This window comes from Perna viridis, chromosome 1 (assembly GCF_037379345.1).
Source record: "Perna viridis isolate PV_CMFRI_1.1 ecotype Kerala chromosome 1, ASM3737934v1, whole genome shotgun sequence".
NCBI lineage: Eukaryota > Metazoa > Mollusca > Bivalvia > Mytilida > Mytilidae > Perna > Perna viridis.
In genome coordinates, this window is record NC_142445.1 from 25,116,379 (window position 1) to 25,364,111 (window position 247,733).

The following is a 247,733-nucleotide window of genomic DNA, read 5'->3' on the forward strand; positions in this document are numbered from 1 at the left end:
CTGTAAATGAATAATATAAAAATATTGATCACAATTATTAGACATTAGCAGTGTTCAGGTGTATCATTTAATCATGTACACTTCTAGGGTTAGCGTCCTTTGCTTTTCAAGAAACATGAAAAATAAACCAAAATGAACAGTACCCACATTTAAAACTGAATACAAATAATGGAATACAAATAAAACGATATCAAATACTGAAGACGAGTCCTCAGTTTTGAGCTTATGGCTTTCGTCGGGGGGGGGGGGTGGGTGGTAAAATATTGATTACGGAGGGACAGGCCGCAGTGTCACTCTTAAAATCCGTCATTTATTCGAGGTACACGAATATTCTTACGCAAGTTCAGACAAAAATGTTGATTTTTCGGTTGAACTAATGTTCTACATTTTGTTTCCTTTAAATCTTCGGGTAATTGTTTTGGCCTGCGTTGTTTAATACCACACGATTTATTATTTTGCCATATCAAGTTCAAGATCAAAGTCAAAATTTCAACGAATAATTTATTAATGAAGCATGTTTTCGGTGACAATTTTGTTGCCTTAATCTAATTTTGGCAATTTCGGATGTTTGTCCACTATTTCCAAGTTTTCACTTGTTTAGTAAAGAATGATTTCGCCATTAATATTAGTGTTGGTCATTAATGTGTCTTTGTGTCGTTATTTGACTTTAGAATTTATTTTGAAGGAGTGTCATCGTTCTGTTACCATGGATTTTATTACTTTTGTTGTCGGGGCATTTCAGAGCTTACAAGATGGTGTGTTTATATTTAGTGAAGACATTTTGGTGATCTCTGTAAGTATTTACTATTTTGTATTTAGATTATACGCTGAAATATATTTTTTCTATTTACAATTTAAAAAATTTTAAACACTGACATCTTTGATACAAAAATAAGAGTTGTGTTTGAGGATTGGAATGAGTCCTTTCAGTTAAGTTTAATTTTATTGAACACTATATTTCCTGCCATCTTTGTTCATTACATATCACCATACAAACAGTCATTGTTTTAACTCTCTTCCTCAACCTGTCTCATAACTTTTATTGGTTTTCAAGTTACTAATGGGACACAATTGACGTATTTACACTGATAAGAAAGTTGACAAAAATATTACTCTCTGCATGAAATGATCCCTAGCTGTACTTAATTTATTTTAGTATCACTATAACTCCTTGTTTGAAATAATGATTTTACACGTGTCTAACTCCTCGCTGGAAATATATATTTTTCAGCTGCAGAAACATATTTACAGGTTATTTATCAAATAAAAATATCGCAGATGTTGCAATAAACTAGCATTAATTTATCAATTGTCTTTATAAACAAATTGTATAACTGCATTGAATCATTTCTCGGTTATTTCAAAATAACAAGTCAACGACATTTGTGTCTTTTCTGATTAATCAGAATTTAAAAAAAAAGACTTTTTTGTATTTCATAATTATCAAAAATGTGTGTAATAGGATAGATGACTTCTTACAAACGCGTAATTATTATAGAGTAATCAAGGGAACCAAGGTAATCAAACGAATGTAATCCAGGGACAAAGACCAGACATGGAAAACAGACTCACACAACAAAGAACATAAAGTAACTAAAATCATACATATAAAGTAACAAATGCAAATGAGCAACTCGGACTCCACTAAAAACTGGGAGCATGGACCAGGTGCTACGATAGGGTAACGCGGCTATAACATACGTGCTTGTGTAGCCTAAATTTTTTAATTTCTACTATTTTGTCAAAAATCATATGGTTGGCAAAGTGATTTCCCAGAAAGTTTTTTTAAAGGGGGAATTTATAAAAATGAGGAGATTAAAAATAAAGTTAAGGTTATAAACACTCGTATAAATAATAATTTCATTGCGGTTTTAAGTTTCTCTTTTATGATATACTAGTACGTATCTAGTTTAAACATCGATGCATTTATATGTCCCATAAATGTGTCGTAGTGTAATTGTCTATATCATTTTATGGATCCATTAAAACACGTCAACTAAATTCATGACAGTTAGTCTGCGTTTTTCTTATCATTTTGTAGTTTCATTTTTTACTATTCTTTCACTTTAAACTTTTCTTTCTTTTTTTTTCATCGTTTTGGTTGTTTATTTGTTACTTCATAAGCGATTTGTTCCTAAAAAAAATTATGTAGCCTGCCCCGCCGGTGCAATTGGTCCTTAAACACAGTTTTTAGTGTTCAATTGTTGTTGGTTTTATGTGCGTTCCATTTTGGTTATTTAATGTTCCTTGTTGTGTGTGTCGTGTTTTTCTTTTTATAGTCGTCACTCCTTGATTACCGTTCATATCATAGTTCCCTCGATTTCCTTTCGTTTACTATCGAGCATGTGATCAGCAATTCGGTCGGTGATTCTATCAGAGGACATTTACCATAATGTTGCACCTGGTTCGTATTACGTTATACTACTTTATCCTATTGTTATAATAGTTCGTAATTTATAATACACACCCAAAAGTAGTTTCTTTCCTGAATAAGAACGATATGAAACAACAGAAAAAAGTATCTGTAGTGAGAAAAGACTATTGTACGTGAACTACCAAGATTCTACAAATTAATTCAAAATACAATAGCAGTGATCACATGAAGAATGAAAATTAAAACGTGCAAACAAAATAAAGTATTTTATGATTCTCTACTCCTTCTCACTCATAATAGCAATAGCTTTTGTGGCCAGTAAATTGCGTTATGGAAATGTGTTTTTTTGTTCATATCTACCCTTTGGTTTATTAAATGATTGAGTACTTTTTTACATGCAGGGCAGGTAAAATCATAGCCAGGAAATCATCAGTATATAACAAAGAATAAAAACAAGGGGGAAAAGGTAATTTCAAGAGGCAGAAACTGGTCACCATTGCGGAGCATTTGATTTCATCCCTTGATTTAGGTAGATTTGAGTTGTTAGTTTTGCCTGCATATATTTAACATTTAGTTCATATGTTTTTATACAGATTTTTCCTCGTTTGATTTGGTTTCTTTGGGTTTTTTTTCATTCGGTATTGCTATGTCGTTGACTTTACACTCAAACTATATAGATTGATGAATAAATAATGACAATTGCCGAATTTCAAATTTAAAAAAATGCCTGTGTTATTTCGGTATGTGGTGCATGTGTTTCAATGTGTTACCTCCCACGAACGGCGTGCACTTTAATAGAAATAATCGTATTCCTCAACTTACAAGTTTAATGTTTACAAGGTTTCAGAATATTCGTGAAAATTAGGACAGCTTTAGATTCAAGAGACTGAATCATGCCTTTGTATTGTTACATATGTCATGAAACATATATGTTTATACCTTTTTGTTAAGTCAGGTATATTTTGGTTGTTTTAAGCTGAATGTGTAGTGATTGGTTGTTTGTTTGTCTTAATATGTTAAAAGATAAATGAATAAAAATCTTTGTCGAACTTATAAGCTCCTCGCGTAAAAGTGCGTATGGTGTCTATGTGTTTTTATAGTGTCAGGATCTAGATTGTAGAACATTAAACATGGTTTTTTTTCTTTGGTTTGTTTTGTCTGATTTAATTTATTTCGATTTGTTCTTTATTTTTTAAGTATCTTACAAGGAACAAAAGTTACTATACAAAAACATAGTATAACTGAATTATAAGTGGTTTTTTTTTTTTTTTTTTTTTTTGTGAAATTTGATTTTATATGTAAAAGATGGCAAAAATTCTTTTTTTTCTCTATCTTTCCCTTTTCGTTTAATTTGATAATATCATTATATTTGCTTCCAACAAATACTTTACTTTGCTTTTATATTTTGTAAGTGTGACCTTGTGGTATTTCTGAAATACATTAAACCAAATTATTGTTGATAGTTAATCCATTGTCGAATTGTATCTAAAAACGTTCTTTACAGTATTTCAAAATTCATGTAATTTGATGTTGTTTTAAGTAAATGACAGTTTAAAAGTTTTATTATGAGAAAGATGCGACGCAAATTTCTATCTTAAAAGACTAAAGGTTACATCTTAGTACGTCAAAGGCTGTAATTTTTAGGAAGAAAAACGCGTAAACAGTCATCTGAATATTGTTATTATGGGATCAGAATTTCACCATTTCAATGTTTTTTTTACCAATAAAACTTAGTAGAGTAGACAACAAATTGATTTTTGGAATAATTTCAAAGATTAACAATTGAATATGATATACGTTGCTTTTTAGACAAAAACAAATAATACATTATAACAAACTTATATACATTCTTGAAAAATCGTTCATAGTAAATATTTTAAAATATCATTTTAGTTTCTATATGTATGATGAACGAAGGTGTTAAATGACTTTACGAGGAGGATACGAAACTCTATTGGGCATTTTGTTATGGACCATGTTAAATTCAATAGGGGCCGGCATGGATCGATGCTTAAAGTGCCTTTGACCCAAGCAAGTTCAAAAGAGAGTACATATTACTTAACCATTTAGTACTTATTGTGTACACAAGAACAGTTCTTCGCAAATCATATAGACCTATTTTAGATATCTTTAAGATTTGTTTTTAATTTTAAACCAGGTTATGCCATGTAACAAAATTTTAGCATTAAAGGTTGAAAACACGTTTTATGTTTTACAGAAGTTTCCCTAATCGTTAATACCAACCTTACACAAGCAGATGAATAATCAAGAAAACAAGAAGCGTTTTATCAACAGGAACAAATCGTTTAAAAGTTGATAATGTAAGCACAAGGTAGTCAAAATATCTTTTAAAAGTAATCATCAAACTTGTCATCTTACTTCTAGGCTCAATTCTAGATTCTAGTCTAGATTCAGTTTAGTAATTTATTGATTCTAGATCATATCTACAATAGCTAGTTTCAAACTAGATCATTCTTATTGATGCTTTGGTATATTTTACTTGCCTATATCATGATAAAATTTTTGTATGTTTTTTATGTAATTTAAATTAAGAATTGAAGCTTGCTGATACGTTGAAAATTGAACGCAACATAGGACGTATCCTGTCAACAGGTACACCAAAAGTCTCGCCTTTTTTATCTATACTTCACCGAATTCAACTTACCAGATGATAAAGGAGTAAATGTATAGTGGCAGCTATATGATATCCTACCATGAGGCCATCATTTGATAAACTTAACAATACATATCCAGAGAGATAACAACAAAATGTTCGAGCATGTTCATGTATTACATATAACTACATAATTGCGACATTGGTCGTGTTTTGAGACAACATGAAACGGGATAGTATAATAATATAATAGGGTTGAATGAACTGAATTTGAGCTAGTGTTAATGGCCTTGTTTTTTAAGTTGTTGTTTTTTGCACTAATGATGCTATGTTTTGCCTTTTCTGCTGTAACAAGGTCCGAAATTGATCAAGCAGGTGGCTTATCGTGACACAATATCGAACGAATAAAGATAAAAAAAACTATATCGGGTACAGGGATATGAACAAGTTAAAGTGAATAACTCATATCCTGTCTCTTAATTTATCACGACGTTTTTTTTTTTTTTTGTTTTTTTTTTTCTATTATTTTTTGTTATTATATTTTTGAAGTCTCATAAAGGAAGTTTATACTAGTTAATAAAAAATGTCTACTCATTGCCATCTGAAGTTTGGGCTTTAAGTGTCATGTCAATTAAACGGAACAAGCAAACAGGATTGAAAACACGTTTTACAGAATTTTACTTTATCGTGAATACCAAACGTACACAAGCGGACGAATAATACATCAAATTAACTTCGCAATCCTGTGGCGCTTTTTCAAAAAGTGTTATAATAAAAATTCCAAGTCTTTGATTTTAAACATTTACTGTTTCACTAGAAAATATTCCGGCATGATCAAACATTTTGTTAGAATGTAAATAACCATAGTATCATGACAGAGGTACGTGTATTTTTCATGTCAACGGTGACAGATAAACTGTTACAACAAGACAGATAACATTGAGACGTACATGTAATATGCGAAATTCTTTCACCCAAAGGTTTTACTTTGGCAGTCATTGAATGGCTCTTGTCAAGGTGACTTTTGTTTAACTGTATGATCAAAATTTACTGCATTGTACTTTTTAGGTTAAAAATGTGCAGATAATCATCTTTACATATTTATCTTTTTTTTCTTCGTTATTAACGTCACTGAAAGACAATAATGATACCACCTGTTTTTCAAAAATAGCAGTTTGTTTTATAACTTTTCATGATCATTTTCTGATCCATTTCAACATTTTAATTTTTCATGTTTCATGCTGTAATGAATTACCCGCATTGTTTACCGTGTCATTGTTTTTCTTTTTTTTTCGTTTATACCGGACTTGATATTTTATGAGCAACTCCGAGGGTGATTTTAGAAAAGTGGAGAACGCTTAGCCTATCGTTGCACCTGGTACATGTCCTGATTTATTTGTGTAGTCCGAGTTGCTCATTTGCCTTTGTTTCTTTGCACATGCTAGTTTTGTTATTTCATTCATTTGTTGTGTGTATCTGTTTCCCTGTCTGGTCTCCATCCTTCGATTATTCTTCGATTATTCGATTAATTTCTGATCGAATATTGGTTCCTTGTATACTTTTCCATACATGCCACTAGGTAGGCATATGAATCCTAAACAAAGTTGATTTAGTAAGGTGTAAGGGTGTGTAGTATCCATCAATTTCCACTGTGGACAAATCATCAATTTTCTGGTTGAAGAATTAAAAACAGTATATCTATTCTATTTTCTTCCTGTCATATCCCACTCCTTCAAATATCAATGCAAATTTTCATAATTTACCTTGGTCTTGTTATCACCCATACAAAGTACAAATTTAATGGATAATACAGTCGAGGTTAAAATAGCATTTTTTTTCTTTATACAAAATTAAAAAATTATTATAATTGCTCCATCGTAATTGCTGGCGCCATTGTAACATGGCAAAGACTAAACCTATACTTTAAGAGATGAAAACATCCTCAATTATGTAAAAACGAATATGCACTATGATATTGAACTTTACTTTAATATATGATTGGGTTTAGGGTATGTATGGTTCTAAGTAAATACGGAAACATGGTACAAAATAATTATAAAAATTTTCAGTCTGTTTCCGTTTTAATTACTATTATGTCATGTATGGACATTCCTCATTGGTATCAATGACCTTGTAGCGTACTTGGCCTTAATAGTTGCTAATTTGCTTAATTATGTATTTCTTGAATTTTGATTTGTCAATGGACTTAGCTAGTTTGACTTCTTGCATGTTTTGTCCTTCTCTACGTGCAAACACAGTTTGCAATATAGCGCTGCAGATGTTTGACCTTTGGTAATGCAATTTTGCTCATATGCCTCTTTTTGATAGTGTGATATTATGGGGTTAATCTATCTTGTAATGATTTTCTCAAGATGTATTTGCCATGTCTTTGTCTATGATTCTCAAGACGTTCTATGTTTATCAGGATTACTACATCCTGTGATGAACTCTTGGTTTTTATTTGGCAATTGGATTTTCGTACTTTTTTAGATATCTTGTTTCCAAATTCTTACATTTGTGTCTCGGGTAATGAACATTGGAATACGTCTTCGATATTCAAATTTTGTATACTTTTATATAATAGTACAGACATTAAGCATGAACATTTACTTTCGATCATTTATAATGTGAATTTTGATCTTAATCTTTGAAATCATATGTTATATTACTGACATGATTAGAAATATTTTTGTATTCATACTACAGAATAGTTTCTACGATAAGACAATTGTCAATTCCTATATTAACTCAATGTAGTTCAAGACCTAATACATGTGATGACGACTAAAAAAAGTATAAAAGAAAAACAACACATAAGAGAAACATGTCTAAACCGAACCCATAATAATATGAATACCTGTAGAATCAGACACATTTGAAAATTTTCTTTGTATCAATTAAATGCAATTTTTACCTTTAAAAAACTGGATACCTGTCTAAAATAAACCACTTTAAAATACAATGGGTTTGGTTTAGATATGATCCATTTTATTTTTAAATCCCATGAAAACCACATAAAGACCTCAGGGTGTATAACATCAGCAACAATTGTACTTTTGTCAAAATTTCATGTCACGTTTATCGCTACCCAAAAACAGTCTCGAAATAATCTCTTTTTTAGGGGGAGGGTTAGAAAGTTCTGTGTCCATCTGTTGTCTTATGTAGTATATGTACCTGAAAACAAGTATTTTTTTAATAGACGAATGCCAACTCATTTATTGTAGAATTATTGATTATCAACAGGTGTGCAAATAACAAAAAACTTTAATTATTACAGATAGAAAACAATGCATTGCAATCTGAATGAAAGTTTAATTACGCTTTTCATTAAACGCGATTTTTTGTTCAACCTTGGTGCGTTTTTACAACAAATGCATTGTGAAACTCTTAGGCTGTGATTCCCGATTTAGAATTTATTCTCCTACAATATTCATTCAACAACTTCAGCTACACTTGCAATTTGATTGCAGGTACATGTACACCAATAATGGCAGTGTAATTACTAACAAGTACAGTTCTTCATTATTACATGAAAAAAATTATAAATGGGCTTCCTTCACTGATGGGAAGGGGTCAATAACATTTCACCATTAAGTTGTATAGCCTGTTCCTTCCGTTAAAATCATTGATATGCTGATAACATCTTAATTTGACGAAATATTTACTCGCTATCATTTGCTAGAAGCGTTTTGAGGTATTTAAATTTTCAGAGCAACACTTCCACAAGCACTTAATTTTTGACACGAGGAGACAGGAAAACAGACAGATTGGAAATCTCGAATTTGTTAGTGTTTTACACTAAACGTGATAATATTTCAATGTTTTTTGTGTAGTAGTCAAGATGTTCTGATTGACCATTATCAAAGTATATTAAACAGTTGAATTGTTAAATAATCAAAGTTCAATACAAGGATAATGGGGGAAACCATTAGCGAAAGTTCCCTGTCAAAATATTTGGATTAGAGAGTATTACAGCACTCACTGGTGTAAAGCGGATGACCGTAACGATCGTTACGGTCATCCCAAGATGCAGGATGGAAATTCGAGTTAGAATAAGTTCCTTTAATAAAGTTGTCTATTCAAGTTATTCAACAAAATAAATATGGCAAATGGTTAGACATTCATCAATACTTGATATTTGAATCGGGAAGCATAAGGGTAAAACGTATAATTAATGAGAAAGTACAAGGTAAAAATATCGGCGGAATGACCGTAACAGAACAAGAAAGCGACGAACGGGATGACCGTGTCGGTTTTATTTGATACGATTTACCAGAAATACGAAATATTGGCAAACAACATACCGATGCATCAACAAAGACAATTTAAAGATATCAAAATCAAATATATAGCTGTAACATAAAACAGGGCGGATCCAGACACTTTGAAAAGGAGGGGCGCCAGCCGAGGTTACTCAGAAAAGAGGGGTGCTAGGACATTATTTGCCATTATTTTGTCGATTTTACATATGCAAATGGCAAATTTTCCAATAAAAAGGAGATGTGCTAACCCCCTTCACCCTTTCCTGGACCCGCCACTGTAAAAGCAGGAAACAGAGACGATATATACATAAAAAATAAAATACAGATTGTGTAGACAATAGGTCTATATCAAAAAACTGAAGATATTATTAAATTTTATAATTTCTTTATAATTATTATAATGAAATAGAGAAGATGTATAAGAATAATTATTATATATGTTTAAATTGATTTAACCTGAAGCAAATATATCTAGTGTTGGGAGCTTAGTTCGTGCACGTTGAAGCCTTAACTGCCCCCTTCTCGGTCATTGTTATAGGTATTATTGTGTTTTAATGCCAAGAAAAAAAACTCTCTGTTTAAGGTTTCATAGGATGAAAAAAATATGTTAGGTAGGTAAAATCATTCCAGTTTTTTTTTAAATTATTTTATATTGATACTTGAGGGTGGGGGGCTTTTTTTTAACACTAATAGTTCAACTAAGAAATGACAGTTTAGCGGCACTTTATCAAAAATGCCATAATAAATGTGCTAGGGTAGAAAAAAATAGGGTCGGTAATGTTACCTTGAACAGACTGGGCATAAGACGCCATCAAGGTAAATGAAATTTGCAATATATTATGTCAGTCAGGAAAATGTGGTAGAAAGTCAGCAATCTCATATTTTTTAGTATATTTTGTATCATGCATTCCGACATAATTTCATACAACGACACTAACTTGAACCAAAATATTTGTAGCAAGTAAATTTACCACATGAATCTGTTGAATGAGCAGATTGTCAATTTTCTTATCATAGCTGTTTCTCATTTCTCTTATCTGTTCATATTCATAACAGATCAGATGCCACATAAAATCTTATTATGAAATAAGAAATTGTATGCCACACATACACTCCCTGCCGTATGCAAGCCAATATTTTATGGTGTCATTTTCCATTGTTTTGTACAAAACAGCGCTTGCAGTAGAAGCCATTTGGAATGAATTTATTTAATATATCAATTTTAAAATTATTCAGTGAAATCTTTTGAAATTCAATGTTTATCATTATGGTAAAGTACCAACTCTCATCACGAAATATTTGTTTGTTTCTCATGTTACGGATACCTCTCGTCGCATGTTACAGTCATACTTAGAAATAGAAGATTCTTCGTTACGGTCACCCCGCCGATTTTTTTACCGTGTAATTTCTCTTATAATCATACGTTTTACCCCAATGCTTCAAATATCAAGCATTGATGAATGTCTAACCATTTGTCAAATTTATCTTGTTGAATAACTTGAATAGACAACTTTATTAAAGAAAATTATTCTATCCCGAATTTCCATCCTCCATCTTGGGGTGACCGTTACGGCCGTTACGGTCATCCGCTTTACCCCAGTGAGCACTGTAACATATAACAAAAACTTAATGGGTATTAAAAAAAAGACTGTATTCAACAGAAATCGTTTACTTCGTAAGCAATGACATTTCCAAGGTCAATGAAAAACACATTGCACAATACAGTAAAAACGATTTGAATCGTTTAAACGTACGGTTTAGGTTTTCCCTTGTAAATTTTGACCCTAAAACGTTTATATAAGACCATTTGTACAATAAGCAGCCAGGAACTTCTTACGCGGTTTACACATTTGTATTTGATTGCATCGTAAAGGGTTTCACTAAACAATCTTTTGAAATTAAAGATCTCACAACATATAATTTCCTTTCAGCTGCACTTCAGTGGGGGAGATTTTAATTGTAATTGTGTGTCAATATTTCAGTTGAACGCTATTCAGCCTATCCTTATACTGTTATAACAGTGTCCTTGGAACCAAGATCGATTCGAAAGACTATTGTTGTTTTTCAATAATTAACAATTGACACCCAATGACTGTATTTACTGTTAATTAAACGATCTATTTGAATAACTGACTGTTATTTCTTGATATTTTTTATATCCAAATCGATTGATAGTGGTGATTTGATATTTTGTCAATGAAAAATTGGATTGTCTTGTAACTAGTACAATGTCATAGACCATATACGATATTTAAGGCTTGGCTTGATGGTTTCTACTCAATTAAATTTGATACATTCATAATACTTTAGTAAATAGACAATTAGCAGCTTGGTTTCACAGTTTTGTAGCTTTTGGTGTATGTTATGACATAGTTGGAATCTCTTTAAGAAATAAAAATTTTGTCTATTGAAAAATAACATAAATTTTTCATGTGCATATTGTTTATTGCGCGAAGTGCAATAAACAAAATATTTACATGGAAAATTTATGTTATTTTTCAATAGACGATATTTTTATTATTGCCAATTCTTATAAATTAATTTTAGAATATATTTTTATCTTTAAACCTGAGAAAAGTAGCCCTGAATTTAACTGAATAGAGGCGTGTCAATATTTTTTTTAATCCATTGAGATATAACAAAATTATTTTAACCAATCAGATTACAGTATTTATCTCAAATTAGTTTATATATGAATGTATATGTCTATATATGTTTGTAGACAACACAGCACATAATAGAATGATAGAGGAGGGGAGCCAAATAAAGTGCAATGCTGATGAAAACACAATAGTTAAAAAGTATCCAATTTTTTTATTCGGTGTAAAGAAAAACGCACTCCTAAAACCAGTATTGTAGAAAAAATAGGTACAGTGTATTTGAAAGACATATTAAAATCATATATAAAGACGATAATAGTGAATTATTGTTGTTTTTCCTTTTATAATATTTATTTGTATCAATATAAGCAGAATATTGGAGATGAATGAAACTTTTATGATAATTCCCACGGTCAATTTAGATATGATTATGCAGGTGTCCTGTTTATAAGTAAAGTATCAATTCCTTGTATTTCATATACATATACTTCTCTTTTGACTTTGATTTTCGCAGACAGACAGTCTAAAACACTATCATAGGAAGTACTTATAAAGAAAATAATGGGTCGCAATAACGTTTCAATGTCATCGCCTTTCCTGTACTTAATTGTAGAAATCCGCAGCGCACTTTTCCGGTGTGTTTTGCTCCATATCATTATACATCGCACGTAGGAAGACGGTTAAAGAGTACAATCAGCAGTATTTGCTTTGTTGGAGTAAAAAGACAATTAAGAATGCGATAGAAATATGACATGAATCACATTGTTTGTATCAATTGAGAGTGTCAAATTTTTTTATTTTGTAAACCTCAGCTGGGATCAGAATAATCGAACTCTTTTGACGTCTACTTACTTCCGTATAAGGTACGAAATTAATAGTTTTGAATATCTGAGCAGATTACTTTTTTTTTGCGCCATAGAAACAAATCGTGTTATTTTTCATGCAAGTAACAGCAAAAGAAGGAGAATGACCGAATGGGTGCGTTTTTCTGTATTTTGCGTTTTATTGTTTTTTATTCTGTTTCTATTCATGTATTTTTTGGTTTGGTTAAGATTTGGTTTAGTTTTTTTCCCTTTCCATTTGGATTAAAATTGTTTAAGGAAGTAGACCTAGGGTATAGACACAACCCTTAAAAATCATTGGAACGTTTGTATTCAGCATTTTACATCAATCTTAAGTAAGCATCTAATTAACTTGGATTGATTTTATTCTGCTTCAAACAAAAGCTTGAGAGGTTTTGGTGAAATTGAGTATGATGCAAATATATCACTGATTTAATGAGTTGTGTCCCTTACCCTAGGTCTACCTCCTTAATTTGGTTATTTAGTTTCGTGGAAGTACGTTTGTTTGTTATTTCTTGTTTCCGTTGCTGCTGGTTCTTTTAGTTCCGTAATCAGGAGCGACTTACATAAAACAGTTGGAATTTAATGACCATTTGTTTCCAGTGCCTGTTTTTGTTTGTTTTTTTTTTTTTTGTTTGGTTTTTTTTTGTTTAAGGCATTAACCAATGTTAAACTTTATTGGGACTTATTGTGTAACATGTGCACGTGAAATATTCATATTCTTTTCCTTGTAATTTACTTTTCCTTCCTATATATACCTAAGATTTAATTTGTTTGATTGTCGGGGTTTAACGGCCGAGCATCAATATTTCAGCTATATTCAGACGATGAACATGAAATTGATGGTAAAATGAACATGAAATATTGACGAAATGAAAAAGGGATGGGACACAAGAACAATGGGGTCTACAATTTTGATTGCCACTGGAAATAGGGAGAGATGGGTAGGGTCGGGCAATTTAGCCTCCTGTGGCGGAGCCCTATGGGTCCTACTCCGGGAGAATTCCACAGTAGGGTTCTTTAACGTGCGAGGAACGTGGCATCTGTCCCAACACGGTGCACCACTTTGGTTTGCGGTCAGATTTTCCGTATTATAGCCTGACAACCCCAGCATGTAACACGCCAGGGGTACCCCATTCCACCACCTGGGGCACACATCCCAGTTGCTCTGTGGGCAGAGCGCCCTAGCCCCCAGCTAGGGTTCTGAGCACTATTTAGTCGCCTTTTACGACAAGCTTAGCGCTGCTGCAGGCCTATTCTTTTAACACCCGGACCTGCACTGGGCCCTAAGATTTAAGGATTCTTGAAGATTTGAACATTACATGATGCATTCGGCCATTTTCCCATATCAAATTCAGAAACAAATGATGTGTTACACAATCATAAAATGAAATGCACAACCTGGGGGAATGTCAGCTAATTAACTTCATACTGTGAAATCAGTGTAAACCAAACGCCGAACAATCCAAAACCTATCTCAACGAGATGCGTTTTTAGTCCCAATTTATCGATTTGAATGTACTATGAACCTTGCTTAACCGAACACCTCTCTAAACCAAACCAACTTTAAAATTCAAACGACTTTCGGTTAAAACAGGTTTCACTATATTACAAACCTGAGATATTCAGTTAAGGAGACCGTTGTGAAGAATAAGGCATTAAATGAAAGTTATAGGACTATGAACAAGATACATGTAGAAGAGTAAATATATAATTTACTTTCACAAAAATATAATTTTATAGGTACTTGTATAAATGATAATAAAAGTTCAAAGCATACTTTCAGTGTTTATATCGGAAAGTATAATTTATAAAATTACTTTGCATCTTTGTGTGAATTCTTTATTTTAGGAATGAGGAATAAAAATTCCACGTTTCCATCAATTCGTCTGCTTAACAGTTCAAATAGTCAGCATTTCTATTCCAAAACCATTCAATTGGTTTGTTAAAATGTATTATTTGTAATTTACACAAAAGGGTGGGTAAATTATTCTTTGTAACCTGTTGCCTGTTGCCTGTAAGAGTATATAATTCAACTTCTGAATTTTAAATCGCAGCAACTTCTCCTTACCATGAATAAACTTTGTGAACTTGACGATAATGTATCAAATGTTCATGAATAAATATATATAAGGAAGAAAAAATAAAGTCAGATATATTTTAGATGGTTGATTATTCCATTTCAATTACTATTCTGTGTTAGAATTGGGTAATGGATGGAACATCAATAATATTCCCAATTTTGTCTTTTTTGTCTAAAAAATTTCCGTCTTGGAAACAACCAAACAAACTATTTAAATTCATCCCGAAGCATTAGTGACATAGAAACTTTTTGACTGCTTATATAGGAAAAAAGTGTGGGGAAATTTTCCCACCATTTTTCCATAGTGCAATCCAACTGAATTTGACCTATCAATATCTAAAAAAGGCAAACTTTACAAATACTTTGATGATTATTTCTGAAGATTATGAGGTATAAATACTTGGATTGTGCAATAAAATCTTTGCGTTATTTTTTCTTCATGTGCCACCCCTTACACATATTTTGCATGATTCTTATACAGAGAGGTACTTGAATTATTTAACTTGTCAAGCAGCACAACTCTTCTTAAACCATTTATCGTACAGTCATTGATTTTGATAGAATTTTGTTTAGATTTTTTTTTAATCATACGATCATGAAAGAAGAGTAAGCCTTGGGGATCATATTCAACTCCACAATTTCCGAGTGTTGCGGTGGGTATTCTTTTGGGATCGTGGTAACTGAATTCTTAATCTCTCTATTTACGTATTTGGTGGATTGTTTTACTTTAATTTCTACAAATTTGTTTTCATCGAGCCATGAGTAGTAAAGGCCAATTTTCAGCAGTGTTGTGTTATCTATAACCTTAAAGAAATGGAATCGCATTAAAAAAATAACGACTCAATAAAAACCATTCGTATACTACAATTTTGATATCTGATGTTTTATATACAACATATACATGTACGTATGAAAAAAGTTTCAATAATGTCCAATTTACATTTGTTGTTAATCAATTCTATTATGTAATGCTAGTTGGGTCAGGTAGGTAAACAAGAAGACACTGGAATATACTAACGAGTCGTCATTTTCAACGAAAAATAAACGATACGTGCTTAACTGCCAAGGTCTCTGAAAGAAAGATATATAGGTACGTGACAATTTACACCGACGAAAGACATTCAAAAGACACAAGATACTGTTGAATTAATGAAAAAATAAATTAATCCGAGCTATAAATAATATCATTTTTCAAAGACGGACCTCACAATTGTCGTGAAACTTGACATGCTCTCTAGGTTAAGGTAATACTTGGAAGGGAATATTGGCGCGTTGTTTTGGAAAGAGTAAAACTTGGGAATATCGATGGAATTGTCTAAGCTTATGGTAAACCTTGGAATTGTGTAGATGTTTTTTTTATTCTTAGTTATTTCTTAATATGAAACCTTAATTTTGCAAGATTCGTTTTCAAAGTATTTTTAGTGTAAGATATCGAATAAAAGTGGTTTATGATCTTTGACACTACAACTTGCATGTATACAACACAATGCCCTTAAGATTCAAACATTCCTAGATGACACTGCTGTTTAGAAACCCTAAAATGTTAAACTATATTTAATTTATTGTATTTCATGTAAAGCAAATACTCGGTACTTCTTTTTGCCATTTACTGTTGACAGATGTAATAAACAAGAGTTTTCTTACCAGACTATAGTCCAGATACTTTCGGGCTTACTTCTAAATGAATATTAAGTTTATTCATCTTATTTGCTGCAAACCACTTAAATCAAAACGTATACTTTTGTATTGGGGGAGTTAATACGTATATAGGGTTTAGGAAATTCTAATAACATACAGCATGATTTAATGGCTTTCATAGGATTTTTTTTAGAAATGATAAAATGATATATAAGTATTTAGGAATCAAAATATCCAAATGCAGATGAATAAAATTAACATCTGAGCAATCCCAAGCACAGTGACAACATTATTTTGTCTTGAATCTAATTAGAATTTTTAACCCAATAGAAACCGAATGATTCAACTCTAGTAAAATATCAATGTCGTTGAACTCGACCCATATTGTAAAATTGATATCTTAAAATGTTGTCATTAACAGCATACTAAATATATCATTAATATCTAATAATGGATATGGAGGGAGCAATAATAGTTCTTCTTCTTCTTATTATTATTATTGAAAATATTTGCTGCTGATGAGAGGTTACTACCTTAAAACATGTCCTATCGAAGTTTGCAATATATATAATTGGTATTTTTGTTCTTGTTCAACCAAACATGAATGACTAACAAAAATCGGAAAGCGATAGACATGTACATGTACTAGCACTTCATGATCATTCTCTTGAACACATGTTACTTAATCTGGATAAATGATTTATAGGAAATAAGATTGAATATCGTAACTGTATCATGGTGTCAAAAACGCAACTCTTCATTCTCTTGAGGTTAAATTCACGCCAATTTTTTCTAAGTATTTGATGACCATGACGTTATTACAATTAGCATATTGGAGTCGAACGCCAAAGCGGGCGTTGTAAACCTAGTACCCTAGTTTCTTAATACATTAATAATTTACCATATAATCTCTAAGCAGACTTCAGTCTTTGGTTTAATATGAAAACTTTCTTACATCTTTTTTTGTTATTTGCTCATTTGTGTATATGATGATTGTTTTTCTTGAATTTGTTGTTTTTTTGTTTGTGTCTTGTTCATATCTTTTTTGTATGTTCCTTTATTGTAAAAATATTTTCCTCATGTGTTCGTTCTACCAATTATAAATTTGAATCAATTTTTCACTTCCATTTTTTTTCGACGCAGTCGGTATATCTTCGCTTTTTACCCTTTGACCTTAAGGACGCTCTTCTATGGAAACGCAAGTCACCTGATCGCAATTCGTTTTCCCGATTGGCCAAATACTGATAACTTAGTGGCGTTCGAAGAATCTGTATCGAAATTTTGGAATTGCGTTCGAAGGAAACTTTATCGGAACCTTAAAAATTGCGTGCCATGTGTTATTTTCTTGAAAGAAATGTAGAAACGTAGAAGTAAAAAAGAACAAAATTTTACTGCGTCGGCTATCTTTTTTTAAAGATAATACATATTTTTACCTGGATTCTGACTTTTGTTTTTTATTTTACTCTAAAGGTAAAATCTGCAAATAACAAGCTTTTTCAAGAAATTATAAAAGAGCTTTAACGCGTGTCAAAATAAGAAACTTTCGAAAACAGAATGTTCTTTGTGTGAATTTTTCATATTCAAATTCAACGAGAATATTCAGATGAATTTATGACTTGCTTTTCATCATCCATTTAAAAACATTCCTTAGTGAAGCTGGTAAAATACTTTCGATTCCCGGTTATGCAAATATATTTTCATTATTTCATTATTTTGGCAGTGTATATAAATAGATGAAAACAAAGTATGTAAGCATTATATGTTCAAGTAATTGAAAGTTTCAGAACACCGTAAAATCAAATCAAAAGAGTAATGAGCAATACGTTCAATTCAGTAGTTATGTAATTCTCCGTCAAAGAATCGGGCAAAATGTAAGGCGTGGCACATGAAGGAAAAACGCAGAGATTTTATTGCATTAGCCAATTAATTGTACCTGATAACCACCAAAAATTACCATCGAAGTGTTTGTAAAATTTGCCTTTTTAAGATATTGATAGATCAAATTTAGTTGAAATGCCCTATGGAAAAATGGCGGGAATTTTTTCCGCTCTCTTTCCCTACATAAGCAGTCATAAAATATCTACGTCACTGATGCTGCAGGATGAATTTAAATAGTTTATTGGTCGTTCTTTAGATGCACTGAATATATTTTAGGCAAAAATGACAAAATTGGGAAAATGATGTGCCACCCATTGTCTGATTCTTACACAGAACGGTACTTAAAAGATAATACCTACATGTTTTACATTTTTTCCAATGGAATTTTACGATCACAACTCATATGTTTGGCGGAGCCTGTTGAAAATCTAATAACTTTTTGTTTCGTGCTACACTTGCAATTATGCTTCTGAAATGGTTATGTTGTTTCACTACAAAGTAATGTCTATCATCGTCGATTGATAGGACGCAACTCCTCCATGAGGACAGATTTGCTCGTCCTTTTTAATTTCGTCTACCCACAACAAGAAGATTTTATGAGCAAATCAGCACGTGTTTCTCAGAAAGCAGAGGACGTTTACCCTACCGGTGCACCTGGTGGATACTCTCAGTTATCACTGGAGTCCGAGTTGTTCATTTCCTGTTTTTTCTTTGTACGTTCTATTTCAGTTTGTCATGTTCTTTGTTGTGTGTGTCTATTTTACCTTTCCAGTTGTTATCTATGGATTTTATTCTTTAGATTGCCGTTCGAATCCTTGTCCCCTTTGATTTGGGTCGTAAGTCTTACATTTGTAAGTTATTTTAACAGCAACTTTCGACTCTCTGAGTTTTATTTTTTTATTGTTTGGTTTTTGTTTTTGTTTTTATTTTTTTTATTTGCTTCTCAGTGGCCAATTATTAACGATACAGAAAAGTTCAATGAACTGTGTTTCTGTTTTCTTAGCTTTTGCTTTGGGATTAAAATCCCAAACTCGTTTTTTTCTTGAAACTGAATATTAGTTTGTAATTCATTGAAATGGTTAGGATGAAATCAATCACGTAAAGTAAATAAGTTTTAAAGTAATGGGAAATAACTCTTTGATCTATTTATAGTTGAGTTGATTTGTGTGGAAATTGTTAAATCTTAATCTGAGTCATCCACTTTTAAAACAGTTAAAAAGTTTTTTTCTCTGACATCATAATGGGTTTAACATATCATTGAAATGAAAATAAATATGATCTGCTGCTCATATCAAAGGATCTGCCTTGTTTTTACATATAGACTGTCTCTGAATCTTTTTGCTTTAGCAAGTAGACAGTACTCCAAATTCTCTACACCCTCTTCATAAACTTTTGACATACTTATCAGTGCCAATTCACCAACACATTGAATGTGCAATATCATGCAAATACATATGAACCGTAAGAGACCATTAAGTGAATTAATTAACTACCAATGTGGAACTTTCTGTTTCAGTTTGCAGGTCGATTTTCTTAACTTTACAAATTTACAAATGCCTTGTATATATACAGTGTATCTACAGTCTAATCTTTCTTATGTCCGAATATTTGAAACCTTATTAGGCACTTAGTGTTTCTGTTCGGTTTCGAAATTCATTTGATTAAATCAGATTCAGAATACAACAATACCAATCATATTAATATTACACATTTCGATATGCTGTACACGTTTGAAACGGGTAATCTCTCATCCTACCTACCTATCTAATCATCTCCGTGTTGGAACTTACATACGGCCGTCGACAGAGGCGTCTAATGTTGCCTTCCTGGGACCAATGTTTGACTTACTCCCATGTCCAGCCTATGTCTCTTGGCTCCTTTTCGGTAAATCTTCGCTATGTTTTTTCTTGGTCTGCCTCGTTTACTCTTCCCTGGTGGCGTCCATCTCATTGAAACCCCTGGGATGGAATCTGGGTGCATCCTGCAGACATTTTATTTTTTATCTATTTCCATTTCTTTCTTTTGATGACTTGTGATAGAGGTGCCTGTCCTCTTGTATAGTTCAGCATTTGATATGGTTTGTATCCAAAAGATACGCAAGTTCTTTGGAGACATCTAGTCTGAAACACCTCAAGCTGGTTTATGAGGGCTGTTGTCTTCCACGATTAGGCGCCATATAACAGTAATTTGTCATCAGCAGCATAATAAGGGAAAGAAACAAAGTAAGATATAAATGACAAAAATATAAATATTGCATACAAGAAGAACTCAACATCAAAAGTATCGAAATAGGAAGTCAATTCCAGCACCAAGAGATTCTTAGAACTTAGAACTTCGAACTCAGTTTAGGTAAGTTTAACTGTACCACGACCTTGGACGAAGGATATTGAAACTAAAACTTTGTATAACTTTACCATTAAATGTCGTTTTAATCCTTTATAACTACACTTAAAAAGAGTCTTGTATATTTTAATAATCTATATACATGTTATTAAAGTTAAGATCTTAAAGAAGCCAGATCTTGTGGTCAATTAAATCTTCAAAAGCTTGTTATCTGTAAATACTACCGTGACCAACGCAAAGATTTTCAAACACTGTCTTAATTATGAACGCTCTTGATAAAAACATATCTTAGGTCAAATAGATCGACAGATAGTTGCCCTCTTTTCTAAGTATTTTATGGAGTGATCGTGTATCCTGTAATGCTATAAACTGTGTTACCTGAAATTGTCCTGAATATGCTCCCACAACTATGGGAGATTTGTTCAAATTCGCTCCATAAAATGTGTGATTGGATGTAAGCTGAAACCTCTACCTTGGGACTAGGCCTAGTGCATTATGCGATTGTCACACATATTTGTCTTTTTTTTAGAGAAATCCAGTAAATTCAGAAAAAGTCAGAAGAAAGAATATTGCTTTATGAAAAAAATGGTTCATTATTATTATTATCTAATTTCCTTTTAATAGCCATAAAATTAATATTTTTTCGACATGACCGTCGGATTAACTGTTTTGTACTTGATCGAATAACAATGCCAATGCGGCATTGACCCGAATCCACAATTATTTTCACCTTAATCACATGTTTTTCAAAATTCGGTCAAAAATGATTTTTTTTATGTCAGTTATGAATTTTCCTTCCTATATCTGATTATCTTTTTGCCTCGAGGATAACACATGAATATTTACAAAACAATTCTGTTAAATATCATTTACAGAACAAGTGGGAAATGTCAACTTGCCGTTCAAATGCACCATAACCTTTATGCTTAATTAAAAGAGATTGGATTGTCAATACACAATTCACCTGTCTAAACCAATATCAACGGAAAAGAAGAGTTTATCGCTTAACTGTTACTGTTTGTTTTACAGGTTCAAATGATATTGATAAAACGTCACCGGTTTTGTTCAGCTTTCAATAACAACAACAAAAATGAGTTTTCGGTTGTATAGATTTTTCATAGTGCTTATAGATTTTATGATATAAACCGTCTTAATTTATTTTCAATTAATTACATCTATTATGAGTATACCCCGCTTTAAGTGGGGTATACAGTGATACGGTTTATCAATTGTTGGAGTTAGGGGTATCAAGTTAGTGAGCATTGCTCACAGTTTTTCGATTTTAAACAATACTTCTTAATTGATGTTTTATATTTGGTCTTTGTCTCACATTTTAGTAATGATTTTTGCGTGTGTTTAAGATATAATTTTTAACTAACCATAAATATAAACCAGCTCATTCGTGCTCATTCTTATTTTCAAAGTAAAACAATAGCCATCGTACAAAAGTATTTACGACCATAAAATATATAATTCTCATTACGAATATGAATTGTTTTCGTGTAAACATTTAAGATGCTGACGGAAAAGAGCGGCATGTGATATCATTTACCGTACTATGAGAGTGAACATAAAATTGTTTATTTATATCCTCCTTTGATATAATTGTGTAATATGTATGACTGTGACGCAAAAATTGTTTATCCTATAAACTTATATTGTGGTCTATCTTCGATAATTTGGTCAATATTTACTAGACAAGATTGGAGTGGTCTACATTTAAACTTGTTTACATGTATGTCCAGTGGTCGTGTCAACACTGACCACGTGTTTGCGTAAGTGGGACTTTCACCCTCTAATAGGCACTCCGAATAAATTATAAATACCTTTCGAATAAATATTTGAGACCAGTTAAGTAAAGCTACTTTTAAATAGTGTGTTTACAACTTTCACAATCCTTTTATTTTTATTCGTCGCATTAGCGTCAAATGTGAACTAATGAACAACAACACACAATTGATAAATATTGATAAATTTAAAAAAAGAAAAATTTTAACAACTTGAAATTATTAAATAGATCAAGTAATATGTAATATCGAAATTCAGTGAAGAAAACAAAACAACCAAAATCATCGCAGATTATTAGTGGTAGATATGATCTAATGACATTAAGATATGTACATGTAAAATTAAGAATGAAATTCATGTTATAAGAAAATTATGGGGAGATTTTATCTTATCATACAAATGGAAAATAATTCAGCAGAGATTAGAATAAAATGACATTATGCAAATGAACCGACAGCAAACGTCTAATGAAAAGCATAAGAGCCAAGAAGAGAGTTCCGTCTAGTCTTCAACACGAAGTAGATTGATGGGCTATTAATTTAAAAAAAAAAACAACGGCATAAAACAAACAATCATATCATTTGAGTGATACATATGTACTGCCAGATGTCATAACATCAAATGGTAGTACTAAGAGTAATCAAGGAAACCAAGATTCTAGTGAAAATCAAAAGAATGTATTCCAGGGACCAAGACTAGACATAGAGAACTGACACACACAACAAAGAGCATAAAGTAACTAAAATAATACATACAAAGTAATAAAAGTAAATGAGGAACTCGGGCTAAACCAAACAATGGGAGCATAAGTATTGTCAAACAAAACATTGTTACGAAAACTATGTAATAGAGCCAAAAAATGTCAATATTAAGTCGTTGAGCAGGAAATCGAGTCAGCCTGTAAGAAACTCAATGATATATAAAGATAATGTCAAATATCAAGTGAATATGTAGTAGGCAAGTGAATGGTTTCAATATTTTCGGAGTTTACTTCTGTTAATCGTCACACCAAAAATAATATACAAAAATGATAAGTGGCCAACGAATGTGTGGGACAAATGGTTATATAAAGACTGTATGAAGGCTATCTGTATTCAGACTTGAAATTTATGCTCGCTTATTTCTGTTTTTCTAGAAATACTCGCAGAGTTGTGTGTATCTAGATAAGCAGAGGATGCTTTCCTACCGATGCATATGGTGGTTCATGCTCTTATTTTTGGCTTAGTGTGAGAGTTGCGAGATTCTTTGTATGTGTAATTTTAGTTATTTCATGTTCTTTGTTGCGTGTATCCGTTTTCGCTGTCTGGTATTTCTCCTTGGAATGTATTCTGATGATTTCTGCTCGAATCTTGGTTCCTACGATAATTCATAAATATGAGTAATTCAGAGCCATATATAGAGCAACAATAAGTCTACACGAAGAATACCTTTTAATATAAAATAATTTTCATATGCATATATGGTTGCTACCGGTTATTTTTAACTCAGAAGAACAGTCGTATATCTAAGGTAGAAGGTATAATTACCTAAAAAATCTTAATCATCATGTCGCCCCGTGCAGGTCCGGGTGTTAAAAGAAGAGGCCTGCAGCAGCGCTAAGCTTGTCGTAAAAGGCGACTAAATAGTGCTCAGAACCCTAGCCGGGGGCTAGAGCGCTCTGCCCACAGAGCAACTGGAATGTGTGCCCCAGGTAGTGGAATGGAGTACCCCTGGCGTGTTACATGCTGGGGTTGTCAAGCTATAATACGGAAAACCTGACCGCAAACCATAGTGGTGCACTGTGAAAGATGCCACGTTCCTCGCACGTTAAAGAACCATACTGTGGTATTCTCCCGGAGTAGGAACCATAGGGCTCCGCCACAGGAGGCTAAATTGCCCGACCCTACCCACCTCTCCCTATTTCCAGTGGCAATCAAAATTTGTTGACCCCATTGTCCTTGTGTCCTATCCCTTTTTCATCGTCATTTCATGTTCATTTAATCATCAATTTCATGTTCATTGTCTGAATATAGCTGAAATATTGCTGCTCGGACGTTAAACCCCAACAAACAACAAACAATTAATCATCATGTCACAGAAATACAAAAATGTATATAGAATCAGAATCTTGAATTAATTAAATATTGAATTTATCATATAAAAATAAATGCGTAAGAAGTCACTTTGTCTTTCCGTACTCTGGATGGTATTCGAAATTTATCCGGTGTTGTTTCCACAGACATTTTTTACTTCTTTAGTGTGAGATCTATTCTATTCAACCATTTTAAAGGTGAGCCTGGTTTGTTTCTTAACTTTGAGTTAAAAATAAATTAAACATTAAGTTAATAAACAAAAACATGGTGATCAAATTAACACGAGTGAACAATCCGATAAAATCACGATTTAGTTGTTATTTTTCATTTGTACTTGTAATAGGAAACTGGCGTCGATTTCACAAAAAAGTCGTAAGTGTAAAATTGATCGTAAGTAATGACGTCACAATCTAAAATACCATTGTGACGTCATAGTTTACAATCAATTTCATACTTCCGACTTTTTGTGAAATTGACGCCTGACGAATTTTCATTCATTAGTGTATTTTTATCAAATATTGATGTGAAACCATCAACATAAAGTTGTCAAAAGTACAAAATTTTTTACATAAAATTTCCTTGCAATGATATAAGCGGTTGGAATTATTTAGAGATACACGATAAAGTGGAAATAGTAAATAACAAGTTTTGGATGTTAAAAACATAAATAAAACACCATACCAGTCTCCTGTTCAGATGCATATTTGCTATTTAAAAGCTTTTACAGGCATCGCAGAACTCAGTGTTAAAGAATAAGGTGCAGTTTAGGTCATTTTGGCACCCATTTTAATATCATTCGCACTAAGTTTATTTTAAACCTTATGTATCAGAGTTTCAGAAAATGTTCTCAATGTGTTGTTCTAAGTTGCTCGCTGCAAACAGATCGCCAATTTTGAATTATTGCTGTAGTCAGCCAGTTATGCAAAATATTACAACGAAAACAGCTTTGCAAACTTGTAATTTGAAGTGTTTCCTGAAGCTGCACAATACCAGAGCTATAAAAGCTAGCTGAGTTACACGTTGTTTAACACGATAGGGTAATTACGTTTGTGTGGAGGATTATAAAACCTAACACATCATATGTCAAAAAAGTAAAAAGTTTATTAGTCTAACCCAAACAAGTGACCTTCTTTCAGTTGACCTATCTGCAATAAGCGCTCGTACGGACATAAGGTTAAAAGGACAAAAGAGCAAATATTTACTAGTAAAAAAGTAAAGTATATAAATCACAATCACAATGATGAAACAAATAATGTACATGTAATGAATAGAATGATTTGTAATCGAAAATTTGAACAAAGACGAAAATTATGAGTGATAATGATAAACAATTAACAACATGAAGCAACGGGGATGAAAATGTCAGAGTTTAATTAAGTGTAAACCTGCACTACCCTGATTAAACTGAAATGCGAGTGAGGCTTAGAATTGCATAAAGATTTGAGGCTCTTATGAGCATTTTTGGCGCTGAAGTCAGATTCATTTATCGAGGGTATTTTATCAAATTATTGTTCTAATAATACAGAATGTCTAACAAAGAACATTGTATTTGACGAGCCTTCTCAGAAAATGTAAGAACCTTGCAAAGTCGATAATAAGTGAATGATTTTACGTGAAATTATCCAAATTTCAAATGGCGTATGATTCGAATAATAATAAAATTTCGAAAGGCCTGTCGGGAGCGGTTAGTAAAAGAGGAAACAAACGTCTGCCGCTTCGTGGAGCTTGGTAAGGAATATGCCAGTTGCATATGTTCTTCGATACCGTTTTACTAGTTCGGTTTTCCCTAATTCTAAATGTATTAATTTTAAGTGAGTATCAACAAAACATGGATTGAAATTAAGACACAAAGAATTACAATTGCAACAGTCATACTTACGGTATTATATTTCGTGTCGCTTTTGTAATACAATCATATTTTATTTCAATATACAAATAATGTTACTGAAATAAATGCCTCTTCTTGTATTGGTACTATCAAAAGGTGAAAAACTGAACTCTAGATCGCCCCTAAGAAATGTCTAAATATAAAATAGAAATGTTCAATAAAACAAGCCGAATATATTAGATTACAAGGAAGGTTTTCACAGAACCCTTTGGACCTGTAGGATTTGTTTAGAACTAAATTTTTTTGCTAAACTTTAGAAGCACGGATTTATGATCTTCTAAATCATAGCCATCCCTGACACTCTGACACAGAAATCAAAAGAATGTAATCCAGGGACAAAAACCAGACATGGAAAACAGACAAACACAACAAAGAACATAAAGGAACAGGAGAGTACGCTAATCCTAGTCGGGCTTGTTCACCCTCAGTCTACTGTAAGGAGTCATACTCACCCAAGGTTTCAATTGATTAAAACTTTTATTTTATTTCTATTGTAAATTTTATATTTTAACATGTTCACTAAAGCGCGATGTTTTCAATCTAAACTTTACCATCTCGGGAAGGGAAGAAAAATTATTTAAACCTCTACTTTACTGAGGTAGAATATGTAAACGACTATTGAAACAAAACTGTCAAATGACAAATACTAAAATATCAATCAAACAAACATGGAAATGTGTTAAAAATAATAAAAAAAAAAACTGTGAGGACTCATTCTCACCCTTTGATGACATCAAGATTTCAATTGAACAAATCATGAAGGCCTACAAGCAAATATTTGCCATAAAGTCGTTCTTCAAGTGCTATACTCATGCAGCATTTGTCTTATGAAACTACATGCTATAATCATTAATGATTTTGTACACAAAAATGTAAACTACGTGTAAAAAGAGCAACAAAACAAAAACGTTAAAAAGTATAAAAAGTACAAAAGTTAATAAAATCTTTAGCTTTTGAATATAAATTAACTTATTTAATGAAAAATTTATCTTATCAAATTTATACATTCAAAATTGAACAGAAATTAAATGAAATTGGAATTTGGTAAAGTCACACCAAATCAACAATCCCTCCATTTAGGAGGAGCCGCCGGTATTCACACTTCATGACGAGTCATTATTAACCCAACAAAAACATATGCTTAGAATACAGGATATTATAGTGAAAAAGACAAAGTTTTAAAGGAGGTACTGAGGTACAAAGAAACTAAATTCAACAGATAAACCTTAATAAATTGTAATATCTTAATTCGCTAACTTGTGCACAGTTTCGTTTCTCTGCAATAAATATATAAAACTTTATATATATATATATATATTAAAACAAGAAACATAAGGACGTTTCTATGTTAAGGAAATGTATGTCTGATTTTGTTCAAACATCCAACAAATTAAAAATATGATAGATATTAAAAAATATTAATATGCTGAACACGTATTTCAAGGAATAGCCACCTCTCATCAACAGCATTAGAATCAAATATATAGTCAGATCTAAATCAAAAAGGTAACTTGATACAAGAAGTACTCAGAACTAAAAACTATACCGATAGGAAGCAATTCATCACCGAGTTGTTCATTGATAGCAATGTTCGAAGGGTTAACATTTGGAGCGATGAAAAAATCAGGAGCTAAAACATTCATAAAACACAGAAAATAACACAAATTCAAGCACGTACTATATTTAAAAGTGCACAAAATAAAAGTCAGGTTTCTTTTGGTATAAAAGTATCATTGGTTTATTTATCCCTTAATGATTCTGTTTTTGTTATCACGAGTCTTGTTAACTATCATCGAATTCAAATTACGAAATAATGTAATGTGATGACAAAATTAAGTCTCCTTAAATTAATCAGACTTTTACCATAAAAATACCACTAGAAGTGTTATTTTTCATCTATACATGGAATATGAAGCTGACCAATTTTCGATTATTAATATATTTGTACAAACAAACAATTTTTACGTCATTCAGTCTACGTCAGAGTGTACCTTTACACATAAAATTCAACGTTGTCAAAATAAAAAGATAACGCTTGTCCTGAAAAGTGTTTTAAAATCTAATTTCAGCTTTCTGAAATTCATAAAACATCAAAGTTCGTGGTAAACGGTGATAAAGTAGACCGAAAGTGGCAATGATTAAAGAAGCGTCGAGGTATTTCCAAGACAATAAATAAAACGGCCAAAACAAAACGGAAACAGATCGTTATAGAAAAATATCTTTAAAACAGTTATTTAATATATTTAAAAAAAAAAGAACTTTTCAAAACTGTTGAAAGAATATCTAAAAGCTATAAAAAGTTTTCCAGTCTCCTTTACGAAATCAATCGGTTTTAATATAGAATTATTTTCTCATATCTATCAGTTTAGAAAAATAAATAATTAGAAAATATTGGTAAAAAGTACAATAGGGTTGGTCATTTTTGTCACGTTAAAGGGATTGATTTCATTGAACTATCCCCAATAGTACTCTATAAATGTACTCTACTTCGATATTGACCTTCCTAAATCTGACATGTGGTTGCTATATCATTATTCATTTCAGTACCCGGAAATGTATAAAAGTGATACATATTTAGTGTACATTATAGGATGTGACTGGTGATTATTATCACTTTTTACTGTAAATACATTATTTATTTAAACTTAACATATTAATTGTTTCATTTCCAGTACATATGAACTCTCTGCATAGTTAAAAGAAGCACATTAAGTCATTACCCCCTCGATGAACTACTTGTTTTGTTTTGTTTTATTTGTTTTTATTTTTTTGTTTTTGTTTTTTTAGAATACCTCAATTATTGATTTCTATATGTATTTTTTTCTTAACCCTCTTGTGTTTAAATGATATATATGTTCAAGTATAAGGTCTACTCAAACTATGGAATCGATTTGATGCTACAGATTTGGTCGTTCCTTCAGTGGGATTCGAACCCTTCTCTGCTTTGACACCAAAAACGCAATAGACTACTCGGCTAACTAGGCTACAAGAAAATATAGCTTTCATTAACCGAATGATGCTTCCAAGAAAGAAAATATTTAAAGCGTTAACATAAGCACATAAATGTAACTATAATGTACGATCGATGAGATAACCTTTGATGGTTCCGGGTAAGACAGTAGATGATCTGCAACGAAATACAGATACATCTCTACTAAGTAATATACATAAATATGCATTTGATAAAGCGTATTTAAAAGTTGAATTTATAGAAAACAAAATAAAAAGTAAGAAAAATGAAAAACTTCACATCTTACGACTTACATCATAGACAATGTAGTCGTAAAGTCAGAGCAAAAACATTAATGGCAATTTTGTGAGAAAGTTTGTATCTAATAAAACAACTTTGTATTTCGTTGTATAACAAAACCTTACGCAGTGGTTATTTGTATTTAAAATAATGGTTATTGCTTTAATTTTTCATTGAAACTTAACTTTTTTGCGCGTAAAACTGGTATTACTTTTATAGTTGAAACAAAAGTCAACAACAAAGAAGTAATTATTTTCATCTCGCAAGAAGCAAGACCTGCTTTAAATTTTAGAGCTCCTTAGTTGCCCTACTATGTTTTATATACGTTGGTGTATGACTTGTTATTCGTGTTTTGAGCTTTTGTGTTTCTTTCTTTTTTTTTGTCCATGGATTCCTTCGCATTTTTTCCTTCGGTATTGCTACACTGCGTTTTTGGTTCTACTCCTCCAGATGTTAGCAATATTGCTTTGATTTTTGGTATCTAATACCATTATAAGGACCGTTTGAAACATAGGGGAAATAATTCCTTACTAATGCAATAATGCACAGAGATGAAGAGTACAGAGATATTAGAATATTTTGAAAAGGGTGAGCGGATTTATATTAAGTCAACTTAACAATTTGATATTATGAAACTTATTCAAGAGCTGATCGAAGCTATAGGCACTATCTTTAGACTTTATTATTCAATTAATTGTCATCCTTTTTTCGGTGATAAATTTGTTATTCTTTATTACTTTTTTTCATCGTTCATTGATTCTCCGCCTTGGCTGCATGTTGTTTTTTGTTGTTGTTGGGTTTTTAGTTTATTTTTGTGCATTTTACTAATGTTCGGAACGTTTTGAAATTATATTAAATGTTTTAAACTATTCGACAAAATCAAACCAATTTGATAAGATAGTAGTTACATTACAACAATATTATTCATGAAAATAGCATGCGGTTTCCATAGAATACAATTAATCGGTTGCTTCTATTTTAGTGCAAATGTAAATCTTATATTTAATAGACTAGAGGGTTTTGTGGGAAAATGCTTTAGGTTCCTTCATTTACAGGAAATATCCAATAAAAGATCACCTTATGAATGATGTCATTATAAGCGTTAACTGATTGATCATGTTAATATTTTGAAATGTGGATTGAAGGATAAGGAAGATAAAAAAAAAGTACCGGTAAAATATATTTTTTTTTACAAATCACGACGAATATAAGGTGCCCTTAATTATTCCATCCCCTTTTGTGATCCTTGTGTCCAAAATATAGAACCAAAGTGTCAAGTACTATCGGGTTTGTGGTTTGAACGCAAACTTTTACTTGAGTATAACCACTGTTCAAATACTCAGAAACCAATCCTATAGACGGTTTAAAACAAGGCAAATCAATAGAACAAATTTATTATACAAGTACATGTATTGGTTTTATTGGTTTTATTGGTTTATTTGCACTCCTCAATCCGTTTAAGTTCATATTGACATGGTAACGTCTAGAAAACCGGAAGAAAATATGTGAAATATACGGAAATATTACATGGAAAGTTGAAATTGTAAGTTGAAAATGTATATCGCACACAAAAGATTTAATAAAACTGATCATAGTTTTCCTTTCCTATTTGTCTACCCCGGACGACTTTTTATGAGCAACTCGGCGGGTGTTTCTAGAAAAGCAGAGGACGTTTACCCTACCGGTGCACCTGGTCCATGCTCCCAGTTTTTAGTGGAGTCTGAGTTGCTCATTTGCTTTTGTTACTTTCTACGTATGATTTTAGTTACTTTATGTTCTTTGTTGTGTATGTCTGTTTTCCATGTCTGGTCTTTGTCCCTGGATTACATTCTTTTGATTACTGCTATAACCTTGGTTCCCTTGATTACTCTTTCAAATGCATTCTTTAAACTGAAATTTGCTTAATCACGAAGAAGTTTTAAAGCATTTGGCTTAAATAATTTTAAGATATATTATTTTTATATAGGTAAACCTTACATTCGCGTAGGGATGTCTTGTCGGTTGATTTTTTATTTTATTTCAAAGATGGAAATTAAAATGAATAAGAAATTAACACGGTCTAGCTGCTAACAAAGAAAAAAGACAAAATTTATTTTACGAATCACGGGGTTTCATTTGACAAGATTATGTCATTGGAATGTCCTAATGCTAATTTTAGAAGAATTCACAGGTAAAATGTCTGAAAGACTATCATTCATTTTTAGTTCAATAGGGGTATACATTTGTATATGACCATCGTCTCCAAGATGACGCTCAACTTACCAAAACATCTGGGTCCATGATTCTATGTTTTTCTGCGTGGCGTTCGTTTCAGTTTCAATTTTTTTTTAATTAATTTTAAATATTTTTGTTTAAAAAACTTTGGTTTTATTTTACAGCGTACATGAATCAATAAGATAATAAAAGAAAACAATTAAGAAAGACCTTGACTCCAAAAAAAAATGGGTCACAAATTTAACAAGCACTAGTGTAAGTATCATAAGTTTTTGAATGTTAAAACTTTTATAGTAAATCTATGTAAACCTAGGCCCACTACTTTAAAACACTAAAAATATTACATAATTTTAAAAAGCAACAAAAAAGTTGATAAAATAAAACATTTTACAGTACACCAAAATAAAATAATGGACTGGCTATTCGTTATGTTTTGTTGGTAGACAAACATGTACTATAGCATTGCTCAGTCACATTCAAATAATCACTTAAGAAGAAATCAAACTGTAAATGAGTTTTCAACTGTATAGAATCATTACGTCTTACGTGGTAAATGTCTGTAATGTATCTATGCATCAATGAAAATAAGCTAGCCATAAACTCATACAGCTTGATAATCTTTTTTTAATTGTGATATACTACGTATTATAATATTTTGATGAAATTATTTTCGATAAAAATACTTCATCTAGAAATAATATGATGTAATTTTACCGAACCAATGACTACATCTCCAATTTAATCTAAAATGGACCTATCAATTGTTCAACTCAGTCACTACATGTAGGATCTAAGAACACTCCATTCTAATTTCTGTTCAGATAACCTTTCTGATCAGCCAATCAGATTTCATCTGTCATTATTTTTAAAGCATTTGAAAGGGAAGAGGCCGAGGATTCTGGAAAGGTCAGTCATTTGAACAGAAAGTAGAATGGAGTGTTGTCATTGACTGAATGGAACAATAGATGAATCTAATATTAATAAAAATGCTATATCTCAAAGCAGGTTAGATGACACGGCTGAAATTTTTGAAAATGTTTTGTTCTTTTTTGAGGGAATAAATTTGTTCTAAAACCACACAAGTATTATGTTCCCTATTACATTTGCAACGTTGTGTCGTTTGTTTGTGTTAGATTGTTTTGTATTGTTTGTTTTTCTTTTTTTTTGTTTTTCTTTCTTTCTTTTTTTTTGTTTTGTAGTATGTTGCCTACTTCACTTGAAACGATGAACCCTATTTGTCGTTTTATTGTGTTTGGTTGCTTGAAATTGATTTGTCGTTCATTATCTGTTTCGCTTTTCTTTTGTTAGTGGTTAACTTCTTTTTTACTTTGTATTGTTTTGTTTTGTTAAGCATATAAATAGATAAAATAGGTTTCAGGAAGTCATGTAGAAATTTGTTCAGTAACTAAATTTATTCTTTCATGCGTTTCTTTAATAGTCAATGTAAAAACTATTAAGTATGTGAAAGTTCTGAAAGACTGATTTTTTGTCAAAGAGGTCTTTTTTTCCATTCTAATGTCTCCTAAAACAACTTATCAAGGCTGTTCCATCACGGTTTCACTCAATAAGTCATAATACCTAATATTAAAAGAGGATCCTATTGGAATATTGAAAGAACATTTTAAAACATACAAATGTCCGTTTTAACCTCCTTTTTTTAATCCTTAATCTAAGGTGTTTACTTAATTATTTATACAAGTTATTAGCTCTTGACTTTTCTTAAAATAATTAAGGTTTTCCCTCACTCCTATGGCTTCTGGTTACGACTACGCCCATGACTATTACCAACTCAGAATATATTGCTCTCATTAATGGACATGCCTTTGCAAACCTATACCTGAACACCTGTTAAACCTTTAAAATGACCGTATGTAGGTTTCATTTATTTTCTTAATAACCACATACACACTATGTGTATGTACACAATTTATCATCTCTAAGCATGTGTGGTTTAAATGTACCTATCCTTGGAGTTTTATCTGTGTTAAATGACTTGTATCTTTCCTACGTACATACGTTAAACATGATATGTTTCCTAATTTAGTAAAATGGGATGAAATAACACACTGTACCCTCTGAACAACTTTGGTTAAAATATGAAATTACTATAGCTCTATACTTCTTGTCGGAGATTAAAGTGACAGACTTTACAAATTTGTCATGATTTTCTTTTGAAATGCAAATAACAATAGTTAACATACGATACTTCAAGAAACCAAGATTATAACAAAAAGATTATGACTGCTATATTTAACGTACATTTTTTTTTGTTTGAAACCTTCGAATACTATTGACCTATGAATCCTTAATATGTTTGATTTTTATATCTTTCTTTCTTTTTTATAGTGAATAGAGTTTTCTATTTTTCATATTGATAAAATGTTAATCATTGATACTTAAATATTATTTAATTTTGTATTGTTTTTTTTTAAATTTGTTTCTGGCTATATAAGTAATGAATTATTATACGAACTGAACTTAACTAATGACAAACACATAATGCTTGAACACATTCTCAAATGTAACTCCAAACCAACTTATTTTCGCTATTTTAGCAATTCAAAATCGCGGAAGCAAATCGCCACAAACAAGTTCTTTTGTTAGACATACATTTTGAACATAACGTTTGATGCGAAAATAAATAGTATCAAAATTGAAATGAACTGAAACGGGAAATAAATTCGTATACAGTATCATTAGTAACAATTAAACCTCCAATTTACTTTAATTACAATAATCGTCGTATACAGATAGCAAATACGAACTTACATGACTCGTTTTGTACAGAAGACCCCTTTAAAATTACTGATATTATTTTTACTTATTCCACATAAGGCGAAAACGCATATTAATCATTTGATATCAAAATAAATTTAGAAGAGTAATCAAGAGGACCAAGGTTATGGCGGTAATCAAAATAATGTAATCATAGGACAAAGACCAGACATGGAAAACAGTCACGCACAACAAAGTACATAAAGCAACTAAAATAATACATACTAAGTAACAAAAGTAATAAGCAAATTGGACTCCACGAAAAACTGGGAGCATGGACCAGATTCACTGGTAGGGTAAGCGTCCTCTGCTTTTCTACAAAAACCCGCCGAGTTGCTCATAAAAAGTCAAGTCCGGGGTAGACAAACGAGGAAAGGAAAAGTATGACCTGTTGAATAAATCAGTTTTCATGGTGCAGATGGATACACCATAACGATCCATGAGTTCATGATGACGACCATGAAACTTCTGTAGTAATGACTTAAATCTTGTAGCAACATAACCCTGTTTCAGAAGCCTATTTGTTAGAGTTCTAGCGCGATACAAAACGTCTGCGTAGTTTCGGAAATCATTGATTAAGTAATTGTTCAAGTGTCCACTTACTCATCGTTCACATGAAAAAGTTCTTTTTCATTCTTGACAACTGATGGTTTGTTGCCATATTAGTGGTACATATATGTGGTACGGTTAAGAACTTTTAAATAACGTAATTAGGATTTCCTGCACGTTTGAATGTGTAAGATTACACTCGTGTGTCATTTTGATATTATTCATACTAGTCAGTGTCCAGTTTTCAGGTCAGTCACAATAAAGATAAGTTAACCATTAAGACACCTACATAAATTTAAATATAAAGAAAAAAAGTAGAGCAAGAGTTCTATCTCCAAACTTTTAATATCTTGTACTGGATCATTGCCAAACATATAACCTCAAATTACATAGAGATAAGCGCTATTGCTCCACACATGGTTTACATTTGAATTTAAAAATCTCTCCTACTGAGATGACGTTACAAAACTTATTTCATTCAATAATGAAATACGAACTTCTTCAGGTCGAAATTTTTGGGTCTTTGCCAAACTTTCTTTCATTTTAAGTTTGTTTCTTATTACTTTACTTATGGTCTGTTTAGTTTCTTTCATTAATTTGTTTGAAGTAACGAAAACCTAATGGCAAAATGTCAATGAAACTTTTTTAAACATTGTGATAAAATTGAAGGCCACGACTTTATCACACAATCGACACAATACATAAAATACACACATAAGGGAAGACCTAGTTGATAACAACATGTACTTATTGTAAAGGCAATGGTCCTTGTATAGATTTATCTTGATATGTAGATGGTAACCGTAAAAGTTTAGCCTTCTGGGGATTTACAGTTCAAGTAAAAATGCTTTCAAGGAAAATTTACAATAACTTATTCATTGCACAATGCAATTCTAAACCATTATAAATTATTACAGGAAATTTCAAGATACAGCCAAAATAACAGGTTTCGGGTTTTATCTTATGAGTTTCGTACATGTAGAACCTATTTTATTTTATTTTATTATGTCAAAATTGTTGAAAGAACTGCTGGTTAATATTTATAAAATCATAAAAAGAGGTCTTTTTCTAAAACAATCCAATGAAAATAAGTATTACTTCTTGACCATTCGATGTGATATATTGTACTGTGAATCGCTGATGTATAGTGATTTCTTCATTTTTCATTCATAATTTAGGAGTTACTTTATAAAGATTTATTTGTTAAAAAACTAAAAAGGTCTCTTAATTCAACATAAGTTTCGTAGTGTGGTTTTCCATTCAGATAAGTAAGAACGGGCAGAAATTTACGGAATTGTAAAAAGTCAAGTTTTAATATAATTATTTACTGGGCCTTAAAATCCATTTAAAGGTGTTATGATACTACCGATGAACGTAACTTTAAAATCACATTTCTATACAAAGGTGCATCTCACACGAAACGTGAATATCTCCCCATGACTTAAATACGTACCAGCCATCAGAATTACCATTGTACAGGGCCGAAGTCATGTTTTAGTAAAGAGGTGGATGCACAAGGAGGAGTCAGAAAATGGGTGCACGACAAGGGGTCAGAAGGAAGGTACACGATGAGGAGTTACAAACAAGGTACACGAGAATGAGTCGAGAAATGAGATCAACACAAAAAAAAAACTTAGAAAAGAGTTCCAATGGTGAAATCATTAGCTTTTGTGGATATAAGTGATGTAAATGTATGATTTTTATGTATCATTTAATAAATCAATTTCATGTGGTAACTATTTGAAGTATATAATCTAATTGATCACAATATTAGATAAGATAAGGAAGTAGAGAAATATATATGCTTTAGAAAGCCAGCTTGAGCAATAGGGCGACAAATATGAATAGGACCTGATGGTAAATACACGGAGAACAAAACATATGGCATTATGGATTTATTAAAATCTTGAATCATTTACTTTTATGCTCTAGAAGGGTTTGCAATCTCTACTTAAACAATGATGAAAACGGAAAAAATACACTAGATAACTTAAGTCATGTTCTGAATTATAGTACACATTGACACTACAACATATACATCTCACAAGTGCACAAATATATTATAAAATAGCTTAATTATGTTTCAAAGACACTCATTTGTGAGGCCAACAACATATTAGAAAGAGTAATCAAGGGAACCAAGGTTATAGCGGTAATCAAAAGAATGTAATCCAGGGACAAAGACCAGACATGGAAAACAGACATACACAACAAAGAACAGAAAGTAACGAAAGTAAATGAGCAACTCGGACTCCACTAAAAACTGGAATCATGGACCAGGTGCACCGGTAGGGTAAGCGTCCTCTGCTTTTCTAGAAACACCCGCCGAGTTGCTCATAAAAAGTCAAGTCCGGGGTAGACAAACGAGGAAAGGAAAACTATGACCCGTTGAATAAATCATACGATACGGAATCTTAATATTTAAAAATTATTAATTATCTACACTTGCATGACGTTGAATATTCTAAGACATAAATATTCTTATGCAAAATATGGACAAATACGGTTTGAATCATATAATAATACCTGTATTTTTCATGCAATGGTATTAATGAGATCACAAAACTCATTTGCTACCTTATACAAAGAACTCATTTCAACGTCATTTTAGAATTAATGTAGATCGGCTTAACCAGAATTAATGTTTTAAAGATATACAGTAGGCTTTAAAATTTGAAAATGGCACAATATCCATTGTGTCGAGTACTTTAGTGAGCATAATCCGCAAAAGATATTGTCAATTGGAACGAAGCCTCTGTCATAATAAACGGGTGTGTTCGAAGATTTTGCCATATTGAGTGACATAATGAGATATTAATTTTTAAATAATTTTATAAGGTCCCCCGTAAATAACATTGTCATAGTACATTGTTTGTATGATTTTAAATGTAAATTGTATCAACTGATTTTGTTTTGTTTTTTTTAACCATTTGAATTTTTGTAAAAGTACAAAGGCGATTGACATCAAAGGGGCAAAACAAAACAACAAAAAAATATCTTGCACAGGTACATAATTTTGTTTGAGCAATTTGAAATTTGTTCAACGGGATTTTTAAAGCAAAGTATAACAGAAGCCTTAACAAATAATTGAAAAATAGGAAAAGATAATTTACAATGAATGTTCCAAGCAATATGATGGTGTGGAGAACATCAAAAAATGAATATGTTGTTTAAAAGAAACCCTTTACTTACTACAGTAACTGTAGTTTTAGCATTAAGATGCTTAAAGCGGTTAAAAACCGTGCAAATCGGTATATCTCATATTCGATTAGAATGGAATGCGTATAAGCCTTGAAAGTTCAATAAATTCAGTGTAACACTCCACAGTACAATATGAACAGTTATTTAATGAGTTTATAAAGTATATATTCTCAATTTTCTTTAACTTTTTTTTTCATGTATTTATGTTCATATTAACACTTATGTGTATGTCCAGTAAGTAAAAAAGGGCTACATCTGCAACCATTTGTTCTTTGTTGTGAATGTCTGTTTTCCATGTCTGGTCTTTGTCCCTGGATTACATTCTTTTGATTACCGCTATAACCTTGGTTTCCTTGATTACTCTCTCAAACAAACATTAAAATTAAGCTATAATAACTGCCAGATTTTAATGTAGCACAAATCAGACTGCGATATTGCGTAGATTCTAAAAGAACTGAATACACTATCCTGATTTGACTTCATCAACACTTTATATGTTACTTATACGAAAAGATTTGTACCTTCCTTTTCGTGTCAATGTTTTCTTCCATATTGACACACCAACATTGCGGTTGTTAGAATAAAACTAAAGATGTTTTAATATAACATTAATAAAATGATTGTTATAATATTAATACAATTAGCACTCTAAATATAACAAGAATGGATATAGTGAATATGTCGGAGACAACCCAAACGGGATGATAAATGTCAGCTCAAGGCCACCCATGGGTCGTCAATGAATGATTAGGAAACTCTCACTGAACAGTGCAGACTGCAGCTGGACCAAAAAAAAACAACATAATACGCGGTTACAGCGAAATGGTTGCCCCGTATACTCCAGCAACATAAAAGTAAACTGCAAATGAAAACGAAACAATATCCATACAGTGGCAAGGGGCAGGCGCAAAAATGCAGTGGAGTTAAAGTAATAGTACTTTGGCGTGGTCACAACCCTTTTCCTGTGAAATCTGGACACAATATTACACAATTAAACACACCTAAAAATCAGTTCAAAAATGTCTAAAGCTTGACTAAACTACCACCAAATTAAAAGAATACTTCACTCGCACCTTAAAGTTAACGCACTTAAATATGTGTTATCATCTTATTCAATATTATAACTATTCGTCATACATTAATAGATTTTTACTTTTATAATTTGAAAATAATCTGCAGCAACAAAATTTCATCATTTGTTTATCGTTGGACTACAATAACAATAAAAATTCAATCTTTTGAAAATCTCTATGGATTACAATGTGAAGAATGTACATTATCACTGCGTCATCATTTTGTTTTTGGTTAAAATATTTAAGGCTGTTAAGTTTACTCTCCCTGTCTGTAGTTATCTTCACATGACATCAATAGAAACAAGTCGACATCCTAGTAGGTTATGACGAAGGAATACGATGCAAAATAATAATTTAAAAAAATTCAAACCACCTTCAAAATGTATCTATTGTATGTACTTTGTTGGGTTTGTCTGTTTTCAGTGTCTGTTCTCTGGTCCCTGGATTACATTCTTTTGATTTCCGCAAGAATTTTGGTTCCCTGATTACTCTTAACGCAGTAAAACAAAATGTTACAGTTTTCTACTCAAACGTTTAACTTTGTACTAGCAATTATTTAATGAAGGCGTCATAGATTGTCATGTACCATATCAAACCATGTCAAATGTCTGTACTTGAAACGACTTCATTCGTACATCAATGACAAAATCTCTAAGGGGGTAGAAAATTGTTTTTAAATAATGGTCGTATTCCTGCATGCCAAGTACGTTTCAAGATTTTCATTTTGACAAGCTAGTGTCTAACCGGCTTAATTAATGATATTTGGTTTTCTTTCAGGTCAAAATCAAATAATCAGTTCACATCTTACGGAATGGATAAGTCCACTTTAAATATATAGAAAAGCAGATGTAACGTAAGTGTCAGTCCCTGTAAGAATCAGGCAGTGGGTGAAACATGGTGTAAAAACCATCATTTTGATAGTGTAATTTTACTATTTTCACCGTCAGAATCAAGGAAAAAGACAAGATTTTCCATATCATGCTGGACAACTGAGTTATAATTTCATTGAAATGTACTGAAAATGAATATGTCAAGGGCAGATAACTCTGTCATTTTTCTAAGATTCTATCAAAAAATTCAGAGCAAATCCAATGCTGCAGAGATCAAATAATGGTCTTTTCAAAATAAAGAAAGCATCTTTGAGTAATATTTTATGGTCATATTGGTGAGATTTTGACATGCATGTTTCTGATTTTCTCCATTTTGCATAATTCTTACAAATACTTACACTTAATATTCAAAGAAGATTTTCAAAAAAACGCGAATTTAATAGTCGTAACAGGAAATCTATATTTAGAATAGAACAAATTTAGTCAATGGCTAGTCTAACATGTTTATTACCCAGTACGCTTAGACAATTATCCATATAAAAATATTAATACTTCTCTCCCAAAAGGAGACATGTCCATATAATGTAGTTTGAAACGCATACCAACCGTTTATAGAATAACTAGATACCGTCCTTTCACACATAGGACAGAGAAAACTTGCAAATTAATCAGAAAACGATTGGAATCGTGGGTCTCGTTTTGATATTTGTTCTTTTATTATTTTTTTAAATTTTATTTTTAAAGTTTATGTTGCATATCAAAGATGTTTCAAACAGTTAAATAACCTAGCTAATATATGTGCTCGTTAGAATTTGTTATTCTTTATCAAATGAGGCGTAATAATCTTTTTATCTTTAAACTGAACCAAAATTGATCGTATTTTTGTTTTTATTTTTCCAATAAAAGTCTCTGTCAAATTCAAAAACCATATACACCATCTTAATTCACTTTGTTTGGAATTCATACCAATTAACAAACGTATGAGTTTGGGTAATAACTATATTTTACCATATCGGTGCAACTGGCTTGGGCTTGAAGTTTATGATATGAACAAGCTGTTCATCTTAAAACATTTTTCATGTAACATGTAGCCATTGGTTTGTTTTGCATTGTTTTCTGTTTTTTTGTTGTTTGTAAATTGTTATTTTTTTATTTTTTTTTTTTTTTTTTTTGGGGGGGGGAGTTGGTGCTTTGCCATTTGTTAATTTGTTTATACTGTACTTGTCCTGTGAAGAGGTCATATCATAAACAGCCGTTCCATTTTCAATATTTCAAAAACGTCTTATTTCGTTTTATTCCAGTTATATAATGATATAATTGATACGATTGAGACAAATCAAGGTTATTTTTCTATTTATCAATATTAATAATGAATAAATAATAATTCTGGTTCATTACCCGTAGATCTCTCCCTCCGGAATAAACTATATAGTATGACTAAATACTTTAGATTTACAGGAAACTGACTCTTCATATATTATATGATATTTAATGTAATTTGTTGCTCTTGAGGATTTTTCGTTCGGTTTGAACTCAATGCCCGGTCATTGGTTTGCTTTATGTTACTTATAGTGTTTACATCTAGCTCGTTCATTCATTAACCTTAGTTTGCAGATTTGTTAAATCTTCAGAATATTCAGAATTAGTTCTTCTATTGGTCCCTTTTGTCGATTATATAATTGAGGATGATAAGGAGAATAATCCATCGAAATAACAAATCACTGGTAATAGGATACATGACTTGGGTTGTCTTTTTAAGTGTTTAGTGTTTTTGTTTGATTGTTTTTTTGGGGGGCGGGGGGCTGGATTTTTTCTTAATTGTTTTTTTTTGTTTTGTTTGGTTGTTGTTTGTTGTTGTTTTTGTTTTGTTTTTGTTTGTGATTTGAGTAGTTTTGTTTTTTTTTTTTTTGGTTTGCTATGTTTTTTTTTTAATTCCAACGATTTCTTAATGATTTGTATTTAATTCTTTATTTATCAACTTATACGTTTTATTTCTTTTCACACGTGTCGATAAAGTTTGCAGTGTTTCAACATTAATAGGTAACAATCGTCGTATCGCGAAATGACTTCTTTGTTTGGAATCTTTATCGATGAAAGTTCTTTGTTATTTTTCATTTATAAAAAAATATAAAATACGTTTTGTAAAATGTGTTACTTTATAATATATAATCACATGTTCCACATGAAGATATACTTAGTAAAGACAACATTGTAAGTAAATACCATTGCATATGATATCGATAACATTTCTAATCCCATTTACTTAAAAAAATACAATAACAGCAATATTTTCTCGAAAGTAAGAAACGCAATTGTGACAGTGTACAGTAAATAAAATCATACTTTATGATCGTTTCCATTAATTAAGGGGTGGGTCTACTCTTAATAAGTGTCTAATTATTAGTTATTTAACAATGTTTTAGCTGCTAATCAAGTATTAGTTGAATATAAGTTTATTGTTCGTTGTTATTTGTTTTTGTTTTTGTTTTTGGGTTGTGTTTTTTATGTTTTAAAGCTCCTATTGTACTGACAAACATTTTTTATGTACGTCTTATATCATCTTTTCATTGACTTATAGTACTTCCTATACCATCTTTCATACCATTTGCTTTTGTTACTTCGTATGCATGATTTTAGTTACTTTATGTTCTTTGCTGTGTATGTCTGTTTTCCGTGTCTGGTCTTTGTCCCTGGATTACATTCTTTTGATTACCGTTATAACCTTGGTTTCCTTGATTACTCTTACAGATATCCGTAGCGGGTGTATCTGGAAAAGGAGAGGACGTTTACCCCACCGGTGCACCTGGTCTATGATCCCAGTTTTTAGTGGAGTCCGAGTTGCTCATTTAGTTTTGTTACATTATTTGTATTATTTTGGGTTATTTTGTGCTGTTTGTTGTGCGTGTTAGTTTTCAATGTATGGTCTTTGTCCATGGATTACATTCTTTTGATTTCCGCTCAAATTTTGGTTCCCTTGATTACGCTTTCTCTCTATTTTTGATTTTATGCCCAGTTCCTCGAGTCAACTTGGTGTCCAGTTCATAATGTCACAAACAAAATTAAATTATGCATTTCGCAACAATAAAAGTTATAATTAATGTTTCGATTGAGTGCACAACCATTATTTTAAAAACACATCTATTTTGACGCAGTTAACGTCGTGTATACATAATTAGTAAGATAATATCCATTAGCCTGTCCTTTCATTATGTCGTTATGCAATCTTGAATATTTGCCAGAAATAAACGCATGTTTGGGCCATTTATTGTAATTTGATCATGACTTTAAACAGTGATTGAAAGAAAATAAAGACAATGAGACAGATTTTTTGGCTTTAAAATATATTAACGAAAATGCACTATCATACCTGTGATTGGTCTATAAAAGATCGTTCAAATGCATTTTTTCTTTTGTTTTTGACGTTATGATTCATACTTATATTTCTTTTTTTTTATTTAGTTATTGGATTTTCATTTATTTTGACTTAAGAATAAATATAAAATAGATTTTTTCATTACACCAATTTCAGCCCGTTTCTATTTTTCAATAGTTTTGTTACTCTCTAAGTCAAAAGCACAAATAAAAGTAAACCATTAACGCAAACAGCAACTATTGTAGAAACTGGAATTAGTCTGTGGTTTCATATGGAGGGAGATGCTTATGCATATGCTTATGGCAATAAGATATAGTACCGATATTATCTCAAAGCTATCTTTTTGGAGCCTGTGTGCATGAACTATCTTAAACATTGGGAAATATTTATTACCAAACTAAAGTATGTGGGCTACATATGACATAAATGTAAATGTCTTCAAAAGGGAAAATATTTCACAATTTTGTCTGTGAATGTTCATGAACCCAAACCATGCCTATGACTGGTACCTTGTTACAAACAAATCAGAGTTTGTAATAAGCGTTTGTATTGTTTGCTAGTGTGATAAAGCGATGGCCTTCAGTTTATTTACAAAGCTTTAGACGCCTTGACAAACAGTTTTTGAAGATGATAGATCAAGGAGTAAACAATCGTACATGAGGTGTTTTTTTTAATAAAAAAAGATGTTCGATAAAAGCAAAAAAATATGGTGATCTGCTTTGTCACGTTTTATGTTACCGAATAATTGAAATCATCTTATATTTTGGATTAGACTAACTGAAATACTTTTTCTTCAATGTATGACCCAAACTGTCATTTTGTGGGGTTCTTATTTTTATCTCCAGAAATACGTGTTTGTTTTGGTTAATTTTTAAAAAAAAATTTATGTTTTCCTCATTTTGTCTTTACAATTGCTATTGATATACCTATTATTATTATTATTATTATTATTATATGTACGTATAAATGTGCACGTACTTCTTGTTTACAGATAAGATCTTACTTAATATCAATTATGATTATGAACACACGTACTTAGTTACTTTCCATTTCGAATGATTTTGGTCACGTTCGATGTCATCTCCTTAATTGTTTATTAAATGTGTATCAAAATGGTATACTATTTTTTAAAGTACTGTCCACTTCTGCCGAAATTTGTTCATAAACAATTTCATTTTTTTAGTTAACTATCTTTATTTTGATGGTACCAAGTTGGTATCCTGATATTGCAACTCGATACTTTATGTTTTATATATGCTGGTACATCCAAACGGGTATACTCCTTAGGAACAAATTCACCTTAGGTGGGGCTCAAAAATGAATAATATATATCAAATATCACTTATCTTACTTTTAAGCTAACTATTGATCATAATAATGAACTTTACTTTGCACTTATCCTTAAACTAATTCACCAGGATAATATGTTACATCATTAAATTTACTTATATAAACGTAATTTTACATTTCATAACAACACATTTTTTGTTGTTGATGCATATCGTCCATTCTAATTCACATATATACATTTTGTAGTATGCAAAAAAAGGCAAAATGTATTGACCGAGTAGCATGATCAATATGTTTTTTTAATTCTATTAATGTATCCAATAAAGTTGCTACTGGTAGTTGAAAAAATATATACTTTGTGGCTTATTCTGTATAAGGAGTTAATTTCAGGGTCGTCTCTACTTTGGTGAACAAGAAGGGGGATTTTCTTAAAGCTTTTTTTCCTGTAAAAATTATGAGATTCAGTTTGTTTAACCGTTTAAAGTGTTGGTAATAGTCAGTAGGTTAATTGGGATAATCATTTTTCTTTAAGTGATACTGGCAGTAAATTTAAATGTTCACAAATATCTTATTTTTGGATTAGTGGGGGTTTTGCCTTATCTACAGCTCCATAGAAGAATCTGGCAGTTTCTATAGAAACAGATAAAATGTAATGCCCTTAGAATCAATCGAAAATATCCTTATACATCGCATCTACCCCCAAAGAACTTGAGATAAAGGATACTACAGACACTGAAGTCGGCCTCATATCTTGACCTACACTTAGAAATCAATGGTAAAGAAAAACTAATGACCAAACTTTACGACGAACGTGATGACTTTTCTTTCAAAATTATCAACTTTCCTTTCATCTGCGGCAACATCCTTTCAGTACCTGCATATGGAGTGTTCATATCACAACTCAAACGTTATGCCAGAGCTTGCCGAGACAGACTTTTTGTATCGCGCTAAAATTCTAACAAATAGGCTTCTGCAGCAGGGTTATATTGCTACAAGATTGAAGTCATCACTGCAAAAGTTTTATGGCCGTCATCATGAACTCGTAGATCGTTACGGCGTATCCATCTGCGCCATGAAAACTGATTTGTTCAACGTCTTTTCCTTTCCTCTTTCGTCTACCCCTGACTTGACTTTTTATGAGCAGCTCGGCGGGTGTTTCTAGAAAAGCAGAGGACGCTTACCCTACCGGTGCACTTGGTCCATTCTCCCAGTTTTTAGTGGAGTCCGAGTTGCTCATTTACTTTTGTTACTTTGTATGTATGACTTTAGTTACTTTATGTTCTTTGTTGTGTGTGTCTGTTTTCCATGTCTGGTCTTTGTCCCTGGATTACATTCTTTTGATTACCGCTATAACCTTGGTTCCTTTGATTACTCTTTTACATTTAAGAAGGAATGTATATATTTTTTTTTATGTTAAATGGATTTCAGAAACAAACATTATCTCGTTTTTAGGTGTATCACTGCCTTCCTGATTTTTAGTGAACGAGTACAATAAATATCTTCACCAATTAGTATTTTACTCTTTAATGGGGTTTGCTTTATAATTTCCAAAATCCAACGTTGATCCAGATTCCAGAATTCGGGTACTTTGACTGAAAGGCAGCTTTTTACAAATTTCATTTCATTAATGAATTTCAGTTATTGATTGGGGAAAAAATATTTCTTACATCACATTTACAATATAGGACATGCCATCTTTGACTGGATACACCAGTCGATATTGTCTTTGACTGACAAGTTCAAGCAGGTTTTGTTACTTTTTTCGATGTGAAAAATAGTATGACGACATGAATGAAGAACAGTTCAATTTTTCTATTTCATTTTTCTAATTGTAATTTTAACTCACTTATTGCTGGTATTTGTTTTGAGGTTCGTTTTTTGTTGCTGTTGTTGTTGGGTTTTTTTTGTTGTTTTTTTTTTGTTGTTTTTGTTTTCGTTTTTGTTTTTGTTTTTTTGTTTTTCGTTGTCATTATTTGTTATTTTCTTTTTTCTCATTTCATAAATTAAGCAAGTGAAGGTAAACAAGTAATTGTATAAACAAACTTGCATAATGCCATGGAGTTCAGTGTTGATCACAGGCGGATAAGAATAAGAACTGCTATAGCTTAGTGGTTTAAGTTTCATTCGTTTCATAAATGTAAATTATTGCGAAAACTTCCTTGTTGGATTTTTGCGTTAGCGTTTTGTTTTAATTTCATTATTCATTTTCGTTTATGCACGTTTAAAAACGGGCGAAACTCCTAATTAATAACAAATTTCACTAATTGTAGAAACGCATTCGCTATTTTAGTCTTTAAGAAGTATATTTCTAGACTATTTACTATTTGGTCCGAGAAATGAAGTGAAATTGTGACTATTAATAGATGTTTATTTAATTACATACGAATAAACTTTGAACATCTATTCAATTATTAAAAGAAATTCTGTGTCAAGCTATCAACGAGAGATAATTGACACTTATCAACAGCCATTTATTCTGAAGACAAAAACATAGATAATTGGCATCAATATCCTTTTATGCTAAAGGCAAATAATACAAGTAATTGACGAATCGTAAACAATGAGTACTATTGTTCCCTTTTGTAGCCTGTCTTTCTTCTTCGGTAGTAGTCTTTATACTCCCGAAGGCAGCGTAAATGGTTGTATTATCAACTATATCCACTGTATTATTGTCCAGAAAAGGTATCAATTCGGCCCAAGACATTTCGGTTAAAAGTGGTATTAATCGATTTATGTTTGCAGGTTTCCCTTATTTCATATCATATTTTCAAATGGCATGTAATATAAAATGTTATATAAGCATTTGAATTTAGGAAATTCAAATATAATTACATGTTGAATTTCTAAATTCATTTCTATATAACTAATACAAAATCTTTTGATGGTCATGTACACTTACACTTTTTAAGGAATGTCATATATATCGGCAAAGATGTTGGCGAAAATACAAGCAAAATAAACAACATGAAGACACGATGTAACATTAAAAGTATAATAGCGAATTACACCAAATAAATAACAAACCTGGTTGATAAATTAAGCAACAGGACATGTTAACATGTACAAGTAGTTGAAAATTCAAAGTAATTTATCCAGAAAATTTCTAGAAAATTAGAACATTACCGGAAAGATCGACAGACCAATTTCAATTATATACGTTTTGTGTATTGTGTTAGTCTTAGACACTTCATTGTTGGACATCCATTCGAAACATTAAGAAAAACGGAATTAACACGGCACCAACCATTTTTATACTTAGGTGGGGGCTAATATTATTTTGAAAAAAAATTAAAAATTATTCCAAATTTGAGCAAACCTTTTTTACTCAACCATAGATAAACAACAATTATGATTAAAATTCCCGAGAATAAAATGACCTGTGCCTAAACCATCAACCATGCTGGTTTTAGCGTGATCCCAGGAGTTGATCTCACCTCATCAGATCGGTACATCTATACTGATATCACATCAGGAAGACTGCATAGTTAACTATAGGAGCTTGATCGGAGACCGAGCTTGATATAAATTGTAACCTATCTATCCAATTTGGTAAATATGTGTAGCTTTTGCATGCTTAAGTCACAAGTTTTCATTTTCATCTTCATTTTCAACTAAATATCATTGTCCAGAAGCAGTCAGTTTGGTTGTTAAAAATCAGCGTGTCCTGTTTCCTTCGTTGTTTTCTTATGTCACATGCTGGAGGATTAAATTCTAGCTTCCCGGCTATATAACTGGGGGCACACATATTAATTTTCTCAAATAGTTACTAATGTATGCTATAACATCATACGATAGGTTGATTGATTGATTGTTGGGGTTTAACGTCCGAGCAGCAATATTTCAGCTATATTCAGACGATGAACATGAAACGGATGATAAAATGAACATGAAATGATGAAATGAAAAACGGGATGGGACACAAGGACAGTATGGTCGACAAATTTTGATTGCCACTAGAAAAAGGGAGGGATGGGTAAAGTCGGGCAATTAAGCCTCCTGTGGCGGAGCGCAAAGGTTCCAACTCCTATCGAATACCACAGCAGGGTTCTTTAACGTGCGAGGAACGTGGCATCTGTCCCAACACGGTGCACCACTATGGTTTGCGGTCAGGTTTTCCGTATTATAGCCTGACAACACCAGCATGTAACACGCCAGGGGTACCCCATTCCACCACCTGGGGCACACATCCCAGTTGCTCTGTGGGCAGAGCGTCTAGCCCCCGGCTAGGTTTCTGAGCACTATTTAGTCGCCTTTTACGACAAGCTTAGCGCTGCTGTAGGCCTATTCTTTTAACACTCGGACCTGCACGGGGCTCATACGATAGGAACTGTGCTATTATAACCATAGTATATATGTACATGTACTTAGAACATATTTTTTTTATATTTGCTTGCTTGCTTGTTTGGTTTTGAAACAATCCAGAAACATGGCATGAAAGAATTAACTGTAAAGTACAAGGAAGTAACGGAAAACTTGAGTTAATGCACAAACCCTCTTAATTTTTCTATATGTATAGACACTTGAAAGTTCAAACTATTTTATTGAGAACTTCGCAGTCAAAATAAATAATGGCATTGAAAAATAAATGATGTGTAATAAAATGAATGCCTATATCATGTAAGGCATGCACTGTCCATAACCTTTAATATACCTTATTTAAATCTGTTTCTCTTGAAGCGACATTTGGCTTTTTCGCACCTCTTTCAGTATATCTATTGGAAACGTCATTCTCGGCTTTCATACATGGACAAAACATGTTTTCAGTAACATTTTAAATGTTAAAACCTCAATTTAAGCGTATCAAAGTAAAAAAACAAAGCATTTGACAACATCTGTAAAATTCTTTCAAACATGCTCAAAATTCAATACATTCAATTTAACTAATAAACACTTTTGAAGCAAATTTAAGTTTTGCGGTGCTAAATAATAACTACAGAATCTAGCGTAAAGTGTTTTTCTCCGCCAACGGAAACTACGTTACCACGCATCTTCGTTTGCAGGAAACATTTTAAGACGAATGATTAAATCAATGACGACGACAAATAATCATGACCAAAGTAAAAAATATATTAAACCTTGGAAAAGATGTTCAAATAATCTTTAATAGGTTGATTGAAATGTCAAATCAGCTGGTATTATGTAAGTTCACAAAATGTTTGGATACTTATCTACAAGAATGCTTAGGAATGTTCAGTTTACATTTAACCCCAACCTTTTGAAACTAAATGGGATCATTCATTTTTACTGCAAGTGGGGGATCGGAGATCAGAAACTCTCCTCTTTGTAGAAAATTTTGTTCAATACGTGCAGAATTTTTGGCAATAGTGAGCAAATGATAGCCTGAAAAGCTCTTTTTTCTGGAACCAGTCTTGCCTTTTTTTCTATGAGTAATCAATGGAACAAATATTCGAGCGGAATTCAAAAGAACAAAATCCAAGGATAAAGACAAACGAGACAGGCAAAATATACGAACACAACAAAGAACATTAAATGACCAAAATAATACGCATACAAAGAAACAAAAATAAATGAGTAACCCGGACTCCACTGAAAACTGGGAGCATGGACCGGGTGCTCTGGTACGGTAAGCGTCCTATGTGAAACACCCGGCGAGTTCCTCATAAAATGTCACGACCAGGGAAGAATGAAGTGAAAAGAAAAAAAAACTATATGACACGGTGAACAAATCGGTTCTCATGGTGCAGACAGACATCTGGATCTATCACTGTTATACATTGTTAAGGTAAGCTACATAAAATTCTAAATGTAATAGAGCCACTACTATTTATAAAAGCGAGCTGACTCCGCTCCTGTTCGAAAAGTTTCATCAATTACGTAACATTCCACGTTAGTGTATTATCGTTTTAATGCTATGCGGTGTTGTTTTTATTATTATTATTGCTATTATTAATATTATTATTATTATTATTATTATTATAATTATTATTTTAATTTTATTTTGTCGCACATAAATGCAGTCCATTTTGCTATGATCTGTGTTTTTTGTGTCTGTTTCTCTTTTGTTGTTGCTGTTTTGATTTATTTTGTTCAATCTTCGTGCATGTTCTTCAAGGCTATACACATGTACAAATGTACCTTTGAATTTCTTTCTTTTTATCATTACGTAAAAGCGTGTTCTTTTTTTTTCTTGAAATAAAAATATATTGTAAAGAAGATATTTATATTTCTATTGAACTGTGAAAAATATAACTAAAAACCTGCAGCGTGACACTATTTCTTTTAACTGTAATTGTTGAAAGTTCACGCTAATCACGTTGTTCTGTGATTCTGTGTCCACGCATTTCCTCTGACAAGGTATTGGAACTATTTAATTGCAAACTCAGCAGAGTTCGTTTTTTTCTGCCCTTTATTAAGTTTGTGAGAAAATTATCAGTAATAAGACACTATAAACTTTCCGTGATGTAAATGTTGTGTCAAGAGTCTTGAACGATAGTTTCGTTAGCTCTGTAAGATACGAAACTAAAGGTTCAACTTTTTGAGTTTCAATTTCAAAGATACAAACGTTTATACTACTGTAATTATGAAGACGGTTTTCATTCTAAAAAAATATTCGGAATGTCAATTCTAATCGAAGTATACATAAGTTATCAGTCAAAGACGTACGCAGAACCGGTGCACAATGTGCGCGCGCCAGTTCGGGAGAAAAATATATCATGGCAAGTTGATGCATAGTTAAGTTTAGGTACTACATACTCCGGGCGATAGTCCCCTCCTTCCTGGTCGTAAATTTTAACATCCATGTAATCCACAATTATACAATTTGTGTTGTATCCTTTTATTCCATATCACACGCATTGACGATTTTACCCGACTCAAATACAACGCATGTGTTTCTTGAAGAGCAATTTTTTCTCCATATTTACCATTTTTAACCTGATCATTTAGTATCAGTTTGTATATTTCGGGTTTTTGTTTTTAGGGTTATGTACTTATTACGTACGAGTCAGTTTGATAATTTTTAATTATTTAAAAGAAAGTTTTACGCAGTTATACAAGAAGTTAATCATAATAATTTCTCTTCTCTTAATTGTCATCATTTCTCGATAGAAATTTCAAGTTTTGTTTCAGAACTTACGTTGTTTTCCAACAAATGTAGAAAGACAGTATATAAACGTCTGTTTCTCTTTTAAAGTACACTGAAAACAGCCTGTATACCAGAATTGATCTATTATATATAATCAGCATTTCAAGTCAGTGTCAATCCACACAGAAAAAACGGAGCGTTTGTTTCCAAAGGGACAAAAACCTTCATTTTGAAAGAGGTTTCGGACGTACAGGTGTTACTGTAGATTAATTTAGTCGTATAATCATAGTTTAAATAGAACTTGATCACATCATATTTTCAAATCTGATCCGAGTGAAGCATTTTTCGTTTTAAAATCAGTCATATTTTGTGTGATGAAATGCGTATAATGTTCGAACAAACGGCATCATTTTTAAAATTAGAAAATGTCGACTTATAAAAGAATATATAACAATTTCTGGTCACATTAACAGTAAAGAGTAGATAGAGAGAAAAAAAGGTAGTAAAATAATGTATTCGTACTATTTTTTTTCTATATTGAACAAAATATATTGAACTTGAAAAAAAAATAGTTGTCATACAATTAAATCTATTTATTTCATCAATAATTGTTACTGAAAACACATTTTTACAGTAAAAAAAAAACTCACATAGGGGCAATACCAAACCTTACTCCTCGTGTATGTGTATCAGTGCACTACTACCAAAAAATACAAAACATATAAGTGTCGCCCTGAATGGCTAAGATGACCAAAGCAGAGATATATTTAAGTATAAAAAAAATTGTGAATATTACAAAAATGTGTCAAATTGCCCCCTTACAAATGCTGTATAAAAATAACGTGAAATATAAAGGCTTTCGGGTTATGACTGTCATATGTAACCGTATCATGTCCCTATAAATCTATAATGTCTCCATATATTACAGATGTATCTACGAAAAAATCATCCACACGCGCTTATACACTTGTTGAAGATCCTTTTGATGATCTTTGAAAGTATTGACTGTTTTGTATTTAGGTTGTGTTACGTTTCACCATATCCGTTCTTTTTTATTGATATATATATATATGTATTCCTGTATTATTTTTTTACAGTTTAGTTATTATCTTTAGTGTAGTCTCTGATACCTAAACAACCGACAAGCTCTTTAACTTCCTTACATACGATTTAATTTCTGATCTTACGAAAGTCACAATTAGAAAGACTGAGTATCTTTTTCCCATTTTTAAAGACACTTTGTCTATCATTTAACAGAGTAACTGCGATTTTTTATTTATTTATTTTTCGAAATGAGCTATTATAAAATTACAACTGATAATACTTTCAATAGCGTAGTCGTAATAACAAGCACAATGAATTTTCCATCCATCCTATCGCTATTTTTCTAAACAAAAGTTTTAGTGACATTATCAAATTAAATAATAATGATATATTGTTCTCGCTAATTATCATGTAAAAAGTCAACATCCCCTGAACCACTGACCTGAATAGGCCATCAAAACATTGCCACCGGTAATAAGCTGTTCCTAATTATCTATGTGTCAAATTTAAACAGGAAATCCTCACCAATGACCCCTCTATAACAATATATTTGAGCAAACTTTAAACGATTAGTGATTTTTCGTCTTTTTAATCAATAGACGTTTTTACCCCCTGGAGTGCCGAATCAATTAAACAATAACACGAAAACTGCGTAAGTCACGTGATCTTTGAAGGTCGTCATTGACTGATAAATCAATGAGGTTGGTAAATCGACAGGAAACGTAGTCCAATAAAGGTCAGCGTTACTGTTTCTAAATCAAACACCGTTTGAAAAAGTCAATTTCGAAAACTTGTATTTTTTTATGTTTGTAAATTGAATCTTTGGTAAATTTGTATTTCTTAGCAACATTTGTATACACAGTAATTGAACACGCGGAGTAATTGTGGCCTAAATATAGAATGGTACGTTAGTGTAATGTATTAAAAATAGTGGTTAAGAAGGCGGAGCTTAGAGAAACGTCGTTGTAGCGATTGGTCAAAGATATAATCCGTCTGATTTGTCAAAGATAACAGTGTGGTTGAATGCATAGAAAACATAGGATATAAGTAGGGCATACTTACATTACATTTTAGAACTTGAAGTTGAAGTAACACGGACTAAATTATCAATACATTTTAACTCTTTTCATTTTTGTGATATTTTTTACTCGTGACTTTGTTGTTGGAACTCATGTGTTTACATTGAATATTGTGTTGATTCATTGACAAAGTTTTTACACACAGATGTGTTCAATTGGTTTGTAGCCGACTGTAGTACTAAGTTTGTTATAATTTTATTTTCCGAATGCCTTGCTTAGAGTGCGTTACCAACATGAGCGGCGATTTCTGCAGTCGTGAGGGTTTAGACTCGGTGCTACGGGCAGGAAAAACTGTACTGATACTCGATTGTAGATCTCAGACCGAATTCATACGATCTCACGTTAAAGGGGCTATAAACATTACACTGCCTGGACTAATGATCCGCCGTTTGAAGAAGGGAAATCTCAAGATTCAATGTGTCATTCAAAACAACGAAGCGAAAGAAAAATTCAACAAACTCTGGAAATCGCATGATATCATTCTGTACGACCAGAGTTCTACGGACAATAACTGTAATACCTCTGTGACTGTGGATTTACTCATGAAGAAACTCCAACAAGATGGGGCTTCAGCACGAATTCTAGATGGTAAGTTAACCTTATCATTCATTTCATGATTCAGTTTGTTGACGTGGAAAATGTTCTTGTTTCTGCCTTCCAAATTGGAAATTTACATTAACCGCGGTAACGTATTTTAGACTACAGTAGCCAAAGGCGTTTCTTTGATGTATGAGGATAAATAACCGTTCTGATGTTTGTGTATTCATTTGATGTATGATATGTTATGGACCATTACCTCTATTTTGGTCATTAGCCATTCCTTCGTCTTTTAATTTTACGTAGGTTATCAAACTAATCGTATTTTTTGCTGATATTTGAGTGATAAGCTAATTCATTGGTTTTGTTATCAATGGATAACTTTGGGCACAGGAAGCGCGACCTAGATGGTGGATTGTTCGATATTTGCTTTGCTTAGGTAAACAAAGCTTATCTCAGCTAGTGGCTATGCAAATAACAAGTCTGATAGCGGGTTAAAATTAAATGGGGTTACCATTGGGTTCCAAAACTAGGCTGTTATTTGTAATTTTCCTTTTTTTTCCAGGAGGATTTGAAGTCTTCGAGAAAAACTCGAGAGACCTGTGTGAGGGTACCACTACTACGGATGATTCCATCTATGGCCTTTGTAATCTTAAAATATCCGACGACTCTGGTAATGGAACCTCAGAATCTGACTGTGACAACTTGAATTCACCTTCACCCCATGTTCAGTATCCAGTCCAAGTGCTACCATACCTGTACTTAGGAAATGCCCAAAACTCAGCTGACTTGAATCAACTTAAAAAATTCGGAATTAAATACATTCTTAACGTTACGCCAAATGTTCCTAACAAATTTGAAACAGACGACGACTTCAGATACTTACAGATCCCAGTTGCAGATCAGCTTTCTCAAAACCTGTCGGCATTCTTCCCACAGGCCATTGCTTTTATAGGTAAGTTTTGTTGTTGAGTAAAATAATTTTATTTTTATTACATTTTCGTGAATTTCACACGACCTTGTTCACTACGGATAACTACAGGATGTTCGCTTGGTAATCACCATATCCGGCCGATGTATTCAAAGCCATTTAATGGGTGTATTAACTACGGATGAACGACCCACTTTGCTCTGTAAGCACAGGAAGTCGTCTATTTGATACTCATTTTCTGTCTAAATTAAAAACATTTATACACAATTCTAGGTCATGGACACAATAATGATGTTGATAACAGACGATAAAAAGGTTGAATTGCCACATAGGTGCACCTAGTATATATTTAACTTGTTTCACACGTGTGCCTTTATGAATGCAACATCTTGTAGATATAAAAAAAGGTATACTTTACAATAAAGTGAGTCATTCAGTTGTATTTAAGATCGTTTATCTTGTTTTCCAGATGAAGCACGAGAAAACAAATGTGGTGTATTGGTGCATTGTTTGGCGGGAATAAGTCGCTCTGTGACGGTCACATGTGCATACCTAATGCAGAAACAACACATAAGCCTGAACCAAGCTTATGACCATGTGAAGCAGTGCAAACCAAATGTGTCGCCTAACTTCAATTTCTTAGGACAATTACTCGAATTCGAAAAATCCGTTTTGTGCCAAACTTCAACGCAGTCTGTTAACGAGTTTCACTTTCATTGTAACAACAATGCGAAAGTATCAGCGCCCCAAAGCTGTGAGACAGCAACATGACACTTGTGTCGTACTGTTGTGGTTTAAATCAGGATAACCGCCTGTCCGTATCAGTGCGGTGTTGTACGAAGGTCGTGATGATGGTGAAATTAATCCACCACGCGCGGCAGACGATGGTAGAAAAACCCAGGAAAGTCTTTCAATTCATTAACGTTTTGTCATGAACATTAACTTTCATCAAATGCATCTTCAAATGGCAGCTTGAAGAACTATTCTTTTCTTCGGTGACTCGCAGTTTTCACTGTGATGTGACGGGTTAGGTTGGAAAATGTGCGCACATTTTTTCCCGCCAAAAAGTGTTCATGTCATTAACATATTCAGAGTCTATCGTTTTCATTCGCATTTATGTTGTTATTCATTAATCATTGTTCATTTGTTGTTATTACTCTTGAAAGAGATTAAAATGTCTCAAAATACAATTTTAGTTTGTTTTTCCTGATATGATCCATGTATCATACTTTGTCAAACGAGTTTTGCATAGTACCCTAAATTAAATGGTTATATAATGATACCAAATAAAAACTTGTGCAGTGTTCAGTTGATCCATCGGATTTTGAAATGGAGACATGCCTTTTATAATGAAGAAAAACAGGTAAATGTAATGTAATCCGCGTTTAGAGATAAATACTTACCATTTTTACTCCTGAACAATTGTGGTGGAAAGCCCCGGTGTTCGTGAGTTAAATTGTATGTGGTGTTTACAATAGTGGAATTACATTTTTATCTATTCAACCATCTACTCTATACAGATTAATATACTCATGAATATTCATTATTACGAATTGTCTAGTCTTTCCATGCCATTACTGGATATTTTACTCACAAGAAAACAAAATTCTTTAAAGGTATTAACGTAATTACTGTACCGACATATTTTGTATAGGTCAAATGTCGACCGACACTATACTGTTGCCTTTCTAATGGGAACTGAACACAATTATCTTTAAGATCGGAATACGCCCGTTTTCGATATAAAGGGCGCGTATGTATGGAACTTAACATAAAAAAAGACTGAGAAACATTTTCTTTACACTAACTCCCGTTGTACAATTTTATTTTAAATATTACAATTTCCCCTGTTTAAAAGACGAAGCATTTACCCATAAAGCACCTCTGTGGTTTAAAACGTAAACACCAGACAATTTCTGTAACCAGATACTTGAAAGATCAGAGCGTTGACCCCTATCTCATTATTTACCACTTCATTTTAAAAAAAAAAACTTCACTGCAAGAAAATTTGAACCTTATCAATGGACACCTACACATTTTGGGCGATGGAGAATCATCGCCTGATGATCTACAATCTAAAATCGATGTTATAGGGGAAGTTGATTGCATTACGTAGTGGTAAAACCCAATATCACCTGTGCTTGGTTTCGTAACGGTGACCTTGACAAATACAAAATGGATATAGAATTTAATTGTGAATGAAGTGTTAAACTATGTATTTAAAATAGGTTTTGAAAAGCAATTTAAACTCGATGCATGACATGTAATTAGAATAATGTACTGTTCAAGTGTGTAGACTTGGCGGCGCCTCCATCTATCAAATTCATCTTCGCGTGTCAAACATATTTACGTATAGCCTGTTTCGCGAATAGCAAAAAAAAAGAAATGCCTTTCAGATATATAAAATTGTTTTTCCTTTTACCAGTATACCAATAGACAACTATCTAATAACGTTGTTTCTACGTATGGCAAGTTGTAAGCTAAATATTAACTTCAGTGTTCCATCGTTCGGGCCTTACAATTATCAAAGTCTTGTGAACGTGAAAGTTCATAAGTTTAATATCGATATTATCAGCTTAATCAATTATTTCTCATGGTTTCCTGTTCTGTACAGTGCCGATATCTTTCTCTCAATTAAGCGGTATTTTTTTATAAACAGTTTCGCCTTCTCCGTATTTGCATCCATCTGTACGACGTTATTTTTTCCCCATTTCCCTTTTTTTTTCAATGGGATTATATTTCAGTTTTATCTCGACACGTTACGGTCTGTTCAACATGAAATAGAATACTAATATGACTCTCAGAATCACTAGCTATTTTAGTAGTAAACAACCATTGAGATTTTCCGTTCGCACCTTATTGAATTTTAAGTAGTTCACGTATAACATATCCTTCGTAAGGCTAGCCGCTGATTCAACGGAATAGGACCGATTAGTTATTTGGTATGAAGCCAAAAACTGTTTTGGCAAGAGATTCTGAAATGATAAATATGCATGGAAAAGGCTATTAACATTTAATGTATGAAAGAATTATAAATTAGAACATCGTGTCGACTGAACACATGCACCTGTGTTTACGAATGAAAGTGGACAAATAGATTCGTCTACTTCAGATATTACGGATAAAATTATTTCTATCTGTGACGAGGTTATACATAACTGCATCATTAGTATAAACAAGGAAGACCCACCTTGGATTAACTCTCGCCTAAAAAATATTAATTAGGAAGAAAAACCGCTGTCATAACAAGGCAAAAAAGCATGATAGTCCGGATAGTGGGGAAAAGTTCAGAAAAGTAAGAAACAAGTGTAATTTAGTCGTTAAAAATGCGAAATCTGGCTATTATAGCAACATATCAAACAAAATAATAAATGATAAGATTGACACAAAAAAAACTCCTGGAAATTAGTAAAATCGCTCTTGGGAAGTTTTAATAAACATAAAATACCTCCTTTAAAGATTGGTGACGATCTTATCGACGATGACAAAGAAAAGACGTTGATTTTTAAAGAATATTTCAATGATCAATGTAGGGTAGACGACTCGAATAAGACCTTACCAGAACAAATAGAACAAGAATCTATATATTGCATGCCCTCTATTAGTATCACTGACGGAGAAGTTGAAGATATACTTAAATGCTTAGACACAACTAAAGCTGTTGGTCCTGACAATATAAGTCCAAGAATTCTAAAAGAATTATCTTCTGTTTTGAAATACCCCCTTAGCAAATTATTTAACATGTCATTGCGTTTACGTAGATTCCCTTCAAGTTGGAAACTGGCAAATGTAACCCCTGTATTCAAATCGGGTTCTCAAAACGAAATAAACAATTACCGACCCATATCTTTAATAAGTATCGTTGGGAAAGTCATGGAAAGATGTGTCTCTAAACATTTATACAACTATCTTCGGTCAAATGAAATGATAACTTGTCACCAGTCTGGATTTACACCAGGAGATTCAGTCGTCAACCAATTAATAAGTATAACTAACGAATTTGGAAAAGCACTTGATCAAGGAAAGGAAGTAAGAGTTATCTTCTGTGATATCAGTAAAGCATTTGATAAGGTATGGCACCGAGGACTGATTTGTAAATTAAAGACTATTGGAATTGACAATTATTTGTTAGAATGATTTACTAACTATTTACAGGAGAGGAAACACCGTGTTGTTATTAACAATTGTTTTTCTGAATGGTTGTTGATAAGAGCCGGTGTTCCTCAGGGATCAATACTTGGTCCTTTATTTTTCCTTATCTTTATAAATGATATCGTTACCGAAATCAAGTCTACCATTAAATTATTTGCTGATGATACTAGTCTATATCTTATTGTTGACAATCCTGAATCAGAAAAGATTCAAATTGATACAGCAAGAATAGTTACAGGGGGTACTAGATTAACATCAATTAACAATTTATATATAGAAACTGGATGGCAGAAATTATGTGTCCAGCGAGAAATCACAAATTAACACTAATGTACAAGATTTTGAACAATGTGACACCGCCTTATCTTCAAACTCTGATTCCTAACAGAATAAACCAAATCCATAACTACCCAATCGGAATTCTGACCTAATCCAATCAGTTTATTGTAGAACATACCAATATTCAAATTATTTTCTACTTTCCACTATTCGATTATGGAACACATTACCAAATGATATCAAGACCTCGCCATCAGTAAAAGTTTTCAAAACTCATCTCCAAAATGAGGTAGTCAAAAAACCAATATATTTCTAGTGCGGATCACGCAAAGGTCAAATCCTACATGCCAGACTTCGTCTTCAGTGTAGCGAGCTAAATAAAGATCTATTCGACAAAGACATTATTCCATCCCCATTATGCCGGCGAAATAGAATCTGCGAACCACTTCTTACTCTTTTGTTCATTATATCAATCGCTTAGATGACAACATATTTCAGTACTTCAACTTCCTGATCAACTGACTTCAAATCTTCTCCTATTTGGATCAGATGAGATGTCTGATGAGTATAATGTTGAAATGTTTACAAAGGTTCAAAACTTTTTGCTAGAGAGCAAAAGCTTCAAATCAACAACCTAAATTACACAGTTACTAGTTTGAATAATTTTAAGAATTCCTTACGTCCAGAGTAAATGCATAGGGCATTAAGTATCAACCTCTCCGCTTTGCACCAAACTCACCAAATGCACGTTATAAGCACTAGAGCACTACTTCCTTGAGCTGAGCTATATGATATAATTATTACTCATGATTTCAGGAGACGGATTGATATAAGACTTTAAGTCTTGTTTCTGAATCCTGTGATTAATTTGCTATTGTTCGATTCATTCTATTGTTTTGGTTTGATGTTAAAATGTGAAAATTAGTTAATAAATATGTTTAAACTAAAATGACCACTTCATATATGAACTTACGACACCGAACACATTCCAAGGGGTACAAAAAATATTGTGCATCGCAATCTTTAATGAAATTGGGTGGAAATTTACTCTAATTCTTGTTCTACAGTTGAGTTCTGACCGTTGCAAAAAAAGTTGAAGATCATATTCAATAAAAGTCATTCAGATAGCCCCAAAAAGTTTTAATGTACCATAATTATACTTTGAAGAGGATATTTAATATTATTAATTTAATACTACAATATACTTCCAACATCACTCCCTTAATTTGTCCATTGTAACCCGTACATGTATATACATTTTGCACGCAATATCAAGCCATGGATTTATTTCATATCTATAAATCAATGGAACTTTTTTTTATAGAAATACTGTACCCCAGTGGCAGTCCAGCTCCCTTAAAATGGGGGGGGGATTTTTTTATAATTTCGGGCAAAATTAGGGGACGACGAGCAATAATAGTCTTAAACCCTTCCACTCCTGCATCCAGGTACTTCTCTAATATTTAACGCAAATGTTCGTTAATTCAGAAGAATTCGAAATTACAGAACTTAGTATAAGACCTAGGGCATTCTTTGCCTGCAGGTTTTGAGGCAGTGATATTTACGACCTGCATATCTATCTCAAAATAATTCAAGCAGAAAACCGACGACCGTATCTTATATATCTGTTTATGTTCTTGTTCACAGTACTACGAATATAAAGGTATACAATTGACATATTTCTTGACAAGAAGACGTTTGTTAAGCATAAAATGACTGCCACGTAGGAGTGGATGTTATCTAACTGGAGCTAGAGGCAATAACCCGATTGATATTCCAACTAGTTTTACTCTAGACCATGTATTATTGTATTTTCATTGTGTGTATGTGTGTGTGTGTTTTTTTTTTTTTTACAATCGCATTTTTTTTATTGTTATTAATTCAAGTATTGCTCTAAGATAATACATCGTTATTTAAAAATGAAATACATGCGTTACACCTTCGAACCATTTATTTCGTTCTTATTATGGTATGAAAAAGATTATTTAGATTTATATTTTTTAAATGGCACCAATAGTAGTCATTTCAACTGTACATGCGTATTGTACGATTCCACAATTGTCGGGGGAGGAGGGGGATGGTTGCCACCGACGATGATACTGTTTAAACCCAATAAACCCCCATACCCAGCTACCTTAAGGTACATCAGGGGCGGGGGCGTGGCGGGCGTGCGTCCCCTAAAATTCGCAAAGCATGGACTATCAAGGGTAGATTTAGGCGGTTTTAGGTTGAAACATTAATTTCTTTATCACAAAAGATATCTAAAATCCTGGATCCGTCCCTGTACATTATATCTTCTACATTGTAAAAGTGAAGACAGTGAATGCTAATAATGTATAATAATATGTATACACATATCTATACAAACTTTTCCAAACATAATCGGCGGATATGGGATGATAAACACCAAAAATGTGAGTACACTGTTTCTATACACTAGAGGCTGATAAACGATCTTATTGGGAATAAAGTGTTTAAGGTCTTCGTCATATGATCCTTATAATATACAATAACGGTAGCAATGACCTATGTTAAGACAAAATATTTGTTAAAACTCCTAATTTGGACAGCCTGTGCAAGGTTAGCCATCGCGTGTTGACGTACATTTTTGACAATAAAGTTACTGATTTCTTAAGCTTGCCAAAAATGCTTGACGTGTCAGTAGCATAGGATACTGTTATAGCTAGACAAAAATTCCGATAAACAAGCGAGATTTAGAAGACCTAAAAGGCGTGGTGAATTAATGAATAAATGAATGAATGGATGTCGTGTGTAGAATTTGATTTTATGAATGAAAAGGCTATTGATTGCGGCTGGACCAAACCTACGTCGCATGTTTGTATATTGGTGTATACATCTAAGAGTGCTAATTAGGTTATTATATTTAGCTCATATCGATTTTGTTAGTTGATCTTCTACATGAAAGTCTAATTTGTGCTATTGGCTTTTTTCTGCTAATAAGAGAACTTGTTTGACCGAATAGGAAATGAACAGATGCTAATTTTGAACATATTTCAGCAAAAAAAGCATCAAAATAATATCCCCACACAAAGTGTAGGAAATCTGTACTGAGTAAATTGCATTGTCATACATAACATCTTGGGCAGCATATGACGTTTCCACTCACTCACGGTGAACTACATTTACTTTTGGGCATTTTTGTGATATTCTGATCACTGTTTAGTCCCACGAGTCTACAGGATATGAACCAGTAATGCATTGTCCATTGTCTAAAGAGCAGTTAGGATAATTTAGCTAATCATGTTCCACCATGGAAAATAGAGAGAGATTCAAGTTAACATGTATATGTATTTGTTCGTCAGTCATTATGTCTTAGATGGCTTATCTTTTAGCCGAATTAACTCTAGGGTGAAAGAAAACAATGACTTCGACAAAGCAAAGAAAAATGGAAAAGAATTCCGCTAAGATCGCAGACGTTCAGTAACTTAGCAACGGAAGGATATGTGACCTCAGTTTTGATAGATATTTAGAAAGAAACGGAAATTAAACCAGTAACGGGATTTCACTCGAAAATTTCGAATATAACCCAGATAATACCAGACACCAACTTTCACTCTCTAAAAACCAGACATCACTCATGTTCTATTAATAAACACTCGCTATAATACGGAAACCTGTCATTTAAGTATTTCCTATTTTTACAAGCGATCACGTTAAATTTTAAACAGACAGGATTTTGAAACAATAAACATAAGGGTACAACTCATATAAACAGGACATAGTATTAAATTGTACTTGTATCAGTATTTTAGCGGATGAACGCATGTTCAGATAGGAAGGACAACTTCTAACGTTAAGGGCAATATCAAATTTACAGAGAAAGGCAATAGTCCAAAGAGATATTGAAAAAGGATGGGTCCATATAATAAATGGCTACTAAAAGGCAAAAAAAACGGAATGTTGGAAACAATCACAATGGTCCTGACTTGGTATACATATTTATAACATCTTAGAAAGAATTTTCCTTAATTACATATTTATCCAACCTTTCTGTGATGGAGCCAGTAAGTTGTTTTTCAAGATGGGTATGGGCCATACTTTTATACACAGACCGTACATCTAGCTGACGTTGACTGAAGTATAATTTTCAAATTTCAAAATTCTGACCTGATCGTGTTGGACCGTTTATGGACTAGGAACAAGCGTTTAAGTATAACGAGAATGTTTAGTATAGTGAATATATCAAAGAAACGACAACCCCACAGGGATGAAAAATATCAGCTCTAGGAAACTCAGTGGTCTTCAATGAGGAAACCCTGACACTATAGCGCAGGCTCCAGCTGGCCAAAAAAACAACATCAAACACAGCGAAATAGTTGCCCTTATAGAATCCAGCAACGTAAATGTAAACTGAAAGTGAAAATGAAACAAGACGTACAGAGGTAAGAAATTCCTCACTTGGGGCAGGCGCAAAAAATGCGGCAAGGTTAAAGTGCCTATTAACACTTTTCACAACTTATGCCATTTCCGTTACCAAGACAATAACGTACGATCAGTTCTAACCTCTCAGGGGAAATGTTCTTCTGACAGTTCTACGACAGTTTTGTGAGAAGTTAGTACTGATCTCATCTGTAGTCTTAGAAGCATGGACTATTATAATATTGTTATATTTTTGTTAAAACTACATGTATATTTTTATACATAGGATATTTACATTCGTCTTTATTCTACTAGATTCATTTTCTCCAATAAAATGGCATTGTACGAACTTTAAAATTGATGTTAAAATCCTGTGTTTGATACAGATATTAGTTTCTCACGCTAAATCTCTATTTAAGGAAACGTGTGTAACTGTTCCCAGCTTTACTATTATTGCTACATGAGTACACAGCACTACAAAAATGATTACATCATTCAGGATATTTAAATCTAGTAAAGTCTGAGTAAGGATCAGGCAAAACACAAAATCTTCAACAAACACCATGGCAGTCTAACCTAACTATAATCATACTGGTTACTTGCAAAGACTTGTACTGGTATTGCCATTTCTGCTATTTTGTAGCAATTGGCAAATTGCTCTAAAGTTTTAAAGTTTTAAAATTGCGTTTTCAAAGTTGTCTGCCCTTCAGTAGTTCATTTGTTTTCTTAACAAATGTATGGCAACCAAATCTTGCTTTATTCCATAATTTCTGTGCTGATTTATGTGACTGTTGCGTCCATAGATAGACACACAGCAACTCCACCTGTCTTCTATAGGTATTTTATATTTTTTTTTTTATAGTTTTTGCCTCTTTTAAGTGACTGATTTTGTTAGCGACTTCTTGCACTCGTAATTTCAGTACTGTACATTCGTATATGATTTGCATAATTATATATTACTACACCACCTTATGCTGCATATCGGTGGCGTAGAACCGTCAATTCTAGCTTCATACGAGATCAAAATGTACCTCTTAAATACCATACGTCTGCATGTGTTCTACGTGTGTTTTAACTTGTATGAGAGCGAGAAGTTTACATTAATTTTAAAGATGAAACGATCGGTTAGCATTAAACGTTCTGTAATATAGCTGAGAAACGCTTAGTCTCAGAGTTGTTTTGATTCGGGTCATCACGGTTACGATTTTGAATGTTTAGCATATCGCAACTTCGCTTGAAGTTTGCCGATCTTAGCCGATTGATAAATTGTTTCGCTGCGCACCAAAGTTCAAAGTTCAAAAGTAAAGTCGGAACATATAAAACATTACAACACTAGCTATAATGAGTTTTTAAAACCGACATAATCTTTTAAAACGTTCTAAAATGTCAAGTATATTTTCGAAATGGAATACACTTATTTTGCTAGTAATGTACAAATGTACGATTAGTCAAAACAAGAGAAATGGGAAAAAACATGAATATTTATTATTATCAATCGACCTAAAATCTTCAGCTCACTAAAATTAGTGATTTTTAAAAAAAATCTGAACAAAGTCCATACATACATCTACGCCAGGGTTTATGGTGAAAATGAGAAGAATCACTGATTGATTGGGAGTTAAGTTTAGTGGAGCATTGAATTTGCCTGGATGTTGATATCAAGCCAAAATCTGTGGCATGGAATATTTGACGATAAGCGACTTTAAAGACTTCAGTCTGATTTATTATTTTCTTCTGTCACAGTTTCCGGCTCTTTCAGGACTTTCTGCAATGTCCATTCCACTTAATGAACTGATTCTCATGGTAACAAATAGATAGCAAAATTAAACCGACTGAAGAGTAGGTTTTATTTTGACCACTTTTCACCCTCTGCCTGATTCTTACAAAGATTGGTAACTTTAGTTTTCGTATTTAAGCTGATGAAGAAATCATAAAGGCAGTTATAGCATTATGCAGTTCTAACTATATACTTTAATTTTTGATCGTATCAATTTTAAGTTCTCATTCAGAAATGAATTGAAAGCACAGATTTTGGCATTTAAGAAACCAAATTTCGTTATAACTATTATAACTGAGTTTTATATCATTTATTTTGTAAGATAAGCCTATCAGAAAACTACAAACATAACAGAAAAAAAGTACATACATTGTAGACTAACAACAAGACATGATAAATGTTACCCCGACCACTTATCAAGTAGCACTCCAGGTAAGACTGATGGAAAATCTGATTCATGGTTGGAAAGCCTACATAATTTTATTTTTGATATTTTGTTTAAAATGTTATAGTAAACACAAATTAACATGTGGCTTTTCATATAACCCATGCTCTAAGGCGATAAAAAATTATATACAGTGTACTGTAGAATTCAAAATTTAGAGAGATAACTCTGTAAATGACACTAAATTACAATAGAAACTGTTGGATTTTCAATGTGGATTATATCCTATTAGCAGACAGATTGTAATGAATGATATTACATTTTATTATACAGACCAACAAAACAACTTATTAACAAAAAATAAAAATGTGTAGCCTTATTTGAGGTGTATCACATATTACAGAATTCGCATGATTCTTACAAAAACTTTTACTTAAATAAAAATATGGGGATGTAACAATGGATAGCATGCATTTTTTTGTTGAAAAGGCATGCCATTGAGTATAAATATTCAAACAAAACAAACCATTCAAAGTGCTGTTAGCAGAATGATGTCTTATTGAAATTTCTTATTTCTAATACTTCAATCGAGCTCTTTGTCAAAAACGTGTAAAGTAACGGTCAAGGTCCGCATCTGGATTATTATACTTTAACCCAATTATAACATCTGTCCGTGACAAAGGAATTGAAAAGCCGGAATTAACAATCGATCTTCGTGTTAACTCGGAAGTTATTGTAATGATAGTCCTGTTCAACATCTGTCACAGACGGTTTCTGTAATTTTTTTGTTGACGTCAAAAATGACCATGAAATCCGAGTTATCAGAACTGCCGTGCCTATGGTGTTTGATCAATGTCATTACTAGGCAGTCTGCAATGGAAACCGGAAGTAAATGTATTTATGGATAATTTAATTGCACTCTAATATCAAAACACAGCGCTGTGTTTCTAAAGAAATAGTTTGCATGAGTTACATGTATGTGGAATGTGCATACAATGAAACCTCAATAAACCAAAGCCCTATTGAGCAGTAAAATTTGTTAGTTTAGAAACGTGTTCGGTTCAAATATATTAAAGATTTAATGAGGTAGAGACATTACTCTTTAAACCAGTGATATGTTTGTATCATATTCAATTTCACCAAAGCCTTTCAAGTTTTCCTTTGAATCAGCATGAAATCAGTCCATGTTACATTGATGCTTACATGAGATTGATGTAAAGAGGTGAATACAAACGTTCCAATGATTTGTAAGAGTTATGTCCCTTACCCTAGGTCTACTTCCTTAAGTAGCTGCCCACATAGACACTGCCAATGGTCAAGTGATTCATAGTGTAGAAAAACCCACCAAACAAAAGATGCTTTTTGAGTCTACATATGGTATACTTTCACATAATCATTTCTGCATTCAGATAAGTTCTTTTTAGAAAATCATACATTCATCGCCCACTAAAACCAATAAAATGAAACCAAATCAAGAACGATAATCTTTACAAGGTGCCAATTTCATGTACAATCTATATATTTTTTATCTTAAAAGCGCAACAACCAAATGAAATACTAAAACTGGTTAGGTGTACTGTAACTGTTTCTGAACTAGAAACAAGAAATAAAGCTGAATTCGGTGTGTTTTTGACATGCATGGATAACCTTCTGTCTGATTTTTAGAAAGACTGCTACTTAAATTGATATAAAGGACCCTTCAAAAGTGTTTAGACAGGTTTTTGGATTAATCGTTGTTCGGTTTGGAAAGGTTTTACTGTACAAAAGCATTGATCTCATCCTTATGGGAAAACAGAACATTTAAGACGTATTAAAATGAGATTCAGATAGATTTTAACTTTAAAATGAATGAAAATCACTGTATAAGGAATACCCTAAAGGAGACACATTAAGGGAGAAAAGCAACGCTGTATAACCCCAACAGAAAATCAAACACTTGGGACACAGATTTCGAGCACCTTTTTTTTCGAGAACCAATTTTTCCGTCTGATTTGTTATTTGTTTAAAAATCATATTTTTCCCAGTTCCTGGGCCCATTCAATGAAAATATCACAAAGGGATGCCTAATACCACCATCGAATAAAAATGGACTCAAGTAGTACTACAATAGAAATTTGAATATACTTTCGTCAAAGGGTGCATATGCACCAAAACCGCCTGAACACTCAGTATTTAATTTGTTTTATTGCTTTGTTTCCATTGAAGTTTTATTTCATAAAAAATGTGCATATAGATTATGTTTGTTTTGAATCGTTAGAACTTTCCTGAATCTGTAATAAATGTCTAAACGGAGTCAATAGAAATTTCATATCTGTTTCTACAAGAGAAGCAGTTTATTTTTGATAACGTGGGAATACTAGAATGCAACATATTTTTAGATAAAAATGTTGCTTTACTTGCCAAGAAATATGATAATAACAGCTAACTGCTGGTACAGGTCATTGGCAAAGATTCAGATTTGCGGGAAATGATTATAGACAGAGTATATACAAAAATTACCAACCTGTTCGTGGCGGTTCGTGCTGTGTTGGTTACAGTATAGTGATACCTACATAAACCGAACCTCTTTAGGACCGAAAGAACTGTTCGGTGTAGAGGTTTGGTGGTTTATACAAGTTCATAATGTATTTAATATGAAGAGACTACAGAAGAAATTTGTTATGGACAGACCATCACATTTCAAGGGTTATGTTTAGGCAGGTTTCACTGTATATGCAATACTTTGACTATTCGTGTAGCTGTGTGGTTTTGACCATGGCGTTTTATTCGCTTAAGAAGTACACACACATAATAAAAGTGTGATGTTGTAAATATGTCCCTTAATTTAAATCAGAAAGCTTCGACTTAGTTTTTGCAGATACATATAGATATTTAAAAAATATATCATTTGAATTTTTTTTTTAAAATCCTGAATGTTCGAAGTTTTCAACTTTATTGTGAGTACATACGAACCTATGAAAGGTATTGAAATCAAATGCACTACATGCACTAGTACTAGTGAGCGTATGGTCATACTCCTACTGAACTTCATAGTTATAAATACGGATCATTTGTTCTAAATCCGATGATTTACACCACTCAACGTTTTAGATGGTACCATTAACGCTAAGATAAAACAAGTTTAAAACTTGGCAATGCTGATGTAATCTATTACCCACTTTGATCCTACATGATCAATTATATTCCAACATCATTTAGAAATCAGGGATTCAAATCACCATTTTCTAATCGAAATAGCATTTAAGCTTAAAGCTAGGGAATTATATATACGCCCTATACATAGAGTGGTAGGACTCGATTAACGAGCTTTATTATACAGATGAATGGCATTGAAGACGTCAGGATGAGTTTCTATTGGTGATGTAATGAGCTTCACAGACCGACCTTGCGTCAGTGAACTGTTTTTGGTTATCGGTGTCATTGATTCAAGGTAGGGCTAAGAAAGACATTACATTTTAAAGTACCACGGTATCTCTTTCAGCATTAAAACAGTTAATTGACACGAAATAACTATTGACCTTATAAAGAAACATGACGAGATAATTTATCAAAGAAAACCCCCAGAAACTTGGGCTATATATTCTCTTATTCTCTTGACAAAGGAATATCAGTATGATTCCATTGATTCGATCACTGTACTCTTAGTCCGATATTATTAAACAACCCAACTTAAGGATGTAGACCTAGATTAAGGGACAGAACTCTTAAAAATCACTGGAACGTTTGTATTCAGAATTTTACATCAGCATCGAAGTAACTTGGATTGATTTCTTTCTGTTTCAAATGATAGCTTGATAGGCTTTGGTGAAATTGAAATGATACAAACATATCACTGATTTTAAGAGTTCTGTGGCTTACCCTAGGTATACCCCCTTAAAGGGAGCTTTGTAAAAGATAAAGTACATACAATGTATTAGTAAGTAACGAACGAATAATTCCCAACCAAAACTTAATCGTTAGTTTTCAAGGGTAAAATTATTTTGTGTAAATTCACTGCGTTTTACGCTTATGAGAATAACCCCTTGTGGTTAGTCTGAATGTCTGGTATACAACCCACATGCATCTGTTTCACAATACACAGTTTAAAATCTTTTTTTTTTTTATATTCCTTGCTCAATGTGACATTTCTTTTCAGGGGAGTTTAGTTGGCATTTCAAGTTCCTCTTATTAAGATGATACCGGTACACATTAACATTTTCTATGTTAATTTCAGTTTCGTAATGAACAATCTTGACAGTTTATGAACAACTCAATCAGTCACGTGTAGCAGAAAACGCTTATTGTACCGCTGCACCTAGAGACTAAACTATCAGTTAACCTGATGAAGTTTTTTTTTTTAATTTTTCTGTATGCTGTTTGTAATTTGTTGTTTGGCTTCGTGTTTGTCTCCTTGCTTTAGAGGTTCTTTTTTTTTTATTTCGCTTGTACCCTTGATATCACTTTCTTCTAATTGTTACCTGTTTGGTAAATTATCATCTATCGTCGTAGGCATATTCAAAGGGTGTAGGGCCGGTCCCTTATGCTAAAAGTTTGGTGATTATGTAAAAAATGGAAATCACTGGAGTGACCCTTTTTTAAATTTCTGCCATCACCACTGTTTGTCATGAGAAAATTCAATTGGAACATACGTGAGATTGACTTGACTTAGTCCTCTTCACTCCTTGTGGAGCATAGGGCTACTACAGTTGCTCTCCATCTCACTCTGTTTTGGGCCGTTCTTTTCGCTTCACTACAGCTCTTGCCAATCGTCTCCAGTTCCTGTAGCCTTGTTCTTTTCCAGCTGTGAAGAGGCCTTCCTTGCTTCCTTTGTCCTTGAGGATTCCAGTCTAGCGCTTCTCTAGTAATGTTGGTACTAGTATTTGATTTTCGCCATGTGTGGCCAATCCATTACCATGCCCTTCTTTTAATGTGGGTATCTGCTGGATCTTGGTTAGTACGATCAGTTGTTCATTCGTAATTTTTCTTGGCCACCACACTTTACAAATATGTCTGAGGCATTTGTTGATAAATACCTGGATTTTATGTTGAAGTCCAGCTGTTAGTCTTCAGGTAGAAAAGGACAGATTTTACATTGGTGTTGAATATTCTGACCTTGGTGTTTCCACTCAGCACATTTGATTTCCAAACTGGTTTTAACATGGCGAAGGCTTGATGGGCTTTGCATATTCTGGCATTTATGTCTTCATCTGTGCCACCAGTCTTACTAATGACACTTCCTAGATATGAAAATTGTTCATCTTCCTCCAGTTCGTCCCCTCCAATTGTCACTGACCCTACTTTTCTTGTTTGAACATTCATAATCTTTGTTTTTCTGTTGTTAATTTTAAGCCCTATTTTCTTTTCGATGTCATTCATCCTTTTGATTTTGTCCACTGAATCTACCTTGGTTTGTCAAATGCCTGCTTTGTTATCCAGTCAATCACCAATAAGAATAAGGTGGGTGAAAGTAAACACCCTTGTTTCACACCTGTTTTCACATGGAAAGGGTCGGTGAGAGATGTTTCGTGTATTATTTGCACTGTAAAGTCTTTATACAGGGTCTTGACAATATTTACGATCTTTGATGGTATGCCATAGTGTCTCATTAGTTGCCACATTCAATCTCTGTCAACAATGTCAAAAGCTTTTTCAAAGTCTATCAAGTTGATATACAGGGACGATTGCCATTCTACTAATTGTTCCACTATTATCTGAGAGTAGCGATCTAGTCAGTGCAACTTCTATTTGGTCTAAATCCTGCCTGTTCGTCACGGAGAGCTTTGTCAATAGCGTCTCTCTAAGAAGCACTCTGCATAGAATCTTGCTTGCAACTGGCAGAATTGTTATGCCCCTCCAATTTTCACAACAGCTTAGGTCTCCGTTTTTTTTTTTGGTAATTTTACTAATAACCCTTTATTCCATTCTGTTGGTATTCTTTCTGCTTCCCAGATCTTATTCATCAATTTCAGCAAGAATTCAGGGATTTCTTCACCTCCTTGTTTCAATGCTTCAGGTGGTATGCCATCAATTCCAGCTGATTTTCCATTTTTAAGTGATTTCAAGGCTTTCTTGATCTCATGTTTCTTGATGTTATCAACTTTGATGTTTAGTTCTGGCCCTGGTTCTAATGTTACTGGCTGATCTGGTTCAGGTCTATTTAGTACATTTTTAAAATGCTCATTCCACCTTTCCATCTGCTCATTTAATTTAGTGAGTACAATTCCATTTTTGTCTTTTACTGGTTTAGACTTGCACGTTTTACGTCTGCTTAAGGTTTTAGTGATATTATAAAGTGTCTTAATATTACCTATGTATGCTGTTTGTTCTGCTTCTGTTGCCAGCTGATTTACGTAATCTCTTTTGTCTTGCCGTCACGATTTTTTCACTTCTTTGTGCAGCTCTTGGTGTTGTACTTGGGCATCATTCTTTTGCGCTCTTGTTTTTGCAGTGTTAACTTTTTCTTTCATTTTACGTCTTTCCTCAACCTTCTGCCAGCTGTCATCAGACATCCAATCTTTCTTCATCTTGGTTTTCTTTCCAAGGACTTTTTCACATACATTCTTGATTATATCCCTTCCTGCAGTCCATTCTCTGTCGATATTCTTCCAGTCTCGTACACAGTACGGACATTCCATTGGGCAACTTTTGTGACTAATTTAGGCGAAAACAGTGGCTTTGGTCTATTAAGCGTCATTTTGCATGGCGGTCTTTAGTTGCAGTTTGAAAAATATTAGCTCCAACCCGTAAAGGGCAAGCATGATTAACACCTGTAGTAGTTTCTGTAATCACGCCTTTTTACAGGACAAGGTGATTAACCCGGTGCCTAACCCCCTGCCAGGAGGGCCAGGGATTTTTTTATCAAGGTTTCCATCCTCTAGATGCGTTGCCGTCCAAAGCTAATGACTCCCATCTAGCCATTTGTGTTTTATATCAGAGCTCACTTCTCCTAGAAGAATTGTCATCCAAGACTAACGACTTCCGGCTATTTACCCATAGCTGGGGTACGTGAGATTACTCCAGCAATATACATGTCATGCAGATGATTTTATTTTTTTTAAATTTTCAAACATAAATTCAGTTATAGTTATAGCATGCTTTATTATATATGGTGTAGCGTTGAAAAGAGTTAAACAAATTAATTTTATTCTTTTGGAATACGAAGAGTGACTATAATCAAATTGAAAAATGGCCTTTAAATTATGAAGAAGACATGATGCATGCGTTTTTAAATTCTAAATGTGAAAAATGCTTTCATAACGTATATAAATGTACTTTATGACATCAATTCTTATGGGTGTTTTGAATTATTATTGATCATATAAGTTTAATTTGGTCTCGCATCAAATTTTAAATCCATCAATATGCACTGAAAAACGATAAACCCTGTGTGACTTCCCTTTACCGGCGTTTGTGGTTAGGGTACACCTAAACCTAGTATTATAATCTGACAAGCCACATATCTTCAATGTATCTTCCTACATATATACTATGATTATTCTCCAACTACATCATTGTATACATTTGGGGTTTAGGACTGATAGAGACTACCGAACAGTTTCAAACCCATAAAACCGCAAACCGTCGTATATTGACGCCTAATGCCTGGTTAACTTGTTTCTAGTAGAATATAGATTACTTCATTGTAAAAGTTTTATGTCTTGTTTTTGTGGCAAAGGAAGTTAATGGATATCAGAAGTCAGGATTAGGGAGTTGGTTATTTTATGGTGTCAAAAAGATAAATTCAATTGGGTTATTTTTTTTAAACAAGACTATTCCCGTCGAGTCTTATGAATAACGTTTCAGATTATACCAGTTTTTAAGGCTATTGACTCGAATCTTTCATTGATTGCCTTGAATGTTTAATCGTTTTAGGTAGGTATGTTCATTCCGGAGATGTTCTAAAGTTATCCGAGCTTGCCCGCAAGTCTGCATATGAACTTTCTGTTTCATTTTGTTGGCATTTTAAGTAGATGATCATGCATGAGATTAGATAGAAGTACTTAAAACCTTAAATCGTGTTCAGAAATAATATAGAGAATGAAATGAATTTTCCCAATTGTAGAGAAAAAGTTCGTGAACATAGTTTAATCCTTATTCTGTTCTATTACAGCAAAACCTGTCTTTCCCGAACCACATCAGCTGAGTAATGAAATTACTCACTTTGTAAGGGTTATAATGAATGTATGATTTTCTCTAAAAAATACAGATCTGCATACTGAAACGGCTATAGTTACGAAAAAGTATGGGGCATATAGATGGAAAAAATTTTTTTTTTAATTTCGCCACCTTTTATTACTTCAACTATTGGCAATGTCTGGATTTCGTATGGGCTGATGGAAATTGTTTTACGTAACTATCTAAATTTGATCTGTAATTGTATATATATTTTTTTTCTTTTAAAATTTCAATATACAAGCTTTTATTTTGATTTTTTACCCGTGTATCGTTTAGATGCTAATTAGATTAACACATTCAAATAAAAGACTTGTAACTGTCAATTGTATGGGTTATCCAGATAATTTTAGAAATAAAATTTTTCGCCTTTAAGTGAACGCTTAACAGAATATAGGCATAATGTTCAAACAAATTCAAAAATTTTCTCATTTAGTTCTATTTTACTGCGATTCCTGTCTAAACCGGAACTTAAAAAGATACGAAAACCTGCCTATTCCAGACATTTTTAAAAGTACTTGATATCTATTTAAATGTACTTTAACCTTTGTAAACCAAAAACCTGTCTAAATCGAACGAAGTACAAATGTGGTTCAGTTTAGACAGATTTCACTATTTTCCAACAAGTTTTGTTCAAGTGTTTATTTATTTTTGAAGCAATGTTTAAAAATGAATTGAAGTATACCATCGATTTGAATCGAGGAAGTTTTTCACATCGGAAGGAACTTGCTTAAATTCAATAGAAATTTACAAGCATTTAGATAAAACGCATACGGAAACATTTTAAAAACAAGAGTGCAAAATTTAATCTGTATTTCATCAGCTTGTTGTACCTCGTTTGTTTTCATTCATCAACAATTGATTCAATCTTCATAAGAAACTTGTTTTTTTTAAGTTAGGCAATTAAAAGAAAATAACAAAAATTACAGCATTCTACTTATACGATCTTGTCCTGGTACATAGATAAGGGCACAATTACAATTACGGTCTCTGAAGAGAAAAGTACAAGAAATAAGTAGGATTTTCCAAAAAGAAAAAAAAATAAATGCCCAACACTCCATTTACTTTGTTTCTTCTTCACTGATGTTAAGTGGCGTCTTACCATGGACATTTGCAATATTTTACATTCCTAGGTTGTTTGTTTGTTTGTTTGTTTGTATGTTTTTTTTTTTTTTGTTTTTTTTTCCGAATCATTTTCAGTAATTCCGGGTAAGTATCATTTGAGCCTGCTCCGATAATCATTTCTATTAAATACGTTTATTAAGTAAAAAGTAATGTTGGTTACTTATATATAATGAGCAGATAACTTCGTTCATAGCTAAAAGCTTATTACATCCTAAAGAATTGCACTTGTTTCTACTTCTTTGTTTTTGTAACAGCGCCTGCTATGAAGCTGGATTTTTGTTCTGCTTTGTTTTTTTTTGTCACCTAACAAATGGATAGACAAAAAGCTAGCTTCACATCAGGTGCTGTGATTTCGTACTAAAACACAACAGTTGTGGCACATGATATTGCAAATTTTCACCTTGTAAATTACATTTTGTATTGTTTGTTGCTAAAATATGTACATAACAAATATAAGACTTACGCAAAGGGGAATATTTTTTTACTTAATACATTCAATATACTTCCTTGCCCTTATTGAATACATATACTTTCAATGTTAAAATATTGTAATTTTCTAGTGACATGCCATTTAGAAAATAGAAATATGTAATTTTAGGTTTATTTGTTATAACTCAGCATGTTAATATGTTGTTTTTGAGTTTTTTTTATATTTACATATCATTCCGGAGCAAGGCCAGATAACAATAATTCACGCTCTTTGATTCATAGTCAATGTACTTTTGAGGAAGTTTGTTATAAAGGAATGCCCAGCGTTAATTTCAATGGCTCTGAGTACTCCCTATTTAAACAAGGAAAAAGACAAGGAACTACAGTGAATGTATTACATTACTTTTACCTCATTTGTTTCCAGTTATCAACAAAAAATCAAGCTCTTAAATAATTAACGAGGAGTTATAATGTATGATACCATTCAGCACGTAGCACCATGCAATAACACAACATTTTTGTGAGGGAAGTCAAGGGAAACCCTGGTGACAAGCTAGATCCAAACTCAAGGTCGGCACCAAGGTATCACAGCTAAATACCACAAAACAAATAACAAAGATCTTGAATGATGGAACTATTGTACTAAAAATACAACAACGTAGATTCATTTACTCCACGTAAGCATACAATTGCATGTACATTGTCAATTTCTAAAGAAATAAACTACGGAAAGAAGAACGGATATGGTGAGGCGCAACAAATCCACCAGCATACAACCCAAATCCAAAATTAATAATAAATACTTTCAGAGATTACCTTAAGGCTTCAAACAATTGCAACCCTCTCAATAAGCTTAGAAAGTCCCAATAACAAAAGTAATAAGATTCACGTAAACAGAACGATGAAAATTCTTCAAAATCCAACTAAAAGTGATATAACGACGCAAATATCAATATCGTCTGGCTGTGGACAGGCACGTGAAATTTGCAGAAAAAAAATAACCGTAATGTAAGTAGCAGCTGTAGTTGTCTATAGACCGTCCATTGGGCGTGATAGCGAAAGAAGGAGGGGAAGTACGTGCCATGTTATAGCTTTCTTTTTTCTTCTAATCGTCTGAATATAGCTGAAATATTGCTACTCGGACGTTAAACCCCAACAAACGAACAAACATTTTTTTCTTCTATCCTAGAGGTGAAATTTTATAAGCAACTCATTGTTCAAAATTGTTGGAAGCAGTGCAGTATATACATATCTATAAATACTTAAAGTACATATTAAGAAATCGATGTTATTTTTCTTTCTATTGCCAATTTTAAAATAATGTTACCTATAATAGAAAATACTGGATAATTAAATATTAATAAATCTTGATTTATCTGTTAGCACCATTCACTTGAATCTTCAACAAACAAGTTGCATAATTTATTTATAATAGTTCTTGATGCAATTTCCATTTTTACCGGAATATTTAGTTTTATTGGTCTGGTTTAAACGTCAATAGTTTATTTCTTTGTTTTTCATTAAATAAAGTAATTTTGTTTTAAATTCCTGTTCATGCTAAACAGCACGAGGATTTGAGTTTCAATGGTTTCAATGGCGGATCCATAAGGGGTGCAGGAGGTTGGCACCCCTTCTTATTAGAAAATTTGCTTTTTTCAGGTGTAAAATTTACCAAAAAATTGGCAAATAATGTCCTAGCTCCCCCCTTTTCTGAAGAACTTCGCCTGGCAAGCCCCCCCCCTTTTTCGAAGTGTCTGGATCCCTATGTTTCTCGGACAGAGTTTCCGGCTTCTGGATTTGTCTACTATAAATAGATATTGATGAATTTATGTGTAATGGTTAACTTTAACAGTTACAGAATGTGTCCTTTAAGGTATAATGCAGGAAGGCGAAACATGACAGATATACTTGTTTTACTTGTTGTCAAGCAAAGGTCAACATGTCTCAAAAGCGTCCTACATCCCTCGTTCGAGTTCAAAACTAATTAGCATAACACTATAATCGTGCCTTGGACTGTTAATTAGTTTTTCATCTATCGCTACTGAACCCAGCTTTTAGATGTATTTGTAACAAAATGGATTGGGCAACATTAGTGAACACTCGTGCAATGCTAACGTATACATGAGTAAATAAAATTCAACTTCTGTCAGAGAAAATGCGATTTGAGGGAAAGGGGTGTTATGGTTATAATTTTGTGCATAATAAAACACTCAATATAGTCATTTACTATATATACAGTCAACCATTGTTGTGAACATTTCCAAGTATAGACCGGCATTATTTAAAGGATGATAACATCTTGAAGCCATCTACTCGTACTGTTTACATAGGTATCGATATCATCTGAGTCTTTCAATGAACTGAGACGGTCAAGAACATTTAAAAACTATACAAAACAAATAACAAACAAAAAAATAATAAAATGCTCGGGATTCTATAAATATACAATACACTGTATATTGCCGGAGAATATATGATTTATTTGACGAGCTTTAGGAACAGTTAGATCGCAAGGGTTGCCCATCCTAATCTGATGGTTTTGAAGAAATAAATATATCGATATTTCGGCAATGTCCATGTATTGTTTTTATTCTGCAACCACATTTTCTATATAAAACATGCGAAATTTGTCCAAAAGAGGTTATTTTTTTTTCAACAATCTTTTGAGCGCGGCTGTCGGCGAGGACACTTTAAAACTAGTTACCTGTTTCTTTTTCGCTTCACGTGGCTCTAAAAGGGTAACCAGGAGACGATATCATGCAGTGGAGGAATATAGTCTGGTTCCCTCGTCAAAATCGCTAAAAATATATCTGGGAGAAACTTGTGAAAGAAAATATCACCCAAGCTGGGATGTAGCCTGAACGGAGTGACCGTGAGGTAACATGAACCGAGTGGCCGAGGGGTAGAATGGACGTGGTGACCATGAGTAAAAATGGATGTAGTGACCATGAGGTTACCTACATTATATATATATATATATATATATATATATATATATATATATATATATTTGAATGAATAATAACCTTTATTAATTTATCTTCTCTGTCACTCATTTATTATCTTAAGCTTGATTAATGTACTACAATGTTTTCGTGGACATTAATGAAACGAACGTGGCCCTTAGCATGATGGAGAAATATAGGCCACGGGCTGCGTAACATGATTTCATTAATAAAAACTTAATTTTATCCTTTGTCAACAGCTAGCAGTCACATATGATATATATGTACCAAATTTTATGCTTTACCAATGATAAATGTATAATAAAACAATGATTTTTGTAACTTATATGGTAAACCATTTAAATTTGAGAGTTGTGCAGAAAAGAGTCTCGAAAATTTCTATGTCAACAGCTTTTAACACGTATAAAATTCCATTAGCAATAAACAATCGTTCAAAAATGGAGGAATTCTGTTCTTATAAAATACACATATACTTTTACTCTAACGTCCAGTTATATGACACGTACCAGCGCTCCTATAACATATTTGGTTATATTAAACCGTCGATAAAGCCTCGAATTATCTTGCTGAACAATTTACAGCCAGGAGGGAATGGTCCATTACTCAAAGATTGATAGAATATATCAATCCCCAGACCATATATATTTTTCCTGGTTAACCTGTATTTCTGGATCAAAGGAAGGGATAGTTTGGTTAACTTCTCCCTCTGATGATATGTCGATGGATCATTATTAGTAATTAAGTCATTAGACAGATTCGCAGGAGTGTTGGGGTTAATGAGTAGCTACTTTATCATATAGTGATTAGTGTAGATACACCAACTGAACATCCTATTTATTTGATCGTAGATTTGATAAGTGAAAAAAAATAATTAAAAGAGGATAGTGAAGCAACGATACAGGGTACGGTTCATAACAAGTTACCGCAAAATGTCTGTGGTGATTCCAGAGGAGGATAATTCCGGAGATCAGACACCCCTTTCCTTTTATTGGACAATTTTGTTAATTTCGTACAACACTTGGGCAAGAATGAGCAATGGGGCCTTCCTCCATTTTTCCCCCTTTTCAAAATCTTTGAATCCATCGCTGAGTTCAAACTTCAGGAGGCGCCTTCATACATGTATATCTTTCAACAGGAAATAGATTTAATGTTTGTATTTTACAATTTAAACTCTTTTCTACTAAAAAGAAAAGAGATTGAACTGCATATTAAAATTTTAAATTCATTCCTCTGCCGGAAGTGAGCAAAGTTGCACTGATATCCTCATAATTGAAAAAAAATTATAAAATTATCGCTTTTATACATAGGAGAATGCCAAAGCAGCAACATACAATTTCCTGGCTTAGAACTGGTGGATAAGTAGATGATTTTAATTTTGAGGCAGCTTGGAAGAATTTTTAAATAAAATATTTTTGAAAATGAATGTATTGATCTCTAAGATGGGCGAAAAAATATTTTGATCGTTTGGTTTCAAATCATTCATAGCCGAGAATTATGCTTTTACACATTTGAGAAATACATAATTTGATTAGATGTGTGTGAAAAATGAATATTTTAACGATTAACCGGGTGAAAATAAATATTTTGATCATTTTTCAGACATCCCTTTCTATCTCCATAATCAAATCGCCCCTACAAAGCGGCGGTGTATTGACACACGTTTATTGAGATCTCGCTGTTTTTCCTGTTCCTGTCTTTTATAATTTGTCTATTAAATAACGCCTGTTATAATACTTTTTTGGTGGTTATTCAACCTGTTCAATCCAACCATGCACGTGCATTTTGTGATGTATGACGCAACTTAATCCTCTCATCGGTTACGAAGTGTGTATGATAGGTTATATCTTTAAGAAAAAAAACTGTAGACTTATAACATGATTATCTCACTAATTTTTTAAAGTTGGCAAATAGTTAAAAGGTGTTGTAGCTACATGTACTTGTATATACAACATGAGATCTTCTGATTCAAGAAAAATGGTTTTTTTTTATTTTTATTTTTCATTGTACTGTTGTTTTTCTTTTTTTTTTCTCTCATTGTACAGTTGTTTTTCTTTTCTTTTTTCTCTTCATTGTCCTGTAAAATCTAATTCAAAATTGTCTTTTTTAATATTCATAATGATTTAATGCATGCTCTCAATGTTATAATTTATGTATAGTATATTATTGTTGGGAGAAGACTTCGTAAGTTAGTAAAACTTGTGTCCTTTCCCTCTTGTAAATTGTTGTAACCTAATTCAAGAAAAAATGTGTATGGTAATATTAGTAAGACAAAAATTTACAGCAAGGGTGTCGTGCAACCTTCGAAGTGGAGCAACACTTGCTCTATTCCATACAACACTTGCTGTATTCCATAAACTATATACAGGTAAAAATCTACAAATGTAAACAAGACCACAAATCAACTTACTAAACACCAAAGAAAGACCAGGCTATCCCACTATTAAACACCAAAGAAAGACCAGGCTATCCCACTATTAAGCACAAAAGAAAGACCAGGCTATCCCACTATTAAACATCAAAGAAAGACCAGGCTATCCCACTATTAAACACCGAAGAAAGACCAGGCTATCCCACTATTAAACACCAAAGAAAGACCAGGCTATCCCACTATTAAACACCAAAGAAAGACCAGGCTATCCCACTATTAAACACCGAAGAAAGACCAGGCTATCCCACTATTAAACTCCAACTCTGTAGACCAGAGAGCCTTTACCATGATTTTGTGAACTGCTATCTACCGCTGTGGTGGAGTTTTCAAAGAGAAAGACCTGTTTATTTCTTTTGTGTCGTAGTTTTCTTCGTTCGTAAATCAAACATTACATGAGCGAGCGTTGGGCGCCAAACTCTGTGCTACTCAATGCGCAAATGACTTGTGGTAGTTTTCCCGTTGCTGTGGGGACAATTTGGATACATGTATGCGTGTGCTATTTCTGTTTCATTTCTTTCTTTTCTTTCGTTATTTTTCTTCAAAATTTAAGGAGGTAGACCTAGGGTAAGGGACATAACACATGAATTCAGTGATATGCTTGTATCATATTCAATTTCACCATAACCTTTCAAGTTTTCTTTTGAAACAGAATGAAATCAGTCTACGTTACCTTGATGTCAAATGGTGATCACAAATGTTCCAGTGATTTGTAAGAGTTTTGTCCCTTATCCTAGGTCTACTTCCTTAGATATAGTTCTGGTAGAGGTTTTCATTGATTAAGCTTTTGAATGAATTTTAAACAGAAAGTACTACAATTGATCAAGTCAAGGTTATTGACTCATTAATTGACTTGTGTTTTATAATTATTTTCCTTGGATGTACTTAATTGTCAGTCTCTGTAAGAATCGGGCAGTAGGTTAAACATGCTATAAAAAAAGGAACAAACACCATTTTGAAATGTAATTAGACTATCTGGAACACCAAAATCAAAGAAATGAGTAGATTTTCCGTATCATTTTGATAAATTGAGTTATAGTTTCATTGACATGCACTCAAAATGAACATTTCAAGGGCAGATTGATTTTGTCAAAAAACCCATTTTTCTAACATTTTATTGAGAAGTGTCTGAGAAAATTCAGTGAAAGCAGACATCAAATAGTGGCCTTTTTATATAGAGAAATCATCCTTAAGTGAAATTCTTGTCAGGTTGTTAGGTTTTTGACATGCATTTTTCTTATCCGTGGGTTTTTGACATACATGTTTCTGATTGGTTGGTTTTTGCGTGCATGTTTCTGATTTTACCCATTTGGCCTGATTCTTTCAACTACTTACATTTAAATACTGAGAAAATCTGTAACTATAGCATATTTCACAGTCGTATATTGAAGGGAATGCCCCACGAGTATACTTATAAACTTGTCTAGTTAATTAGAATCCAGACTTGAAACGTTTTAATTCAAATTTAAAGTCAAATATTGATGCTCGTATAATTTTTATCCTCATAAACATTTTAATGTTATCGTTTTTGTCATTGTCTCAAAGATATTATATAATAATGAATGCATGTAACACAACGTGAAGTCCTCATAATTCAAGAACTGTCATGACTTGTTGGCTTTTTTCATCAAATGCAAGATTCCTCTGACAGATGTTTCATGCAAGCAACACAATTTATGCATACATGTACATGTAAATGAAAAAAAATAATTTTCGATGTTTTTGTTTCCTTCGGCGGTTGTGCGTCCTTCAGTCGTCGGAAACCTGGCATGACGCCACATACTCTATCTATCTACAAACAATTCCGATGAACAAAATTATCAGAAAACTTAAGAACTCGATCGACCAAATCAATTGCCACAAAAAGTCATATACTGATTTTCAGAGAAAAAATATGCTGCAGTCGACAGAAGGCTCCGTGGGCTTTTAAAGCCCTATGGTGATATCCACTGTTTTCATTCGCATACTTAGTATCTCGGCAGTTTATATCAACGATTAGAAAAATGTGACCAAAATGAATTATGCTTACTCTTGAATTCATGTACTACTATACAGCCCCAAAAACAATAATATCTAACTGGTTGTATAGTGATGTATCAACCTTACGTGTCACACCTATTTAGAAGCAGCTGCCTGATCCCTTTAAGGGGATGTTCATTTTGTTTGTTTGTAGTTGCTGGTTTTTTGTTGTTGTTGTTGTTGTTGTTGTTGTTTTTTTTTTTTTTGGGGGGGGGGGGAGGGGCTCTTTGTTGTTGTTTTATTTGTTTTAGTTGGCTGACTTGTCAGTGAGAAGGCATCTTATGAGCGATACCATCTGATATTTGAGATTGAAGTCGACGGAAAACACCAATCGACTTGGATACAACGATGATTACGTTAACTACATATTTTATTAAGAGACAAGAGACATTTCATACAAAATCTTAAATATCCTCAATTAAAATATTAGCCAACAATTCTTTAACACTCAATGTCACGAAAACTCATTGTTGTTTAGTACAATGTAAGAAAACTTGACATATAACGACCCCTTGCTCTATAATAACTTCATCCAATCGAAAATAAAATGCATGCTTAATTTGGCTTTAATTCCATCCTCTTCTTAATACTTTTATTTTTGTACTTTAACGTTAATTTTGAAGAAATTGTAAATTAACACGAATCTTAAATGACAACACCAATACACTAAAATGTCAAGTCAATCACTGAAGATGTGATGGTAACATTTCGGTGACCTACATTAGTGTTGTCAACATATTATTTATTTGTCAGTACCAGAAACAAATTATAGATTCTAGTAGTAACTCGACTGGAATACGATTGGAATTTCTCTCTACTATTCTTCAGAATTTAACATCTCGTGAAACACAATTCAGCTCTATAATCGATCGTCAGGAACCATCCTTACAATTTAGTGACGCAGATAAAAAAGAAACATATAAATACATTAAGACGTTTCTGTTGAAAAGAAATCCCAAGAGCTATTAGTTAAGCTTCGAAATATTGGTACAACCTAATTTTTCAGCGATATAATCGGTTTGTTTTATTCCATTGTGGCTTCAACTGTTGATGAAGAGTAGAAATAAAATAACCTATTGCCTCTTCTAACGTAAACAAAACTCTATTTCGGTATCTTATTTATTTTGCGAAATAATTTTGGTCGGTAATTGTTTTAAAATTTGGCTATCCAGCGTTCTATAGGCAGATTACTTCTTTAATCCACAACTTCCTGTATACAACAGTATATATGTTGGAGAAGATATTTTTACTTTTTTTTTATTTTTCTAAACCATCCTTAGAGGTCGACACCCACAGCGAAGCAGAATGCCCATCTCCGAAATAGTGATCACGTGGCTCCTTTGTTCATATTTTTGTTGTATATTTTGGAGATCGCTTTGTTTGTTTGTTGGGGTTTAACGTCCGAGCAGCAATATTTCAGCTATATTCAGACGATGGAGATCGCAATGGTTAATGAAAATGTATACATGCATAAATGGTTAAAACAATGAAAGAGGTTACTGATAACTAAAAAGAAATCACGTTCTTCACAATTTCGAACTCAACAACGGTTACTGTTATTTGTAAACGTTAGATACTAGCTGGTATATATATACACGAGTGAAGATGCACGCGCTTTGTACATATTTCAAAAGTCTATATCTAATGTGTATAAGGAGATATAACAGCGAAACCTGTCTGACCCGAATCCTGAATAAACTGTTCACCTGTTGAAAACTTTTTTTTTTCATTTCAATATATTTTGAACGTATATAAAACAAACATCGTCCTCAACCGGACAGTTTCTTTAGTCTCAAAGAGGCTAGGTTTATACAGTTATTAAGTATAAGTGTTTGTAAGAATCAGGCAAAATGGGAAAAATCAGAAACAATCTGACAACGTAATATAACTCAATGATGCTTTCTCTGTTTGAAAAGACCATTATTTGATCTCGATCTGCATCAATAACTTTACTCAGAAATTTTTCAATAGAATGTTAGAAAAACGGGGTTTTTGACATAGTTATCTGCCCTTGAAATGTTAATTTTCAGTGCATTGCAATGAAATTGTAACTCAATGGCCCGACATGATATGGAAAATCTTGTCTGTTTTCTTTGATTCTGATGTTGCAAATAGTCAAATGACACTATCAAAATGGTGGAGTTTTACTTACCATGTTTCCCCCACTGCTTGATTCTTACAGATTGACACTTAATCTCTATTTTGTTGAAAGTTTCAAAATTACTGGTAATGATATAATGCTTCTAAAGTCGATGACATGATTTTGTTGTTTATCAAATAAGATTTACCTAGTTTTGCCATTTATTGTAATCTTAATGATTCCCCCTTTCCTGGATATGTCTATCTTGGCGTCTTTACAATGAACTAGACACCGCCAGAATCCCCCCAAAAAAAAACACTCTCATACAATTTTTATTTTGTATCCAAAGACGGAAGTAGTTTGTCATCTTAAAGTAATGATTTCATGTTGGCATGGAATTCTCTGCGGAAAAAGGAGAAGTAATAAATGCCTTTTTCTACTCCTTCTCTTCTCGTCTTTAAGTTTTCCCTCGTTACAGATAGCAGTAATTTTCTCTGAGATTTCTGATGGCTTCCGGGTTCATGCTGGTAATATAATGACTTCATGGGGACTGGCTTAACATCAACCATTTTTAAGAAAGTATATGTTAATCCTAAAAAAAATCCACTTGTTCACCCTTTACATAAATGTCAAGTCGTGATAATCAATACCATATAGCTTTCTTGTTTCCATGGAAATATTTTCTGAAATAAATCTTTTTTCTTTAATTTTAGACTTCTTGAGCTTCTTTGGCAGATCTTAATGTCTTCGTGTGAAGCCATAATGACTGGGGGCGACCTTCTGAGAACTTGGCAATTTGTTCTCTACGGGAAAGTTATTGGTTTCTTTGTAACGTTATATCTTGACCTACGCATTTTTCTTCCAGCGTCAAGTATCAAATATATTTATCATTTCTCCTGTAAAGAAAATGTTCATCCTTATTTATACGTCTTCAACTCTATCGAATGATCGTGATATTAGATCCAAACATATATATAAGTACATCGTTTCATCCGAGTGTTTAGATTGACTTGTGGACTCATTTATTAAAAAAAAGACAGAAACTGGAATTAAATGTCGGTAAAAGCAATGTTGTGAAAAATAAATCACGGAAACTCCATTTTATCATTATTTTACCACGTGCTGGCCATTTATGTCGCATTGTTTTATCCCGAGCGATAGCACGTCTTATCAAAATGCTTTTTATATATATCTTTCGAAAACGAGGCAATAAATAAACTCTTATCATGTACTTAAAAAAAGAACTGCATTAAATTTTTTTCTATAGACTTTGAATGTGAAATGTTGTTGAAATTTCATTCCAACAACCTAAATCCGATTTGTTTTGTTTTGTTTTGTTTTTGTTTTTGTTTTTTTTTTGGGGGGGGGGTTCATTTTTTTTAATTCCGAATCAGTTTTTTTAAATTATCTTACAAATTGAAAGTCGCATAAATCATTCATATTACACGAATATTACATTAGTATCACTCTTGTAGTTGGAGGGGTGATACTAAGAGAGTGAAAGAAGATAAGGTAAATTATTAATGCCGACCAAAATTTGATAATAAACGTGACCTTCCTTTGAGTTGAGTTTTCTAATTGTTTCTGTTACTTGATTGATAATAATCGATGATACATAGCAACAACTGAATTTCTCCAAATGGTTCTGTTAAAACTACCAATGATTTTCCAGTGGATGGAATCGACAGTTCAGTTACTCCTGTTCACTTTTCGCTATAAGAAAGAAAAGAATTGACATTTCTTAATTTTGCATTTTTTCATCGCATGCACCATGCATGGCTTGCACTTTTAAAACTAAGAACCCTACAATTTTCATATGTAGTCCATGTACATTTACTGGTATTATATACCGAATATTCCTCTTGCTTTCGTAGGAAGAAGATTTTTATCTATAACTAACGGGAAGCGGGAAGTGTAATGGGTAGGTTTGTGCCTTTCAAAGTTAATTTCTTGATTCTTAGTCCACATTAATGGAAAACCAATGAGGGAGGGGTACATTTCCTTATACCTTGATAATTAAATTTCCCTAAAAAGTGATGAGAATGCTACACACATGATTGTTCACATTATCTTTGTATGGGACACTGTAAAATAAAAGACGAACGAAGGCCTAAGAACCAGTTAAGTCAAGAAATTACTTTTATTTGGCCAAAACAAATGTGATGTGACATTGATTCCATACTTCAATGATGACTTCAGAAAAAAAAAAACAGATTTTTTTTTTTACTGTTTAACTGTCTTTCTTTTGCGTGTTTGAGTTTTGCATATTTTGTGTTGTTGTTTATGTTTACCACGTAGTTTGTTGACTATCAATGAAATTGTTCTGTATATATTTATGGGGATTAGTGTTAATTTTCGTGCATGGTTGTTATTTCTTTTCTTTTCTTTAATTTTGTTTTGTATTTTTTTCTGTTTTTAGTCTAGTTTCCATCATGCTATGATCTTATAATATGCGTCAATTATTACGATAGAAAGCTCTTATTTAACAAAATGGTTGTATGCATGCGTATTTAATTATTTTTGCGTTGATTTCTAAAAACAACTTGTGGTTGACTAAAAATATACGCAGTGTTCACAACCGGATTTTTGCGGTTATAAGGATTGTATCAACTAAGCCAGGCTAAGTGTCCTTATCCTATTTCGAAATCACCGGAATGCTACACTTGTATATACAGTCATACGATGTTTAGTTGACACGTGATGTCTGTAAATGACCTGTTTCAATTCAATTTGTAAGCAAGAAGTAAAAACGGAAACTAGAGATATCCAAGGCAATGAACTGTATTATACCGTATCCAAAAGTAGACAAAACCTTTCCAGAACATTTTTCTTGGAAGTGCCAAGATTTTATTTTCACAAAAGATTAAATATATCGCAGCGAACTGAAGTTTTGTTCTACGGATAGTTTTAGTGTTAAAGTTAAAGATAACCTTGTACACGTATTATTACTTTCTTTCTTACTTTGGGTGAACAAATGATAAGTTTTCCTTGATCACAAGAGCTGTCATAGCGACCATCTGTAGTCAGAAATAGCCTGTCTAAAATGACTAGGATAGAAATAACCCGAAGTAGTGCATTCTATATGAAACTTGCATATAAAGACCACCTTTCCAATGTGACCACGGTTTTAATCTTACTTGGCGGGTCACATAAGACAACTTGGAATAATTTTGCAAGTAAAGTAAGGAATAAAGGGTCTGCGAAATACAAAAAAAAATCTGATTCATTTAAGTGGTGAGCTACCACTCTGGCGGTCTGAGTAAATACAATAACACTTATTATATATGAATATACATGTAAGCAATGTGACAAATATGAAAACCACATACAATTTATTATTTACGAACAATGAAAAAGAAAACGTACATGCACATGATATCAAGTCACACATGTGCTAAAATACAAGTCCTATTGTTTTTTTGTTTTGTTTTTTTTTAACCGGACATGCTAGGATCCGTTATTTCTTTACTGAAGTGGCGTTTGGTTAAAAAGTTGTTTTTGCAGAGTTGTGGTCGTCCAATTTATAACACGTTTGAACTTATTTTTACCACAAATACTATAAATATAAGCAAGGGGGTTTTCTTTACAGTTTTAGCCACAAATGGTTGACAAAGGAACTACCTGTAGGAAGCAATAACATTATAATTAATTAATTATAACTTGATTGGGTTACACAACTGTCTGACATTGCTGTCTCAATCTTCAACATGATTGATATCAAATCTAGTGGGATGTCTTTTACTAGAGGACAGTACCTGACAATGGTGTTCCTGGTTTTAAACCAACTTGATCGTTCTTTGCTTGTAAAACATGCAACTAAAGGGATATAAACACATGGTCATATATAACGTTATCATGTTGCTTCAACATGGTTGTGTATACAGACGTGATAAGAACGTACATGTATCTCAACTTTTTAATCAGACATTTCATCTATATTCGCCCAATCGAGGCTCAATTAATGAATGTCCCAAATTATGCAGTTTTGTGATTTATGGTTTTTTAATAAAAAAAAAATTCGCATATATATATGGTGTGTGTGTGTGTGTGTGTGTGTGTGTGTGTGTGTGTGTGTTTATCAGATATTATCTGAGATTATATCAATTAGACTTTTCTGTATTTTTAAGATCTCTATGTGCATCGCAAATTTGACAGTTCTAACATAACATCGTTCGGAATTTTTCAGACCCTTCTATTAAATATTGTATGGTGTTGTCTTAATTGATAATTATTACATCAAAGTCTTTAAACTGCTTGCCGTATCAGTTTGCCCAAAAGGTCTTAGTTTGCCCCTATTTGTATCAATTAGACCATATATGCAGATGTGAATACGACTTTTGATTACTCTACCTCAACTGATTGATGATGGAGATTTTTTCACATTCTTAACTGCTCTTACGAGGCTCGCACACGCTGCAAAACTGACTCTTGTTTCAAGTGAAACCCGGTAACACTGAAACATATAGGATCTTTCAAGTCATATTTTAAACCAGTGAGTATTGAATATAGCATAGCGTAATCGAAGAATTTGGTTTGGATTTAATCGGCCATTTTTTTACGTTTTGCCCTTGTATTACAAATATAAGAGAGACTTTATATTCTCTTTTCTGTCCAGATTAGTCCAACTCAAAATATTTTACCAGTACTAGATTACATTCGGAATTTGATGTTTCCCTGCATCACGTTCTTTCTTCATACCCTACCGAAACACTCAATAAATATTTAAAAAAAGGTATGCAGATTTCTTAGGTCAGATGCTGGGCGTGATTTATCCTTTCTATGCTCAGTAACTCATTATTAGTTATGTAAGGTCCCGCTCGACTTATCTTAAATTCAAGAAGTGTTTGAATTGCGGTTTTCCATTGCTCAATTCGCTCCATAACGTTAATGCCCATATATGCGAATAACAAGGGTGGCGAGTTATACAGCTAAATTCCAAGTTTTATGTAAGACTATATATTTGAAAGACATTTGACGCTGGAAGCACACTTGATAAGGTAGCTTATGTGTTATACAACTACTAAAAGCCCCTCATCATGTAACACTGGTGGCATTAATTAAAACTGAAACCTTAGTAACAATGTGATGCACGGAGTTCCATATAACTTCTTAGTTCCATTCAGCATAATAATGAATCTTTATTACTAAGTATTCGTGGAAACTCTATCTCATAATGACGTCATTTTGAACCAGCTGTATGATCTCTCAATTACATAATGAAATGGGCGCAACTTAAACACGAGATTTTACTATCATTTTACTAAAAGAAATGATCTGAGATTATATCAATTAGACTTTTCTGTATTTTTAAGATCTCTAAGTGCCTTGTCTGTATTTCTGAACTGAGTTCATCAACTGCAAATCAGATACATTGACGTGTATCCCTTGCAAAACAGATACATGTACGTGTATTACAGCTTAACAATAGATTCGTAGTTTATTTTCTCCCAATGTCTTGTGGAGAGGGTATGTTTGATATTTCAACGCTCTTAATTCTGTGCTGTACAACATTAATAGTACTAAACAAGGGCAGATCCAGATACTTTGCCAGTCGGATTTCCTCAGAAAAGTGGGTGCTAGAACATTATTTGCCATTTTTTGTCAATTTTACAAAACAAAAAAAAAAAGAGGGGAGTGCCAATAGTTTTGCAGGTTTTAATGTGTAGCTTTCATGCCTTGTGATTTATTTGTCACATATAACAGATCCTATCATACTTTGTTATTTGGGTGCGCTTATATTGCTCAGTGAAGGAGATTTATTTCTTCTTACGCTGCTTAACACTTCTAGTGGATTTCTACTTCTTTAAACGTCTTCAATTATTCCTGACTTTTAATAAGCAAGAAAATGTGGTAACCGATTATAAATCAATTTAAATCGATCATTATTTTTGTTCGATTAATGGGGTAGTCAATCGATTGTCATTCGATTTTTTGCCGATAAGTGTTCGATGGTCAGTTTAATGGATTAGTTATGTCGGATAGGAAGTATCCTTGAAATGTTATCCTGTCCATGATGTGTTTGCTTTAAAGTTATAGTCATTTAGTTCTATAGCTTTTGTTAATTCGAATGCAATTGTCTAAAAAATGAAAGAAAGACCTTTTGAAACTGCTTTTGATGTCATTTTCATTCAATGAGGTATATGAAATATAGATATGTTTTTTTCTCTTTTTTCCACTTTGGATTTCTCGGATTATTAAGACAAATTGCATTCCTTTTGTTCATATCACAACTCATACGTTATGCTAGAGCTTGCCGAAACTACGCAGACTTTTTGTATCGCGATAGACTTCTTATAAGTAGGCTTCTGGGACAGGGTTATGTGCTACACGATTGAAGTCATCACTACAGAAATTTGATGGTCGTCATCATGAACTCGTGGATCGTTACGGTGTATCCATCTGCACCATGAAGACTGATTTTTTCAACGTGTCATAGCTTTCCTTTCCTCGTTTGTCTACCCCGGACTCGACTTTTTATGAACAACTCGACGGGTGTTTCTAGAAAATCAGAGGACGCTTACCCTGTCCATGCTCCCAGTTTTTAGTGGAGTCCGAGTTGCGCATTTGCTTTTGTTACTTTGTATGTATTATTTTAGTTACTTTATGTTCTTTGTTGTGTATGTCTGTTGTTTATGTCTGGTCGTTGTCCCTTGATTACATTTTTTTTAATTTCCGCTGGTTCCCTTGATTACTCTGTCCTACAAGCTTTTCTTAATTATTCTGTTACTCTCAAATTTCTAAATGTTGGTATAATCAATAAGTTTACGTGTTTTTAAAGATACATGTACGTATCAAAATACTGGAATTGAGGAGGTAGACCTAGGCTAAGGGACATAACTCTTAAAATCAATGATATGTTAGATATTCATTTTCATTAAAGCCTTTCAATTTTCATTTGGAACAGAATGAAATCAGTCCAAGTTACTTTGATGCTCGCATGAGGTTGATGTAAAATGCTGAATACAAACGTTCCAATGATTTGTAAGAGTTGTGTCCCTTATCCTAGGTTTACCTCCTTAATTTGTGAATACATTTATTTTCTGTTTTAATCTGGGTGTATTTGCAAAAAATGAAGAAATTAAACCCTTAAGATGAAAACAATTCAGGTGGATATATGTGCAGTTTTTTTACATCGTTTTGATTTTGCACCAAACTGAATTGCATGCGCATTATTATATCATTAGCACAAAAATGTTTTATTCAAATTTACAAAATAAAAAACAAGGACTGAAATGGGAAAAGTAAGTTGAAATGTATTTTTTTAACGACGCGTATGCCTTTTAGTGTAGTCAATTCTAAGAAAATTGTAATCAAAAGATTTGTACTGTGTCACGATTGCTTTAGTGTGTGTGTCTGACCGTGTGTGTGTGTGTGTGTGTGTGTGTGTGAAAGAGTTATCTGGGGAACAAAAATTCTTGCGGAAATAAAAAAAAAGTAATCCAGGGACATGGAAAATAGACAAACACAACAAAGAACATGAAATAACCAAAAATGATACGTACAAAGCAACAAAAGTAAACAAACAACTCGACTCCACTCAAAACTGGGAGCATGGACCAGGTGCACCGGTAAAGTAAGCATCCTCTGCTTCTCTAGAAACACCCACCGAGTTGTTCATGAAAAAGTCAAGTCCAGGGTAGACTAAAGAGGAAAGAAAATATAAGAAAATCATAATACTTTGAACAAATCAGTTTTTATGGTGCAGATGGATATACTGTAACGATCCACGCTTCATGATGACCCTAAAATTCTGTAGTGATAGTTTGATAAATACGTAGTTATCAAATTACAACTTTTGTCACAAATCGAATAACAATCCTCACTTAGGTGTGAAAAAAATGCAAAAAAAAAACATAAGTATGTAGCGAAGGGCATTTCAAAACCGGAACTTAACTGTATTCATCATTTACGTCACCAGAGATTAACATGTTTGAAAGTAGGGCATCATCTTTACATTGACGAAAATTTGTAATACTTAAAGGGCAGCTTATTGTCCCAGATGACCTTTCATTGAAATTTATTGCGATATTTAACCACGACATAATCATACACAAAAATGGGTTGGTCAAGATATTTTTAAGTTAGGTAGTTAATTTGAACTACCTTCAATCGGCTACAATCACACTTCACTATTATACATGTAGATGCACAATGTAATGTGTGACTTCGGTTAGTTGTTGGAATCCTGCGTCGAACGCTTTTACAAGTGTTCAATATTATAAAGTGGAACAAAAACTTATCATTTTTTCTTTAGATTTAAAGATGTCGTACTCTCGATCTACTATATTCGACCAATGAGTTAAAATAAATAAAACCATGAACTTGAATTCAGGGATGTTCTTGCCGTGATATGGCCCTGGTCGCCGAAACGGCATTAAATACAACAATCAATCAATCATTAATTCAGGGTTTTGCAGGCCTGAACATTTTGATCTTTGTATTTCATTCGCTACAAATCAAACTACAGTATGATAAACCCTTTCCGAACCGAGCACTTATTAAACCTGAAAACTGTATTAACCAGCAGGTTTCAAATGGTCTTTGAACTGCTTATTTTTATCCAACAAATATATTTCACCGTTTATAAATTAAGCTTATTTGTATATCCCTTGATAATAACACGGACTACGCTGACTTCAAGGTTTCGCAATGGTATGAACTTCAGGACGTTGGTAGAGGATTTGCTCAGTTGCAATCAAGCTGTTTGTACTGGGCGCCCACGAAGTTCGCCATCTCAACTTCACATCTTTTTGTTCAGACAGAATCGTCTCTGTTAGTAATACCAAGAAAACAGAAGCTTATTTAAACCTGATAGAAAAGTCATTGTCCTATGCATATTATCTTTCGAGATATTTCGAAGTTATAGTTACCGAATGATTACCGAGTAGACTTAGACAAATATATCGTATTAAAGTTTCAGGGGGAATAATGAATTGTTGTTATAATTCAGTTCACTCCCTTTTAAAAAAAAACGATATAATTAGTTGGTGGTAGTATCACATGAGTACTATCAGATTTCGGTGTTTAGTGTTGACTTCCAAGTTTGTAATGCTCTATAAACAAGACTTTTTAAAATAGACTATCATTATATGTCATCTCTCGTCGGTCTGTCTTAAAATGGCTAATGATTTAATATGTTCTCGTTTATCTATTTACATAAACTGTATTTAGTGGTGAATGACCACTTTTAAAAATGACCTTGTAATAAAACCAGTTTCATCACGTGTGGTATCATGACCCATTCCACAAAGACTCTAAAATTGAGAATTTCACCAATACCTCCCTAAGCTTAGATACTGATCGCATCATCAGTCATAACATTCAAAATTGAACAAATAGGGAAAACGAGAAGATTAAACCGTGATCTCTCTTCCTTCTACTATGAAGACGTTTCATTTAGACTACTAAAACTATAAGTAAAGAACTTTTTTTTATTTCTCATTCCTATTTATTTTAACAGACTTATCGAGTGGTCGACAGAGTTCTATCTGCATTAGTTATCATGTCACCTTTTTGGCAAATTCATATCTCTTTTACAAAAAAATATAATGTTTTTTTCTGTCAGTTGATGATATTCCATATGAATGACTGACTCGACGTAATATCAATAGATACTATTTCAATTACAGGAAACAGAAGAATTGATTCAGAATTAGTTTGCAAAAATATCTTTTAGAATTGAAATTGAAAGCATAGGATGGTTGATCACACAAAGTTTTCCATTTCAAAAAGAAACTAGGCCACAGAACTGTTCAATAAAACATCGGAGACTAGAGCTATATAGTATGATATGCAGTCATTGAAACAGATTTTTCTGGTTTCCAATTCTCCATTACTTCTGCATTAAGTCTTTTAATCAGTATCGTCAATAGCAAGGATTGGTTTGCTATAGAAGGACAGCTAATTGACAATGAATAAATCGGTATTGATTCTCATATGAAATCTTATTTTATCACAATTGATAAACCATCAGTGTAGTCGTGAAGGCAGATTTTATTAAGTATCTTGTTTACTCAAACAGCATTGAAACAGCATTGCTTCTGTACTTTTCAGCACAGATTTAAAAGCTTGATCATGCATATGTTACGTGGAAGATGATACGTTATTGGTTTTTAAAACCCAAAGAAGGAATGTCCTAACAAGGTAAATTTAGATCTTGTGTGAACCAGTAAAATTTTAAGAATGGTCTGAAAAGTGATTATAAGCAGATATTGATGCAGATTTTGATCCAGTCTTCTATTTGGTTCATAATTCATATGTTTTTTTTTCTTCATATTTATCTCAACGAATGATAAATTGATCACTGTTGGGAATACTGTACAATTCAAATAATGTATATGATAAAATGTCCACAAGTAAGGGACAGAAAATAGGTACACGTTCTATCAATTAAAGGGTTATGAAAAACCGAGTGTGATGAAGTACATATGCATTGTTGTATACATGCATCTCGATCATGGTTTATTTCATGCAATTCTACCTTCTTCATTTTTAGTAGAACATTGATATGAGATACACAGTGGCACAGTGGCTGGTATCCATGGAATTCGTGGGATTAAATTCCCCTTTTTTATTGGAAAAGTTTCATTTCTTGCATTTTAGGGGTAGAATAGTCCAATACCAGCCTTGGCACCTCCTCTTTGGATCAGCCAAAGGATACAGAAGCGATTTTATTTTATTGAGGTATACAAAAAATAAGAGTGCATAAAAGGACAAAAACCAGCATCCTTGCAACTATTTGTAATTGAACAGTTTATGTGACAACTGAGCGTGTCTTGTTTACGCCTTCTTATTTGATGAATTGTACTACATTCATGAAAAAAATCTCAAAATCAATGCTAAAATGGTCGACGTTTGAACTGATTACTAGGCATTACTTGATAAGCAAGAAAAAAAGAAAAAAAATGAATCGGCCTAGTAAATAAGTTTTCATTCTAAAAATACAAATACAATGAAACCTGTGTAAACCAGCCATCAATAATTTGAAGCCCTGTCTAAACCAGACATTTTAACGGTTTTTTTTATCATTTTTGTTGTACAGTAAACCTGTCTCAAAAGAACCCCTATAAACTAATGGTATGTCAAAACCATATCTATTTTGAAGTCCCTTCATATCAATTTAAACCTGTATAAACCAAACACATTCCTTAACCATACAAATTCTTAAGTCCAAAAAAGTTCGGTTTAGACAGGTTTCACTACATTTTGAACCTTGGTAAACAGACTACATGCCTACACCGAACAAATAATGGCCGTAAATTATCAAGCTCCCAGCGTCTAACGTTCAAAATTCACTCCAGACGTTGCAGCCAGCTGTCTCAAAAAATGCAAGAATCTTGCAGTCGGGAAAAAATGAATAATTTTACGCGACGTTATCCGACTGTCATACGACATTTTATCGATGTTTAACAGTGTCCGAGAAATTCGAATGGCATGTCTGCAGCGGTTAGTAAGAGAGGAAACGAACGTCTGCCGCTGCTTGGAGCTTGATAAGTTATTGGTTTAGACAGGTTTTATTTATTGAGTTTTTAGTATATGACGAACTTGTGGTTTCATCTGGTATTTTAGATTATCATACTTGTTTTGTTGGTTTTATCTTATCTATATTAAGTTTTCTAGCGTCAATGAATTATGTAAATTCGATGAATGTCCTCTGGTATGAGGAACTTTGATTGTCCATGATTATGCACTTTTAATTGTACTGATATATTTAAGGTAATGAATTATTTTTATCTTTTATCAATAAACTTTAACATCGAATGATTTTTGTTTACATTTTATCATTATTTATTTTGACTGATACAGGTGTACCATTTATTGACAGAGTGATCAAGGGAACGATGTTATAGCGGTAATCAAAAGAATGTAATCCTGGGACAAAGACCAGACATGGGAAACAGACATACACAACAAAGAACACAAAGTAACTAAAATTATACACACGAAGTAACAAAGCAAATGGGCAACTCGGACTCCACTTAAAACTAGAAGCATGGACCAGGTGCACCGGTAGGGTAAGGGTCCTCTGCTTTTCTAGAAACACCCGCCGAGTTGCTCATAAAAAGTCAAGTCCGGGGTAGACAAACGAGGAAAGGAAAACTATGACCCTTTGAATAAATCAGTTTTCATGGTGCAGATGGATACACCATAACGATCCACGAGTTCATGATGACAACCATTAAACTTCTGTAGTGATGATTTCAATTTTGTAGCAACATAACTCTGTTCCAGAAGCCAATTTGTTAGAGTTCTAGCGCGATACAAAAATTCTGTATAGTTTCGGCAAGCTCTGGCATAACGTATGAGTTGTATCATGACGGATGACACGTATCATGTGATCGTCTGAAAGAACAATTCGATGGTGTTCGCTTCATGAATGCCATGCTATAGGGTTGCAAAGTAATCTTATCAATATTAAAAATATAACTATATGAACAAACCAAAAAATACATCGAGAACCTTTTGAATAAATAAACAAACAGTGAAAAAAACAAGTTCTTTAGATTTGCCCTCCTTGATTTATAACTAACATGCTAAATCCTTAAATCTAATTTTGGATAATTTAGATAAACTTCAGTGATTTCAAATACCCATTATTTTCTAATTGAACTACAAATTCGCGCTTCATCATTTTTTTTCTACATTGACCAACTTATAATCTACATGTACAGTGTTTAACACAGTGTATTGTTGTTTTTTTTTTTTTTATTTTGGTATGGATACCCTTGCTTAACCCATTAAAAACCGATGAGTTCATATTAACAAGAAAAACAGCAATGCACATCGGTATACGTATACTGTGTTTCGTTTCATGGTTGAAACTAAAACCTTATACAAACAATAAAGAGAAAAATTCGGACTGTATGTCTGTATCCCATAATGAAGTTACCAGAAATGTTTCATTGTTTCGGGGATCATCTACTACATGTTGTATAGTAACAGTATATGTATACACGTATTTACATTTCGTATAAACAATATTTCATTGGCCTTTTTCGTTCTTAGATGTTGCAATAAGCCATACAATATACCTCAAACCTCACACAATCTATCTTGAGAATAATCACCAGAATCACTGAAGACAACTGCTTCAATTGGTATGTCAAAATGAAATCGACATATGAAAAAGAGGCTATAGACATGATAGAAGTACTGTGAAATCTACTTAAACCGAATCCTGAATACTAAAAAAACCTGTCTAAACCAGAAAATTTAAGTCTTTTTATATCAATTTAAGTGTTATTTGAACCTGTATATCTAAACCGAATCAATTTTGATTTCAAAAGGAGTTCAGTTTATAGTTTTCGCTGTATTTATAAAGAATTACTTTGTCCTTGTGATGTGTATATGATAAAGATTATAATACAAAGCAAGATTCGAATCATGTGCCGTATCATCCCGGGATACCAATATCAGCCAAGAAGGCCTCTGGCCCAAGGGCTGGAATTAGTCGAGGGTGATACGGCAAGTGATACGGATTTTTTCTTTATATTATACACTTTATCATTATATTTGAACAGGAAAAAATTAATGATATTATGTTGTTGAGGAAATAAGCAAGCATTCCTTTAGTCTAGCTTTGATGCTCAAGTACCCTTGTATTTCAATTTGGTCATTTGGGTTAAAACAGTTGTATTTCTGCTTTTCTGAATTTTAAAAAAATTTTTCACACCATTACGGTCTGCTATTCGGAAAAAAACAAGAAATCCCGACTACAATAACGTTAGAGAAATCAGAGTAGGGGTGTGATATATATGGGGGCGATAAAGGTAAGATATGCATTAAAGGGATACGATAAAGGTTGTGACTTCACGATGCCTGATACTGACGATGAATCAACAAATGCTTTATCAGGTATTCAAAACAGCCGTATTTAGTACATATTAAATGATAAATATATATGTGGCATCATATAAAGAACAGTGTATGAGTGGGAGAAACAGACCCCAATAACTATGATAAGTTGTAGGTATAAATGTCACACATACTGACCGATCTACTTAGCTGTGTGATAATGGTTTTCATTCTTATTATTGTGGTCAAGATTCGCGACATTTTGTTGGTTAGTACACGGTTTGTTTGTAACAATGCGCAGACTACTATTTTCTTCTATGGAAACATTAATAATACTGCTAGCACAAAGATAATCAGATTTAAAGGTCAGTGTAGTCCAAATATAAAGCACCAAAGTTTATAAAATGTTGGATTTCCTTTATATTATCCCTTTCTCATAATTATAATGTACCCACTTTTTTATACTGAGTCAATTTTGGCAAGTGCAGCTAAATTAAGTTTAATTACTTCTTCATTGAATTTTAACATCACTGATGTAAATCCTCCTTTAATCCTGAAGTACATTTTAAGTTCAGTTTCCTTCATTGTGTTGACGTCACGCATTGTTTTGACTCCACAAGTAGACTAGCGACACCACAGAAAATGGATTCTTACTCCCGTGACATTAACAAACTAATAAAAAATCTCACGATTTTAAGAGGATTTTCCTTTGTAGTGACAATATCAAATAGTTTTCCCTTAAATTTCACTCTCATAATTTAATTAAAATTCTAATTTCTGGAGTTGAACAATTTGTTTGTCCCGTTATCAAATGAATGCGGACTGGATAATCAATTAGATCTCATTTTTAGATCTTTAGATTTTTAGATTTTTTTCTCTAACAACAAAAAGGACTTAGAACTGTTGTTTTGTGTCAAGGCTAAAATATTGATTGTTAAACGCAATAATTATACATCTAACATTTTCAATCTAATTAATAATAAAGGGTGGTTCCAGACATAAGCATAAGAAATTCAGCATATACATGTGTACGACCGAGTTTTGTAATTAATTGTATGTCATGTCAAGGATGCGCTTCAATGTAATAATGGTTAAGTACACGAGAGTTGCATTTTTCCGTTCAGGAATAACTGATTTTGGCATTGTATGAGCAGTGTGCTTACAAGATCGTTCCTGCAGGCAAAAAAAAGGTCATCCGTTGTGATTTTTTTCTGGTGGATTACATTGATATTACTTAATCCAAAAATTATATTATTTGAAACAAAAAAAAAACAAAACAAAAAAACTCTAAGATATCAGTTTGAACTGCTTCTGAAAAATACAATAATGAAAATGGCTTTATATTTTCCTCATACAGAGCATTTTTTTTTTAGATATTTTATATTTTTGACTCTATGATCTGAGATCAATCGTGTGTTGACCTTTTTTATCATTTTGTCTTTATTATTCCCCTTAACTTTTCTTTTCCTCCAGTAAAATGTTCCAAAGCTTTGTTAGTTATAGATGATAATTCGTGGCATTCTGAAATATCTCAGTTTCTCTCTAGAATGACAAATGACAAGAACTTCCGTTCTTGTAAAAACAATTTAAAAAAAAACAGCGTTGGGTCCAGAAATTCCGACAGGATTTTTGGTTTTTTTTTTTGGGGTGGGGGTGATGACTAGGAAATGGTCCAGTGATTTCCAGTTTTTTAAACATAATAAACCAACGTTTGACCCTTTTAGTTCCATCTGTGAAAATAGAACAACATCAACGATAATGCAGGAATTGTCGCTGTTGCGTGATACAATTAACGACCGCTTTGACCACGTGTCACGTAATTTCCATAAAAGCTTCTACATAATTCACTGGTTTTACAGAGCTTATTTTATGCACGATGTTCTGTGTCTTTTAAATAAAAAAAAATGATTCCTTTTTATATCTTTTTACATCATAAACAACATAAATTTTGATTAAGAAATATATAGGAAAATTGATTAAACCTTGTGTTCATCTGTTTTACATTTTTCGAATAAAACGTTTCAGAACATTCAACCATTGTTAAACTTGGCGTTTTTCCAAATTATGGTTTTCATAAGGTAATTTCAACTTGATATTTAGAATTCCAGACATCATTAGAAACAGCTGTATAGCAATATTAAAAGAAACAAAACACTTACTGTTTACATCAAAATAAGATTGAGACCGCTCAATCCTAGTTTTTGGACAACAAATTTGTTTATATTATTTTCAAACTTCTTCAATATTTTCATCGAAATATTAATTATAAACCAAAAAAACAACGTGAGAACAACAAAACCACAGAAATGTTAGTAGAATTTTGACTTCGCACGGGGATGTTAATTGTGCGTGCATGCTAATAGCACGTGCAGATGCTTAATTATCTTTAACTGGTTCCGGAAGTTCTGATTAAAGCCGTAAGAGCTCATCTTTGTAATGTCAAAATCATATTTATCTTTTGCACATGGGAAGCACTTAAGTCGGAAATTAGTTTTGAAGGATCAAGGCGTTTCTAATCATGTTTTCAGATGCTTCTTCTTAACTTTTTTTGTCTTCCATCAAATTCTTCACATTCACTGTTATTATCTCTGCTGTCAGTATCAAAGTATGTTTCTGTGATTTGTGGTAGAACTAGTTATTCTTATGAATGAAACACATTCATGACGAGAAAATTCCGATTTTGAATGAAGCGTGTAATCAAAATCTACATCTTATTTGTTTATTCTTGGTGGAACAGTCAGGTTATTTGTTTATTCTTGGTGGAACAGTCAGGTTGTTTGTGTATCCTTGGTGGAACAGTCAGGTTGTGTGTATTCTTGGTGGAACAGTCAGGTTGTTTGTGTATCCTTGGTGGAACAGTCAGGTTGTGTGTATTCTTGGTGGAACTGTCAGGTTGTTTGTTTATTCTTGGTGGAACAGTCAGGTTGTTTGTGTATCCTTGGTGGAACAGTCAGGTTGTGTGTATTCTTGGTGGAACAGTCAGGTTGTTTGTTTATTCTTGATGGAACAGTCAGGTTATTTGTTTATTCTTGGTGGAACAGTCAGGTTGTTTGTGTATTCTTGGTGGAACAGTCAGGTTGTTTTTATTCTTGGTGGAACAGTCAGGTTGTTTGTGTATTTTTGGTGGAACAGTCAGGTTATTTGTTTATTCTTGGTGGAACAGTCAGGTTGTTTGTTCCAAAACAACGTTTTGTTGTCTAAAATACAGGATTATTTATACAATGAAGCAGAAAGCTGGCTCATTTAACATCCCAGTATCTTTGTTATCAAGGCGACAATAAATCTTTATTATACCAGTAACATTCCTGATTTTGGGATGTTTTGTTTTTTTCCAACCATGATGAAAAAGTGTGATCAATTTCATTTATGAAGAATAACATTAACGATACTGAACGTACTTTACAATATGTTCATGACATGCACATACCATCTTCTGACCGATAAAACAAATATATAGAGACACTCGAATTGTTATTGACGAGGACCTTACAGAAGAGACAGAAGATCCTCGGGAATTTGGCTCTCGTCCGAATATATTGTTTGTCTTGGCAAGTCACAAAACAGAATAATTAAACCATTTCGATAAAATTAAGCTCTTCCCATATCAACTGTGTCATCGTCTCTTCTCCAATACTTCTTTGTACCGGTCTGTATTTGTGAGTTCTTTTGCGTGGAGTCATTATTCTACAAAATGAATATAAATCTAGCAAACAATATTTCGAGACTCATACTCAACATTTGTTACCTGAAAACCTGTAGGTAACCCTGGTATCGGTATTCTTGAACTTTTTGGTTAATTCGTTACAAAACTAATGTCATAAATTTGAAATAAACAAAAATAAAACCAAATTCATGTTCATTTTGTTTTATCTTCGTAAATGATTTATTGTTATTTCATTGCGCATTTAATGTTTACATCGTATGTAATGGCAGATACACATGACGGCACTTGAATACACATGGCCAATCCTTAAAACACCGTCATGCATTTTGTGGTCAGATTTACATCAAAATTGTACCACAAGGAATGTCAGCGGGTTAATAAATTCTGAAATTGTTGGTAAACAAAGTTTTTGTCATGTTTTTTTTCTTCTTTTATTCATACGAGAATATGGATGACATGCATGTGAGGGTGATTTAATTGATGTTAATATATGGTGAAAAGAAATGTACAGTCCCACTTTTTATAAGTACAAAAATATAAAAACTTACTCACACTTCCATGGTTATTTGGGACTGTAATGTAAAGAATGAAAGTATGGCGTATGTGTGTGTGGGGGGGGGGGACATTTACTTAAATGTAAAAAATTATTACCTGCATTTCAATGGTAAACTGTTAATTTCGGGCTGGTATGTAGAGAACAAAAAAAAACCGATAAGAGTTGGTTTGTAATTTATCAAAATTACTTGCTTTGATAAAAGTACAACATGGACAGTGAAACCTGCCTAAAACAAACCTCTCAGGGACTTTTGAATGTGTTCGGTTAAGGGAGGTGTTCGCTCTATACAGATCCAAAAATCATTGAAATTGATATGAAGAGACTTCAAAAGAAATGTGGTTTGGACAGGTCATCGGTTTATTCAGGGTTCGGTTTAGACAGGTTTCACTGTATAATAAGATGTTTCATACTTCTTTCTGTAAGTGTCAGTCCCTGTAAGAATCGGGCAGTAGATGAAAGATATAAAAAAAACACTACTTTAATAGTGTTATTTGACTATTTGCACCATCAGAATCAAGAAAAACAGACAAGATTTTCCATATTATGCTGAACAATTGAGTTGCAATTTCATTGAAATGCACTGAAAATGAACATTTCAAGGTCCAATAACTCTGTCAAAAACCTCATTTTTTTAAAGATTCTGTTGAAAAATTTCTGAGCAAATCCCATGATGCAGAGATCAATAATGGTCTTTTCAAATATAGAACGTATCCTTGAGTGATATTTTATTGTCAGGTATGTGTGGTTTTGACATGCATGTTTCTGATTTTTCCAATGTTGCCTGATTCTTACAAAATACTTACTGTTCTTAAGTACTAAAATAAAAAAATACTATTACCTGCACTTCCACGGGCACTATTAGGGTTGGTATAGGTGCAATGTGCACCGACTGTAGGAATTAAAGTGGGCTTGTGATTTATGAAAATGTTTTATCATTTAATTAAGTACATATATAACAGTACGTGTTCCACTTCTTTAAGTGCAAAAAATGTATGAAAATATTACTAATAAGTAAAAAAAAGTCTTGATACCCACACTTCCGTGGTTTACTGTTAATTTAGGACTGTTATGTAAAAAAAAAGGATTGCTAGGATGTGTGTACGAAAGTGGGCTTGTGATTTATCAATACTACTCTAGTTTTTTTTTTTCTGTAATATATATATTTACAATATTTATATAATAAAAAATAATCTCACGTCTTCAAGAACAAAAATATGAAAAATATTTATTAAAATGTAAAAAAAATTATAACCTACACTTCCATGGTTTACTGTTACTTTGGTAACGGTAGCAGGAAAGTGCATAGGCTTGTTATTCATCAAAGAATTTACTTTAAGTACATGTGAAGGCTAGGTAGTCACACATTCTCTTTTCCTCATTAATATTTATAGCGTTCGGAAACATTGAAAAACTATTGGGTACATCCGAATAAAAGTTCGAATATCAAAATAATATTAAACGTGTCTAACAAGTGTCCAATATAATGATTATTTTATATAATACTGCAGTATCCTGTTCGCAATTTTAACAATGTAACTTACGTATAAATTATAGGTTAAGAAGATGACGCTTTTGGCAGCGTAAAAGCTTGACAAAAGATTGTGCGTCCGAAGCAAAGAACCAAAAGAACATAATAATAATAATAATAATAATAATAATAATAATAATAATAACACCACCAATATGAATGTCTTGATATTGCCACATTTTCTCTCTCCAAGAAAACTTCATTATCAGATGATTGTTATTACTATCAAATACCTTCTCTAAGGAAGCTTTAAATAACAGACCTCTCGCGCAGCTCTGGTTTTATCTGGTATATCCAGTGTCCAAAGTTAGCTTTTTTTCTTTTCCCCTTGTATCTGGCGCTCAGGTAAAATATATACAATGTATTACTCTGAGGGTTTAAGTACACATTTTTAGAAACTATGCAGACTGTTGTAATTTCTAAGAAAACGTTGTTTTGTGTTCTATTTCTTCAATGCAAGATAACTGCTCTAATGAAAGAAAACTCATGTAAATGGGAATCAACTATGTTTCCCACAAATAAGTTTGTGAAAACTACAAAAGTGTTTTCAATTTATTTTCAAGAAAAGTTGAATTTAATTGACTGATCGAGTTCAGAGGTGTTTGGGTTATTTGTTAATACTCCCAAAACAGTCATAATCTTCAAATTCGGTAATAAATGCATTCTTTTAATGTGCGATTTGCATGAAAAATAATGATGGGATAATAATCTAGATTATCACCTTTCCTCAACTTTCACAGCTATTTAACAAAATGGTCAAGGCCATGTACTTTTTCGATCTTGGGTACCCACCTCTTCTTGATTAGAATAACGGTTTCCGATGACACACAATGTCACGCCGTACGCGTATGGTTCCTTTTTTCGCACATTCGCTCACACCAATGCTTGTTATTTTTTACACATTTTTTTTTTGCAATTGTCATTTTTACACGGTTTCACCCGATTTCTTCATGCTAATGGCAAATGTGTCACGATTTTGTACTAAATTAGTACACAACAAGTACTCAAGTACTCATTTTCCTTACTTAATTGCAGAGCTGCGTAGTGGGAGGCGACGTGAAATAGGTGGAGCAGGGTGGTTGGGTGAGCCTAAAGTCTTGCCGATCATCGCAAAAGGAGTTTCAAATGTACTTAAATGTGTGCCTTTTTTAAAAATTACAAAAACAAACTGTGTTTACTAAATATATTTTGCGTGGCTGTAGGCCTATTGGGTCATGAAGCATACGCGTCGCCAACATAAATTTTAATAAGACTCATGTAATAGTGTGGTTTTTTGCTTCATTCGTTCTTTATATGAATACCAAATAAAGAAAATATATATTGTGGTTTCTGTGGGTGAGGGTTCGTTCCATTCTAATTAGTTTGTGGTTTGTATACGTGGAAAACCCAAACCCTTCCAGCAAAAATTAAATGTAGATTTAAAAGCAATTGATTTCTGATATTTCACCCATATTTGGCAAATGATTATTTCATACTTGGAAAAAAGGAACATAAGTAAGGTTTGCCTGAGTGAACAACTCTCTTTCACAAGTGTATATTGTTTCTGATTATAAAACAATACGTTTATTTGGGCGCATTATTTGGGATTGACTGTCACACACGCACGTTAGCCGCGTTACAAACGTGTTTCTGTATTACCCTTCACCATTTACTCAGTAGTTGAACGGGGAAATACCTTTGTGGGTGTTATATGTACAGTTTTATTTATAGATAAAGCAGAATTTCGGGTATCTAAGTAATAGTGAATTGTTGTCAGATCAGATTAAGTCCTAAGTCATCGTAAATGATACAGCGGGGTGACATATGGATTTTCTCGTGTTTCGCTTTCTGAAGGTCATACATGCATGATGATACATGTTTGGTTTAGTAAGGTGTCCGGTTTTTACAGTTTAAAATTCCATTGAAACTTATATGAAGGGATTTCAAAAGGATTTTTGTTTAGACAGGTTTCGGATTTAGTCCTGTTCGGTTTAATATATAGATTTTACTGTAGACTGATATTCTATTTCGATTTTTTTTTCATACAGAAGAAGCCAGATTACATTTACGTTGAAATATTTAAGTTTCATTTAAGTAATTCATCTCCCTTTTTATCAACGAATGACAAATTTTGTGAGATTAGGACAAAGTCCCAGTCTATTTTTAGCAGATTATCATGGGTGTACTAGACAAATGCAAACGGTATCTATAATTGGTGTTATGTTCGTGTTCTGTCTTACTTCCATTTATCTTCATGTTTTGGTAAAAAGAATCAGGAATTTTTTTACTGGAACAATTTTAGAATTTTAGTAAACAATGACTACATAAATTCTTAGACTACATGATATTTCGTATTTAAATGTGCAATTCATTGCCAAAAGCCTGGGTTTGATTCTTTACAATATTTGCTCACAATAGTAATCAGTTATCTGTAATAAGTATTCGGAAATAATTTAATCTCAGAAGTAACACGCTGAGCGAATAAAAAAAATCATCATCTCATACATAGAACAAATTTTATAATATAACTATGATGTCACCAATCTTTGTAAATTATTTTACTCGTCGAATTTTGATACTTGAATTAAATTAAGGAATGACAATTATATTTTTCGGTCTATTTGAAATAAGCTTAATGCCTGTGCCGCACATTTAAAAATAAGCTGCTACGTAGGTTATTTAGAGTGCACCACGTGAATGATGTTATTTCTTCATAGACTTATATAACAGTCATTCGTTAATCAAAAAGCAACATAGGCTATGCCATATGTGTTCTTTGACAAACTTTCGTAACGCTACGGTGATTGCTGGGCTGAAATTGTTGCTCTACCAGACACACCATAAGAAACTAATAAGTACAGTTGGTTTGATTTCTCAATTAAAACTGTTTTGAATATATTCTCAAATGAATATTTGTTTTATTTGTTTTCTGTCAATTAAAATTAGTTTAAGCCAAACTTTATTTCAATACTCAAAAAAAATCATTCATATGACAATTCATTGTATTTGACGCCATTTCATAACATGGGAGACATGCTATTAAACTGATAGCACTTTTGTCGTTAAGCAACTCTTGGTCAAATATATTTACATCCGTATGTTTGATATGGGGGAGCACTCACCAACGTCATGATACACGGTGGTAAGAATAGAAAACTAACAGTCTGTGTTGATTGCTAAATACAAAATGTATATAATTACGTAGTGGAAGCGATTCTTAGTTGTTTACTAGTTCAAATGCTAATTGCAGTAAATTGTATTGTAAAATTTTCCTATGAATTAAAGCTATATGTTTTCCCTAGATATTGGAGTTTTCGATAGCTGATCTAAACGTGGTTTCTCTTTTTTCCTTTGACTTATCTCAAATAGAAAAAATAGTTATTCAAGCGTCTTATGTAGGTGTTGTCTATTAGTTTGTTTGACGTACATTGGCTAATTATCAATTTTTTCTAGAATTTATGCCAATTAATTAATTGCTCTTTAGTATTCCCACGGTTCTCAGTTTAGAACACGAATGATCTTTGCAGATGTGCGAAGGTAGCTGATTTAAGAAATAATTGTTGGTCTCAATAGGAAAAGATACGTCAATGTTCAAACCTACATATTCACACGTACACACTAACACACACAAACCGCACTTTATAATTTCACCAGGAGAGCGTTTTTAATGATTTTCCTGAAAATTAACAATTATCGCTTCTAATTCAAACAATATTATCAGTTATGATACAATAGATTTGTTAGAGTGTTTATATATGATACACCTACTATTATTTTTATGACGAATTTCGCCTTCATCATGAAACACCATTATTATATTACATTCATTCATAAAAGAAGAAACACATCTATCCAAATGACCCTTGTTCAGTCCGTACGTGACAATGATATGACCGTACTTGCATATTAATTTCGGTGAAAGGAGAACAGTCACTGCAAAGAAGTCAAATGAAATTGAGAATTGGGTCACAAGAAAATACCACAAATTAGTAGTTAAAGGCAATTTTACGAAACAGTATTAATGGTTTTTTGTGTTTTTTAAGTAACATAGTAAAACTTACATAGTTTTGAAGCGCTGAAAACACCTCTAGTAATTAAGAGCTATTCCTTGCAAGAAACAGGCAGATAATGCTAAACACACACACCCACACACACATACACAAACATAAACACACACACACACACACACACACACACACACAGGCATACGAGTCTTTCCATTATCCAAAATTTTATCAGAAATGCACAAATGGCATTTTCTTTTTTTTTTATAGTGTCAAGTAATTCGAGGTATAAATTATATAAAATGCATTGCTTGCTTGCTTGATTGTCTTTTATTTTTGCATTGACATGAAGTGCATACTAATGGAGATAAATCACTGTAATATTCCTCTATCATTCTGTTGTGACTTTGAATTCTCTTTTCGGCATTCTCTAGCAGTTGTTATTAGGTAGCGGTCTTTACATGTATAAAAATCAGACAGGAGGTAATTCATGCATGTCAAAAACCCACCGAATTCACTTTTATTTTTTTATTCAGAATCAGTTACAGACTACATAACCAGTCGAAATTTTTCAATTGGGTTTTGCACTTTTGAGATAAAATTTATAGATTGTACATGAAATTAGCACTTTGCAAGAGTTATCGTTCTTGATTTTGTTCGATTTGGTTGATTTTAGTGGGAGATAAATATATGACTTTCTAAAAAATACAGATCTGAATATGGAAAGGACATCTGTTACGTAAAATATAGCATATGTAGATTGAAAAGGCATTTTTTGTTCTTCAAGAGAAAGTTATTTTTTTCTTCACTATGAATCGCTTTAATAAGGGCAGTGTCTGAATTTTATACGGACTGGTACTTAAGACAAAGACCTGTCAATTCGTTTCCAATATACCATAAAAACTATGTGCCCACATTGTCAAAATTGTGAAGATATTTTTTTTGTGTGCATGGTGCATTACTTTTATCAAATTAGATGGAAGATCAGAATTGATATAGCAGTCGCCAGAGCCTTTAAATGTTTAAAGCCTGATAGCATCTGCAATTATCTTACATAACATAACAATAAGCTTGTGATGAGATACGTTTGAATTCGATCCCCGTACTTTCCTTTTATTCCGTATTTTTGTACTTTGACGATAAAAAATTCAAACGATCAATATAAATTGATTCAGTATATGTGTACTTTGATTTTTCAATTTTGCCTGACTCTTACTGATTCCAGCACTTAAGATGCCACGTGCCACGTATTGTCTAAGAAAGTAGTCATACTTCATCTTATTGTATTCCTGGCTGTCAAGATAAGATTGCATGACAATGATTTAATAACATTTTTTTCTCATTTTCCTAAACAAAAATTTTGATTAAAAAATGATAATGACCCTTTTCCGTTAACTTTTCCCTTCCATTTCATTTTTACATAAATAGACAGCCATGGAAAAATGAGATAACACATCTTATTTTCTCGGTCAGATTAAAAGATTTCATGGAACTAAATGGTTTACTATATAATGATATTATCAAGTTTTTTTTAAGATCCTGGTCTTGTTCCATATTTTCCAAAACCATACATGATGCACAACATAACAAAAGCAGTACAAAGCAAGTAACTTTTCCTCACCGTGTACAATTGGCCCATTTAATTTTCACCTTTGACCCATAATCCTTATTTTTTTTCGGAGTAAGTACATATATACCAAGTTAGGAAAACAATCATAAAGGGTGTTGCTACGGGATTTAAAAAAATATATACGTGTATCCGTGACCATTACCTCTGAACAATAACTTTGAATGTCGATATATTTCTACTCTTGATTGCATTTGATTCTAGGAATTAAGGAAATGACGGAAGGTTATGGGTTAGAAGATAGTTTAAAGTCATGTTTTTTTTTTATTTCCCATTTCTTGTCTTTAACTTGTCTTTGTTTTTTGTTGGTGCTGTTGTGGTTGTTGTTGCTTCTGTCGTTGTTGTAATGTAAGCGTCATTTCTAAATGGAAGGAAGCTAAATCTTGGAGGGAAATACTAGACAAAGACAAACCAAGCAGTGCGAACGTTATAAAAAATCTTGAGTGAGAATATTCACAAATAAAGTACTTTTATATCTAGTCAACATCAAGCTGACCATCTATGTCGTATGTATTCTTCCGATATTGGTACATATAGATAAAAGAAGTATTTAAGTAGCAGTCGAGTAAGACTAGTTATGACCGTGAAGGTATATTTAGGGTATAAATTTACGGGTTTTTCAAAAGGCGATTCTTGACCTCATATTTCATTTGTAATTTGAGTCGTGCTTTGATCGAACAACAGAGAAAATCAGGTCTTCCATGGTATACGAACAAGGTTCTGTCAGTAGTCTTTGAATCAAGGAAAAAGTCCTACACACTGTAGTATAAAGTCCCCTTACGCTGTTTACACTGTAAAACAGTGTTTCGGTTCTAAACACATGTCAAATCTAAACACCTTTTCTGTACATAAATTTTGAAACATTTAGGTCTAAATAGGTATTTAGAAAGTGTTCAGTCACTAAACATGTTTAAAAATTTAGAGGTCCCTTTTTGTGTGTTCCTTCGTTTGTTTGAATGTTTTTTTTTTCATTTCTCTCATGTTTATTGAGTAGCATGTACTTTCTTACAAACCTCTTCATTCCTTTCGATCAAATGTGTAAAAGATATCTCGGGACCATCTCGTGCAGGTCTTAGCCAAAAGTTTGTACAAAAAGAAAAATGTTGCCATTATTTATATTGTAGTATCACGGAATCAGGACAGGGGCCTGAATGAGATTATTCTAGAAAAATGTGTAGTTAGTGTCGTTATTTAAATATTACCCAAATACCAACCAGCCAAAAACAAAAACAAAAACAAAAAAAACAATTTATATAACGCGGTTTTGAACTTATTTTAAATGTTTCTGGATGAACACAAGTCACAGATCAAATGCATATAAGCAATTAGCATAAATCATAATAACTACCGGATGTAAGGTAAATTACAGTATAGGACTAAGTATGATAATCATCGTCAAATGTCAGATAGGTAGGGGACTAGAACACATTTAGAAAGGGGAGGGCATTAACCAATCTTAGATTCCCAGCTCAAGGTGATTAAATGGGTTAAAACTGCATTTTGAATTTTGCTTAGAATATATAGACCTGTATTGTATAGTACTTGACAATTGTGGTTTTTCAATCGTTAATCTGTTCTCAAGTTATCATCTGGAAACCGTCCGGGGACGGATAGACAGACGGACGAACGGACACGCAACTTTTCTGAGAGTTTCACATAATACCTCGCCACTGTGCCGGGGTATAAAAATAACTCATAATTATGGAAAAGTTAGGTTTAAGAACAAATGGAACCAGGCGTGCATGATACCATGTTTCAAACTTATTAAGTTATTTGGCCATACATGTAGCCCGAATTCGTTACTGAATTACATCAGTATTTTTCAAGGTCACGGTATACAACTATTATTTTTATCTTATTTGCGGCTCTATAACCTTTTAAAAGTCAAATTCTGCATTATACGCATGTATTTAGTCGTTTGCCCCCTAATAACTGATATAGGAAATTGACTTGGGGACAAAGCATTTGTAGTATTCAGTTATATTCAGTCGCTTGCGGCTAAAACAAAAGCAGATATTCAAGAGAAATGGGTCACAGACCAAGCGAAGAAAACGGAAACCACTCGGAAAATTCTCGGCTGGCTTGAATCTTTTTATAGAGAGCAGTGGAATTAGTCGAGATTAGCCGAAAGAGAAATAAGGCTACACACTGGAACCAAAATAAAAACAGTAAAACATACCGGAAGTTTTGCAATCTTTTCATTTGTTTGCAATCCCGGGCTACGCTTATAGTATACTTCTCTTTGTGCATCAAGTTAAAAAAAATACTTAAGGCCTAGAATAGACCACAATGTCGCCAAACATTGACGTTGAGAGTAATTAACGTAATAGATGAAATATGCATATTTTCTTGAAGTAAAACCGTGTTCATTCATGTATTCATATGTATATCCCGAGGCCAGGAAATGTCGCATTTAGTAAACACGCCTACAAAACATCTAGGTTAACATACGCTGTGTTATCTTTACTGTAACTCGAACCGTGAAATAAGCACATGTCCTAAGATCTTAAAATAAATTGCCTGTGGCACTTGTCATTCGGTTTTAAAACAATCGACCACAGTTACGCAAGTTATTCCATATTGTTTCAATAACTGTCTTATTGCATTAGTCATAGCAGTAAAATTCAATTCACAGATTCAAAAAATTGACAGTCTGAAATGTCACACATCCTCATTCAGCGTTATTATTGTCTATTGAATATTTTGTTGTCAATCTAGGACAGACTTCCTGTTTACATAACTGACTTTAAAGGTATATTTTATTATTAATTTATTCTGTAGACACAACGAGTAAATGTATGGCCATTTCAGAAGTGATTGACCGGGCAAAGATCAGAATTATTCAAGGTGAAATTTGGGAGTCACCGTTAGCATTGTATTCAATACCAAATGAGAAAAATAATATTAACATAAACTGGTTCAGAAAATGATTTGCAAACACGTGTTCTTATAACTTAACTAACAAAATAATGAATACTGAATGCTTTCGTTACCATGGTCAAGACTGACGTATACAAAATTGGTAGATTATCATTCATGGCGAACTTAAATTATTTTCATTGGGTATTATGAATACATGATCATGAAGTACAAAAAGTACACGAAATCATGGCAAGCCAAAGTGGACAAAATCAATATTTTGTAATATCAGAAAATGAATTTTTAACATTACAAAATCATTTTTTTAACATTAGAAAAGATTTTTTAATATTAGAAATTCATTTTGTAATATTAAAAATTCATTTTCTAATATAACAAATTTCTGATTTAGTAATATTATAAAATATCACACATTTTGTAATATTACAAATTGAATTTGTAATATTAGACAATGAATTTGTTATATTGGAAAATGAATTTGTAATTTTAGAAAATCAGTCACATTTTCTTCATATTACAAAATGATTTTCTTATATTAAAAAATCGCAAAAAGAATACGGCAAATCCATTTTCTAATATTAGAAAATCAAGTAATATTATTAAAAAATCGTTTTTTAATATTAGAAATTCAGTTTGTAATATTACAAAATGCGTGATATTTTATAATATTACTAAATCAGAAATTTGTAATATTAGAAAATGAATTTTTATTATTACAAAATGAATTTCTAATTTTTAATATTAAAAAGTGTTTTGGGATATTCAAAATCTAATTTGTAATATTAGAAAATGAATTTGTAATATTAAAAAATCATATTTTTAATATTAAAAAACACTTATTTTCTAATATTACAAATTCATTTTCTAATATTACAAATTCATTTTCTAATATTAAAAATTCATTTTCTAATATTACAAAGTTCTGATTTAGTAATATCATAAAATATCACACATTTTGTAATATTACAAATTGAATTTGTAATATTAGAAAATGAATTTGTAATATTGGAAAATCAGTCACATTTTTAATATTACAAAGTAATTTTCTAATATTAAAAAATCGTCATTGAATACGACAAATCCATTTTCTAATATTAGAAAATCAATTTCTAATATTCAAAAATAGTCTTTTAATATTAAAAGAATTCAATTGAATTTTTAATATTAAAAAATGATTTTTTAATATTAAAAAAGTGTTTTGTGATATAATATTAGAAAATGAATTTGTAATATTAAATATCATTTTTGTCCACTTTGGCTTGCCATACGAAATCATGAAAATAACCACTATTCTTAATATAACAGACCATGTATTTGCATATATCAAAGGCAGACTTTTGAGTACTAGTTATAACAATGACTGTGTCCTTTAAAATGGGTCAAGTAATTCGTATGAACATGCAGTTCGTGCATACGCAAAGACAAAATCAAATCTACTTACGGTGCATGGAATGATAATGTTCAGAAAAAGAGTTTGTTTTTCTATGATGAAAATTCAAATGACAATTCCTGATGACTTATTAGAATTAGAATACAAGTAGATTTAAACATTCCAACAGACAATATACGTGTTTTATTCAATACAGATTTGACTCCCTAAGCCATTATAGGTGATTAAGAAAACTAACTCGATCCCCTGAATATCATCATTGGGTGCACTGTCATCCTCCCAAGTCAGGGTTTTGAGCCCACCCTTGCTCCCTCAAACCCCTGACGTCACTCATTTATATTTAGCGGGTATTGTCCAGTCAATTCCGATTGTTTTCTTCTCCGGGTGCGAGGCACCAATGAAAATCGATTTAACATAAAATGTCTGTGGAAAGGTAGACAATAATACGAGGTAATGGACCATCCGATATAGTAACTGAAAGTTGTATGATGTCGCAAATGATGCAATATGAGCAAAAATGACAACTGTAGATTCTGTTTACTGAAAAAAATGACGTTGTTAGGAGTAATTTGATTGGATTTTGGATCCGGGTAACTAACTAGATGGCGCTGAACGATACCCGCTAAATATGAATGAGTGATGTCAGGGTTTGAGGGAGCGAGGGTGGACTCAAAACCCTGACTTGGGAGGATGGTGCACTGTAAGTCCAACACATTACTCAATCTAATATGAGTTAGGCATAGCCTACAACCGAACATCGCACTTATACATTTGTCTTAGTCGATTTACGTTTGTAAAGTCAATGAAAAATTGGACTATGCTGAATGGGGCGAGATAGGATAGGTAAGTAATAATAGTAAGGAATAGTAATTCTTCTTTATATTTTGTTTGTTTTTGAATTGTATATTTTAATTTCAAACCAATTCAAAGGCTACTTTCACTTTAAAATCACCTCGCTGACCCATTTCTGCGGGCTTGTCTGATTTCCGGTTTGACTGAACGTCCATGCAATCGGAACTCCTCAGCCTTTCTTGTTACACCTTGGGCACTATCCGGAAGAGTCTGTCCGGAATGTTGACAGATCAGATTCTAAAATTAAAGTTTTACTGCTTGAAATTTTTACCATTACTTTTTTCCTAGCTTCTCGCTTCGCGCCAAAATTCTTCACTGAGTTATTGTACTTTATTTCTCGTGATATCTAACCATTTTTAGGCGCCACCTGGTGGATTGGACTACTTTGACTCGCGTATGACTACAATTCCGGCAATTTTTTCAAGAAGAAATTCTCCTTTCTGCTTCCGAGGTTATTTGTTAGTGTAGCGGAAATGGCCGAGTAGTTCCGATTGAACGTCCATACGATGCTCGGTATTATACAGCTTAATAAAGGGGAAGTTGTGTCGAGAAATAACGAGGCACCTCTAAACGCAAATTTAGAAGGGACATATCAATTATATATCTAAAAGCCTACTGGTCAGAAACAATCTTTAACATTAACCTGAGTGAATTTAACTGCACAATAAAGGTGAAAACATTAAGTAAACAATCAAACAAAAACCTGGAGATTGAAATTGTTTGGTCATGTACTGAGAATGGACAACGAAAACCACACATTAAAAGCTTTTACATTAACACATGTGCAAAGAAATTGATGAAATCAAAAAGACCTACTAGATAAAGAGCAGTTATAAGAGAAAGGGCATGCATCTTGGGGTTAAAGTCCAAAACAAAAGCAGCTAAGGCCAAAAACACGTGGAATGGACTCCGTCTTGTCCACGACACTAATCACTGAAAGGAGAAAAGATTTTTTATGGAACATAAATGCAGCAGAACAATGGCAATGAAGGCTTTTCAAGTATACTTCAAGGGCATTTATTTATTTAACCGCTGTCTGTAAGGCGCTATTGTTGACATAATAATTCACGATTATTACTATTTGTTTTCTTCCTTCGTTTTCTAATTATTTATAATGATTGGACGAATTCCAGTCATTTAACGTCTGAAATATAAGTCTATGACGTTAATACTTTCCTTATTAGGAGGAACATAATTCAATTACCAATTTTACATATTAAAGGGAGTTAGTTTATATATATTACAATGTCAATCATTGTGAAATGTATGGCTGTCAAAACTGCGCAGGGATTGCTCATACATTGTGCTAGGTGAACCTTGTATTAAATTGGTTTTTATACAAGGCACGTTCATATCAGAATAAAAATTGTCATATAAAATGTCAAATAAGAAAGTGGTTCATGTCATTGTTTCTATTATAATTTATAATATCAATGGCGGATCCAGGGGGCCGTGGGCTCTCCCCCCTTAGAAAAAAAAATGTTGAAAAAATTGTGTGTGTTAAATTATGAAAAACACTCACTTCGTGATCCTCACCGTTGATCCTGTCAAAAATTATTTTTTGGCTCCCTCCCCTTACCTAAAACTCTGGATACGCCACTGAATATCATTTCTGCAAATGCTAACCCAAATCAATATGTTGTATTAAATCAAATCTTTGTATATAAAACAAAATGAAATTGAAATAAGCAACCATTCGATTTTAAGGTAAAATTGTTCAGTAACAGTTTATCTCTGTCCAAATTGTGCACAAAATAAACAAAGCCTTCCAAAATAAGCTATGCGGTCGCGTCTTAGTAACACTTCCCTGGATTTGCCATTGCTATTTTTCTAGAGCACCCTTTAATTATACTTCTCCAACAAAGATTTATAACTATACATAGTTCCCATTGGGAGAGGGGGTGCTTTCCTTATATTTCAGTCATGTATATGGAATGACTTTGTAAATAAAAATTCTTTCGGAAGTACAGCAAAATGTTTCAGCCCGGTCAATCAAGATTTTTTTTACCATAATCTATTAATATTTAATTATTAATTTTATAAGCCTTGCAGCTTGGATATGAAGTAAATTGAAACCAGTGTACACCAAAGTGATTTACAAATGTGTCTTATACACGTACAGGTTCAAAATGTATTGAAATTGATACATTGAAGAAACTACAGGAAAAAATGTGGTTTGGACAGGTCATAAGTTTATTCAGGGTTCGATTCAGACAGGTTTCAATCACTGCAATTCCTGAAAGATTTTTCTTTACAATACACTAATGTTTTATTAATTCTATCTGCGTTGAATTCTTTTACTTTGATCATCAGCTGGAACTTAAGTTTATTGAATATGACCAGAAGTACTTTTTATCTTTCATAGGTATTTTTTATTATTTGTTTCTAATAGTACGAGCGACTTTTTTTTCAACGTCCTCAATTGATATATTATCGTTTTAAACAGAGCATTAATAACAAATTTCATAAATTTTTAATAAGAATATTTAAAAATAGATTGATATCTTGATAAGAATTGAAGATAACAAAAATTGATCAATTTTCACACTCTAGTTGGTGAAATATGTAACAGCTTTTAGTATCACTATATTACGGTCCATTTCCATGTACTTATACAGCGGCTATTATAAGTATCGTCGATTTACATTACATTAGGGGACCACCTTTTGTTTTTGAGGCGGAGGAGTAGGAAGAATTTACAAATACATATTTTGACATTAACCTTTTTTTTAAAAGGAATTTTGTAATCTTTAGGATGAGAGAAACACCGAGGCTTGCTCCCACTATCAAATATATGGTCCACTAGTATATAACCTGTAAATCATATTCTAGCAGTATGCATATATTCCTCTTAAGTATTTCGTCCGATTTTAATATTTTAATAATATTTTAAAAAATGTAGATCATAACGGCATTGTCGCTTTAACTTCAAAGGTGTTTTTTTAAATCACAAAGTTTAGTAATAAATGCAGGACAAACGTCACCCTGACTAACTGTGTGATCACTAAATACACGTATAACTGTAAACTTAAAGTAACTTTGAACTCCTGTCTCTTGTATTGCAATTATGAAGGACTAAGAAGTAACTTTGTGTGTAGAAAGAAAGGTAACTCTAATATTTGTTCGGTATATCGTAGGTTAAAGACGTCTGAAAACGTCATTGGTTACCATTGGTTGTTTTTCCAACGCAGTCGGTATAATTTCGCTTTTTACCCTTTGACCTTAAGGACACTCTTCTATGGAAACGCAAGTCACCTTATCGCAATTCTGTTTCCCGATTGGCCAAATACTGATAACTTAGTGGCGTTAAAAACCAAGTACTATCTTTAAAAAAGATAGCCGTGTCAGTAAAATTTGTTCTTTTTACTTATAATTTTCATCAGGAAATAACGCATGGCACGCAATTTCAATTTCCTTTTTCGAACCCCGCTAAGTTATCAGTATTTTGGCAATTGAATCTGGAAACGGAATTTTTATCAGTTGACGCGTTTCCATGGAAGAGTCAAAGGGTAAAAAGCGAAACTATACCGACTGCGTCGGAAAAACGGTATCGAAAACTTGAAATATCGTTCAAAAACTGTACCGAAAATTTGAATTGCGTGCCATGTGTTATTTTCTTGAAAGAAATATAGAAACTTAGAAGTAAAATTTTACTGCGTCGGCTATTTTTTTTTTAAAGATAGGACTTGTTATTATTGGATTTTATTAAAAGTACAAATGAGAAAAGAAGACTATCATCGTTTATCTTCTTAGGTTGTGCTTTAGAAAACCGCCCGACTTCAAAATAAAAACAATTAGTGTAGGTTCTGAGGAAACATTGGTCTTCAGATATTTTTCAATTCATTTTGCATCCTCCCAATTTAGGTTTTGAGCATACTGTCGTCCTAAGAGTGAACCCTAACAGAATGATGCTTAAAAATATGAAACAAGCTAGTTTTGGATAACACATCGAACTAAATATATGTTCGTTTTATACAGCTCAAACGCTGCACTTTGTATTTATAGTGAGAATTCTGGCATTTTTTTTGCATTTCGACTGATCGCGTTTATTTGTCAATATTGACCTGTCCAACTTAATATCTTCCCGGTTCTGTTATGATTTGAAGTTATGCATGGAGATTCGGCAGACATTCAACCCTGTGTATGGTCGACACGTGAGATCATAAAAATCGGCTCAAAAATGTAACAGAAAGCGGAAAATATGCAAAGAAAGACCTAGCTGACATATCGACCATTGGATTGTGGAAGATGTGGTACCGATAGAATCTGCAGTCGTAGTTGCCGGTAATAGGGCGTTAAACATGTACAAAAATAATTGGTCGACAATAACAATAGAAAAAGATTTCGGTGTTTTATAAACTAGAGATTTTTTTTTCATGAATGCATAAAACTAACACAATATTTTTCTTTTACCTTTAACTATCGATTTTGATACGGTTTCGAAAATGTACAATGCAATGGCCTATATAGACGAGTCCTTTTTGTTATTTGTAAGAAAATTAAAAAATCGACAATTGATTCAGCTTCTCTGCTCAATATAGCACAAGACAAACGGGAGAGCTGAACACGCAAAAAAATTCTCTGGAATCCACCGTGACTAGTACGGCCTTGGAAATATCATTTCGACATGCAGTACCGTTGTATTTATCATATCTTGACCTACACTAAGAAATCGATGGTAAAGGAGAACTATTGACTAAACTTTACGACAAACTTGATGACTTTTCATTCAAAATTGTCAATTTCCCTTTCATCTATGGCAACATCCCTTCAGCACCTGCGTATATATGGAGTGTTCATATCACAACTCCTAGGTTATGCCAGAGCTTGCCGAGACTACGCAGACTTTTTGTATCGCGCTAGAATTCTAACAAAGAGGCTTCTGGAGTTTTATGGTCGTCATCATGAACTCGTGGATCGTTATGGTGTATCCATCTGCACTAAGAAATCGATGGTAAAGGAAAACTATTGACCAAACTTTACGACAAACGTGATGACTTTTCATTCAGAATTGTCAACTTTCCTTTCATCTGTGGCAACATCCCTTCGGCTCCTGCGTATGGAGTGTTCATATCACAACTCATACGTTATGCCAGAGCTTGCCGAAACTACGCAGACTTTTTGTATCGCGCTAGAACTCTAACAAATAAGCTTCTGGAACAGAGTTATGTTGCTACAAGATTGAAGTCATCACTACAGAAGTTTTATGGTCGTCATCATGAACTCGTGGATCGTTATGGTGTATCCATCTGCACTATGAAAACTGATTTGTTTAACGTGTCCTAGTTTTTCTTTCCTCTTTCATCTACTCCGGACTTGACTTTTTATGAGCAACTCGGCGGATGTTTCTAGAACAGCAGTGGACGCTTACCCTACCGGTGCACCTGGTCCATGCTCCCAGTTTTCAGTGCATGGAGTCCGAGTTGCTCATTTGCTTTTGTTACTTTGTATGTATGATTTTAGTTGCTTTATGTTCTTTGTTGTGTATGTCTGTTTTCCATGTCTGGTCTTTGTCCCTGGATTACATTCTTTTGATTTTCGCTATAACCTTAGTTTCCTTGTTTACTCTTTCTGATTTTAGGAAACTTCTTAATCTAATATTCAAGAAAGATATAACCTCTTACAGAAACAAAATATAAACACATGATACATGATATAATCAACTGTACACCAGCAACTATTTTTTTCTTTTCCAGTCGTTGTATTTGCCATCATCTTTATTTGTTGTATTTGAAAATGGACTAACTTAGACAAATAGACAAATGTAAACTGTACCGAAAATTTACATTTATGGACCATTCGATTCTGGATCCATTCATCGTGAGGTATGATATATGTTCCAAGTATGCATAGCTAATTTCATGCAACAATGCATCGATCCTAGAAAATTATACAAGAAGCGGAAATTGTATACTAGTAATATGCATGCATACTCTATGTGCATGTGAATTTGTAAGGATTTTTTCAATGACTAATTTGTTCTTATCCTGAATAGAATGTTCAGTTTGAATGATGGTAAATAGAGTTGTTTCTCCTTTATAAAGAAACTGAAGAAAAATACAGCAAAATTCTAAGAAACCGTTGTCTTCATCCAAATTTCGCCGAATAAAATAAAAAAAAATATATCGACAATCTTTACAATGATTCAGTCGGCGACCAAGGTTACACGTTGGTCAGAGAGGTTGATAGGAGAAACTAGGAGCACCAGATCGTGTGTAAATTAATTAACAAAAAATGCCAACCAATATCAAAAGTTTTTTACCCTTTGACCTTAAAGACGATCTTCCCTGGAAACGCAAGTCACTTGATCACAATTTTGTTTCCCGATTGGCCAAATACTGATAATGTTCGAAAAGAACTGTATCGAAAATGGAAATTGCGTGCCATGTGTTTTTTTTTTCTGAATGAAATGTAGGAACAAATTTAATTTTACTGCGTCGGCTGTCTTTTTTTAAAGATAGTACTTGTTTTTAATAAACCGTCTGTTTACAAATAACTGAAGCTGTTTAGTTTAGTAAGTATCAGAAAATTGTTACCAAGAAAATTGTACAACCCTGGAAGATGTATTTATAAACCTTTTAAAATCAAAAGTGACTTTCTTTAAGAGATGAGTTGACTTCTTGTCGCGTATTACTGTTACTTCTTATACTTCTTCGTAATTAATGCGTGTGCGTTCACGCTTTATTCATAGAGACGTAAGTCAGCAAATGCTTTGGGTTGTCAATTCACAATAATACATGTACCTTGAAATGTCAAGATATTGAATTCACAATTATGAATTTACAGCACTACAGATTAAGTTAACAATGAGCAAATATAAAATAGAATCTCCAACACTCCTGCATGGTTGTGCGACTTGTATAGAAACAATACCGCAAACCGACCGGCTTGTTTGAAATACACATGGGGGTCTCCGTATTCATTGTTTATTTCAGAAATCTATAAAAAGGATGGTTATGGTATATGGTTTTCTAAGGTGCGATGTACGGGCGCCGAATGGGACTCTTGTGGTTTTGTACTCAAAATTCTATTTTGTACAGGCAAAAGTGATTTTTTTAAACAAAAATGAGTTCAGACTAACAAAATTTATAACATACTACAAATTTTGTGTCACAAAAGTCAATTATGTGTCACAAAATTCAATTTTGTGAGACAAATTCAATTTTGTGTCACAAAAATCGATTTTGTGTGACAAAAGTCTATTTTGTGTCACAAAATTGAATTTTGTACGCAAATTAGTTTACAAATTAATCCTTTGGATATGCAAATTTGAAATTGAATTCTTTTTCAGTGTAAGCCTATATTTGTACCCCACTGGGTCAAAAAGCCAAGATTTCTGTGACTTAATTGTTCGAGCGACTAAGTCTTCCTGGGACAGCAGGTGTAAAGAAACTAAATACCTGTAGGTATCAACATGTAACCCAATGTCTCAGCTTTACAATGGTAACAAGAAAGTTGCGTTAAAATGAAAAATGTACCTCTACCCCACCGAAAAATCTATTAAATTGACATATTTTTCAATGTCAAAACCCCTATAGTATTTATGCTTCAGTAAAAATGACTTATTTAGGTATTTTGTGTTTAGTATCATCACAATTAATATTTCTGTGATTATTTTGATGACTTGTGGCGATTTTCGTTGTCAGAATTTATCAAAAATTACGAAAATTGGGATTTTCGATTTTCCCGTAAAAGTCGCATAAATTCGACTCTTCAGGTTATTGCTCAACTAAAATGTCTCATATTTGGTATCAATCAATAGATAATTTAATTTTATATATATAATTTAATATTATGAACCACGAAAACTAATTTTCAAGAAAGAATTTTCAAAAAATATTGGACAAATGGACCTTGGTCCCAGCCATCGACTCCGAAGTTGGTACATAAGTGATTAGATTTTCTCAACGTCAAAGAAAGATATTGTAATTCCAAATATATTGGGAATCAACAGTCCATACGTAGGCCTAAAAAACATTGGTTTGCTGTCGGAGAGTGGGCGTTCGCTATAGTATTGGAGTCCTAAATAGGTCAATGAGTGTCTATGCTACATCATTTTTTAAAAGATACCAATGTAGACATTGTTGTTGTTAATCTAAAAAAAGATTAAACACCTAGATACAAAAATACGTAGTACAAAATAGTACTAGGAAGAGATTCTCCATACTTGGTAAAAAAACTATTCAAAATTGTCTCCTAATTAAACCGATTTCTTTTTATCGACAATATAATTGTCCAGTAGTGGGCGTGTTTTTAAACAGACATTCGACATATTGTGCTCCGCTACCCGTTGATCAATTTCTTCACTCTTATATATCTGACTATATAGCTTTTATAGAACGTCGTTCTGCCTGATCCTTTGATCTTAGTTACCGTTTTGCTGAGTAGCACTCCAGCTAAGAATCATGCAAATGTGATAAATGGTTTGAGAGCCTGCATACTTAATTTTGATATTTTGTTAAAAATACTATAGTGAACAGAAATTAATCTGTGGCTTTCCATATAACCCTTGGTCGTAGGGAATATAATTTATATGGAATTTATTAATTGTAGAATTCAAAATTAAGAGAGACAACTGAGTACATGACACTGAAATACAATAGAAACTATTGGAAATCCAATGCGAATTATCTCCTAAGACAGACAGATTAGAATAAATAATTACTCATTTCAACATTTAGGCCAATAAAGCAATTTAAAAACATAGCTTCTTTGAGGTGTATCACGTATTACAGAATTTGCATGATTCTTACAAAGACTGATAGATCAGGGGATTTTATACAACGCATTACATGTAAATAATATACAGTTATTAAATGGGTTGGATGCAATAGACCAGAATATTTGTCCTGAGGTACTGAGAATGATCAAGTGTTCTACTGCACGAGGCAAACGGCCTTGTTTGCAGAAATTTGATAATTACCTGGTTGTTAAACAAATTTGATCACTTGGTTGTCAAAAATTATCTATGGCTGAGATTTTGAGAAAAAATGCTTTGTATTTGGTTCATTTTTTCTTTATGTTACATAATCCATATTCTTTTTTAATTCAGAATAAAACAGAACCTTTCTTTGCAAGCTGTGAACTATTATGATCTATTTGTTGAATTTAACAACCTGATGGTAGCAATTTCTAAAATAATAAACCACTTTTTTTTGGAAATTTTTAAGTTGTGATATGAAGATTTAACTGTTTCAATTAAAAGAAAAACTTTTTGTACCCAATCTTTTTTTTTGACATATGGTTTACCGCTTTCTGTCCATCTACATATTGTACAGCAATTCAAAAACACTTAAAGGGATTTTATTTTCATATTTTTCACGACGTTTTGTAGATGTACAGAAAAGGGGTAAACCCTTTAGTCGGACACAGATGTGGTATTAACCATTAAGTCAATCATTTTATGCAATATTTTGCATCAAGAAGGCTCCCTTTTGTTTTTCCCATGTTTAAATTTTTGTTTTGAAGTTGTGGGTCTTTCAACTCCATATAAAAATGGACAGAAGTATCATTTGGTTTTGTGCAGCTTTTTTATCTACAAAGAGGGTGGATCCAGAGATTTTGGAAAGGGGCTCCAGGGTATTATTTGCTCATTTTTTGCCCAAATGTTGCATGAAATAAAAATTTTCAATGCAAGGGACAGTTTCTACCACCAGAACCCCTTGATCTGTCACTGCAACCAAAGCTGGAAAATTTGTGGCTTAATACAAGAAACAAAGTGACAAATCCTGCAAGGTATATTGGTGGAAAGTGCTGAAACAGAGAATGTTTTTCATCGTAATATCTGTCCTATACTACATTAATTTTATTACTCTACACTCACTCCAAATTTATCCATACAATAAAATAAGATTTAAGAAGCTGTCCGTTTGAAATTCAGGCAGATCCTACGATATGGTTGGCACAGGAAAATTTTATCCCACAGATTTTTTCTAATGTAATGTATGTCAAATAATATAAAGTTAGTTATAAGTTCCCTAACAAAGCAACCAAGTTTTGTTAAAGTTAAAGAGTTATCTCCCTTTTTTCAATGAATTTGCATGCAATATTATTTACTTCTCTTCAATTGTTACAGTTAATCAAAAACCGACATTCAACTTTGAGATAGGGTGCATTTGTGATATGAAATAGATATATTATATCAACTTGTAATAAGTGCAGTAAAGGAAACTATTGTAAGAACCTACCAAAAAACAAGACTGATTTAATTAGTTTAACCTTTATTTGACAATAACATAACTAGAGATCACTTTTCTTTTAATAAGTCCTCCAACATCTGTTCACACATCATAAGTGCTCTTGGAACATGAAAGCAACCTGTTAAGGAAGGTTAAAGTTCACTTATTAGTGATCTAGGAACATGAAAGCAACCTATTAAGGAAGACTATATATGACAAGTTAAAAAAAAAACAAAAAAGATAATGCCTTTCAGTAATATATGAGGCACCAACCACTTTATTAGCGAAAGGTGAAAAAATTGAGTTACTGCTCCTATATTCTCCTTATTACTTAACCAGGCTTATTTCACCCCCCCCCTTGGAAAAATATCTGTGCCTAATGAAAATGCAGTCACTCTGTGACTATGATACCATCCTCTTGTATTGCATTCTATGTAAAATTGACCTGTATATAAAGACCACCTTTCTAATGAGACTATGATTTTGCTCTTCCTTGAAAAGTTACTGAAGATAGTTTTGACTGTACTTCATTACTACCCATCTGGATATTTGCATTTTTCTCAGTAATTAAAAAAATGTACCAATGATTTCAGAAGTTACAGTGATAATTTCATAATGACAAATATAAAAAAAATGGCATCTAAAACTTAAACATTAAGTACAAATAAATGAATTAATTACCTTTCCAGACACTCCCTTTAAAGCGATGTTTCACTTTACCCTCCCTGTCTAAATACCCAAACCATTCACCAAACTCTTCATCAACAAACTATAAAAAAATTGTTGAAACAAATAATTATTTGTTTTCAAGTAGACACTTTTAATGCAGTAAAAATCATTTGATCTCATTTGAATAGCTTAGATTACATCTCATAAAATGAAGATGTGGAGAGGATAGGCCTTTTTCTTCAATCAATTAAATTACAAATTACAAACTTCTTTATGTGATTTACTGGACAATTGAAAAGTAGATAAAAGCTTTCTATTAATACCTATTGAATTGTCTGTTAGAAGTTTAAATATCCTCAGTTGTCCTTTAATTATTTACAAGAGTTCACCAGGTGATTGTTAATTTATCAAGAGACCTACTATCTCCTAAAGTCATCATTGTATGTGCTGTAAAATGGTTACTGTATAAAATGGATCAATTCATAAAGATGATTCTCCATTTTAGAATTAAAAAAACTTGCTTACTGCCCTCTACACCTGCTGGCATGTAGGACAGCACTGTTTCCATAACATAAATGTTTTTACTGGATAGGGTTTATAGCTCCATGTTTAATCACCAACTTCGGGAGCCACAGGTAAGGCTTTGTGATCTGCATTTGTATTTGTACATGATATACATGTACAAAAGAATATGAATTTTCTAAGTATCTTTATTGGTTGTGTTGATAAAGAATCTGCAGTGGATGTATTATGGTGTAGAACTTTCTGACCATCAACATACGATATGTGATGGATACATGGGGTGGGGGAAGGGGGGTTGGGCACCCTTTCGGGGAAAATGTTGACAATATGTGCACAAATTGAGTAATTTTAAATTAGTAAAAGATAGCCTAAAATCTCACTTTTCAGAATCTCTGGATCTGTCCCTTATGACTAAAATAAGATGGGTTTTTGTTGTTTTAGAGTTCGCTAACTTGAAAAGCAGAGGATGCCTCCCCTATTGGTGCACCTCCTTGATGCTCGAAGCTTTTAGTGGAGTCCTGGTTGTTCATTTACTTTTGTTTCTTTGTACATGTTATTTTGTTGTTTTTTCATGTTCTTTGTTGTGTGTGTCTGTTTTCCCTGTCTAGTCTTTAACCTTGGAATTTATTATTTTGACTTTTTATGAGCAACTCGGTGGGTATTTTTAGAAAAGCAGAGGACGTTTAACCTACTGTTGTCTTGAGCTCAAACCTTTGTTCCCTTGATTACTGTTTGGCATGAGCTGAAACCTTTGTTCCCTTGATTACTCTTTGAAACATTGCATTTAAAGGGTACAGGTGTATCTTACTTTCTATTCTAAACATTTTTCCTATCCACAGAATGGTTGGTTTTTTTTGTGATTTGTTTTCTTTTGTTTGTAAAAGGAAGTACATTTGTACTTACATGAGAATAACTATAATCAAAAACTTGAGCAAATAAATTTAAATATTTGACATCTTTGGTGTGCTTGTAGGCCATCAAAAAAGAAATCATGGCTTCATTATGAGGCCACCACAGCTTCATGTCCCATTCCAATTGTGCAGGTGACCAACCATCAACATCTAAAAAGTAGTAGATTCCACCCAATTCTTTGTCCCATCCATAATTAAAAGGGTTTATCATGAATTTTTGTATGGCTGTTTCTAATAATTCTGGTCTGTTTTTCCTCACTGCAAGATCCAATAAGAACCAACCTGCCTCTATTGAATGGCCTACAAATATATACATGGCATTCTTTAGAAACAGTGTCTGAAGGTGCTTAGTTTTGTGGTACAAATCCCAAAATATTAAGGAACTGTTACAGTTAATCAATTGTAGACCATCGAAAAATTATTGTTCTTTAAAAACAGGACAGATCCAAAATTTTATAAAAAGGGGTCCATCTATAAGTATCCACTTTTTGCCCAAAATAAATACTGGAATTTTCCAACGTAAAGGGGGTGTAGTTCTGATCTCTGGAAAATATAATCTTTTCCATGTCTCTATATTATTGTCATCTTTGTCTATGTACAATGCCTGAATATAATTTTTGAACTGTTGACAAATATATGTCAAAATCCATTATAAAATTTGTACCTGGATTCATCAGTCTCCCACCACTGCCTGACAGCTCACTTCCATCTAATCCTGTATTCTCAAGAACAACTGACCCATTTCTCTAAAGTGATAATATAAAATTTTCGATCATACACCATCTAATATTGTCTGTGTATTAGTTATTTACTCTGGCAATGCTGAATGTGACTGTCAAGTTTTCCAAAAAAAAAATTTCAAGCTGATTACTCCAAAAAATTGTTTCTACGGTACAATAATCTATTCAACACATGATTATTTGGATTTCTAAACTACTTGAATTTACATTTTAAAGAGCTATTAAAATAACACAAATAACTAATTGTGACCAAAGATGAGTGTATATAAACGCCCTAATGTAACTGGATTTCCAATCAAAGTATAAAAAAACTATTGGATTTGGTTAAGACTCGAATGAAAACAATAAGTTTTGAGCCCGACTTAGGCCAAAAAGAAAGTAATATGTTTTTTCTATTCACACCTTTGAAACAAATGTGATAGATGGGTACATTTTTTTCTTATTTTCTTTTACATTGAGTCTGTAGGGAAGATATAAGAATAATTGCTATGAATGCAAATGAAATATATGTCATCCACCAAAAGCCAAGCAACGAATAATTAAACTTCTACAGGTCACCACACGGTCTTTAATGATGAACAAAACCCAAACCATAAAGCAAGCTGTAAAGTTCCCCAAAATAAATAATGTTAAACTATTCATAAAAGACGGATATCTATATAATCTATAGAGAAAAAAAACGCAAAACGAATAACAAGGAACATAAAAACAAGGCAGAGACATTCTGATTTTTAACTGTTATACCGAAAATTTCTTTAAAAAAAACCCCAAGTTTTAGGGTATCTATTTAGCGAAAATAAAATAGGGTTGGTAGTGTAATTGAAAAAAAAAAGGCACATATTATTTTTAATTTGACTTCAAAATAGCAAGCTTTGTCTCTATACCTGAATGTGCATGAGTATTTCTTTGACAGCCCAGTCCGTAGCCTTCTTGTATTTTTCTTCCAATGAACTGTCCATAGTTTCTATCTGGCTAATAATGCATAGCATCATCATGGGCACTGCTAAAGAGCTCATCTTTGGACTACCTTCTAGATATTGTCGCCCTAGTGCCAAATCATCTTCCATTGTCCAGAATGCTATTTTATCCATCATATGGACAGCCTCTTCCTTAATTAAAATAGAAATGACGAAAACCAATTTTCTGGAATAACAATGTACATTCTGTTAATCACTATTTTATTTCCATTAAATATGACCCAAAAATATCAAAAACAAATAAACTCCCGGCACTGGGGTCAAGTTCATTCAAAGAGATGGTTAATAAGGAAATTGTGCTAACATAAGAAACAGTTGGCAAGCACTGCTAGAAATTGATTGCAAGCTTTAACCATCCACTATAGCATATTGTGCCAACAAAAGGAGTTTTACTCCAGAAGTGCTACAGATTGGTTGGCAAGCTTTAACCATTCACTATAGCAGATTGTGCTAACAAAACTCCAGTAGTACAAGAGATTGGTTGACAAGCTTTAACCATACACTAAGTACTATCTTTAGAAAAAAAGACAGTCAATGCAGTAAAATTTTGTATTTTTTCTAAGTTTCTACATTTCTTTCAAGAAAACAACACATGGCACGCAATGTCAAATTTTCGATTGTTTTTTCGAATGCAATTTCAAATTTTCGATACAGTTTTTTCGAACGCCACTAGGTTAGCAGTATTTGGCCAATCGGGAAACATAATTGCGATCAGGTGATTTGCGTTCCCATAGAAGAGCGTCCTTAAAGTCAAAGGGTAAAAAGCGAAACTATACCGACTGCGTCAGAAAAAAATATGATAACACAAGGAGTAGTACTCCAGCAGTCTTAGACACTGGTTGCATTGGTAAGCTTTTCCCCGACTAAAAACCTCCTTGTAACGTTGTAGGAATTCATCCCACATAGGGCACACGCGATATGATCTGTCCATAACCAATACAAATTGAAGAACTCCAGCATCATGAATATAATACCCGTTTAATGGACGTCATAAAAGTCTATATGCACAGATTTTTATCTTGTAATCATATATAAAAAGTGGTTACTGGACAGATCCAATATAAAGGTAAAATGATTTCATAAGTTTATTCTCTGTCTGTTGATCGGGGCAGATATTACTTTTAATGTTGCAGTGTGTTCTGCTGAGGCGGTGTGTTGACTGATTCAGTAATTTAGCACATTTATGGATCTGCATGAAAATATATCTAAAATCTTAATAATACAATATAGGTAGAGTGAAAATGTTTGATTTACCTTGTAATGTTGTTTTCCTGTTGCTATTCCAACTTCAGACATTGCCATTAGATAGAAGCATTCTGAGAATATGGTGTTTTGTACTTTTATTGGTTTACCATCTTTAGTCACAGCTAAATAGCATCTGTATGAATCAGGAACTCTGGCATGTTTCAAAAGGAAATCTGCTCCTATAAGAATTGAAGTAAAATATATTAAAACTAAATAGGAGTCATGAGAGAAAATACGATTGCATGCATTAATTTTACTGTACTAAACTTAAGTCAATAACCCCTGCTGGCGTTGAGTTAGTCCAGGTTTTGTACAAATTTAAGACAAGAACATCGTGCAGGTTTTCAGTTCATTGCCACGTGTTCTACCAAACCGTTGTTTCAACTTAATAAAAAAAACTTTACCACAAACAAGCAAAATATAAAAGAGGATGAAAACATAAACTAGAGGCTCTAAAGAGCCTGTATCGCTCACCTTGTAAATAAGTAAGATTCTTATTATTTGTAATAGAGGCCATGTTTTTTCTTGTATAAAAATTTCTAACGCTCATACCTAAGGAACAATCATATCAATTTTCATTGAATTCTATCCTACAGTTTCTAAGAAGAAAATTTTTGAAATTACATAAAATATATATAGCAAAAAGACGTTGTAAAAGGGCAAGAACTCCAACATGGCTTAAACAGATTTACACCAAAATTTGATGATAGACAGATCTCTTGCTGTACACTTTTAATCAGTCAGAACTAAAAGGTTTTGGAGATATATACGAAAAACTTCTGTCTGACCTCTATGTTTTATCTTTAGTAACAGCGGTCATGTTTTTCAACGGATTAAATTCTATGCAGAACACCCTAAGAAATATTCATACTAAGTTTGGTTCAAATAGGTCCAGTAGTTTCTGAAGAGAATAGTTTTGAAAAATTGTTAAGAAGACGACGACGTGATGGCAATATTTCACTTGACCCTATGGGCCAGGTGAGCTAAAAAGGAACATAAATGCGTTTCTATATATTTGAATAAAACTCGCCTTTAATTGCTGTGTCTAATATTTCTGATCTCCGAAACCGTTCCATAACATTGTATAATCTTGCATACATCCAAACCTGTATAAATTAACTTTTTGTATGCATAAAGGTTATAGAGATGACATTTTCAAGAATTCTATGTATATACGAGTTAGTATATGGTATACTACAGTCGTCACCATGACATAGTTAATCGTAACGTTGTGGCCTATCTTTATGTAGAATTACATTTGGCGTATATTTGTTTACATCCTTACCGGGATCGGGTGTCTTGCACGGAAATGATCTCCAGGACGCAATGAAAGAAGCAGAAAATGCTCACCCTTCAGCACACCCCAGTCTATTTCCGATTTATTTGGTAGGTTCAATACTGCTGCTTTTTATTCTTTGTTTTTCTTGACTGTTATCCTTTTAAGTTTCTATTTAATGTTCTCATTATAGATTTACCCTGTATGATATCTCACATTTTAATCGACATTTCATTATTTTCAATCTACTTTTCTATAAAATGCATGATAATTGTACAGCGGACCGGTCGAGACCCGAAAGAATAGTCCCCTTAGCTAGTTCATGACGTTTACAACTCAGTTTGTGATTGGGTCTGTCATTTTTAACATGGTCAACTTCATTTTGTGAAGTATACTGTGCTATTTCACTACATATTTAAGCTCGTTACAAAACTAACAAAAAATACAATATATCAACATTAATTAACACATTAAAAGAAAACATATGCCAAAGTCAGTATTAGTCTAACTATAGGATCTGAGCAAAGTGAACCTAAATTTATATTGTACCTCCTTCACATACACGATCCTTACGAATTTCCAAAATTTATAAGATTCGTAAAACTAACACCAATCTTTGCGAATAATGCCTTTTGAAGCCACTTTTACAAGTGACTTGTGAATGCTTTACGATTGGTTACAAGTATGAACAATCAATTCACAGTTTATTAAGAATGAATGCGGTGGGTTTACGGTACCAGTTCACGATTCATTGCGGTTATATACCTGCAGTTCACCAATGAATACGATATTGTCAAAATAGTTACGAGTACAATGCGAATTGTAATGATTTGGTCCAAGCTTTTACGGAAAATTAACGAATAGCTTGTTTACAATAACCTAACGAAATGTAAAGAATTTGTGCGGTATAGTTTTATGAAAGGTAACAATTTTCAATGGGGTTGCATTTACAAATAATTATTATGAATTTAAGAAATATAGCCTCATTCATTCTTCAATTGAACATTCAGGGAGATTTGACATGTTTTACGGGAGAAACAAATTTATATATATACTAAAACTTCTGCCGATTTCTTCTCCAACTGGCACAGCAACCTAATCCTCTTCTTCCTATAGGCAAAACATTCGTATATCGGAAAATCCTCGCTGAATTCTTGTTTTTCCGTTAACCCATCATGAAACTATTGTATACTTCTTGGAATTATTCGTAAATGAATTGTAAAATAATCGTAAGAAATACCAAACCAAACACAGTTCCAGCGAATGCTTTACTAGTTCTTGCGATCGATTAACGATTGTTTTACGAATTGCTATGAGTAGTTTGTGGATTCTTACGTATAATATAATCAACAAAGATTCGTGGCCATGCATTCGTGTAAAACAATTTGACATGTCAAAAAAATTTCATCTATACTTTCGCGGATCGACACGAATGTCTGTGAATGTCTATGATTTGTTAAAAAAAATATTTACGAAAGTCGACGAATTAATTACGAATGCTTGCGAATGACAACGAATTGAGTATTTGTAATGATTCGTAAGAAAGATTCGTGTATATGAACGTAGAGTACCAATTAGTGAAAACGGACAAAAGATGTGTAGACTGCGCAATATATCGTAAGACAATGTCCAAAGACTTGTATAATTGTGACACAGCTACTGTCGATGTCCAAACAAAAGCCAATTTAAGGAGGTAGACCTAGGGAAAGGGACATAACTCTTGATACGCTTACATTATATTTAATTTCGCCAAGCCTATCAAGCTTTCATTTGAAACAGAATGAAATCAGTTAAAGTTACTTAGATGCTTACATGAAATTGATGAAAAATGGTGAATACAAACGTTCCAGTGATTTGTAGGAGTTAGGTCACTTACACCCTAGGTCTACATTCTTAACACGAATTTTTTACTTCTATGCAAAAAAACAAAACTCGAAACTTCATAACTATATAAACATAAACCCGACCTGTCGAGCCTGGAGCCAAACATGCTTCGTTTCATCATACAGTTTCCCATCCTTATCTAGACAGCTGAAAAATCCCCTGTAAAATACACATTAAATTTCATTAAACATTCCTGAAACAGTTTCAGAGGTATATATAGCAATCACTATTTGTATATCCATCTGTTGGTTATTCCACATATCTAAGTGAGTACAACTCCCCCCAAACTACCCAAAGGATTTTAATGAAATTTTGAAAGATGCTTAGTAGGTATCATATGTAGATGATCATAATAACAGATAATATTTGTGGAATGCTTTCAAAGGGTAATAAAACAACTATTGGTTTTACGTGTTAAAATCTTGTAGGCGCAGCTCCTCCTAATTAAAGCACTCGGGCGTTGGTTGAAATTGTAAAGGAATGTTTATGGCTTCACACGAAAATGCACACGAAGGATTAAGATTGTCCGATTTCTTAAAAGAACATAAAATCAACTTTAGGCCCATTTGAAGTGGAGATAGTAGTATTTTCTTTGAAATCTTGCTTACAAAAATTCTAATATTTTAAGGAATAGGGAACTTGCATGATGAAAAAAATCCCAGTAGTATGTTTTCATAAGTAGTATCATTCGATTTTGTGACAGGACTTTTACAAGAAATCACGATCTGGGCGAGTTAGAATAGGTTTTCTTCAGTTGACATCATTTAGATTTAATCGCTGGCGCTGTGAAGTTGCATGCATGAAGCTTAAAACATGACGACCAGTTTAAGCTCTAGATAATCAAAGTATGGCTATCGAAACTGAAACTTTTCACGTTACCAAATATTCAGGCTAAATTAAACTTACCCATGGTTTTCATCATGAGAGTGGGTCAACCAAAATTTGATTGTTCTATCGAGATCGTCTTTAATTTTCTTCAGAAACTCGGGTAGCCTTTTTTGTGACATGATAAAACAACCCTGCCTGTAAAAAAAACGAGAGACATCTTTAACACGGAAGGCAGTTCAGTCAACATTAATTTTGGTTAACCGTCTATTTAGCTTTGTCAATTTGTATATATATACAAACGACGGCTTCATAATTATGGGCACTTCAAATCCCATGCAAAAGGAAAAGACGACACTTTAAATATCTTTGGTTTGTCACTGATTTGGTAAAACGGATGACCCCACAATAAATTAACAGTCTGTAAATGGTATCTTATAGATTCGATGTAAACTGCAAAATATTGTAGCTCATTTTACCGACACTTCATGTAGTGGAGCTAGAAAGAGGTCCAACTTCTAAATCAATTTAATGGCTCACGATTAAAACAAATATAAATCGCCTCCTTAACGAGCATTGTAGGTATACAATAATACACGGTCATTTTTATATAATAGTTTATCAAAATAAAAAAAAAACAAAAAAAAACATTAGATACAACATCTGAAGTGTTATTCCTCAGTGAGAAATAGGTGGTTATTCTTTAATTGCTGGCAAAATTTGAGGAAAATTGTATAAATCTCAATAAAATGTGTTCATGTAAAGGGCGAAGTGTGAAATACATTTTCTGACAAACTATTTATCAAAATCACCGGAACAGTACTTCATATCATTTGTATGTGGTGATAATTTTGACAGACACCTTTGCTTTATTTGTAAAAGTTGCAGTTTTAATGTAATCGCTGAAAAAAGTAATAAACGCCAAGCTGTACACACTACGTAGTACTTGACTTATATTATCGATCTGTTCACGTTCATTTTTATCGCTAAATAGTGGGATAGGGTGCCCGTGTCTATTACAAGGAATGAAGCCTTGAACAGTTTTTATATGGGGATTTCGAATTATTTCGGGAAATAAAACATGCATGTGCAGAACGTGAAGACAAAACGACATAATGTAAAGATGTTCCTACATAACGTAAATACAAAAAGACCACATGTAATTATAAAACCACAGCAAGTAATATAAAATTGACAACACGTAAACAAATGTGTATCTCATCAGACAGTTTAGGCGTTCCATATTATGCACTCTATACACTGATATTTTGCGGTCAACGGAGACAATAGTTGCTCTATTATGTGCGTGTGATTTTTTCGTAGCGCCAGTCCACCATAACAAAGTATAGAAACATATCTACTAGTACATACAAAAAATGTTTTAGGGTTTCTTAAATGAAAAACACGTGTATATAAGCTACATTGAATCAACGTTTTCAAGCAGTAAAACATTACATTTACCTTTGCTAAGCTCGGCCTTCTGGGTTATCGTTCTTGTGTTTTTATTGTTCTGGTCGAGATAATTTAATATGTCTAATCTTTAAATACAAGTATGACGTGTACGACAACACGAATGTAAATAAGTACATGTATAAATGGCAAGAACTAAGAAGTGATATCTTGGACAGGACATAAATAGGAGAATCCAAACGCAGATCAGACTTGATTTAGTTGCGTTATATATATATATATATTTTCGATTTAGCAACTTTCCGAGTTATAATTAGAATGCAAAATACCCTGAGGTGTACTCAAGGGTTCTCGGCGTTTATATTTCTAATAAAATACAAAATCAATCTATCAAGAAATATTTCTGCTTAATGTTCAAACCTAAAAATGCAACTTGTACCCAAGTTTCATACTAAATTTTTTAAATTAAACAAATCAATAACAAAAAGAGTAGAAAATCAAGCTATTTACCTTTTGCATAATATTGCATGAGAATTTCCACAAATTCAATTTTCGGTTTGTTTAAATAGCTAGTATATATACATAGAAAAAATCAAGCTATTTACCTTATGCATAATATTGCATGAGAATTTCCACAAATTCAATTTTCGGTTTGTTTAAATAGCTAGTATATATACATAGAAGAACGATTTTATTTCATAGCTGAGGCATTCATACGAGGCCTAATAGTAATTGGAATCCAGGAAAATAATAACAATAAAAAACACACAGCTTCGACAACAACACTAATAGAGAATGGCATCGAACAGAGAGACGGATGAAGAAAATAATTTTGGATTCTTTGATATAGGATTGAGGATTTTTCAAGTTAGAGACGAGCGACAGGTAATTTTTTTATTTCCATATCTACCAAACACATCATGATTTATATTGGTCATTTTTAAATTAATATATAAATTCATATGCTTTGTCATGATCTTTATATACGAATGTTATGATGGGCATTGGCCTGTCCAGAAGAATTGTTAAATTTTGTTAATTTTTGCACAGTTGAGTAAATTAAAACATGGAACCCCCAACAATACTTTAAATAAGCATTACGGTTTACAGTAACATATACGACGGATGACATTTGAGTTAGACCTCTGACGAAGGTTCCAAACATGGGACCGAAACCAACCAGATTTAAACAACAGCTCATGACAACTGTCAGATTTGAGTGATGGATTGTGTTATAGTTAGTTCTTCAGTCGGTTTGCCATTTTTTGTTCTTGTACCTTTTTTTTCTTCCGACTGCAGGCCATTAGTGAAGCCTTGCCGCAACTTGAATATGTGACAATTATCACATTATCAAGGGCTGTTAGTAGTATGGTGCAGCATTACCTGTTCTTTATTTTGCATATATCCCGAAACCCCTTTTCAAAAATTCCAGCTTGGAACCCACCCCTATTTAATAATTTCGGGACCTATTCCTCATCATTATTTGACAATCATCATTACTCATCATTACTTCATAGATCTTTAAACATAACTCATGCAGGAGACACCCAGGGATCTTCGACATGTGGGATGTTGCCATTCAGACGTCGACATCTCTGTAATTACTGATATCTTTTTACTAACATTAAATATTCACAAGGCCAAGATGAGCAAATCAGGCCCTCTAGGGCCTTTTGTTTTAAAAACAAACACTTGTCACAAGTTTTATTTTCAGCTACAATATCTCAGAGAAGAGCAAATTTTGGAATCAGCTTACTGTCAAGAATATGTTAAAGCAGTATCTAAAAACTTTGAATGCATGATTAGGTACCAGATGCCTGGAGAAAAGGAAAATGCAATTAAAGAGCTAGAACAGGTAATAAATGGCATTTTATATACTGTTCCATGTAATAATCAGGCAGGTTCAACCAATGATATATATTTAAAAAAAGCGACCTTTCCTCGCTGCCATGAAATTCATCATTAATGTATTCATATCGTAACACGAAAAAAAATCTCATTTCATATCTACATAACGTGTGTTTTTTTTTTCTAAATAAAAATAGGACATTCTAATTTATAAAAAAAAAGTGTTCTTGATTTTCTGCATGATTATTACTTGACGTTTAAATCTCAAAAACGGTTAAAATGACTGTGTGGAATGTATAGTAGTGTATAGCTACATATTGTGATATTGTAAGAACTGCAAAAAATCTCAACTGACACAGTGCAATTAAGGTAGTAGACCTGGGGTAAGGGAGGTAATCCAAATTGAAAGGATTTTAGACACAAGAGCGTTTGAATGATTCCTAATATGAACGCTTCAAAGAGATACTGATGTTAAAACTGACATGAAAATAACCCTAAGAAAGAGTTGACTAATAACCTTGCCAGTTTTATAACTCCTCAACCTTTTAGAGATAAAAAAAAATATACTTTTTTTTATATTCCTTTTAAGACTTCAAGCTTTCTGTTTTCTTTTTGTTCCCTTGTTCAGCATGTGACTCTAACCAGCATTGTACTATGTTTAGCATACAAGTTTGTCATTTCGTACAGAAGTATGAAATACACGGTGAACTGTTCTGAAAATTTCTTCATTGATTTGCATATGTTTAGTCCATATAATAACATGGGGTAGGCATTGGCTAAATCAGCGAGCACCGTGAGCTTTACAATATATGTACCGTCTGTGCGAAACTCGTTGGGGTCGACGCGGATGACAAGTGCAATATTTTTATTTATATTTTAGCAGCAAGCAAGATCAATACATCTATTTGAAAATCTGTCGTGTTAATTAATGGGGGAGTTTTTTTTCAATAAATAAATAACTTGAGCATACCCCCTTTCCCCTCCAAAATGACCAATAACTTTATAACACTTCGCAATACTTTACATTTTTTATCCCTTAAGGGGATTTCTAGCAACATCTATTTCAGTTTTGGCCAGTCAAATCAATCTGTACAGATATCGGATATATTACATTTCTCCAGGGATGGTGGGAATATTTTAGGTAGTACAATACAGTTAGGTCATTTCTGAAAATTTGGTCTCATTTTGTTGAAATAAAGCTGTTTTTAGGCAGTCCACACAGAAATTTCTAGTGTTTTGTCATAAAAAAATGCATATTTTTGAGATCCTTGTTGTGTGGAGGTTCAGGTCATTTATAAGCAATTTAGTGATTATTGTTATAAAATCCAGTAGCCATGGTAAATTACTGAAAAAAATATTACTGAGTTTTAGCACAAATCAGGGTTGCCTTTCCAAAACTAACAGCCAATTACTGTGTTTTATAAAATACCAGGCACTTAGACACTACCACAGGATGAAAGCATGCATGGAGTAGGTGGAAAAAGGGTGAAAATAATAAGACCCTTTTCGATTCATTTTCTCACAATTTTAGTTCCAAAAGTTCGTGCGAAATAAGGTATTTTGAATATCATCCATCTGGTACCAGTATCGTATTGCATATCCCTGAGCGGGTGTACGTCAAAACATGGATGCTATTAAAATATAGTGCATTTTCTTTTCTCCTCTCTACAAACTAATGTTTTGTCAAAAGATATGAACGAGTAATCAAGGGAACCAAGGTTATAGCGGTAATCAAAAGAATGTAATCCAGGGACAAAGACCAGACATAGAAAACAGACATACACAACAAAGAACATAAAGTAATTAAAATCATACATACAAAGTAACAAAAGTAAATGAGCAACTTGGACTCCATTAAAAACTGGGAGCATGGACCAGGTGCACCGGTAGGGTAAGCGTCCTCTGCTTTTCTAGACACACCCGCCGAGTTGCTCATAAAAAGTCAAGTCCGGGGTAGACAAACGAGGAAAGGAAAACTATGACCCGTTGAATACATCAGTTTTCATGGTGCTGATGGATACAACATAACGATCCACGAGTTCATGATGACGACCATAAAACTTCTGTAGTGATGACTTCAATCTTGTAGCAACATAACCCTGTTCCAGAAGCCTATTTGTTGGAGTTCTAGCGCGATACAAAAAGTCTGCGTAGTTTCGGCAAGCTCTGGCATAACGTATGAGTTGTGATATGAACACTCCATACGCAGGAGCCGAAGGGATGTTGCCACAGATGAAAGGAAAGTTGACATTTCTGAATGAAAAGTCATCACGTTTGTCGTAAAGTTTGGTCAATAGTTTTCCTTTACCATCGATTTCTAAGTGTAGGTCAAGATATGAGGCTGACTTCACAGTGTCAGTAGTATCCTTTATCTCTTTATAAGTTCTTTTGGGTAGATGCGATGTATCAAATCCCCGAAATTTGACTATAAAATAGAGCAAACATCACACTGTAAGATGAAGTACTTTTCCACTGAAAAGGTTGGTTTGATGAGTTCAAAACGAAAGTGAAAGTAGGGAAAATGGCTATTTATTGTTCAAGACTACTTTTCTGTCCGGTCTTCGTGGACTCACCCTATTTTTTTTGCGGGAAATTATTTTTTCACATGTCCTTAGAAATGCTACATAAGCGAAAGTTTTATTGAATCAATTTACATATTTTTTTTTAAAATCCTTAAAATATGCACTTCACTATAGAAGTCTATGGGAGAATTAATGCGATACTGAGACCATCTGATGCTGGGGAGAGAACCTAATACGACAGGGGACTGAAACGTTTCGGATACCATTCTTCCTTTAAATTACACCTGTTTTCCATTACGTATATTACATCTGTCTATGTATTAATGCTTAACTACAGTTAAACAATATATCCACCAAATTTCAACTTTTAATTTTAAGTTTTACAAAATTTGATGGGGGTAACTTCTTGTGTGAAACAATGCGCCTTAATGTAACTGTATAGTGCACCCTTACACATATCATGTAACGTAAACAAAATTCAGACAACAGCTGCAAATTCAAAAAACACGAAAATGATTGCCTTTCAGGCGCGTAGCTGCCGTTAGGCAAAAAAGCTTTTGCCTGCACTTAATTTTGCCAATTTTTGTTTTTTTTGTTTTGTTTTTTTTTTTTTTGTTTTTTTTTTTTTTAGATAAAATACATCCAGGAGAGGAATAAATGATGCTCTAAAACGCTATCTCCGCGGAGTTTCGGGGGGGGGGAGCTTCGCTCCCCATCAGGGCTCCGCCCTGGCCCTGCTGGGGGCCTTAATCGGCCCCCAGACACCCTGCCGTAATTTTGCCTACACTTCAGTTTGGCCTCAGCTACGCGCCTGCCTTTCCTATCTTACAAAAGCTATGCTTCGATTTTGACAATATAATCGGAGTTATATTTTTTTCCAAGGCGGGTTAGGTTCTTGACAACAGCAACAGTGGCACAGCGGAGATGCACGTACGTACATATCCACCTGTTTCCGAAGTTTTTTCTAAACATAACATTCACTTCTTTGAACAAGTAAAACAAATTAGAAAAAGACTTGAAAACTATTAGAAAAGATGAATTTATTTACAGTGAAACGTTTATCTTAACCTATATTTTTTATTTGTATGAAAGGAAATGATGAATTTTCTCCGTAAGGACAGACACTTTTTTGTTACTTCCGGGACATGACTTTTTTATTTCGTTAGTATATTGAGGAACCTTAAGGGAAATTTAGAAAGTACTTTAAAGTTGCTATAAGTTTTGTACGGAAATTGATAATATGGACTTTTTGCAAAATAGAGGTTTTTGTATAAGCAAATACCTGAAAATTATCCCCCTTTTTGTAATTTTGGTAAATTAAAAGCCTAGTATCTCTTCTACAAAATTGATAGAAAAAAATTTCATGTTAAATTTGAAAAATTAATCCTTTTGAAGTGAATTTGACTTAATATTTAGTTATTTATTTCAATATCTTGTCTAAATGACCCCAAAATACCAGGTATGGTTCAGCTTGGTCAATGATTACGATTCTAAAAACATAGCAATATTTTAGTCTTAATTGTTCAAAATCTGCACGGTGAATTTTCTTAAAACATGGACAAATGATGCGCCACAGTTATTGTAATATCATGTAGACATTTAAAGAAAATTGAATTATGGAAAAGTTTTGGGAGTACCCCAGGTCTACTACCTTAAGTCTTGTTTGAAAATCATTTCCACCATTTTGTTATTTTTTCTATGTACGAGTGGAGGGGCTTCGGAAAGTTGTAATATGCGTGTTCATTTACTAACTGTTTTGTTTTCTGGTGTTCAATAGTATCATCGTTTTGTTGTTTTATCTGTTCTTGTTTGTACTAGATTAGTTGTTTTCTCTTTACATTAAAACTATAGCAATCCACCTTTCATAGATGAATCAATAATACTTCTTCCTTTTCTGTTAGGCGTCTGAAAACTTCCCAAACAACTTGAATATTCTGGGAAACCTTGCTGCAGTTCATAGGGCAAAAAATGATATCACCGAAGAACGAAAGCATCTGACGAAAATTAATGAGATTATTCGTTCTCCGATGGGCGAAGTAGAAAAAGCACGAAGTAAGGTTGAACAAGGTTACGTTATGATGATAGATCTCCACTCTGAGACGAGAGATGGAACCGAAAAAAGAGTTATGGATTTAAAGAACCAGATAGAAGAAAGCTTACAATTTTCGAAGGGTAGAATAGAGCGAATGAGAAACGAAAATATTCTAGCTCATATAGTCCAAATCCAAAAGCAGTTGCTTGGCGCACCGAGTGATTGTTACAAGGAAACCACCCAAGAGAGAACGCTGGCACTGAAGAAACTTGAAATGGGGGTAGAACTAATGGAGAGAAACCACGTACGTGGAACTATTGATAAAGCAGAAGTGATCGTTTGGAAGCACTATTTAGGCAAAGCTTACATGAGAGTCAGTGGCGGAAGCAACGAAATAACGTCACTGATTTCAAAGAAAATAAATGTTGAGAAGGCAGCTGAAATTTTCGTCGAAATTGTAAATCATTTTGAAAACGAGCCCTCAAACGAACAGGATTCAATTCTGCTATCGAGATCATATGCTTATCTTATTTACTTATGTTTACGAAAGAATCATTTATATAAAGAGTCGAAAATGACAAAAATAAGAGTAAAAGGCATTGTTGTTCGTGACAACCCAGAAAAGGTGATCGAAATTGTAATAGCGTTGAACGATAAACATCCCGACCGCGTTGCGTTAAATAAAATAGGAATTATATACACACAGGAGTCAAAATGGGACCAAGCAGAAAGAGTCTTAACGAAATCCATACAAAATTTTCCAGAATGGAACTGGTATGCGTATTCGTGGCTTTGCTACTTGTTTTTACAAAAACACGTTGAGAAAGTAAAAGACGAACGAACGAAACGAGAGCGCAATAAGATGGAATCAACGGATCTTATGACAGCAAAAACATTCGGGAAACAAGCTTTAGATATGCGAAAAACAAGTCTTACTCTTTATAGAATGGCAAAGGTTTGCTCGTATTTGGGAAACCCAGAAGAAGCCATTGGGTATTTAAGAGACGCACTTAGTACCCATGAATGTGAAAGACATGCTGCTATGTACTCTTTACTTGGTTCATGCTTGTATGAAGAAAACAAAATTGATGATGCATTTCAAATGCTGAAAATTGCAACGACATTGGAACCTAAAAATCAAAAAGATCCTTTGATATATCGAGATTTCTTATTACTGCTGTTGCGCAGGTTCAGAGAGAATGAAAAACGGCAAAGGAATGACAAATTTGGTAGAAGAAATGAATTGGAAATAATATGCTGCCTGTTAGAGGAAGGCCATAGGAAGCACAAGATGAGAATAAAGTATCAGACAATAGGGGCACTTAACGATTACCCCCATGAAATGATAGAAGTGATATTTGTCATGACGAACCAGGAATTAACAAAGAGAAGGAAAGTTATTATTGACATGTGCATAGAAGGATTCAAGCATCACAAGGGAAATGGGGTAAAAAGACGATGTACTATCCTTGAGGCATTCTATGACGAACGTCTCAAATCCCCAGTCAACGAGGAAGAAGCAGAAGAGAACGAACCAACTACCAGCGAGACCACAACACCTCAAATACTTGTAGGAGATGTCAAGTTCGACTATTACATTCTTTTTCCTCGGTCTGCCAGAAGTTGGATTAAAAATTTCTACATAGACATACTTGGTTCTGATATCAACTCAAAAGAACAGTTGTTGAGAGGTATCATATCACCCTTTTTATATCGTTCATTAGTTTATAGTATTTCATGAGTCGTCATCCATTTTTTTGGGGCTTTGTAAAAAAATACATATTCAGAGTTACTGTACTTTACTATAAAATAGAACGAAATTGTTTTAATTGTATCCTTTATGTTCTTTTCCCAAAAACTTAGCTTGATGAATATCTCATCCGTAGTCCACTACATTGAATCCGTGATATTACTGAACGATACGATACGAATCCTCTCGTGTCGATTTTATTTTTGATTGCACATCTACCGCCGCTTGTGATTACAATTGCTATTGAAATTACTTGCACTTTACTTCTTGTAATTTTTTGCACATAATTGAGAGACTTTTCTAGGTCTTGCCTCCAGTGGTTTTATGGGTATAGGTTTTATTTTTGAAAGATGCGGAAGTGGCGCTGTAAAGCTGAAAAAGAATAAACCTTCATTGTTCCGCAAACTAAATGAAAGGTTTTATACGAGTACTAGTAAAGTAATTAATTCATGGAAATGAACTAATAGAAACTTACAATATACTCCAGTGAAAAAAAAAACATATTATAGGTTTGGCGCGAGTGTGGTTCGCTTTTGTAGTATTAATTGGTTACTATACCTCTTTTGGTTGTAAAAAAAAAAGATGCATAACATTATAAAATCATGAATGCAAATACCGTTTTGCAAAATGAGTGCTTCAGAATGAAAAAATAATAATAAAAAGGATCTATTAAAAAAAGGACGTTAACAAGAAAAAGAGGCATAAAATACTTAATAGTTATTCATGTTCTTTCTTTTTATTTTCAGGTCGGAAATTCAAACCTAGCGACACAGCCTCCTCTGTCCTAAAGGAATGTAAAAAGATTCTAATCGTTATTACTGAAGACTTTGACAATTCACCCGTAAAAACCTTGGCACAAGAACTCCTTAAACAGGGCATTGACAGAAAAGGTGATGTCATACCGATTCTGAAGGATGCAGAAAGGATTCCAGACTTTTTACAAGTAATAGAACCGTGTGATGTAGATGATATTTTCAGGATAAGGAATGCAATTCTTAGCTATAACATTGAAAGTGACAGCACGTGCACAGATCCCTGAGATATGACAGCACATGCACAGATTTTTGAAATATGACAGCACGTGCACAGATCTCTGATACGACGACCATAAAACTTATGTAGTGATAAGTAGCCACATATATTGAAGAGACCCCTTATCAAGAATTCGTTTTAGTTCTTAAAATAATTATTGGGGACGCTTATTTTGTTATTTTCCAATTTCTCCGCGACATATCACTTCCAGATGAATATTTTTGTTCTAATCAATCTGCTATACGCCTACTTGCTCGGTCATGTTGCGGTAGAGCTATCCGCTCTCGCTGAAAGGTGTTCGCTATCAGATGATTTTGAAGCATTAATCTAGATTTGACAGTGGCAAATATCCATTTAGAGCACACTGAGAATGGTTAATTTGACACCGTCAAATCCACAATTACCGCCTCAAAATCTTTAAATGAAGTAGTTATGTCCTTTATATACTGTGAAAGTCATTTTATTCGAGAATACCAATATTTGTGGATTAAAGAAGAAACGCAAGTCCGTGGATTCTCAAATTCGTGGTTTTGAGGTTTTCAGTATACACATCAATGAAAATCTCCTTTTTCTTGAGAACCATATTTCATGGCCTACCCAAGAAAACCATGAAAATTGGTACCCCACGAACAATAGTACTTTCACAGTTAATGATGTATATTAATGACATGAATTAATTGATTGGTATTTGGTCATGCTATATGTCTATTTTACCTGTATGTTTAAAAAAAATGGACCAAATGTAGGATTTCTTTTTGGCGCAAACGTAATGTTTTTTTGTTTTTTTTTGGGGTTTTTTTTTTGGCGCAAATGTAATGTGATTTGGCGCAATAGTTAAGCACCGGGTCATGATCTGTAATAGGAGAGAGAAAATGAGCAATTGTTGTGTATACAGTCTTAAAGTTTTCTTTTGTGACAATTATCGAAAATTAATTAATGATTGTTAGAAATAAACCTACATGCAGTGTAATGCAATTTAAAGTTAATTCTATCGTCACTCACTACTTTATTGTTTAGTATATTTATTCTGCTATTGTTTACATATGAGCAGTGAAATGCATTGACAATATATATACTACCACTGTCATAATATAACTTTTATTGTGAAGAAAAAAGCCTTAAAAAAACAAAAAGACAGTTTTTATTATGTTCTATGATCGTAAGCACAATGTTGTGGAGATCTTCCTGGGTGTGTCCTGCAGATCTAAGATGGTACAGGCCTTACATCTTTTAACTCCACATGGTCGACACTGGCTCGTTGTATTTTGTTTGGGCTGAGAAATCTCTGCTCTTACGAGGGCATCTCTGAGACACCCCTTCTTTATTTTCATTCAGATTCCTTATCATTTACTTATGTGTGTCTTTGATAAAGGTACAATCACCCATAGCGTACGTGATTCAGCTTCTGAATCTATGTTTTGATCTTGAACTTTATTAGTTTTATGCCGAAGAAGGAAATCGGTTATCCGAAATATTCAATGTAAATTTCACCATCTTTTGGTGATGTTTAACGTATTTAGACGTTTATAGATGCATATTTTTGGTCGTTACCTCCGCGGGACTCGAACTGGTACCGCTATGACATCTATAGCAACACCGCCTGCTCAAAGTCCAGCGTCCCGTTCTTGGTAGAGATTCCTCGTACTTTGTAAGAAATAATTCCAAGTCATCCTCCAAATATACAGAAGATGTTTACAAAATGCTGGAATTTTTAATCGACAATATATATATTTGTCCAGTGTGGTGGACGCGTTTTTCAACAAACGGTCGGCATTCCAATGGGAATAAATAGTGCTCCTCTATTTGCTGACCTTTTCCTTCACTCTTATGAGGCTGACTTTATAGCTGATCTGATCCGAAAGAAAGAATATCGTTTAGCTAGATCCTTTAATCTCAGTTTCCGCTATATAGATGACGTTATACGGTGGTACTTTGACATTACATAATGGTATTTTGACATTATATGATGGTACTTTGATATTATATGATGGTACTTTGTCATTTTGTAAAGACAAAAGGAAATTAGAAGCAGAATGACAATGTTTCTTAAATGCTGTGATAATAACACGTCTCAAACAGTCTTAAACTATTTTTTGTCAGGTGTCACCAACTTATTTGTTCCTATAAGGGTTAGATCGGACAAGGGACTGGAAAACATGTCAGTTGCAGACTTTGTGCTCAGTGAAAGGGGTGATGGAAGTATGTTAACAGGCCCGAGTACTCACATTCAAAGGATTGAGAGATTATGGAGGGACACATTTGATGGTGTCCTATGTTATTTTTATAACTTATTCTCCATTTCTCTTGTCTTGTACCATACATGGTAGAGTTTTGATACTGATCAGTTGTTAGACCTTGGATAGTACTACATGATCATTCACTAATAATTAAGCCACTATGACCTTCAGTTTTTGCTTGAGTTGATTTGGTACAAATATAGATATCTTAGGTTTAATTGAATCCCATTTTATATGTAATTTGTTGCTTAACCGTTTTTAATTGTGAGCCTTGTTCCTTGTTATTGGTTTTTTTTGTGTTTTTGTTTGTTTTGTTTTTTTTGTTTTGTTTTTTTTTAGTTGTTTTGTATCCAAGTCAACTGTGTTATATGTATAATATTGTTTTTTGTATGACCGTTTTTGTTTTATTTGTTGGTTAATTGTTTTGCAGTCCTGAATTGTCACTTAGGTGAAATGAAAATACTGTATTTTTGTGTGGTGAAAATATGTCAATTCGAAATCAAATTTTGTTCTACCTACTACATTTCGAAATCAAATTTAATGTTGAATTTGTCCGACGACTATATGACATTCCCTGAAATGGGGAAGAAAAACATGGTTTCACGTTGAGATGATCATAGAAATTGGATGGATTTGATGCCAAGCGGGAGCATCCATGTCCCATGGACACGTTCTTCAATTTTCATTTTTGTATTTGCTGACCATGGTTTTTGTTTTAAATATTACTGTTTCTGTGGCATTTTAAGCTTAATGGACATGTCTTTCCAATCTAATTAAAACCAGGTCTTCTCATTGCTCCTATCTGTAGATGCATGAAGATCTAGTGATCTGTGTTAATGACCTTTTTTGGACGTCTCTGGTTTTATCCTTTTCCCAGATCATAGAAACTGCAGTTTCGTTGGTCAATGACAAAGGTCACTAGAACAGAAAGTAGAATGGGGTTTCCTTAGATCTTCATGCAGCAATAGATGAGAGCAATTAGAAGCAGATTAAACAGATTGATGTCTTTAAAAAGTTATTGGATTATATTCTTGAACAATGCAGTTTTCCTTTAAGTGGAAATACACAGAATGATATTGGGGTTTGGAGTAGCATGTGCTCATTGCAAAACTGTTTAATTTTACATGTTTTTACTTATTCGCTATGGTAACATATTCATGACAAATATATTTTGTTTTGATTAAAAAGTATGGCTGCTGGTACTATATATGGAACATCGGGGCAAATTGTTGTTTTTGGTCAATATATCGAAAATCTGACATAGAGTAGAAATGATCAGAACAATAAGAGTTAACCACCCTACAATTTTGAAGTAAATCTGATGACCCACCTGAGAGTTATTGCCCTTTTTTCTTTGTTAAGAAAATTAATATCTACCTACCCCGCAATTTTGAAGTAAACCCAATCTCTATCTTGGAGTTATTGCCCTTGAACATAAATTGTGGGTTTGTGAAAAGTTCCCCACATGGAAGTGCCCTTACTGTTGGGGAACACATTATTTGTACATAGACTATATTTGATTGTTTGTATTAATTAGCTTTAGTTGAAGTTTTTAAAAAGTTACTTGAATGTTTGAATGTTTGTGTATGCTTTTAGATCACATGCAAAGGTGGGTAAGCTTATATCACCACTTATCCTAACCTCAAACAACTTGACCCAACGAACTTGACTTCCATTATGTTTTTCATTTGATGAAGAGAGAAATGTTGTTTTAGTCTCTCTCTTTCTTTTCAGTGACGCTCGTCCAGGCCACACATTGTTTGTCTTTTGACCTAGACTTTAGATGTATGGCACATGAGTGTATTGCCAGAATGCGTGTTGTGATCGTCAGGTCAAATTATTAGTGTTAACTTGTCTCAAACATGTTTCTATCTTTTTACTTAGGCTTCAGATATTTGACTTTTACACATATGGTGTAAAATAATTGTTGTAACTTTGACACATTTCTTCCATCATAGATAGTGGCAGGGGATGATTTCATTTAATGGAAATGCAAACAACTAACTTTTGAGTTGATTGATATGAACAATGAAATTATGTATTAGACTTTATGTACAATGGTGTATCTTATTGTATTATGGGTGCCGTCATCATAGAAGACTGAACACAGTGTTAGACATGTATTTGTATGTTTTCATGTGCTGTGCATTATGCTCATAAATGAGCACGAGTGTGTACATAGAGTGAATCCATACTCTGATTTTGTCAGTCGAAATCGAGGTTAAAACAATCTATGTTAGCGATCTTGTGGAAAATATCTTTAACAATAAAATCAAATATTGTAGAAATGTTCATAGCAAGGTTCTGAAGAAGTGCATCCTGGCCAACACAGGCTATTACAAACTATAAGATGCTGAAATTTTTTAAAGATCAACTTGTGTTAATTTATCAACAAATTTAATTTCTTGTAATAATTTCCAAACACTTTAAATAGTCATTTATTCCAAAGTTTTCATGAGTTCGTTGATTAAATGGCTAATTGGTGCAAATATTGGTCGGTCCCCTTCCTCTGTGTTATTCAAATTAATATGTCCGTCAAGTCCATACTCTAGTAATTCTGTTTCACTAAGTTGTATGCCTACTGGATTTTGAAGTTGGCCAGATGACCACAAAATCAACGGAAAGGAGACGATTTAACAGTACGCATCCTATGACCAGCCCATGCTGTTTCCCACAGTTGAAGCCGTCTGTTTATCTCCCCATTATATATATATATATATGAAATGTAGAACTCCTAAATGCTGAAGGTTGAATGAATCTAAAATATCTTGATCTTCCATATAATAGAATAAGTTATAAAAATAGCATAGGACACCATCAAATATGTCCCTCCATAATCTCTCAATCCTTTGATTGTATGTACTCGGGCTTGTTAACATACTTCAATCACCCCTTTCACTGAGCTTAAAGTCTGCAACTGACATGTTTTCCAGTCCCTTGTCTGATCTAACCCTTATAGGCACCCCGAAGTTGGCGACACCTGACAAAAACAGTTTAAGACTGTTTGAGACGTGTTATTATCACAGCATTTACGAAACATTGTCATTCTGCTAAAACCATCAACACCACCTATTATTACGAATCGCCAGCGTACAAGCTTATGAATAGTGTCTATATGCCACAAGTGGTTAGGCCCATTACGTCATAAAGTCGTCTGTGAAGTCTTCCCAATTTCCTTGTTTGAGCTCCAAATGAGTCTAAACGTTGAATAGAGTCTCTTAGACGCCACCTCTGTACTATAATGCCTTTGACAATTAACATATGTTTAAGCATATTTTCAACACACAGAGGAAACTCTTGAATAGTTTCTCCCAATACAACATCAAGGTCATCATCGTTAGGTTCTGAAAATGTACGTTTACTCAGATCAAACTGTGCCATTCTTCGATATATTGTACGTTCAGATACAAATGAAAGCTTTGCAACATCCGAGATCAAAAATCCATTATCAAGTAAATTTTCAAGTGTAGATTTGTCTATGTCAAATTTAGGAGGTCCGGAACTTCCATGAATTTTCTGTGGTTTAATTGTTCCACATTTAATACACTCAATTCGAAGCTTCATCATGTCTGCTGTATTTGAAACTCCTAGAGCTTCTAATTCATGTCTCGAAAGCATACCCACAATGTTTGGTGTTATCTTTTCTCTTTAAAAATGTACAAACGCATGCTTCAAATCAACCTTATTTAGTACACTCAACATGAGTGATGCCTCCATTTTGTTTTTTTTTTCTAATTTCCAAAGATTCCTTTTGTCTTTTCAAAATGACAAAGTACCATCATATAATGTCAAAGTACCATCGTATAATGTCAAAGTACCATCATATAATGTCAAGGTACCATCATATAATGAAAGTTTTTAACATAAGGCAGTTACGGCGTTCCATACATGCCCATAGACACTTAGTTTCACGTGATGATTACTATCATGCGAGTATTAGTTGGTTAGTCAAGTTTTTAAATATAAAAGGAAGATTGGTATTGAATTTGGGAGATATGTCCTCAACCATTAGGGAATTAAGACCAAAAGCAAGCATTTCATATAATTGAAGTATATTACATGGAACTCAAGTAATTAAATTAAATAATGTCCCACAAATTCGAAAGGCCTGTCTACCACGGTTATTGAGAGACAAAACGAACGTATGCCGCTGCATGGAGGTTGCATATACTTCAGATGTCGGATTCCGGCGCAAATATAACGACATTCATACTGAGGTCTAATAGTTATTGCAATCCAGAGAAATAGAAAAAAAAAATAGCTTCAATGACAGCACTATAGAATGGCATCGGACAGAGAGACGGACAAAGAAAATAATTTTGGATTCTTTGTTTTTGTACGAATGTTATGATCGACTATTATCAGTGGCGAGTCCAGGAAGAGGGTTCCTGGAGGTAGATTGCAACTTTGTTAAACTTTGTTTATGTGGGCACAATTTAGAAAAATCATAACAAAGTACTGACCTAGAAGCATTCTATGATAGCGTCTCTAATCTTCAGTCTACATTTTTTTCCTCGGTCTGCAAGAAGATGGATTAAAAAAATCTACCCAGACGTACTTGGTTCTGATTTATTATTTCATGAGTTATCACCTATTTGGGCTATTTGAAAATGCATATTCAGATCCTTTGTGTTACAGTACTTTACTATATAGTAAAAAAAATGTTTTACTTGTATCCTTCATGTTCTTTCTCAAATAACTCAGCTTCATGAATATCTCATCATTACCGGAGTCTACGACATTGAGTCCTTGATATCACGGAACGACATGATAAGAATCCTGTTGTGCCAATTTTATTTATGATTGCACAGCTACACCCCTTGTAATTATAGTTCCCATTACAAATACTTACATTTTAACGTCTTGTAATTTTTGCATAGAAAAGTGAGAGGTTTCTCTGTCTTGCCTTCAGAGGTTTTATGGATATAGGTCTTATCTTTCGAAGGAGTAATCAAGGGAACCAAGGTTATAGCGGTAATCAAAAGAATGTAATCCAGGGACAAAGACCAGACATGGAAAACAGACATACACAACAAAGAACGTAAAGTAACTAAAATAATACATACAAAGTAACAAAAGTAAATGAGCAACTCGGACTCCACTAAAAACTGGGAGCATGGACCAGGTGCACCGGTAGGGTAAGCGTCCTCTGCTTTTCTAGAAACACTCGCCGAGTTGCTCATAAAAAGTCAAGTCCGGGGTAGACAAACGAGGAAAGGAAAACTATGATCCGTTGAATAAATCAGTTTTCATGGTACAGATGGATACACCATAACGATCCACGAGTTCATGATGACGACCATAAAACTTCTGTAGTGATGACTTCAATCTTGTAGCAACATAACCCTGTTCCAGAAGCCTATTTGTTAGAGTTCTAGCGCGATACAAAAAGTCTGCGTAGTTTCGGCAAGCTCTGGCATAACGTATGAGTTGTGAAATGAACACACCATACGCAGGAGCCGAGGGGATGTTGCAACAGATGAAAGGAAAGTTGACAATTCTGAATGAAAAGTCATCACGTTTGTCGTAAAGTTTGGTCAATAGTTTTCCTTTATCATCGATTTCTAAGTGTATGTCAAGATATGAGGCTGACTTCACAGTATTTGTAGTATCTTTTATCTCAATGTCTTTGCTGTAGATGCGATGTATCAAATCCCCAAAATTAGGATTGTTTTAAGATAATACGTCATCTTTACAGTGGAAACTGAGATTAAAGGATCTAGCTAAACTACAGGTCGGCAAGTAGAGGAGCACAATTTGTTCCCATTGGAATGCCGACCGTTTTTTTGAAAAAAACACGTCAACCACACTGGACAAATATGTTGTCGATTAAAAATTCCAGCATTTTTTAAACATCTTCTTCTGTGTATTTGGAAGATGATTTGGAATTATTTCTTACAAAGTATGAGGTATCTCTACCTAGAACTATATATTTGTATCTAGGTGTACCATCTTTTTTGAAAAAACAACGATGTATAATGTTTTTAAGACGGGATTTTATTTGAGTATGGGGAATAGAAGTATACAGTTTTGAAAAATTATAGGTTTTAATGCTATTATATTCTGATAATAGTCTTGAACTGATTGTCTCCAAAAGATCTTTCGAATTTTTCAGGATCCACATTGAATTAATACCACTAAGGGATTAACAGGTGTTGTGGTAGGACTGCAGACCCTCTTTGACAGCTTTTAGTATAGAAGTTCAAAGATTTGAAAGAGGTTTGATGGTACATTTTGCAGATCCAGCAATGTAATATTGTTTGTATGGATTCTTGTGGAGTTTAGGAATCCAGTACATAGACGGTAAATCACAACCATCGTCCTTGGTAGAGAGACCGAAAGAGGATAGCACAAATTTATGGTTTTCCACAATCTCTTCTTTGGAGATTGTGGTAGTAGTATAAGTCTTATCTCTTTTCTACGTCTTCCGCTGATAATAAACATTGGATGTAAAACGTTTCACAGACAAAAACAATTTTGTTTTGGGCTTTGTCTGTTGGTACGACAACATAATTGTCATGTATAGTAGACAATATTTTTGCTACAATGGGGTCTTTGAAAACTGATGTAGCATCGGCACTCATTTACCTACTTAAAACTTTCATTCGTTTCAAAATTAAAGATCACAGGGTCTTTAACTACTCTGACAGAGATGAATGTCGTCTTCTTCTCGTTTTGTCCATTTTCTTAACAGGATCTATTAGAAAAAAATAGAGGAAGAGACAAACAGACGTATTAATTGTTCGTGTTCTTTCTTTTCATTTTCAGGTCGGCAGTTCAAACATAGTGACACAGCCTCAACTGTCCTTAAGGAATGTAAAAAATCTTATCATGATTACCGAAGACTTTGATGAAGATAGTAATTTATCTGTAAAAGCCTTGGTACAAGAACTCCTTGAACTGGGCATTGACAGATGAGGTGATGTCATACCGATTTTGAAGGAGACAGCGAGGATTCCAGACTTTTTACAAGTAATAGCAGCAAGTGACGTAGGTGATATTTTCAGGGTAAGGAACGCAGTTCTTGGACTTAGCTATAGCATTAAAAGTAACAACACGTACTAAAATATCTGAGATATCAGTCAGTCAAATTATAACGACCACAAAACTTATGTAGTAATAATAGCCACAAATATTGAAGATACCTATGTATCATGAATTTGGCGCTGTTGCGCATAGCGCAATTATGAACACGATTGATAAGTATTGTAACGTTACGTATGTATCTATGTAAGTCATTACTATGCAGAAAACGTCTCCATCTTAAATAAACGTATTTGATACATGAGCGTATTATCTCGGCATTCCCTCATACAAAACATTGGTGCCGTGACCAATGGAGAAGTATCAAGCCATCCGTAGAGGTCACAGAAGTGTCGTCACACGTTTGATTAACAAGACGGATGAAAGAATTGAAGAACTATTCGCCCGGGAGATTTGCACGGCCATAGATTCATTGGGGACAAAACGAGAGGTGTTGAAAACTTTAGAAAATGAAATCATAGATGATACTGAAGTTGAAAACATGGAACGGGAGATTCTTGATGCGAACGATTTCAACTAAAACATGGAATCAACACAGGTAAAAGGAATCACTGGAAGAAGGAAACTCAACGCAACGATTGGTAAGTCAAGCACATTCCTCGTCCCATTCTTTCTCTGTCCTCAACCAGAATTCCAATGAAACACACCAACAAGAATCCAATATGAACACTGAAATCGCATCCCAACCCAGCGTCGCATTCTTGCCAAGTTTCTACCATAGACTACCAAAACTTGATTTGCCTAGATTTAACGGAGGTATTATAGCATGGACACTCTTCTGGGACTTATTCGAGACCACAATACCCACCAAGCCGTTTCTCACAAATGTACAAGTGTTTAGTACCTATGGTCAGAACTGGGTCATTCTGCCGAACAATGTTTATTAGGATTAACCCTATCTAGCGCAAACTACGATCAAGCGATATGTCTCTTGAAGGAGGGTTACGGAGATGAGCGACAAATCGCCGTTGCATACATGTAAAACTTGTTAGAATTACCCAGTCCCTCCTTCACCTCAGGCAGTTTAGGCACATTTTACGATAGCATGGAATCGAGTATTCAAGGGCTCGAATCACTTGGACAATCGGAAGACAGTTTTGGTTCACTACTAATTCCGATAATTCTCAAGAAACTACCTATTGAAATGAGAAAATACATGACCCATGAAAGCGGAAAAAAGAGCTGGGGTATTTGCTCGTTACGAGAAGCCATATCAAAAGAAATGCATGTCAAAGAATCGAATTCCGCCGAGAATATACACCCACCGCATCGTTCGTCACAGGCGCGATGTCTAAATATGGTAAGAGTCAGTCAACCCTAGTTCCATTCTAAGCCATCACCTAGGAAACAGAAAACCAATTAGTGCGTGTACTGTAATGGAACCCATCACCCATCCGAATGCACTGAATATGACACTGCCGAGAAACGTTTTGCCAGAATCAAACAAAAAATACTTTATTTTAATTGCCTCGGAAATTACCAGGCATCAGATTGCAAATAAAAATATTCGTGCAGTACATGTAACAAGCGACGTAATGTTATGAAAAGGAGAAGAGTGAGAAATCTGTGAAAAGAATCGAAAACCGCAGTGAACGTAGTAAATAAAGAAGAGATCTCTACAGCAGCGTTACACAGTACGCAAGAGAGATTAATGAACAACGTGCACAGGAATGATGTCTTACTTAAAACAGCCGTATTCACCGTGTCCAATGGAACAAATACAACCACTGCACATATACTACTAGATGAAGGCTCACAAAAATCGTTTGTTTCAGAAGAGTTAGCAGAAAGATTGAACTGAACCTTAAACCTTGTGGAACGTCAACACTCAGCATAGCCTCATTCGGAGACTCTAGCCGAAATATCAGAAATCTAAAGAAACCGTAATACTAGAAAACATGAAAACTGTTCTTATCGTTTCAACCATAGCAGCACAATTGACAAACCGTACACGTCTTTAAGCGCTAAACTACCCTTTCTCAAGTGATTGAAATTAGGTCACCCGGTTACAGAGGATGCAAACTTTGAAATTTCAGTGCTAATTGTAGCCGATTTCTATTGGGAAATTGTTGAAAATCAAATTATACGCGACAACGGACCCACAGTTTTCAAGTCAAAACTCGGATACCTTCTTTCTGGCCCGATATTCATCAGCAACGTTTCAACTACTGCAACAATGATGGATGTACTTATACAACACAGAGGAGAAAAAAGTGGATTTCTGGAGGTTCTGGAACAGAATCAATAGGTGTAACTCAGAAGGAAACACAGGCCCACGAGCTAAGTTTGTATGATGCGTATGAATCGAGTATTGAACACGAAAATGGTAAATACATAGCAAAACTACCATGGAAAGTTCACTATGATGAACTACCAAGTAATTAACACATCGCAAGAATACACACAGAGGGATTGATCAACAGACTACGAAAGGACCCGGATATGGGTAAAGTATACGGCAAGATTATAGCTGACCAACTGATACGCGGCTTCATAGAGAAGGTCAGTGAAAATGAGCAAACAGAACACAAGGTACATTTTGTACCTCATCATGTTGTGGAAAAGGACTCAACAACAACGCCAATTAGACTTGTATTCGACTGTAGCTGCCTCAAGTCACCCAACAGAGCTAGTCTGAAATCCGTACCACCCGCCATGAATGACTTAACAGGGATTCTCACAAGATTCAGATTAAACAGATATGGCGTAACAACTGACATAGAAAAGGCATTTCTACAAATTGAGCTACTCAATGACGACCGAGACGTAACGAGATCCATGCGACCTGTCCAGTCCATTAGCCACCTACCGTTTTAGAGTAGTCCTCTAGAATATTGAAGAATGGACTATACGTGAACAACATACTTAATAGTTTTGAGAGGATAATGAGCTTATGATCACGTCACTTTTTGAGAGAAGGGGGATATTTAACTTGAGTTCGTTGTCCTCAAACTATGAGCCACTTTGCTAGTTAGTTTCCAATATGAAAACTGCGTCGGCCCGGACAGGACGATTAAAATCGACTCAAACGGAACAATGAAAAAGACTCAATATCATTCCAAGACAACTTCAACCCAGATTACGAGAATACACGCTTGACAAAACGGGAACTACCCTACCGCTGCACCTGGTACATGCTCCCAGTTTTTAGTTCCTCATTTGCTTTTGTTACTTTGTATGTATGATTTTAGTTACTTTATGTTCTTTATTGTGTAAGCATGTTTTCCATGTCTGGTCTTTGTCCCTGGATTGCATTCTTTTGATTACTGCTATAACCTTGGTTCCCTTGATTACTCTTACAACAGTCATCTAGGATTTTCGACCTACTTGGATTCATGAGTCCAGTTCCGTCCGCGCGAAACTAATAATGCAGAATTTATGGAAAGAAAAATATGAATGGGACCAGCCACTACCAGAGAACATAAAAGATGGAATGAAATTGTACATGAACTACGCAAAGCTGTAACTTTGGGGATTCCGAGATGCTACTTTACTGACACAATAGCCACTAACTCTAGCAAAAACATTGTCTACTATACATAACAAATATGTTGTCGTACCAGCAGACAAAGCCCAAAACAACATTGATTTTGTCTGCAAAACGTATTACTTCCAATGTTTATTATCAGAGGTAGACGTAAAAAATAATAGCAGTGATAAGACCTGTACTCCTATCACTCTCTCCAAAGAAGAGATTGTGGAAAACCATAAATCTGTGCTATCCTCTTTTTGGTCTCTCTACCAAGGACGATGATTGTGATTTACCGTCTATGTACTGGATTCCTAAACTCAACAAGAATCCAAAACTGTATACTTCTATTCCCCATACTCCCGACTTAAAAACATTATACATCGTTGTTTTTCAAAAAAAAAAAGATGGTACACCTAGATACAAATCTAGGTAGAGATTCCTCATACTTTGTAAGAAATAATTCCAAATCATCTTCCAAATACACAGAAGAAGATGTTTAAAAAATGCTGGAATTTTTAATCGACAACATATTTGTCCAGTGTGGTGGACGTGTTTTTCAACAAACGGTCGGCATTCCAATGGGAACAAATTGTGCTCCTTTAGTTGCTGACCTATTCCTTCAATCTTGTGAGGCTGACTTTATAGCTGATCTGATCCGGAAGAATGAATATCGTTTGGCTAGATCCTTCAATCTCAGTTTCCGCTATATAGATGACGTATTATCTTAAAACAATCCTAATTTCGGGGATTTGATACATCGCATCTATCCAAAGGAACTTGAGATAAAGGATACTACAGACACTGTGAAGTCAGCCTCATATCTTGACCTACACTTAGAAATCGATGGTAAAGGAAAACTTTACGACAAACGTGATGACTTTTCATTCAGAATTGTCAACTTTCCCTTCATCTGAGGCAACATCCCTTCAGCACCTGCGTATGGAGTGTTCATATCATACGTTATGCCAGAGCTTGCCGAAACTACGCAGACTTTTTGTATCGCGCTAGAATTCTAACAAATAGGCTTCTGGAACAGGGTTATGTTGCTACAAGATTGAAGTCATCACTACAGAAGTTTTATGGTCGTCATCATGAACTCGTGGATCGGTATGGTGTATCCATTTGTACCATGAAAACTGATTTACTCAACTTGTCATAGTTTTCCTTTCCTGGTTTGTCTACCCCGGACTTGACTTTTTATGAGCAACTCGGCGGGTGTTTCTAGAAAAGCAGAGGACGCTTACCCTACCGGTGCACCTGGTCCATGCTCCCAGTTTTTAGTGGAGTCCGAGTTGCTCATTTACTTTTGTTACTTCGTATGTATGATTTTAATTACTTTATGTTCTTTTTTGTGTATGTCTGCTTTCCATGTTTGGTCTTTGTCCCTGGATTACATTCTTTTGATTACCACTATAACCTTGGTTCCCTTGATTACTCTTCCACAACAGAACTACACATATTTACCGATTCTAGTCTCGTAGCATATGGAGCATGTGCGTACATCACTAGTGATGTCCATAAACAGAGTCACACCAATGAAAGAGATCACTTCCAAAGACGGCACTAATGAGAGTCGTTTTAGGATCGAGATTAGCCAAACATTTTCTTCAGAATGTTGGAATCATGAACGTTATATTTGATGCGATAGTCAAATAGTGTTGAAGTGAATAATATTAAAGAAGCCTCAGGAGAAATTCATAACAAATCGAATAAAAGAGATCAATGAGAATGTACAAATACAACAATAGCAATATTGTCTAATCGACTCAAATACCGCCGATTTACTGATAAAAGGAACGTCAGCCTACAATGTGAAAAATGCAATCTAGATAAATGGACCGGTATGGCTCACCATTACATTTCTATGGCCGGAGTGGAATGGAAAAAACAGAAACAGCGTTTCCTCGTGAAGGAAGAAGACGACCTTGAATAGACATATTCCGTTGCTACAACTACCACTATATAAGGATGATGATAATACAATCAGATGTGGATTCTCCTATTTATTACCAACAAAACACCGATTTACAACACTTGTGACCCAGGTTGCACACACGAACGTCAACTACATGCAGGCGTCAACAGCACCGTGACTTATTTACGCCAGACTTTCTGGATTGCACGAATCCGACAATCCGTTAGATCGACGTTAAAGATATGTATGATATGTCAAAAAGTGACCTGTAAACCGTACCAGAAACCAGATCCACCTCCTTCACCTAAGGAACGATTGCAAAAGGAATTACCGTATTATTATATCTGGAATAGATTTCGCAGGACCGCTACATATTAAGAATAGTGATGACACAACGACTAAGGTACATATCTGTTTATACACATGTGCATCAACGCAAGCCGTACACCTCCAGCTTGTTGTGACATTATCCGTGGATTTATTCATGCTTGGAATCAGAAGATTTCTTAGCAAACATTTTATTCTGAGAACGTTAATATCGGACAATACATTGATATCCATAGCCGCTAGCAATGACATTCGTAGATTGACGAACTCTAATAAAGTGCACGATAAGTTTGATTCAAATGGGACCACATGGAAATTCATAGCTAAAAGAACACCATAGTTCGGAGGATTTTATGAAAGATTCAGTGGACTCGCAAAATAAAGTCTTAGAAAAGTGTTAGGAAACATGTTTGTTACCATTCGAACCATTGGAAACAACAACAATAATATCAAACTTGGTGAAATAGCTCAGAATCACGATGAAACGTACAGAAATCAGTGGAAACTAGGAATCATTGATAAACTGTTTACCAGCGAGGACAATAATGTTCGTTCTGTACAACTGAAAACAGCTTGAGTGTACACGAACCGCCCAATAGCAAAACTTTACCCACTAGAAGTCACAACAAGAAAAGCATCTTCAAAGGAGGGAAAACAAACTGTTCAAGACCAAGCCGTGCATCGAAAGACGCAGCAATGGTACAAATGGACATAATTATGGATAATCCCAGCGAATATAGAAACAATGCAAAGTGATCAGTGAGAAAAGTATAAAATTTCATTCATTTCTATTGACTTTGAATAGTAGTTTATGTTCTAAATTCACTTCGTTCAAACGAACATAAAACATTTATTTGCGAAACTTGCCATAATTTTCTATAAAAATAAGACACAAAGACAAAGTACTGGTATTATCAGGCACGGTGACACGTTCAACGTACAAAGAAAGCGTTAGATTACAAGCCTAATTTCCTAAAGACAGATAAACGTTTGTCTAAATTTTCTTGCACATAACCATCCTTTGTAGACTCAGATCGCCATCTACCATGAACTTTGAATAACCTGTCCGAAACATGCTTAGCTGCGGCCGAGGCTCCCCCTCACCTAAAATATTGCAAACCGAATTTCTGAGCATCTGATAATGACTTCTTAATTAATTTTCCAGCACATGTGTAAAAAAGCTTTTCATTACTTCTTCTCAAAATAAGAGAATTAGATTTCTTGAGAAAAGTTACAGATCGAAATATATACATATCAGAACATAATTGAACCTTAGCCATGTTAAGATACCTCTTCAAAACATCTACTGGACAAAATAAAGAATCAAGTTTCGAAATCACAACGTTTTTACAATTTCTGTAACAGTCCGTTTTGCTCTTGTGAATAAATATATCTACATGAGTTTCATAAAAAGTGATATGCTTAGCTTTAAAGTTACATAATTCGTCGTATCTAAGAAAACCTGTATACATAAGAGCACAAATAGCTAATAATCTAATGTCCTTCAAGAAACTAGAATCTTTATGCTTTTTAAAGAAGTCTGTCATAATAAATGAATCGACTGGAACTTTTTTCGCAATCGGTCTTGTCAAAATTCTCTTTGAAGCTTCCACCACGTTTTTAACCAACTCCGAGTTGCATGGATTACATACGCCCGCTGTATTGTGCGCCCAATTAATATTATAAAATGCAGATTCTACGGAACTAAAATGATTAACTGATCCTACTAAATGTTGTAAATATAAACTGACGTAAATGTCACTGCTAGGAAGCACTGAAGTTATCTCAGGATAATCAATGGTCCATTTAACAAATCTTTTGAAACCTACGATGTATTTTGTTACCGTATTCTTGGCTCGTGCGTCCAAAATAGTCGCATGCAAATTTTTCGACTTATCAGCTATTCCAATCAACTTGTTTCTGCGCTTCAAAAGAATGTTCGAATCCTCCAAAACGCTAACTGCTTTCTTCGGTCAGTTCTTTTCAATGTACTTGATAGCCGTGCCGATATTGTTCTGAATGTCTGAATTTAATTCAAATTGCACGTGATTTCCCTTAAATTAAAAAGTATTTTCTGACTTTTTAACACGTTTCACAAGATTATCAGTGGTATCGGAAAAGTTTTGTAATATATCCCGGACAACTTATCATTCATATAGGAAGTTAACAAAGAAAAGAGATCAGCGTTGGACAACTCGTGCTCCAATTTACCTTTCTTTTCATCCACACTTTTTCTTGCTTCTTCCGTTCTTTTGTCTTCCTAGTTTCGGTTAAGGAATTTTCTACCAACAATTCTGAAATAGGGCACTGCCTTTCCAGTGCTATTTCTATTTCATTCTCAATCTCCGAGTCCGACATAGCCATAAATTTGTCTACAAACGTGTATACATTAGTCGAGTGGTCACCGCCCTAACTTCGATAAATATAAAATCTTGCGCAGTTCCTTTATATAACCAATCTACCAAAACCGGTTCTATCTATTTATCAACCCGTTTCAGTAATTACTGCGCGAAGTGCGAATAAATATATTTCTTTCAAAATCTATTTGTCAATTTAAAGAAATTTTCTAAGTTTTCTTTCAGTTTCCTGTAGGCCGTAGTATCATGAATTTGGCGCTAACGCATATAGCACAATTATGAACACGATTGATAAGTATTGTAACGTCACGTATGTATCTATGTAACGTCATTACTATGCAGAAAACGTCTCCATCTTAAATAAACGTATTTGATACATCGGTGTATTATCTCGGCATTCCTTCGTGCAACACACCATGCATGATCAAGAAATCATATAGTTTTTAAAATAATTATTGGGAACGCTTTTTGTTATTTTATATTTTCTCCGCGACATATCACTTCCGGACGATGATTTTGTTCCCATCATTCTGCACCCCACTAACTAGCACGTGTGTATTGCCGTATAGCCCTCCATTCTCGCTAAGATATGATCCCTGTTAGAAAATTTGAAAGAATAATCTAGGGAATCAAGGTTATAGCAGTAATCAGAAGAATGTAATCTAGGGACAGACACCAGACATGGAAAACAGACATGCACAACAAAGAACATAAAGTAACTAAAATAATACATACAAAGTTACAAAAGAAAATGAGCAACTCAGACTCCACTAAAAAACTGGGAGCATGGACAAGGTGCACCGATAGGGTGAGCATCCTCTGCTCTTCTAGAAACACCCGCCGAGTTGCTCATAAAAAGTCAAGTCGGGGGTAGAGGAAAGAGGAAAAGAAAACTATGACAAGTTGAACAAATCAGTTTTCATGGCGCAGATGGATACACCGTAACGATACGCGAGTTCATGGTGACGACCATAAAACTTCTGTAGTGATGACTTCAATCTTGTAGCAACATAACCTTGTTCAAGAAGCCTATTTGTTAGAATTCTGGCGCGATACAAGAAGTCTGTGTACTTTCGCTAAACTCTTGCATAACGTATGAGTTGTGATATGAACACTCCATACGCAGGTGCTGAAGAGGTGTTGCCGCAGATGAAAGGAAAGTTGACAATTCGGAATGAAAAGGCATCACGTTTGTCGTAAAGTTTGGTAAGTGGTTTTACTTTACCATCGATAAGCGTCAATCTAGTTCACTACCGAAGAGAGAGCGCAGTCAGAATGATTTATTTGTCACCGTCACGCCTCAATATCTGTAAATGAAATAGTTATTTCCCTTATATTATTGAACGTACCAATATATTCCATGAAAATGATGTACGTTAATGACACGAATCGATTTATTGGTGTTGGTCGTGAACTGTACTAGAAAAGCGAAAATGAGCAATTGTTGTGTGTACAGCCTGAAGTTTTCTTTTTCGACAATTATTGAAATTTTATAAATAATTATAAGACTACTTTATTGTTTAGCATATTTATACTGCAATCGTTTACATATGAGCAGTGAAATGCATTGACAAAAATATACTTCTACTGACATATTATTTTAATCGTGAAGATAAAAGCGTATTATTGTTTTTCAAAAGTTGCCGATATCAAAGTGATCTATTTCTGTCAAAATAGATGTATTTTCCTTTCTTAAAACGATTTTAAAAAGCTCAGGTTGCGCTGTAAAACCAATATTAGTGGACTAAATTGACCAATTCTTCACTATATTCTTTTTTCGCAGTTGTTATTCTCATATGTATATTTGTTTGTTTGTTTGTTTGGTTTTTGTTTGTTATTTTTAGGGTATTCTTCTCAGTGTAAGTTTAATAAATGTGACAATGACTCGTCATAATTATATAAAGCTTTTGTTTTATGTTCTATCTGTTTTCCAACCATTCTTTTATACTTTATTTGTTCTTAATTCGTAATACAAAATGTACTATTCAGAAGGTTGACAAAATATAGACTTAGCCCTCCAAGTACGTTTCGGGAAACTTTAATTGTAGAGATTAAGTTTCATATCTATATCAACACTTATTGTATTCCAGTTATTCACTATTATGGTCTTAGAATTAAAATACAAAGTGTTTTTGGTTTGAAGGTAATTTTTCTGCAATCTTATATCATATATTTATATTAAAATACACGTTTTTCGTCTGCTTCCCCATCGGTGATAACAGGCTAAGTAGCCGCTCAATTCTGTCCGTCCGTCACACTTAGGGGTACCTATAAATCTACTTTGTGTGATCTGTATTTCAACAAAGTATACATACAATGATTATATACATGTTGAAGATGTACACGTCCTGTAATGGATCGAGCGCTTCGGAGAAATTTGAATAATTTTTTCCTACATTTCTAGCATGTTGAACTTTTTGTCACTATATTGTATGTGTAATTAAAGTGACTGTTTAAAACATATATTTTAAATTCTGTATCGAATAACTTATATTTATACCCTTTGACCTTTATCGCATGCGCTAAATCGATAAATATAAATGTTTTTAACATACCTCAGGAACAAAATAAAAACTCTTAAGATTTGAATATATATAGGCTAAAAACCACTAATTCCACTTCCCATAGGCTTCTATGCTAATTTCACAATATTCAATGGCTTCTCTGGACTTTACCTTAACTTCAACCTGCAGATGACTATATATCAGCATGATTCTACATATGTCAGCTCACAATCCTCAGAATGGCATGTGGGGTTAGCAGACTTGCAGTGCAGTACTGGTCACCGGAAGTGAAGGGTCTATAAATAGCATGGGAAATCCCAGTGTTTTCACAAGATAGGGGTATATTTAAAAATCATTATGGATATTAGGCTTCACATCACAAGAAGCAAAATGCACCTATAAAATGTACAGAAATGTTTTTCCTTTCAGAAACTGTTTAAATTTTTTAAATAAGATGAGAACTTTTTTCACAGCACTATGAGGAACAGGGGTAATTTCTGCGTAGGACTATTTTTGCGTACGTTCCAAATGCTCATTGGTTGAATTGGTGGTCTGTAACCTATAAGTCTAAAGGAATCTGCAATCGTTGTACAATCCTTTAGACATATATATATATATATATATATATATATATATATATATAGACAAAACTATACAAAAATATAGAGATATGAAGAGCATCGTTTTTTTTTCAGTTACTTGGTTGTTGTACATGTGCTAGATTGAGGTTCAATCAATAAACACATTTTTTGCAAGCACTCTCACTTAAAACAAAATGGTAAAAATGCAAAAATGCAAACTATAGTATATGTACAAAATTAGAAAAAAGAGAAATAAATGTTTACCATGCTTTGTCCAGTTTTTCTTCTCGTCTATATGTGAGAAATTTGTATTGGGTTTGAACTGGATTTTGGCGCATTATTTATAATAAATCCATACTTAGCAGGCTTTGTACAGTAAATCTTGATAAATCTGTCATGAGAAATCCATATTCACCTAGCTGTGTTCAACATAAAAAGATAACCTATTCACACTATAGACCAAACATTGACGTTTGTCTTAAATTGCCAAACTTGATTGAATTTAGGCTAATAATAATAATTTGAGGTACACACATACAATTACAATAAGGGAAAATGTTTATCTCTCAGGAGGTATTCTCAGTAGAAATGTTTAAAATTATTCGTGAATAAGAAAAGAGAAACATCGAAATCATGAAAACTTTATAGTTGTAAAAGTGAAAGGAAAGTGTATATTGTTATCTGTGATCATCAGAATTAAATTTTGTTACAGTATATTCATTGAAGCCGAATAACTAAGTATTAAACACATTACTTACCAAGACATGTGTATTGTTCATCAAAACAGAGGAAATACCGTAAACAAATAAGCACATGCAAATTATAGTAACTCGTGTGCGCAAGTTATTTGTAACTCGTTGCGCGCAATTTTGAAACTGTTACGCACAATTAAATAAGTCATACTCGCAAGTTAGTACTCGCGCGCACAAGATTTGAAACTGGCGGGTAGAAAATTTCACAAGTTAACAACTCGTTTTAACTAGATTTGAAACTGAAGTTAGTTACTTGTGCGCGTAAGTTAATATCTCGTGCGCACAAGTTTGTTACTCGTGGGCACATGATGCAACTTATTTTTTATTCATTAATGGCACGTCAAGGCTTCTCTACACACCACTTCACATCCTTTAAAAATCGATATCAAATCATCAAAATTACTCATTGTTTTTTAAGAGGAAGTTGAATGCTGATGATATTGTGTTAATTTAGTGTTGACCTAAATTGCTATTCACAGTATAAAAGTATGTACAAAATGGATCAAATCTTTAAGCTATTTCTTTACACCACATGATGAACAGGGTCGGCCCGGCCCACCAAAGTCTAGTCTGCATAACTGATATAATTATATGTCTTTAGATCACATGCCTCCAACCAAAAAATGATATATCTTGTGAGTATATGGAATTATTGAGCTTGAATGCAATTAAGCAATGGTTTCAGAAGCATTTTTCGACAAATTTTCCTTTACCTGAATAAGATTTGATTGTAAGCGGTTCCTTATAATACCCAAAATATCAGTTGGCGTTTGGACAAACGGATTGTCGGACGAACGTACAATTGGACAACCGAGCGTACAGAAGATTGCGCGAACTTAAGCCATCATCGATCGTAGATTTATAAAGAGCATCAAAAAAAATATACAGAAACTTTCACCATCATTTTCAAATTTGACCCAAAATGGCTCCCAAAACTTTCATAAAGTTTACTATTTTTACCTCACCAAATCATAACCTATATGTTTTTTTTTTCAATCTATCAAATTATTACTATTATTCTTCTTTCATTTGAACCAAAAAGTGATAAGAAATTCTAAAGGTAAGGTTGCCTAAATAATATTTGATTTGAAAAAAAAGAACACCCTATTAAAATAGGAAGTATATTCGTACCTTTTAATATGCATTATCTTTGGTCTCGGTAACGTATTAATTTTCCCATAGACTTCTATAGTGAAGTGCATATTTTTAGGATTTTTTTAAAAAATATGTAAATTGATTCAATAAAACTTTCACTTATGTAGCATTTCTAAGGACATGTGAAAAAATAATTTCCCGCAAAGAAAATAGGGTGAGTCCACGAAGATCGGACAGAAAAGTAGTCTCGAACTATAAATAGCCATTTTCCCTACTTTCACTTTCGTTTTGTACTCACCAAACCAACCTTTTCAGTGGAACATTTTTATGATATTATGTTAGATTTTCTTTTTAAAAAGTTCTTCATCTTACAGTGTGATGTTTGCTCTATTTTATAAGTCATTGTTCATATCTTTTGACAAAATATTAGTTTGTAGAGAGGCAAAAAGAAAATGCACTATATTTTTATAGCATCCATGTTTTAACGTACACCTGCTCAGGGATATGCAATACGATACTGGTACCTTTTGTTTTCGTGAATAGTCCCACAAACAACTTGAGTTATCGCTCTTAATACAGTGAAAGACATTAACATTTTTTTTTAAATTTTTTACAAGCCACAGGTACTTGGGTCCAGGATTTAAAAAAAAATAATATCTTTTTTCTTTCTAATACAGTGTGATACTGGTATAAATATGAATATTAGGGGGGGGGGTCAATATGCAAAATATTGCCAAATTTTCACCAGAAGTTGCTAATAACGAACGATGAATTTTCGAAAAAAATATAAATAAAAAATAAAAAAATTGAAGTAAAAAATCTTGGATCCAAGTGCCTGTGTAACAAGCTATAAAATATCTCTATTCTACATAATTATTTTTCATTTAAAACTTGAGGGTTAAGAAATTTATGGATAAATCTTTTTAAAACCAATTAACGGCCCATAAGGGACATGGTCACACACAGAGGCTTGCTCCCTCTATCAAATATGCAGCCTGCATGACTAGCATCTTAAGTTGGGTTGCCATTTCATAACAGTTACATAATGTATGATCGACCAAAAAAAAAATACAGAGAGGAAGCTTGTAGCTAACATCGTATCCGATCATTGCAGATTTTCAATACTTTATAAGTAGTAATCATAGGCGTTAATATAAATAGAATTTATTAAGATTTTTCATGATCACAGCATTCACGCGTCTTCATCAGTGGCGGGTCCCGGAGCCCCCCCCCCCCCCCTTCTAGTAGAAAATTGCATTTTTTAACAAATGTTGAAAAAATGTTCAAGATACCTTTAGAATGCAGGATTTAAGGTTCAATATTTCACTCTGGATCCGGCACTGTTTATACAAGGATCCGCCACTGTTCATCAAAATTTGGATTCCATTTCTATTATAATGATTTAAAGATTAAGGTTCTTTACCAGGTCTTGCCTCGGACGTCATAAATTCCCATACTGGTCATTGGGGGAGCGGATCAAGATATTTTGGAAGGGTTCTAGAAAAAGGGGAGGTCATGACTATTACTTGCTCAAAACGTTGTACAAAATTAATGATAATTTTCAAACTAAAGGGGTACCGACCCCCCTACTGAATCTGCCACTTCAATTTTTGAGATTAATTCCCGGTAGACGTCTTTTTAATTTTATATGAAACTTGTACAAACTTTAATTCAATGTGGCGTCTTTAACAGCCCGTACAGTTCAGTACATTGCGGGAGATATTAGTGGTATATTCTATTTTTTTTCAGTTATCTATTTTGTTCCTTTTGCATTTTCTCCATTAAAAGTGTTGCTACATGTGGTTTTTGTTTTGTGTTCACCACTGAAAGTATTTTTGATAGGGATTATGACAGAAAAACACCGACTTTAAACAAATTATCAGGATAATATATTTCCATTCTTACAGCAGAGAGTTTGAAATATGGATGAGATATCATTCATAATATAAAGGCATTCGTAAATTCAGGTCGAACAATATGGTGTCGGGCCAGGATATTTTACAAACAGCAAGGAATCAACTTTACTACTTACTTAAGAAGAAAAAAAAACAAATTTAAAATATTTATCGTTGATAAATTCATAGCCATCAATAATCTAATTAATAATAGTTTTATTAAACATCTACAATGAATGTATTCGAAAATAAAAGTTAATTAAAAAATGTAAATAAAAGTGCTGTAAAAGTTGATTATTATTGTCACCAAGTGCTCTGGTATCAATAATATTTTAAAGAAACGTTTCTGCTTGGCAACATCTTAGTGGGTTTTCCACAAAAAAGAAAGAGACCAAAAGTAACACGTTCCTATCGCTATGAATCAATAATCAAATAATTCCTTTCAGATTCAATACACAAAGCGTACCGGTAATCACGCCGAAAGCTGTGTATTGACCGTGACCTTGTTTCAGGTCATGAATACGAAGTTGCCCGGATGTTAAGCACAAAATGGTATGACATCAAAGATTTCAGGTAATTTTTTCAAACTATTAGAGAAATGGTGTCGTGACATCAGTTGTTGGCGTTTTCTTTAGTGCTAGCCTGCTACTGCTTTTGTATTTTTGTCTTTTAGACCAAAATTAAACGATGTTTATGGCCAGTAAACGCTATTATGGTAGTCTTGATGGACTACTCAACTCGTGTGTTGTTTATTTCAATTGAACATTTCGCTACGTTGTATTAAACTCACATTTTGTCAAGTATCTGATTTCAAAAGAGTAGTTTTTGTAAGAGACAAGTGACTGGTCATTATTGCTTTTACGCTCTCAAAGAAATTCCTTGTGAAGTAGATTGGATTCACAATTCTGACTGAAGATGTCTGAAACATTCCATATACATGTACATTAGTGCATGGCTGCATTTGTTTTCCCTAATGTATTATGTTGACTTACCCTGATATTCTCAACAAAAAAATACACGAAAAACACACAAGAGCACACATATTAAATAGTTTTAGATTGTCCTATTGACCACATTTGTATATATGTATATTTTATATGGATATCTTTATGGTGTCTCTAACTGACACTTAATCAAGATAATGAAAGTTGAATCAAAGTATTTGAAAGAAATAATTGTTAATTATTGTTAAAGCTATGGGCTTGGAGGGTAGCTAAATTTAGTTTACATTTTATTATCTATAAGAAGTTTTGAAAGAAGTTGTCCTTCCTTGGTCCATACAGGGATTTAAATTTATGATATGGAGTAGGCATTGTCTATAAAAGAGGGCACCATAAGCTTCTTAATACTTCTTCATACATGTCATTTTACCATCACCGCAATATCACTTTTAATAAAAGAAAGTTTGATTTACATGTGCATATCCTTGAGCAACAACAGTTCTCCATAGAAGGTAGGAATTTTTAACACATAACCTATAACAGAAACAAATGCATACCAAATGTTTTAGATGCACTGACAAATTTCAAGAAAATACTGAATGTCTCCTGTCATGGAAAAGTTATGCTCTGGTTTTGATTATACCATCAAAGCTTTTTTTTTTCTGAGGCATGTTACATGTAGGTTCATGAACAGCCAGTTGAACTGAACATTTGATTCACTGTGGAGAAAGATGTGTAACTTTCTCTTATTCTTTAAACCACATTTCTTATAATGAGAAAAAAATAATTAGAAAATCTGAAAAGATTAATTTATTTTTACTGTGATGTAATCTTCAATTGAACATTTTTATTTGTTTGGCTTGAGGAAATGTGAAGTTTTCTCTGTTAGGACAGTCATTTTTTTGTTACTCCAGAAACATGACTTATTTTTCATTGGTATACAAAAATGTACTTGGGAACCATATTTGAAATTTTACGTGTAATAACTGTAGAGCTTACTCCACTTTGCAGTGCTTGCTATTACATCAACATTCCCTTTCCATTCTTATTAAGTCAATATGGTACTTTTTTAGCTCACCTGGTTACTAACAATAGAACAGTCATAGGGATCAGACAGTAGCTTTTTAAATATACAGTAAAATTTGTTATAACACAACTATCTGTCCAGGCAGATTTTGGAGCTTTAAATCTCCAAAACTGTTAGATTTAGCCAAATTCTGACAGGGTTAAAGTGTTCAGCATGATTTTCATTATTATCTGTTCAGCCATGTTTGAGTTACTGCCCTTTTTCAATGTCATTTGGCTATTTTTAACGTAACATGTTGTGTATTACTTCACAAAATCTTCTCCTGTGAAACTGCTTTACCAATTTGTACCAAAGTTGGTGTGAAAATTCCTAAGGGTTTTCTGCATAGAACTGATGTGGGCATTTTGATCCATCAAACATGGCCGCTGATACTAAAAAAAAAAAACAAAGGGATAAGTCAGAGGTTTTTCTCGTATATCTCCCAAACCATTAGGTTTAGCCAAATTGTTTCAAATGCCAAATTAATTTTTATTATAAGGCCTCCAAAAGTCTGCATTTGGTCAAAGTTGTCGGACAACTTCTTGTTAAGAGTTTTTGCCCTTTAAAGGTGAAAAATGATGTGTTTTTTTTTTAAAGTTTTTACCCAATATCTTGAAAACAATGATACATGTAGATAGAAAGAAACTTTCAATAGCTTAAATGCTTATAATAAGGCCTACAATAGTCTGCAGAGATAAAAATTGATGCAAAACTCCTTGTTAGAGTATTGCCCTTGAAAGGTGAAAAATGATGCTTTTAGCAGTTTTCAGCCAATATCTTCAAAACTGTAACAGATAAAAAGAAACTTTCAATTGATGAAATAATCCTTATGGCAGAGTTAGAAATAGTAGTCTGCCCGCCAGTCCGAGACTGGCTATTTTTTGACAGGACTAGCTAATTATAGAAAAAATTTATATAACCATATAATAAATATATTGAAAAGTTGTATTCAGGACTGGCTAGAATTTGAGTAAGTTTCCTACCCTGCTTATGATAATTCTTACCAAAGTCTTCTTTGAATCAAGAATGTCGGATAACACCTTGTTTGAATTAATGCCCTTAACTAGGTGAGTGATTCTGCCTCCTGAGAGCCTCTTGTTTTTCATTTGTATTACATATACATTTAGTTGTAGATTATTTAAAAAATATATGATTTTTTAATATTTGTGCTCTGTCTATAGCAGGAAATTGAATTATTTTGCAAGAGGAGCAAGAAACATCACTTTATTTCTCAGGGTAAAGATTTAAGAGGCAGTCCATGTAGAAAGCAAGCAGATCCTATGATATGGGTAGCACAGGGTGAATTTTATCCCACCAAATTTTCTGTTCAGTCTGATCACATGAAGAACAGAGATTTTTCTGTATTAAAAGTGGATGACTCAGAATATATGTTCCCAAACATATCTGAAATCGACTGAGTTTTGAACAGATAAAAGAGGTATTTCCTCTTATTTAAAATGTTGTAATTTATTTCATTCTCAATATCTTAGTAAATTACAAAATAATGTCCATTTTTTAAGAAAACATAATTTTGTGACCTCAAATGGATGCAAATGTTTTGATAATAAAATTTTGCATATGCCACCCACTGCCTTCTATGGACACCCTCCTAAGTTAATGAAAATATAGTTAAGTAATCATTATTGCAACACTGGGACCACATGGTCTTTAAAACAGTAAAAAAAATCACGATAAAAATTTACCAATCATAAAAATGTTGCGATTTCATTCTGTTGTTAGTTTAAAGAGGTAGACTCAGGGTAAGGGACACAACGTAAACATAGCTTTCTAAATTCAGTGGTGGCCTCATGATATGGCTGAATCCAACTATCTGCAGGTTTTGATGACTTTTGTGTTTTGCTTGCAAACAGTATCACTTATCTTCTACTATCATCACTTCGTGTATGGGTGCATTGCAATCCATGAAAACATAGTATAGTGTGCTTAATGCCTTCAAATAACAGGCTGCCAAAATTGCTGACTAATATTTCTATATACCTTAGTGCAATTTTGTTCCCTTTCATATCCATTCATATTCCTATTCCAAATTAGGTCTAAAATAATGTCTGTTTCCTGCTATCCTACCACTAAATTGTATCTGTCTTTACCCATAACGTTTTGTGTCCATTTTGGCTTGAGCATCATTAAAGTCTAGATTGTTTCCTCATTATTCCAATGAAAAATGACTGAAAAACAAAATTATTTCCCTAACTACCTGCTGGGATGTCAGTAGCAGGGAAAAAAGAAACAGTAGTAGGTATACATATGAAAATTTTGCAAAAGTTCACCCATTCTTGTAGATAAGAGTACTAGTAGCTGTCAGTAGATGAGCTGGTAGCCGTCCAGTTTTGCCCGTTGACAGCTTCTTTTGACATCCCTGACCTAGCTTCCTATTTTTTTGTTGGAGGTAAAATGACTATTTTCATTTTATTTCTTTTTTTGCTCAATGAGGCCCATCATGTTTAATCAAAATAATCAAATGGAGTAGGACAATGACCTCTGCTTGTAACATCACTTGAATAATGAATAAAACCCTGTTCACGTGGCGTATTATCTTTAGCTCACCTTAACCAAAGATTTTAGTGAGCTTATGCCATCACTTTGTTTCCATTGTCAGTAAACTATCCACATTTTGATCATCTACATGAAAATGTCTTGACCAGTTTAACCAAACTTGGTAGAAATGATGTATGCAAGAGCCTTTACAAAAGATCTTCTTAATTTGGTTCTCCTTGATTAAACATGATGGCTGCCAGAGACTATTTATGCTTTTGATTGGTCAATTTTCAAAGGTCAACTCCTCTGAATGCTTTTAAACTTGATAGGTTATATGACCTGAATGCCCTCTTCAAACAATCATTTTTGTGTGGCTCAGGTGGCTCATTGGGTTTCTGTGGCCATCAAAAGTTCCCATTGAAACCCAATGGAGAAGAACATTTTGGTCTATATATTTGCTTTTACTGAGCCAGTTGTGACCAAACTTGTCAGAAATAATAACAAGGACAACTGTAACTTTTAGTAAAATTTTTGTATCTGCTTGATTATACAAGATGGCCACCAGAGACAATTTAAGCTTTAAATGATCAAATGGTATGACCACCTGATTTCAAGTTCTCCAGGTGAGTGATTTAGGCTCTCTAGAGCCTCTAGTTTCACTGATGATTTACAAATCTCTGCTTAGTGGTAGTCACTGCTGCTTTTATGATCACACAATATTTGGGGGTATAAGTGATCACTGGTTGGCTAGGAGCCTGAGTGGGGTGGCATGTCTACGTGCTGCCTGTTTCTTCTGTGGGCTAGCATGGTAATGGTCTTGCTCGGCATGTTGGACTGGTCAGTTGTTCTCTTCCTGACATGCATGAAATATCTGCCATAGGATGTTAAACCATAATCAATCTCTGCTTAACAATAGGTAAAGCTACTTTTATGAAGTTGCAGTAAAGTCTTAAGAATATTTTTTTTTTCTTTGCAGGTTCCTTGGATGATATATACCGGTACATGTACTACAGCAATAGGATGATGGAAATAAAGATTAATGAGGTATTAATTGCCCTGATCCAAAGAGATGGGCTTGCTATTATGTGTCTGTCCATAATGAAGTTTTGTAGCATTGCTCTCTGTCCACAGCCACTTTACATTTTGCCCAAGCTGTATATAGGTATATATGCCACATTTGAGTAAAACTTTGGTTTTGGGGCAACTTTGTTTTACTAATAGTAATAGTACTTCAAAATTTAAGTACTCTTCCATTATTCATGATAGTCAGCAGTTTATATTGAATGAAATGATTGTATAATTTTATGAAATCAAAAAGCCTATTTAGGTGAAAATGAATTTTCTTACCTACCCTTAAGCTGTTGACAAAGAGCTAGGAAGTGAAAAATAATGATGTCTCATTTGACCTTTTAGAAATTCCATGGAATAAAACTGTTTGGGTTAGAGCAAGTCTTGTTTGAATCTGTATATAAAATCCTCAATATTTTGTAACTTTAAGACAGACTTGAAGTTGCTTTCTCTTAATATTTTACTAAATAATATTTTGAAAACAATAATAAAATATTCACATATATAGCATTTGGATGGAATATTGCTAATGTAGACTGCTTGCTTCAGGGCTCAGAGGTCATAGATTAGTCTTAGACCTTTTCATCTTAAGCAGTAGTTTCTGCAACAATAAATATAGAGTGACAGTAACTGTGAAAGTACTTTAATTTATTGATACCAATTTTCGTGGATTGGGGATGAAACACAAGTTTGTGGATTCTTGAATTTGTGGTTTTGAGGTTTTCAGTATACACATCAATTGGGAATCTCCTTGTTGTTGGAAACCAAATTTCGTGGTTTTATCTACCCTGACGAAAACCACGAAAATTGGTAATAGTACTTTCACAGTAGATTGTTTTGATTTAGAATAAGTGCTCCATTGAGATGACTGAGGGCTTTTTCATTCATTCCCCTGTGAGGTAACACACCCTCCTATTGTCTGTTTACTGTTACCTATGTTAATTATTGATAGTCACTGAAAATGCCCGAGTTAAGTGACATGCTCTCTTGTGGATAGAATTTGCTTCTATTCACTGTCATAGATTCAGAGTAATTTCTCCTGTGAGGTGACATGTGTGCCTGTGAGTGATTCCTTAATTCTCTGTCATAGATTCTGAGTAAGTTCCTCAGTGAGGTAACATGTATGCCTGTGAGTGATTCCTTACATTCTGTGTCATAGATTCTGAGTAAGTTTCTCAGTGAGGTGACATGTGTGCCTGTTAGTGATTCCTTACATTCTCTGTCATAGATTCTGAGTAAGTTCCTCAGTGAGGTGACATGTATGCCTGTGAGTGATTCCTTACATTCTGTGTCATAGATTCTGAGTTAGTTCTTCAGTGAGGTGACGTGTGCCTGTTAGTGACTCCTGACATTCTCTGTCATAGATTCTGAATAAGTTCCTCAGTGAGGTGACATGTGTGCCTGTTAGTGATTCCTTACATTCTCTGTCATAGATTCTGAGTAAGTTCCTCAGTGAGGTGACATGTGTGCCTGTGAGTGATTCCTTACATTCTCTGTCATAGATTCTGAGTAAGTTCCTCAGTGAGGTGACGTGTGCCTGTTAGTAATTCCTTACATTCTCTGTCATAGATTCTGAGTAAGTTCCTCAGTGAGGTGACATGTGTGCCTGTTAGTGATTCCTTACATTCTCTGTCATAGATTCTGAGTAAGTTGCCCAGTGAGAGAAAGACCTTCCTGTATACTGCTGCTTTGATACATAGTAAGGGCTTCATTGAGGTGACATGTCTTCCTAAGGGCAATTGTTTCTATTTATTGTCATAGATCACTTAGTACTCAAGTGAGGCGACACACCCTCCTGTTGGCTGTTGGTTAAATACAGAATAAATTCTCAAGTGAAGTGACACGCCTTCTTATCTGTGGTTCATTCTCTGTCAAAGATTTAGAGTGATTGCTACAATTCATTGCACAAATTCAAAGTAGGTGTCTATGGTTGAAAGTTTTTACTGTAGATAAATGTATTAGTACTTCTTCAGGATAACATTTTACTTTTTGCTGATGAACTTCCAAAAGTCTATATGATTTGACTTTAAACAAATTAATATTTTGTATTGTTGTCTAAAACAAATTACTTTGCTTAGAAATTGTTACACCAGGAATTTTTCTTATTTTTTTGGTAATTTAGACAGTGGCCATCACTACAGGGGTTCAGATTATAGGTGGTGTAGATACTAGGACCCCCAATATCTGACTTAAGACCTTTGAAATTTCTTTTATAAGGATCCTGGACCTTCAACTCTTTAATGGCACTATATTGAAGATTTTTAACTTTTTTCAAATTTGAATCTAGGCAGTGTCCAGGACCTTCTACTCTTGTACGTAAAACTATTGAACCAGTTTGACCAAAGGATCATAATACTGAAGTGAAGGGTTTGAAATCAGCAGGGGCCTACTCCCCAGTGGCCCCTAAATTTTGATGTATGCTACTAAAATTTCTACTGTGATTTTGAAGAACTATACATATTGGCTACCAAAATTAAACCTGTGGGCTACCAAAATTCAAGGTTGAAACCCTGACTTATAAGATATGTATGGAATTGTAAAACAAGGTTCCATACCTCAAAGGAAGGGTGGGATACACTTTTGGGGTTGGGCAAGAGGAAAAGAGGAATGAAACATTATAATTTTCCATACAAATTTTTTTCCTAACCTGGGTGACAGGAAATTGAAACCCTAAAACACTTGCAATGCATTTAGATTGCACCTCAGGCTGCACATTACTTTGAGGTCATGTCAGTTTACCTGGTATTCATGTAAATATGAGAGTATTTATTTAAAGGAGGATTAAAAAAACTGTCAGAATTTCAAGATATTGTGTACTGCATGCATCTGCATCTTTAAATGTGACATTCAAGACAAAATATCAAATTACTGCTAATAATTGGTTATTTAAAGATTAAAAATTGAACAGACATATAGAGAAGAAAACTATCCTTTAAAAACTCTGACATTTCCTTAATTTATACATTGATTTCATAATAGTTACAAAATACGATACATCAAAAGTGTTTATATATATTATTTTAAAAAGGCCTGTAGTATTTAAAGGTATACCAAGGGCAGCTACTCACAATGAGAATTAGCAACCTCAATTCCATCCGAATTATATAAACATATTCATTGTCGTGGTTGCTAATTTTCGCGGATCCTGTAAAGTGAACATATTCACAGGTATAAATTTTTCGCAGTTTCAAAAATATGATTAACGTTATATAGTGTTCAAAATAAATTTCATGTGTACAATTTTTCATGGTTTTCTGTCTACCACATAAATAGCAAAACTTAGTATGTTTACAGTACTTGAAGTAGGTAGTAGCACAGGTAGAGTATTAAAAAAATCCTTAACACCAGATACATGTAAATTTCTCATGTTAGTTATGATACAATGTATTAAAAAAGGATCAGAAATAATATCCTTTCGGTGGAGGTGAACCTCAGTGTTCCAGGATTCTACAATTTTGTCACCCGAGGCAAGTGCAATTTTGATGTTGGAAAGTTGTTTAGTATACTCCACTTTCCCATTTGAAAGTAGAACATTTGAATTTCTGAAAGGATTTGTAAGGTTCTTAAAGTAGCTTTAATTGAGGGAAAGTTAATCTTCATTTAGAGTTTTCCTGTGGAATCCTGAAATTTAGAAAAATCCTAGAACACTGGACCTACTATATTAGTGATATTACCTCCAGAAAAAGACTGATAAATACGCCTGCAGAGGGAGGTAATCAATCTGATTTTAACATGGGGTTTAAAGGTATTCATGACTTTTTCAGACAGAAGCCATTTGAAAGTAGAACATTTGAATTTCTGAAAGGATTTGTAAGGTTCTGAAAGCAGCTTTAATCTTCATTTAGAGTTTTCCTGTGGAATCCTGAAATTTAGAAAAATCCTAGAACACTGGACCTACTATATTAGTGATATTACCTCCAGAAAAAGACTGATAAATACGCCTGCAGAGGGAGATAATCAATCTGATTTTAACATGGGGTTTAAAGGTCTTCATGACTTTTTCAGACAGAAGCCATTCGGACTTCCAAAGTTAAAAAAATTGGAAGTCCGAATGATTTTTCAGTGGCCCGAAAAAATATGAAATTATATGAAAACATTTTTGTTTTGTTTTGTTTTTTTTTTTCAAGATTGTATTAACTTGGTCTACTAACATACTTTCAACACTTTTTGTACCTGTTTATAAAGCTAGTTGTCAAGAAAGACACAATCTGTTTGTTTGCAAAGTTTAAGATTTCAAGATCTATATTAATATTCATCCATGGTCAGAAACATATGCAAACACATTCCAAGTTGCTCAGTTTGAAGATAGTGTCTATGCATTGCTATACTGCTCATGGTTTTACATTTTCAACCTTGTCAATCTGTGCCCAGTGGAGCATTTACATGTATTTACAGTATATTACTACAATTTCCTCGACCATTTCTTTCTTGGTTTTTTTAGGTTATTACTCATTAAAACTACAGTAAAACCTATCAACCAAACTGAAAACTTGTCTAAACCAGACACATTTTGAAATCTCTTTATGTCAGTTTTAAATGTATTTTTAAACTTTAGTGAACTGACCATTTGTCTAAACTGAGCAAATTTTCCAGTCCCAAAAGGGAGTTGGTTTAAGCAAGTTTCAACTGTACTATAATAAGAATGGATATGGTGAATATGTCAGAGACAACTCCATGAAAAATGTGAGTCCAAGGCCACCCATGGGTCTTCAATGAACAAGTGGGAATCCCTCATACCACAAGGCAGGCTGCAGCTGGCCTCAAAACAATATTAAACACAGGTACAGTTAAACAGTCACCCCTATATACTCCAGCAACAGTAATAGTATTTTGCTTGGGTAGGAAACGGTGTATGTTAATATATTTAATGGGATTCGTACTTTATCTCGGCTCAATAAACGCTGGGGAAAACTGCTATTTATATGTTATATTATATCATTAATATTTAAACTTAGAAGAACAGATCTAGAGAGAAGTTATTTTTTATAGATTGACTCTATTAAATTTGCCATTGAGACAGACCTCATCCTGTCATATCGTCTTCGATTACTTCTCCAATCCATAATCAATTTTCTTCATCTCGCCGATTACCATAAATAGAAGTTTATTGTCTGTGAAAATAGAAGTATTGTGATGTAGCTTTTTTATGTTAGATAAGGAGTGATTGAACAGTCTGTAATACCTATTGTAGACTTATGTTGCTTTGGGGTTTTGCATTTTTCCCATATCTTCAGTTGGAAGAATGCAAATTTACTTTTTTATCCAACTTTTGGTCATTTGGAAATTATTCATAGACCAACTTGTAGAATATTAGAAATTTAATGAATTTTAATTGATACACTTGGCGATTTTTCTAATTGACTAAGGACTTTTTCTGTTTATCTGGTGTGGTACATTAGGGTCAAATGTACCGGTATTGTTCAGGCTTTGTTTTTAAGGAGGAATTAGTTGCATGTTTTTCTTACAAATGTCCTACATGTATCTACATGTATATTCATAGCACTCTTAGACTATTAACAGCTTAGTCTGAATTCACTTTCCTGCATAGAAGTCACAACACTATTACAGTGCTCAGGAACTTCTCTTGAATGTCGCAAAAATTAAATCTTGAATTATGGTCTTGTATTACATTGTATAGTATAATTTTTAACCAAAAAAAAAATGTGTTGGTTAAATTCTTGAACATGATGATTGAGTTTTACAGTGTTCTAGGATTCCACTTTCCCATTACTGGAGTTCAGTACAACTTTGGTTTGGGAAAGTTTTTTTTTATAATGTTCCACTTACATGTATCCTTTGGCAAGTAGAAGACTTGATTCGTCAAGTTTGGGAAGCAAACTTACACTGAAGGAAAGTAAATCTTTGTTATAAGTTTTTCTGAGGAAGCTAAAAATATTTATAAATCTTAGAAAACTGGAGTTGTGTATTTCCTAATCTTGCAAATATTTCATTCTGGTCATGCTCAGGCTATGTAACAGTTCTAAGGGAGACAAAGTTTTAAGAGTTCAAGCACAGTGTTGTTGACGAAGAAAGAATTTCTCTCATGAGCCTAAGTAGGACCTGCTACATATCAGTTATCAGATAATTTCATTGTTATTACCAGTATAAAAAAATACACAATCAAGATTTACATTATATTCTTGTCATTTTAGTTACATAAAGTGGTAACAATGATTAACTGTAAATTAATAGACCATAAACAAGTGTTGGTAAAAAACATAACAATTGTTATGACTTAATGATGTCATTTTAACCTGACTAAGCTTTTCTTCATTTGAAATTTATATGGCCATAAGAAATCTAATTTTTTTAACTTTTGTGATGTAGGAAAAGTTTATTACTAAGTGTGTATGTCGTGTTCTATAAATAAAGTAGATGCATACTAATGCTAAATAAATATAGATATTTGCACACAGCTGTCAGTTACGTAACATATTCAAGGTTACTACCTGGTGTGTTTGATATGGCAGAAATGCATTGTGTATTTAAAACTTAATGTGATCACATAAGGATAAGTACACATAAGCTAAAATAGATATAATTTATCCACAAGTGAGGACACTGTACTTTGGTTTAGGACACTTTATAGTGTGATTGTTATTTCCATTTTGCTTTGTACCTTTTAAGAATTTTACATATTTTTACTTCAAGAGATTTGAGATTTGTAATCTTTAAAGTAAAACATTTCAACAAAATGTATGGTGTTAATAGTTGCTGTGTCAAGGATTAGGAATGTAACACCCCCTCCCTTTTTATGGTGCATATGAAAATTTCAGATATATCATTTTTAGAAGCCCGAGGGCAATGTTTAGAAATTCGAAAGACTGGGACATACAATGCTTGCTTTTAATTGCCTAAGATTTTGTATTGTTTGGCAATGAAAAGAGTTGCTCTCAAATCAAATTAAATTAGAGAGGGTTTAAGGTTTTTGACCTGTATTTTCTTGAAAGGCAATGAGGAGAGGATTGTTTTTTTTTTATAACACAATTATGTGTTATGAGTATATCAGTGCAGCTTTGTTTTATCAAAAAATTTTAAAGTTGAATGTTACCATAGACTTGTATATACATAAAATATGTTTTATTTTAAAAAAGCTAGTAAAAATTCATAAATAATTTAATAAACATTATTTCAATGCTGTCAAGTATCAGTGACGCAGTGGTGTTGGGAGAATAAATATCAAAGGCGAAGTGGATATACATTGTATGTCATATGTAGGACATAATATTAAAAGTACCTCTTAACCTTCAATGTGATAGAATCTTTCTTTTTGAACTAGCAAGTTGTTACAGTTCCTGTGAAAATGGTTTGAAATGGTTGCTATGGTGTACAGAGAGTAGAATATCAGTTCCATCTTTTGTTCTTTTTAAATGTTTGCAGGAATAGTCCTTCCTTAAATGTGAGAGATTTGTCACTGTTGGAGAAAATTGTCATGATTTGCAACTTGTGAATGTTCTTAGATATTCATGTGGGTGTTTTAACCTGAACTTAATTTTTTTTTGTCTTTTCAGTTGTCTGGAGAGTAGATTCAAGCCAGAATGGATATACATAATGATCCAAGCCAAAGGTATGATTTATAAACCTTGAGTCATTTTTCAAATTAACTCCACTTGTTTATATGGTTCAAAAATAATATGGTTTTGTAATGGTAGATCAGTATTTTAGTTGTCAATAGACACCTGGTTTTCTTGTAACTATTGGAGTATTAGTCCATGAATCTGTTTTTATTACCTACAAACCTCCCAGTTTTTAGTGGAGTCCGAGTTACTCATTTACTTTTGTTACTTCGTATGTATTATTTTAGTTACTTTATGTTCTTTGTTGTGTTTGTCTGTTTTCCATGTCTAGTCTTTGTCCCTAAATTACATTCTTTTGATTTCTGCTAGAGTCTTGGTTCCCTTGATTACTCTTACAGCACTTGCTGCATTTTCATGAAACTTTATCGAATGTTAGATCACTTCATGGAGATAAGTATATTATCAGAATTCTGTTTTGATAAATATAGTAGTAGATCTGGCCTGGGTTTCATAAAAAAAATTCTTAGATTGAGAATTTCCTCACGTCCAGAGTTTTTCCTCAAATCTTCAATTTCAAGTGATCTGATCGATCAGAATTTAAGTTGAAGGAATATTTGAGAAAATCTCTATTTGAGTTTTCTATGAAACTGGACACTGGTTATGGATGTAGTGCACCACCCATGCTTATATGGGGGTATTAGTCCTAGTGAGGACTATTATTGTTTATACCAAGCTTCCATAGGAAGGACATCATTGATTTCGGAGGACTTAGTTATAAAGGGCTGAAATTGTACAGTTTTAGTTGCATTAAAAAAAATTGTACAGTTCTAGTGGCAATCAAACTTTTCATTGAGAAAAATAAGAGTTTCTCAATGAAGTTTCATTTATCAGTTGACTGGGTATTTTGGGAGTTTTTGATTTATCAAAATACATTATGTTGCTGGTTCATGTCTGGAACTTCTCTATTGTTTCTGGACACTACACGAAAATAAAGTCCAAATGTAATTGCTTTTATATCATTCAATACATCTTTTATAACCTGTAAATATCTTTCTGACAATTATTCAGCTCAATAATATTCAATTATTTCTGCAAATAAAATTAAGATCTAGTCTTAAATGAACTGAAGATATGAGGCACTCCTTTTTTGATGTTAAGTAGTAAATTAGCATTAAGGGAATGAACTTCTTGCTGTAATGTGTCAAAAAGCATTAAATGTGCTAAGCATGTTCCACTGAATACAATTATCGATCAAAATCTCCATCCTATCATCAATATTTTATGATTAATAAACATGAAGTGAATTTTAATTGGTTCAAACCAATTAAAATTGGGGGGGGGGGAATTCAAATTGATAAAATGTGTCTAGTTTTGAAAATCTTATATTGATCAAGGAAATTATTTTCTTAAGTTGAAATAAGTTCTGTTGAGTATAATTACAGTGAAGGATAATACTATGTTAAAATACTTTTGCATTTGATTGCAAATCACAATTTGTACAGGTTTAAAAAATTCGAAAAAGATGAAACGGAACAAAATGTGTAAATGTGTGTGAAGTTGGATACTGTTTTAACTATTGGTTGCGGTTTTTACTTAAGAAATCAGAAGTGTTGATTGACATTCAATTGATACATATTAGAAAAAACAGTTCTAAATAATATGGGAAATTTCAAATGTATGATTTTAGTTTTATTTTACATCTTGTAATCTTTGAAATTTTGTTTGTGCTGCAAGAATCAAAGACCCTCAGTGCAAACAGCACTTTGATTATTCTTTCTTGACAAAAATACTGTATTGAGATTTGTGATATAAATGTTAGTGATGGATTTTCCAAACATCTTTATATAAAGATGTATAGATTGACCATAAGCCAAGTTTGTACTCTGGCTAGAATTGACCCTTCCAAGTTTCACGAACATGCTTGAAATACATTTTTGCTAGGTAGGGCTTGAAATAGAACAAAAGAAAATTCCTCCCAGAAGTATATATTTAACATTCTCATTGACTACACTGCAGTTGAAAAACACAGAAAAAGTTTCATTATCTTTAAATTAATCTGTGCTGTTCAGAATTCATATAACTACACAATTGTCATTAGGGAATATTGTAGAACGTGTGTAATACATGCAATTCCTTATCAGGGTGGATCCAGGCAAGAGTGAAGGCAACTGTGTTATATCTCACCAAAGCTTTGAGAGGAAAACGAACAGAATTCAGTGATTTGTGGCTACTTATATTCATAAAACTAAAAGTAGTTATATGAAACTATAATGAGAATGGATGGAAGTTCAAAGCCCTTCAAGTCTTAAGTTGATTCTCAAAAATTTTAACATACAGGTTTATTCTACCTTATGTAATTTACTAGAGGTTGAATACTTATTCGGATGATAGTAGTAATCTTAGATTTTAGTCAGTGATTACTTCATTTTCTAATGTTTTTGGCATTGTGGTTGTGAAGTGATTATACCCCCATTTAAGCAGTGTGTGGTATACTGGAATCACATTTTCCACCTGTCCTCCAAATACCATCACAAGTATCAATGGATGGATTGATTTTGAATTTGGTGTGGCTTTATATAGATGGGGCAATATTGCAAGCATGGTGGAATGACAGTAAGAAAATTTTTGTCACGATAATCTCTGCTCGCAATGAATTGATTGATAGTGGATTTATATTGATAGGGCATGCATCGTAAGTAAATTTGGTTACTGTCCATTATCAACTTCCTGTAGAAGTGGGGTATACTTAGCATGACAACAAGTGTAACTTCATGCTTTTAGTTAAACTTAAAGGTTGGCTCCTTTTTCTGTGTGTACATTTTTGGTTCTTTTATGTTGTACAGATTAATCTTCAAATGTTGACCTGGACATTTTTATCAGAAGATTTTTCTTAGACTGTTTTGTCTTATTGCTATGTTTTCTTACGACTAGTCATTTTTGCCATTTACAATATAGTCTAGCCATATTTATCCAGTGTCTAAAGAAAACTTTTGTCATCAAGCACAGATCACTTTTTAAAACCATAGACTTGGTTATATCAGAAAAGAATTATTTAAGCCATAGAATTGAATGTGAATTTTTATATATAATCTTTAAAGACTCTAAGATGACAAAAATCTTGTGATTTTCAATGAAATAAATTACTGCTGTCAGACTTGGATTTTTTGTATTTTCCTTTTGAATTTTGTTCCCTTGATATATCTATGCTAACAGTTGATGTCTTATAGTGTTTTCTAGATGAACATATTTTTTTTCAACAAACTATTTTGTAACTCAATGAGCTCTTCTTAGTTTTTTGGAAATGGATATTAAAGGTTGCTTCCCTCTTTCAGCAGTGGTAATGTCAGGTTTGTTAGTATGGCTGTGGTAATGTCAGGTTTGTTAGTATGGCAGTGGTAATGTCAGGTTTGTTAGTATGGCTGTGGTAATGTCAGGTTTGTTAGTATGGCTGTGGTAATGTCAGGTTTGTTAGTATGGCAGTGGTAATGTCAGGTTTGTTAGTATGGCAGTGGTAATGCTGTGGTAATGTCAGGTTTGTTAGTATGGCTGTGGTAAAGTCAGGTTTGTTAGTATGGCAGTGGTAATGTCAGGTTTGTTAGTATGGCAGTGGTAATGCTGTGGTAATGTCAGGTTTGTTAGTATGGCTGTGGTAATGTCAGGTTTGATAGTATGGCAGTTGTAATGTCAGGTTTGTTAGTATGGCAGTGGTAATGTCAGGTTTGATAGTATGGCAGTGGTAATGTCAGGTTTGTTAGTATGGCTGTGGTAATGTCAGGTTTGTTAGTATGGCTGTGGTAATGTCAGGTTTGTTAGTATGGCTGTGGTAATGTCAGGTTTGTTAGTATGGCAGTTGTTTATGTTGCTTGATTTAAAGATTCTGAACTCAGTTGCATAAAGAATCTGCCAGGTTATACCCAGTTAAGCACAATTAAGTACAATTAACTTAAAGATAATGGTCAGGTTTTGTATAACGGTTATTCTAGACAGGATTTTTTTTATATGCCTGTGCCTGTTCGCCCATCCTTACACTTTGCACAATTACTCAAAAACGCTACCACCAATTTCTGTTAAACTTTGGTGAACTGGTTTTTCTATTTATATGGATTCCCTTTCAATTATTATAAATTTCTCATTTTTTGTCTTTGAGACTATGAATATAAAAAATGGTGTGATTTTCTGTTTTTGAGCTGTAACTCAAATATCCATGCAGCAATACAAAGAAACTTTAACGAATTGTCAATTATGTCTCCCCCCATTTGATGGAGATACTTATTGTTTTTGTCCAGTCTGTCTATGTGTCTGACATTGCAAATTCAAATAATACCTTGTTCCAGGAATTTATGATCAACTGAATTTTGTGGGATTTATACCTCTTTGAACTTCGGATTTGAAGGGATACATACATTTTTTTAATGCAAAAACAAACTCTGTATATGTTGATGCAGGCTCACTGTCAATTTTTTTTTATTATTTTAGAGTTGTGATTCTTTAATTTTCACGAGTTTATTACTATTCATTTTAGCTATTTTTTCAATTGTTATAAATTTCTGGCTCTGATTTCAGGTGTTTGAATTTTATACATATAAAAGGGGGAATTTCCCAAAATTGCAACACTTCAAGCAATTTTTAAGAAAATTTGTTGAATTATTTGGGGGCTTTTTTATTTTGATTTTTCTATATTTTGTGTCAAATATTTTATAGCAATCAAAATTCAGAGCTTAATCAAGCTTGTAATTTGTGTTCACTTTTGTCCTATCTGTTCAGGGTTTGACCTCTGCAGGCATATCTTACTGTGCTTCATGAAGCATTTTATCAACTCATGATCCTGGAAATTTTTGCTTTTTTTCATTGAGTCTGGCATGATTTTATTTTTGAGTATAATAAAACTTGTCTAAACAGAATATTTTAGGACTAGAGGTTATGATCTTTTTAGACAGGTGTTTGGTTGACTGAGGTTCATAACATATTGACATTGATAGAAAGGGATTTAATAAAAATGTATGCCAATTCAATGGCACTCAATTCATTCAGAGTTTGGTAAAGACAGGTTTTACTGTACGGGATAATTAATATTTACATATGTGTCTTTTTTTATGTCAAAATATCTCTCATTTTATATTTTCGAGTACGATTATTTAAATCTAAGAATTTTGCGTTTATAAAATCTTTTACATTTTGTTTAGTCATTGGTATGAATCTTAAATATCATATGATTTGATGCATCGAAACCCAAGAGGCTATTAATTGTATTTAGAAGTTAAAAAGTTATTACATAAAATTTTTTAGTATTGATTTAAATTATGAATAATATATTTTCTTTGCTTGCTCTATGAACTGTTAAGTAAGATGACCTTTTTATCAAAAGATCCACCAGTTAGGGTTTTCCTGAGGAAAATCCTAAATTTTGCAGGTGCTTATAACTATGTACTAAGATTCCTTGAAATCATTTTAAGGATGCATTTAAATTTGATGAAATTGTAAGTAATAATAATCAAGTTAAATGTATACTATGAAACTTTCAAGTTTGTGTGCATTACTTGATAGTTGATTAGCAAGTTGCATTAAGCATTAAAAAAAGAGAAATTTTAAAGCCATATTTTATTCCTCAGTAAGTTAACCCTTACTAACCAGGAAAAATATTTATTTTGACATCGTTTTAATCTTGAAGGTTATTGGTTAAAAGTCAAGGTTGCTGTGTTATGCTATAACATAATTTTAAGATGTAAAATAAATGCATTTAGAGTCTGTAGCCAAAAAAAAATATTTAGATTTAGAATAATTCAAGAAGTGCTTATATTTAAGGGTACTTTCAAATGCAAGGTCATGGTCAGATGGACTAGACTGACAACTTTTAAATAGGGTTTTACATAGGGAAGTATACATTAGTAGTATGGAATGGTATATTTGAAAATCTTTTGTCAGTTTTAGCAAGGAATTTTTTCACTGACATTTTGATGTAGGTGATCTTGGTTTGTCGGCATTTCATTCTGAGTGAATTAAATATGGTATACAGGGGCCGATCCAGGATTTGAGTTGGGGGGGGGGGGGGGGTTGATTGAATTAAATGCTGTGCAAAGCAAGGCAAAAAAGATAATGGGAAAAAAAATTGCGGAGAAAATTTTTTTCTTACTGATTTAAAGGGGGGCGTATGCCCTGTATGCCAGTCGTTGGATCCGCGCCTGGTATAGTTTCCTGATATATTTTTACTTGAGCCTTTGAGGTTTATAAATACTTGTTAGCAATACTGTTCTTGAATAGTAGGGTTATTCTGTTGTACAGAAAATTGTTTATTGGAAATAATGAAATTTATATGAATTTTTGCTCTTGTCAATGAAATAAGATAGTGTTTTGTAAGAAATTTAAAAGAAAATTTGATGATATAACTGCACAGTGCATGTGATTTAAAGTAAATAAGCTTCCTTATAAGATTTTTTAAAATCCATGTATGAAAAGTCATTTATTTGTCATTTTGTCTTTAGTAGAGTAAGATAATTACAAAATTACTGAACTCAAAAGTCATATTGGAAAGGAAGATAAATTGTAAATGAACTATAAAACTTAATGATTAGCCATATATATAAAATAAACCATTATGTCCATTACTTGGCACAGTCATTTTAAAGGAAAATGGCAAGTTAAATCATGTAAAGCCAAACCTCCCTTTTCTATAGTGGTTTTAAGGAGGTAAACCATGGGTGAGGGGCATAACTCTTGAAATTCATCATATGTTTGTATCATATTCAATTTCACGAAAGCCTATCAAGCTTTCATTTGAAACAGAATAAAATCAATCGAAGTTACGGTCTCAGTCTTGTATTCTTTGCCCCTTAGGCTTCTATAGTAAACCTTAAATTTTCGTGATTTTTTTAAAAATACACAAGGAGTTTCAATCTAACTTTTAACCATGTTTTTCAATTAAAGAAATGTCAAAAATAATTTTTAGGTCCATTTTAGAAAATAAAGGCACGAACTTTGGTACACCAGGACAGGTCAAACTAAAAATAGACTTTTTCTACTTTCACTTTTATTTTGAGTTCATAAAATAGACCCCTTTTCTGAAGCATTATTTTTCATGAATATACTGTTTTTCCTCAAAATCAAGTTTATTGTGTCATAGCTTGATATTTACACTGTACTTTTGATGAAAAATGATAGCCATTTGCCAAGAAACAAAACAGGAAAAGGCAAAAAGGAAGTGCAATATATTTTTAGCCTCCATGTTTTGACATACACCCGCTTAGGAATATGTAATACAAGACTGATACAAAACTTTGATGTTTACATGAGATTGATGTAAAACGCTGAATATAAATGTTTACAAATTTAAGGCTTTAAGAAAATATTTATTTTGTGACTAAAAGAACCTTGTCATGACAAATGCAACTGAAATTGAATAGCAGAAAAAGCCTACCGTTCCGGTACACCTGATCCTTGCCTCTGACTGTCGGTAGTTATGTTTCTAGATTTTTCTATGTCAGTTTTCTCTACTATGGCTTTGTTCTTTATCATTTGTATTTAATTTGTCACCCCTAATAATGATATCCTACAATTTATCACCAACTCTCATTTTCAATTTCTCGGACATTAAACCCCAACAAACAAACAAACATTTTCAATTTCTGTAAAATGACTTATCTTTATATTGATAAAATTATTTCTGGTGTAAATCATACTGACTTAACAAACCAAAAGCAAAATATGATAGGAAAATTTAAGCCAAGTTAAAGTTTTCATAGGGCTAAAAAGGGTGAAAAATGGCCGACCTTAAAAAACTTTAAAACACAGCTTTTGTAACCATATATGTAAAAGTTAACATCTTTCCTCACTAGTTTTATTTTAGTTTTTTTATTACTGCTGGAATCCACTTTTTTTATAATAGTGATGAAACAGACTATACTTTCCTTATCAGGGAATTAAGAAAAAGTGATGAGTGTCAATATATCAAATATGTCTTACATTTCTACTTTGAGTTTTTCACAGAAAAATGGGACTTGTGATTGTCAATCATTGGTAATGATAGTTTTAGTCTTCAATAATATTTTGTAAGGCCAGTAAAAATATGTTGTTTTAAGGTTATATTGGATGAAAAATAGTTTTGGTGGATGAAAATCATTTTATTTATTTTATATTTTTTAATATAGACACTTACAGGATGAATTTATTACTTCTATAGTCCTTAAAAGATGATAAATTAGCACCATTTCTTTTTTTAAAAAAATGTGATAAAACGTACTTGGTTTGGCTGGAATAAAAAGGATAAGTAGAGACAAGTTTTTTTTTCTCTTGCCCAGGGGGAAACTTATTTATATAATAGGTAAAGCTGTTTCTACTGTATATTTGTAGCTTGATTATAAATTTTAGCATTTAATTAGGTTTGCATTCAAAGAAAATACCCTTCCAAAATCATTATTTTATTACAAAATTATCACAGTGTAGCATTATTTGTGAAAACTGGTCAAGAGATCAAATTTACTTTCAAGAACCAAAGGTTCTGTACTTGAAAAACCAAAAATTCCTTTATCAACTATCAAAGAAGTATTTAAAAGGTCCAAGACCTAGGCAAATGAAATTCCAAATGTCCTTGGTCAGAAATTAAGGGGCTCCTACCTTGGACCACCACTAATTTCACACCTTATTTTCTTCTGCTTAAGAGTGGAATTATACTGTTTCTATTCCTGCATTGGCCATAAGTTTTTTTTTGCTGTATTTTTACTGCCGATTTTTAATATTTCCTCTTTTTTGGTTGGATCTGTATAACTTAAGTTAATGATAATTGATCTAAGTTATAGCTAAGCTATTTGTCTAGCAGTAGTACACATAGTATATTGCAATTTGAGACTTAATTCACATATCTGTGTTTTGGTTCATGCCATCACTTTTTTCTGTCAACAATTGTCATCATTTCAGTGTTTGAAATTAGTGATTATCTATGAAAAATCTATTCAGATCTACACCAAATTCTAGTAGTTTCATATGCATTCATCTGAAAGTTTTGCAGTAGGTCTATGATGAAATTCATTTAGTTTTAAATACTGTTTGACCATATATAAGTAGAAACTTTTCCAGGATTCCACTTTCCAGTCACTTGGGGCAAGTGCAATTTTGGTGTGGAAAATGTTTTTTTTATTATGCCCCACTTTCCCTTTGGCAAGTGGAAAGCATGATTTTTTTAAAGATTTGATATGTTTTGAAAGCAAACTTAAAGTGTTGGAAAGTAAAACTTTGTTTAGAGTTTTCTTATATTATCCTAAAATCTTGAAAAATCCTAGAACACTGTGGATGTGGTGATCTATACAAACAATTGATGTTAGTGGGCTTTTGAAATTTTTTTTAATCTAAGAACAATTTTAAGTTTTTATTTTTTTATTTGGTTAATTTAAAATGTAAGGGGCAATTCCTTAGTACTTATATACATATTTTTTTAGAAAAAAAAGAGCCTATTCTCAGTGGTCCATGACCTCTGCCTTCCAAATTGATGTGTTTTACTTAGCTTACAAATTTTCCACTTGAAGCAGTCATACTTAAGTGGGGTTTGAAATTTGCAATTGGCCCCTAAAATTTGTTGTGGTTGTGGGCTAGTATAATTTCTACAGATTGTAAAGAATTATACATATTGGCTATCAAAACTAAGGCTATGGGCTACCAAGCTAAAATTTTCGATTAAAACCCAGCTATAAATAAAATTATACATATGACCAACCTTTACAGCAGTCTTCTTAAAGTGCTGCGCCAGTTGTTCCACAATTTGGTAATCAGATGACACATACAGTGAGAATTTAGTCTCCAAGGAGCCCCTTGTTATTTTTTCTTGGTTAACCTGAGAGTAGTCTCTCTTAATGACATTGGCAATAATGTCACAATATTATACATGGAACAAATATCTCAGTCTGTATGGAGCTCTTTCCTCTTTCAGCTGGTATTGATTTTGTATCTTGTCAAATGGCTTTAGAGTCTACAGCTGTAGTGGCAACATCTCTTTACCATGTGTTAGTTTTGTAGTAATCATGTTGAAACTGTCATAAGCTGGTTTAGGATGATCGAGAGAGGAGTTCTATCGAGATGGCAAGTTTTGTATGTGTCTAATTGTTGTATTTTTAAGCATATGTAAAGTTTATGCTATATTTGTTTTACGTTATTCAATCTCTTTAAAATATTCGACGAAATTTTTTTCCAGGTTTTATTAATGACACTTGAGTATTTCCTAATCAACCTGAAATTCGAAGACCCGACTCGTGTGGATTTTTTTGCTGTTTTTCCTATGACATAATTAGAGAAACCTGCTTCATTCATATTATACATGTGTAACATGTAGTTTATGTGTAAGAAAAATAATTAAAAAAATTCTTCATTAAATAATTAATGAAATACATTGATAACAGTTAGAAACTGTTAGGGGTTAACTGATTAAAAATGGTAGCTTCCCTGACATAGATGGGATGTAGGTGTGGGGCAAGAGGAATTACCTATTATAAAGTACACATGATTTTGGTAGGGGAAGGGGAGGGGTATTGCCAAGGGTATTAACCATAAAGACATTCCTGACTGGAACTATTCTGCTGACTAGCATAACTTTGTCACAGGAAAAGGCTTATACTTGTACATAAAAAATGTACTTTTGTACTTTCACATCAGTAGCCAGAGATAGAAAATTTAACACTAATTACAAATATCCATTGACAATTGATAAATGATAATGATATAACTAATGTTTTATTCTTTGGTTATAATAAGATTTTGTTCATTATTTTTGATGTTATAGGAATGTCTTATATGTAATTGATCGCTTGAATATATAGCTGAAATATTGCTGCTCGGGGCGTTAAACCCCAACAATCATATATATAATTGAATAGTGATGTATAAACACCCTATAGCTTTTAATGGAACTTAACCTACGAGTTATTTTTTTGATTGATCTTATACTCTTGAAGTGTGAGGTCATATTATGTCAAGGATAGTATGCATTGAATGGGGTACTGGCATTTCTAACATTTCTTTTACATATGATGACTGTTTTTTGTTTTTTTATATTTTTTTGTTATATAAATATGATCTTAAAAATAGTAAAGATGATGTTTTCCTTATTTGAGACATTTGATGAATGCATACTATAGGCTGGGGTTTGGGGAATTATGAAGACCCCCCTGTTGTGGGGTTGTCAATTGAACTGTTAAAAATTTGGGTCATATGGTGTTTTTATACAACGTAATAAATTTGCATATTTCTTAATTTTCTTACTCTGTTCATTCTTTTTACTCTCATTTTCAGTCTTTTTGATAGCTTAACTTCATAGGTATAAATTTATCCAAGCATTATAGAATAAAGGTTTGGACAGTTGTATTTGGAATTTTTCATTTTTATTATCCCCCCCCCCTTGCAAAATGGAAGGTATATAGTGGTCATATCGTCCATTCCTCTGTCCCCAGTTCTATTCAACAACTCTCCTAAAACTACTGATTAGAATTTGATGAAATTTTCACACTATCTTTTATAAAATGATGTTATTATGCACTTCTTTTGCTTTTTTCCATCTGCATACATTTAGGAATTTCCTATATAGTTTCTGGGAAGGGGTATGGAGGTATCACCAAGTTCAAATATTTTCTAGTTAATTTGACCACCTAAAATACTGCACTATAAAAAAAACTGTAGGGTTTTGCATTTATCTTTAATAGGTCCATCTGTAAAAAATCTCCATTAGTGTTGTAATCTGGGTATTTCCTAGGTTCCATATAGATTTTGCTCAAAGGGATCTTTTCCATGTAGTAAAGTTCCATATATACATATTTCTTAAAATTAGGTGTTGCTAACTATAGGCATTCTCTCTAGTTGAGGCTGATTGATTTTCGAAAAATTCTCCTATTTCCGATTAGAATCTTAGTGAATTAGTGTCTAAGTTACTTCTGGTTGTTTTGTACCAGAGTTAGAAATAGTAGCCTGCCTGCCAGTCCGAGAGGGCTGGCTAATTTTAGCAAAAATCTATATAGCCATATATTAAGTACATTGAAAAATTGTATTCGGGAGGGCTAGAATTTGAGTCAGTTTCCTACTCTGCTTTGTACAATGTAAAAATTATGCTCATCAGCATTTTACTTGTAGACAAGGAGGTTTCATAAGCATCCAGGTATTATCATTATTTAAAAGGTCTAAATAAGAAATGTTTTAAACTTTGAAAGCCCTTCTCAGTACACATCATGTGCCTTTATGTTTTTTATGTCTCTTTGTTGGTTTATTTTTTTTAAACTGTCTTTAACACCAGCATTTCTTATTCAACAACATCCTTTTTTCTGTCACCCTGCCAGTCTGTATTCATAGTGTTTTTGGTAATTAAATGCCAAGCATTTCCATAACTTTACACTTGTCATTTATGACAGTGATATTTAAAGATTTGTAAAATAATACAACCAGCATGTTCTTTGTCATGTTGCAGGTACTGTAAAAATAACATGATGCGATGCACATCTACTGTGTATTCATGTACAGTGGCTCTGTGATCATAACTAATTTTACTGGATCATGAATAGTTGGCTTCAAAGTTTATTCTACTTGCAAAATTACAGCACATGCATTTATGATGTTCAGGGTCTTAATTCCTTTATTAAAATTCCAAAAACATGAATAACTACTTTAGAGAGTTAACTGGACAATTGAGTTAGAGATCAGTCAGTTTACTTGTTCTTATAATGGAAAGATAAAATTCTCCTCCAGTCAAATGCCTATTACAGTTCATCAGGTGATTACCATTTATTCAAGGAAAAACCAACAGCTACCCTTGAACATTTTTGTTGTTTGTGCTGTAATGTGATATGTTTTCCATTATATACACTTAATGAGGATATTAACTGTTAATGAAGTAACTTTGTCTTGTTGGTTGTGTCTTCTCTGAACTTGCAACTGTTCTTTAATCTCACACTGATAAATAAGTGAAATAAGATAATAAAAGCTTTGTACATGTATAGGGCATAAGATTTCCTCTGTTTTTTTAATTTGTTTATTGAACTACCACTCCTCCGAGCTATGGTATGGTGTAAATGCTTTTGTTTGTCTAAATAAATAGTAAATTATCATCAGTCACAAAATCCATGGGTGATTGGAAAGTTAGAATGGTTGAAAATGTGCTGCTGTGATCCTCTATTTTCTTAATTCAGGAACATGACCCCTGATCTTGAACTGAATCTCATTAAATCATTTTCCACTTAAATTTCGAAGGGTTTTTGTATAAAGACGATATTCTTCATATTTTTCACTACAGATTATTTTTTCTGTATTTTCAGTGACTTGACCCCTGACACTGCTCTTTCAGACCAGTTGACCCCTACAGGAAATGACTCACAATCTTATGTCAACCAGCAACCTCTATCATGTACATCTCAAGTGTCTGCGCTGACAATCAGTTCTTGCCAGTCACCGACGTCAACCATGCCTCCTTCAAGTACAAGTGTACCAACAACTACAATGTTTAGTAAAAATGGGGCCAAGTCTCCCCATTGTAAAGTGTGTGGGGATGAATCCTCAGGCTTCCATTATGGTGTGGATTCTTGTGAAGGATGTAAGGTAAATATCATGGAGTAAGCAGTGGTAAAATACTGTTATCTAGGTCAGGGATGAATCATGTATGTAGTAATGATGGCTTTAGCTGAAATTAAGATTGAAAATACTGTAAATATACAAACTATTGTTAATTATGTTATCAGCTTATAGAAAACCAACATTTTTTGTTCTTCGTATAATAAAAGTTAACTGTTGCATTAGTATATACGTTCAAGGTTGCAAAAAGTTGAAATTACTGTGGAGGGAGAACTTGTATTGAAGAGAAACTTAGACTGTGTATGAAACAAACACACCTTTCTTCAGTGTCAGGTGTACCTTGTGGTTATTTGAATATGGCTAAATTCAGACTTTTTTACTTAGTCTGTTAAAATGTGTCAAATATTAAGGAGATGTCAGATAACAGAGGATTGTTGAATATTTAGTCGTGGAATTAGATTCATTTGGTTTTGTTTTTACTGTTTAAACAGCAAATGTACCATGATTTCTCGTTTGACATCTTTATTTCATTTTTTATTTGTTTTATAAAGTTAAATGTTTGTTACACTTTATTATAAATATACAAAAACATTTTTTTTCTTTTACTTTTAAAAATGTCAATTGTAGTAACATAATATCAATATGTTTATTTTTGGTCTTAATTATTCTATCTTAATTTTTTTTTTCACCATACAAAGGACTCAAATTAAAATCATGTTAAATGGAGGTATTATCAACTAGGTCCTGTATATTTACGGCCAGAAAAACTGTTTTGTGCATGTACAACCAAAAATAGCATCATGGCAGCTTCATTCCCATATTTTCTGTAAATGCAATTGAGAACCACACCAGTCACAGAAAACATTTGCTGGCTTCAATGATTAAATACAAATCGGTTATAAACTTTTTCTGAGATAGGGATAGTCGAAACATGGCAACCCAATGTTTATGAAAATGACATAATCAGCTTATCAGTACTGGACAATTTGACCCAAAGACATTTTGGACCATGCATTAGGACAATAAAAACCGAATATTGTAGCAAATGTTATTGTTTTAGAAATAAATAAGAATAATGTATTTTATCAGCCGAAAAAAATTGGAAAATTGTTTTGAATTTTTGTTTCTTCGGAAATGTTTAAGGTTTCACCTTCCTCATATTAATGAGAGGGTAGGCCAGTACATTCTTTACAATATAAAGTGCATAATCCCCACTGAAAAACAGAATTGATGATGTCAGTTTTATGGTTTCGCACCCAAATGTCATCTTAAGAACTTTCTTAATTTTGTTCTTTATTTACTTTCAGGGCTTCTTCAGACGTTGTATTACCCAGGGGATGACACATAAATGCTCAAACGAAGAAAAATGTGAAATCACACCATTTACACGTAACAGTTGTCAGTATTGTAGATTGAAAAAATGTTTTGCTGTTGGAATGTCTAGAGAAGGTAGGTTGACAATCAGAAAAGTCTGCAAGATTAGATATGAAAAAAGATTATGTATTAAAAGAACAGAGTTTGACAGATTTTCCTGTGCCGCCTATTTTTAACATTTTTTTTTTTTTAAGTCTTTCAAATCTTTCTTAACTTGCACTGTTTTTTTAGCTGCTACCGACAAATGAAAGTTACACATATCTTGAGAATTTTAATACTTGATGCTAGAATGACAAGTCTTCTCATAGGAAGTTCTATATGTACATATGATTTGAGGTAAGGTGCTTTAGTTTCTCCTTTTGATGGTTTAAGATTAACACCTACAGTCAAACTTATCTAAAGCCTACTAAAGCTAACCTTATCGAAACTAAAGGTTTTATCATACTCAACTCAATGGATAGGCGGTAGATTGAAATCACTTCGACTTCATGTCTGGATTTCTTTATAATTATCTTGATTCCAACTGGATTGATTAATTTTCAAATTTGTTTTTGGCTTAATATGAATGGGGTATACATTGCAAATGATTTTGGTTTTTGTCATTTTCATGGATTTCACTATTTTCATTCAACTGCAAATAAAATATGGTTTGTATAATGGCATAGCGCTGTTGTTGTTGGGATTGTCTGTAGATACTGTGTTTTTTTAGCAGTAGCATGAATATATGTTGGTTGATCTTTACAAAATTTTACAACATGGTTCAAAAGCACAAAAGGAATGTTGGTTTTGATTTTTATTATATTTGTAGAGTTTCACAATGCCAGAGGTGTTTTCATTAAATAGTTCTTTGTAGTTATTACAAATTTTGTTTGCTATTTTCATTCTACTGATTGTGAAACTCTCCATAGTATGTAGGTTTAAATCAGGAAATTCAGGATTTTACTAATTACAGATAATTTCTCGATGTATTGGCAAAAGTATAGATTGTCATAAAAAAGGTATTAATAGATCTGTAGTGCTTGAAACTCTTTTTGAAAATTTTGAATATGATTAGTTTTAATGTTCTTGTATTTTTGAAAATTAAAAGTTTTCATTGGATAGCTCCAAGTGAAAATTAATTTTCCCTCATCAATGACTGCTTTCTTGACTTATTAAGACCTTTTGGGAATTCAAGTTTTCCGACAATTATTGGTTTATTCAGTTATCAAGTTCATACATGTTGTAGTTAAAACATGTGTCACTGTTAGCAAATTTTTCACTGAGCACTGTAATGGCTGTTAAGAAGCGTTATCTTGGAATTTTTTACTCTAATATCCATGGAGAATATTTAATCAGAATGTCTAACTGTGTAATGTTTTATACTTAACCATTTATAGAAATCTAAGTAAAGTAATCTGCCAAAGGTGACATGATAGCTGCAATTCTATGCTGCTAATTTCATTTCATCCCCATAAGAACAAGAAAATAATTGCTTAGGATAACACAAATAATACTTTTTTTCTCAGTTCCGTTAACAAAAGGCCATTTATACTGATTTTTCTAAAATTTAGATTTCATGGATTGAACATAATTGTTCAATTTCTAATACTTCTGAATAAAAAAAAAGTTGTCTTTCCAATGTACTTAATTCTTTATTGATAGCTTTAAATTCTTTATTGATAGCTTTACTTTTCCTAATGTGACTGTTGCCTCCATCCATCGTAGGTACTTTGTGGATTAAACTCATCTGAAACAAGCCTATCAATTTTGTTGAAATTTTTCATGTTGGTTTTGCACTAAATGAACTTACACCATAACTCTATTTTGATTCGTCATGTTTAATCAGAGTTAATGGACTTAGATGTTTTTGTGTTTTGATTTTTATTAATGGCAGGGGACATATGACCATGGCAATCTTGTTTTTTCTTATATTTCATATTTCATGGCATTATTCATTTTAGTTAATTCTCAGCATTATCTAGGGAGTATTGGTAATGTACTCAAAATCTATGATTGTTTTGTTAAAATTTGAATTGTTTTGTAGAGTTTCCCATTCAGCAGAATATTAATTTTACAAAACACTGCTCATGAAAAACTGCTTTAGGCCACTCCAGACAGCTATCTAGTTTTTAAATTAAAGTGATAATCGAATGTGTTGTTCCAATGTTCTTAATTCTTTATTGATAGCTTTACCCTTCCAAATGTGACTGTTGCCTCTATCCATCGTAGGTACTTTGTGGATGAAACTCATCTGAAACAAGCTATTCAATTTTGTTGAAGTAATCAAATGTGTTGTTTTTATGCTTTAATAGAAATTGTATAGCATTAAATATTGAGCAGAAAATGTCTTGGACTCAGTGGTTCGGAGGAAAATTTTGAGGGGGGGCCTTTTTTTTCCATTTTATGCTCTCCTGGCCAAAGACCTTGTGAGCTATTGGCATCTGTTGTTTTCCTCAGTCATCTTCAATTTTTTTAAAAATCTTTTTCTCTGAAACCGTTAGGAACCAGACTTGGTATGAATATTCCCTAGAGTGATCTGCATAGATCTGATATGAGAATTTTTGATCCATCGAAAAACATGGCCACTGGTACTAAAAATAGTACAAATGGGTCAGTCAGAAGTTTTTCTCATATATGTTGGACGTCTCCCTGGTAGAGTTATTGTCCTTTAAAGATGAAAAATGATTTTTTAATGTACTGATTAATTAAGATTGTATAATCAATGGATCAGTTAAAAAGAGTTGATCTCTAACCTAAAAAAATTTCGAGGGACATGCATATATCTAAGGAGATAGTTTATTTCAATGATTGTGGCTTAAGTTTGAATAATTTGACAGGCAGCTTCGACTTCGGTGTCGATAAATTGAATTTCAACTTGAAAATAAGAAACTGGGAAAGGCCAGCTTGCACTTTGTTGTTCAATTACACAGTACAGGAGAGTTTTGTGTTAATTCATCTAGGTGTTCCATGTAAACCGACATCGAACCTGATTATAACGCAACTGCAAACTGCCGCACTGCTATTATGTATCATGAAATTGGTGTGTATTTTTTTTATTTGGTAATGACCTTCATAGTCAGAATGGTGAATTAAAAAAAAATCAGAGTTGAATATTAACTACTTGTAAAAAGAGGTTTGTGTTTAGATACTTTCGAATTTAATCCCCATGTTTTCCTTTTATCCTTTTATATTTTGCAATATGAGGATTATTCGAGACGTAAAAATAAAACGATCGATATAAATTGATTCAGTACATGAGTACATTGATTTTTTACAGTTTTCAGCCAATATCTTGAAAACAATGATAGAAAGAAAGAAACTTTCAGTTGCTGTAATGATCCCTATAATATGGCCTACAGAAGTCTATGGGGCATAAGAGATGTTGGATGGCTCCTTGTTAGAGATATTACTCATGAATGGCAAAAAAAGCTTTTCTTAGCAGTTTTCAGCCAATATCTTTAACACGACAATAGATAAAAGGGAACTTTCAATTGATGAAATGATGCTTATAATAAGTCCTACCAGTGACTTCTTTTAGTCAAAATTTTTGGAGAAATCTTTTTTAGAGTTATTGCCCTTGAAAGGCAAAAATATAACAAGGTGAGTGATTCAGGCTTCTAGGAGCTGTTTGTTCTAAGACGTTCACAGTTTGAAAGGGCCAATTTTTAAGAAACTGAATAATAATATAATAATTGTCTTTAAGATGAATGGGTTATTTCTAGACAAAAGTGGCAGATGCCCATGGGCCCTTGCCTTTCCAACCTCTGTGGACTCTTGATTTTTTTTTATTTTACATTCATCTTTGATGAATATTAGGCTGCTGCAGTGTCATAATTTTATTATGGAAAATTCTTAGGATAAAAAGAAGGTCAAAGATGTATGATGAATCTTTGTAGGAGTTATTGCTCTTTTTCTTTCAAAATAATTTATTTGGCTTACTATGGTTTTATTTTGGTTTGTGGGTTACTAATTTTTGTTGTTTTCATGGGTAGTGTGGAACCACACAAGAACCCAACAAACAATTATTTCCGTTGATTCAGATATATTCACTTTGAATGTTACAATTTTGTATTTTTAAACAAGGTGGAGGTAGATGCCATATCAAGTGGTTGGTCAGTTTGTGGACACCAAGTCACCCTTTAGTTGTTTAACTGAACAACAAATCAATTTTTTATTAGCCCTAATCAACCTTTGGGTTAATGTTAGAGTTAACCGAAAATAAATTTTAAGGGTTATGTTTGGTATTAGCTCAGGTTTTACCATTAAAGTAGTAATAGCACCTGATTTTTTCATGAAGATGGAGTCTTGTATAGGTACCTTCTATTTCCTTTCATAATTGGAATTAACTATGTATTAGAAAAATCATTTACATGTTTGATGTGAAGTACATGTTAAAAGAAAAATATGCTTACGAAACTTTCACCTTTAATCTTGAGCAAAAGTAGATTTGCTTTGGTGATAATTTAATTCCATGATTGCAGACAAATTCATCAATATTTTATGTGTTATTGACCAGTGAACTATTAATTTTAGTTTCCAATTTGATGTAAAAGTTGAGCATCATTAGTAGATGTACATGTAGTAAGAAATATTGTCAAATTCTGGAAAGGGGTGATATATATATATTTTGTTCAAAGTTAGTTTGCTCAGTTTATCCTAATTTATTCATATTTAAATGATTTTTGAGCTTCATGGAGTTAGATATTTTCCTTAATGATTTTTGAGCTTCATGGAGTTAGATATTGTCCTAAATGATTTTTGAGCTTGATGGAGTTAGATATTTTCCTTAATGATTTTTGAGCTTGATGGAGTTAGATATTTTCCTTAATGATTTTTGAGCTTGATGGAGTTAGATATTTTCCTTAATGATTTTTGAGCATATTTTCCTTAATGATTTTTGAGCTTGATGGAGTTAGATATTTTCCTTAATGATTTTTGAGCTTGATGGAGTTAGATATTTTCCTTAATGATTTTTGAGCATATTTTCCTTAATGATTTTTGAGCTTGATGGAGTTAGATATTTTCCTTAATGATTTTTGAGCTTGATGGAGTTAGATATTTTCCTTGATGATTTTTGAGCTTGATGGAGTTAGATATTTTCCTTAATGATTTTTGAGCTTGATGGAGTTAGATATTTTCCTTGATGATTTTTGAGCTTGATGGAGTTAGATATTTTCCTTGATGATTTTTGAGCTTGATGGAGTTAGATATTTTCCTTAATGATTTTTGAGCATATTTTCCTTAATGATTTTTGAGCTTGATGGAGTTAGATATTTTCCTTAATGATTTTTGAGCTTGATGGAGTTAGATATTTTCCTTATTGATTTTTGAGCTTGATGGAGTTAGATATTTTCCTTGATGATTTTTGAGCTTGATGGAGTTAGATATTTTCCTTGATGATTTTTGAGCTTGATGGAGTTAGATATTTTCCTTAATGATTTTTGAGCATATTTTCCTTAATGATTTTTGAGCTTGATGGAGTTAGATATTTTCCTTAATGATTTTTGAGCTTGATGGAGTTAGATATTTTCCTTATCCATCCCTATTAAGTCATTTAAGTAGGAGTGAAAAGAAAAATTATCACTGAAATAAAGTTTATGACCAGCATCTGTCTTTTCTTAGTTTGTTGACCAGTATATATATTCTAATTGATCTCTCTTAACATTTTACTGTTAATATTTGTTTGTCATGGAATGAAATTTCAGCTTGCTTATTGATATAATTTAAATGTCCTTTTTTGTAAAATTGTTAAAGTGTGGCTTTATTGGCATAGGTTATAAGTGATTTTGGTTGCTGTCTGGTATCAACTTCCTGTTTTAGTGGAGGGTATACATAGCATGACATCACATGCAACTTTCTGTTTTAGTGGAGGGTATACATAGCATGACATTACATGCAACTTCATGTTTTAGTGGAGGGTATACATAGCTTGACATCACATACAACTTCCTGTTTTATTGATGTTGTTTCATTATAAGATAAAGCTAAAAGCTGAATTAATTTGATTTTAAGCACCATCTCAGAAAGTTGAGACTATAAAGCAATAATACAAAAACTTCCACTTGTATGACATTATTGATAACAAAACAGAAAAAAAAAGATAAAATCAGATGTTTCAATATAGTCTATCAATTTGAATTTGAATGGAAAAAGAAATTACTGTGAATGAACTATTGTTAGTTGGGTGCCAATTTTTATGGATTCCATGGGTAAGGTAAACCATGAAATTTGGTTCCCGAACGAAAAGGATTATTTACTTTAAATTGTATGACAGGATCATCAAAACTACGAATTCAAGAATCCACTAACTTGTGCTCTTCCCCTAAACCACAAAAAATGATTCCTATGAATATGAGTACTTTCTGAGTATTGCATTGTAGTGGTTAGCTCATAGTGTATTTTAATATTAGGTAATAACTACTAAGTAAGCAATCATCTGCTGCTCCTTTGTAACTAATCTTTTCTCATGGCAATAGCTATCACCCAATTTCATATAGAGGTTATAAAAGCAGTTGTGCAAAATAAAGAAATATCTTTGCCATAGCTCCCAGCTGTGACATGGCATATTTCCAGATATTTGTAATAGGACCAGATTACTAATATTATGTGACTTGTTTAAAGTACATTCATTACGATGTAAGACTGCAAACATTAAATTTAGAAGGTATTACAGCAAATAATATGATAGTTTCGGGGAATAGAGTCAGTCTTACATTGATAAAATGACAACCACCTGATGAACTACTTCACAATTGACTAGGAGATTGAAACTTTGTATCAAACTTAGATTGTCTGTCTTTCAATTTTTAATAGCTGTCAGTTGTGATGACCTTAACCTTTAAATTTGCCATCCACCATCATAATTGACAGCTATTCAAACTTAAAAGACAGCGTAAAATAAATCACATAGGTGTTCTATAGTAGTAAAAAAGGGCACATTGGAATAATGTTAAGACAGATTTCTACCTTAATTTGTATTGAAATTGGAACTGGTCTATTTCAACTAGCTGTAAAATTCCTATGAAATGTTAGAAAGTCTAAATTTCTATATTGATTTTTTAGTTAACTATGACATCAGGTAATGGTCATCTAATCAAGATTCCCAGAGGTTAACTATATTACTCGCTGAAAGATCACACAATTTAGAAATGGTAACGTGTTCAAATATGCATTAAAAGATTTTAAGATTTATTTTGTACCATGGAAATCTGAAATTGCTAAAATAAGTACACAAATAGAGAGTCCATGTATCTATATTTTTAAGGAATGTGGTAATTATATTATGTTTAATAGATAGAACTTATTTAGACCAGCATTTTGAGCCCTCATTTACTGAAATCGAACAAGGGGTTGCCAAGTTATGACATTTTTAAAGTCCCAAAATCATCCCCCCTTTTTTCCACTCGCAATGAAATCAGAAAATGACTTTAAGCCATTTTTTTAATGCAAATACTGAAACCATTATTGAAATGACATCATTCAACATTTATTTTCTCAAAGAATGTAGTCTTTTTATTGAAATTACTATGTATCATGATCCAGCCTTTTCCGCTTTTAGGAATATAACCAAGCCAAGTACTACAGCAAGTCTGTTTTGACGGGGTCAAAACAGCCTCCATGACCATTTTTCCCCTGCCAAAAAATAAAAATGCTTACTACAAACTTGTTTCTTGGCTTAATTCATAAGAGAACTACAAGAATTCTTCAAGACAGAAGTGTTAATAATCAATCCAAACATAAAATTTAGGATTGATCAACTACTTTATATCCCACTTCTACCATTTCAACCTGTAATGGCAAAATGGCACTATAGTATCTGTAGTGCAGTGCAACCAATTCAGTATAAAGACTAATAACCCATATCACTTAATGTATCATATCTTTAAAAGTAGTACAGATATGATCAAGAAAATTGGCATGCATTGTCGTTATAGAGTAAGCAAAATTTTTATTTTGGTTTTGAGTGTCGTCATGGAGAAATTGCAGCCATTTTGAATCAAGATGGCCGCCAAATTATGACAACAGATGGTTTCTTTCACTTAGTCCAGATTTTTTAAGCTAGTCCTTTCATGTTTTGTTATTTCCTGTATTATGACATTATTTATTTGTGTACTGTAGTATATTACATGAGAGACGAAAGGAAAGGCAGCCATTTTGAATAAAAATGGCCGCTGCTCTCGTTGATATCCATTTCGCAACCGAAAAGTTTATTTTCAGCAATAACTTTCTTAAAAATCAACCTATTTTTACAATCTTGGTATCATTTTAATCGTCTCATTCTTATCTTTCTTTCTAAAACTACATGTTTAACTTTAAATTGAATGTTGTAAAAGTACATGTACATGTATAGATTTGATAAATCAAGGATTTTTATAATAGACACTATAAAAATCCTAAGATAAGTGAGGAACTTTTAAATGGTAAGTTTCAAACTGGTTATTTTTTTTTTAATGTTTACTTCTTGTTTTATCCAATGCTTCAGATGCTTTCATGTAAAATTGACCAAGTTTTGTAAGGTTACTGACTGAATTCATTTAAAATAGTTAATAAATCAAAATATGATTCTGCCATAATAGCTTTACACTATAATCATATATGTTATTTCGGTAAGCGACTGTATTAGTGCAATGTAAGTGGTGCTCTTTTGTGTGTATGTGAAGTTTTTACATCTTCAGGCAGTAATAAGCTGAGCGAAATGTTGATTTTACTTCATTTATTGTTTTTCTTGATCAAGACAATATTTAAATATAACTGCCATCATGATCATACAGTGAGTCAAGACAAACCAAATCTAATGAAAAAAAAAAAAAATCTGTTTAATTATCAGTTAGTAAGAGTATCTGTTGTAATTGCAAGAAATAATTAGAAGAAAAATCAGTATACACATGTAAGAATGTAAATACAACATGACAAGATAAAAAATTGAGTCAATGCAGTACTTTTGCAGTGAAACTGACCATATGTTTTTTAAATGGTGTGATATTTTAATAGAAAAGATATTTAATTTTCAAAATACTTATCTGATAAAACCATTAGAACAGTTATGTCAAGATATGAAAAATATCTAATTTTTTTAGGTGTCTTAATTAAGAATAATACATGCATTTTATGATAGCAGATATGGTGCATGAGGTCAATTTCACTACAACATAACTTATGATTTTCCTATAAAAACAGCAATTACATCTATATGGAAAGTCCAAGGATTCTCTACAATAAAAGATCAGTAATTTAGTATGTGTACTAGATGCTATGAATAGATAAGAATTGATAAAATCATTGTACTACTGAAAGTATAACAGATATTAATTGTCTTGAATAAGTGTACATGTCATACACAAAGACCTAGGAAAAATATTCATCATAATACTTTTTATATTCAGAACAAATAGATTCTAACTGTGTTAAAAACCAGGTTCTACCACTGGTGTCCTTGGGGTTGATCTCAAAATCTGAATAAAAGATAAAAAAAATTTTCAACAACACTAATGTCATCTTTGTTGGGCCATTTGAAGACATTTTTCTTAAGGTTAGACATTGACCAGCAACATCAACCTGAAACTAAAACATTACAAAACTGTGAATTAGTGTTACAACATATACCATTCAGCATGTAATTATACCCTAACTCTTGGCAATATTTATTTGTGTATCCTCATCTACATGAAATATGCATGTCCTCCATAACATGTGCTTTAACTTCAAGTCGGCCAGCGACAATGTTACAAAAAAGAATCTGATGTCCAGCAGCAGGTAGCAATCCACATTTGAAGATCCAAAATTGTCTTGCGAACTCATTAGCATCATAAAGGAATTAAGAATTGACATCAGTTAACTGAAAGAAACAAGAAGGGACCACAAAGAACCAGGCTCAACAAGCAAAAAGATTCAAATAGTAGTCAAAAATGTCAAAAATACAATTCTACTTAAACTTTAATGAATTAGTATTTAAAAGCTAATTTAAAAAGTAAAATTTACAAACTGCTCTCAAATTCAATATTGCTCAATAATTCTAAAATGACTCTATCTAGATTATAGCATTCTGTACATTTTATTTTCAAATAAATCTTATCAATAAAAAGATTGACTAAAGAACTAACCGGAATAGTTTCTGCCTGTCAGTAGTTGATATATCTCCCCCTTGGTGATCCCATTTGCCAACAAGTACTCATTAGCAATATTCTCCAAGTGTAATACATGTTGTTCTTGACTCAACAGTGGCTAATAAAATAATTACAGATCAATGACGGTTTGTTTATAACAATTAGTATAACTCACAATATTCATTAACCATAGCCAGCAAATTGAATTATATAATAATATATCAAAACACCACAGACTGTTCAGAATATAGTAGTTGAAAAAATTAAATACATGTACATGCACTAAAATGTACAAGTAACAACTAAGGACGGAATTACTTTCCCTATCAAAATGCTAAACACTTACTTAATACTGCTTGAATATTTAAAGAGCATTGTTGGAAAAAAGTGAACAAGCACCCCCCTTTTCCTAAATGTCGTATTCGGTACTAAATCAATCATATTCTGTAACAGAAGAGAAAAATAGAGATTTCAAATCCCATTATTCTTTAAATAATAAATTATCGTTGATGTAAATCCTATGTAGAAACTCCAAATTTACTTACAAGCACAGTGCGAATCGATAACGGATTCCGTTAGGTCTGGGTCAGCCATGACGGTAAAAGTGTCTCGAACGCTCTATAGCTGCCTATTCCAACGCTTAAAATAAATATGTTCCTGATTACAAATCGAGAGCAAAGACAATTAAATTTAAAGAAAAAAACTTGAAGAATTCGAATATGCATGTCGTTAAGCCGTACTCTGTATATTTACCTTATTTTTTTCTCTTCGAAGTATTGAAAACAAAATTTCAAGGTCGATTTGGGAAGTGTATCGGAAACGACTTCCATTCTAAAGATATTTAAATCCTAAGGTCTCATTGGGTGTTATTTTTATTTCAATATGACGTCAGGAACATATTTATTTTTAAGTTTGAAAAACGTATACTCCGCTGAAAAAACGTGCCGCACGACGTTAAATCCGTATTGGTACCGTTACAAAAATGACGATAATTTATCCCCATTCCGAGAACTATAAACAACAAGACTTATATTCACTACAAAAAGTATTTTTATTAAATATTTATTCATAAAAAAAGTCATAGCTAATGTAACCTCCGAAATAGAAGGATTTTGGTAACGTAAATACTAAGTCAAATTCTTTACCAGAAAACAAAATGGCGGCCATATATGGTCGCATTGGCATTTCTAACACAAAAAGAAAATACTAGGCATAGTTAAGATTATCAACCATTGTGCTAATTGTTTTATTTTTTTTTTTTTACCAAAGTTGGTTTTTTTAAGTTATTATTCAGTGAAAAGTGTATTTTGGATGTTCAGACAATCAAGATTTTTATTAAGTCATCATGGAGTTTCTTTAAATAGTCAATACCTGAAAAAAAAGCTGTTAACTAGGTTAAAAATCTAAATGACATTATAGATAATTATACACCCACTCCGTAGGATAGTGGTATACTGTTTTACCTGTGTATGTCATTCTGTCCTTCTGTTACACATTTATTTGTAACACAATTCTCAGTTTCTGTAAATCACAATTGTACAAAGCTATATATGGGTATACCTGATAGTGAGATGTGTTTTCATACTCATATGGCATCTACTTTCTGTTTGCAAAAAAAAAAAAAAAAATTTAATTGAAATTTTCCTTACAACAGTTGCAATATTCAAAATATTTGTCACATTTTTATACTCCTCCCTTAAAAAGCGGGGAGTATATAGTGATCATGTTATCCATCTTTGTCCATCCCCAGTTTTAACCCGTAACTTTTAACACAGTTTTTCTTGTCTTGTTTTTACTTTTAATCACAGGTTTCTGATATATTATACTAAGCTTCCTATAATGTTGTTGAATTGTGGAATGTGTTTTCATTCTTGTATGACATCTACCTCCCATTTATCAAAATAATTTGAAACTTCCGTATACAGTGGTAATATACAAAATTTGATCACATTTTTCTGGGTTACCATTAATATTTTATACGAAGCTTCCTCTAGGGATACATTTCGTACTAGTATGACATATACTTCCTGTTTGCAGAAAAAAACTGACGTCATCACATTTTTCTCTGCTACTATAAATGATAATAAGATACAGATTGCTAATTTATTGTGTTAAGCTTCCTCTAGATCCTTAGATGCATTTACTCTTATTAAATCTACTTGCTGTTTGCCCAAAAAACTTTAAATTTCCCTATATCATGATGGACAGTGGGGATATCACAAGTGAGGTGTTGTCACTAACAGATTTCTTGAATTTCGCTCTGTTTTTCATTGTGTTTTTATCATCACATTGGAAATTAATGGGCTATCTGGTTCTTCAACATGTGATTCTGTTTGTTCTTGGCTCTTCAATTTTTTGGTTATTGTTTTATTTATTTGGTGCACATTTTTTACATTGTATGAATTCATTACTTTTGCATCAGATTAAGTGAGGGCCATCATCTTGCTGATATCTCATTATATTGTCTATTCATTACTTTCCATTGCACTTTAGAAAAGTGGTTTCTTACCCTGCACTGCAGTGACTTGGGAGTATGGAGTCTCCCAAGATACATGAAGAATTGACAGGAAAAAACCCTAGAAATTCAGAGCTTCTTAATTTTTTTTCTTCTTACAAAATTGAGGTAATAAAATAGTATCATTTTGTCATTTTCGTCCATAAACATTTCATGTCCAGACAAGTTTTTTTCGGCAAACAGGAAGTATATGTCATACCAGTATGAAATATGCATCCTAAGAACTCCAGTGTTTAGCTTTTTATGAAATTGTACTTTATAGTGTCATACAACAAAAGGAAGGCTTGGATTTATTCTTGAGGTTTCAACATCTGAAAATAATGGGCTAAAGTTGGAGGGCACTTTGGTTCTGTTCATATTCTTATTCTGTGTCAAATGTTGTATTACAATAAAAATTCAGAGCTTTGTTCAGGTCCATATGTGTTCAGAAAGCATTTTCTGGTCAATGAGTTCATGGAAGGCAGGCTTGTAAAACAATGTTTTAAATCCAACACATATCATTAGGGATGTGGAAATGCTATGCCCGAAACGTCCAACTCGTCCCTTTCGGCAGCCAGGATAAGTGCTTATTATTGTCTTGGTTGTTTGTGGACAAATAAAAAAATCAAGGATGCACATTCCTTATTATCTTTTACTTTAATACTTATGACAATGCCTGATGTTAGAATAAGTGTTGTGAATCAGAAGTATGGTCGTTTTGTCTTTTTTTATCTAATTTTAGAATAATGTAAATTTTTTAAATTTTAAAATCTAAAAATAGTTTTGTTATCACCCATTCACATAAAATAAATATTAAGTCCCAGATAGCCAGATTTTTATCATTTTTTTCCCCTTTACAATTGCTTGGGGTTAGGCTATCAGGTTTTATTAATTATATGAATGCCGAATGTGTAAAAAAATGATTTTTTCACAAAGAATTGTTACAGTAACTGTCAATGATCAGGGTCCGGTTCCATAAAACATCTTAGATTAATATTTTGAACATTTGAAGAAAAAACGTCTGATATGCCAGACTCACTTAAATGCAAAGCCTGTCTGAAAAAAAAAGAAGAAAAAAAAAGGGGAATATAAGATAGAACGGATATTGGAGTTGAAAATTCTTGGCTATCCAAAATAAACAGTCATTGAACAGGGGTGATACACTCAGACATACATGAACATGTTCATTTATATGAGCATTGCTATTGCAGTATACAATTATATCTATTTTAAAAATTATTCAAGAAATTTGGTAAGTAATATGTTTTTTAGGGACAAGTAAAATTAAGAATGGAACTTGCCCATGGACAAGTGATCTAAAAAAATATTTCCATTCCTCGGATATATATAATTGTATTATATGACCCAAACCAGCTATAGATGAGTATTTATAGCTGGTTTGGGTCATAAAATATAATATATTTCATTTGTATTGATTTTCTTTTTTACACTTCCATTATTTGGTTTATCTTGAGTTATATCTTGGTTTCTTAGATATTATTGCATTGCCTTATGACACCTTCAAAAATATGTTTGGTTTTCACTGGTGATTTTATTTGGCGTTAAATCTTTATGTCCTGCCATGTTTTCACTGACTTCCAAGGTTCTTAGCCTACTCATTTTATAGTCTTTTCAACTTCAACTTCTACTGTAAATCAGATTATAGACTGTTAATATTGGTAATAATTGGATATGTCAATTTCTGTTAGTTATATGTTATTTACTGAACTGTTACAATTTACTTCTCTTGAATACTCTAAATGCCTCCATATGACCAAATATGATGATTGTTTATGAAGATGTAGCTGCCCTAGATTTTTCTGTATATTAATAAGTATCTTGTATCAATATAGATATAACTGTGTCATAACATTGGTGGCAAACATTTATTTATGATTTCAATACCATCTATACAGTGTTCTAGGATTTTTCAGAAATTGAGGTTTCTTCGGGAAAAATCCATATAAAATCAACTTTCCCACAACCAATGACTGCTTTCCTAACAAAACAAATCCTTACAGCATTTCACTAGGAATCCTAGAACACTGCTATAGGTTCTAAGGTTAAAGTTTCATTTGTATTAGGGTTTACTTAGTCAGTTGTTTGATTGCATATAAATTACCTATTGTAATAAAAGTGATTTCGTTGAAAGTTTTTTTGTTCTGTGGCAGTTGGTATTTATTTGTTCCATTTCATATAAAAAAAATATATTCTTCTCCCATTGTCATACTTTTGATAATTATAAAGCAATGATAATACAGTGTTCTAGGCTTCCTATTTCCCGATACCTGGGGCAAGTGAACTTTGGGTCAGGGAAAGTTAGGTACTTAGTTACACTTTCCCGTGGCAAGTTGAAAACTTAATATGCTGTAAGGATTTGTTTTGTTAGGAAAGCAGTCATTGACTGTGGAAAAGTTGATTTTATATGGATTTTTCCAGAGAAAACCTCAATTTATGAAAAATCCTAGAACACTGATACATATGAAATTGAGCAGGGACTTTGGCTTTACATGTTTTGCTGTAGTTAACATGAATTACACTTTTCATCATATAACCTATGTTGAAAATCATAAAATTCAGGATTTAATGATCATTTTCATAAAATGCAAAAAATATGGATTGTCATATTGTAGTAAAAATAGGTGGCAATTGCATGTGAACATTGGAAAACTTAAAAGTGATTTCAGACTTGAATGTCATTTTAATAATATAATTCCTCTTCCTACTTGGTGATTTTTTTAAATAAATAAATCATTTTTCTTTTTCACTGATTGAGATCTTTGTATGAAGTTTGTTATGGTTGGTTTACTGAAATTTGATTGGTTGAAAAGTAGGTTGATGAGATTTCATTGGTTGTTAAGTGGGTGACTGACCTCACTAGAATGGTGCAGTATTAAGTAAAGAGAACTAGTTATATCCAGCTATGAATCTTAAATTTGATTGATGGTTTTGAAATAGAAATAGTTCTTCTATTATTTTTTTTCATGGAGACTACTCATTTTATTAACATTATTTTTATGTTTGTTTGTTGGGGTTTAACGTCCGAGCAGCAATATTTCAGCTATATTCAGACAAACATTATTTTTAAGTGTTCTGTAATTTTGGACAATTGGTGTGACTGCCCTGTGTTACTGTAAAATTTCTATTTTTAATCATGGATATTGTTTATCTGTTGTTTTTCTGTTGACATGCACTGTTCATTTCAAAATAACAGTTAAGAGTACACTAAGGCTAAGTTCGTTAGCTTTTGATATGAAAAGACAAACCTGAATTGGTGTGGAGTGTTTATAGTATTGTCAAATTTCTTATGAATGCATTTTGTTGCTTTGTTGTCTGAAAGAAGTTCTCTTTAAATAATTAATTTGTTTACTTAATTATATGAGTTACAATAATGAGATGAGGAGTGAGCAATTGATAACATCACACACAATGACTCAAATCAATAGAGCAGTGAATTTGTTACTTTAAAACTTTTTTTTTATTCTATTTCGATATAATAATATCACAAAGTGGAAGATTTTAAGTAGCATTTTTTTTTTAAGAATCATGCAAATTCTGTAAAATGTGATACACCTCAAAAAAGGCTAAATATTTTCATTTTTGTTATTAAGTTGCTATATAGGTATATATGATGAAATGTTCATAGGAGATAATCCTTATGGAAAATCCAATAGTTTGTATTGTAATTTAGGGTCATTTACAGAGTTTTCTTCCTTAATTTTGTATTCTACAGTACATTCTGTATTAATTTTTATCTCCCACATTAGCAAAATGCTTTTACTTCTTTGATGGGATTTAAGTATACATGAAGAATACAAATTTTAATTGTTGCCTAAAATTAGTAAGACATTACTTTTACCCTACTAATATGTGATCTGAAATGCAGTCTTGACATAATAACTATTCACCCTCATTAAATGATAGATGATGTATCCTTGACCCTTGACCTATGCCGTTGGCAATATTCTCAATCAATTATACCTTTTCCCATTTCCCCCAATTTACTGGATACTTCCTTAGAATACTAAGTAGATCCAGACCAGTCAGTCGAGTCAGTATGACATATTAAGTGATGTTTTTGATGTTTAAAACATTAAATAACTTTATATTCATTCAACTATTTTTTTCATGTAATTTGGTGTAAACAACATGTAATATCAATTATTTGATTTACTTTGATAGAATTCATTGCTTAGCAACAGTTTTAAATCACAATGAAGACTTTGAAATGGTTTAATTTTTCAAAGCGCTGTTGAAGATTATAGATTTGTGTAGGTTTGTGGTCTGACTTCCTGATTAGTCTAAAATGGATTTTATCCTTTTGTTTTGTACTTCATAAATCTGAAGACAATAAGGTTACAGTTGTTAAGCAGGAAGTATGGTACATGTACTATGGATACAATATAACTAATAGAATAGATACCATAAAAATACAATAAAAATGCAAGTGCAAATATGGCCCAGACTCAAATTGGCTATTTTATTTATAATTTGTTGGTTTATGTACTGTAGAGTGTGGGCCAATCAGATTTTCCCACAATGCAGAGTTAAAAAAGAAATTATGCATTTGCTGTTTGTTTTTTGGTTGTTGTTGTTGTTGCTGTTTTTTTTTGTTTTTTTTTTGCTGTAGTCCTTAAAAGCTTCACGTTACAACTGATATTTTGCCTCTTCAGTTTCTTATTTTTTTCTTGTCTGTCTCAACATACTGTAATTTGTGATGTATATTAAGGTATGCACATGTTTATGTGTTGCATTTATGTTACATCTATAATTGATTTGTCATTACAGCATCAAGACTCGGTAGAAGACCAAAAAGAATGAAGGATCCTGGAAGCAGGGACAAGCCTACAACTAACTTACCTATAGCTCCCTACCCATCGGCAGATGCAAATAAAGCAAGACTACAAGAACTTCAGGGTTTCTTAAAGCAGGGAGGCTCTCTTAAGCCAGAAATGATGGAGCAATTTCTAAGTGCAGCACAGGTTAGTTTCCGAGAACATCAGAGGAACCATAACAACCAAAACAGCAACAGTGTCAATACACATAACATAAACAATATGGCTAAAATGACAGGGAATAGACAGGGAAATGACTCGGGATATTCCAGTCTAAGTAGTCCGTCAAGTAACAAGAGTTCCTCTCCACCTCAAGACAACCAACATGTAAATGGTGTTGATGGTGAGAATAATTTGGAAGATAATAAAGCGGCATTGAACATGGACCCAAATGTATTGAACATGTGCATTCCTCAATCATCACATATTTCTTCTGTTGATATTAAATCCGAGCCGACAGAACATTTATCGTCATGTTCTAAGTCAGGGGCACATAACCCTGTAATGGACTTCAGCTCACAAGACTTAGGTGATGTTTTCAATCAAAATGAGTTGCATGATATACAAGAGGCATCTTTTGGAAGGGACTTTGATCATGGTTATAGTCCTTTGGACACTAATTTTTCTATGTTATACACTGAACAAAGGGATGAGGGCACAGTTGTTCCTTCAGCAATAGAAGAAACATTTGAAGACAATACATTTTCTATTGATATTGAAAAAATCATGTTAGAGGTAGTGAAAAAGCCTTCAGATATTCGACGTCGGCTTATTGATCAGGTCACGGAAGAGGTTGTCGCTGCACATTTTAAGACCTGTAAACCTACATACCAGAATGTCAGGGAAGCTAACTTGAGAATAGAGAAGTTGAAAGCACAGAATATGATGGTAAGATAATCAAACTAGGATAGGGATCAGTGGGGCTTTTTTCACAATTTTTGTGTGTGTACATTAACAACCACAGAAAAGATGTGATTGAAAACTTGTATGACTATGTCTTGCAACAAATATCACTTACTAGTATGTATAACAGCAAATAAAATAGTTAACTGATACTAGTATAACAGTAAATTAAATAATTAACTGATACTGGTATAACAGTAAATAGAGTAGTTAACTGATACTGGTATAACAGCAAATGGAATAATTAACTGATACTGGTCTAACAACAAATAGAATAGTTAACTGATACTTGTATAACAGCAAATAGAATAGTTAACTGATACTGGTATAACAGTAAATTAAAGTTAACTGATACTGGTATAACAACAAATAAAATAGTTAACTGATACTGGTATAACACTAAATTAAATAGTTAACTGATACTGGTATAACAGTAAATAGAGTAGTTAACTGATACTGGTATAACTGCAAATAGTATAGTTAACTGATACTGGTATAACAACAAATAAGTTAAGGTAGTTAACTGGACAAAGTCAACTTAAAAACCAATGGAATAATAGAAAGTTTAAATTTATTAGCTCACCTGGCCAAAGGCCATGTGAGCTGTTGCCATCACTTGGCGTCCGTCCTTGCCATCGTCGCCGTAGTCATCGTTAACAATTATACTAAACTCTTCTCCTCTAAAACTACTTAACTAATTAGAACCAAACTTGGTATGAATGTTCCTTGGGGTATCCTGCTTAGAACTGATGTGGAGATTTTTGATTTATCAAAAAACATGGCTGCCATTACTAAAAATAGAACATAGGGGTCAGACAGTAGTTTTTCGCATATATTTCCTAAACTGTTAAGTTTAGCTGAATTCTGACAGGATAAAAGTGTTCAGCATGATGAGATCTATCTCTGGTCAAATTATGGTTTTAATCCGTTAAATTATGTTGGAGTTATTGCCCTTTTTCAATGATTTTTGCTATTTTTAATGTTGTTTCTTTCCAAAATCTTCTCCTCTGACACTACTTGACCAATTGAAACCAAACTTGGTATGAATGTTCCTTGGGGTATACTGCATAGAACTGACTTGGGGATTTTTGATTTGTCGAAAAACATGGCGGTCGTTACTAAAAATAGAACATAGGAGTCGGACAGTAGTTTTTCACATATATCTCCTAAACCGTAAGGTTTAACCAAATTCTTTCAATAGCTGAAATGATCCATATTATTAGGACTACAAAAGTCTTCAAACTTCTTGTAAGAGTTGTTGCCCTTGAAAGGGGACAAATTACATTTTTTTTTAATAGTTTTCAGTCAATATCTCAAAAACTAGGATAGAATAAAAGAAACTTTCAATTGTTGAAAAGATCTTGTGATAGTCCTACCAAAGACTTCTTTAGTCAAAATTGTTGGACAACTTCTTGTTTAATTTATTGCATTTGAAAGGCAGAATTCGAGAAGGTGAGCGATTCAGGGTCCTGGGAGCCTCTTGTTGTCAATCATAATGCTGTCCATGAGGTGATAGTCATTGAATCAAGGGAAGACAAAGGTGAACATTGTACTCTAAATATTTTGATTTAAATATATTTTATTCAATAAATAAATTGAATAGGATTGGATAGCAGGCAAGGCCTATATATATTCTCTCCACTCTTAATATTCTCGGCACATGTATTTTACATTCTAGTCTATAGATAATTTAGTCATTCATTACGTCACCATTTTCATGTCTTTATAAAGACAGGTTATTACAGAATGCAGGTGGTCATTAGTTGTAGTGTTAGTGTCTTTGAGTTTCCATTCACGGGATTTTTCTCTAGTCTATAGTTTTTATTCCCCAAGCGCTGTATCATCTATTTGGGACTTCTATAAGAAAATGAAATTACTTGAGTCTGATGGAAAGCTTTTAGATTTATTTACACTTTGTAATTGCTATTCCTCTTACACTTCTCAATGGATTTCGCAGCATTCTAGAATTTTGAAAATTTGAGATCCCAAGTGAAAATTTGGGCTGTTTGATGTATAACTGAATGTGCATTCAGTTTGGCCATTAAGAGAAGATAAGTTAACATATTGGTGTCCAAGTGAAATTGGGATATCATTCACAGTGCTTCTTGTTTCATAATAATTTTATTTTAAAGTAGTTAATATTGTTAACAACTTCTTGCACTCATAATTTCAGTACTTATTTTCACATATGATTTGTGATATATAATATATAAATATATATTACTACTCTGCATAATGCTGCTGATCTGTGCAGTGTTTACCGCTATAGCATCATAGTTCTAGCTTCATACAAGATAAAAATGTACCTCTTGTGTATCATATATGTGTGTTCTACGTGTGTTTCTTGCTGGTATGAGAATGGAAAGTTTACATGAAATGATTGTTAGCATTGAACATTACCAATAAGCGACCCAAAGATCAGTAAACTGTACCTGTTTGAAAACATATCATACACATGAATTGAATTTGAATTTATGTAATATTACCAATTGGTTCGTTACAATTGACTATATATAGGTCATATATAATTATATTCAGGACCTCGATATCTATATACAGCCATTGCCAGTAGTTTAATTTGGTTTCTCGTAACCAGTTGTTTTGATAGAAAACATTCGGGTCATCACAGTTACGAAAAATGTAATCATATCAAGGGAACCAAGATTCTAGTGGAAGTCACCTGATTTTAGAGCATATCACATTCGTGCCATTTCGGATGTTGAAAGTAAGCCAGAATCGGTGGCCGAGACTTTGAAGACTTCAGTCTGATTTAATATGGTTTTTGGCATGTTTAAAATTAATTTGATGATGCTCTCAAGAAAATATGAATAAAATCTGTAAAAAATTACTTTTAAGCTATTATGAAATAATTGGTAAGCATATACTTTCACAATTGGAAAGTTAATATTTTGTGTTAATTTAATAAATCTTCCCATTTCATGAGGCTACTGGCTTTAAAGGTGGATAATTAATTATTAGATGAGGAAGAGGATGTTAAATGCTCTTAAGGTCATACCAGAACTTGAAGTTCATCTCTCAGCAATAAGCAGCTTGTTATAACTGGATCTGTTGTTTAAATTGGGGTTTTGAAGCTTTCTGTTCTTTATGTTCCAGAGATGATGTTTTAGAGTGAACTGCTCCTGCGTTCAGTTTCATTGATCGTATTAAGTATATTCATTATTTTTTACCTGAAATGACTTTTGTAGTCAGTTTACTTTCTCGTAAATTTATAACTGAAATTAATTCAGTAGTTATTATAAAAATGACAATTTTCACAGTACAGTTGCCCAAGTGTTGGCTGGTATTACTTTTATTGAGGAAATTAGAAGTTGCCCAATAACCAACTGAACATACCTGTTAATCTGTGGAACAGTTCATGATGAAGAAAGGTTCTCCCCCATTGACAGTGAAGTGTTTCATGAAGGAGTTTTTATGTAAAAGCAATTTTTTTGGTGTAGAAATTCAATTTTTTTGAAATATGGTAGTTTAAACACAAATGATACATTTTTATGTGGGAGATGATAAATTTTTCATTGATTTTGTGGGAGTCTCCCCCTTAATTTGGGAGGGTTTACATGAATGCTACTGGCAGTGGGAGATGTTGTTTTTAAGTTGAAATAACTTTTGTCGAATCTCTTTGCTCTTTATACAATAAAATACAGTTGAAATTCACTTGCTAGAACTCGGATGGCTGGAACACCCGGGATTTCTCGAACACAGTTCAAAGTATCAACATTTTCTCCTATATAATCAATATAAATAACCTTGGATTTCTCAAACATTGATTTTTCGAATACCCAAACTGACTAGTCAGTCTGTTCGGTAATAAATCTTTGAGAATAAACCTGACTAACTCGAACTCATCAGCCATTTTGTCAGCTTGGGTAATAAAAGGTGTGAAAAACTGAAATCGTATCATTAATCAGTGTCATTTTAGTTAATTACAGGTAGTATTTAAGTCATAACTAATTAGGGGAAAAAAATTGTTATGCTATTGAGAACCGATGATGCAGGATACAGATTAAAGTTCGAGAATGTTCCGAAGTCTGCATGATAAAAACATCAAAGAAAATTAAGCTGGTTCTCAACTGACTACTACGTTGCACTACATAGACAACCAGTTTTCATAGCATACAATCGAGAACCAGTTTACAAAGAAAATCAGATAAAAACAAGTTATTGACCAAGGAACTCGAACTCTGAATGTTTTTAAAACCAAATATATAATTTTTAATATCCACAAGTCAACATAATCTTCCAAAAGTGAATGAAAAAGATCCATGAACTAACAAAATTACATACGAAGTAAGCAATGTCTAATGATAATGTCGAACTCGGACTAGCAATGAAAAAAATCTGGAAATATTAGAACTTCAATTTTTTGAACTCCTGATAACTCAAACACATTTCAAAGGTCCCTTGGTTCCAACTACCAAGGTTTGACTGTATGTTCAGTTCAGTGGTTAATTGGAACATGATTCACATCCTAGATTTGATTGAAAACTGAAATTGATAATAGTTTCCTTATTTTAAAAAAGAACAAAAATACAAATATTCTCTGTCACTGATTTTGGCTTACTTTCAACATCCAAAATGGCACAAATGTGATATGCTCTGAAAATCGGGTGACTTTCGGTAAAATCTTGGTTCCTGTGATATGATTGCATACCCTTCCGTAACCATGATGACCCCAATGTTACCAGATTAATCACCTGGCAATGGCTATTAATAGAAATCGGGGTCCTGATAATATACATGTATATGACTTATATATAGTTAATTGTAACGAGCCCCTGTGTTTGAATAGAAAACTATGTAATATTATTAATTCAATGCTTACCGTTCATTTCATCATTTAATGTAAACTTTCCGTTCTCACACCAGCAAAAAAAAATACGTGTAGACATGTATATAATAATTTCTAAAAGAGGTAATACTTTGGGTCACTTATGATATTGACCAGGGAACCAGATTAAACAACTGGCAATGAATATTCATAGATATTGGGGCCATGCTAATGTATATGACCTTTATAGTCTTGTAATGAGGCCCTGTCCTTGAATCAGAAACTGAGTAATGTTCAATGCTGACCAATCATTTTATGTAAACTTCCCGTTCTCATACAAGCAAAAAACAGAAATAAGATACACATGTATAATATTTAAGAGGTACATTTTTATCTTGTATGAAGCTATGACTATGACACTATGGCGCTAAACATGGCAAGGATCTGCTGCATTATGTGGAGTATAAATATATAATTAAACAAATCATATGTGAAAATGAAGTACTGAAATTATGAGTTCAAGAAGTCACTAACAATATTAGCGTTTTAAAAATGAAAACTTTTGTAGAAGATTTAATACAAAACAATGAAGAGCAAGGCATGTTCAACATATCATAAAAATAAAGCTGTCAGTTTTAGAGTTACGCCCCCTTTCTTGTTGATGTCAAACTGTGCCAAGGTAATCTGCCAACACTCTCAGAAAATGTTTGTTTATACATAACAAGTTATTTTGAAATCATGAAACAAATGCTATCAGTTGAGCTTACTTTTCCCACTCTGAGTATGGGCAATGACATCATTTACAATATCGAAATTAATCTGCAGACAAGAGACGCAAATTGCTCCCTAAAGAACAAGATTCAGGATGAAAAGGTCACAGTAAAAGTACTTTCATAAGAGACTTCTGTCTGACTGTCATAAACATATCAAATGATTGTTTTGTCAGTTTCAGTTGATATGGTTGTACAGTGAATGACATTCTAGTTAACTTCAGAATCATGATCTACAATTATGAATTATATAGCAATGATTGAATCTTTCCTTGCAGTCTCATTTTATCAGCATAGTACATTGTAATCAATAGAACATGAAAATTCCACGCACATATCATCAAGAAAGATAATGCCTGAGAGTTAATAGTGATGTGTTATCTCAAAGTTGAATATACTTTAGCTTGTATTGCTGTATCAACATTAAGTACAATATTTCAAGGTAATAGTGTTATTCTATTAAAAAAGCAATTCTAAATGGAAATCAATGGAATAAGGAAATGCTGGCAACCATATAGATTGTTATTGTCATGCCCTACATCATGTCAGCTTTCATTAATCTTTTTATTTATTGTTAGCTATGGATTAAGACCTTTTATGTTGTCAAGTGCATTTAAAGTGGTTTTGAAATTCTGGTAGAACATAATGATTCATTGTTGAAACTGGTGACAGAGGTGGGGTATGAAGTTTGAAGCCCATAATTTTTGTTTTAGATTTTTGTTCATATATTGCATTTTTTTTGCAAAAATTGGCATTTTATTAAGCTTAAATCTCCCGTTTCTAAACTGCTTGATCCATGTCTGATGATTTGTTGGGTCAAGATCATATTTGGCAAAACAAGTTCTGTAAGTATGATAAGTACTTTTTTTTTTTATCTTTAATGACTTTATATTGTCTAGTAGACTATCTCATAGGACAGTGTAATGGTAAATTTATTGCAATTTATCAACCATTTGATTGATGGTTTATATAATGTTACCCCCAGTTCACTAGTTGTTTATAAATGAGACTCATAGGTAGTGGAATAAACCTAGACTTGATGTTCTTGATGACCCTCTTTTTTAGATTCTATCATGTGTACTTGTAAAACCATTTTTCCGAAAAAGGAAGACCCAGTTTAAGAGTTTTTAGTGTCTGTCATTTCTGATTTAGACCTTCCATCAGAAATTGTTTCACTTGAGAGATGAAAGAATCTTGTATGATACAGTTTTATGAGCCCACAGGGTGTTGTTATTTTAAAACTAAAAGGAAAATGATTTGTTGGCAGCCTGAGCTGTGTGAAAGCTTTTCTTTGTATTTGAAATAGCAGTGCTAAAAATTGTTGTTGAATTGATGGTCCCTTTCTTCTGTATTTCATGATTTACTCCTGATTGATTGATTGATTGAATGATTGTGGTTTTCATGTCCTACATTAGATATTTCATGCATTTAAGGGAGAGAACCCACAATTTCCCATACATATGCTACCATAATACCACCTAGGTGGTTTATTGCCTTCTGAGTATTTTTCTAAATTTTGCTAAATAAGTTTTCAAGTTTTTTTGTATCTGAAGTTCTAGGTTAATTAAGGAAGCTGTTGTTAGTTGCAAGGTGTTCTCCTGCACCTTGATATCTTTTCATACAGTGAATTAATCTGTGACTTATATTTTGTTTTGTTTTTCAGCCTGACTTTAGTAAAATGAAGATTGATCCTTCCAAGATGTGGGATCAGTTTGTACAGAATATGGTTCCTGAGATTACCATGGTTGTCAAATTCTCTAAAAAGATTCCTGGTAAGTAGACAGTTACTTATACATTTTAATAGTAATGGGATGATTTTACACATGTTTAGCACAAAAAAGTGCATAAAAAACATTCCTGGTTAATGGTCAATTTAAATCTTCTGAAATTTTACCATGGTAGGCCATATACTTTAGTCCAACTTATTTTTATGAGGCTTAAGCAAGAAAACATGAAAAATAATTGCTGTAAATAATTAAAATACATATTTGAGAGGGTATTAGATGTGAAATTAAACTGCTGTAAAATTGGATTGACATCTTAAATTATGAAAAATCTAAATTATCTGCATAAATAAATTGGATTGCACTTATGGTAATCCAATCAAGAAAAAAAGCTATTAAAATCATTCCATCAGCTACTATTTCATGCAAATATCAATTCATTGATGTGATTGTAATGATAGAGTTGTATCCAGGTTACAGTTCTTATATTGTGTAATAGTTCAAGGCTTTTTCAAGTGACAAATATTTACATTTGTAAAGTGCAAGATATGGTAGCAAACTAGACCCTTGAAATAACATACATGTCATGCACTGAGTGAAGTGCTTTAAACAGTTGTGATATAATGGCATTATTTGAATAGTTGAAGAGTTATAGAATAATTGCTTGTCAAGTTATGTTGATTTTTGACTTTTGTTTATTTTTCTGGATAAAAACAATATTTTACTGTTTCTGTGCATCAATCATCTTTTTTAACTCACCTGACTGATGGCCATGTGAGCTATTGCCATCACTTGGCATCTGTTGTCGTCGTTAACAATTTTTCAAAACTCTTCTCCTCTGAAACTACTGGACCAATTGGAACCAAACTTGGTATGAATGTTCCTTGGGGTATCCTGTATAGAACTGATATGGGGATTTTTGATCCGTTGAAAAACATGGCCGCCGTTACTAAAAATAGAACATAGGGGTCAGACAGTAGTTTTTCACATATATCTCAATACGGTTAGGTTTAGCCAATTCTGACATGGGGGGTAAAAGTGTTCAGCATGATGAGATCTATCTGTGGTCAAATTTTCATTTTAATCTATTAAGCCATGTTGGAGTTGTCGCCCTTTTTCAATGTTTTTTGCTATTTTTTATATTATTTCTTTCAAAAATCTTCTCCTCTGACACTACTTCACCAATTGGAACCAAACTTGGCATGAATGTTCCTTGGGGTATCCTGCATAGAACTGGTGTGGGGACTTTTGATCCGTCGAAAAACATGGCCACTGTTTCTAAAAAAAGAACATAGGGGTCAGACAGTGGTTTTTCACATACATCTCCAAAACGGTTAGGTTTAGCCAAACTCTGACTGGGATAATAGTGTTCAGCATGATGAGATCTATCTATGGTCAAATTTTTATTTTAATCTATTAAGCCATGTTGGAGTTATTGCCCTTTTTCAAAGTTTTTTGCTATTTTTTGTTATTTCTTTCAAAAATCTTCTCCTCTGACACTATTTTACCAATTGAAACAAAACTCAGTATAAGTGTTCCTTGGGGTTTCCTGCATAGAATTGCAGTGGGGTTTTTTGATCCATCAAAAACATGGCCACTTTTACTAAAAATAGAACATAGAGGTCAGACAGTAGTTTTTTGCATATATCTCCCAAATCGTTAGGTCTAGCCAAATTCTTTCAATAGCTGAAATGATCCTTATTTTTAGGACTACGAAAGTCTTCAGGTATAAAATTTGTCAGATGCCTTCTGATGGGAGTTGTTGCCCTTGACAGGGGAATTTTTTTTTTTTTTACAGTTTTCAGCCAATGTCTTGAAAACTATGATAGATTTAGACTTTCATTTACTGAAATGATCCTTATAAGTCCTATCAAAGTTTTCTTGAGTCAAAATTGTTGGATAACTTCTTTTTTAATTTATTGCCCTTGAAAGGCAAAATTCAACCAGGTGAGCGATTCAGGCTCCTGGGAGCCTCTTGTTTATAATACATGTGCTTAAGGGTTATGTTCAATGGTTTTAAAACAACCGCAGAAAATCTGCTGTCAGATGTTGGTTTCACGCAGTTGTTGTAATCCGTAAACACTTTATGTACGAACACGAACATCAATTTATAATTGTATTGATCTTTATGAAATTATACTACAAAGTGCTATACCACAAAAGGAAGCTTGCTAAGGATTAGTTTTTTTTTTGGTTTTGACTTTCAACATTTATGAATTAAGGGCCAAAAAAGGATCAAAACAAGCATTTCCATGATGTCTGGACTATTACTTAACTTGATTAAATTTGAATGAATTTCTTTAAAATTGTACCACTATGTATCCTACCACAGAATGAAGGCTGGGATTAATTTTTGGGGTTGTGATACAAACCTTTTATGAATTAGGGGCCCAAAAAAGTGGCCAGGTACAAGCTATTTCATGGTAATGAGACAATAACTTGACTGTCAGTGAATGAATCTCTTCGGGTGCCATATCGCCAAAGGAATGCAGGAATGGATTTTGGGGTTATTACTTAAACTGTTTATAAATTACGACCAAAAATTGGGCAGAAACAAGCATATTCATGATGTCAGGACAATAAGGGAAGGGATCTCTTTGAATTTGTAGAATAAGGTGGCATACAACAAAATGATCACTGGAAATGATTTTGGGTATTGTGATAAGGAATGAAGAGCCAGAAACAAGCATTTTCCCGATGTACAGATAATAACTTAAGAGAAAATGAAGAATCTCTTTGAAGCCTTACCCCATAAGGAGTTGGTTTTGGGGATTGTACTTTTTGAGAAATGAAGTCATAAATGGAGCCTCTGCGATTCTTATCAAATTCTTTCCTGTGTCAAATATTTAATTGCAGTCAAATTTCAGAGTTGTATCAAGCTTGAATAGTGTGTCCTTACTTGCCCTAACTGTTATGGTTTTGACCTGTGCAGTGGTATCAAGCTGTGCCCTGTGAAGCATTTTATTTTTGATAAAATCATAGTATTTTAGTATTTTATTGAGGTTCTGTATTTGACAAGTCTGACTTCCATCCATTTTAGCTATGCTCCCATTTGAAAAGTAAATATGTATTTCAATTTTAAAATAATGGCTTGTCAAAGTATATTTATGTCTCCCCCACTACAGTCTTGTCTGTCTTCATCAGCGCAACTTCTCTACTACTTAACTGAATTTTATGAAACTTGATATGTAGCAAGAACATCATGTGTAGTTGTGCATAAAACCAGTACATTTTGATCCTCTAATTTTTGTAGGAGTTGTGCCCCTTAGAACTTAGAAATTTGCCAAAAATCCTCATAAATTACCTTGTCAGGCAATTCCTCAGAAATTGTTGAACCAAATTTTACAAAATGTAGTATGTAGCAAGAACATCATGTGTAAATGTGTGTATTACCAGGAAATTTTTGTCCCCTTATTTTTATAGGCATAACACCCTTTTGAACTTAGAAATTTGCCAAAAATCGTCATAAATTACAGTGTCAATGCAACTCCTCTGAAACTGTTGAAACAAAAATGCTCAGAACTGTTTGTGGGATGGGGAGAGACATATGTTTTTGCAGTCAAAAACGAACTTTGTTTATTTTTCTGGATAAAAACAATATTTTACTTCAGTATATCTCAATTCTTTCTTTTTTCTATATTTGGATTAGTGGCAGAAATTTTTTAATGATTTGACATTGTTACAACACTAAAAATCTGGTATTAATGGAGCATTATGTAATACACAATCACCCTCTCCCCCAACATTTTTTGTGAAAAAAAAGGGGATGGCAAAGTGTTCAAAACTCCAAAATGTAATTTGTATGAAAATTAAACTTAACCTGAATTTTGTGGTACTTAACAGCTGTGCACAGTTTCAGAAAAATTCATTGAACATCCATTCTAAAGTCATCATATGACAAATGAACTGAAATGCAACTTTTGAATGGATATTGCATAATACTTTGCCTCTTCATGTGGTAGAGGACTAAATGTCAAATTTATTTATTTTTTTTAAATGACTACTGAAGAAGAGCTATGGTTTGTGTGATACAAATTTCTACTATTTCTGTTGTAATGTCGAAGCAGGATTTTGAATTCAAACAAAATGTAAAATTTCCTATGAAAACTTCAGGCTCAATACAAATTCAAGAACAAACCAAGTATAAATACAACACAAAAATTAATTCCCATGAATACAAGTACTTTCACAGTGTATTGCCCCTAGGCCTTCAAAATCTATAAAAAAAACAAATAAAAACTGAAACCCACAAAATGAAAGTGCCTTTTTAATGAGTAGCAGTCTTTCTAAAATCAGACAGAAGGTGATACATGCATGTCAAAAACCTACCGAATTCAGTTTTATTTCTTGTTCAGAAACAGTTACTGATCACATGACCAGTCTTAGTTTTTCATTTGGTTATTGCACTTTTGAGATAAAAAAATATATAGTTTGCACATAAAATTTGCACTTTTCAAGAGTTACCATTCTTGATTCTTTATCATGAATAACTTTACCATAGGCAGTGTCTGAACTTTGTGTGGACTGGTGCTTTAAATGGTTTTGGAGTGAGTATCGTATTTTGATTCATATTTCTTCAACTTGGTAGAAGGAGTATTGTATCAAAGTATCTTTAATACTAATTATTTGTATCAGCAACTTCTGACTGTTTCCTGTCACAAGTAGGAATGTCAGAGATTATTCAATACCTTGCTGTTACTACATGTTAACGAATACATAACCATTGATTAAGCAACTTGAGACTTCCTGTATGGTATTGGTTTTATCAGTTGTCAATCGGGGGAAAAAAATGTTTCTGGTAGCATACTGAACTGGTTGGTTATTATTAGATATTTGTTATCGGTATTCCGTAAAATTCCACCTGTGCTTTTCTTTTAATGGTTGTTTCATGGCTTTAATCCAAAATACAGTTTTCTCTTGTGGTTTGTCATTAGTCAAATATAATTTGAATTTATTTCTCTGCTGTTGCACTCTCATTACTAAGGTAGATCAATCATTTAAAGGTAGAATTTTTCTCCATAGGTGTCAAGTAAGTGTTCTGCTTTAATAAAGATATTTGTTTGCTCCTGTTCAGGGAAATGTTTTTGAAGGGAAATAAAAATATGTTTGTACTCTACACTTATTCACTCGTCCCTGACATCTTATCATACTACTTTTACATAGGTATATGGTAAATTTGGTTATCACCAGAGTTAGCAATAGTAGCCTGCCCACCAACCTGAGACTGACTATTTTTTGTCAGGGCTGGTTAATTTTAGCAAAAAATTATGTAACCGTATAGAAAATATATTGAAAAATTCTATTGAGGACTGGCTAGAATTTGAGTGAGTTTCCTACCCTGGTTATCAATTAGATTTCAGTAGGGGAATTGATAATGTTCTTGGTCTTTAATGGTAACAAGCCTCCTGGAAATGATATTTGAGATGTAAGTCACTGCTGTGTTAGTTTGTATCTTCTGCTGCTTTTACTCTTTGACTTTTTATTTAGTTGTTATTTTTGTATGCTATCCAGTTTTCATGAAACTGACATATAATTGTACTGTTATTGAATAACAAGCAAGTACAGAACTTTAGTAAAATGTTTCTACTAAATTGACATTCTGCCAGACAAAGGTTTCACTTCAGGAAATCATAAGAGCAAATAAAATAAAATAATAGGTTTTCATTACCTCCCGCCCCCCCCCTAAATATATGACAAAAATAAATAAAAAAATATTGGGGCAGGATTTTTTTTTTTTTTTGGCCTCAGTTTCTTGTATTGAGATACTATAACACTTCTTTCATTTTTAGATGAATAATGCAATTTTTCAATTCTGAAACTGGTGTGGCTATGGATTTATTAGGCTAGCAAATATCTAAGAAATACAAAATAAAAAATATATCCTCCCACCCGTCCCATATTTTTTGGTGAAGGTTGGATGAAAATCTACCATTTAAGTTTACAGAAAATACAGTGAAACTTCTAAAACGAACTCCTTTTGTACTGTAGAATTTATTCAGTTTAGATACTCTTAGTTATTCAGTTTACTCAGGTGAAAAACAGCATTCAAACTGAAGGAACTTCAGAAAGTGTCTGGTTAAGTTGGGTTTGGGTTATTAGGTTTCAGTTTAGACATGATTTACAGAGGTGTTTACTTTAACAGATTCTCCATATTTTCTACGAATTTTGACTGCAAATTATGCTTCACAGATTGTGATATCTGCATAGTTCTTGTGTTAAAATTTCACAAAGTTCAGGATTTTATGGATCATTTCCATAGAATACAATGAAAAATATGGATTGTAACCCAAGTAAACAGGTCTGGTTTTACTCTATAAAGATGAACAATGATTTTAATATAGATATAGAACTAGAGGTGATTTATTTCTATCATATCAATAATAGAATTGTGGGCCTACAAAGCAGATTATACATAATTTTGATATATTATTGTCTCTCTATTTGACAGGGTTTGATGAAATTTGCCAGGAAGATCAGATTAACTTGATAAAGCAGGGATCATTTGAAATATTGGTAGTTAGGATGTGTAACTTGGTGGATATTGACAAAGAAGAGATGTTTGATCCTGACATGAAAATGAAATGTCCTAAGTGAGTTTGGAAATTGGTAGATTTAGAGTTTGTATTAGAAGGGTATTAATGAATATTATGAACAAAGGGCGTATAGTAGAGAGTAATATATAACCGGAGATGCAGTTCAGAGGACATGTATTTTAGTGTAACAGCACTGTTATTTACTCCACAAAAAATGTTAAGGATCACTTAATTTTTTTCTTAGTATTCAAAATTTGGATTTCCACCAGTACGCCAGTGATTTTAAACGTTATTTAACTGCAAGGGTGGATTCAGGCGGGGGCGTGGCAGGCGTGCACCCCCTAAAATCCTGGATCCGCCCCTGAACTGTCATTTGTTTTTAAGAAGATTATTTTTATTGTTATAGTGATTGATTTATAGAATTTTTTACATATATGCTGATAATAATAAAATTAAATTTATTGAATTTTCTATTGTGGCCATTAACATTTTTCTTTGGAGTATATATCAAAATACTAGAATTTCAGTTTAGAGGCTAATATATCACAGATGTAGGCTGATATATTGGGTGATTTATGCAGTCATCACGCATCCATTTATTGTGATGGGGCTGCGAATGTAAGGAATAGACCAAATAAACACATGCTAATTTTTTTTAATTTTTGGGTGAAGCATAATATAAATGAATATTGGCCAAAAGTACTTTATGTTACATTGTACTGCACAAAATTCTGAGTGTGGTATAATAATATGAGAGATGATATTTACCAGAGGCTCGCAGTGTATTTTTTCTGATTTGTGCCAAATTGATACATCGTTATTTTATTTCTAGTCAATATACAGTTGTTTTATGTATTCCTTATCATTTTTTAATCAAGTTATATTTTTATACAACATGTTTTTTACAATTCTTCCCTACTTTGGCCCACGATAGTGACGCCACGATAAACAGGTAGTTAATGCAAGGTTAGGAAAGTAGGCGGGGCCTAAGTGTTATATACTCTCAGTGACTGTATTTCACCAATAAATATACAGTCAACACATTTCGGTTGCTTAAATAAACCAGTTGAAGTATAAAATGCAATAACCCTTTAGTTATAGCAAAAGTAACCTCCCTTTCCCTCTTTCCTTGTAGTAAGTCTATTAAATGTAAAATAATTAATCTTATTGGTAATTGTACAAGACAGCCACTGCTAATACTCTGTGATCTAAATTTGAATACTACGGGTTGTATATATCTGTTTAAAATCCTTGACCCTGTTAGTCCTACCTGATTAGTTTGCTGTTTTAGTTGGAGAAAAATAATGAATAGTTTTTTTGCAAAATATGTTGTTTGATGGTGTGATGAAAGAAAATTCGATGCACAGGCAAGGCAGTTTAAAATAGCTCTATTTATAACAAAAGTACATACTATACAAAAACTTGCAGTACTCCAATTTTGCTGCCTTGCAACTAATCAGGGCTTTGTTTTACTCCTGTCTGTTTGTCTATAGGTGTGACATTTTATTGGATTTGATTTTGGCCACTTCCTGTTCAAATTTTTAATATTGGGTTTTTGTATGTCTATGAAATTATAGTAAAAGTTTTCCCTCTGTGAAATCTCTTGATATTTTTTCACAAATTTTATAAAGGTATTTAATATGATTGGATGTGATTTCAGACAAATTCATGTTTGATGATTTCTTTAATATTTTGAACATATAGTTAATTTTCACTTAATCCGGCTTTGGCTCACAGATTTTTTCTTAAATCAGACAGGATTGTTCCAAGATTCAAGGTCAGGAGATATCAGAGAATAGTATATTTTTAGATGCTGTGCTAGAAAATAAGATTAGGCATAATACGATTCAAGGTGCCGTCAGGGGACATTGCCACTTTACACTAAATGGAATGATAGAGAAAATTTCGTCACAAAATCCCATCCTAATGGATGGATTGATTTCATATTAGCTTTGTAGCTCCATATAGATTTGGCATATGTTAAAAAACATTTTTGGTGCTGTTGGATATCAACTTTCTGTTCAGTGGGACTTTGCCACTTTTCACTATATGTAATGATAGAAAAAAATTGTGTCACAAAAATCTCTGCACCCAATGGATGGATTGATTTCCAATTTAGTGTGTGGCTTCATATAGATGGAACATAATTTTTGAGTGTTTCTAGCTGCTCTACAGTATTTACTCCCTGTATGAGTGAGGTATGTCTTGCACTACAACACATGCAACTTCTTGTTTTTCTTGATTTCACATTGTCAATGAAATTAACCCTTAAATATAATCTATATAAGTTTTGAAAATGTTCTATAATTAAAGGAAACATGTATTTAGTTTATAAGTACATGTACTTCAGTTCAAGGTCTTGATTTTAGTTGATAAGTTCTTAGGCTTTGATGTATCAGTTTAATGGTACAGAATTCATATTTAGTTGGTAATAAAATTTCCTGGTATGACTAAAGTGAGGGAGAGAACTATAGAAACTGGTAAACAACAGTTGATGATACTTCTGTATCTTTTAGTGATCCATTTTGATTGGTAGGAAAAAATGTTTGTTCTATTGTGTCGTTATATTGGTTGGTAGATTTCATTTAGTAACGGTTGTATAGTCACTTACAGAACTGACACACTTAGTACTCGTGAATCAAAAGTCTCTCTAAAAAAAAAAAAAAATGCTTCTTGAATTCAAATCATATGAATAAATAAATTTTCTTTTCTAGAAGCTAATTATCATAATCTTCAATTAACCCAGAGTTTACCAGTGTAACATTTGACTATTATATGCTATTCATTTGATGATATATTGGCACAACATCCATCTGTTTAAAGAAACCATTTAATACATGCAGTAATCTCTTACGTAAGCAGAGATTAAAAGCAGTAATCAAGCAGGGCTCAAGCTACTAGAAAAAAACAGGGAGATGTGACTTCTCTTTCAGAAATACGAACGATAAATCATGAATTATCGTAAACTGGAGTGCAGAACATCATTCAGTATCCTGTTTTAAGCGTTTGAAACAAAATGCTGATTAAAATACTTGCTTGTAACTGAATTTTCAATTGATTTTGAAGATTTTTACAATTTATTTTCTTGAACGGGCATCATTTTTGTTTGAATTGTTTTCAGAAGAGAGATAACTCTGGTCAAATTACCGCTAAAAGATGGCGTTCAACCCAATCATGGGCGATGTTCGAAAATGAGAGGACTACTTCACTTCTTTTTGGTGTCGTCTGAGGGCGAAGTGAGCAACCCCAGGGCGACTATTTCACACGAATCGCCCAGTAGCGTGATTCAAGTGACAACAGAGATGATCATGTGATTTGTTGTTATACTGTTGATCAGATATCCGATTTAATTGATTTTATATTATTTATTTCAGGGATGTTGTACTTGGAATGCCAATGGGATCATTTTTGGTTGAATTCTTTAAAGTAGCCAAAGCATTTAATCCACTTCAGCTGACTGATGGAGAGATAGGACTATTTACAGCTGCCCTCATTATATGTCCTGGTAAACTATCAATTTTTAAAAGTCAAATCTTAGATTTTTATCCAGTCCCCTGCAATCAAATTTAGAGGGTTTATAGGTATCTCCATGTTTATCTGTCCATTTGTTTTTGTATCTTGTAAGCGTAACACCCTCTTAACCCATTCAGTTCTTTTAAAGCAGTGGATGTTGACCCTACCAATGCACCTAGTCCATGCTCTCAGTTTTTAGTGGTGTCTGAGCAAATTATTTACTTTTGTTTCTTTGTGAATGTTATTTTGGTCATTTCTTGTTCTTTGTTGTGTTTGTCTGTTTTCCCTGTCTAGTCATGCATTCTTTTGATTTCTGCTCATATCTGTTTTGCTTGATAACTCTTTTATTGGAATGCAAAAATACTTAAATTGTAATAATTGTTTGGCGCTTTGTCATCATTATCAACCATAGACACTTGGTTGTCATTGGATAAATTGGTTTTGAATTTAGGGGTTACGGCCCCAACCATTTTGAATAAGGGACCAAAGAGTTGCCAAAACAAGCAATTTATAGTTTCTAAATGAAAATTTTTATTATGGTTTGATGATAAGGATGTTGATGAAGGCAGATGGTTATTGTCAGATGCTTGCAAGGGGAGATAATTCAATTTTAGGGTCAACATTTCAGTGCACAAGTGTGAGCTGGGGAAATTTCTAACAGTTCTAGATAGGTTTGCTTGTTTTTTGTTTTTTTGTTTTGTGTTTTTTTTTTTCATGGTGTCAACAATCCTTCTAAAAACATGAAAATGGTCAACTAAAAAACAAATCAGTGTTGTCAACTGTGCTTTTCGTTTCATTTAAAGTTTAACCAAGAAATAAACAAATTTAAAAAGGAATAACAACTATTTACATTATCCAACATCTTCTGATTACGTGGTAATTTTCAAACCATTGTCTAGCTTCTATGTAATATTTTCTCCATTTATTTCAGACCGGAAGTCGATAATTAACTCAATAGCCATTATGAAGTTACAGTTGTTGTTACTACAGGCACTATACTTGTTGATCAAGAAAAATCACAGTGGTAGGCTATTTAATGAGTGATAAATCAAATATTATAACTGTAATGGAAACACATATAGGTTTTTATTGATTATACTTGACATGAAACTCGGAAACAGTGTTGGTCAATAGTGGAAAAAAAAATAAGGATCTTAATAGACCAAGTGCATGTAATAAATGGAGAAGTCAGTGATCAAATTTAAGGGGAAATACTTGCTAAATACAAGTTGAAATTCAATTTTGCTAGTAGAAATTATTTCCACTTGCTAAAATTTGCTAGTTGAATTCTATATGTCATATAGGTATATAAGTCTAGAAACAATTCCAAAAACTTAAATTTAGCAAGTGTCAGTTTTCAGTACTTGCTAAATTAAGCTAATGGAAAAAATTCTAAAATTCAATTCCTGGAAGTCAGATAATCAGATGGTTTTTTTGACAACAGAATGGACCAAATTTCCAACCTGGTTGATGAGGCTTCACTTACACGCTACCACAGACTCCCTAAAATTAATCAAAGCACCTATTGTCTGTTACAGTACCTGAACCGATCGGTGCAACAAAAATTGCAATCAGTCATCGATCACCAATCAGTTACCAGTCAGTCATTGATACGTCAAACTGATCCGATCCATTTAACTGGTGATCGCATGATGTGACCTCAGAGCGGTCAATGTATTTTACAGTTTTTGTTGTTTTCTTGGTCAATTTTACACAAATATTTACATAATGTAATAGATTTAAACATCAATTTATACTTTTATTTAAGACAGATCTTGCATCATTTTACATAACAAAACTGTGATCAGATCGGTCATTGTTCCGTCAGCGAACAATCAGTCAACAGTCATCCATCCGTCAAATTGTTGCATGGATTGGTTCAGGGACTGTACTTTACATCTGTGTTCAAACAGAAAATGTATCAGAATGTATAATATCGCAAATTTAGATTGGTTTCAATTGCAGTACACCTCTCTCATTATGAGATTTTCAACATTTAGGATAATAATAATAATTCTTGAAATTGCGAATAATTTTGATAAATACACTAATTAATGTCTGAAAAAGAATACACATTGTTAACCTTTGTGAACTGCAGTCAGGTGATAAGTCATGTGTGATCAATAAATTAATGAAAAAAACATCAAAATCCCATTGTAATCTCTGTCAAGACCTAATTGCTCAATACATGTATAAGTCTTTTATAGCAGCAGTTTAAACATTAAAGATTTTATTGGGTCAAAAAATAGGATAATATTTTCTGAACTCAGGTTGCATGAAAATATGAATATTCAATAATACACGAACATTTTTAGATTTTTGATTTATCAAAATACCTTATGTTGTCGGTCTATCACTGGAACTTCCCTACTACTTCTGAACACTACACAAAAATATAGTCCAAATGTAATTCTTTTTATATCACTCAATACCTCTTTTATAATCAGTAATTATGTTTCTTGCAATTATTCAGCTCAATAATATTCTATTATTTCTGCAAATAGAATTGAGATCTAGACTTCATATCAACTGAAGATTTGAAGGACTCCTTTTTGGCCTTGAAAGATCATATTTAGTAATAAATTGGTATTTAGGAAATTTAGTTATTGCAGTAATGTGTCATGAAGCATAAAATGTGTTAAGCATGTTCAATTTAACACTTATCTGTCAAATTCTCCAGCCTTTCATTAATAGTTTATCATTAATAAACAGGAAGTGAAGAGCAGTGATTTTAACGAAGTAAAATTGGCGGGAAAATTCAAATTGATAGAAGTGTCAAGTTTTTGGAAATCTTATGTTCATCAAGGAAATATTTTTCTGAAGCTGAAATTGGTTTAAATTGAGTACATTGTATCATAAATAATCTGTGGTCCTTTTCACAAAAAATCGTAAGTGTAAAATTAGTCGTAAGTTATGATGTCATAATAGAGTTAAGTATTGTGATGTCACAACTTACGACTAATTTTACCCTTACGATTTTTTGTGAGAAGGCCACTGTTACTGTAGTTTTTAATGTTAATGCAAATTAACTTTTGGACAGTTTTAAAAATTTAGGAAAAAGGTGAAATGGAACAAAATTTGTATTTGTGTGTAGAGCTAGATCAGAAGTATGGATTTGACATCTGGTTTATAAAATAATAGGGAAAAAGAGTTCTTGATATTAAATATGAAAAATGCAAATGTACGATCACAATTTTATTTTACATCATGTAATCTTTGAAATTTTGTTCATGCTACAATTTTCACAAGAGTCAAAAACCTCCAGTACTGACAGCACTTTGATTGCTCTTTGATCTGGGTTGTGGTATCTTTTAAGCAAAATGTGAAGTTGATAGGAACATGTGTTTAGGATCAATATAAAAATATCTTTTCCCAAAATTAGATGAAATAAATATGCTTGTCCTATGCAAAACCATTTGGATAACATATTTTTATTATATTTAATTTCTATATACTTTACAATGAGTTGTTTCTATAGCCCTGAAATAAAACAATAATGGAAATGGTGTATATGTCAAAGAGACAACAACTCCACTGGGACGAAAAATGTCAGCTGACATTAAACGTGTTGCAATTTTCCTGTGTACTAAATACACCTATTGTAGAAAAGTAGTTTAGTGAAATACATATTATTTCACATTATTTTGTTTAACGAAAATCTTATTGCTTTCCAGATTATGACAACTTGTTTATTGAGCTTATGAAGAGGATTCCAGTATTTCGAGGGATTAATGCTAAGCATTCTATGGCACTGAATAACATGAAGATGAACTCTCCAGAGAGCTTGAGTGTATTTCCTGAACTACACAAAGAAGTTTTTCAAGAAAGTGTGGAATAATGTAGAAAATATTCCCTTTTGTTTCCTGGCATTGGAGTATTATTAATGAAACTCAGACTTCTTTGTGGAACTTCAAATGACATGGAATAACTTCCCATGATATTTCAAGTTTATCTTCTGAAGTGAGAGAATTGTTTTGTATCTATATGTTCAAAATAACTTCAGTATAAATCAACTCCTTCAGCTTTAATTGAATGATATGTAAGGAAGGACGATAACGATTTGGCCGAGTGATTGAATTGGCTACAAAATGTGAAAATCACTTGAATGGATGGTGTATTCTATTTGGTTGCTTGGGGCATTCATTTGATATTTACCTGTAGCTTGACATTGAAATTAATCTGTCACATGTTTATTTGAGTGGAATTTGTGTCAGTGTCAATTATTAATACATGTACAACATTATGTTAAAAAAGACTCTTACTGTGAAAGTACTATTGTTAGTCCATGGTCAGTTTTCGTGGTTTTCATAGGAGGGCCAAACCACGAAATTTAGTTTTCATTGAAAAGGAGATTTACATAGATGTGTATACTGAAGACCTCAAAAGTACCAATTCAAGAATCCACGAACTGGTGTTTCTTCCCTAATCCACGAAAATTGTTATCCACAAATTAAAGTACTTTCACAATACTTTTTTTGTAAGAAGACATATTTTTTTATGAATGGCTTTGTTCTTTTATGTTGAAGTCAATGGTTGGGGAATTAATTCTTCATCTTTAAAACCAAAACTTGTGATAGAGTTGCTCTAGAAGTGCTATATCTGAATTTATTAGAAAGAAAGCATCATTTAGTACTGAGTGGTGGCTGTAAAATTCAAAATACAGATAGTGTACAAAGTACATGTACAATGTAGGTTTGAATGTGCGTGTGTTGGAAATGGGTATTAAATGTCCCACTTTTCATAGAAAAATCCAGAGGATATTTACAGTGGAGTAGTTATGATTTTGTATTTACATTAAAATCATGTTTAAGTAATGGTCTTTTTAAGAATCAGGAGCCACACTTTTGTCGTGCTAATATATCTATGGTCTTATCATGACTAATTTTGCTACTTGTAAAAGATTATAATATCATGTAGAACAAATATGCATGTAATGGGCAGGTAACTCTGTTTTGAAAACGTATTATTTATAATTTGAAAAAATGCAAATTTCTTTAGGGCTGTATGGATTAAAATTAGTGGAAATATTTGGCATGCTACCACTTTGGGTAGATAAAAATTTTTAACCTGAGGAGTTTTTCACTGTTCATGTTTTTAAATTAAGAAATTTTGCAAGTTTTTTATAAGTATTACCTATTAATTTTGTGTGTCTGAACTATTTATATAAGTACATGATAATCAGAGAAAAATTATCTAAGATTGTACAGAGTGCATCATTTAAACATTGATCTTGTATTATGGGGACTATTATACTATAATAAATGTGTGTTTGAGGCAATCGTATTTGAATGAAATATTGCCAATGGTTTACATGTAACTTTGACGCACTAACTAGATAGAGCTTGGTACCTGTTTGGTGTGCATTATCTTAACAAAAGTGTGTTAGTGATCTCAAAATTGTGTGTGTGTCGTAGACTTGTTTTCATTTGTTTTGAGTATGTGTTTGTTTTGATGAAACATTTTATAGGTTGTAAGGTGTAAACAAAAACATCATTCACGACTTCTGTTATTACGAATATTTCATTGTTATTTCACCATAGTGCCTGCAGAAACATTATCTTCTGAAGTTTTTTATTGTTATATCTATTTGGTTTTGTAATGCATTGTACATGAACAGAAAGGGGTAAATTGAAATAACAAGAAATTACTTTTTCTTTTTTTTTTTTTGTGGTTGTATAGTCTCTCGGACAGATATATTATGGTAAACTATTATATAGATAGCAGTGTTTTATCAAATGTCCCCCGTGTAATAAATATAGATAATTCACACTGTGAAATATATTCGGTAATTCCACTCTCGGACTTTCTCCCACCAAAACTTTAAAACTTTGAAATGAATCCGCCGTTCACAAAATTTGAAATTTATGTTGAAAATAGCAACGAATAATAAAGTAAATCTATATGATGGATAGGATCATTAATTGGTTATCACGAATAACCAAAATATGGTCACTCATGCCAAGAACGCAGTAAGATTTAACTCATGTGCGGAACAAGTTCCGCACAGTCATTAAAACTAGGCATTCTTCAGCACTCGTGATATTTAGGTTGTTCACTCCTTCCAAAATAATTATTCTATTATTATTCATCCGAATTATTATTATCATTTTTTTTTTGTTGTTGATAACTTGCGTTTCAATACTCTTATTTTATTTTTTTATTTTTTTTTTTGGATGGTACAAATATTGTTTAGGAGTTTTTAAATGCAACAGTAATACCTGAATTCATTTCCTTGTTGACCAAGTGATGGTGTAATTTTAATCATTTGGCTGGAAATTTTAGTACTTTGAAAATCAATTAATATCTGTCATTTGAATACAAAATTAGAAAAGTTTGATACCAGATCTTAATCTAGCGAGAATTACCATTCTCCTTCAAACCCTCAGTTTTTATGTTAAGTGCCAGTCTCTGTAAGAGTTTGGCAGTGGATTTAACATGATATATAATAACCCAGCACTTTGTAAATGTTTTTTGACTAAGAATTTTAGACAAAATTTCCATATCATTGTGGTAAAATGAGTCATTATTTCATTGAAATGTACTGCAAATGAATAATTTGGTGGGGGGAGGGGCAAATAACTGTGAAAATCTAAATTTTCTAAAATTTTAATGATGCAGAGATCAATAAGTGGTAATTTAACATAAAACTTACATGATTAAAAGTATATTGGTATATTGTCAGATAAAGAGGCTATGGCCTGATTCTTACTAAGACTTGTACTTAACAATGTTTGGTTTCCTTCACCAATATAAAGCAGTAAGTTATTTCTCTAGGATTATATTCATTAGAGTTGTTTGTTAATGTCTTATTGAATTTTTTTCTCGTTTTGTATATTCATTTTTTGTCTCCATCCTATTGTATATATCAGCCAGCTTTATGAAAAATCACATATTTCTATTTGAACTAATTTGACTAATTTATGTATTAAAAATTCCATCATATTTTCTTCTCTACATTATAAATTTTACATTTTATAAATCAGATACCATTAATGTTGTATAAGCATATTACTTTTCTGACCAAGAATTTAGCCATATTTTGAAAGATGGAATAAAAATAAAACAGGCTATGTTTACTTTAAGTATATTGGATCAATAATTGAAAAAAAAACTGCTCAATGACTTAGGTTTATGAGCTTGCTCACTCAAAAAGGGAATTTTAAGGGAAAAAAAGAGCAATTGGAAGTCATTTCTGACACTTCTTTTGTTTCAGATCAGAGGAAGGAATTAAACTATTTCTAGCTTTCATAAGCAAAATTCCCAAATCTGTTCATGAAAAAGTAAGTGCACTTTTTTAGTTGCACAAAAGTCTTATTTTTTGGTAACTTGAGTATATGATAGTACATACATTGGTTTTTAAATCTACACATTATTCCCGATCTCATGATAGATATTGTGTGTTTTTTCTGTTTTTTTTTGTTTTTTTTGTGTGTGTGTGTGTGTGTTAATAATACTTTTTAACAAGTTTCGTCTGTGTCAGGAGATTGCAGAACTAAATTAACCCGGTGTGATTTTATCCGCTGTTTCCTTCATTTTTATTGTAGAAGTCATGTGATATAATATTTTAATAGTGCATTTTATTTATAGATAATGGTGTCAAGTATGATCAGAAATATAACATTATGGAACTATAATGAAGTATCCCTGAAGTTAGTAGGCCTTCATCATATATCTGTTGTTATTTGTAAGTTTCAAGTCAATTTAAAAAAATTGTTACAGTTGTTTCCTTTTGAAATTTTTTCATTTCTGTTTTTGTGCCAGTATTTGTGGAATTAAAAGGTTCGAAATACACACAAACCAATAAAAAACATGTCTGATTAAGGGTTCATTTTTGGATTTGTTTGTGAAGGTTTTATATTTAGATATTTATGAAGATCCTTATGAAACATCTTTTACAGCCATTGAAAAAAATACCTGCAATTATACTTGAAGTTGGCCTGTTGACTATTGAATTAATTTTATGCGGGCTTTGGTGAATACTTCTTATAGACTTCTATTAGTTTTTATTTTAAATCTTATTTTATATCCTGTAGTTTGCTCAATATCAATTAATGCTTGCTAATTTAATGAGTTGTGTGAAAGCACTGAATTTCATTGGATTTTTTTTCAGGGCTTAGTTGAATAGGTTTATAATTGGAATTTTTCATATTATTTTAAGTAGTAGAAAAACGTCTTTGGTTTAGAATTTGGTTTTTGGTTTGAACGACTGACTCTTACATTAAGATGCTTATCGGTATTCCACATATGATAATACTTTCAATAATTAGCCACATTATTAAACTTATACAAAGTTATTTATATTAGACAATATTTTCTCACATGCTTTCTGCATCTGAGAACTTAATGGGGTTGGATAAGAAAATATGATACAGACCTTTCCATGTCACATCCTATAACACCCCACGCCCAATATAAACACTCACTTGAACTCTTTGGTTAGGTATCTTGGCTTTGTTGTGCAATATGGAAAAAAGCTCATTTGGTAATCTATATTTATAACATGACACCACAATCTATACTGTACTGTAAAACAAAAAGCTTATAGGACTGAAAATTGTGTTTAGGGCAGATGGTCAGTCATAAAAGGAAAAAAAAATATTCAGCCTGTATATTATTTATATTTAAGATTAACAAAATGTTGAAGACTTTTAATTGATCTAAATTGAAACAGTAACAATCACTTTGCATATTAATATGCAACCAATTTTACATTAACATTTTTTCTTTTCGTGAATACGATGACTGGTTTCCATTTCATCCATTACTCTGGATAGACATGGGGTAGGTAAGACTGGATATGTAAACAGGAAAAATTTATTGTCTATGTAAAATTTGTTGAGTTCAAGATTCCAAACCAGATATATTTCAGTTAGTTATAAAAAAATTTCTGAAGATCAATTATTAAATTTACAGAATTGAAGTTCAGTTCTTCCAAATCAAATACATGATGTACATTGCTCATAAATCTAAATTATAAAATTGCTTTATTTAAATCCTCCGAAGATTACATTTTAACATCAATTACACCAGCCTACCTCTTGGATAAAAGATACTGTTAAAATTATTTTCTTAGTTTCAAAATACAATGTACATGTATACATCAGCCTTGGCATCTCATATGGCAGGATATGTAATTAAATACCGGTAAGATTTTCTCATCATCATTACAAGTGATTATAATAAATTTTGTTAAGGTCATAACTTTCAAAAAAATATTCATAGGTTATCATCCACATTACAGTCTTATAGTTAGTCTTTGGGCAGGGGATGTCCTAGTTTTATTTTTCTTTCTGATACCCCTGCTACCTGATGATGACTGATTTGTCATAACTGTCCCTTATGACAGTGCCTCTTGACAAGTTTTGGATAAATATTGATCCTGATGTTCACTCATCTTTTCTGGTTTCCCGATTTTAATTACCAAATCACTGAACCAAATTTTTAAACTTTGTCACAATGTCGGTGACAATAAAATACAAAGCAATATAATTTGGTCCATATTGCATTTACCAATCAGGATTGAGAACCTTTTTTTTTCTTTCGCTTTGAAGTTTTTGAAAGAGGGGTTTCATATTCAATTTTATCTTGTTGATGTTGGATTAATACTTAGTCTAATGAACCGACAATAAAAACAAAAGAACTGTGTTAATATGTGATGTTAAAAATGCTCTTTTGTTTAATAATAATTTAGTATGACAAAGAGATGTAGGAAAGATAACCTAAACAAATTTATAATGTGGCCTGAACTCTTACTTCTGTAGAAAATGAGTGAATAGTGTTACTTTTATGGTCTGTCTAAAAATTAGTGATTCATAACTTAACTAATTCTTAATAATAAGTAGTTTCGATGAATTTTATTGACCCTTTGAATTATCGTATCTTGATATCCTGGGAATGTTGTATATTAAGAGAAATTTTTATTGCTTACATAGTTTGAAAATTTTTGCAGGATACTTATTGGGGTATCATTTATCTATAGAATTTTCAGCTGAAAACATCTGAAACCAAAATATTAATAAAAGAAAAAATATTTATTGTTCCAACCATTATCTATTTACTTATATTTAAACTAAAAAAACTTTATTAAGGTAGACATAATATGGCAACACCAATTCTCCTTTTCTGCCTGACTCTAAGGGAATCTGTATTTACCATAGATATGTTTGTAGATGATCACCATATACTTACCTATTGTAATACTTCAGCTTTTTACCTCATATGTAGATATTCATCCACGTCTACATTTTATTTTATTGTGTTACAGCGCATATACTGATTATGTTCAGTGAATACAGATGGTCTTCCCTTGATGAAAAGGTATTTATCTGATGAACTGCCCTGTGTAGTGAATTTGACAATTTCATAGGTATTCTCATCTATGTCTGATAAAGATAAATTTCAGTCTCAATTGTCTGGTCAACTACCTGTGACTCATTATGTGATTGTCATTGAATCAAGGGAATACTTTTCTCATGAACATCATCATTGTATTTGCTATAAGATATACAATGTAGTGCTGTTTATCCTACAACATTATTTTTGATAGTGCTAATACAATGTATTTTTGTGTTAAGATTTAATCTATGGTGGAGTTGATCAGTTTACTGTTAGATATTCTCATGTTTTTTTTCCCTTTTTGTTACCATATTTTATAGTACACTATTTAATTTTAGAATATTTTTTAACTTCAAATACTAACATATTACTATTAGATTTGTTTGTTATGGGTTACAAATTTATTTAATTTGGTATTTGTAAAAAATTGTCAATGAATTTATCACAAAAATGGTGATTATTGATTATTAGGTTGATGACAATCCAAGTGCTCAAATATATTACAGCATTTTCTGGATCTTTTGGTTTTTTTTACTGAATATTTAAGGGAAAAAAGTTCACACTTAACAGCACGATGGTATTTATTATTATTATTATTATTATTATTATTATTATAAAAATTGCATATTCACTTATTAACAATTGGAAAACCTTTAAAACAGTGCATGAATATCTTTAACTGGATGACAATTATAGAAATATTTTTCTGTAAGAATTAAAGTAATTTCATATTTATATATGAAAACTTATTTTAAAAAATGGAGTTTGATATACTAAAAACTGAAAATTTTGTATTGTTCAATTCTACAATATTTATAAATTTATTTTAACGATATGGTATTATTTGCCTGAACTGTTAATGATTTTGGTGTAATGTTCTATTGTACAGCTGACAATATAGTGTCAGATCAAAAAAAGTTAAATATATATTCTTCATGCAGCCGGGTCCACAAAGTTGCATTACAGTGATGTTTAACATAGTATGTAAAATTCAGTGCCATATATAGCCTAAGTCCTTTTTGTATATTGTTGGAATTGCTCATTTGTATATACCATTACATTGTATCAAGGTTATCTATTGTATTGAACTTTGACCTTTATGTACTGAATAAATTGAGGTCAAGGTTAAAAGATGATTGGCCTTGTATAGAACTTCACGTATTAACATTTCATATACACCATTGTTAAATGTATTTTGTGAGAAAATAAAATCTTCAGTTTCATGTTGTGTGTTCTTATTTATGACAGGATGACAAAAAATTCATGGAATTTCATACCCCATGGTTTTGGGGTAATATAGGTTTCAATCTTCTGTCTGACTGTCCATTTGTCTGAACTATTTTCTAAGCAGCTTGGAACATTGTTATGAAACTTTGTGGGATGTAATATAACCATATGGATATGTGCATACCATCAGGAATTGGTGTTCAGACAAAAATTGTAGAAATGATGGCTGTTTCAGCAAAACTTGGTCTCATATGTTGTCAGTAACTCCTCGTTAACAACTTACAAAACTGCTATGAATCTTTATAGATTTAGATTACCATATGGATCTGTGCATATTGTCAGGAATTTATGTTTGGACAAAAATTGTAGAAATGGTGGCTGTTGGAACTAGGGCATTTTTTTTTCAGGAAAACTTGGTCTGATGCATTGTCTGCAACTCCTCCTGAATGACTTGCAGGATTATTGTTATGAAAATAAATGGGATGTTAGATTACCATATGGAAATTTACATATTGTCAGAATTTTATGTTTGGGCAATAATTGTAAAACTGATGGCAGTTAGACTTAAGCGTTTTCAGCAAAACTTGGTTAGATTCCTCCTAAATGACTTGCAGGATTGTTATATAACTATTGGGTGTTAGATAACCATATCTGGATTATTGTTATGAAACTCAATGATATTTTAGATTATTATATGGAGATGTGCATATTTTCATGAATTAGTCTTATTCTGTTACTATGTTGTCAACAAAAAATAGGTCTGATTGCTTTTTGGAGTTGGGTATTTTAGAAATGGCTGCAAATTTCAAAAGTGTAGTCTATTCACCATAAAAAACTATCCAAAGTAAATCATATGTCAACATTGGTCCCCAAATATACAGGGTTCAACAGGCTGTGGGGGTATTAGTGCTTTGGGGACCATGTCTAGCTTAGGCTGGTATAATGAATGGTATTATGTTGTAATTGTTTTGTGAATTGACAGTCAGTTTCTTGATAATAACTTGGGAATAAGTGTATAGATCTCTTGGAAATAGTAGTACAAGGGTACCATTCACAGAAAGAAGGCTTTGCTGATTTTGGGGATTGTGACAATTAGTTCAAATTTTGAGTAAAAAAGAAAGGATCTCTTAAATTTTACCACAAAGGTGTCATACCACAAAAAGAAGACCTGGATTGATTTTGGAGGATTTGATTTAAACCATATAGGAACTAGAGGCTGAAAAGGGACACTTCAATTCTGGTCAACTTCTTATTCTTTGTCCAAATTCAGAGCTTTGTCAGCTTTAATGAAGAGCCCATACTTGTCCCAACTGTTTGGAGATCAGCTTCTGTTAGTCATATTAAGCTGCAAATTACACCGTACAGAATGTGATACCAGTGTAAAAATTCACAAAGTTCTGAATTTTATGGACTTGTAATAGAATACAGCCAAAAATATGGATTGTAGTAATGTAGCATCACAGGTTTTTAACATAGAGCAAAGGTCACACATCCTTCTGATTGTTGTGAATTGCCGACAATCACCCTACTCGCACAACATTCTCATAACATTACACACACCCTTCACAGCTATCACCAGAAGTCATGGGGATCAGCATTACACAGTACAGACATGCAACAATAGTTTTCAGGCAGGTCTGGACATTTTTTTTATATGCTGTGGAAAGAACATTTTGTCACAAAATAATGCAATCCACTTCTTCAAGAGTCTTTGGGCTTTCCATACAAACAAATCTAAAATAAAAGCTTGGTCAGATTTTCAGAATCAATATGCTGTTTTGCAACAATTTCCAGAATAATCTGATCAAATGGTATAACTACTCACCAAAAATCTGTACTACATAGACATTCCATATATTACATCTGTGAAGAGTGTTGTACCTGTAGCATGGGGAAACAAGACCACCACTGACAGGACTAGTCCAAATTTCCTCTAACCCTGCTACCCCCTCTTGTTTATTTGGATATTGAATTGATTAATATCCAAATAAAAAAAGAGGTGGGTTGCAGGGTCAAAGGAAATTCTGAGTATGAAAGGACAAACACGTGGAATGGAAAAGTTTGATTACCACCCAATCTGTGACTTACAATAATTATCACCAACTTTTATGTATAACAGCAAATAAAATAGTTAACACCAGGGAATGGAATTTTTCTTCCTTGATTGAATCACCAATATCTGATGAAATGTTAAAGGTAGTAATCTGGACTACTGTAAATTGATAAAATTATAACTTTTAATTTCTTGTAAATACATCAAGCAGTCATTCAGGTGATTGCCACTGAATCGAGGTAGACCAAGTTAACCATTTCACTTGCTGTAATATTGTCACAACGGCACAGTTGCAGATGTATTCAATGAACATCATATCGTTTTCCATTTTATGCTAAAATTACCGTAGAAATCTGCAACTTTTTTTCTTTTAGCATTCATTCTGCTCTATATTTACAGCACAGAAGAGTGATAACTCAAATGTGTCTAGGGAAACTTCCCTCTCTATAAAATAGAGCTGGTATTTGTATGGAT

General features: G+C 32.8%; 6 protein-coding genes, 4 long non-coding RNA genes and 1 pseudogene across 14 annotated transcripts; 7 read left to right on the forward strand and 4 right to left on the reverse strand.

The window, feature by feature from the left end:
- The first annotated feature begins 719 nt into the window (after positions 1 to 719).
- On the forward strand, positions 720 to 4,706 carry LOC148627938 (uncharacterized). Of its 2 annotated transcripts, none has more exons than XR_015919327.1 (4): positions 720 to 793; positions 2,280 to 2,404; positions 2,776 to 2,903; positions 4,593 to 4,706. It is a non-coding gene; the product is annotated as an uncharacterized LOC148627938 (long non-coding RNA). The 2 variants fall into 2 exon arrangements; XR_015919326.1 differs by lacking the exon at positions 4,593 to 4,706 and adding an exon at positions 4,268 to 4,571.
- A 30,574-nt stretch (positions 4,707 to 35,280) lies between these two features.
- On the forward strand, positions 35,281 to 36,907 carry LOC148627939 (uncharacterized). The gene is made up of 2 exons (XR_015922012.1): positions 35,281 to 35,418; positions 36,575 to 36,907. It is a non-coding gene; the product is annotated as an uncharacterized LOC148627939 (long non-coding RNA).
- Positions 36,908 to 54,098: 17,191 nt separating this feature from the next.
- On the forward strand, positions 54,099 to 56,763 carry LOC148627940 (dual specificity protein phosphatase 7-like). The gene is made up of 3 exons (XM_088581934.1): positions 54,099 to 54,693; positions 55,208 to 55,597; positions 56,043 to 56,763. The coding sequence occupies exons 1-3, from the start codon at positions 54,312 to 54,314 to the stop codon at positions 56,342 to 56,344; spliced, it is 1,074 nt and encodes a 357-aa protein (XP_088438060.1). The 5' UTR covers positions 54,099 to 54,311; the 3' UTR covers positions 56,345 to 56,763.
- Positions 56,764 to 58,034: 1,271 nt separating this feature from the next.
- LOC148627941 (uncharacterized) lies at positions 58,035 to 97,489 on the forward strand. The gene is made up of 3 exons (XR_015922014.1): positions 58,035 to 58,868; positions 95,795 to 95,884; positions 96,237 to 97,489. It is a non-coding gene; the product is annotated as an uncharacterized LOC148627941 (long non-coding RNA).
- A 5,305-nt stretch (positions 97,490 to 102,794) lies between these two features.
- On the reverse strand, positions 102,795 to 115,292 carry LOC148627942 (uncharacterized). The gene is made up of 2 exons (XR_015922015.1): positions 115,215 to 115,292; positions 102,795 to 103,219 (listed from the first exon to the last, which is right to left on the reverse strand). It is a non-coding gene; the product is annotated as an uncharacterized LOC148627942 (long non-coding RNA).
- A 10,926-nt stretch (positions 115,293 to 126,218) lies between these two features.
- Positions 126,219 to 137,185, reverse strand: LOC148627943 (N-acylglucosamine 2-epimerase-like). 2 transcript variants are annotated; one of them, XM_088582001.1, is made up of 10 exons: positions 137,163 to 137,185; positions 135,324 to 135,440; positions 134,501 to 134,576; positions 132,288 to 132,363; positions 131,267 to 131,436; positions 129,920 to 130,144; positions 128,960 to 129,041; positions 128,288 to 128,595; positions 126,875 to 126,962; positions 126,219 to 126,332 (listed from the first exon to the last, which is right to left on the reverse strand). In XM_088582001.1, exons 2-10 carry the CDS (start codon positions 135,422 to 135,424, stop codon positions 126,262 to 126,264), a joined length of 1,197 nt encoding a protein of 398 aa, XP_088438127.1. In that variant the 5' UTR covers positions 135,425 to 135,440; positions 137,163 to 137,185; the 3' UTR covers positions 126,219 to 126,261. The 2 variants fall into 2 exon arrangements, with proteins under 2 accessions (XP_088438127.1, XP_088438119.1); XM_088581993.1 differs by lacking the exon at positions 137,163 to 137,185 and adding an exon at positions 136,704 to 136,883.
- Positions 137,186 to 137,236: 51 nt separating this feature from the next.
- Positions 137,237 to 146,822, forward strand: LOC148627944 (uncharacterized). Of its 3 annotated transcripts, XM_088581960.1 has the most exons (4): positions 137,237 to 137,537; positions 138,367 to 138,507; positions 142,924 to 144,745; positions 145,551 to 146,822. In XM_088581960.1, the coding sequence occupies exons 1-4, from the start codon at positions 137,448 to 137,450 to the stop codon at positions 145,841 to 145,843; spliced, it is 2,346 nt and encodes a 781-aa protein (XP_088438086.1). In that variant the 5' UTR covers positions 137,237 to 137,447; the 3' UTR covers positions 145,844 to 146,822. The 3 variants fall into 3 exon arrangements, with proteins under 3 accessions (XP_088438086.1, XP_088438094.1, XP_088438106.1); XM_088581968.1 differs by lacking the exon at positions 138,367 to 138,507 and having other exon boundaries at positions 137,253 to 137,537; XM_088581980.1 differs by lacking the exons at positions 137,237 to 137,537; positions 138,367 to 138,507 and adding an exon at positions 141,731 to 141,952.
- Positions 146,823 to 150,217: 3,395 nt separating this feature from the next.
- Positions 150,218 to 151,970, reverse strand: LOC148627945 (uncharacterized). Its single transcript, XM_088582015.1, has one exon. The coding sequence runs from the start codon at positions 151,689 to 151,691 to the stop codon at positions 151,185 to 151,187; it is 507 nt and encodes a 168-aa protein (XP_088438141.1). The 5' UTR covers positions 151,692 to 151,970; the 3' UTR covers positions 150,218 to 151,184.
- A 5,589-nt stretch (positions 151,971 to 157,559) lies between these two features.
- On the forward strand, positions 157,560 to 157,934 carry LOC148627946 (uncharacterized). The gene has a single exon (XM_088545307.1). It carries the CDS (start codon positions 157,560 to 157,562, stop codon positions 157,932 to 157,934), a length of 375 nt encoding a protein of 124 aa, XP_088401433.1.
- Positions 157,935 to 161,778: 3,844 nt separating this feature from the next.
- On the reverse strand, positions 161,779 to 177,298 carry LOC148627947 (uncharacterized; annotated as a pseudogene).
- LOC148627948 (nuclear receptor ROR-beta-like) lies at positions 170,517 to 240,796 on the forward strand. Its single transcript, XM_088582028.1, has 11 exons — positions 170,517 to 170,588; positions 175,495 to 175,562; positions 183,098 to 183,153; positions 196,378 to 196,657; positions 197,938 to 198,079; positions 215,369 to 216,303; positions 223,538 to 223,646; positions 230,047 to 230,188; positions 233,506 to 233,636; positions 234,576 to 234,668; positions 237,319 to 240,796. Exons 3-11 carry the CDS (start codon positions 183,125 to 183,127, stop codon positions 237,480 to 237,482), a joined length of 2,025 nt encoding a protein of 674 aa, XP_088438154.1. The 5' UTR covers positions 170,517 to 170,588; positions 175,495 to 175,562; positions 183,098 to 183,124; the 3' UTR covers positions 237,483 to 240,796.
- Positions 240,797 to 247,733: the final 6,937 nt, after the last annotated feature.

What these genes read in the sequence shown, in the direction of transcription:
- LOC148627940 (XM_088581934.1), top strand. Translation starts at nt 54,312, where the DNA reads ATGCCTTGCTTAGAGTGCGTTACCAACATGAGCGGCGATTTCTGCAGT. An exon ending in TTCAGCACGAATTCTAGATG is followed by an intron (nt 54,694 to 55,207) that starts GTAAGTTAACCT and finishes TTTTTTTTCCAG; the next exon opens with GAGGATTTGAAGTCTTCGAG. An exon ending in ACAGGCCATTGCTTTTATAG is followed by an intron (nt 55,598 to 56,042) that starts GTAAGTTTTGTT and finishes CTTGTTTTCCAG; the next exon opens with ATGAAGCACGAGAAAACAAA.
- LOC148627943 (XM_088582001.1), bottom strand. Translation starts at nt 135,424, where the DNA reads ATGTCACAAAAAAGGCTACCCGAGTTTCTGAAGAAAATTAAAGACGAT. An exon ending in ATTAGACACAGCAATTAAAG is followed by an intron (nt 131,437 to 132,287) that starts GCGAGTTTTATT and finishes CAATTCTTATAG; the next exon opens with GAGCAGATTTCCTTTTGAAA. An exon ending in TGGGAGACTGATGAATCCAG is followed by an intron (nt 128,596 to 128,959) that starts GTACAAATTTTA and finishes ATATATTTGTAG; the next exon opens with GCCATTCAATAGAGGCAGGT.
- LOC148627944 (XM_088581960.1), top strand. Translation starts at nt 137,448, where the DNA reads ATGGCATCGAACAGAGAGACGGATGAAGAAAATAATTTTGGATTCTTT. An exon ending in AAGTTAGAGACGAGCGACAG is followed by an intron (nt 137,538 to 138,366) that starts GTAATTTTTTTA and finishes TTTTATTTTCAG; the next exon opens with CTACAATATCTCAGAGAAGA. An exon ending in AAAAGAACAGTTGTTGAGAG is followed by an intron (nt 144,746 to 145,550) that starts GTATCATATCAC and finishes TTTTATTTTCAG; the next exon opens with GTCGGAAATTCAAACCTAGC.
- LOC148627945 (XM_088582015.1), bottom strand. Translation starts at nt 151,691, where the DNA reads ATGCTTTCGAGACATGAATTAGAAGCTCTAGGAGTTTCAAATACAGCA.
- LOC148627946 (XM_088545307.1), top strand. Translation starts at nt 157,560, where the DNA reads ATGGGTAAAGTATACGGCAAGATTATAGCTGACCAACTGATACGCGGC.
- LOC148627948 (XM_088582028.1), top strand. Translation starts at nt 183,125, where the DNA reads ATGGATATACATAATGATCCAAGCCAAAG. An exon ending in TGAAAGCACAGAATATGATG is followed by an intron (nt 216,304 to 223,537) that starts GTAAGATAATCA and finishes TTTGTTTTTCAG; the next exon opens with CCTGACTTTAGTAAAATGAA. An exon ending in GATCAAGAAAAATCACAGTG is followed by an intron (nt 234,669 to 237,318) that starts GTAGGCTATTTA and finishes ATTGCTTTCCAG; the next exon opens with ATTATGACAACTTGTTTATT.